General features: G+C 47.1%; 5 protein-coding genes, 1 long non-coding RNA gene and 1 other non-coding gene across 14 annotated transcripts; 4 read left to right on the forward strand and 3 right to left on the reverse strand.

Moving 5' to 3' along the window:
- Positions 1–784: 784 nt before the first annotated feature.
- Positions 785–20,612, forward strand: LRRC72 (leucine rich repeat containing 72). Its single transcript, XM_008274088.4, has 6 exons — positions 785–862; positions 2,352–2,462; positions 9,862–9,951; positions 12,495–12,647; positions 18,132–18,159; positions 20,383–20,612. Exons 2-6 carry the CDS (start codon positions 2,441–2,443, stop codon positions 20,546–20,548), a joined length of 459 nt encoding a protein of 152 aa, XP_008272310.2. The 5' UTR covers positions 785–862; positions 2,352–2,440; the 3' UTR covers positions 20,549–20,612.
- A 4,376-nt stretch (positions 20,613–24,988) lies between these two features.
- ANKMY2 (ankyrin repeat and MYND domain containing 2) lies at positions 24,989–68,953 on the reverse strand. 2 transcript variants are annotated; one of them, XM_051832561.3, is made up of 11 exons: positions 68,768–68,953; positions 68,362–68,468; positions 62,091–62,155; positions 49,807–49,945; positions 48,806–48,904; positions 41,140–41,300; positions 34,958–35,172; positions 33,526–33,661; positions 29,507–29,635; positions 27,405–27,534; positions 24,989–26,129 (listed from the first exon to the last, which is right to left on the reverse strand). In XM_051832561.3, exons 1-11 carry the CDS (start codon positions 68,872–68,874, stop codon positions 25,945–25,947), a joined length of 1,473 nt encoding a protein of 490 aa, XP_051688521.3. In that variant the 5' UTR covers positions 68,875–68,953; the 3' UTR covers positions 24,989–25,944. The 2 variants fall into 2 exon arrangements, with proteins under 2 accessions (XP_051688521.3, XP_089171301.1); XM_089315175.1 differs by lacking the exons at positions 41,140–41,300; positions 68,768–68,953 and having other exon boundaries at positions 68,362–68,588.
- On the forward strand, positions 68,942–128,156 carry BZW2 (basic leucine zipper and W2 domains 2). 6 transcript variants are annotated; one of them, XM_070059580.2, is made up of 13 exons: positions 68,962–69,061; positions 77,379–77,537; positions 85,376–85,440; positions 93,341–93,517; positions 98,334–98,437; positions 103,174–103,239; positions 108,434–108,569; positions 112,260–112,369; positions 117,029–117,199; positions 118,281–118,427; positions 119,781–119,919; positions 127,020–127,142; positions 127,722–128,156. In XM_070059580.2, exons 3-13 carry the CDS (start codon positions 85,383–85,385, stop codon positions 127,748–127,750), a joined length of 1,260 nt encoding a protein of 419 aa, XP_069915681.1. In that variant the 5' UTR covers positions 68,962–69,061; positions 77,379–77,537; positions 85,376–85,382; the 3' UTR covers positions 127,751–128,156. The 6 variants fall into 6 exon arrangements, with proteins under 6 accessions (XP_051688520.1, XP_069915681.1, XP_051688519.3 ...); XM_051832559.3 differs by lacking the exon at positions 77,379–77,537; XM_089315173.1 differs by lacking the exon at positions 77,379–77,537 and having other exon boundaries at positions 108,453–108,569.
- An 8,281-nt stretch (positions 128,157–136,437) lies between these two features.
- On the forward strand, positions 136,438–141,105 carry LOC149121713 (uncharacterized). The gene is made up of 2 exons (XR_016222437.1): positions 136,438–136,529; positions 140,777–141,105. It is a non-coding gene; the product is annotated as an uncharacterized LOC149121713 (long non-coding RNA).
- A 47,202-nt stretch (positions 141,106–188,307) lies between these two features.
- Positions 188,308–220,686, forward strand: TSPAN13 (tetraspanin 13). Its single transcript, XM_051832558.3, has 6 exons — positions 188,308–188,563; positions 213,675–213,842; positions 214,422–214,502; positions 215,140–215,253; positions 215,873–215,986; positions 219,592–220,686. Exons 1-6 carry the CDS (start codon positions 188,501–188,503, stop codon positions 219,664–219,666), a joined length of 615 nt encoding a protein of 204 aa, XP_051688518.1. The 5' UTR covers positions 188,308–188,500; the 3' UTR covers positions 219,667–220,686.
- Positions 220,687–232,229: 11,543 nt separating this feature from the next.
- Positions 232,230–247,068, reverse strand: AGR2 (anterior gradient 2, protein disulphide isomerase family member). 2 transcript variants are annotated; one of them, XM_002720847.5, is made up of 8 exons: positions 246,914–247,068; positions 243,961–244,106; positions 243,631–243,694; positions 243,483–243,535; positions 241,413–241,486; positions 238,526–238,589; positions 233,980–234,063; positions 232,230–232,507 (listed from the first exon to the last, which is right to left on the reverse strand). In XM_002720847.5, the coding sequence occupies exons 2-8, from the start codon at positions 244,097–244,099 to the stop codon at positions 232,458–232,460; spliced, it is 528 nt and encodes a 175-aa protein (XP_002720893.1). In that variant the 5' UTR covers positions 244,100–244,106; positions 246,914–247,068; the 3' UTR covers positions 232,230–232,457. The 2 variants fall into 2 exon arrangements, with proteins under 2 accessions (XP_002720893.1, XP_089171302.1); XM_089315176.1 differs by lacking the exon at positions 246,914–247,068 and adding an exon at positions 246,569–246,705.
- LOC127487332 (U6 spliceosomal RNA) lies at positions 242,109–242,212 on the reverse strand. The gene has a single exon (XR_007914102.2). It is a non-coding gene; the product is annotated as a U6 spliceosomal RNA (small nuclear RNA).
- Positions 247,069–260,622: the final 13,554 nt, after the last annotated feature.

Genomic DNA, 260,622 nt, shown 5'->3' on the forward strand with positions numbered 1-260,622 from the left:
GTGCCTTGCCCTGGGGTTGCGGATGGGGTCAGGCTGAGCTGGCTGTCAGCACCAAGCCTTGATTCTCAGACCTGAGATCTTGGCTAGACTGAGGAGATCTGCTCAGCATAAGGCTAAGGAGCAGAGAGGAGGAGATAGTTTAGAGACTGGGGCCAAAAGAGAGTTCAGAATTAGACCATCATTCAGGACACCAGACTTGAAGTTCGGACAAAGAAAAGTGGGTCAGGGCAGAGCAAGGATGACAGTGGTGGGATGCAAAGGGATCAAATGATGGCTTCACCAATTCTCAGGAGCAGGGAGGAACGTAGTACCGCGGGGCACGCCGGCCAGCCCAGGGCTGATGGGTAAACACAATGACAAGGGTGCTAGGAGGAAAACCACACAGGCAGAGGGAAATCACGGCTCACGTGGAAGCAGGAAATGTCTTGGCACTGTCTTAGGAGAGGGCCCTGCCTGAGTAGCTTTAGATGGTGGATTACCGGGTACGTAGAGCCAGACCAATGAGACTATCCGGGGCTGAACTGGGAGAAGGGTTGTAGGAGCGAAAGGCCTCAGTCAGGGGACACAGGCTTTGGAAGCTGGGCAAGGGTGTCTGATCTTAACAAGAGAGCTTTCAATTAGCTAAAAAACATCTTGTTTATCACATAGTTCTCAGATCCGATCCAGATACAAGGCATAGCACAGCCCCAAAGGGAAACTTTTGTGGGCTTATTGTAGCGAGAGAGAGAGAGAGAGATAATTACTGATGAACCTATGCCGCTTTCTAACTCTTATTTCCAGCTCCAGGTGATAGCATTTCTTACTCGAAACTATTGTCTGACAGAACTGTATCTCAACAACAACGCAATCTTTGAGCTGGAAGGTATGTGTTACAATTTCTCCGTTGATTGTCAATTAGGTCATAGCATTAAACAAGGGTCCTTGCCAATGGCACACAAACACCTTTTCACATTCCTGTTGAAAATATGTGATGGAATCTAATTTTCTGGGTGGTCTCGCCTATATTTTATCTTAAGGAATGTGCTGTTAGATGGTGCAATATTCTCATTATATTCAAAATGTGAAAGAATCTTTTTAAACATAAGAATTTTTCCATCTTACTTCACAGCTGGACACAAATTACATATTGCGGGAACAAATTTTAACAATACTTGGGGACATTAATAAACATAAAAACTTTGAGTCTTAAAAGTTTTTACTGGCTGTAATTTTTACCAACCAAATTCCTGTTTCCAATCTGAGTTAACTTTATATGCACATCAATCTCTCATTTTTGTTTTTTAATATTTATTTATTTATTTGAAAGTCAGAGTTACACAGAGAAGGAGAGGCAGAGAGAGAGAGAGAGAGAGATCTTCCATCTGCTGGTTCACTCCTCAACTGGCTGCAACTGCTGGAGCTGCGCTGATCCAGAGCCAGGAGCCAGGAGCCAGGAGCCAGGAGCCAGGAGCCAGGAGCTTCTTCTGGGTCTCCCATGTGGGCTTAGGGGCCCAAGGACTTGGGCCATCCTCCACTGCTTTCCCAGGCTATAGCAGAGAGCTGGATCGAACCAGGCTCAAACCGGCAGCCCATATGGGATGCCAGCACTGCAGGTGGTGGCTTTACCTGCTATGCCACAGTGCCAGCCCGCACAGCAATCTCTAAGCCAGCAGTTTCAAGCCAGACACAAAAGTGTATGACATACTATGTTCATGAAATACCAAGAAATACAATGCACAACACTTTTCTCTGACATGTTATATCACAGAATCAGAACGTGATAAAGCAGAATTTATTCACTACGAAGGAAAATCTTGCTGCATAAATTATGATGTGACTATAAAAAAACCCACAGGCTTCTTTCATTTAAGGTAAAAATGTGAGAAAAGTATACAATTTAGAATCAATAAAAATTATATGAATTGATTTCATATATAAAGAAAATACTTATCTGAGCAGTTTGGAGTAAAGTCTGAACTGCTCCATGTATTGGCCTTATGAAATCTAAGTAACAGTGCCCCCCCCCCCAAAAAAAAACCAGAAAGAAAGAAAATAACGTCCCCAAAATCCAAAGCCAAACAAACAAGATCATTTTGCAGAAAACAAAAAGTAGAACAATAACAGAAGAAAAAAACTGATTCCACATTTTCACATCAGAATAAATTATTTGGATTCTTAGGCTTTGTTTTATTCTTAATAATAATTCATGAAATTAGTAATAGCCTTTCCTTATTTACCAGATAGAAGATATTCTTTTCTTGTCTTTAGTTGGTTTGTCTGATTAGAGTTAAAAATACTTGTATTTGTCAATGTAAATAATAAAAAATAATATAGAAAACAGTCTCAAATCTTGCAAATTTTTTTCCTCCCAGGTCTGCACTATTTGCCTTCCTTGCATATCCTCCTGCTCCACCACAACGAGTTAACAAACCTTGATGCAACAGTGAAGGAGTTAAAGGGAATGCTAAATCTGAAGACCCTAAGTAACAATTTGCATTTTATATGACCCTAAATTAAAACTAGTCATAACATGAGACTTTTCCCCAGATTTCAAGTTGATAATTAGAAGAGCAATATCTATAACTAAAATACCAACGTATTTCTGAAAACAAGACAAGATCTTATTCTAAGACTTGCATTTGAAGGAATAGGGAAAAAGGCTTGTTTTGTGAAGAGACAGAGCGTGTTGGGTGAAAATGACAAAATAGCAAAAGACGTTCTACATATTCAAATCTGGGATTTCATCTTTTCTCACAAAAGATTTCTTTCTTTCTTTATTTGAAAGGCAGAGTGACAGAGAGAAAGAGAGAGAGAGAGAGAGAGAGAGAGAGAGATCTTCCATCTTCTGGTTCACTCCCTAAATGCTCACAAGAGCTGGGGCTGGGCTAGGCTAAAGCCAGGACCCAGGAAGTCCACCCCTGTCTCTCACGTGGGTGGCAGGGACCTTAGTGCTTTAGCCAGCACCCACTGCTTCCCAGGCACAGTAGCAGAAAGCTGGAATCTGAAGTGAAGCAGCTGGGCACTTGACCCCAGGCACTCTGATGTACAGGGTCCCAAGTGACGTCCTGACCACTGTACCACCGAAACACTTTTCATCATCAGTGCTCATTTGAAGCAGCAAAAAATAAATAGTTTTGTTGTGAATTATGGAAGTCAGATGATGAATTAAGTTGCATACAGTCTAGACATCCTTTTAAGCAGTGGATAGATTCAAGAAAATGTAACTGGCCTTTAAATAATGATCATTATAGGAAGATATTTGAGGAAACTATTTTTTATCATATTCACATTTAAATCCAGCAATTGTAAAATGGGAATAGAATTATTCCCTCTTTGGTGTGGGAACCCCAGCCCAGAGTTAGCCAGATTGCTAAGGAATGTTGAACTTTAAACTGCTGCCTTGTACCACTGATCATTCATTCATTCATTCATTCAGTTAACACGCATCATTGACTCATTCATTCAATAAGTGTTTATCACACATTCACCATGACACTCAACGAGATAACAGGGCATAAAACGAAACAAGAAATACCACACCGGAACCCTGTGGGGTTTACAATCTCTTAACTCTCAGCCAAAATATCTCCTTGCTGCAAAACTATTTGGACCATTTGCTGCATGTAAAAGCTTACTGATTTGAACCAACTGATGTTATCAAACAAGTTTGATGGGGCGCTGTAAGCAAGACTGCCCCTCTCGCCCTCTCGTAGTAAGCAGGATTGTGCCCTGAGTAAACGTGCCCGGTTCAGGGCTGGGTGGCCCCTGATAGCCAGCTTCTGCCCTGCCTGTCCAGGTGAGTGTGAGCTCAGAACTGGGTCAGCTGAGGAGCCCCATTCTTTGCAGGCCTGGCTCAGTGACCTCTGCCTAAAGTCACCATAACTCGATCTAAGTTATATCAATTGCATAATTGTTCCAATTGAGAATCTTGTCTTGGATTTTTTTTTTTTTTTTTTTTTTTTTTTTTTTTTTTTAAGATTTAGAGTCACGGCCAGTGCCGTGGCTCACTAGGCTAATCCTCCACCTGCGGTGCTGGCACACTGGATTCTAGTCCCGGTTGGGGCGCCGGATTCTGTCCCGGTTGCCCCTCTTCCAGTCCAGCTCTCTGCTGGGAAGGCAGTGGAGGATGGCCCAAGTACTTGGGCCCTGCACCCGCATGGGAGAGCAGGAGGAAGCACCTGGCTCCTGGCTTCGGATCAGTGCGGTGTGCTAGCCAAAGAGGGTGAACCAATGGCAAAGGAAGAACTTTCTCTCTGTCTCTCTCTCTCACTGTCCACTCTGCCTGTCCCAAAAAAAAAAAAAAAAAAAAAAATTTAGAGTCACAGGGAGAGAGGGAGTCACAGAGACAAAGGGAGAGACACAGAGAGGGATATTTTCCATCTGCTGTTTCATTCCCCCAAAAGGCCACAATAACCTGGGCTGAGCCAGGCCGCAGCCAGGAGCCAGGAGCTTCATCCGGGTCTCCCAAACACTTGGGGGTCATCCTCTACTGCTCTTCCAAGGCCACCAGCAGGGAAGTGGATCAGACGGATGTGGCTGGGTCTTGAACTGGTGCCCACAGGGAATGTTGGCATTGCAATCCCTGTGGCTTTACCCTGCTATGCCACAATGCAGGCCCTAGAATCATTTTTTTTTTAATGGAAAAAATGCCATATGCAATTGCCCTCCTACCCCCTCCTTCAACAAAATATCTTTTTAGAAAATTCTCGGTAGCAAATATTCACGTTTTGAACCCATGTCCCATTCGGGCTCACGGTACTACATGGAGAACATATTTGCGTTTTTCTGGGGGTAACCAATGTTATTTGTGTAGCAAAATCCTGTGCTTAAGACTCTGTGGGAGCTTCATGTGCCATCACAGACGAGGTTCAACTCGTTCACAAAAACAGAAAAGCAAGCCTATTTGCAGATGTTGCGATTTCTGTCTTTGCAGGCTGTCAAAACCGTACAAAAAATCTTCAGGTTGTTCAGATTCCCCTTCAGTTAGTTGAGAAAAGCCTGGAGGGTGTAGGTTTTGCAGACTGAGCCCCGCGCTCCCCCTGGCGTTCAGAACGGGAACTGCGCAGCACCGGCGAGCGGGAGGGCGGGCGGCGCGGGGCTGAGCGTTCCAGGCAGGCCCCGCGCCAGCTGCAGAGTGTGAGGTCCCGCGAGCAGGAATTCCTGTCTTCCGGGCGGGCGGAGCCGGGCCCCACCCCTTCTCCCCAGGCGGTCTGCCTCTCCACGCCCTCTTCCCAGATCACAGCTCCCAGGAGCCCTGGACACCCGCTCTGCAGCTCCTGCACCCCTTTCCCCACAGCAAGACAACAGGCCCGCAGCAGCCACCGCTGAATCCTGAGCCGAGCACCTGAACCCCAGCCCTTGCTTCCTCTCCCTGCTCTGCTCCGTGTTTCCTTCAGCTCAGCTGTGAGGAAGGATCCCCCCAAGCCTGCCTCCAGTAGTTGCTACCACCTGCTTTCCCAGTGCACACTGGGAGCAGGGGGTCCCCCTTTCTCCAGGCTCCCACGGGCAGCCTCTGTCCTCAGACGTTTCTACCCTGGTGGCCAGTCCGACGGCCAACACACAGGATGAAAGCAGGGCTGGAGATGCGGGGAGGCTGTGATCTCAAGGCGTGTCCATCTGAGCCCCTCAATCTGTCATTCGCCAGGAGGCGGGACCACTTGTTCCAAAAAAGAAAAAAAGCCCCAAACCATCCAGCAGATAAACAGAGCCCACTGGGTCTCACGCGGCTGTGCTCTCACGGTCTCCTGCCTTATCCCAGTTTGCCTTCGGAAATCAGGGCTGATTTCCATTTTCAGCCAAAGTATTTGCATTTACCCAGTAATTAAGATCCCAAAATGTGTCTGCTGTCTTACTGCAGGAGGTGTTTCCTCGCAGCAAGTGTGTGTCAGTCCGCAGATTTTTAGGTGCACAGTAACAATGCAGATGCTGACCCTGCTGGGTAATCTTGACCCTTAACCTGAAACTCCCGTGTCTGACCCTTGCCCTCTGACCTGCCTTCTGTAAGCTACTAGGGGTAATCATCTATTCAAATGGGGAGGTGATCCCTTATTAATCACATCCATTTTCTTCAAGGGGAGTCTTGAAATGATTTTTAATTCTGCTTTAAAGTTTTTTTTAAAAATAAATGGGAGCCAATTATAGAGATGACTATCTCTCTTTTTCCCTTTTCTGTTTCAGTACTAAGTAGCTTCACACATGTGGCTCATGGAAATCGGCTTGTGTGCTAAGACGGTAGAGACCTTTTGATAGATGGTTGGGTAAATGCAAATTTCGCAGACTGAGAATCCCACATGAAGATAAGCAAGACGGTGCTGGCGCCACCGAGGTGTGCTGAGTAGCCTAGGGCAGGTGGATTAAACAGTATTAACCGACTGAACATGAACGTGTAAGCAATTTTGCTTCATGCTTTCTGGAGGAATGTGCCCGTGCACCATTAGAACATTCAGACACAGGAAACTGATTTTATGCCTTAGAAACTTTCATGTATGATAATTCTGGCAGCATCAATCCAAAATATTAGATGTTGAATAGGCAGGGGCAGAAAAAAAAAAAAGCAGTTGCAGATAAAATCGCTTCCTTCCAAAATGTAAGAGCTGGGAAACGGTGAGGATAATAGAAATGGAATGCCTTTCAAATCATTTAATTCTATTTACTTTTTAAAAAGTCAGTCTAAGCAGAGTCTGGGCTAACAGCTGAGGTTCCTGACTCTGTCCGTCAGATTTCACTGTAGGCTGAGCCGCACAGCGAGTCACCACGCGCACCAAAAAATTTGAGGACGGAGACACAATCGTGCAACACAAGTTCAGTGCTTCATTTAGCTAAAGCTAGACTTGTAGAGTTTACATAAAGAGGCTACTTAGTGGGATTAGGAGCAGAAGCTACGCAGAGACGGGACATAGTGATGCTGTCCGAGGGAACAGGGAAGACGCGGGTGCAGCAGAAGGAAATGTCACTGGCAGATGCGGGGACCTGTATCAGGAGTGTCCCCTGTGAGGGCGGGCTCCACCTCCAGTGGCTGGAATGTGCTCTGGGGTCCTGAGTTGTCACGTGCGAGTCCCTGAGACAGGAGCCACCAAGCCAACTTCTGCACTGAAGTATTTGTGACTTCTACTTCCTAAATCCTCATTATTTTTTTAAAAAATTATGCTTTGCTTTTGTACCCCTGCCACCCTCTCTCTGACTTTCTCTGGCTTGAGCGACAATGCCTGATCCCTGTGGATCTCCTAAAGTCTGTCCTTACTGCTGCTTTGAGAGACATTCATCCTGGTCCTCCATCCTGTAGCTAAAAATCATTTGTTACCACTTTGAACGCCACCTCTTTCAAAAATAAAACGCAAACCATTTTTTGCCACTTAAGGAATCTGGAAAATTTTCCGCCTCATTTTCCCTCTCGTTTTCCCCACTGTGCACCAGTTTCCTTTCTCCCAAATCTCTGTGTTGCTCCTGGCTCTGCCTTCTCTTTTATGACTTTCTCTGTCCCACAACCTTTGTTTATTCTGCACCACACATCAGCTATGCCTGCTTTATGTCCTTCCCAAGCCACTGTTTTCCACCAGGAGTAGCTATATATCAGATTTTATTAGCCAGGTCAAAAAAAAAAAATGGGTTTCTACAACAGATATCAGAATGTTTTATTACCTACAGAGAAAACCTGTAGATGACTGACTTTCCATTCCTAAGCAGTCTGTGTTTTGAAGCTTGCTCCCTACCTTCAATGATTTTTATGTTGCACTGTTCTTTACCCACATTATTGAGTTTTTGTCCCCGAGTTTCTAATGCTTAATGTTATCATGCCTTTATCAAATCTCTCCAGCAGTACTCTTAGATTTAGCAGGTTCATTAAGTGAGCGTCATTTTGGAGAGGGATGGTGCTGGCAGTAACTGGAGCTTTGTCCGCTACTGCCATCTAGTGGTTTTACTCATTATAGGTATTTTTTCAGAAGTACCACTTTTTTTTTTTCTTCAGAAACCTTTTATTTAAGGTATACAAACATCATGCGTTTCATAAACAGAACTTTGGGAACAGTGATTCTTCCCACTGTACCTGCCCTCCCACCCTTCCTTCCTCCTCCCAGAAGTACCTTCTAGAAACTAGATAGACTTCAAATTGCTAACGGTGCCCACGAGGAATTCAGACAAGCTTCATTTCACATTGCGTTCAGATAAATCTGCTTAATCTTATTCAAGTCTGAGTGGGGAAGAGACTTGCATTGCAAATAAAATCTCACAATTTCAAGTTGAAGATTGTTTGAAATGTACCTACATGCTGATTTTTTAAAATGTATTATTCTAAAAGCAGAGTGGGGCTGGGAGAGGGAGGAGAGAATGAGAGAGAGAGAGAGAGAGAGAGACAGGGATCTTCCATCTGCTGGTTCACTCCCCAAATAGCCACATCAGCCAGGGCTGGGTGACACCAATGTTAGGAGCCAGGAGCTCCATCCAGGTCTCCCACAAGGGTGGCAGGGACCCAAGTGCTTGGCCCATCTTCTGCTGCTTTCCCAGGTGCATCAGCAGGGGGCTGGATTGGAAGTGAAGCAGCCAGGACTGAAATCAGCACTCTGATTAGGTGATGCCAGCGTCATAGGTGGTGACTTAACCCTCTCAGTCACAGTGCGGGCCCCATGATTCCAAGGGATGTGAGGACAGGGGTGGGAGCAGACACAGGTCTCCCACATCCAGCCACTGCCTTGGAAGAGCAGTTCAAGATGTATCCTGGCACCTGCACTCCAGAGGTGCACAAGACAGTTAGTTTTGACCTTGGGAGCTCCTGGAGCTGTTACTGGCATCTGCATTTTCTGCACGATGCACAAGCGTATGAAACAGAGAAGGAAAAACCCTGATTGAGTAGTGTACTGCATCTCTGCCCACCTCATACAGGCATCCTCGGGACATTTGAGAGTGGATCAAGACTCCCAAAATTTTAACAACAAAACAGTCTCGGGGCCAACGTGGTGGTGTAGCGGGTAAAGCCGCCACCTGTGACACCACATCTCATTTGGGTGCCGGTTCATGTCCCAGCTGCCCCACCTCCAATCCAGCTCCATGCTAATGGCCTGGGAAAGCAGTGGAAGATGGTCCAAGTGCCTGGGCTCTTGTACCTATGTGGGCTCAGCCCCAGCCATTGTGGCCATTTGGAGGGTGAAACAGCAGATGGAGATACCCTCCTTCTGTAACTCCACCTTTAAAAATAAGTAAATAAATCTTAGAAAAAAAAAAAAAAAAAGGCCAGACTCCCATGAAGCTAACTAGCTCTTCCTGTACCAGTTCATCAAGAGCATGGTAAACCTGTCCTCCCTTGGGATAGGTTTGGGTCAGTGATATGCCCCCAGCACCCAGTGCACTTCCTAGTAGGTAGTATGCACTTGGTAGATATTTGGTGAATGAATGGATTTAACAGCTAGGAAGATTAAGCATTATCTGGATAAGGAAGGGCTTGGTGGGGTCTAGAGTTTTTTTGTTTTTATTTTTTTTTAATTGACAGAATTAGACAGTGAGAGAGAGACAGAGAGAAAGGTCTTCCTTCCATTGGTTCACCCCCAAAATGGCCACCACGGCCAGCGCTGCGCCGATCCAAAGCCAGGAGCCAGGTGCTTCCTCCTGGTCTCCCATGCAGGTGCAGGGCCCAACCACTTGGGCCATCCTCCACTGCCTTCCTGGGCCACAGCAGAGAGCTGGACTGGAAGAGGAGCAACTGGGACTAGAACCTGGCGCCCATATGGGAGGCTGGCACCGCAGATGGAGGATTAACCAAGTGAGCCACGGCTCCGGGTCCAGAGTTTTATAAGTCTTGCCTTTTCCCTGAATCCCGCAGTTTCTCATATTTTACCAAATAATACTAATTTAGATATCTGGCATCTTATTTTTGGTTCTCTCTCTTTGCAGGTCTATACCAAAACCCTTTGTGTCAATATAATCTGTACCGTTTATACATAATCTACCATCTCCCAGGAGTGGAGCTGCTGGACCGAAAACGTAAGCATGGCTCTTTTTTTTTTTTTTTTTTTTTCAGAGCAATATTTGAGAAGTAGTCTTAAAACTTAGGCAGAACGCCTTTGGTTTTTTTTTTATTATTTTTAAGATTTTATTTACTTATTTTTTCTTAGAGAGAAAGAAGGAGACACACACACACAGAGAGAGAGAGAGAGAGAGAGAGAGAGAGAGAGAAATCTTCCATCCACTGGTTCACTCCCCAGTCAAAGCCAGGAGCCTGGAGCTTCTTCTGGGTCTTACATGTAGGTGCAGGGGTCCAAGCACTAGGGCCATCCTCTACTGCTTTCCCAGGAGCATTAACAGTGAGCTGGACTGGAAGTGGAGCAGCCGAGACTCGAACTGTTGCCCATGTGGGATGCTGGTGCTGCCAATGGCACCTTAACCCATTATACCACAGCGCTGACTCCTGGCAGAATACCTTTGAAAACGGTCTTTGTAAAAGTAGTGGTGTTTGTAAAGTTTTTCAATTGCATTTTCCCATCAGTGTCCTAGTGGGTTTGCTTCCAGGAACTCCACACCGCCAGTCTCTGCCCCAAATCCTCAGTGGCTCCAGTTCCTCACCAAGAATGAGCACCTGTACCTGTCCTCTGTGCCTAAAGTCATCTCTGGGTTGTGTAGCAATCTCATGAAACGCCTAACACAACGAGACTGCTCTGTGCACTGTTGTTATGCTGTATTGTTTAGTGAATACTGACAAGAAAAAGGTCTATACCTGTTTAGTACAGACACAATTTTTTTTTTCCAAATGGTTTTTTTTTTTTTTTTTTTGGACAGGCAGAGTTAGACAGTGAGAGAGACAGAGAGAAAGGTCTTCCTTTTTCCGTTGGTTCACCCCCCAAATGGCCGCTATGGCCAGCACACTGCACCAATCCGAAGCCAGGAGCCAGGTGCTTCCTCCTGGTCTCCCATTCGAGTACAGGGCCATCCTCCACTGCACTCCCGGGCCACAGCAGAGAGCTGGACTGGAAGAGGAGCAAACAGGACAGAACCGGCTCCCCAACTGGGACTAGAACCCAGAGTACTGGCGCTGCAGGCGGAGGATTAGCCTAGTGAGCCACGGCACCGGCCCCAAATGATTTTGAATTGTGGCTGGTTGAATCTACAGATTCAGAACCTGTAGATGTGGGGGAGCCCGACTGCGCTTATGTTTTCATGTTTGCTCCCTGAATTTGTCCTAGACGAGGGATTCTAAACTGAGGGTGAGGAAAGGGCTCCCCCTTCTGGTCCCGGTTTGGATGTTAACTTGTTGGATGCCACATCACATGTTCCCTGGCACTTTACTCTATTGTCTCATCAGTGAGGGAATTGGACAGTGTTGGTCAGCTTCCCGCTACTGTAACAAAATGCTTGAGAGAAGTGACTTGTGAAGGGAGTGCTTTATTTTGGCTCATGGTTTTGGAGGTTCTCAGACTAAGATCTGGCCACGCCCATTGGTTCCACCTTCTGATGAGGCCAGAGGATGGCGCTAGGGCAGTGTGTAAGCAGGGAGGATCATGCAGCAAGCCAGGAAGGAGACAGAGTCTGGGCTGGACTGTTTATAACTAACCATGAGAGCTACCTTCTAAGGATGCATCTCCAGGTACCTAAGGACCTCCCAAGAGGCCCAGCACCCAAACACCATGATGGGATTGTTTCCACACTCTTAACACCACAGATTTATGACTTACGGTGTTTAAGTATATACGTGAGTTGGGGAGCCTTGTCCTGTTCAAATCATAGGATGGACTGAATCTCTCAAGGCCTATTTAAGTTCCAAAGGCCATATTCTCTGAATTTTGGTAATTACATCACAAGTTCTATTTTGTCTCTTTTGAATCAATTGATCTACTTATCCTTCAATTTTGACAGTTTTAACCCTTAATACTGAGTGACTCCCTTCTTTGGGGCTGGATCAGAACCTTGTGGTTCTATGTCCTCTTTCTGAAGCCCGGAGGATAGGAGAGGCCTGTCTGGAGGGATGGCTTCAGTTACGCATGGTAATGCATTAGAAAGAGCCTGGGACACATCAGTGATTGTAAGATTACAGAGACAACTGCGGTAGCCTCTTTACAAAGTTCACATGTAACCTAGTGCAGGCCAATTTTTTTTTTTTTTTTTTTTTTTTTACAGGCAGAGTGGACAGTGAGAGAGAGAGACAGAGAGAAAGGTCTTCCTTTGGCCGTTGGTTCACCCTCCAATGGCCGCCGCGGCTGGCGCGCTGTGGCCAGCACATGGCGCCTATCCGAAGGCAGGAGCCAGGTGCTTTTCCCAGCCTCCCACGGGGTGCAGGTCCCAAGCACTTGGGCCATCCTTCACTGCACTCCCGAGCCATAGCAGATAGCTGGCCTGGAAGGGGGGGCAACCGGGACAGAATCCGGCGCCCCGACCGGGACTAGAACCTGGTGTGCCGGCGCCGCTAGGTGGAGGATTAGCCTAGTGAGCTGTGGCGCTGGCTGTGCAGGCCAATTTTTACAAGATTCTGCTTTGACTCGCTCGACAGCGGACTGACAGTGCTACTCACTAACGGGACTTTTTGCATTCATCAGACGTTACAGAAAAAGAAAGAAGGTCAATGATTACCATTTTTGACCATAAAAAGGCTCACGTCATCCAATCAATAGCATTTAGAGGAAAAGTCGACACCTGGTGGAATCCCAAGTCACCGTATAAACAAAAGAGGAAGCAGAGACTCCCTTCAGGTACTTTGATTATTATAATGACCATTCCAAACACAATAAACAAATCACCTGTGCCGTAGAATAATGCCTACCTACTTTCCAGTGTCCTCCCTTCACGTTTAGAATGGCATTAGTCCAAAGTGGCTGTGCGATTTTCATCCTCACTCATGCATGAGGTAATGTGCTAATGATGGGATAACACAGAGTCTTGAAAATTTCGTGTGAAATGAATAATATGGAAAATCTATACATACATTTTCATTTTTTGCACCAAATAATTTTTTCATTTCACTTCCATGAACTTTTTGAAGCAACCCCAAACATTGAAGCCCCTCCCTTGGCGTAAGGAACAGTGTCAAGGGCTCAGTAAATAAATGATGGTTACTGTACTTAGTCATAGCAATTAAGGGTTAGAAGTTTTCGACTATGTAGGGAAAATACAAGAAAGAAACAAGATCACCTGCCATTTTGCTACCTGCTACCTCGCACTGTCCATAGTTTGATTCTCACATGCAAGGTCATTATATGCTAATACAACTTGAACACTTTTGGTGATGTTTCAATCACTGAATTTTTAATGCCTCCTATGTAACAAATCCAGATTGGTTGTTTTCTTCTCGCACATTAGAAAGTACAAAGGGAGCGAGCCTGGGGTTAGAGCTCCATGATGCCAGTGTTCAACAATACATCTGTCTTCTATTCTGCTCTTGTTAGTGCACCTTTTGGTTGCAAAGTGGCTGCTGTTCTACCACGTGTTGCATCGCCATTCCAGGAAGGAAGCGGTGGGGGGGGGGTGAAGAAAGGTGCAAAGACAAAATCCTTTTCCTTGTGACACTTTGTTTAAAAAGAAATGAATGGACTTTTTAGAAATGAAGGAATAAATATTAAATTAGAAACTGGTTTTAAAGCTATTACCTGGAATGCAATGTAGAGAAAGGGAGAGATAAAAGACACTAATTAGATGCTGAGATAGAAAACATTAGGAAGAGATCCAGTATAAGCTTAGTAATAATTCCTGAAGAGAAAAATTATACTGAGAAATTGAGCAGAGGGTACTATTTGAAGCATGATGACTCCACATTTTCCAAAATTGATGATTTATACGAATCCTTAGATATGACAGGCAAAATAAATCCAAAGATGTAAAACACACACAACGAACCATACCACCACCACCAACAAAATCCACAGGAAAGACAAAACAATTCTACAGCAGTAGAGAAAAACTGCAGATGGCCCGTAAGAGACAGCCACGAACTCACAACAAGCTCCCTGGTTGCATTTATGGGATGGGAGTTGGAAGACGGTGACCTCATGCTCTGAAAATGCTGATGCAAAGTCAAGGGCAGCCCAGAATTCCATAAGCAGCTAAATCACATTCGTGAATGCACAAGAGGGAGAGGAAAATAAGAGAACTGAGACCTTCTCCTTGACTATTTTTATTGGGAGATTTTTTTTTTTTTGACAGGCAGAGTTAGAGAGAGAGAGAGACAGAGAGAAAGGTCTTCCTTCCGTTGGTTCACCCCCCAAATGGCCGCTATGGCCAGTGCTGCGACGATCCGAAGCCAGGAGCCAGGTGCTTCCTCCTGGTCTGCCATGCAGGTGCAGGGCCCAAGCACTTGGGCCATCCTCCACTGCCTTCCCAGGCCACAGCAGAGAGCTGGCCTGGAAGAGGAGCAATGGGGACAGAACCGGCGCCCCAACTGGGACTAGAACCCGGGGTGCCGGCGCCGCAGGTGGAGGATTAGCCTAGTGAGCTGCAGTACTGGCCTTATTGGGAGATTTTATTCGTGTTTGTGTTTGTTCATTTGAAAGGCAGAGAGAGAGAGAGAGAGAATCTTCACTCCCCAAATGCCCACAATAGCCAGAGTTGGATCAGGCCAAAACAGGGAGCCAGCAACTCCAGGTCCCCAACATCGGTGGCAGAGACCCAACCACTTAAGCCATCTCCGGCTGCCTCTCAGGGTGTGTATTAGCAGGAAGCTGGATTGGCGAGCAGAGCCCAGGCTCAAACTTAGGGGCTTCAATATGGGATGCAAGCAAACTCAGCAGCAACTCCACTGCTGTGCCAAACACCCACACCCATAAACATTTTCTAGCATAAAAAAATTGAAAAAATATTAAAATAGACATGCCTATATACTCATGTATATTCAACAGTTATTAATCTTCTGCCGCTTTCAGGAGCCGCTGGTTATTAGACTCTGTCTCTCTACTCTTGGAAGAACGGGTCTGCCGTAGCTATTTCATGGATGATTCATAACTACAGGGGCAACAGGAAAGCCTCGATCAATCGCTGACCTATCTGAATGTTTCAGTAGCAGACATCTGAGCACTTTCTGGCATTTAAGCTGCAAGTTCCAAGAAGAGGGCTGCTGTCCTGTTTAAGCACAAGGCCACTATCGCAGCTCAGAACTGATGTGCTTGTATCATCCCGTCTTGTAGGCCATATTCATCTTAGCTGCAACTGTTCCAAGACACTTTCTGAAAATGTCCTTTCAAATGAACATCCAGTCTGGGCCAGTGCCGTGGCTCACTAGGCTAATCCTCTGCCTGCGGCACCAGCACCCGGGGTTCTAGTCCCAGTCGGGGCGCCGGATTCTGTCCCGGTTGCTCCTCTTCCAGTCTAGCTTTCTGCTATGGCCCAGGAGTGCAGCGGAGGATGGCCCAAGTCCTTGGGCCCTGCACCCCATGGGAGCCCAGGAGGAAGCACCTGGCTCCTGGTTTCAGATCTGCACAGTGCGCTGGCCATAGCGGCAATTTGGGGGGTGAACCAACGGAAGGAAGACCTTTCTCTCTGTCTCTCTCTCACTGTCTAACTCTGCCTGTCCAAAAAAAAAAAAAAAAAAAAAAAAAGAACATCCAGTCAATAGTGACAGGCACGGGTGACTGCCTACTCCTTTTTTATTTAGGATAAGTTCTCAGTTTCTTTCTCCCATGACTTCTTTTTTAAAGAAAAATTTATTTATTTATTTGAGAAGCAGAGTTACAGAGAGAGGGAGAGAGGGGGGGAGAGAGAGAGAGAGAGAGATCTCCCATGCCCTGGTTTACTCCCCAGATGGCCGTATCGGCCAGAGACGCGCTGATCCAAAGCCAGGAGCCAGGAGCTTCTTCCAGGTCTCCCACGCGGATGCAGGGGCCCAAGGACTTGGGTCATCTTCCACTGCTTTCCTAGGCCATAGCAGAGCTGGATCAGAAGTGGAGCAGCTAGGACCTGAACCGGCGCCCCTATCTTCCTGGACTTCTTTAAAATAGTGATGGCCCAGACTGGGTGTTGTCAGATGAGTGGTAGTAAACTGCACTGCGGTGGGAGAGGAACCTCAGAGTAGGATATCTCCCCTTTTAGAAAGAGCTAAGGCACTGGGGTAAAGCTGTCACCGGCAGCACCGGCATTGCATGGCGCTGGTTCCGAGTCCTGGCTGCTCCACTTCTGGCCCAGCTCCCTGCTAATGTGCCTGGAAAGCAGCAGAAGATGGCCCAGATTCTTGGGCCCCTGCATCCCTATGGGAGACCTGGAAGAAGCTCCAGGCTCCTGGCTTCAGATCAGCCCAGTTCTGGCCACTTTGGCCATTTGGGGAGTGAACCAGCAGATGATTCACTCTATCTTCTTCTCTCTCTGACTTTCAAATAAATAAAATAAATCTATTTTTAAAAAAGAGATCTATTTTTTAAAAAGAAAGAGAGAGAGATAGCTAATGCACACAATAATGGGAAATACTAGGTCATCCACCCTCCACCCCCAGCCCACTCCATCAATCAATTTTTTGGTGTTAGAATTATCACAGGCATGCAGGGTGGTCATTGCTCTAGTGCTTTATGTATCATTTAAATAGATTGCTGAAATAATTATTTACTTTTGTTTCTCTTTACTTCTTTTTTTCAAAGTAAGTTCATTTATTTGAAAGAGAGAAAGAAAGAGATGGGGAGTATAAAGAGAGAGAGAGATCTTTTACCTGCTGGTTCACTCCTCAAATGCCTACGAAAGTCAGAGCTGTGTTAGGCTGAAGCCAGGAATCTGGAACTCCGTCTGGATCTTCCACGTGGGCAGCGGGGACCTTAGCGCTTGCAGCTGCTTCCACAGCTCTCCCAGCTGTGTTAGCAGGAAGCTGGATCAGAAGCAGAGCAGCCAGGACTTGATAGGACAGCACGCTGAAATGACAGATGGGCGCCCCCTAGCAGCAGCTCAGCCCATTGCATCATGATGCCTGCCCCTTGATACCCCAATTTAATTTGAAGTCCCTCTCCTTCGGAAATGTTTGCACACTCTGACAACAAGACACATAAGCAGATGGCTTTTCCTTGCAACATTTTTTATAGTATAGCAAAAGTAGAGAAATAATCCAAATGGCCATTCATAGGGGAATAGGAAATAAATTATGGCAAATCCCTGTAATATAAACTACTCTATTATAGAATTAGTCCAGGATGTATTGGGGGCATTAAAAGACACACTGCAGAGGAGGAATAAAATGCAGAGTAAAATCAGCATTAGAGTTTTGCCAACAAACAAATTTCTGTGTTGATGTATATGTATTAAGTACAGGTGTGCACACACAGGGGAGGGATGGAGGGAGGGAGGGATGGAGGGAGGGAGGGAGGGAGGGGAAAGAAAGGAAGATGGTAACTGATGCGATGGATGTTGATTAAGTTGATTTTGGTGACTACTTTGCAAACCACATTGTACTTCTGAAGTATATACATTTTTGTCAACTACACTTCAATAAAGCCAGAGGCTGGGGGATCAGAAAGGCCAGGGAGAGGCCTGACAGCCACTACGAAGGGAGGGAGGCTGTGAGACCACCCGAGGCAGGGCTGCGTGCTCGCTGCTGCTGTTGCATTGGCAAGAGCCCTGTTGTGGGCTTGAGTGGCCCAACAGGTGCTGGGTACGTCTCATCCCCAGCCGGGCACCAGGCCTTCTGCAGAGAAATAAAGAAGGGGAGGGCAGTCTCTGGAAGATTCCCTAAGAAATCCAGGCTTTGAGCTCTAAAGCCAGGCAAGACAGAGATTCTTGTGATCTAGGATTTGTTGATTCTGTGTCTTTGAAGTGAATGCCAAGAATCCAAAGGGTTGCAGTGGCCCTGAATGTTTGTCTTGCTTTGGACTGTTCACCTGTGTGCAGACCCACGTGCCTGTCAGAAGAAAACAGATCCACTTCAGCAGAGGAACCTCAGTCTCTTAATCATCAAAGTTGCCACTGGTGGTTAAGCTGGATTCCACTGGTAGCCAAGTTGATAAAGCCCTCTGATCTCAGGGCTTTCAAGATCTGAATTGCGTTAAGGAATCTGCCTCAAAAACTAAGGCGAAATTTTCACGCTAGCAGGAGAAAATTTCACTTTTGGGTTTGGTCACAAGGCATTTTGCAGGGACTGAAAAATTTATGTAGATGATTGCTTGACAACAGCGGTGTTCTGGAGTTTTCCTTTGTGCTCTATTGTTTTTAAATTGTGTTGCTCTATTGTTTTTAAATGTTTGAAAAATACTAATTTAAACATGTATTTGTTTTAGATTTTGCGTTTGCTGATAATGTAGACAAGTAAGTCCATTTTTTTAACCCTGATTTTTCTTATCAGATTATTCCCTAATGTTGTTCCTCTAAGGTATCCCCATTTCCTAAAACAGATTTTAATGACATAAAAAAAAAGTGACTAGCCCTTCAACAAACTGGGAAAAGTTGCTATGTTTTCCCATGATAATTGAGCTCAAGCCCTGGAGTCCCATTCAATGTATTTAGGCTTTTTGTATTATTCTATTTTTATTATTATTACTATAACCCCAAATACATGAAAAGGAGATTTGATGCATTAAAGAAACAAAACTTGTTAAGAGTTATGAGGGATTTAACCTTCCTTATGTACTTTTCCCCTAAATATGTTCAATGAAAGCAATCACAAATCAGTATCTTATGTTCACTGGAATTTACATTTTCTTTTCCTTTCCTTTTCTTTAAAGATTTATTTATTTATTTGAAAGTCAGAATTACACAGAGAGAGGAGAGGCAGAGAGAAAGAGAGAGAAAGGTCTTCCATCCGATGGTTCACTCTCAATTGGCTGCAACGGCCAGAGCTGCACTGATCTGAAGCCAGGAGCCAGGAGCCTCTTCCGGGTCTCCCAAGTGGGTGCAGGGGCCCAAGGACTTGGGCCATCTTCTACTGCTTTCCCAGGTCACAGCAGAGAGCTGGACAGGAAGTGAAGCAGCCGGGTCTCAAGCCGATGCCGATATGGGATGCCGGTGCTTCAGGCCAGGGTGTTAACCCACTGTGCCACAGCGCTGGCCCCCTACATTTTCTTTTTTTCTTTTTTGATACGTAGAGTGGACAGTGAGAGAGAGAGAGAGAGAGAAAGGTCTTCCTTTTTCCGTTGGTCCACCCTCCCCCCCCCCCCCCCCCCAGTGACCGCTGCAGCTGGTGCACCGCGCTGATCCGTAACCAGGAGCCAGGTGTTTCTCCTGGTCTCTCATACGGGTGCAGGGCCCAGGGACTTGGGCCATCCTCCACTGCACTCCCGGGCCACAGCAGAGAGCTGCACTGGAAGAGGGGCAACCGGGACAGAATCCGGCGCCCCAACCGGGACTAGAACCCCGTGTGCCGGCGCCTCAAGGTGGAGGATTAGCCTAGTGAGCCGCGGCGCCGGCCCCCCTACATTTTCAAAACCAAATACTTCATGAATACTATGGAAAACATTTCTATCTCCTGAATACTGATGGTTTAAAAAATCATCATTATTTTTTATTCCTTCTTTCTTTTTTATTTCTTCTTTCTTTTTTTATTCTTATTTATGAATCTTTTCTTTAGATTCAGTGTTGAAAAATACCCTCATGTGCATTTTTGAGAGAAATGATAGCTTTGCAATAAAATGTACTTATTAATATTCACATTATCTAAAAATACTTCAGCACTGTCACTTCATGCAGTTTTCAAACATGAAAGCAAGAATGTGTGAGAGACCCAAACTGTAACAGCAGGTCCCAACTTTGTTCAGAAACACGATTTCCCTAAAACAAGCCAAAAGCACAATAAAAAGTGTCACTTCGATATCGGAATATGGGGTGCCAATTATATTACTGCGTGCTTATTAATAAATTCCCAATATTAATAAGCCTCTGTGGGTTCTTGCCTAATATTAGAGAAGAATTTTGAATACCAGCATAACTGAACAAGGCAGCATGATAAGTTTTTAAGTTTTTATTCTGTAAGAGAAATGCATAGGCAAGTGGGGGCTCTATCTAAAAGAGAGAGGGAAATCTGGATTCATACCCAGTACCAGAAGCCAGCCTCATGGAGGAGTATCTAGGCCAGGAAGCATGGAGTGAGTGGCCCAAAGGCCACATGCCCTGGAGATGCAGGGGCAGCATAGGGCCACGATGGCAAAAGGCCAAAAAAATAAAAAATAAAAAAATAAAACAAAGGGCCAGGCCTACCATGTTCCAGGCCTTTAATCCACTTCCAAAGCGGAGTGGTTAATCAACCTGATTGGCCGATGGGCACACAGGTATGGCCAGAAGAGGCATGAGGTCACACAGGGGCGTGATGAAGGCGTGGTCTTCCAGCTCATAAACCTGATCAATTTTATCCTGTATGCCTGCCTGCCACAGCTTGGCCTGAATGTCATGTGTCAGCAGAGTATTCGAGAGGTTGGCTAGTGGCACTATACAAATAACACAGAATAAAAATGTAGCATTAGTTCCTTTACAGGGAAATTTCATTTTGCTTGAGTTGACTTTGTTTTTTCCCCCTGCACATAATTGCTTTCCTTGCAGAACTCTATTTGAGGACCCTGAAGATGCTGTCTTTGTGAGGTGCATGAAGCACTCGCTCATGACATTCACATCAATGAACTGGGACACAGTCCCTACTCGGGAGGAAAAGTACCTTGAAGAGAGAAGCCCAGAGCCTGCTCAGATGCTCACAGTGAGCCTGCGATAACCCACGTGTCTAGGACGGCTGCCCGTATGGAAACAGGGAGACCAACAATAAAAAATGATTCCTACATTGTATGGTTTGAGATGTCATATTTTAACTTTACATTAAAATCAAGGCTTAATGGTTCCACCAAATAAAGAGTTCAACAGATTAAAAGTAAAAAGGACCACAGGGGCCAGCGCTGTGGCACACTGGGCAAAACCACTGCCTGCAGCACTGGCATCCTACACAGGGGCTGGATCGAGACCCGGCTGCACCACTTCCAATCCAGCTCTCTGCTGTGGTCTGGGAAAGCAGTAGAAGATGGCCCAAGTCCTGGGCCGCTGTACCCACATGGGAAGACCTGGAAGAAGTTCCTGGCTCCTGGCTTCAGATCAGCACTGGCCGTTGCAGCCATCTGGGGAGTGAACCAGCAGATGGAAGACCTCTCTGTCTCTCCCTCTCTCTCTCTCTGTAACTCTGCCTCTCAAATAAATAAATAAAAATCTTTTGTACAAATGGGATCTCAGAAGATGATTAATGTGTGTCTGGCTTCTTTCACGTGCCAATGTAAGATTTGTGGTTGCTGGTAGGCGTGAGTCCATGGTTCTCATGGCTGTGCAGCATTCCATCGCATGACTACCTGTAGTTTATTTCACCTGGTGCACTATTTTATATTCTCGCTTCTGGAGACATCTGCCAGCTCTGGGTGTGGACCAACGACCTGGACTCAGCCTTGCCAGGAGCCTGCTGCTAGGGAGAAGAGAACCCAAAAAAGCTTTTAGCTGTTAGCCGGTGCAGAGTGACGAAATAGGGCATTGAAGGTAATTCAAGCTCACTGTTGGCTTTCTCCAACGAGGAGCTAAATATAAAGTTTGTAAAAGGCAGAGGGACATTTTCCCTCCTCTGCTGATGCTTGGGAAACACAGATGAGCTGAGGGAGGGAGACTGGAGCCCAGTTGGGCAGGAACTGAGAGCCACAGGGGAGTGGGGAGGTGCCACGAAGAACCCACAGCCTCCACGTGTGGTGGGCTTTGATGTAGGGTTCTGTGCCGGCCAGAATCTAGAACCTCGGGTGTGCTCTCTGCCGAAGGCTTTGGCAACAGTAAAGAAACCCAAATTCGGTGGACATTCATGGAGGCAGTGATAGCAAAGCCAGAGTGATTTCTGTGGTTTCCAAGCCGAGGTGATGGAAGAGATAAAGGCATTCTCTCACTCTCTCTGTTGCTCACTCCAGGGTGGTCTATGTTCTGCTTTCTTGATTATTGTTATTTTTACATTTGGGGGTGGGGCAGGAGTGAGCAAGTGAACGAGGAAGGACTCTCTCCCCCTCATCTGCTGGTTCACTCCTTACATGCCCACAATGGCTGGGTCTGGACCAGGCTGGGAGCCGGAAGTTCTATCCAGGTCCCCGACAAGGGTGGAAGGAATCCAGTTATTTCAGCCATCACTGCTGCCTCCCAAGGTCTGTGAAAGAGGAAGTTGGAATAGGAGCCAGAATCAGAAACTGAACCTAAGGGTTTCTTTTCTTTTTTAAAAGATTTATTTATTTATTTGAAAGTTAGAGTTACACAGAGAGAGAAGGAGATGCAGAGAGAGAGAGGGAGAGGTCTTCCATCACTCCCCAATTGGCCACAATGGCCTGAGCTGCACCGATCCAAAGCCAGGAGCCAGGAGCTTCCTCTGGGTCTCCCATGTGGGTACAGAGGCCCAGAGACTTGGGCCACCTTCTACTGCTTTCCCAGGCCACAACAGAGAGCTGGATGGGAAGAGGAGCAGCCAGGACTCAAACTGGCGCCCATATGGGATGCTGGCACTGCAGGCGGTGGCTTTTCCTGTTAGGCCAGAGCGCCAGCCCCAACCTAGGGGCTTCAATGTGGGACCTGGGCGTCTCAACTGCTAGGTTAAACTGCCACCCCTATATTCTGCCTTCTTTGCAAAAACTAGTGAGGGACGAGGCCTTCTCTCAGTGGCCTTGTGAGTGAACCTCCATAAAGCAGAGCCGCCAAGCCTTCACACCTCCAGGTACCTGCAGCCTGGCTGAAAGTTCCACTGTGCCATCTTCCACCTGGAGAAAGCCCAAGCCAGAATGAGTCCAGGTCAGCCGCCCCTGGATTTCTAGCCTGGAGAAATGATTTGTGACAATGTGGATTGGTGTTTCAAGCTGGGAAAAATGTGATACACAGCAATAGATAAGTAATACAATAACCTAGCTTAATCCACTGTGCTTTGTGGAGTCTTTGCAGAGTTCCAAGGGGACTCTCACTGTGTCATTTCCAAGAGCTCGTGAGAGACTCAGGGTTCAACAGCAGCTACAGCACTGCTGCTGTACCCATCCTGGTATGGAAACTGAGCTGAGTATCCGTAGGCCCAAGAAGCAGGAACACACTGGGTACTGGCAACCCACTCCATGTTGGAAACGGTGTATTTGGGATCCAGTTGGCCCCCACATTACATAAACAGTATTAATTTTTTAATCAGAGTGCAGTAAATTGAGGATGGGATACTGTAATCTGATTAACCACCAAGAAGACAGTAAAATAACATGTAGCTTCTGACTCTTGTATTACCACAATCCCCAGACAAGAATGGCAAGTTTGTTCTAAGGAAAAAATGTCTAACAAAAGTCTTCAGTCCAGAAAACCAATGGGAACATGGCTCACTTGCAGGAAGAAAAATATCTGTGCTAAAGTGGATTCCTCAACACTAGGTATTTTTTATTCAATCATTTAAGGCTAGGAAGTGGCTGTGATTGGGAAACACTGTACTTTTTTTAAAGATTTATTTATTTATTTGAAAGTCAGAGTTACACAGAGAGAGGAGAGGCAGAGAGAGAGAGAGAGAGAGAGAGAGAGAGAGGTCTTCCATCCGATGGTTTATTCCCCAAATGGCCGCAATGGCCGGAGCTGCGCCGATCTGAAGCCAGGAGCCTCCTCTGGGTCTCCCACGTGGGTGCAGGGGCCCAAGGCTTTGGGCCATCTTCCATTGCTTTCCCAGGCCATAGCAGAGATCTGGACAGGAAGTGGAGCAGCCAGGTCTCAAACCGGCGCCCATATGGGATGCTGGCGCTTCAGGCCAGGGCGTTAACCCACTGCGCCACAGCAGGCCCCATGGGAAACATTGTATTAAGTACTATTTCAGGGAAAATGCAAAAGAGAAGACCTCTTCCATCAGTCATGTACGACTCTGTCAAAATGGAACACACTATCATCAGAGGTGTTTTTACTTGTCGTTAAACAACAGGAACCCATTCCAGTTGGCTCATGTGGGAACAAATTTACTTCAGGATTTGTGTGTAGGAACAAACACTGACCCACAGACCTACAGAGAGCCATGGCTAACAGCTGGGGCTCTGGAATTGGGTCTTTTTCAAGATTTACTTATTTGGAAGGCAGAGCAACAGAGAGAAAGAAAAAGAGATCTTCCATCCATCTGCTGGTTCACTCTCCAAATGGCCCTCTACAGCTGGGGCTGGGCCAGGCTGAAGCCGGGACCCCGAAACTCCATCCAGATCTCCTACATGGTGGCAGGGGCCCAACGCTTGGCCCATCCTCTGCTGCTTTCCCAGGCGCATTAACAGGAGCCGAGTTGGAAGCAGAGCAGCCAGGACTTGAACCAGTGCTCTGATATGGGATGCCGGCATTACAGGTGGTGGCTTAATCATTGCGCCAAACGCCAGCCCCAGACCTCTCGTATTTACTACTCACCAATAATAAACTCTGAAACTGATTCAGGCAGGCAGATAGGATCAAGTTGATTAGAACTGTGAGCTGGAAGACCACGCCCCCTGTGTGATCTCATTGGCTTACCTGCCAATCAGACCATGTAAGCACTCCCCAGGCCCCTCCCTTGCTGTCCCCCACCTCTCAGCTTCTGCTTTCCTGTCTGCACGCTTGCTCCATGTGGCTCCCAGCCTGCTCTCTGCCTGGCAAGGACCCAGCTTGTGTTTCTGGACTTCTTTCTACCCTAAATAAAGCCCTCACTTTGCTGTGCATTTCTCTTTTTTTGCCAGGCAGAGTGGACAGTGAGAGAGACAGACAGAGAGAAAGGTCTTCCTTTTCTGTTGGTTCACCCTCCAATGGCCGTGCCGATCTGAAGCCAGGAGCCAGATGCTTCCTCCTGGTCTCCCATGTGGGTGCAGGGCCCAAGCACTTGGGCCACCCTCCACTGCACGCCCGGGCTACAGCAGAAAGCTGAACTGGAAGAGGAGCAACTGGGACAGAATCCAGTGCCCCGACCGGGACTAGAACCCCGGGTGCCAGCACTGCAGGCAGAGGATTAGCCTAGTGAGCCGCGGCACCGGCCTCCTGTGCATTTCTAAGTAGACGTTAAAAACGTACCATGTGACTGGTTTATTTTTAGCTGATATTCAAAATTCTTATCTGAACAGATGGCAAAAACCCACCAAATTATTAATATTTAAAATTATCAATAAGGCTGGCTGTATCAAACCAAGATGAGCTGTTTGTATCAGTAGGCACAATTTATTTTAAAATCAGCACGAAAGCAGCCTCGGAGACACAGCACTATCTTCAGACATCACATTCTAGCTCTGCTCAGACACCAGGGTGGCTACACGTGGATGGTGGCATCTTTTCTAAATGAGCTGTCAGTCTCTGGACAGCAGGATCCCCCTGAAAAGCTTACAAGGAAGACAGAGTTGGGCAGAGTATGGCACAGGAATTTGTTTTACATTAATTGTGTACATACTGTGTTTAGTGCATCATTTAATCAGAAGGTTCAGGAACAATTTTTTTTTAAGCACATGCTGAGATATCCTGGCGAGGCCTTCTTTCTTTCTGAGGCATCTGACATTTCTGAAGGTCCCGATGCTAGGAACTGCCTCAAGTTAGACTGCCCAGGATAATTTCTATGGAAAACTAAAATTAGCTCGGCTGCGGCATTGAAGCCTCCAGCTTTGCACTCTCTCGCTGCGTCTTACAAAGTGGAACCTTGCTCCTGTGAACGCTCTTTCGATGACCTTGATCCACATGTAAGTTACAGTTTTCCAATGTTCCATGTCAGGCTTCGCGCCTCTGCCTTCCCTGAAAATCTCCTCTCCCCCACGTCCACTCTGCTGGTCCCTTTGTTCCCTGGAGGTAACATTTTCATCTTACAGGGGGTTTATTTTCCTTTGAGAGCCATGGCTGGGGAGCCAGCCTCCAAAAGGGCCTAGACATGGTTTCTCTGGGTTTTGAAAGCAAACGTTTTCCATAGGGAATATCTGTTCTATCGTAGAACAGCCACGAAGCAGACGTGAGGGTGAGGCCAACAGGCTACTGGAGAAAGCCTCTATTCTACGCGATGTGGAGTCCCGCCTGGGGCCATGCAGGTGTCACGGGCATCAAGGACACAGTCACAAGAGTTTCCGGGCTGCCAGCCAGGGTGCGGGCCATCCGTGCAGACACCTGCAGTGCGTTTCACTCCTCAGACGCCTGTGGATCTGCGGGGCCATCCCGTCCGCCTTCCACCCCAGCCTCACTCGGGCGAGGCTCTTTCTCCCCGTCCACACAGTCCTTCGGACTGGGATCCTCCTGGGGGTCTCCCGCTGCGGCTTCTGGCTGCTCTTCATCCACACAATTGGAATTGACGTCAAGTTTGCCATCTGAGAAAAAAAAGAAAAAGTATCATTCATTGGTTTTTCCCTACCACGTGTCAGACACTCTGCTCAACACTTGATTACATCTTTAAACCCCCCAACGTCTACCCGAGCCACCTCATCATCACTAGGACCGCTGCTGTCATCATTTACAAATGGGGACCCCAGAAGAGAGGGCTCTGGTGATTGCTCCAAGCTGCCCAGCGTAGCAGTCGGACGGCACAGCGAGCCCAACCCAGGCCTTCAGCTCCAAAGCCAGGCCCCCGAGTCAGGCCTGTTGGTGGGCACTGCGCAAACTCTGCATCCACATTCAGCTTTGCTTTGATGAGCCTGATGTGCCTGGAGGGGCCAGTGCCTGCCTTGGCTGCTGCTTTTCTGTAACTGCAGGCAGTGGGGCGTGGTCTACGTTTGTGAAGCAGCAAGGTGTTCAAGACTGAGAGCAGCACCAGGGCCGCGGGTTGGTGCTGGGGCACTGGGAGCTCCCGTTCTCCCACAATGCCATGTTCTCCTGAAGGTTCGCTAGCACAGGCAGAGCTGCTCTGCTGTCCTCAGCACACGGCCCGAGAAAGTCTGGTCTGCAGCACGGGGTGAGGCCGGGTGGTAGGGAAGCCTGACTGTTCTCCTAATGGTAAATGGCCGAATTTTGTACACATCATTCGATCCTGCTCAGAGTGGTCCTCAGCCCAGGAGCAGAGGGGATGGGGTGCCTGCAGCAGGTGGAGACGCATGTTTCCAAACCCCACACACTCTCACTCCAACGTGAGACTCAGCGCTGAAGGAACTCGCTCTGTTGGCTGAACATCGAGTCCCACCAGCTCTCAACTGCAACCCACGGCTCTGACACCTTACAGAAACTCCATCTGAATCCCAGATGCGCAATTTAAGCTGCCAGCACTAAACATACTCTGCGGTTTCACCTGCAGTCCTGGAATTTAATTAAGAAACTTGGAGGCTTCTGAGCTTAAGCATCTTTGGGTAGCCATCACAGGAAGTTTAATTATTCTCGTATGCAAAGATTTCAACAGCCTTGATGAGCAGAACCTAAGGGAGCACCCACTGTTCCAGCAATGTCTCCTGGGTAGAACACACCACTGGCCCAGGAATCTGACATCTCGTTTTCCAGTGACGTCTAGGCCGACCCTATTCTGTGCATCATCCCAGGGAGCCAAGGATGTGCAAGTGGGATCCCTATATTGGCCACCCCTGAGCTTCCTGGTCCCCAGAGAAGACCCAGGCCCTGTGCTCTGTGCTCCAGGATGGGTTCAGGGCTCATAAACGCACTGGTCTCCTCTCGACTCTTCTCTTTGGCAGCTTCTGATTGTTGCTTCTCGTAGACGTCCTTCAGAGTCTTACAGATTTTCTTATGCGCAAACCAGTGTGTCTTCTGGCAGGTTTGATCACAGTAGATTACCTGGAAGCAATGGCGGGCTCACTGTCATTTCAAGAACTGTGATCATGCAGTTTCCCAACTATGACATTAACTCAAGAACCATGCTGCTAGAATACTAAGTTTTGCAAGCTTTATTTTGAAACCATACTATGTGGCTGTGAGTATTGATCTCGACTTTTATTTAATTTTTTTAAAGCATTCAGTTTTAATTAATGAACTTATTTTCACTTTATCTGAGAGACAAGGAGAGAGAAAGAGACAGAAAGACAGAGACCTTCCACCTGCTGATTCACTCCTCACATTGCTGCAGTAGTCAGGAGTGGGCCAGGCCAAAGCCAGGTGCCTGGAACTCCATGTGGGTGGCAGGGCCCTAATATTTGAGCCATCATCTGATGCCTCCTGGGGTGCTTGCTCATTAGTAGGAATCTGAATGGCAAGCAGAGGAGCTGGGACTCAAATAGGTAGTCTGGTCTGGGATGCAGGGATTCTAAGCAGTGTCTTAACTGTTGCTCTAAATGCCCAGCGCAGATTTTTAGCTTATACTTTCCATAATAAATATCCAAAGATGCCAACAACGGTTTAACAAGACCAAACTGTCTACCCTAACTGGCACAGTACAGTGACATATGAGATACAGCTGTAAGTCCCAGAGGACACCAGCACTGCAAAAGAGCAGGAGCAGGTGGAGTAGAGGCAGGCAGACTCCAGGATCTCAACACGGCACAGGACGGCAGAGCCAGGGGAGCCCCGGGCAGCAGGGACTCACTCGGGCCGGGGCAGGGCAGACGCAGGAGTGGGAAGGAAGCATTCCAAGCAGAGGGTTAAGCATCCTGTCCACCACACAGGAGAAGTGAGCAATGTGTTCAAGGACAGCTGCAAGTTTCTGCAAATGAGTGTCTATTTATGTGGTGGTAAAGAGGTGGGAATGCAACGTAGCAAACATTTATTATATGCCAAACGCTGTGCTAAGCGCTTAGATGTGGAGAGTGTTACAGACTGCCTTCTTGGCCCCAAGTCCCCCTCACTCAGCCCTGCATTCACAGGGTTTCCCAGGTGAGTTCAAAGTTCTTTGTAGTGAAGGGGAGGAGAGCTGTCTTTAGACTGGACCCCGGTTTGGACGGCAGGATGGGCAAGAGGAGGCCTCAGGTGGCCTCGTCTGCTTCTATTTGCCTGCCTGTTATCCCATCACTGCGCTGAGAACCTGCTCGGCCTGGCCCGCCAGCCCAAGGAGGGAGAGAGGCACAGGTGTGCAGCCATACCAGCCGCGGGTGGGGAACACCAGCACGACAGAAGGAACCAAGGGCTGCCGTGTCACGCCCCGGGTTTTAGAGTGTTTTGTACACAGTGATAATGAAACAACATAGACAGTCTCCTTTCATTCTTACAACCCAACTCCATTTCATCCATAAGGAACCGGGTTCAGAGAAGTGAGTAATTAAAGATGATGATGCTAGGAAGTAGGCTGTGGCAGAGTGTTGGGTTTCATGCGAAGAATTTCAGTCTCTGAATCAACAGGAAATTACCCTGCCCTGGGGGAGCCGAGGACAGACACACGTGTTGCGTGCAGTTTGTGGGTGAGAGGACACAGAGAGGTGGCAGAAGGGGGCAGTGCTGTTCCCAGGGGTTAAAGACAGTCCAGGGAGCTATCAAACTAGCTGATGAAGAGACAGCGCTGAAAATCAATCACAAACAAGTTCAGGCCGGATATTTGCGAGTTGTCCTAAGAGGCTTTCATAGCTGCACTGGCCTCAGCCCCCTTGTTCTACAGATAATCTTTATCTCATTTTCTCATATTCATTCATTCACATCCTCTCATACGGTCACACTACAGTTTTCTTCCCAAACCACTCTCCAAGTATTAGATGCAATGCTTTTATGTATCACATTGTACTAGGAAACTAACCTGTTATGTATCTGACTATTAAAACTCAACTATCCGTTTGGATACAATCTAAGCCAGACGGCAGTGAATTTAAAAGAACCCCATTCTTACCATTTTGCAAACTGAACACCGTTTACTTGCTCCTTTTTCTCCACAGGTGGTGCAAAATTCAACATCCACAAAACCCACCTGCCCAGTGATGGCTTGGGTGAGGACGGAGAATGCAGTGGGATCGGAGCCCTGGAGAGGCATGAGGAGAGGAAAAGAAAGTTTGTAATCACTGTGGAAAGAGCACAGCGAGCCCAGGCCATGCGCAATGTTGGCTGGAGACATGCACACAAGTGGAGAAACCGGTAAGGCCGGCGGGCACATACTTTACAACAAAAACCTTAGCAATTTTCTGTACAAAGTATATAGGAAGTCAGTCACGGGTCCCAACAATTGAAGAGCACCAAACTGGCCATATTCTGGAATAAAAGTATTTTCGGGTAGGATATTCAGTTAGCCCACATGGCTTTCAGATGATATAGGACAACGAACTCAGAGTAGAATTTTTTCCCGAGAACTGACATGCACAATATTCACATCCTGTAGGGCACACCCATGAATGTTTAACCATCTTAATTCTTGAATGTTTGGTGAGATTTAAATATTGTAAATAATTTCAGAATTTAAAAGTATATATCTGATGTTAGTCTACAATGCAAATTATCACTTTTATCACCAACTGTTCCAAACTCTGTAATAAACATACACAAAATTTCATCAAAGTCTTAAGAGCCCAGCATATGAAAAATTATTATTATAGGGCTACTGAAAATTAGAGTGCATCATAAAAGAAGATTGGGACATATTTTTGTGAATAATGTTTATCTGAGATGATGCTATTAACATAGCCTTTGCACAAACAATTACAGGTATCAATTTTTCTCATCTAACAATTTTTTTTTTTTTTTTTGACAGGCAGAGTGGATAGTGAGAGAGAGAGAGAGACAGAGAGAAAGGTCTTCCTTTTTGCCGTTGGTTCACCCTCCAATGGCCGCCACGGCCGGCGCGCTGTAGCCGGCAAACCGCGCAGATCCGAAGGCAGGAGCCAGGTGCTTCTCCTGGTCTCCCATGGGGTGCAGGGCCCAAGTACTGGGGCCATCCTCCACTGTACTCCCTGGCCACAGCAGAGAGCTGGCCTGGAAGAGGGGCAACCGGGAAAGAATCCGGCGCCCCGACCGGGACTAGAACCCGGTGTGCCGGCGCCGCAAGGTGGAGGATTAGCCTAGTGAGCCATGGCGCCGGCCCATCTAACAATTTTTTAATGTGGTTCTCAAACTTGCTTGCTTATTCCCAATCAAAATGTTGCCACTTGTAAAATTTTCATGAGTCTTTGCCTTTCTCCTCTAAGCTATCTGTTCGTGTATTACCTCATCAGCCGTACACAATGGAGATGTTTACAGAATTACCTGGGAACACTGCCCTGGCTGCTTTGCATACTGAAGACAGTACAGGTTCAGGATGATAACCAATAAGTTCAGGAACAGTAGGGCCATTTCCCAAGTGTCTTGTTCTTCCTGAACTCAAACTATTACGGCTGGGTTTGCTCTCATGTTAGAACACTAAAAATTCTCTTCTGGAATGAAGATTCCACAACAGGCGGTGGGTGGGGAGTGGGGAAGGCAAACCAGGTGAAATGCAGCCTCAGCTATCAGATCCTTGAGTGACTCGCATTAGGGATGCACATCTACGGCAGCTGCGCTCAGATGCAGGCGGGCATCAGAGGACTTGCTGACAGGTCAGATCGGTCCCTTCTGAATCAGAGGGGTCCAGCACCTGCAGTACTGCCAGCACCCACCCGTCACTCTAAGGCACACTGCCAAGTCTCAGAATGGCTCTTTAGAGACTACACTGAACACCTGTAAACCAACACACTTCTGCTTTGGAAGTAGAGCACTGCATAGGATGGCAGTCCGGCTCATAAACCAACAGAGTCTCACGCTCAGCAAATGTTGCAGCAATGGCATTTTCACATGCAGATTTCCCCCACGACAGTACACATCAAGAGCCACACAGAACCCTTCATCCGCTTTGTTAAACAACAATTGCCTTAGGTGGCAGAACTCCTCCCAGAGACAGCCCGAAACAAACAGGATGATTTATCCCATGTACGTGATTAAGATCAGAGACGCGAGTCAGCCTTCCGGGAAGCTACAATACACACTGCCGATGGGGAAAGCAGTAGTCTGCTATGCAGCCGCACCACCATGGCTCACGCTTCCCGTGGAGCTTTGTGACAGGCAGGGTGGGGGGACTGGCAACCTTGCAGCAGGGGGGCCCTGGCATCGGTATATCCAGAGAGCAACAGAGCTGATTCTTACAACAGACAGTTCTGAGTGCCATGGTGTCAGGGGGAGAGCTTGATGCTACTTCACAGGCTCACGTTCGTGCAGCCTCGCCAAACCCGCTGTGCAGTCGGTGCTGGCTGCCTGGGACAGTCACAGCCACAACAAAGATTCCCAGAGAGCAGAATCTGTAACTCCTAAAGAACAAACTTAAGAGGAAGCCTTCTAAAATACATGAGATGCTATCTTAACCTTACTATAAACCTCTTTTGGATGGCTCAGATGGCTAGGATCAGCATTAATCATGAGACTCCATAAACCAATTATATTATCCTCTGTGGCAGGCTACAATGAATGGCTGACCCTGACGCTGGCCTGCTTTGACTTTTTTTTTTTTTTTAAAGAGCACTCTGGGCTCCTATTTTGAGCTTTGCTGTCCTTTCCCATGTTCCCACACAAGGAGAACATCCCCAAGCACTGGGTAGCACGGGAATCCCTCCCAGGAGCACTCTGACATGCCCCAACTCCCCCCTGCCAGCTTCCTGGTCACGTGACACAGGCAGAGGGTTCACAGGAGAGCCTAGGATTCCCATATATACATCCCCTTATTCTTCCTACCTTATAGGGGTGGGAATGTGAGCCTGGAGACAAGGCAACAAACGCACTGCAAACTTGAGGGTTTTTTTTTTTGTTTTTTTTTCAAACATGAGGTCTTAAACCTACACAGCTAAGAAATATTGGGTGGAAAGGGGGCCGTGTTTGGGTCCCTGGCCCATAGAGCCACTGTCCCAAATCTGGGCCACCCACCTGAGAATATGTCAATACATAAGCCCCTTCCTATTTTATCCATGTTGGCTTGGAGTTGTATGTGTAGTCAAAACACATCTGCGCAGGTGTGGTTCACAACAGGTGAATTCTTAACGTTTACAGAAGCACCCAGGACCCACTTCAGCTTTCCTTTTCCACACTGAGAATGATCCGGCAAGGTAAAGAAGGGAACTAAAACTGCCCCAGGGAGGAAGGAAGCCATGGATGGGCCTGGTCTCAGCATCTACTTCCTGCCTGATGGACAGAAGGCAGAAAAGGGATTTGAATGGAAAATACCCAGGCAGACTGAGCATGGATAAGGCGAACACGAGCCTCTTCAACATGAGGCCGGCAGAGAGAGCCTCATGACATGCCTCCACTTGTGTAAACACAGAGAACAAAAGGGCAATCAGTAATCTGAGGAACAGATAATAAAGTGAACAAAACTTGCTTCCCACAGCTGGGAAATGTCAACAGGGTTTGCAAGGATGGAAAATTTCTAATCAGAGGGATGGAGGAGGTGCCATACGGGGAGCTGAGACACACTGCGTGAGGTTATCAGGAGTCCCCACCAGCCTTCCCACAGCTCCCCCAGCTCCCTTGCCCCGCGCCCCTCCCCTCCCCCACCTCCCACCCAAGATGACCCGACTGGGCGTTCACCTAGTGCAAGACTCCGTACTGGCAATCACGGAGCTACAGGTGTGGGTGGATGCGTCTGTACTACCTAGTGCAGGTACACTCTACAGGTTTCATGGAGGAACTGAATGCGTGAGTTTCCATCACAGGCATCGACCTTCTGAGACAGAGCAGTACTGTTGATAAAAAAAACCCTAAGCTAGAAAAGGTCTCGTGGGAGGGGAGATGCACGGAGACCTGTGTGGCGGGTAAGCCTGCCTCCACCTTTGTTCCCGGAAATCCTCTGAAATAAGATCAGTGCTGGTGAGAATTACTGTGGGCACCGCGTCACGGCGACTGAATCAGCGGGGGTCTTACAATTTCCACAGGGGCGATGCTTCGCACCAGCTGCTGCAGGAGCGTGGCTTCGCAGTACGGGAACTTCCTGATGCTCTCTCTCACGACTTTCTCTTGATACACTGGGAAGCCGTCAGCAGCGCGGCCCCTTAGCAAGCTGAAAGACAGTTGGTGAAGAGTAACCGGCACTGAATCCCCAGGCATGAACTCCCAGCTGAACCCAGGGAGCTTTCTGCTGTTTCTTGCTATTTAAGATTTTCAGGGTCTCTTCCTCCAACTGCTGCTCCCTGGCCTTGCTGGGTTTCCAGGCCTTGGGTGCGGGGTGTATGCAAAGATGAGGCCTGGGGAGAAAGCTGAGCCCTCTATGGACTAGCTGGTCACTTACGACCACACCAGTTACTCGCACGAAGAAGGGCAGCTCTCAGCGAGTCCCCTCCTCTGACTTACCTCCCCTTTCTCAGCAAAGCGTCGGGAGAACCTGATCTCCGCTGACGAGAGGATGAGGGCGCCATGCAGGTACCGAGGGACAGTCACCGAGCTACACTGAGTGCCCCTGTCATGTCTCCAATTCCTCACGTGACCATCAGTGATGACAAGAAATCACGGTAAAAAGTACAAAATGGAATATCATGCCTGCTTCTTTCTTTTTTTTTTTTTTTAACCTTGCTGTTTATTGCATCAGTGTTGTGGTGCAGCAGGTTCAACTGCTGCCTGCAATGCAGCATCACGTGTGAGCACAAGTTCGGGTCCCAGTTGCTCTCCTTCTGATCCAGCTCCCTGCAAATGTGCCAGGAAAGCAGTGAACGTGGCACAGGTTCTTGGGCCCCTGGTACCCACATAGGGGAGACCCAGAAGGAGTTCCTGGCTCCTGGCTTCAGCCTGGCCCAGCCCTGGCTATTGCAGCCATTTGAGGAATGAACTAGCAAATGGAGATCTCTCCCTCTTTCTCTGTATATTTTAAATAAATAAATGAATCTTTGACTTTTTTTGGTATGTATTTTCATTTTATTTGAAAGGCAGAGAGAGGAGGGAGAGAGAAAGAAAGAGAGAGAGAATATCTTTCATCCATTCATTCACTCCCCAAACGCCTGCAATGGCCAAGTTCTAGGCCAGGCTGAAGCCAAAAGCCTCGAACTTAACTTGGATCTCCCATGTGGGTGACTGAGTCATCTCTTCGTGCCTATCAGGGTGAACATTAACAGGAAGCTGGACTGGAAAGTCCAGTAGCTGGACCTGAACCAGACATTCTGTTATGGGATGCAGATGTCCCAAGTAAAGATTTGACCATGAGACCAAATGTCTGCCCTGTCCCTGCTCCCTGAAGACCGAAAGTGATCCCCCAAGACTGCAATTGCTGCTAAAATGTTTCATTCTCAAATCTATGATGAAGCTTCACCTAATAAAACGCCATGCCCTTGAGTGTATCTTAAACGCGACAGGGGAAGAAGAGTACCTTTTGATCAAGGTGTCCAGTTTGTTCTCTCCATCTTTTAGGAAGTTCATGCATTTCTGAAAGATGCAGCTGAGGTAGTGCATTTTCATGGCTAACACTTCGTTCATGTCTCTCTGCTTCATGCACTTCTCACAGATCAAGTCCATCACTCTGTAGCACTTTTTCAGGGCCTCTTCTTCCGCCAGCAGGGGGTTCTCATTCACCAGCATCACGATCTAGAAAAAGGTCCAGTAGACTGAGAAACTCAGATCAGGTAGCTCGGGCCGGCGCTGTGGCGCAGTGGGTACAGCTGCTCCCTGTGGCACTGGCATCCCATATGGGCGCTGGTTCGAGTCCTGGATACTCCTCTTCGGATCCAGCTCTCTGTTTTGGCCTGGGAAAGCAGTAGAAGATGGCCCAAGTCCTTGGGCCCCTGCACCCACATGGGAAGACCCAGAAGAAGCTCCTGGCTCCTGGCTTTGGATTGGCCCAGCTCCGGCCGTTGCAGCCATTTGGGGAGTGAACCAGAAGGTGGAAGACCTTTCTCTCTGTCTCCCCCTTTCTCTGTATGTAACTCTACCTCTCAAATAAATAAATCTAAAAAAAAAAATTAAATAGCTTGCTGAGTTGATTTCACAAGGCTACCAGATAAAGTCTCTCCTAAGCTCACAACGCTGCTCTACTGGCTCAAATCAGAATGTAGGCTGCCACCAGCCACAGAAATGAAACCACCACAGAAGGGCTGGGATTGCTTCACCTCCCTGTGTTAAAGCTGTAATGTGATCTGCCTGTGTTCAGTACAACACTCACAGTCCCTGGTTTGCTGTCTCTGCTAAAAGCACTTTTACTCAAGAGGCACATGACACAACTGCACACCTTTTATATTTAGAATCAAAGCACTGAGCAATCACTTTTGGCTAAAACTGTCAAGTTCCAGATTGTCATGGCAAGGAGAACCAGTTTTGTTTTTTTTTTTTTTTTTGGTAAGATTGATTTATTTATTTGAAAGGCAGAGCTAGAGGGAGGGAGGGAGGGAAGGAAGGGTAGGGAGAGAAAGAGAAAGAGAAAGAGAGAGAGAGAGAGAGAGAAAGAAATATCTTCCATCTATTGGTTTACTTCCTAAAATGCTGCAATGGCCAGAGCTGGGCTAATCCAAAGCCAGGAGCCAGGAGCCTCTTCCGGGTCTCCTATGTGGGCCCAAGCACTTGAGCCATCTTTCACTGCTTTCCCAGACACATTAGCAGGGAGCTAGATCAGAAGTGAAGCTGGGACTCAAACCGGCACCCATAGGAGATACTGGCAATGTAGGTGGTGGTTTTACCTACTACACTGCAGCGCCGACCCCTGTAATTCTTATTAATCATAAGAAAACGATATTTTTACAGAAAGAACTCTAGAAATGAAATGCGTTTTACTCTCCAGTGAACTGCACTTCTCTGTGGAAGTTTTCCTGATGAGGCTTCCAATCACACACAGTAAAGGGAACAGGCCAAACAGGAGACCATCCACACACAGCCTCAGAGCTACTGAATCTTACACACCAAGCCCCTTGAGATTAGGCTCAAATGAGTGCGCTGAGCAGTACTTTTCATTGGCTTCTTTATGGGGTAGATCACTTGAAGTGGAGCTGCATAGGGCAGCCCTACAAACCCACGGTGGTTTGCAGCAGTAATAAAAACATGTGTGTACCGCAGGCACAGGTGCACGCACAGGGCAGAGTCACTGCTGCAGTTAAAAACTCATCCTGTGGGGCCAGCGCCGTGGTGCACTTGGTTAATCCTCCGCCTGTGGTGCCGGCATCCGATATGGGCGCCGGTTCTAGTCCTGGTTGCGCCTCTTCCAGTCCAGCTCTCTGCTGTGGCCTGGGAAAGCATGGAAGATGGCGCAAGTGCTTGGGGCCCCTGCACCCACGTGGGAGACCTGGAAGAAGCTCCTGGCTCCTGACTTCGGATCGGTGCAGCTCCGGCTGTAGTGGCCATTTGGGGAGTGAACCAACAGAAGGAAGACCTTTCTCTGTCTCTCTCTCTCACGGTCTGTAACTCTATTTGTCAAATAAATAAATAAATCTAAAAAAAAAACTCATCCTGGGGATTCTAAACCTCAGGGAATAACAAGTAGCAGATACCATGAATCGGATCCTTTTCCTTAAACACAAAGAAAGATCATCAAGTAAAACCTATGCCATGTCTCCTATTTGGAAATCTAACACAGACTGAATGTCCCCGAGGAATTAAAAGAGAAAATTTCACTTTTTTTTTTTTTAATTTTTAAAATTTATTTTAAAGGTAGAGTTGGGGGCGGGGGGAGACACAGACAGAGAAAGTTAAAGAGAGAGCTATCTTTTATCCACTGGTTCACTCCCCAGATCTGCAATGGGGTCAGACCAAAGCCAGGAGCCAGGAGCCAGGAGCTTCACCTGGGTCTTCCATGTGGGTACAGGGGCCCAGGTATGTGGGCCATCTTCTGCTGCTTTCACAGACACATTAGCAGGGTGCTGGATCAGAAGTGGAGCAGCCGGGTTTCAAAACGGCACCCATATGGGATGCCAGCACCACAGGCGGTGGCTTTAACTTGCTCTGCCACAACACTGGCCTTGTATTTCACTTATTTTTGACAGTACTAGATTTGACTTACTATTTTACTTAGAATGTAACACTCAATAACATTAGACTTAATGGACTAAGTATAATCAGAATCCGTACTGGTAAATCTACTGCTTACTTCCCCTCATAAACAGGTATCAAAAAATTAATCTGTGGTGACAACGACTCATTAAAACTATCTGCTTATAACTACAATCCTTTAATTATAACTGCAATCAATTTTATATATGGCATTTATAATCAAAGAATAGGATCTTAAAACTGAGGATGCATTTAAAAAAAATCTCAAATGGAACTCAGGTTGATGGTATTTTATTTGAAGACGTGGTCTTTATTTGAAAATACGCAGCAAAAATACACAAAGAGACACGATGACGACAGTGGTGCCCAGAGTTTACGGCAGCACTCACACAGCTACGCACACGAGAGCAGCATCGGCCTGGGTTTCCTTCCTGTTACTGCTGCAGCATGATGTAACAGGTTATAAAGGAAATCCTTATTACTAGTTACGGAAGAAGAGGGAAGAGGTTCCTGTTGGTATAAGCCTGGATGAATCTTCCCTCTCAGAGGACTGCCTACCTCAGAACTTGTTTATGCAGTGGCACTTTGAATTCTTTTAATTTTTAAAATCTCATTGTTAAAAACTGCCAAGTCAGCAACCCTTGGCATGAAAATAAGCAAACATGGGGGGCGGGAGGAGGCTTGCTCTGCATAGGATGCTGCCTCCCTTCCACGTGCAGATCCTGCTCGGCTGGGCTGCCCTGTTTCCTGTGACTGTGTTCTTCTCCTGGATATGTTCTGGGCATCAGCACGATTCCCCAAGTCCCTAATGGAAACAAACACAGGCTCATTGCTAGAGCAGCCACTCCACCTGCACACAAATGTAGAAGTGCTGCATGTGTTGGAACGCAAAGGTGGTTACAAGCTGGGGCGAATCTGTGTGTGTGTGTGTGTGTGTGTGTGTGAGAGTGTGAGAGTGTGAGAGAGAGAGAGAGAGAGAGAGAGAGATTTTCTATGGTGGCTCCACGTGACTCTTTAATAGTAGTCCACAGAAAGAACGACGGGAGCATGACAAGGGGTAAAGCAGTGGACATGGGCCATCACAATAGCAACTGGGGCAGTTTTTATATCCAAAATCCAAAGCATGGATAACAGAAAGGGTTTCAAGCAAAGAGAGTACATACGTCCACAAAAAACATGGCGGAATGAAGGAAGCCACTACAGTCATGGAAGAGTCTCCCTTCTAAAAGTCAGTGCTCTACAAAATTTTCCATAGGCTATTTCAAGTTATATATACCTTTGCAATGCATTGCCTACACAAACACACACGCTCAACCTAATTTAATCAAGGCATGTGCCTTTAAAGATAATTGAAGCATCCACCAATTCCTAACACCATTTTAACCCTCAGAGAATGGGTTCCACAGAAGCATCAAAAAGTATCCCACCGAGCCTGCTGCGATCTGAAGTGGCAGAAACATAAACGGAAAAGACAGGGAGTAAGCCTGAAGAAACTGCACCCCCGCCCGCCGCCTGCACAAGCACCATCCTGTGCGGCGACGTGCGGAACAGGCAGGGGGTTGGGGGGAAAGGAGCTGCAGGCTGCTCCCACAATTTCTGTCCGGCAGCCCTGCGCTTGGGATCCACCCCCCCCCCCCCCCCGGCATGCAAACTCAGCACGCCCCCTTTCCCGTGCACTGCCTCTCGGAGGCTGGGATGGAGCGGCACCATGGACGCTTGGAGCTGAACTCCACGTGAAGACGCCCCGAAGCTCCCAGAAAAGCTCCCGCACACTAAGCCCCACCCAAACCCCACCCGTTTGTACCTTCAGTTAGGGCCCCACCCCCACCCCAGAAAGGGGGCTGCTGGAGGTGGGAGCCTCTGCTTTGAACTCCTTATCTCACACTGGGGTCAAGGACTTGGAATGAAAACTGGGAAACCCATTCCTACAACACTGGGAAGGAGGGAAGGAGGGAGGGAGAGACTCGCTGACCCCAAGGAAGCTGCATGGTTGCAAAGATTAAATTCTCAAAAACCTCGAGTCTTCTAAAATCCAAGCCGTGCAGGCTGCACTTCTGTGTCTTAGGATGCGTCACCCACCTCTCCCTGCAGGCACAGAAAGCCATGAGGGAAGACACCGACCTCCCTGCATTATACACCCATGCAGGGAAAACGTCAACCTTTGACCCAGCTGCTGTCCTGCTGGCCTCACCGCTGAGAACCACCAGCAGATCTCCACCCTCGGCATGGGGGGCTGTGATGGGCACTGAAATCTAAGAAAGGGCAGCAGCCCTGCAGCGCACAGGGGGTTGTGCAGTTCCCTGTGATGATTCATTGAAGAGATTACGCTCATTTGGATTTTATAAACCAAAATGGTAAGAAATCTGAAGACAACAGCGGTGAAGACAGTTCAGGGCAGCTTTTGGGAACCCCTGGAGGAGCTGTGTTAGTCGGAGATGCCAGGCAGCCACGGGCATTGAAGAGGTGATCCTGGCTCCGCCGGAGGCTACTTCCTAGAAGGTAACTCATTGGCAGTGTTCCTGGTAGGGGTCTAGACCCTCTTCTGCAGGCCTGCACCCGGGGCCCCAGCTGCTCCGAGTGCTGGAGGCTGAGGGCTCAGAGAGGTCTTCCTCTCCAGAAACCTGACCTCACTCAAGGCAGCTACGGGGGCAGTTGGGATACCAGTCATACCCTGTCCCATACAAGAGGGCCTGGTTTTCAGTCCTGGCTCTGTTCCCCATCCCAGCTTCCTGCTGATGTACTCTGCTCAGGTACCTGGGTCCCTGCCACCCATGTCGGACACTGGCATTGGGTTCCTGGCTCCCAGCTTTGGGCATCTGGGTAATGAACTAGCAGATGGGAGCTCTCTTCCTCTATCTGTCTTGTTCTTTCTAGCTCTCTGAATGAATGAGTAAAAGCAGCCATTTCACTTGCTGCTATCCAAAAGGCTGTCTTTTCCCTCTGGGCACAGCCCCAGCCAAGGACAGGCTGATGGATTCCAAGCTGGACACCCCTGTGCCTCTGTGCTGGCTCTGCTCCCAACCGAGCTCCCCATGAGATGAGTTGGAAGTCAAATTCTCCCCTTCGCTCAGCTTTCCCTCCTTCTCCATCTGTTTCCCCCACTCTGTTTTTTTTTTTTTTTTAATATTAATTTTATTAAGTTGAAAGAGTTACAGAGAGAGGTAGAGCCAAAGAGAGAGAGGTCTTCCATCTGCTGGTTCACTCCCCAGATGGCCGCAACTGTGCTGATACGAAGCCAGGAGGTAGGAGCTTTTTCCAGGTCTCCCAAGGACTTGGACCATCTCCCACTGCTTTCCCAGGCCCATAGCAGAGACCTAGATTGGAAGTGGAGCAATCAAGGACTTGAACTGGCGTCCATATGGGATTGCCAGCACTGCAGGCTGGGGCTTCAACCTGCTGTGCCACCACGCCAGCTCCTGTTTCCCCCGCTCTCTTCCAGGTTTCAATGAATCCACTGAACAAGAGAGTCCATTGCAAGCTGTACACCTGCAAATCCCCGAGACAGTTAGGATCCCACACGAGAAGAGCAGCTTAAACTCCGAAGCAGCATGTCAATAGCAAGCGTGCAACATGAACTACCTTGACAGGGTGAAGGTTCGTGGTGGTGATGACCTTATGCAGCGGGCCTGCCAACTTCGGGGGCAGCTTTGGCTCTTTATCCAGTCCCTGGGGCTTGGTGTAATAATCCAGTCTCTCTCGTGGAAAGAAATTGTTGATTATGGTCACACAGTCATGTTGACCTTTCAATGGAAAAACAGAAAATGTTTCATTTTATTATAAAAATGAGACCGTCTCTGGATGTCTTATTTCTGTGATGTCAATTCTGTCTTCTTATGAAGTCAATATGCATTAATATTTCTATTTTTCAGGAAAGAAGAGTAAAGGAAGAAGAGCAGAGGTAATATATTTTAGAGAGGGGCTGGAGTTGTGGCACAGCCAATAAATCCTCTGCTTGTGACACCAGCATCCCAAAGGGTGCTGGTTCGAGTCCTGGCTGCTCCACTTCTGATCTAGCTCCCTGCCAATGGCCTGGGAAAGCAGAAGATACCCCAAAGTGCTTGGGTCCCTGCCGCTTACATAGGAGACCCAGAAGAATCTCCTGGCTTTGGCTTGGCCCAGCCCCAGCTTTTGCAGCCATCTGGGCAGTAAACAGTGGATGGCAGATATCTCTCTCTGTCTCTCTCTGTCTCTCATTCTCCTTCTTCAGCTCTTTCAAATAAATAAATAAATCTTTTTAAAAAGGTATTTTAGAAAACATTTATAAGCATTCTTTGAAAAGTCTAAAAAGATCTTTAAAGAGTCCACAATACACAGGAATTATATAGATCTCACATATACAAATAACAGCCTACTTATAACTGACCTTGAGTATTTCACAACAGTTGGCTGGAAGCAAACATGTCTTTTTCCACCCCTACACAAATGGCTGTCACTCTTGCTTAACCACACCCAGTGGCACTCACACAAAATGTAAAGGTACCGTCTGGGAAGTGTTATTACTGAGCTCTCTCCAGCTCCCCTGAGTTTGAGAAAAGCTCTGCGCTGGTGCAGCCTGGCCTCCATGTGCTGCCTCCCAGGGGTCTCTGAGCCATCTCTGGTGCTGGACGTGTGCTCTGGGAAGTCGGCTCCTCCATCATGGTGGAGCCTGGAAGCTGCTGCCACTGCCTCCCCCAGCGCCCTCCCTACCTCTGCAGGCCCAGAGGAAGTCTCCCTGGGCAAGCAGGCTCAGGGAGCTCCTCCACAGCACAGACTTCTCGTTCCTCTGCACCCGTCAAGGGACCAGTGCTGGGGAAGGTACCCGGCCGGCCCTTGTGGCCCCTTGCCCAATGGGCCACGTGCTTGGGAGCGTCTTTTTGACCCTGCAGGGCAATTTCACGGCGGCTTGGCTGCACCTGCACTTGAGATGGGTGGAGGCGGGCTGCACTATGGGCCAAGTCACTCCTGGTGCTGGAGGGGAGCAGTGGAGGCCGTTGGCCCCTGGGCATCCCTGGGAGAACCCCACCATGGGACAATTCCTTCTTGTACCTCAGCTAGTGTACAGACCCTGGACCCACAGACACAGGACCACAGCTCCAGGGACCTGTTGGCTCCACCTGGCTGCTTAAGTGTGGCAGCAGCTCCAGGGCTCTAGCTACAGCGGCCCCAGTGAGTTTAGAAGCCAAACACTCGCCCCTGTGGCCACAGCCAGCAAACACCTGCACTTCAGATACACAGGTTCCATCACAGCATATGACCAGATTTTCAAGAACCACAATCCCAGGTGTTAAAAATTAATAGGGGGCAGGCACTGTGGCGTGGTGGGTAAAGTTGCCACCTGCAGTGCCAGCATCCCATGTGGGTGTTGGTTCGAGTCCTAGCTGCTCCACTTCCAATCCAGCTCTTTGCTATGGCCTGGGAAAGCAGCGGAGAATGGCCCAATTGGGCCCCTGCACCCATGTGGAAAGACCCAGAAGCAGCCCCTGGCTCCTGGCTCCTGATCAGTGCAGCTCCAGCCGTTGTGGCCATCTGGGGAGTGAACCAGCTCATGGAAGACCTCTCTCTCTGCCTCTCCTTTTCTCTCTGTGTAACTGACTTTCAAATAAATAAATAAATAAATCTTTAAAACAAACTAATAGACTGAAAGAGGCAACCTGGCTTACCACTGAGAACCAAATGAGTTAATGTAAAAATCAAATGGACCACATATCTCAAAAACGCAGAAAAAATCCAGACACAGAAATCATGGAAAGATAAGAAGCAAAGGTCAAGTCCAGGAAATCCGGTGATGAAAAATAACAGAGGGGCCAGCACTACGGTGCCGTGGGTGAAGTTCATCTTGCATGAATACCGGTTCAAGTCCTTGCTGCTCCACTTCCGATCTACCTCCTTGCTTACGCACCTGGGAAGGCAACAGAAGAAGGCCCAGGTGTTTAGGGCCTTGCCACCCACATGGGAGACCAGGATGGAGATCTAGGCTCTTGGCTTCAGCCTGGCGCAGCATGGGCTGTTGCAGCCATTTGGGGAACGGATGGGGGTTGCAAAATGGGCAAACAATGCCTTGGGGCTGGAGAGGGGTGAGGTATAGTTGAAACTATGTCAGTCACATTGAGGAAAGACACACTCGTGTGTGCACCCACACAAGCACAACTCAGCACCGAGTAAAATGGAGGAGGAACGCAAGCGTATGAGTGATCACAGTAAACATGCAGGAGCTAGCTCCCTGGGAAAAGACAACCACTGTGGGTTATGAAACAAAGCCCACCTCGGCTATCGACAAATGCAGAAACCAAAACAGGGATCAGGAATGGCTATAAAACTGCAAAGAGCAGAACTAGGAAATCAGCAAGACAAAGAGTGGCAGTAACAGAACCAACAGCAATGTCACACTAAAAAGTGAAAACAATTTCACAGGAGGGGCTGGCACTGTGGTGTAGTGGGTAAAGCTGCCACCTGCAGTGCTGGCATCCCTTATGGGTGCCAGTTTGAGTCCCGGCTGCTCCACTTCCGATCCAGCTCTCTGCTATGGCCTGGGAAGGCAGTAGAAGATGGCCCAATTCCTTGGGCCCTTGCACCTGCGTGGGAAGACCTGGAAGAAGCTCCTGGCTCCTGGCTTCGGATTGGCACAGCTCCAGGCTTTGCAGCCAATTGGGGAGTAAACCAGCGGATGGAAAACTTCTCTCTCTGTCTCTCTGTCTCTCTCTCTGCCTCTCCTTCTCTCTCTGTGTAACTCTGACTTTCAAATAAACTTTTAAAAAAATTTCACTGTGACAAAAAAAGATATGCCTGTTATCACTACTATTATTTCTTCTTACTTGGAGTCTTTAGCTAGTTCAAATAGAAAGTAAAATGAAATTGAATAGTTGGAAAAAGTCTCAGAGATGCTAATAAAATGACATAAAAAATCACAAATCAATAGCTTTTCTCTTTATAACCCATAAGCAGCTAGAGGTGGTGGTGAAAATGTTTTAACAATAGTGGCAATAACTATGAACAACACAGAAATAAGTTTTTTAAAGTAAAGACTTATATGAAGGAACCCATGAAATAATACTGAAAGATCAAAAATAATTTTTAAAAAAGCATGGTATGGGGCCGGCGCCGTGGCTCAATAGGCTAATCCTCCGCCTAGCGGCGCCGGCACACCAGGTTCTAGTCCCGGTTGGGGCGCCGGATTCTGTCCCGGTTGCCCTTCTTCCAGGCCAGCTCTCTGCTGTGGCCTGGGAAGGCAGTGGAGGATGGCCCAGGTGCTTGGGCCCTGCACCCCATGGGAGACCAGGAAAAGCACCTGGCTCCTGGCTCCTGCCATCGGATCAGTGCGGTGCGCCGGCCGCAGCGCGCCGGCCGCGGCGGCCATTGGAGGGTGAACCAACGGCAAAAGGAAGACCTTTCTCTCTGTCTCTCTCTCTCACTGTCCACTCTGCCTGTCAAAAAAAAAAAAAAAAAAAAAAAAAGCATGGTATGGATGGGAAAGCCACAACGCCATACACATATTAATTCTTTGCAGATAACTGTATAACCATTTAGTTTGAAAGAATTTAACGTACCAGGAATGTGATATTTCAACAGGAAAATGTGGGTTTAATAAATGATGCTATCACAATTAGCTATGTACTAAGGGTAAAATGAATTCCAAAATAATAAATTCTGGAAGCACACACATGCATGCATACACACACACAGAAATCATAAAAACAAAATGAAGGACATCTAGGAAAAGCTTGTATAGCCCCCTGGTCAAGAACACCTCTTTTAGTAAGACAAGAATTACAGAAGCTATAAAAGAACAAATAAGATCCTGAAAAACAAATTTTTTACAGCAAAAGTCCTCCATAAAGTCCAAAGGGGCAAACAAGACTGGCGAAAGATACTTGAACCATATTTGGTGGATAAAGGGTTAGCGTCTACAAATACACCTTAGTCTCCCCAAAACAGAAAAGGACAATCAAGACGGAAGGTGAATAAAAAAACAGGAGCAGGCAATAAACAAAGGAGGAGCACAAGGAGTTTGCTTCCACTGCTAGCGAGGGGAAAGTAAAGTCACAATAGGTCACGTTTCTAACTATCACACCAGCAAAAATAGAAGAATGATGACATCCCAGTTCTGATAAGGATGCTACTGTCAATTGCTAGGTCCTTTTGAAGGCAATCGAGATTCACATTAAAATTAAAGCTATACACCTTTTGTCTCGGCAACTTTACCTCCGGGAATACATCTCACAGATGTTCAAGTGCTAACGTGTACAAGGCGTGAAGATCAAGGATGATTATTGCCTTATTTGGAGTGAAGTGGTTGAAAATCTGCCGGGACAGCAGAGCCAAACACACACTGGGGGACATCTGTACTATGCCATACTACGCAGCTGTTGCTGTAACTGAATTCATTTCTACCTGAGCTGGGAGAGGCTGCCCTTCTCAGTACCGGAGAGCCAAGATGACAAGTCACAAGCAATCTTTACTGTATGATTGGTCCCAGTTTTCAAAAGACAACAAGAATTTTGTTATGTGGGTGTACACTTGAAGCAACAAAAGGGGAGAAACGAACTGTTTTTAAAGGGGCCAGCATCGTAGTACAGCAGGTTAACCTACTGCCTAAGACGCCTGCAACCCACATGGGCACTGGCTCTAGCTCCAGCCACTCCACTGTGGATCCAGCTCCCTGTTAATGTACCTTGGAAAGTAGCAGAAGATGGTCGAAGTGCTTGGGCCCCTCCACCCACACAGGAGACCTAGATGGAGTTTCATGCTCCTGACTTCTGCTGGCCCAGCCTTGGCCATTGAGGCCATCTAGGGAGTGAAGCAGTGTATGGAAGATTCTCTCTTTTTCTCTCTCTGTCTCTCTCTCTCTCTCCCTCTTGCTCTAACTCTGCCTTGAAAATAAATGAATAACCTTTTTTTAGAAGGCTAATTATATAGCAAACATAAAGGCAACTGAAAATGTGCAGTGTAATTTTCTGTCTGTGAACTCAGTGGGGACATTCACCGATGAGACATCAAACACAAACACTACTCTTATTTTAGGATGGAACAGGCGGCAACCTCTACCTTACATTTTTGTTGCGCCTGCAGCGTTTAGACAAAGAACAGAGCATTGCAGTAAGGCCTGGAAGAACAGGCTCCTGCCCTCTCCGTCGTGTGATCTCGACATAGTGATTCTATCGCTGGCTCCTGCCACATTACCTCGTGGACAAATGTTGCAAACATTTGCTTTGTTGCACAGATACCAGAAAACTAAGGTCTGCCCCCAATCCTGTGACTAATCCATGGTGGGCATGAACCAAGACCCAAGGCTCCAGATTTCTAGTCCAGTGTTCCTTCCCCGCTGTACTGATACCCTCATCATTAGCTTGGAGGTGAGCTGGGGAGCCTGACTCCAGTGGATAAAATATCTGCAGCTTGCACTTTTCTCATATCATCCTGAAATTAAGAATATTCAAACAAAGCTGTCATACTGTGACTGAATGTCTAGCTTAATCAATGGCACCTGTTAGTAGTTTCTTTTTTTTTTTTAAAGTTCTATTTATTTTACTTGAAAGTCAGATTTACACAGAGAGAGAAGGAAAGGCAGAGAGAGAGAGAGAAAGGTCTTCCATCTGCTGGTTCACTCCCCAACTGGCCGCAATGGCCAGAACTGTGCCAATCTGAAGCCAGGAGCCAGGAGCTTCTTCCAGGTTTCCCATGCGGGTGCAGGGGCCCAAGGACTTGGGCCATCTTTTACTGCTTTCCCAGACCACAGCAGAGAGCTGGACTGGAAGTGGAGCAGCCGGGACTTGAACCGGAGCCTATATGGGATGCTGGCACTGCAGGCGGTGGCTTTCCCCTCTACATCACAGTGCTGGTCCCACCTATTAGTAGTTTCAAAAACTTACTAAAATACAATTTAACATGCTATACCATTACCATCCACGTACCTAATTCCTCCTGTTTCTTAAATGTCAATTTTCTCAAATGTCAATGGCTTAAATGTCAATTTTCTCAAAACCCCCTTGGAATAGGATAGGGGGCTCCCCTTTTCTATGGAAGAGTTCCACGGCCCTCTTTGGTTCCCCCCTGGAGAATATTGTCACACTGCTTGTCACCGCTCTTAGTTTCTAACTGCCACAAAAGCATGGACATCCTCCATCTTGTTTGCCACTGCAACCAAGGCACCTAGAATGAAGCTTGGTGCAGAGGCTGTGAACATTGTTTGTTTAATGAAGAATTAGCCCCATGGGGCCATTTACTTTACTCTCAATAAATCATGCTTCTATCTTTGCTTTCCTATCAATGGACCCTCTTACCAAGTGAGTGAGGCCAAAATATCAACCATTTATTCCCAGTCTGCTCTAACCAGGATTAGCATGGCAAGGATTACTGGGCACACAAATGAAATGTTTGTGGTTGAAGAAAATGGTAACAAAGCAGGCTGGCGCTGTGGCGGAGTGGGTAAGGCCGCTGCCTGCAGTGCCAGCATCCCATACGGGAGCCAGTTCTAGTCCCAGCTGCTCCACTTCTGATCCAGCTCTCTGCTATGGCCGGGGAAAGCAGTAGAAGATGGCCCAAGTCCTTGGGTCCCTGCACCCAAATGGGAAGACCCGGAAGAAGTTCCTGGCTCCTGGCTTCAAATCGGCCCAGTTCCAGCTGTTGCGGCCATCTGGGGAGTGAACCATCAGATGGAAGACCTCTCTCTCTCTCTCTCTCTCTCTCTGCCTCTGCACTTTCAAGTAAGTAAATAAACCTTTAACAAAAAAAAAAAAAGAAGAAAGAAGGAAAATGCTAATGAAGAAGCAAACAGTCCTTTAAAAGAAAGAATTGAAGGACTGTTGTAATTATAAATAGTAATAACTACACCATGTAAAGTTCTTTCAGTCTTTCAACTCTCCTAATCCTTACAATGACCCATAACCCCTTGTCAAAGTCAGAATCACCCAGTACTTTGCTATTAAGTGGTCCAGGCAGAATTTCAGCTCAGAATCACTGAATCCACAATTCATGTTCTTGAACATCAGGTTAAACCACCTCCATTAGAGAAATGACATACAGTCGTTCAAAGCATCTGACTGCAATTCACAAGGGCCCATCCACCACCTTCGGTCACAAAGTAGAAATTCAAAACAGTTGTTCAGTTTCCCCAAAGTCTCAGTAAGTATTTCATTCATTTAGACAAAGTGGACCTTAACCACTTTTGCTTTGTTTTCAAAGTCAGTAGGACAGTGTTTGCATGTTGAGAAGCAAAATGCTATTTTTTTCCGTAAGGAAAATCTCATGTAAAGCCACAGCAGACACTCACCCACAAAGGCTGCCATCTGAGCTGCTGTTCTGCCTACGGAGTTGACCACATCCGTCTCTGCCCCAGCTTCCAGCATGGCCCATGTGATGTCTTTGTTACCTAGAGTTAAACGCAATGCACCTGTTAGCACTCAGGAATGCACCCTTTAAACTCCTGCTTCTGAATCAGCTGTACCCTCTTCCTGCTAATGGTCTCCACAGTATTCCATTGCATGGACAGTTTCCCTTTTTTCCAAATTAGGAATCGTATCAGTATGGACTAAAATGCCATGGAACCTACTTAGAAATTAACATTTTCCGAGAAATGAAGCAGGCAATACGAAAATGGCATGGAATTGAGAATCATTTTTTAAACAAGATGAATTACATTTTCCCAGTGATAAATGCTTTGTGTAACATTAAAACAAACATGGGGGGAAAAATACAGAGAGAAAAGATAAAATGGACTGAAATCCCCCTTGAAGACGTCTAAGCCACCCCTCCCACCTGCTGGCTGCGGAACACCAGGCAATGGCTGGGAATCCACCCTGCAGCCTTTCCTGCCTACCCATATGTATTTTCTTAGATCGCCTCAATGTTACAGATAACTCCACTCAATTATAGATAATATTTCTCAACCATTCTTATTCAGCAAATAATAAGCAGCATGAAGCAGACTAAGGTTTTAGCTGGATCAGCATTTAATACATAAATTCCAGTAAGGAATTCCAGTAATCCCAGCTCTATCACTGCAGCTATTTGATCAAGAGAGCAAAGCAGCTCTCCTATTGCTTCAAAATACACTGACAGAAATCATCATTTGATTTCAACAAGACACAGATCACCAAATAACTCACATCATACACTGTAGCTTTTTCAGAAACTAACTGCTACCATTCCTTTCCCCACAAGTTGACCTTAAAGTTAACAGAACCAAAACAGCAATCAACTTATCCATACATATTTACAAAAATGTGTACAGATAGCGCACATTAGTGAACAGAGTAAATGCTGAGACCTCACCCGAGAGCGCGGCAAACATGAGGGCCGTGTAGCCATGTTCGTGCTGATGACAATTTACGTCGGCTCCGTGGCGCAGTAGCAACTCGCACATGTCAAGTTTTCCCTTATACGCTGCGTGCATCAGAGGACTCATTCCATTCTTCAGGGGAAAGGAAAAACGCATCGAGTTTACTTAGTGGCCTTTTCTTTACCTATCAACAGTTCCTATAACTACATTAATGTAGTTATGAGAGATTATGGAAGATCCACATAGAGAAGTAGATAATAAAAATACGATTACTTCATTACAGTTACATCATTATACAGCTGAGAACTTTAATTTGTATTTATGTTTCATTCTCTATGTGGATCTTCCATAATCTCTTGAGGAAATGAGGTTGTTTTCTTTCTTCTTTTTATTATTATTATTTATTTATTTGAGCGGTAGAGTTACAGACAGTGGGAGGGAGAGACAGAGAGAGAGGTCTTCCTTCCGTTGGTTCACTCTCCAAATGGCAGCAACAGCCGGATCTGTGCTGATCCAAAGCCAGGAGCCAGGAGCTTCTTCTGGGTCTCCCATGTGGGTGCAGGGGGCCAAGCACTTGGGCCATCTTCTACTGCTTTCCCAGGCCATAGCAGAGAGCTGGATCAGAAGAGGAGCAGCCAGGACCAGAACCAGCGCCCATATGGGATGCCAGGACTGCAGAGGATTAACTATTGCACCACAGCACCGGCCCCAAGGCTGTTTTCTTAGCTGAGGTGTTTTTGTTGTTGTTGTTGTTGTTTCTAACAGATCAGTAAACACATGCACACAGGACTTACTCAACCTCCCATAACCAGTAAATGGTTGGAGTGCAGACCAGAACCTGGGTTTCCCAGGGTTTTCATCTCTACCAAACATACCTAACTCCTACAGAAACACAGGAACATACAGACACACACACAAAATGAAGAAAATGCTCAAAACAAACAGGACGCTGTTGCGGGGGGAAAGCTGAGTCAAAGCGCAGCCCATCATTGCCATGGACTATTCTAAAGCTATAGCAACGGAATGAATTCATGAGTACCAACCGAATTGAAAACCGTTCCATGAGCTACTGCCCATGAGAAAGAGAAGGTGCATCCATTGCGTATTATAGTGGGATCATTTCCAAAACAGGGATCCCCAAAAATCACACACAAGGATGGAAGACATCTGGTAGTATTCCCATTAAGCTTCATTACGTGGTGTCCATGTGTTTGATGCATTTCCAATGGGATGCCCAGCCTCTACAGACTGGGTAGCTAACACCACTTTGGTCACTAAAGTGATGAGTTGTTTCCTCTAAGTGAATTTTCTCAGTAATTCAGTAAATGCTGAAGGTCGATATGGCTTTGGATGGAAATCCTGGCAACTCACATGATTTGACTTGCTCTCGAGGATTCCATGCTATTATCCTGAACCTAAGCCATCATATTGGTTTTTGTTTGTTTCTTGGGCAGAAAGGCAGGATTTACTAAAACACAAGGGATAGTGCACATTCAGACATGCATGTGGGCAACAGAGAGAGAGGGTGGGGGGAGAGGGGGAGAGAGGGAGAGAGGGAGAGTGGGAGAGAGGGAGAGGGGGAGAGAGGGAGAGAGAGAGAGAGAGGATTGCTCCCACCCAGGCTGGGGTGGTCCTTTTTATAGGACAAGGGTGCTGGGGCAGGGTGTGGGTTGGAGCTGCAAGGCCTGTGGTGATGTTCAGGAAGGTACCACGGCATCGGTGTGTGATGGAAAGCGAGGCTTGGCTGCAGGATGAGGAGGGGTGTACCGAGTCTTTGGCCCTGTTGAATTGGTGTAGAAGGGAATTGGATGGTGCACACGGCTTGGGCATGGGCAGTGCTCAGCTCCTTGCCCCTCACCGACCCCATCACAGAGTGTCTCGTCCTTCTCACCAGGTTACTGGCGTGACAATCAAGGAAGTCTGGACTTTTCAGGTGGCTGCAGAAGAGGCAACTCAGTGGGAACAATCAAAGCTTCTTCAAAGTAAAGAGAAAAAATTGGGGGCTGGCGCTGTGGTGCAGAGGGTTAAAGCCCCGGCCTGAAATGCTGGCATTCCATATGGGTGCCGGTTCTAGTCCCAGCTGCTCCTCTTCTGATGCAGCTCTCTGCTATGGCCTGGGAAAGCAGTAGAAGATGGCCCAAGTGCTTGGCCCCCTGCACCCACGTGGGAGACCTGAAAGAAGCTCCTGGCTTCAAATTGGTACAGCTCCAGCCATTGCAGCCATCTAGGCAGGGAACCAGCGGATGGAAGACCTCTCTCTCTCTCTCTCTCTCTCTCTCTCTCTCTCTACCTTTCTCTGTAACTCTGCCTTTCAAATAAATTAAATAAATCTTAAAAAAAAGAAAAAAAGAAAAAAAATGTCAGGGATAGTCTAACTTTAGGCTCCTCTTAGCTGGGTGTTTCTACAGGGATGGCGTATTTTCAGGCTGGGGGTGGCAAGGGGTATCAGAATCTCACTGCACAGAGCCAGCCAATGGAGTGCTGCCCACTCTAGGAGGCAAAAATGTACTGAGAGCATGCACGGGGGATAGCCCCTATGGATGACATAACCTGAACACACAGCACCATCAGAAACCACCACAAAGACAATGTTCGACACTGTGGTTAAAATACTGCACAGGACACCTGCTCCCCATAGTCGAGTGTCTGGTTTGAGCCCCAGCTCCTCTGCTTTCAATTCAGTTTCCTGTTTCTGGGCAGCCTGGGAGGCAGCAGGTGATGGCTCAAGTAGTTGGGTCCCTGCTACCACCTACGTGGTGCAGGCACTTGGGGAGTGAACCAGCAGATAGAAGATCTCTGTCTCTGACTCTCTACCTTTTACATACAATAAAAATAAATTATGTCTTAAAAACTGAAAAAGTGGGGGGGGAGACTACCACAAAGAGGCAAAAAAGAACCTCTTGTACAGATTTTTAGAATATAGATTTCAACCAGGAAGTTGAGTAATTTTTGTTCATCCAGACAGGCAGGTGTCAATCACCCAGCAATTCCACCCTACAGTTGGAATTTATCTAGCTCTGAGAATAACCTCAAAATTGCAGAATTGTCCTAGTTAAAAAAAAAAAAAAAAAAAAAAAAAAAGGAAAGGAAGAAAGCTTTTAACAACGGGACAATCTGCCTGAGAGCAAAGGAGCCGTGCAAATCCCACATTGCACTGTCTTCCTTTTCTTGTGTTTCACCGTCATCTGCATTAATCACAGCTGTGCTGTCCCTGTCTCCCTACTTTCCTTCCCCTCATTTTCCTCTTCCTTCTTTTTACTCTGGATTTTTTTTTTTCATTCACCAACTGTCACTTTAACAGGAATTGTTTGTATACTTTTTGTTAGTTTTAACGATTTATTTATTTAAAAGAGTGGTGGGGGGAGAGGGAGGGAGGGAGGGAGTCAGGGAGGGAGAGACATTGTATCCAAATGCCCTCAACAACCAGGGTGGTCCAGGCCTAACCCAGGTTCCAGGAGCTCCATCCGGGTCTCCCATGTGGGTGGCAGGGGCCCAAGGACTTGGGCCATCTTCTGCTGCCTTTCCAGGCTCATTAGCAGGAAGCCGGGTTGGAAGCCTGAGGAGCTTGGACAGGAACTGGCAGTCTGTTCCCCACAGTCGAGTGTCTGGTTTGAGTCCCAGCTCCTCTGCTTTCAATTCAGCTGGCATCACAAGCAGCAGTTTAACCAGCTGTGCCTTAACACCTGCCCAGGAATAGGTTTTTAGATGCCACGCATGAGAGAGCGTCTTTCCGCAAGGGTAAAGAGCCATGCAGATCGTATCGTGCTACTCAATCTCTACGCTTGCTGTTTTTTCATGCTTATGGTGCAGTCTGTGTCTCCCATACCAGATTGTAGGACTAGGGTAGATTTTCCTGGCAAACTTGGGGCAAGTGACACATTTCTGCTACCTTTTCAATGAATTGGATATCACATATACTTCACTAGCTCTTAATCCAATTTTATAAGAATTTAGAACAGGTGCTGGCGTTGTGGTCCAGAGGGTTAAGCCACTCCTAGCTGCTCTGTTTCTGATCCAGCTCCCTGCTAATGTGCCTGGGAAAGCAGCAGAAGATGGTACAAGTATTTGGGCCCATGTACCCTTGTGGGAGACCCGGATGGAGAAACAGGCTTCTGGCTTCGGCCTGGCCCATTCCTGGCCAGTGAGCCATCTGGGGAGTGAACCAGCAAATGGAAGATATTTTCTGTCTCTCTAAATAGTCATCTTTTTATCCCATTTCTGTGCCTTTCAAATAAATAAAAATAAATCTTCAAAAAAAAGCAAAGAATTTAGAACAGTACAAAATGAAACAAATTTTGTATGCAATAATTACCATGCATTATCTTGGGTTCTTGGTACCATCTGTTGCTTATGGAAATATTTCAATGCATAAATGAAAAATAAATGATAGTGATAAATTCTGATGTGCCATAAAGATAAAACCACCATACTATAATTATTCATCCCTCCCTCCCTCCCTCCCTTTTTTTAGATTTTATTTATTTATTTGAGAGGCAGAGTTACAGAGAAAGGGAGAGACACAGAGGTCTTCCATCTGCTGGTTCACTCCCCAAATGGCTGCAATGGCCACAGCTGGGCTGATCTGAAGCCAGGAGCTTCCCCCGGGTCTCCCAAACAAGTGCAGGGGCCCAAGCACGTGGGCTATCTTCCACTGCTTTCCCAGGCCATAAGCAGAGAGCTGGGTCGGAAGAGGAGCAGCCAGGACATGAACAGGGGCCCATATGGGATGCCGGCACTGCAGGCAGAGGCTTAACTTACTATGCCACAGTGCCTGCCCCTAAATAGTCATCTTTTTATCCCATTTCTGTTTAATATCAACATAAAGAGGGGGCCCGCGTTTTTGACTAGCCAATTCCTAGAAGCATTTCACTTTCACACCAAACATCTCTGAGATCCAGTTTCAGTTCACAAGGACGAGAACTGTACAGATTACCCTGTTTCCAGCCCTCCACTTGCTAACATCTCACAATATCTAGAGAGCCTTAAACCTCTGACATCCTGGGGTCACTGTCACATGGGAATAAAAGCTCTCACCTTCACATTTCCCAGACCCAACCTTGTAAGCAGTTTGCTTCCGAACTGTGCGTGAAGAATGCGCTGGTACAATTCTTTGGATTCATAATCTCAAAAAAAAAAAAAAAAAAAAAAAAAAAAAAGTACCTTCCACCAATTCTTAAATCAACGAACTCAACAATGATAGGCTATCTTGTGAATATTCTGTATATAAAATTCAGCATTCATGCATGCAGCAAATACCTGTTGTGTGCCTAATATATATCAGGTACGGATCTGTAGCAGTGAACAGATTCCATTCTTCTTTAAGCTTTGTCCTGGGCATTTAATTTCAGTAGGTGCGATAAGGCAGGCAGCAATGTAAATGTGAGAGGGACATACCACAGAGTTGAGCAGGAGAGGGAACAAGACCATTTGTTTTTACATGACATTCAAGGAATGTGCCTTGGAGAGGGTGGCACTGGAACAAGCTCCGAGTCGGGGGCCAGAGCACACAGGTAACTAAGGCTGGTTCACTAAATGCAGGTGTTCAGCTCTTGGGGCGAGGGGCACCCACAGGCAAGGACATCACAGAGGCCCAGTCTGCCTGCAGTCCAAAGAAATGTCCAGGGTCCCTCCAAGAAACTCCTTCTTCTGATGCTGGTGTGTTTAATGCTGGAGTGTGAGGCCAGTGTCTGTGGCAGGTTCCTGTAAACTTCTGTCAAGTTACCTATGTGTCACTCCATACCCATTCATTAACAGTGGCACCATCAACTGTTACATTTTATCAAATACATTCTAGGGGCCAGTGCTGTGGCGCAGCAGGTTAAAGCCCCAGTCTGCGGTGCCAGCATCCCATATGCGCGCTGGTTCAAGTCCCAGCTGCTCCACTTCTGATCCAGCTTTCTGCTATGGCCTGGGAAAGCAATGGAAGATGGCCCAAGTCACCCACACGGTGGAAGAAGCTCCTGGCTCCTGGCTTCGGATCAGCACAGCTCTGGCCATTGCAGCCATCTGGAGAGTGAACGAGCAGATAGAAGACCTCTCTCTCTCTGTCTCTGCCTCTCTGTAACTCTGCCTTTCAAATAAATAATCTTTAAAAAAAAATACATTCTAACATCTGTTGAGACGATATTTATTTCTCCTTTACTCTGTAACACTGACAATTACACTGAAAGATTTGCTGACATTTAACTCTCTCTTGGAAAAAAAACCATTTGGTTAAAATGTCTTAAGATGCTTGTGGTACACTGGTGGATCAACTTGCTAACATTTATTTAGTGTTTTTGCATCTGTATTCATAAAGTAATTTTTGGGGGGTTGGATTATGCTTGCTGTATCAAATGAGTTGGTTATCCTCTCATCTTTCTATAGTCATGATATAATTTGTGAAAAATGAGAATTAACTGGTTCTTAAAGTTTGATAAAGCTTACCCAAATTTGCAGCTTTTTAAAACATCTACACAAATCTTCCTTAATTACATTGTTTTTTCTATTTGATATGAGATGAAGATGCTTGTTCTTATTTTTATATAAAGTTCATGTAGGTTTTCAAATATATTGGCTTAAATAAAGAAGTTATGATAAGGGGCCAATGCTGTGGCACAGTGGGTTAAAGTCCCAGCTTTGGTGCTTGCATCCCTTATGGGTGCTGGTTCGAGTCCCAGCTGCTCCTCTTCTGATCCAGCTCTCTGCTATGGCCTGGGAAAGCAGAAGATGGTCCAAGTCCTTGGGGCCCTGCACCTGCATGGGAGACCCAGAAAAAGCTCCTGGCTCCTGGCTTCAGATCAGCTCAGCTCTGGCTGCTGCGGTCATTTGGAGAGTGAACCAGTGGAATGGAAGACTTTTCTCTCTCTCTGGCTGTACCTAACTTTTTCAAATAAATAAAATAACTTTAAAAAAGTTATGATGAGTGTCTTTATAGTAGCAGCTATGTTTTTTTTATTTTCTTACTTGGTATTTATATTGAATGATTTCTTGTTGTACTTCCAGGTTGTATTTTTTTTGTTCTGAAATTGATAACTTGGACTGGCTTTTGTAATAGTTTTACTGAGATACAATTTGCATATAATACAATGCACTCATTTAATGTACCCAGTTAGTTTCTAGTATATGTAGAGTTGTGAAACCACCACCACGATCAATTTTAGGACATTTTCATCATCCCTAAAAGAAACCCCAGGCCCATGGGGCCGTCATTTCCATTTCTCCCCTCACCCTTCCCTAAGCCAAACGCTAGTTCACTTTCCGTCCCTAGGGGTTTTTCCCCTATTGCACATTTCATATAAATGGAATCACATAACATGGAGCATTTGTGACCAGCTTCTTCCCCTCAGCACAAAGTCCACGCTGTACAGGTGTCGGAACACCACTCCTTTTACGATATGAATATGCCACAGCGTATTTATGCATGTGTGAGAGGATGAGCATCCGGCTTCTTCCCACCTCTGGCTATGAGGGCAGCAGTTGCAAAGGTGCAGGTCCAAGTTTCTGGGTGGGTATGTTTTTCATTCCTCTTGAGTATACACCTAGGACTGTGAGTCCCAGGTAAACTCCATGTTTACGGATTTGAGACACTGCTAGACTGTTTTTCCAAAGTGGCTGCAATCTGTTACACACCCACTGACCATGTGAGAGGGCTCTGATTTTACTACATCCTTACTGCATACCTTTTCGATTATGCCCTCCTAGTGGGTGTGAATCGGTATCTCATGCTGCGTTTGATTTGCATTTCCCTAGTGGCCAATGATTTTGAGCATTTTTCCCATGTGTGCAATGATCTCTTGTATATTCTCTTTGGAGTAATGTATACTCACATCTTTTGTCCATTTTTTTAACCTGGGTTATATGTCTTTGTAAATGATTTTTTTTAATCTACTTGGAAGACAGAGAGGGAGGCAGAGAGAGGGAGGGAGGGGAGAGGAGGGGAGGGGGAGAGGGGGAGAAGGAAAGAAAGGGAGAGAGGGAGAGGGGCAGAGAGAGAGAGAGAGAGGAGAGATCTTCTATCCACTGGTTCACTCCTTAAATGGACTCAATAGTCAGGGCTGGAACAGGCCCAAGCCATTAGCCCATAACTCCCGTCTGGGTTTCCCACCAAGGTGACAGGGACCCAAGCAGCTGAGTCACCATCAGCTGCCTCTCAGGATCTATTACCAGGAAGACAGATTGAAAGCAGAATATCTGGGACTCAAATTGGAACTCGAACATATGATGCAGCTGTTCCACTCAGCAGTTTAACCTGCTGCACCACAACGCCGGCCCCTAAACGTCTTTTCATTACTGAGATGTGGGAGTTCTCCTATGTTCTACGTACAAGTCCCTTATCGGTTGAGACTTGTAAAATCTTTCTTCCATTCTCTGGGGTGTCTTTTCATGTTCTTGTTGTGCTTGGAAGCTCCATCGGTTTTTTAACTTTAATGATTTCCAATTTAGTGATGGCTTTATTTTATTGCCTGTGATTGATTTCTTTTAAAAAATTCTTTGCTGTTTTTCCTAACTCAATTCTTCTGTTTTTTCTTTCATATAATTTCATCAGTTGCAAGTTCAGAATGCCACAAAAATCAAATGTAAAATCAATGTAAAAACAACAAGATTTCTTTTGAACGTGCTTTTGGCTAGCAAACACATCCTTTTATTTTTTTTTTTAAGATTTATTTATTTATTTGAAAGGCAGAGTTATAAAGGGAGAGAGACAGAAACAGAAAGAGAAATCTTCCATCCGCTGGTTCACTCCCCAATGGCCACAATGGCTGGAATTGGGCCAATCCAAAGCCAGGAGTCAGGAGTCAGAAGCCAGGAGCCAGGAGTTTCTTCTGGGTCTCCCATGTGGATGCAGGGGCCCAAGCAATTGGGCCATCTTCTACTGCTTTCCCAGACCATAGCAGAGAGCTGGATCAGAAGTGCAGCAGCTGGGATGCCGGCACTACAGACAGTGTCTTAACCCATTATGCTACAACGCTGGCTTCCCAAACACAGCTTTTGATAAACAGTCAGCTTTTAATAAAAGTGACACCCTCCATTCTAAACAGTAGGTAATTTCCATTTCTATTTCTGCATTAACCTAAGAATCACTTAAAGTTAAAAAAAAAATTCTAAGATACATGTGTCATTATTTGAATTGTTTGTCTCTTCAAATGTCTTATGTAATCACTTGGTGAACTTATTGTTTGAACTTATTGTTCAAATCAGCACCAGCTAAAATATCCTTTATAAAATAGTGTAATACATGGATTATGTTTATCCAAGATCCATGTAAAAATGAAAAGTACTATTCAACAGGTTAATCAAATTTCCTGTCCTCTGAATTACCTTTTTTCTACTTAATCTGTTCATATCTGAAAGGGGCTCTTATGGGTTGTACAAATCTCACCTTTAGGCACTACCATTTTTTCTTTAGGAGCTTAAAAGTTTATAAAGCTGATAAGCTTATGAGTGATGGCTTAAGGCTGGTATGCTAATAGACTGTTAATTTAATGGATAAGTGTTCATTTATTAATTTTTTGCTTTACATTTCATTTTGTCTAATATCAGTTGGCCACCTATGTGTGCGTGAGTTTTTTTTTTTTTTTTTAAAGCCCTCCACTTTTGCATGAGAATTTGAAGTTCAGTTAACTCCTGGGTGCTAGAACTGTGCTGTATGACACAGTAGCCGCTAGACACACACTGCTATTTAAATTTAACAGGTTAAACAGATAAAATTAGGGACTTGTCCTTCCAGCCCAGATATGGTAACAGGAACAAGAGTTACCTTCAGTCTAGAATAACAACAACGACCGCAAGACCACCAGACCAAACACACGAAACGATGGTTTGTAAGGCACTGCAAGTCAGCCAGTGAGGAATGGTGATCTCTTTGCAGAGTTTCTAGGTTACAGGATAGGGAAGGGGTTAATCTAAACCAAGCCTGGGTGAGCAACACCAAGGTGACGTCAGTGCCCAGAAGAGAATGACAAAGAGGAGACAGCTGCACAGAAAGATAACACTGAAGATCTGCAGAGGCCTCCCCCTTACGCACACGCTTGGTGGAAAGCTCCCAGGCCTGGAGGGAGACTGGCTGGGAGACACGTGGGGCCAGCAGAGGGCCTCTCCCCACCAGCCAGGCTGGAGATCTCCAATGTCAGGGAGTACTCGAACGTGGAAAAAGGCCAAGCTGATGTATCAAGTCCAAGTAACTGCCCATGGGGGAAGGGTTCAGGGGTATTTAATCAGAGTACAAAAGTGCACAGTACCCAACAAGGCAAAATTCACAATGTCTGGCACCCAATAAAAAATAACTAGACACCCAAAGAAGCAAGAAAACAAAACCCATAGAGAGATGATAAATCATCCCAAAGAAATAAAAGCTCTATGCCCACAACAAGATTTGCACAAAAATGTTCTCAGCAGCTTTATTTATAATACCCCCCAAGCTGGAACTGACCCAAACCTCCATCAACTACTGAATGGACAGAGACTGTTACACACAATGAAAACTAGTCAGCAAAAAAAAGCAATGATACATGCTAGAATGTGCATACGGATCTCAACCTATGCTGAGTCAATTAAGCTTGCGCAAAAAGAGGACAAACTATGTGATCTACTTGCTTCATATAAAATTCTTGGGCAGGCAAACTATTGTGACTGAGCCCTGCTGTGGTTCTCTGCAGGTGGGGATCTGCAAAGGGCGGGAAGGAAGCATTGCAAAGGGTTTGAGGAAATGGTGAGGTGATGGGTGTGTTCACTATCTTGATTATGGATATGGCTACACAGTTATGGAGTATAGATGCATCAAAACCCAAGAATTTGGGGCCTTTACGTTTGTACAGTTTATTTCATATTCATTGTACCTCAATAAAGCCAACTAAAAAAATCTAGTTCCTCAATCAAACTGCCCACATTTGAAGTGTTGAAAGCCCACATGTGGCTAGTGGCTACTACACTGGATGGATGGCCCAGATACTACTGTTTGCAGGGGCTTGCATACTAAATGTCCTGCAAAGTTTTGTGGATTAAAGTCCCGCTTCCCCAGGATGGAACTACTAGGAGGTAGTAGAATCTTTAAGAGGTGGGGCCTGGTGGGGGCCTCAGGTCATTATGGTGTGCCTTGGAAGGTCACTGTGTTAAGACAGTTGTTACCAGAGCCTGAGTTTGGGCCCAATCTCCCCTCTTCACTTCATCAGTAGCTTGTCTCAGGTATTTCATTATAGTGGCAGAAAGCTGGGTGGTATAACATCCTTTCCAAAAGTTATTTTGGATACTAACTGTAGACGAAACTTAACTTATTTTCCTTTTCTCTGAAAGGCAACAAGACAGAGAGGGAGAGAGGGAGAGACAGATCTTCTATCACTTCCCAAATCCAGAAGCCCAGTACTCCATCTGGGTCTCCCATGTGGGTGGCAGGGATCCAAGCACTTGAGCTATTATCTGCTGGATTAGAAGCAAAGGCAGGGCTGGATTCCTGGCACTCCAATATGGGATGCAGGTGCCCCAATCAGCAACCTAAGTTGCTGTACCAACACCCACCCCTGTTCCAGAAAACTGAATTTAGGGGTCGGCGCTATGGCAGAGTGGGTTAAAGTCCCAGCCTGCAGTGCTGGCATCCTGTATGGGCACTGGTTCGAGTCTCAGCCGCTCTACTTCTGATCTAGCTCCCTGCTAATACGCCAGGGAAAGCATTGGAAGATGGCCCAACTCCTTGGCCCCTGCACCCACATGGGAGACCCAGAAGAAGCTCCTGGCTCCTGGCTTTGGATCAGCTCAGCTCTGGCCGTTGTGGCCATTTGGGGAGTGAACCAGCAGATGGAGGGCCTCTCTCTCTCATCTCGACCTCTCTCTCTCTCTAACATTGTCTCTCAAATAAGTAAAATAAAAATCCTTAAAAAAAATTCTTTAAAAAAAAAGATAAAAGAAAATTGAATTTAGGCTCAGTTAATTTTCCCTAGAAGTGGAACTGCTGGGTCACACATCTGAAGTTAATACACATTCCAAAGTGTTCCACAGTAAGCCAACTTACGCTTAACACGTTAGCACACACTAGTCCACGCTTCTCACACTTCACACACAAAAATGCTACTTTCATTTAATTCGTCCTTATTTGATTACCAGCAAACATGGTTTTTTCCATGCTTGTCTGTTGTGGCCTGAGTGCTTACATTTGGTTTGGAGAGTTATCAGCACAACTTGAACACAGATGCCAGAAAACAACAGCTTTAATGTATTACCCTTTCTCAATGGAATTCAAACACTCCAACTTTTCAAAAATAAATACATCTTAAAAAAATAAACAACATTAAAACAATTCTTTTACCTCATCCAAACAGTTGACACGAACATTCTTGCTGGATAATAGTGTCCCAGCTTCTTGAACAGTACCTTTGGAAAAAAAAAAAAAGATGAAGAGCTTATTTAATGACAGAATAGCAAAAAACAAAACAAAACAAAACAAAACAAAACAAAACCCGACGACAGGGAAATTAACTTTACAAAGTCATCTATAAAACCAGTCAGGTTAAGTTGCTGAGCAAAGCACTTGGGCAGCAGCCACCAGACCTGCTGGGTAAGATCCTCATACCCCACACCGGGGTGTCTGGGTTCAATTCCTGACCATGGCTCCTGATTCTAGCTTCCTGTTACTGCAGATCCTGGGAGGTAACCGATAGTGATTCCACAAGCTGGGTCCCTGTGGAGTTTCTGGGCTCCTGGCTTTGGCCTGGTCCCACCCTGGCTATTGTGGGCATCTGGAGAGTGAACGAGGAGGTGTCTCTCTGCCTCTGGAACAAATGGTAATAGACCATCCAGTCACTTCCTATTTATTTCAGGAAGTAATTGTCCAGAGGTGTAATTTACAGGACCTTGTTACTACTATGCTTTCACTGAGCTTCAAGTACATTAAACTGGCAACACTTTCTGTTTGGCAGGAATACAGCAGCCACAAGGCATAAAACTTCACACTGCAACAAATCTATGACAGGGCCTCTCACCCAAAGCACCCTGGAAAGCTTCGAGGCCAGTCAGAGTAATACTGGGGATGCAAAACCCAAGTCAGTGATTATATAATTCATCTTCACGAGGTCCTGTAAGCCGACAGAGGGTTTACAACAGATCTCTCGGCTGGCAATGTGTAGGTGACAAGCATCTTTTAGGACTGGTGCTGCGTGGCCAGTGTTCAGACCGCCACACGGCAGGTGAGGCAGTGTGGACAAGAGCTGTAATTGGGCACACGCTGGTCAGGTTTCTCTGGCCTTCTGTAAAAGCATGAAGACAACGGCACACAGTTGGAGGACAGAATGGTGCTATTATCATCATCAACCCAGCCAGCCACACGTCCTGCCAAAAATGTCTCCTCTGACTGCAAAGAGAACAATGAGAGTGAGTGTTCTTAGGGAGAAAGGATGCTTTGGCCGCTTCCTTAAAAGAACATTAAAAAAAAAAAAAAAAAGCATCTCCCCCCCCCGCCCACACACACACACACCGCTCCGGGTTTAAATTTAGAATCACAGTGCAAGGATGTACTCAATTCTGCTGCACATGGCACGCTTCTCTGTCCCTGACCTGCTTCCTGGGTGCCCCTCACCCAGAGAGGACAAGCAGGGAAATGTGTCCTGGACGGACCGAGACAGAGCTCTGTTGGGAAAACCTCTCAGCCGCGAGCTCCCTGTCCCGGGGTGGGGGGTGGGGGGCGACAGCAGCTATTTTTGTGCTGGGTGGTGCAGGGTTCTAACCCTGCACTTCCCCTGCACCTGTGTGCGGTGCGGCTGGGAACGGAGAGGGAGAACCTCACGGATGTGGAACCTTACAGTTCCTCGTGATAAGGTCCCTCACACAGCTGTAGGGAGAACAGAAACTAGAAAATGCCTGTGGCCCAAATTCCCTCGGCAGAAGCAGCATTAGCTGCGTGATACCCCCCTCTACAACGACCAGAGGGTCTTTTCTCTCTGGCCAGGAGATGTTCACGCAGTGAGACACTCCTGTAGGGGTGAGGATGGCTCCCGCCAGGGGAGTTACCCATAAGCAGGTGCCTCTCATTAGAGGGCGGCCTGATAATTCTGTATCAGTTAATCTGTCAGGGAGCAATTTAAAAAAGATAAAGCAGGTTGCGGTGCAGGGTGAATCCCAGACTGACAGCTTTCTCCTCCTACACGCTCACTTGATGGACTCCATGCTTCAGTTCCAGCACCAAGTGTACAGGGCTTCCCCCCAGCATCCTGGGCAGCTCCCCAGAGGACACCAACCGGTACTATGTAACTATGTACTATGTAACTCAGTCCTGGCACCTGCTGGCTGGGGTTAGAGCCGGACCCCCCAGGGGAGGTGCTGGGTGCCCAACTCACAGGCTTAACAAGGCTGCCCCTGCTCCAGCCGCCAGCCAGGTTTCAGTCTGTGGCCTGTATATCTGAATGCATGAGGTTTCCATGAGCCCCTCCTCAGGTCTGATCGTTTGCAAGGAAGGCTCAGGAAGGATGCAGACAAACAGGCAGCTGTTAGAGCTGCCTGGGGCAAGGCCTATGGGAAGGGCCACAGAGCTTCCGGGCAGCTCCATGTGCGTCACAGCCGGGAAGCACCTCAGAACCTGGCGGCTCACGGCTATGGGGGAGGCTGCATCACACAGGCACGGCCGGCTACTACCTCAGTCTCCAGCACTTCTCCCCTTTCTGGAGCTGAAAGTTCCTGGCTTCTAACCTGGCCTTGCACTTTGTGGTGACCAGGACACTCCTAAATCAGGGATTAGCAGCTCTGTGTCAGCAACCAGGGTCAAAGACCGAACTTCAGAACAATGCACTGCACCCAGCAGCCCTCTTGCTCAGGAGATAAGGGTTCCAGGAGCTCTGTGCCACACACAGCACTCAACAGGGGAAGGTCAGCCTTTAGAAACGAGGGGGCCAAGATCACAAACACGACCGGCAACAGTTTGGGCTTCTAGGGAACAGGTACGGATTTCTGGGAAACGGATGAGCAAGATACCCTGAGAGGAAAAACTTTAGGAATATAATGATTCTTCCCATCGTACCTGCCCTCCCACCCCTCTTCCGCCTCCCTCTCCCCATCCCATTCCCATTCTCCATTTAGATTCATTTTCAGTTAATTTTGTACACAGAAGACCAACTCTGTACTAAGTAAAGATTTCAACAGTTTGCACACACACAAAAACTGAGAACTAGTTTCACAGTTAACTCTCATAATACAACTCATTGAGGACAGAGGTCCAGCATGGGAAGTGCACAGTGACTCCTGCTGTTAATTTAACAATTAATGCTCTTATGTATGACATCAGTGATCACCCGAGGCTCTTGACATGAGCTGCCTAGGCTACGGAAGCTTTTTGAATCCACCAACTCCATCAGTATTTAGACAAGACCATAAGCAAAGTGGAAGTTCGCTCCTCCCTTCAGAGAAAAGTACATCCTTCTTTGATGGCCAATTCTTTCCACTGGGGTCTCACCCAAAGAGATTCCTCATGTAGGAAATTTTTTTGCCACAGTGTCTTGGCTTTCCATGCCTGAAATGCTCTCATGGGCTTTTCAGCCAGACCAGGAAGTCTTAAGGGGTGATTCTGAGGTCAGAGTGTTACTTAAAGTGATTGTCATTCTATGAGTCAGCTGTGTGGACTGTAAAGCTGTCTTTTAAAAACACACTTTTCTTCATGGTGAAATCATGGTAATTTGACATAGTGTACTAGTCTGTATGAGGATCTTAAAGTTTTCTCACTTGCTTGTATCTGTTTTTAGACTTTGTTAAAAAACTGGACTTAAGCAAGGCATAAAATGGACAGAAATTTAAAAGAGTTGCCAGAGGCGGGGCTTAGGCCTAGTGGCTGAGATGTTACAGCAGGTCTGTGGGATCTTTGGGAGTGAAAGAGCTACTTGTGGTTTTAATTGTAGTGATGGACACTTGGGTCAACACTGATACAAAACTGTGCATTTTAAATAGATGCTATTGATGGTAATTATGCCTCCCTGACATTGATATAAAATTCCCTATTGTCCAAACCTGTTCCACAGCTCCTTTTACACAAACATGAAAAAATGAAACAAGACAACCCTAGCAAGTGTTTTACTTTCTTGTTTAAGACAGCAAGAGATTCCAACTGAGGTAAGTAAGAAAAAAATCTTTGGGTTTATACTCTCACACTAGGAGTGATTTATTTTGAAATTTGTCTTCCTATGCTGAATGAAAAAGCTACCGGAATTTAGAGGAATGATCACTCAACAAGGAAGGCTAAGGCATTCAAACATGGTTTTCATGCTGTCAATCTTCTCTCCTTCAACGTTGTGCAATGGACATGGTTATTTATTCTGTTTTACACGGGCACGTTGGAAGCAGCTTCTCATTTTCATCTGAGACTTCCTGGAATTCCGACAAACATACGATCTGGAGACAGCTTAGCATGCAGACTTACAGAACGAGACAGGTCTGAAAGTATGCAAAAACCATGTGTGGGGTTATTACACATCCCTGGATGTCCCCTTCACAGCCTGCTGACTTCTAGGGGGCAAGTGACCAGCAGGGAGGAGGAATGGAGGCACTGGTCAAGTTTATTTCAGACTGGCCAGATGTGGCTGAAGATTCATTCACTGTTCATTCAAAGTACTAGAACTGACTGTCTTATCTATTGTTTCTCAAGATGGGAAATCAACCAAAGGAGAAACAAAAAATAAGAACATCACCCACCCGCTAAAAAAATAATAATAACGTTTCTTAAGGGCACAGACATAATACTTCGCACATGACCTTCATTCAACCATAAACAAAAATTCACTCTGTAAGTTAAAAGCTCTTAAAACTACAAGATCAACAACATTTAAAACTCAGCTAACTCTGGGGCTGCCATGGTGTAGCAGTTAAGACACCAATTGGGATGCTTGCGTCCTAATGTGCACCCTGCAAAGCAGCTGGCAATGGCTCAAGTACTTGGGTCCCTGCCACCCACAAGGGAGACCCAGATTCAGTTCTAGGCTCCTGGCCTCAGGCAGACCCAATCCGGGCTGTTCTGGGAATGAACCAGTGCATGAAAGAGCTTCGTCTTTCCAATAAAATGAAAAAAAGAAAATTATTTAAAGAGAACTATACTTAAAGTAAAAATTAACTGGACAGATGATATTTTGCTGAAATGAGACTACTTCTCAAAGGCACAGGTCTCATTTTGGCTGTGGCTTTGGCTTTGAAGTCCAGCCTATTATTTCTTGGACCTGTGGGCCACAGGACACCTCAGCCCTGCAGCCCTGCAGCTTACCCGTCGTGCACTCTCAGCACATGGCCCGACTCTCCGGTTCCTGGGACTGCTTATCTGTCAAGCAGGGATTACCATACGGATGGCAACAGCAGCTGCCACGCTGATTTGAATGCTCTGCCTATAAGGACTTCATCCTCACACCCTAAGGAGACCTCAGCAGTACTGAGGTGCCCACGGCCACAGCACCACACAGGGGATTCAGGCAGGATCCCCAAAAAGGACCCGAACAGCTAGCCCCTCTCAGAACATGACAGCTTAAAAATCATGGTTAGCTGCTCAAAACTAGATGCATGTAGAGTATGCAGAATCCCACCTGGCTCATGAGGTTCAGCAGGTGCATCTTGTGGTTGCTACTCTGCTCCCATCTCACACTGCTCTGAGAGTTCAGTGGTGTCCCAGACTTTCCCTGACACCACCTGCACCTCACTTCTTTTCTCATTAGCCTGTGCCAAGCAAAGGGACCACAGACACACACACGCGCACACACACACACTACGGATGCCCCATGTGACTCCCAGGCCGCCCCACTTCCTGGCACATCCAGCCCTAACTGGAGCAGAGACACCCTCACCTGGCTTCCCAGCAACTCCAAAACCCACCTGCCACACCTGAGACCTCATCTCTAAGACGGCTTGGCGCCTGTCACTGTTAATAAGCGAACACGTGACCCACAGCTCTCGCCTGCTCTGGTCCCTGATGGACTGGGGCGGGGCAAGGCACAGTCCTAGGCCGGCACTCACGCGTGCTGGACCGAGCCCTGCAGCCCCCAGGGACAGGAGACAGCCCACCAGGTCGGGGAGGACCCAAAGCTGTAGCTCGGCAGGCTAATAAGGCTGGAGATTCCCCACACCGGGGCTACCCCAGACCGGGAGGACTCAGCTCGTTGGCCCCGGTGGAGTTCAAATCCGGCCTCCATCGTCGCGGTGGAGCCTCCATCTGCGGGACCCCCTGGCGCAGCAGCCACGCCCCCCGACACCTGCCAGGTGCGGGCTCCTCGGGCCCGGGGCGCAGCGGAAGCGAGGCCTGGGGCGCGCACGCAGCGAGGCCTGGGACGTGGGAGCCCCGAGTTACGGCTCTCTCAGCCCCCAAAGCAAAGTGGAGGAGAGGAGGTGGCCCCAGACTGCCCCCGGAAGCAGCCCGAGAACCCAGCAGGCTGCGGAGGCCGTGTGTGCGGCTCACCCCGCGGCCCGGGGGGCAGCGCAGACCCAGGCCGCGAAACCCCGCCTTCACCCGGCCAGAGCCTTGCCCACGTCGCGGGGTACCCCGGCCGGGGCGCCCCCCACCCCGGGGCTCCGCCACGCCCCCTGCTAAGGCCGCGGCGCCCCGCTTCCCAGCCCCGCACCCATACCTTTCCCGATGGCCTCCAGCAGCTCCTTTTCCTCCGGAGTCAGCTCGCCTTTCTGTATGTGAACCATGGCTGCCGCCAGCTTGAAGGCGATCTTGCTCCTGGGCAAGCTTCAAAAAAAAAAAAAAAAAAAAAAAAAAAGCGAGGCTCCGTCCGGGCGAGCAGCAGCGGCGGACAGCGGAAGCGCCCCACTCCCTTCTCCCTGCGGGGCGCGAGCTCCCGCGAGCCCCGCCGCCGGCACCGCCCCCCGCGTGTCATTGGCCCGGACTGGGGGAGGAGCCGCAGGAGGCTGCTTCCAGGGACTCCGATTGGAGCAGCCCGAGCGGGCAAAACCAAACGGAGAAAACAGGAGGGGGGACAGGAAATTCTTCTTGCACGTTTCCGCCCCCTCTCTATTAGGTTCAGATACCTGGGGACGCAGCGCGATGACCATTCTCTACCTAGCAGTGCTGTTTCCCGCTGTGGCTTTCCAATGCGTGAAGACGCCTCCTGCTTCGGCTCTGCAGCGCACGGCATCCCCCGGGAGAGGCGCAGTCCGGCAGAGGGGCGGGCCGAGGGGCGGGGCCTGGCGGGAGGCGGTGCTGCGCTGGGTTCCGTGTGTCTATGTCAATGTGTCTGTCCTTCATTCCTCCATTGTCTGCCGCCGCTGCCAGAAGCCGCCGCAGCCCCCGGCCTCGCGCGTCGTCGCTACCTCCTCGGACAGGTGAGAAGCCAGCCCCGCGTGGGGACCCAGGCGCCCGGGGCCGGAGCCGGCGTGCGGACGGGCGCGTGTGCCTGTGCCGCCGGAGCCGGAGCCGAAGCCCCGCGGGCGGGGACCGCGGCTCGCCCGGCTGCGGCCGGCCACGGGGCGGGCGCACGTGGTCCCGCGCGGGAAGCGGCGGGCCGCGGAGGGCGCGGGGGGCAGGGGCCGGCGTGCTGGGGAGGCGGCTGCCTTCGGCCGTCGCCCGCCCGGGCCTGTGCGCCCGCTGCCCGGCTTTGGAACTAGCCCCGGGGCCCTGCGCGCCGCGGAGGTGCCCGGGTCCCGCGCGCTCCACGGACCCGGGGCAGGAGGGCCAGGGACGGGGTCGGCGGCGCGGCTTCCCCTCTGGCCGCTGCCTGGGTGTCGTGTGCGGGGGGCGGCCTGCTAAGGGCTGGGGGCCGGAGTCCAGAGCCCCCCACCCCACCTCACGGGGTGCGTGTCCGCCGTGCCCGCGGCCTCCCTTGCAGGCCGCCTGGAGAATAAGCGTCCGCGCTGCCTTGCAGCCTTTGCTCCAGCCCTGACCGGCCGAGTCCGGACAGACACGCGTCAATCACGACGCAGACGAGCGAGAGACAGACGTCAATCACGACGTCGGCGGCTTCGCTCTGGCTGGCCCGCTGTGCCGCGTGCGAAGTGCAGTAGAGCTCTTTGCAGCTTCGCTGGTTTCTGATTTCCTGCCTCCCCCACCCCCCCAAATCTCCCGCACACCAGCCCTGCTCCCCTCCCCCACCGAGGCTTTGCTGCTGCCCAGGCTGGGGGTGCGAAGCCAGGACCAGACGGCCTGAGATCATTCATCTCTGCGCGTAACAAAGAAAGTTTTTGTCCGATGGTGCTAAGATAATCAGGCGCCTGTTCTGCCCGGGGGAAGGGAGGGACCGGGGCTGGGTGACACTCTGAGCGTCCTGGGAGGAACCCCGACCGAGCCCGCAGGTGCTTCCCGCCTGGATTCCAGCCCTGGTGTCTTCAAGGTCGCACCTGTTTGCCTCCCTGGGGCCGTCGGCTCCCCGGGGATAGGAGCTGAGTTACCTCTTCCTGCCTTGTGACACCTGACTGGTTCTGAGCCTCTCTTGTGGCTTAGGTAAATGTGGACTCAGACATGTGGACAGGTCAGCTGCTCCATTTAAATTTCTGCCATCATGGAGAATGGTTCCTTAGATGGGTGACGTGAATAGCTTTGTGCAGTCTAAATATTTAGTGTAGGGGTGAGAGTCACTAATGAGCATATTAAACCGTGCTCAGATCTAAGGAGTTTCATTGATAATAAAATAGCAGTGCTCAGCCCGCGCCAAATAACTCTACCAGATGCTTTGCACAGGATTATTTTAATCATCGTTATAACAACCCAGGAATTAGCCAAGATGATTTTCATTTCTGCAACGAGGAGGGCAGAAAATAGGGAAGTTAATTCGTTAGTCCACAGCGCCACAGCTGACAAGTGTCAGAAGCAGGATGGGAGCCTGGCATGGCACCTGGGTGCCAGGCAGTGCGGGGAGGGGGGAACTCTATTATTTTGAGGAGCTGGTGGATAATGCCTCCTTGTGGTTTCGCCAGGGGAGCTACAGGCCCCTCCTGCCTCCTTGCTGCCCCACAGCCAATGAGATTTATTTTTTTCATATTTTGCAGAGCTAGTTTATGTAAATATATATATATACCCACCATTTTATTTATTTTTACAGAAATTGGAGCCTACTGCCACACTTGTGTAGCAGAATTTGTATGATGATGCTCTTGTTTCTTCACCTTGTAAAGAATACTGATTTCTTATCAGTATGTCTTATCACAAATTTCATATCAATTTCAGAATCAGTGTGTCTGTGTCCCCTCCTCTGCTCCTAAAGACTGCCTTAGACCCCTGGCATTCCAGTCCATTATTTTTTGTAAATATTTATTTGAAAGGCAGAGTTACAGAGAGGGAGCGAGCTTCCATCCACTGGTTCACTCTCCAGGTGGCCACAGTGGCTGAGACTGGGCCAGGCCAAAGTCTGGAGCCAGGAGCTTCCAGGTCTCTCTCACAGGTGCAGGGGTTAGGTGCTTGGGCCATCTTACTATGCTTTCCCATGTGTGTTAGCAGGAAGGTGGATCTTAAGTGGAGCCGCCGGGACTTGAACCAGCATTATCACAGGTGGCAGCTCAGCCCACTGGGCCGCAACGCTGGCCCATCAGTGGATTCTTACACCCCCTGTTCCTCTGCCACCTCTCCCCATGCAGCTAACCCAAGGAACTCCCAGATCAATAACCATGGAACACCCTCTGGCCCCAGAGTGGAGGTTCAGGTCCGGCCAGCCTTGCTGTGGCCTCTCCCCTGCTGTGCTCTGAGGTCACAGCCCTGCTGGATCCCTACCCTGCTGGTCATTCTCACCCCCCTTTGTTCCTGCTGTGCTCTTCCTGGAAGGACCTCCCAACCCTCCTCAGGAAGTCACTGCTTCCCAGAACTGATGGCTGCTCCTTGCTTCCTGCTCACCTCTTCTCCCAGACTGTGAGAGCCACGCACAGGGATGACAACTGGTCCCATTGTGGACAGCATCTTCTAACTCAGCCTCCCGCCTTGGTCCCCCGAGTTCACACTGCTTCTCTGGGTTGCCAAGGAAGTGGCTCGTGCAGGCTCTTCTCACCCATGTATCAGCCAGGTCGGGGTGGCCTCTGATTCTCAAGGTGTAGTGTCTTGTCCCTGTGCTGTGCCCAGTACATGCTGAGTTGAGTCCATTTGATCCCTAAGTTATTTTAGGTGGATTTATTTCCCAACTCAGCTAATCCTTCCTGGCAGTGAGCAGTGCACCGTGGCACTAAACACACATACACATGCCCATAACCAGGGGCAAACGGGCTGTAAATGCTTTGGGTTTCAAGGTTCTGACATTCTGTTGACCATGAAATTTCACCTGTGCATATTCCACATCCCACACACTGTTCCTGGGTCTCCGGCTGTCGCCCAGGGAACGCTGGTTCCTGTCGTGACAGGGGAGCAGTGCATGTTTGAGTATCAGATCTTTCCCTGGCGTTTGATTTATTTTCTTAGTCTTTGGTACATTTCCTGCCTGTCGCAATATTTCAGGATATCAGGACATTTTCATATTGGAAAACATCATGGCTTCTGTTTTCAAAGATCCCTTACTGTTTAGAGGTCTGTACTGAAAGGAATGATGTGACAGGTGAGACCAGCTGTCAGTATGATCCTGTGACCTGGGGGGGCAGGGGTTGAGTGAGAACAAACAGGAGAGAAACTCACCATGTTAATGAAGGTGGGATTTGGTTCATCGTTGGCCACCTTCCTCCTCCCATGGTCCTCTGGGCTTGTGGGTATGCTTGAAATTTACCATAGAAAAGTTCTGAGGAGGGAAACTTGAAAATATTACAGCCTCCAAGAAATTACTGTTTGTTAGCACAGCATAAAGCGAGCCACGTGCAGAGAAATGTTCGTACTCTGTACTTGGAGCGTAGCTTATGCAAGTCTTCATTTAAATGCTGCTAGTAGAGCTACACGTAAATCTGCAAGGGGCTGTGAACAAAGCCTTCTCATGAGCCCCCCAGGTCACAATTCTGCTTCCCCACCAATCCAAAAGGAGGCAGGTGGCTTTGCCTAGCGCCTGTTTCACAGGCTGGTGAGCACCTTCCTAGCAGTTCCTCCTCTTTCTTGGAAATTGACACAGAGGTGCAAAGACACCGGAGTCACCTAAGGAAATCAGGATGTGAACCGAGTGGAAATACTGGTTTTCTTTGCTTTGTAACCCAACCCAGAAGGCATTCCCGACAGAAGGTGTGCCAAAACTCTCTGAGTCAGAGTCGGAGTCTGCACAGTGAGACGGACGAGTCAGGACCACACTCAGGACAGTGCGTGCCTGCTGCGGCGTTCTCTGCCTTTGGGTTTGTTAACCAGAGCTGCTTTGGAGACCTTTCTGCCTCTTGCGACTTCGTAACTTAGCGTGTCTTGGTGTAATCCTCCCCGGCCTAGTTTGAAGGGTTTTTAAAGAATATTTGATGACTAAAATCCACCAATGTTCATAGTCCCTGGACAAGAATACTCTCGCGCTCCCTCTGCTGTCAGTGGAGTGTCATCTTTTGGGGCAGTCGGGTACCAGGTGGAACGATTTGGTCTGTTCGAAAGTCGGCCTGTGTTGAGTAAAGACTGCCCAAAACCCCTCAGATAGTCATGTTTGAATACTCTCTATTTTGAAAGTAACATCAGGGCCAGTGCTGTGGCATGATGGGTAAAGTTGAAGCCTATGGCACCAGCATCTCATATGGGTGCCAGTGCCAGTTTGAGTCCTGGCTGCTCAACTTCCAATCCAGCTCCCTGCTAATGTGCCCGGGGAAAGCAGCAGAAGGTAGCCCAAGTGCTTGGGCCCCTGCACCCATGTGGGAGACCTGGTTGGAGCTCCTGGCTTCAGATCAACCCAGCTCCAGCCGTTATAGCCATTTGGGGAATGAACCAGTGGATGGAGGATCTCTCTCTCTCTCTCTCTCTCTGTTTCCCCCTCTGTAACTCTGCCTTTCAAATGGATAAATCTTAAAAAAAAAAAAAAAAAAAAATCAGAAAATAAATTGGAAAAAAAAGGCCTTAATTGGCTCACTGAATGAACATGCTTTTAATTGTGTTTTCTTTTTTCTTGATTGTTAGCATTAGATGTTTCCTTTTTTTAAGTTTGTCAAAAAACAGATACAATAATCTGTACATAAGAAAGTGTAATGTCCCTCATTAATATTAAAGATAGTATAATTCTTTGGCTATCCCTAGTTCAGTACTGGTAGAAGATAAACAATTAATTTGAGTCAGATATAAAAATTATTTTCTTTTCACAGTTCATCTGGTTTTTAGTCAAAATTAGGATTTTTAAAACTAAGTATTAGATATAATGTTATTTTGGGGGCAGTTTTAGATAAATATGAAGAAAAGCCTTAGGACAGAGATGTCTGCAAATAAGAGGAAACAGCTAGGGCCAGTGCTGTGGCATAGCAGGTAAAGCCGCCACCTGCAGTGCCAGCATCACATGGGCGCCAGTTTGAGACCCGGCTGCTCCACTTGCGATCCAGCTCTCTGCTGTGCCCTGGGAAAGCAGTAGATGACCCAAGTCCTTGGGGCCCTGCACACGGGTGGGAGACCCAGAAGAAGCTCTGGCTCCTGGCTTCAGATCAGCCCAGTTCCAGCCATTGCGGCCATCGAGGAGTGAACCAGCAGATGGAAGAACTCTGCCTCTCTGTAATTCTGCCTTTCAAATAATTAAAAAATATTAAAGGGGGGGGCACTTAACACCGCGGCAGAGGGATCAGGAGTTCTGTGGTGTGCGTTTTATGATGCTCTCCTGTCTTCCTTTTTGCTGAGTGTCTTCACACAAGACTTCACTGGTCTGCAGACGAATCTGGGCAGCTTCCTGGACATGGGGATCGTTCCTAAGAGGGGGTGGGGAGCATGACGTTTGTGTTTCTCAGCGTACAAAGTTCCAGAATGGGGCTGGTATAAAAGGAAAGAGAACCCCATACACTGAGGGTGCAGAGGGGACTGCTGGCTAAGTGGGAAAGGTTGTAGCCGTGGTGGTAGGTGGCCTGCAGACTGTGTGAGTTGGAGCTGAGTCTCTGCAGGAAACCATGTGAAAACCAGTTCCTACAATGCTGTAGAAACCGCGGTGCCATAAATTCCCTAATATTTATATGTCCCTGAGAGGCAATATCTTTGTTAAATCTGCTCTCTAAAAATAAGTGGTTTTTTTTTTTTTGTTCCCCTTAATAGAAGTCTGGGGCCAACTGTTGGGCATTTGGAGGTAACACATGCTTGTCCAGTTTTTCCAGGTGCTGCACTCCCCGTTAATATTTACTCTGCACTCTAATTCTAAGCTGTAAAATCTACGAGGCAGATAATGAATGGGCTACCTTTGAGAACCACCACCCCGAGACGTCGCAACAGCTTTGCTGGGCTCCTGGAAAGCACACGGAGCAGACACAGTAGGTCAAGTTCTGGCCCTGAAGCTTCCATGCACGTGAGCTCCAGCGGGGGACAGAGATCGTCTGCTTTGATCCCCATGGTATCACCCGTGCTAAACTGGCACGCATGATCTCAGCCAACAACCTGACATGTCCCCCTGAGCCAAGGGCCTGGATTTAGATCCGTGGTTTGCAAGTATTCCATTCCTCATGGGTGTGTGATAGGTCAAGAAATAAAAAACACACCCTTCATTATTAAACCTCAGTAAACCTAACTGTGGCTCCGATGCCTGTGATGAGGCCACCGGAGGCCACTGATGCTTGTTAACTTGCACTGTGAAACTTTTTCTGTGCAGTGCCTGGCACAGATCTCCACCTGCTAGAAAATCAACAACCGGGAGACCTACCTGACTTGGCCCCCGTCGAATTCCTGTTGACTAGCACCAGACCTGGTGCAGTTGGTGAACACTTACACGCCTGATTCTCTCTCTGAACCTTTTCAAGAAGTGTGGGCACTTTGTAGCTCCCTACTGGTCTCTTATTATTGCCCTTTGCTGTTGGTGTGAGTTAGTATGGTCTAGTGGTGCAACAGTGTATTGGGAGGTCCAGTCCCAGGCCATCAGCTGTGGGGCTTTGACAAGTCTCTGCGGCTCCTGCTGCCTTCACCGGGGTAAGACACACAGGTGTGTGAGCCTGCGGCCCTGCGTGGAAAGCTTTCCCTGCCAGCCAGGCCTGGACCGGTCTGCATCTAGGGTGATGGGCAGGCGTTTTCTTGGTTCAGAGAACTGATGGAGTGAGCGATGACGGACAGAGACCCATCACCACCTGGGAGCTTCCCGAAGGTCCAGTACCAAGTCTTTTTCCTCCAAACCAAAATCTCCTGTGGGTTCGCCAGTGTGGGACAACAAGAGATTCTTCCAGTCGGATCCAGCAGTCACAACTCATGGCCATGGTGCCTCACTAAGCTGACCTAGTCTCGGACTTTCCTCACCCGAGATAGGCAGGCCCTTGTTGTGTGCACTGTCTAGACAGAAACGAATCTCGCCACCTCCCTGCTAGACCAAGTACAAAACGTGTGTGGCGACATCCCAGCAGAGTTGCACTTTGTTGCAGGAAGGACAGAGATGGCATGATTACTGAGCATCACCTTTATCTTGCGTTCACGGTGACAATCTCCAGCACACAGGCTTTTTCTGAACACATAAGACAATGTTAACAGGCTGGAGTTGTGCTCATTCCCTTAGGGACAGGAGATCATGAGAGAAAATTGGCAGGTGGACAGTTTACCTTGCTACTTTCTATCTGTAGTGTGGTTTTTTTTTTTTATTTTTTTATAGATAGAGTTAGTGAGAGAGAAAGGTCTTCCTTATGTTGGTTCACCCCCCAATGGCCGCTACGGCCAGAGCTACACCGATCCAAAGCTAGGATCCAGGTGCTTCTCCTGGTCTCCCATGTGGGTGCAGAGGCCCAAGCACTTGGGCCATCCTCCACTGCCCTCCCGGGCCACAGCAGAGAGCTGGACTGGAAGAGGAGCAACTGGGACTAGCATCCAGCGCCCATATGGGATGCTGGCGCTGGAGGCAGAGGATTAACCAAGTGAGCCACGGTGCTGGCCCCAAGATTTTATTTATTTATTTGAAAGTCAGAGTTACACAGAGAGAGAAGGAGAGGCAGAGAGAGAGAGCGAGAGAGAGGTCTTCCATCCATTGGTTCACTCCCCAGTAAGCTGCAATGGCCGGAGCTATGCTGATCCAAAGCCAGGAGCTTCTTCCAGGTCTCCCATGTGGGTGCAGGTGCCCAAGGACTTGGGCCATCTTCTACTGCTTTCCCAGGCCATAAGAGAGCTGGATCGGAAGTAGAGCGGCCCGAACTAGAACCGATGCCCATATGAGGTGCCAGCACTGCAGGCTGGGGCTTTAACCTTCTGTTCCACAGTGCCCGCCCCAGAATGTGTGTATTGATCAGTTAAGTTACTCTATAACACTTTTAATTTTTATGTGTATTGCTTTGAGAAGTATTTTGAAAATATATAGAAAAATAATTTGTCTTATTTTTTGAAAGAACTTTTCTGTAATGATAACTTCCTTTAGGTATTTGTTCTGAATTAGCAGAGGTTAGAATTTTTGTCTATAACAACCACATGTCATATGTGCACATGCTTTTGTTTTTCAGCCTTGACTTTATCCTTTTTGTGATGATGACCTTTTGTAGTATTCAGTTTATTTGATATATTCTTGGGTCTGTCCTCAATCAAGAATGATGCGGAGAGATACTTCACAGCAGGAGTCACAGAAGTGCTGCAGGGCACAGTGAAGTGGTCCATAGAAAGGGGGGACAGAGGGAATCTCCCATCCTCTCTCTATTTCAGTCCTTGGATGCCCACAACAGCTGGGGTTGGGACACCCTGAAGCCAGGAGCTGGGAGCTCCATCCAGGTCTCACGTGGGTGGCAAGGATTTGAGTACCTGAACCATCATCTGCTACCTGCCAGGGTGCACATCAGCAAGAAGCTGAACTAGACAGTGAAGGTGAGACTCCAACATGGGACCTTGAGCACCCCAGGTGGCTGACTACCTGCTGTGCCAAACAGCTACCCCAGTGAAAGCATTTGGAAAATACCTTGTGCACAGGACCGTGGCATACAAGGACATATCAATCAGAGGAATGTGTGTAGCACGAGCATCTTCATTAGACTTACAAGTCAGTACTTTCTGTTTTGTATCAGAGCAGATTCTGTGGGCTTTGCAAACTCTTGTTACTTCTCTGGGATGAACTGGATTTCTAGAAGTCCCAGCAAATACAAAATCCCCACGTAGATTGGATTCCTGGTCATTTTCAGTTCCTGGATTCATTCTTCTTGGCACACTTGATGCAAAGGCATCGCTGGCTTCATGGTTTATAATCATTTTGATCCTCTGAACCACGGGAGGCTCAGACATACACTTTATCACCTCTTAGTCCTTCAAATGCATACTGCCTGAGAACAAGGCTCCTATTTTCTTTCAGTCCCACGTTCTGGCCTGTCTCCTACCCCTCCCCAACCCGAATATCCTAGGATGTGAAGTTACCAAAGGCAAAATAAAACCCTCAGCATCAAAGGCTGTGCAGAAGCATGTTTTAGGCATTCTAACTTCCTGTGATTTTAGCTAAGGTGGTCGGTAGGTCTACCCAGTGAGAAAGTCGCCTTTTCTAAAGTTTGACATCGGTGTTTGGTGATTAGAAACCAGTTCAGTGAAGTATCCACCTAGTGGCTGCTCTGATAGGCTTGGTCCCCTGTATAAAATCTTCAGCTCTTGAGACCAGGGACACTGCTTCTTATGCCCACTCTTGTCCCCTGTCTCCCAAGAAAGGGTCTTCAAAAAGTTCATCTGAAACAATTATTATGAAAAAACTGCATAGATTTCAGCTATTTTTTGCGTAAACACCTTTCAATTCCATTTTCCAATGAAATTTTGGACCCAATAATCCTTTCCCTTAGGTGCTTTTTCTGGCCTTGAAGGTTGTTGAGAAGCGTCCCTGGATGGCTGTAACCCTAGCCCACCCTTCCCACTATGATGATCAAAAGTGCTCCCAGAAGTTGCCAGACGCTGCCTGTCAGTGATCTCGGGAGGCAACTCCTGTCCTCGTCCAATGCCTGCCATAGACTGCCTTCAGAACAGGCTGATACAACAATAAACGTGTTTCAACCACAGCTGGACCCCCACCCAGTCATCTGACATTGCCTCGCCCTGTGCCCCCATTCCCTCGCAGTTTCGGAATCTCCAATTTCCAGTATTGTAGGTCTCCATCCGTCAGCATAAGCGTGTTGCCTTGCAGACAGAGGTGCTCAGGCTCTTCACTTACCTGGAGCCGAGGTTTCAAGGTATTTTGCCGCTGTAGTATCCTGAGATTGTATTTGAGGGGTGGGTTTTCTAAACTCCGAAGCACGCTGTGTGTGGCTAGCGTACATGTGTGTGTCTGTCTTGCAAAGCACAGACAGGACAGGACAATGATATCAGCAGGACTGGAGCAGCTGGAACCTGGGGGAAGGAAGGGAAGGGTCTGGAAAAGTCTTAGAGCCCAGAAGGGACCTTCTGTGCCCCCAGGGGTCCTCAGATTACATTAAGTTGAGACTGAATGTGTTTGAGGAGTTGCTTTGTATTTTAACTTTGGAAATCACTGGAGAGGCAGGACTATGTAATTGTTTCAGTTTGCAGCTATGAAAAGGTTATGCGTGGATACTTTAAAATGTACTTTTTAGGATATTTCTATTTGTTGAAAAGGGAACAACTGTCTGTGTTGAACTCAGGTGTACCAACAAGTTTAAGGTGTGAAATAATTTTGGAAAGTTTAACAGGAAAACTTTATCATGAATCCTTTATGTCTTTTAGGAAGATTTGGTTTGATTTTTTTTTAAAGATTTATTTATTTATTTGAAAGGCAGAGTTACAAGACAGAGAGGTCTTCCATCTGCTGGTTCACTCCCACAACAACCAGGGCTGGGTCAAGCCCAAACCAGGAGCCAGGTGCTTCTTCCAGGTCCCCCATGTGGGTTCAGGGGCCCAAGCACCTGAGCCAACTTCCACTGCTTTCCCAGGCATTAGCAGGGAGCTGGATGGGAAGTGGAGCAGCTGGGACAGGAACTGATGCCCATGTGGGATGCAGGAAGTGGCTATACCAGCTACACCACCATGCCAGCCCTTGGGTTCACATATTTTACTGTGGGTGCTATTTTTTTCACAACGTGATTCCTTTGGGCTTTGATGACTCTTTTTTTTTTTTTAGACTTATTTATTTATTTGAAAGGCAGAGTTACAAGGAGGCAGAGGTGAGAGAGAGAGGACTTTCATCCACTTGTTTACTCCCCAGATGGCCACAACAGCCAGAGCTGAGCCGATCAGGAGCCAGGAGTGTCTTCTAGGTCCCCTATGTGGGTACAGTGGCCCAAGGACTTGGGCCATCTTCTATAGCTTTCCCAGGCCATAGCAGAGAACTGGATCAGAATAGGAGCAGCTAGGACTTGAACCAGCGCCCATATGGGATGCCGGTACTGCAGACTTCACCCCCTACACCACAGCGCCAGCCCCTGATGACTATTTATAACATGATTGCTTACCACAGTTTAAGAATCCACCGTTCCCCACTGGGAAATGTCAGGTTTTGGAGAAAGCCTAGTAAGTTTCACATTGTTTAATCAATGCCTCTTTGTTTTATATTGTGACGGAGAAGAACGAAAGAGGCACGAGTATAACCTTAACGTTCTTGTGTTAAAGAAATATTAGATTTTATTGGATGTAATTTCCTTTTATGGCTAGACTGCTGTTTGGAATTTTCATGTCTTCTCAATCATTTCAAATTCTACGGTTTGCATAGAATTTGCTGAATGGCGAAATTAAGCTGTAGCGGCTGAGTGATTTTTGAGTCTGAAGAGGCAGTGGCAATCATGATAAGGATATTGAACCAGCAGATGTAAGGATATTGAACCAGCAGATGTTATGATATTGAACCAGCAAGTGTTATTCTAGGCAACAGAGTTCAGAGTGTCACTATAGGCATGTATTTGTTTATTGCCTTGGAGTAGTTCCTAATCATTCAGACTTTTATGGCCGGTTTAGTTATTTTTGTTTCTTTGGAGAGAATGTTGTCAACTCCCCAAATTCCTAGAGCCAATGCTTTCTGGAAAGGCTTTTATGATGCTTGTCCTAAAGAGTTTTAGCTTTAATGGAAAGAATAGTGTATAAGTAATGCTGAGTATGTTTCCAATTTATTCTCTACAGTAAATGAATCCACTCCTTTAAAATAAGGAATAATGGGGAATTCTTGGACTTGCTGTATTTTACTATAAGCTTTGAGCATTGGTGTTATGTGTCTTTATGAAGCGCTTTATGCAAGGGAGGTAACATTGTCACACTATACCTTTTATTATGTTAGACTCTAATGTCTCTCCCCTTTGTCTATATATATATATATATATATATATATATATATGAGAGCAAAGTCACCCTTTGCTGAGGCCCAGGGCAAAAGCTGACTGCTCTCGCCGCTGCATCATAGTTCATGACTACAAATACTCAAGTTTATAAACCTCAGGATTGAAGAGAATCCCCAGAGACAAGTGTGTGTCTGTGTGTATATTGGATTTATTTTTTTAAGAAAGAAAGTGATAGACAAAGAGATTTTTTTTTCTTTAAAGATTTATTTTATTTATTTGAAAGAGTTACAGAGACAGGTAGAGACACAGAGAGAGAGGTCTTCTATCCGATGGTTCACTCCCCAGATGGCCGCAACTGCTGGAGCTGCACTGATCTGAAGCCAGGAGCCAGGAGCTTCTTCTGAGTCTCTTACGTGGGTGCAGGGGCCCAAGGACTTGGGCCATCTTCTGCTGCTTCCCCAGGCCATAGCAGAGAGCTGGATCAGAAGAGGAGCAGCTGGGAACTAGAATCGGTACCCATATGGGATGCCGGTGCTTCAGGCCAGGGCTTTAACCCTCTGTGCCACAGTGCTGGTCTCAGGATTTATTTATTTGAAAGGCAGAATTACAGAGAGGGAGGAACAGAGAGATCTTCTGTCCGCTAGTTCACTCCACAAATAGCCACATTGGCTGGGGCTGGGCTGAACCAGAGCCAGGAGCTTCTTCCAGGTCTCCCACGTGGGTGCAGAGGCCTAAGCATTTGGGCCATTTTCTGATGCTTTCCCAGGCACATCAGCAGGGAGCTGGATCGGAAGTGGAGCATTTGGGATGTGAAGTAGCACCCATAAGGGAGACGGGCAATGCAGATGACAGCTTTACCCACTATACAACACTGCCCTGTGTTTTAAAAATATTAATTAAAAAGTTCTTATGTTTTGTATACTTGCCTGTTTATCAAACTTAAGTGATTGAGGTTGTAAGGATTGTTCTGAAACTGCATTATCCAACATGGTAGCCATTAGCCACTTGGCCTGTTGAAAGTTAAACTTTAATGAAAGTGAGAGAAAACTGAACATTTAGTTCCTCAGTCACAATAGCCACAGCTCAATGCCTCAGTAGCTTCGGTGGCAAAAGCTGCCGAGTCATGGGAGAATCAAAATGTTTCCAACATCACAGATCTGTTGGATCTACTACTCTAGAAAAGGGGACCCCAAACTGTAACTGGGGGCCCAGTCTGCTCCAACATTTGTTTTGCTAATGAGGTTTTACTGGAAGCAGCCCGTGATTATGGGTCTGTGGCTGCTTTGTGACCGTCACAGCAGAGTGGCACAGCTGGAGCAGTGACCACAGAGACCAAGTTAGTTTCCTTTTATCCCTGTACAGAAAACCATTGTGATCTCTGCTTTAGAATGTGTGTCCGTGAAGTTGAGGTTGTATGATGAGCACAGTTACTTCACGCGTGATGTGTGTAGCGTATCACACATGATGGGTTGTCAGAGTTCAGAGATGGGCCAGGTAAGAATAACACCAAGCCTCGGCGCAGTGGGTGAGGCTGCTGCCGGAGCACCTGTGTCCCATATTATGGAATGCCTGGGATTGAGTCTTGCCTCTACTTCCTGATGCAGCTTCCTGTCAATGCACCGTGGAAGGAGCAAGTACCTGAGTCCCTGCCACCCATGTGGGAGAGCAGGATGGAGTTCTTGGCTTCTGATTTTTGACATGACCCAGTCCTGACTATTGTGAGGCATTTGGGTGGGGGGTGAACCAGCGGATGGAAGCTGGATCTCTCTCTTCTCTCTGCCAGTGTGTGTGTTTGTGACCCTGCCTTTCACCCTCATAAGTAAATAAAAAGACCAAACCTCAGGATGATGACGAGAGAACAGTCGTTCTGTTGTAGGAACAACCTGGAGATGAGTCCAGCTCTGATCAGTCAGCCCCTAAAAACTGAGTGAATGAGAGCAAGATGGCCGGCAGGACATCCACACCCAGAGGGCCGGTCTGCTGCAGGTGGCTTGGGCGTGAGACTCACCCAGGCCCGGAGTCTGGCCTGAGGTTGGGTGATGACATCAGCAAGGAGAGACAGAAGTGTCCCATGGCAAGTGGCGAGCTTATGTTCCCCGTGTGTGTCGGTTTTCACTTCTCAATATGGACCACGAACGGTCCTGGTGCATATGTATGTCGTAGCCCAGGCACACTTGTCTCTGGGGATTCTCTTCAACCCTGAGGTTTATAAACTTGAATATTCGTAGTCACGAGCTGTGATGCAGTGGCAACAACAGTCAGCTTTTGCCGTGGGCTTCAGCAAAGGGTGTCTTTGCTCTTTGCTGTGCGGGGGAAGCCAGGTTCTTAGTCAAAGTGCCCTTGCTGCTGTTGGGCCAGGGATTTTCAAAGGGCTCAGGGAGTGCCTTATAAAGACTGACCCTCGCTGGAGCAGATTACGGAGTAGCCCTGGGAGCTAAATTTAGAGAGGAGCCAGGCCCAGCTGCAAATAGTAACAGCCGAGCCGCAGGAGCCCGCTGGTGGGGAGCAAACCGTGTCCTTTGGTCTTTCACTTACCTGGGTGAGGTTTTCTCTGTTTTGTTTTTGTTTTTTTTCCGTCTGTGTTTGTCTGTTTTCACTTTGGTGGTGTCTTGGGGTACATTTCTGGGTCTTCATGTTGTTATCCGTTGAAAGTTGAAAAGTAAGCCCCCATCACTGGGCTAGGAAGAAAACAAACTTAGGTGTTTAGAGCCGCGATAAGTATAAATGCTTCAGATTTTTAAAATAGAGTCAGTCTTATGCTGTGTTTGGTGATAATTCTCCACTCACAGAAAAAAAAAAAAGAATAGAAACCTGCAGCAAGCCTAGAGTTACTTAGGGAATTCCTTCAAGTTGTGTGGAGGCCGGAAAAAGAAAACTTCTGGAGAGAACTCACACTCTGGGGATTTTAAAATTGATGACGGAATGTGAGTGTCGTTGGCAGGGAGCAGTTCTTGCTCACGTATTCACAAAAGCGCCAAGCTAACAAGCAGGTGCTGTTGGTTGCTTACAGAAGAGTGCGTTTTGTGTTCTGTTGGTTTGAGGGAGGCGTGGGGATAGTGAGGAAAACGCCTGGGAGTGTACATCGCATCATTCCTTCTCCACCAGTGCGGTGTTTGCTGATTCCGAGCAAATCAGCTGAAAAGCCCAGAGGACCCCTCCAAGTTGAGTTCTTTGGATATAATCAGGGTGTCTGTAGCCCTGTTTTCAGCAGGATTCCATTGAGCTTCTGATAGCACTTGTGACTGCTGCAGTGTGGAGCTGGTGCCCCACCCACAGACAGCCGTCAGTCACCTTCTCCACCCTGGTTCGGGTCCGGGCTGCCGCTGTTGTAGCTGTCACATTGTACTGGGAATGTTTGCGTAGTGTCTCCGCTGCCTGAGCTCCCGAGTGCATGGATGGATTCTGGCTCAGTCACCTTCTTCTCAAAGCAGGACATGTCAGGTTCATTTACTTTGGGGTTCATAACAACGCTGTCTGCTCAAACCGTCAAATAGAACGCCACTTGTGTTTGTGACTTTACTTTTAAATAGCCGTTTAATTTGTAATTCTCTGCGATAAACGTTTTTTTGTGAGAAGCTAGAAATTTCTTCATCTGGGAAAGAAGGAAGAGTTGATACATAAATTAACTTTTCTATGTTCTTAAGTGTTTTTTCTTAAACTTTGAGAAGTAATCACATAATTTACCTGGATCCTGAAAATTCTCTTGATTGTGTGATGGAGTAAGTAGTTGAGGAAATTGACATTTTTAAATCATAATGTTTAAAAACTTTGAAAAGCACTAAATAACTTGCTTCCATTGTCCATATTATCCTAATCATTTGGCCTTCATACTTTAAGCAACTGGACAGATTTTCAGTTTATAATACTTATGCCAGCAAGCTTAACTCAGAACAGGTTTTGACTTATTTTCCACAGTTAACATATCCTTTATAGTGCATGTTAAATCCAACAGAAAAAATATCAAATGCCCAGGTCTTCACGCGCCACGGCTAGCAGACAAAAACAGCTGTGCGTGCTTTCTCGGATCCTTTGTGAATCTTGCACAGATACGTCCGTCCCATTTATACTTTACGTTGTGTCATCCAAGCTGCTTTTGCCTTGGACATCTTCCTGCTTCGGTGCCTCAGGGTATTTGACAAGTATTTCCTAAATGCATGCACTTCGATCAGCACTGGTGCTAAACATACCGAGAACTGGGTAAAATCTAGAAGGCCCCGGAAGCATTGCGTGAGATTTAAGCTCCAAGCTGAAGTTTGCATCTGTAGTTGAATCCCCCTTTGTCCTTTGCCAGCACTGAGTATTGGTTGACTTTCCAGCTTTTGCTAGTATTGCCATGAGATCTCATTGTTAAAAGTGTTTTCAGTTTTGAGTGAGGTTAAACATGTTTATTCATTGTGTCTTTTTGATGTGCACTGCTTATCTGAAAGACATAATCTTTATTTTCTTTGTTTTCAGAAATTTTATGAATAAGCATCAGAAGCCAGTGCTAACAGGCCAGCGGTTCAAAACTCGGAAAAGGGGTAGGTTGTGGTTTGTGGCTTTGGGTGTGTGTGTGTTTTGAAGTTTCTGTCCAAATCCAAGAGAAAGAGAATTTGAATGGTCCCTGTGTCCTCCTTCCCCTGTGATGGGCGGGTGGAGTTGGAGTTGTCACTGCATTTAAGAGGAGATGAGGTCAGGAGGGCCGCGTGTCAGGATGGAAGACTGCCACGTGGCAGGGCTGCGCTCAGCTCTCAAGCTGGACCCGTGCTTATTTGTCCTCTGGCCCCTCACAGAGCAGCAAGGAGGCCCTCACCACGACCCAGGATTGTTTAAGCCTTGGTGCTTCTTAGCCTGATCGACGGGGCTGACTTCAGCTCTCAGACTTCCCGGCCTCCCAGACCCATGGGCCAGATAAACTTGCACCACCGTTTATCACCGATCCTGTCTGTGGTCTTGTGCTACGGCAGCCACCGCTTGGATGCTGCACCTCCGCTCCTTTGTGGAATCTGGAGTTGTGTGGTGGAGCCGTAGCATTTCCAGACCACTCGGTGTTTGTTGGGCAAATCACTCGACTGTCTGAGCTTGTGCTTTATCTGCAAAATAGGGGTCATTCTAACCGTTCAAGTTGTCCCTTGTCATAGAGAGTTTGAGGCAAATGATGAACTTTACTCATTTTTTTAAATTTTATTGAAATGCAATACATATACCAAGAAATGCATGTAAGCATACAGATAAATGAGTTTTTGGTCCTTTATTATACTCATAAAGAGCAAACTTACTAATACCCCAAAAGTCCTCATTGTCTCCCCCCATTTCTTTCTCTTGTTTTTTTAATGTGGGAAAGAAGAGTGCCGTGCTGTCTTTGACTGTGTGTGTGTGTGTGTGTGTGTGTGGTTTCTGAGTAAGTATGATGACAAGAGTGGTCACACTAAGAGAAACAATTTAGGGAGAAGGAGGTTTTTTTTTTTTTACTTTTTCCAGAATTTAGGAAATCAAATTAAATTCACTGCTGTGCACACCCTAAAAGTCATAGTGTTATCATGTGTCCTTACTGTCGGAAGAGTGTGGAGAGACCCGATTTGATGATGTCTAGTAAAATGTCAGTTTCATGAGTGACTGCTGTTTTCCATAGTGTTCATCTTAACTGTTCTGTCCGTGTAAACATACTTTGAACAGTTTATATGTAGCTAGTTTTGCATAACTATTTAGAGGTCCTCTTGAATATAAGAAAAATGAACGAAAACACAGTATGGAAACTCATTTGGGGAAGAGATGTGATGTAAATTGCGGAGTTAACTGAATCGAAGGGAGTGACTGAAAAACACCTGAGGAAGTGTGATGGGTACAGAGAAATAATCTCTTATTTTTTTTTAAGATTTTTTATTTATTTATTTGAGAGGTAGAGTTACAGAGAGAGGGAGAGACAGAGAGAGAGGTCTTCCATCCGCTGGTTCACTCCCAAATGGCCACAACGGCCAGAGCTGCGCTGATCGAAGCTAGGAGCCAAGAGCTTATTCCAGGTCTCCCATGTGGGTGCAGGGGCCCAAGCCTCTGGGCCATCCTCCACTGCTTTCCCAGGCCATAGCAGAGAGCTGGATCAGAAGAGCAGCCAGGACTCGAACCGGCATCCATATGGGATGCCAGCGCTGCAGGCAGAGGGTTAACCTACTGTGCCACAGCGTCAGCTCCCAGAGAAACTATCTTGAAGCAGAATCCCCCGTAATGATGCTTGAGGACCGATTATGTAACCCACCCAATGTGTGGCCTGGGCGTCAGTGGTACCCAAGCAGCTCCTGCAGGCTCCAGAACTCTTGGCACTGTTGCGTCCACTTTAGTGAGCAGTCCAGTCCCGGAAAAAGAGAGGAAGTCCAATACAGTACATCAATTAGACCCGAAGAGCTTGCGAGAGCTACTAGAGAGCAGCAGGACTGAATTTAGCTCCTCGCCTCTGCCAGAAGGCTACAGGTTGACACTAAAAAAAATTGTTTTTTGAAGTCACCGCTTTGTATAGCATTTCTGTCTTGGCCTCTCCTATTTCTCTTTCTCTTTTCACCTCTGGCTCATCCCCAGAAGCTGAAGAAGCATGTGTGTAGCCTGGGCCGCCACCGCCCTCCACTCAGTCCTCACGGTGGTCTTACAAACCCTGCTCCTGCCACATTTCCCTACAGACTGTGGAAGCAGACAGCAGGTGCAAGGTGCTCGCTGGCACGTACTGGTTGTCTCCATGTTTAATGCAGTCTTTTGATGAAACTGTGTGGTTGAGAAACCTCACCACGGTTGCTGTGGGGTCCCTGGCGATGTGGTCCTGGTTAACCTGTGCCCAGCTGCAAGGCTGGGGCGGGTTGGCCATGGCCTGTGCCAGTCTGCCTGGATCTGCATCTGTAGTGAGCACTGGAGCCAGCAGAGGTTCCACTAGGGGTGTGGCCCCTCAGCTCTGTGTTCAGGTGGGAACCCAGATTCATTGGCTGACGTAGGGTGTGCAGCTGGAGACCCCGGGGAGAACTGAGAGATGCACAGTCCTTGTCAGGGTTCTGGATGTGTACGCCTTAGATTCTGGGTGGAATTTAACACGTAGGGAGCCCATGAGTCAGCTTCATTGTCCGCTCCTTGGAATAGTGACTCACCTCTGATGGTGTATCATGTGTCAGAGTTTCTTTGCCCAGAGGACAGGGCCGACGTCAAGGCAGGGGTTAGCAGCAGTTTGTGGAGGTGAGGATCTTCAGGGTCATTGTGTGGGCTGATGGGCTGCCCTCTGAAGTTCTCTGCCCACTCTGAAGCCACTCCCTAGCCAGGCTCATGCTCCTTTGTGCCAGGTTAGCGGGCAGATGAGGTTCTCGAACGCAGACATCCTGGCTGGAGGTGTCACAGTAACTCCATCCAGACCCACTCTGACGTCTTCCGGAAATCCTCACGGCATGCTTAGGGTGCGTTCTCCAAAGTGGTCGGGTTTTCTAGTGTGGCTGCGTGACTGCAAGGCTAAAGTTCTCTCTCCTGGGCCACTGATTTGCTAAATAAAATAATTTAGTAACAAAACTGCCCCCTCACTGGTAAATTTTATGGAATAATTGGGTTAAAATGAATGATAATCAGTAGGGAAAAGATGACCAAAATGCAGGCATCAGAGTGACCGGCTACTCAGGTTTCCCCCTAACTTTAGTTCTGTGTTACTGACTTGAAATCCCTTAGATTCACAGTAAAACGGAGTCGTTAACTGAGTAAGCCTTTAAAACTTGAAGTGTATACATAGGTAGATGCATGTGTGTGGTTAAAAGGTACTTAATATTGCTCACTCATTTACTGCACCCCAGTGGCTTCCAGAAAGACGGGTGGCTTTCGCTGTTTATCCTTGCATTAGCACATTTATAAAAAACAACAACAACAACTCTGTATTCACCAGCTGCTGTAGTTGGCACTTGGGACACTTACAGGTGTTTTGGAGGGTCAGAACCAGGCCCGTTTCTGTCAGGGCAAGGGCGATTCTAACCAGCTCCTTAGGGTCACACTTGGGATTCACAGTGCATTATAAAGCTGAGACCCTTGTTGTATGCTTCCCACTTTCAGGGAGGCGCGAGTGCCCCCACGGAAACTCTAAGAAGTTGGTAGCGGATCTGTGTTGGGGTCTTGGTGGTATTTCTGCTGTCCTCAGATGAAACATGAACAATATTTCAATGAAAATGGATCTTGGGTTGAACTGTTGCCTTCCTTCCCCAAGTTTCCATTGGTGTTCCTGTCGCTGTCTTGCTTAGGGATTTTCTCTTCCTCTTGTTGAACACCTTGACAGGTGCGAGCTGTTTTTCCATCCTGCAAAAGCATTATTCGTCCTGCGGTGCCCTCGTGACCTTCGAAGGCTCCTGAGCTCTGTGCTGGCCTTTCTGACCCAACGTGTTGAAACACCCTTGGCCGTGATGCACCGTCTTCCCTCGTTCACCTTTCCCCTTCCTTGGCAGTTCTTCTGGAAAATTATAATGGGAGGAGAAAGCTGCTTTCCAAACACAGGTTTTCAAGTCATCTCAAGTTAAAAACCAAGTCCTCTTGTAGGACAGGAAAGAATGCACCTTCTTCAGAGTGCAAAGGAGAATGACCGTGTAGCTAGACCTCGGGGAAGGGAGCAGACAGGGCACGGTTACCACTCGGTTACCCCCTCGTGCAGTCCTTCATGGTACATTCCTCCGGAGCTCCTGGCCGACTGCCGCCCCTCTGCACAACAACACACTAATTATACTTTCCTCTGCAGTCGGCATTTGCATGTCCTTGGCTGCGTAGCGTTTTGCTCTTAGGGCATCAAAAGGACTTTGTGCCTTTTGTTCACGACTGTCAGTGCAGTTCATTTCTGTGCGCGTCGCTGGTATCTCAGGCTGCATGGCTCTGGCTGGTACTGGGCAAGGGGTTCTCTTCCTCCGCTTCTGATGCTGATGTCAGTGATGTTAGCCAGAGCTGGCCCATCCCTCTTGCTGGCCTACAGGTAGTCAGTGTAGTTTTAATATTACCAAAGTTAGGGGTGTACGTGGCTTACACAGACACTTCTGCAAGACATGTTACAACAGCGGCAAGGCGGCTGGCACAGAGCTCCTGCAAGGTCTCCCAGCGGCTTGCTTTGTTGGGAACATTTCCTGGGGGCCAAGTAGCCTTCTCATGGAGCTATTTCTTGATTTTTCCGTGGGAGGTATTAGGTGTGCGCTTCCTGCCCTGGAGGGTGAGGAGTCGGCTGGCTTTCACTGCCCGCCCCCTCACAGTCCTCCCCCTTCTTAGCCTTCCGTGGAGTCATCATCTCAGCTAGACGGGTGTTTGGGATTCGAGCCGCTGTGACCTTTGCGCATGCTGTCCTTGGCTCTTTTTCTGAGCATCGTTTCATCATCTCTGGATTTAATGACTTTAATCACTTAACTCTCGCTGGCTTCGCTTTCTGTGCTTGAGAGCCAGTCTCAGCCCGAACCTTTCCTTCTGCCCTGTAAATCTCTTAATATAAACGCTTCAGGAATTCTGGCAGCACTGGGGTGTTGCAGGAATATCTCCGGATCACATCACATTGTATTACGGTACTGTAGAACTCCGGGTCAGCCTGCCTTCCGGACCAGCTGTGGAGCCATCCGCTGGACACGTCACCAGCTTGACATGTCACCAGCTTGACATGTCACCGTGACCCACAAGGAGGCATCGCCGCATCCTGTTTCTCCCCTTTGCCTGTAGCAGTGGGCGTCTCCTGACCTCCTACTTTCGCGTTTCCGTATCTGAATAATTTGGCTGCACACCAAAATCCTAGACTGCAGAGTTGTCGCTTGGGCTTGTCAAGAGCGGGTTGAGCTTTATATGTGGCTTGGTGGGGTTTTTGGTTTATTTGTTTGTTTCTGTCCGAGAAGCTGCAGGGTGCTGCACTGCCCCCCAGAATTCATCACCCCCATGAATCCCTTTGGCTTGACTGGGGGAGGGGTGGGCTTTGTCCTTAGCCCTCTCATTCTCTTCTCTACTTTGCCTTCTTCTGCTTCTTTTCCATTGCATGGCACTGGCTTTGTCCAAACCAACCTTCTACAAGGCAGAGGGTTTGCTGGTGAGAAATAGCTGAGATTCCTCCTGGGTTTTATTACTCAGAGAGGAGAGTGAGGATTCCCCTAGGCCGCCTTCCTCCTGGCAAGGCTGGGAGCACCTGTGAAGTTACCTGGGTGTGGGCAGGACTTTGTAGCTGCTTCCAAGGCTGCCTCGTTCCTTCTCCCAAAAGTTTTGTTCTCCTTAGACTCCTCACCTAGGCTGATTTCTAACTTCCTACCTAACAAAAACGGCTTTTATTAAAAAATAAATAAGTAACTGAAGACATTATTTGCCTCTGTCACAGGTTTTCTCCTGAGTCTACAGCAAAATTGTCCAGAGACCTAAGGACTGGGAGAAATTGTGATACACCCAAGGCAGTGCATGTGGGAAGTCAGCTGTCAGCTGTTGGGCCAGGCATTGACAAGATTTGCAGAACGGTGCAAGGTGTCCGTCCAGCGCATAACAAATCTTCCCAGGCAGACGAATCAGTTAATTCACAGGCTTTTATTGGGGTTCCGCTCCCGGGTGAGGTTCCACGGCCCCAACAGAGCAATAGAGCGGGGACCGGGGAAGTCGTGCGTCAGAGATTGGGAGAGCTCCTTTTATAGATTCAGGGCATGGGAGTTAAAGGTAGAGGCGGGTCTGATCCTCACTGGTTGACCTTTAGGCACCTGCAGGGACCTTGAAAAGGACTTTTCTTCCCCACAAGTACAGGTAGGAACTTTCCATTCTGGAAGTATAGGCCTTCCCTCCTTGCAGATCCCAAAGCTACCAAAGGGGACAAAAATGCCACTCTAATGGTTAACTTGTCCAGTTCCAGCTTCATGGTCATGCACACCCTGGGAGGCTCAAGGATTTGGGTCCTTGCCACCCATCTTGGAGACCTGGGTTGAGTTCAGTTTGGCCCAGCTCCAGCTGTTGACCAGCAAAATGCAAGGGGTGTGTGTGTTTGTGTGCATGTGTGTGTGCAACACACACGCACCTTTTGGTGTTTTTTTTGTTTGGTTTTTTTTTTCCCTAAAGATTTGTTTATTTATCTGAAAGGCAGAGTTACAGAGAGGGAGAGGCAGAGAGAAGTCTACGTCTGCTGGTTCACTCCCCAAATGACTGCAACAGCCAGGACTAGGCCAGACCAAAGCCAGGAGCTTCTTCTGGGTCTCTGATAAGAGTGCAGGGGTGCAAGCACTTGGGCCATCTTCTGCCGCTTTCCCAGGCCTTAGCAGGGAGCTGGATGGGAAGTGAAGCAGCCAGGACTTAAACTGGTGGCTATATAGGATGCAGGTGTTGCAGGCTGCGGCTTAACCCACCACATCACCTGGGTGCTTTTTGAAATTGAAAATAAATAACATTTGAAAAAACAATTCAAGGGGCCAGCGCTGTGGTGTAGCGGGTGAAGCCACTGCCTGCAGTACTGGCATCCCATATAGGCACTGGTTTGAGTCCCAGCTGTTCCACTTCTGATCTAGCTCTCTGCTGTGGCCTGGGAAAGCAGTAGAAGATGGCCCAAATCCTTGGGCCCCTGCACCTTCATGGGAGACCTGGAAGAAGCTCTTGGCTCCTGGCTTCAGATCAGCGTAACTCCAGCTGTTGTGGCCAATTGGGGAGTGAACCACCAGATGGAAGACCTCTCTCTCTGTCTTTCTGTGTCTCTCTCTGCCTCTCCTTCTCTGTGTAACTCTGACTTTGAAATAAATAAATAAATCTTTTTTAAAAAAGAATTCAAAAGGTAAAAAGACTGAATATTTACAATATTTACTCTGAAGCTTTCGGTATACATACATAGCTCATTATACATACTGAATATTTTTAAAATTTCTGTTCATTTCATTTTATTTGAAAGGCAGAGAGAGCAAGAGAAAGACATCTTCCATTCGCCACTTCCCCAGATGCCTGCACAACAGCCCAGGGCTGGGTGAAGCCAAAGTCAGGAGCCTGGAACTCCATCAGGGTCATCAGGGTCTCCCATGTGGGTGGCAGAGGCCCAAGCACTTGGGCTGTCACCTTCTTCCTGTTAGCTGGGACTCACACCAGGCACTCAGATAAGGAACGCAGGCAGTGCCTTAAGCCGCTGGGCCAAATACCCACCCCTGTACTGAATGTTCAAGTACTCACCCTGGAGTAATTTATCCTATGATAACCCTCCTTATTGCTTCCTCCTGGTGCTTAGTTTAATTTTTGATGGTTAGAGTATCGGAGAATTCAAATATTTCTGTGGCCCTTGAACAGAAATAAACTATTTTCTTCGAATCAGTGTTTAATCAGGGGTTGCAGACCATGCAAATCCAAAAAAAAAAAAAAGGAAAAACTTTACATTGTCTTTCAGCTTTTTGAAAATCACCTGTCAAAGGAAACACCATGTGTGGAGGAATGAGGATGTGTACCTAAGAGATAATCCTATAAAAATGTTTTTATTTTTAGATGAAAAAGAGAAATTCGAACCCACAGTCTTCAGGGATACACTTGTCCAGGGACTTAATGAAGCTGGCGATGACCTTGAAGCTGTAGCCAAGTTTCTGGACTCCACGGGCTCCAGGTTAGATTACCGTCGTTATGCCGACACGCTCTTCGACATCCTGGTGGCTGGCAGCATGCTTGGTAAGCTGCGCGGTATGACGCACGCGAATGTCTTCCTGAGCTAACCCTGTATTTTTTTTTTTTTTTTTGAAGAATTATTTTATTTATTTGAGGCAGAGTTACAGAGAGAGGTAGAGCCAGAGAGAGAGTGGTCTTCCATTTCTCTGGTTCACTCCCCAAATGACCGAAATGGCCAGAGCTGCACTGTTCTGGAGCCAGGAGCTTCTTCCAGGTCTCCCACACGGGTGCAGGGGCCCAAAGACTTGGGCCATTTTCCACTGCTTTCCCAGGCCCTAGCAGAGAGCTGGATCGAAAGTGGAACAGCCGGGACTCAAACCAGCACCCATATGGGATGCCAGCACTGCAGGCTGGGGCTTTAACCCACTGCGCCACAGTGCCAGCCCCAGCCCTGTATTTTTAATTCCCCCATATCAGGTAGAATCTTGGTTAGAGTTGATAAAAATTGCAAGTGGAAGGTCTGTAATTGTACCTAAGTTACAGTGTGGGATGGTACTCCTAGGGAGAGGCCCCGGCCTGAGGTTTCTGTTCATGTTTATAGCTCTTGCCTGCTTTGCTGTGGAAGACTGAGGTAATGTCACTTCATCCGTACATAGCAGCGTGTCTAGGGAGTATAATATAGGCCTAGTTTTTGGTTTTGGTTTTCTTTAAATCCTTTTGATTGTGCGCACTGCAGTTAGCAAGGAGGGGCCGTGATAGAAGATCAGAAATCCTTGAAGACAGAGAAACGTGCAGGGAAAGAATGCTCAGCACCTGATCCCAATGTGTGTCAGCGGCCAGAACCGCCCCTCTTCCCCTCAGAGTCACTCTCAGAGCCTCGTTCTCGCCGGTTTCTGTCGTAGCCGTAAAGTACCCAAGTCTCCCCGGCCAGGGACCCCGAGTTCTCCAGTGTGGAACTGCTCTGCTGTTTGCTGTTTCAAAGATGGGGTTGGGGGCCCGGGGTGCTGCCTGTGCTGCGACGTCCTCACAGAGAAAGGTTCTCCTGCCCCCAGTGCCATCCGTGCCTTTCTTCAGGAAATAACTGCTAAAACCAAACTTCTTCAGTTTTCTTTATGATTATTATTTTATTTTATTGGATGGCACACAGAGATCTTCCATTCGCTGGCTCACTCCCCAGATGCAGCAGCTAGAGCCGGTTAAACCCAAAGCTAGGAGCCTAGAACTCGGTCTAGGTTTCTTACACGGGCGTCAGGGACCCGGCTACTTGAGCCTGCATCGCCTGCTGCCTCCCAGAATGTGTTTCAGCAGGAAGCTGGAATCAGGAGCAGAGCTGGAAATCAGATGCAGGCTTGCAGTATGGGATGTGGGTGTCCAAACTCACCCAGTGCCCCTGTCTCATCACAAAGAATTAAAACCAAACTGATGTGAATGGACATTTGTTTTTGGTTTTTGCTACAAGGTTACCGGTGTGCATGCATGTAGCTTTCTGCTCTTATCTGATTACACCTGTGTGTACCTGCCAGGGATTAGTGGATTAAAGGATGGAGATATTTATATCTGCATCTTTGTATCTACCTCAGAAAGACAACCAGCCTTCACAAAGAATATGCTACTTAGCAGTTTGTCAAAAAGCATGAATTCCTGTTTATATTTAACTTTTTATGGAACAGTAGCTACTTTGTCAGTCTTGTAGATCTTTGTCAATTTGGTGAGTGATGGATGTTTTCAGAATAAAATTTAAATTAGTGGTAGAGTTGAACATCCTCCCCTGTGGTTACTATCTGAATTATGCTTATTTTGGTCTGTGCACAAATAAATGCCGCACAGGAATGATCCTCAGCAAGGTGTGGGTCTTGCCAGAGCCTCGGCCAACTGCACTGGTCGATTGTAGACATCCATGCCGCACCGTTGACCCTCTGCCATTCTTGTCCCCAGCCGTGAGACCTAGCCTAGCTCTTCGGATGCCAATCATATTTGGCCCCTGGTTTCCTTTTTTTTTTTTTTTTTTTTTTTTTTTTTTTTTTTTAAGATTTACTTATTTATTTGAAAGTCAGAGTTACACACAAAGAGAAGCAGAGGAAGAGAGAGAGAGAGAGGTGGTTCTTCCATCTGCTGGTTCATTCCCCAGATGGTAGCAACGGATAGAGCTGTACCAATCCAAAGCCAGAAGCCAGGAGCTTCCTCTGGATCTCCCACTTGGGTTCAGGGACCCAAGGACTTGGACCACCTTCTACTGCTTTCCCAGGCCATAGCTGAGAGCTGGATCGAAGTGGAATAGCTGGGACTCGAACAGGCACCCATATGGGATGCCGGCACTGCAGGCGGTGGCTTTACCTGCTACGCCACAGCGCCAGCACCTAGAATGCACTTTTTAAACTCACCTCTCAGGAGGAAAGTCTATAACTTCAATTTTAGTCTTTTTAGTATTTAATTTTTATCAGATAGGAATCATTTGCCCAGTTTCTAGATTAAGATGATCATCTTTTTAAAAAAAAAAAAAAGATTATTTTCATTTATTTGAGAGGTAGAGTTAGACAGTGAGAGGGAGAGACAGAGAGAAAGGTCTTCCCTCCGTTGGTTCACTCCCCAGGTGATTGCAACAGCTGGAGCTGTGCTGATCCGAAGCCAGGAGCCAGGAGCTTCCTCCTGGTCTCCCATGTGGTTGCAGGGGCCCAAGCACTTGGGCCATCTTCTACTGCTTTCCCAGGCCATAGCAGAGAGCTAGATCAGAAGAGTGGCAGCCAGGACTAGAACTGGTGCCATATGGGATGCAGGCGCTGCAAGTGGAGGATTAACCTACTGAGCCATGGTGCCTGCGCCAAGGTGATCATCTCACTAAAATTTTGTTCCAGGTGGTCATGTCCATTTAAAAGGACTAATTAAATCTTGTGCATAAGCTAATTATAAATTAACCCCTGAAGGAGCTAAAATCTCTGAAAAGTAATTACTTGGGGCTAGGGTGTTATGGTTTAGCAAGTAAAGCCACTACCTGCAATGCCAGCATCCCATTTGGATGTTGATTTGTGTCCTGGCTGCTCTACTTCCAATCCAGCTCCCTGCTAATGGCCTGGGAAAGCAGCACAAGTTGGCCAAAGTGTTTGGGCCCTTGTCACCCATGGGGAAGTCCCAGGTGAAGCTCCTGGCTCCTGGCTTCAGCCGGGCCTGGCCCCAGCCATTGGGGCCGTCTGACGAGTGGACCCGTCAGTCCACGAGTGGATGGAAGATTTCTGTCTGTACCTCCTTGTCACTCTTTCAAACAAATAAATAAATCTCTAATTAAGAAAAAATCTAGTTACTTAAAACTTCAGACTGGTGTCTGTGGCCCGTAAAACAGATGAACTATGACAACTGTAGCTCGGCCGACTTTTCCTTTGCCTGGTAGCATGCGTTACCAGCAGAGGTGGCTGCATATGGACTTTTGCATGCACAGGTCAGAAATCACAGGTTAAGTCAAGGCTGGTAAATGCTGGCATGCACAGAGTGACAGGAGTCTGTGATGAGGAGAGTCTGCCTTTTCAACTTTGATCACGGCTGAGTCATTGGTGCCGGGCACCGTGCTGCTGTAAGTCATATGCTAGAAATGGTAGTTAAGCTCTTCCTCGGCCCACTCCAACCTTCTACCCTAATTCCAGTGACGTAGAATTGGAAAACAATAGAGCCAGTGTTTTGTTTTTTGTTTTTTTTTTTTAAGAAAGCTTTTATTTAATGAATACAAATTTCATAGGTACAGCATTAGAAATATAGCGGTTCTTCCCCCCATACCCACTCTGCCACTCCCACTCCCATCCCACCTCCTACTCCCTCACCCATCCATTTTTCATTAAGATTTGTTTTTAATTAACTTTATATAAAGAAGATCAACTTAGAATATACTAAGTAAAGATTTCCACAATTTGTACCCATACAGACATACAACGTATGAAGTACCGTTTGCAAATAAATTTTACAGTTAATTCGCATAGTACAACACGTTAAGGACAGATATCCTACATGGGGAGCAAGTGCACAGTGACTCCCGTTGTTGATTTAACAATTGACACTCTTATTTATGATGTCAGTGATCACCCGAGGCTCTTGCCATGAGCTGCCAAGGCATTGGAAGCCTCTTGAGTCCACAAACTGTCAGTATTTCGACAGGGCCATAAGCCAAGTGGAAGCTCTCTCCTCCCTTCTAAGAAAAGTACTTCCTTCTTTGAGAGCCAGTGTTCTGATTCTGCTCTTCTGATCAAACCAGTGCTTGTGATGGCCGCCATTGAAACTTAGCGGAGGAGCCGTGGTGTAGGGAAAGTTAAATTGTCGAGGGGATATGGGCATTCTTTCCCTCGGGTCCATGAGGAATGAGAATCAGATAGCACGCAGAATTCACTCCCAGACGACCCAGCTGTAGGGCTGTCGGGTACAAAGGGCAGGCAGTCAGGGTACAAGCCACACAACCCTGACGGAGGGAGCAGCTTGCATACCTACCCGGGCAGGAGCCACCAAGATCTACTGTTGGAGTCAGGTCCGCTCAGTTCCATAGTTGCTGCACTGGAGAGTCCAGCCTGACGGAGAGAACCATATCCCAGTGCGGGAAATAGCAGGAGCTTCCCTGAGAATCATGGGATAAAATTAAGTAAATACGGGTGGTGGTTTATCTTCCAGGGTCAAGGATGTGTTTGGGAGTGAAGCTGATTTGTAGTGCTAGACTAACAAAGGCAAGGACCACCCTTTGGTATTACACTGGAAACGAAAATGTGGAGCAACACGTGTGCATCTACACGTGTGCACCCTTCTGTGAAAGCTGGTGTGACTGATTTCACGTCAACCCCTGTGCCTCTCCTCCTGTGCAGGAGTTGGTCTGTTCTTTGAACCCTCACCATAGCGACCTTTCTCTTTTCAGCCCCAGGCGGAACACGCATAGATGATGGTGACAAGACCAAGATGACCAACCACTGTGTGTTCTCTGCAAATGAAGATCACGAAACCATCCGGAACTACGCTCAGGTAGAGCCTGTCTTCCGGAGATGGCCCTTTCGTGTGGGCAGGGAAGAATGTGAACAAGACTGGGGGAAGCATTCAGGTTCAGGAACTCTGACTCACTGTGTCAGCAAGGATGTTAGTTAGCGCTTCAATATGCAAAGATCTACTCAACTGCGTTCAGCTTAAGACAGCAGACGTGGAGTCAGCATTGTGGTGTAGCAGGTTAAGTCACTGCCTGCAATGGTGTCATTCATTCCATATCAAGGTGCTGGTTTGTGTCCTGGCTTCCAATCCAGCTCCCTGCAGATGTGCCTGGGGAAACATCCGAGGATGGCCCAAGCACTTGGAACTCTGCTGCCCACACTGGAGAGCCAGATGGAGTTCCAGGCTCCTGGCTTTGGCCTGACCCAGCCCTGGCTGTTGCAGCTATTTGGGGACTGAACCAGCAGATGGAAGACCTCTCTCTCTATCTCTGTCTCTCTAACTCTGCCTTTCAAAAATAAATTTAAAAAAATTAAAAGACAACTAGCATTAAAGCTACAGGAAAATACTGTTTTTCAACCTCTCACCTGTAAAGGAATGCGGGAACCAGACGCTCGCAGCCATAGCTTGTGGCAATGTAGATTAGTCCTGTCCTGGGGAAAGCAAGTTTGCACTGTATCTTCCCTTTGACCCAGAAATGCCACTTGGGAGACTTCATCCGCAGCTGCGCTTGCATCTGTGTGGGTGACACAGGTGGCGTAGTCGCTGTGGGATTGCTTCTGTCAGTGTGGAAAGGTGAGCGCCGTATAGAAATCAACCGAGGACCAATTAAAGTTTGACACGTCGGATCTCTGGGCTGTTAGGTATTCTTGTAAGAAAATATTTGTAAATATTGAGAACCTGTGAGAGATTCAGTTCTCAAGTACATGAAGGCCTTGCAGATCAATGAGAGCAAGACAAGGAACCTGCTGGGAAAAAGTCACATAAGGCCAGGCAGCCCAGTGGAGAGGAAACCAGTCTTCAACCAGAGGAAGGCAGGATCAGCCTCACTGGAAACTGAGAGATTTGCATCAGAGTAATGAGATAAGATTTTGCGCTGGTGCCGCGGCTCACTAGGCTAATCCTCCGCCTTGCGGCGCCCGCACACCGGGTTCTAGTCCCGGTTGAGGCGCCGGATTCTGTCCCGGTTGCCCCTCTTCCAGGCCAGCTCTCTGCTGTGGCCCGGGAGTGCAGTGGAGGATGGCCCAAGTACTTGGGCCCTGCACCCCATGGGAGACCAGGATAAGTACTTGGCTCCTGCCATCGGATCAGCGCGGTGCGCCGGCCGCGGAGGGTGAACCAACGGCAAAGGAAGACCTTTCTCTCTGTTTCTATCTTTCACTGTCTACTCTGCCTGTCAAAAAAATTTAAAAATAAATAAATAAAAAGATTTTGCATGCATTGGGTTGGGTTGGTTAGAATTAAATCTGTGTCCCTAGAAAAGGTCAGGAAATGGTGGGAGTTGTTAGGTGGTACAGTCTGTGATACGTCGCCCTGTAAAGTTGGACCTCGCTGCATCTTGATAGGCTAGTATGTTGGAGTGTTCCTATTCTGCTTCTGTCCCTGACTTTTTTTTTAATTTCGTTAAGGCAGAGAGACACGGGGTAGGCGGGGATATCCGTCATCCAAAAGTTCACTTGCCAAATGCCCACAACAGCTGGGGCTGGAGCAGGCAGGAGCCAGGAGCTCTGTCCTTGTCTAGCATGTGGGTGACGGTGACTCCAGTATACTTGAGCCATCGCCTGCTACCTTCCAGGTGCATTAGCAGGAAGCTGGATCGGAAGCGGAGTAGCTGGGACCAACCCCAGGCACTTGGATGTGGGATGTGGACTTCCCCATCAGCGGCTTAATCTGCTGTAACACAATGACCGCTGCTACTGACCCCTCTCAAATTCAGTTGTTATTCCCAGCTTCAGCTCAGAGCAAGTACTAGGTCAATACCTCCCTTGTTAGACCTTTTGTGATGGCCTAGCTAGATGAAAGAGGCCATAGAATTAACCTCAGCCAAGTGATCAGAATTTTTTTTTTAAAGATTTATTTATTTATTTATTGAGAGGGAGAGACAAGAGTTCTTCCATCTTTTGGTTCCTTCCCCAAATGGCCTCAATAGCCGGAGCTGAGCTGATCTGAAGCCAGGAGCCAGGAGCTTCAGCTGGATCTCCCACATGAGTGCAGGGGTCTAAGCACTCGGGCCATCTTCTACTGCTTTCCCAGGCTCTCAGTAGGGAGCTGCATTGAAGTAGAGCATATGGGACTCGAACCAATGTGCATGTGGTATGCCGGCATTGCAGACAAAGGCTTAACCAGCTGCACCACAGCACCAGCCCTGATCTAACTTTTATGCTAGAAACCATATCATTTCTCATTAATGTGCACTAAGTATGGTAAGTCAAGTTGTTTGAGGTATGTGGCTATTGTGAATTTATACTTTAAGAAATTATTTTTCAGGGTTGGCGCCGTGGCTCACTTAGTTAATCCTCTGCCTGCAGCGCTGGCATCCCATATGGGCGCCAGGTTCTAGTCCTGGTTGCTCCTCTTCCAGTCCAGCTCTCTACTGTGGCCCGGAAAGGCAGTGGAGGATGGCCCAAGTGCTTGGGCCCCTGCACCCGCACGGGAGACCAGGAGAAGCACCTGGCTTCTGGCTTAGGATCGGTGTAGCTCTGGCCATAGCAACCATTTGGGGGGTGAACCAATGGAAGGAAGAGCTTTCTGTCTGTCTCTCACGCTAACTCTATCTGTCAAATAAAAAAAGAAAGAAATTTTTTTCATTACATGACATTTTAGTGAAGAGATTTCTTACCCTTTTTAAACAAAGGTTTATTTATTCATTTGAAATGCATAGTTAGTGTGAGGGAGGGAGGGAGGGACGGACGGACAGAAAAAGAGAGATCTTCCATATGCTAGTTCACTCCTCAGATGGCCACAACAGCCAGCTTTGAGTCCTGGCTGCTCCTTTTCAATGCAGCTGCCTACTGATGGCCTGGGAAAGCAGTAGAAGATGGCTGGGCCTGGCCGAAGCCAAGAGCCAGGAGCTCCATCCAGGTTTCCCATGTGGGTGGCAGGGACCTTAACATTTGGCCATCTTCTGCTTTTTCCCAAGCTTATTTTATTAGCAGGGAGCTGGATCAGAAGTGGAACAGCGGGCCAGCACTATGGCATAGCAGGTAAAGCTGCCGTCTGCAGTCGGCTCTGGTATTTAGCAGAAGTTATTATAATCATCATTTTATATAGTTATGATATTTAGGAGAAGCGTAGATCTTTCGGATCTACCAAGTAACAATCATTGCCTGCTTGCTCCTTGCCACAGAATTTCTTTGAGGATCAAATGAATGCAAACACAAGGTACATGATCCCTTGTTTGATTTCCAGTGCCAACAATCAATTAAGAAGTTCTAGAGGGGCCTGCGCTGCAGCACACTAGGCTAATCCTCCACCTGCGGCGCTGGTACTTCAGGTTCTAGTCCCGGTTGGGGGGCCAGTTCTGTCCCGGTTGCTCCTCTTCCAGTCCGCCTCTCTGCTGTGGCCCGGGAAGGCAGTGGAGGATGGCCCAAGTGCTTGGGCCCTGCACCCGCATGGGAGACCAGGAGAAGCACCTGGCTCCTGCCTTCGGATCTTCGCAGCACTGGCCATAGCAGCCATTTGGGGGGTGAACCAACAGAAGGAAGACCTTTCTCTCTCTCTCTCTCATTAACTCTGCCTGTCAAAAAAAAAAAAAAAAAAAAAAAAAGTAGTCCTGGAGGAAACATCCCTACCATCTTCCCATACGCAGAGATGAAGGAGTTCGCCTCTTCCTGGTACCTAAATAGGACAGTTTCTTTGTACAGATTTTTTTTTTCATGTGGAATATGGGTCTCTGAGGAAAACTTTGATTTGTGGTTTCTGAGTTTAAAAATTATTGCCTACGTGTAGATCAGCAGAAAAAAAAACTGGGTCAGCAGTGTGGTGAGGCAGAGAGAAGTTAAGTGGACAGGAATGTTTCAGTGGGAATTCACGTTGCATGTGGGTAGCTCACTTTGTACTTTGTAGCTGAATGACGTTTGAATGCAGAGGGTTTTCATACCACGTCATTTCTGTTTTCTGCGGCATGTCAGTTCGCTGCCCGGGTGGTTTGTTCTTTCCCGGTAAAAGGCAGCTGCAGTTTCTCCTGTCAGTCTCAGACTCCATGCTGATCACCTGGAGAAGCAGGGGTAGTCACAGCACAGAAGTCTCCTGGGAGTGTGTCATGATTGGAAGAGCAAGGCAGCTATGAGAATAATATTTACAGAACCCCTACTTCAACAAGAGCATCGGTCAACGTAACCCAGCTGTCTCAAGCCCCACTGGCAGGCAGTTGTAAACTACTCAGCTTTAACCGAATGCCGGATTGTAGGGCCAGTAATCCTTTCCTGCCTGGAGTTAGAACTGTTCCTGATCTGTGCCATTGTATCTGGAACTCCTGGTTTCGGTTGTTGTCCACATCTGTGTCTCACAGTTTAAAAATCCCATTCAGTTCATCTTCACCAGAGTTACTTTTGGTTTCTGTGTCTGTTATATTCCTGAGTGAATTTGGCCCTGTTTGTTCCCTCAGTCCTAGTAACTCCTTTGAAAAGCTCATAGCTCTCATATCACAGGGTCAGCCCGTCTTCCCACCTGTTTTTATTTTTATAGATCTACAACGTGGTCATAACGAATTTCTACCCCTCCTTCCGTGCTTTCTAAAATTGCTTACGGGATATGTTCTGGTTCTCTTTCATGTTTAGGTCTTCAACAAACTCATCAGGAGGTACAAGTATTTGGAAAAGGCATTTGAGGATGAAATGAAAAAGGTAAATATTCTAATGATAATACTTATCTATTCAAGGTGACAAATGGGAGGGAACACAAAATTTGCATTCACAATGGTATCAGGAAGGGCTGGGGACATAGTAACTTTTTGGTAAATGTTTAATAAATTGTCAGCTTTCTGCAGGAAGAAATGTATGACCGTTCCGGGCTTTTTCCATTACTCTAACTAATACGAGACAGTGTGCTTGTTTGGTAGGCATAGTTTTACACAACAGGACCTCTGACCTCATAGAGCCTAAAATCACAACCAGAGATTACAGACACAAAAGGAAAATAAATATATCTTGGAGCCGGCGCTGTGGCATAGAGTGTAAAGCTGCCACCTACAGTGCCTGTATCCTATATGGGCGCTGGTTTGAGTCCCGGCTGCTCCACTTACTGATCCAGCTCTCTGCTTTGACCTGGGAAAGCGGTGGAAAATGGCCCAAGTCCTTGGGCTCCTGCACTTGTGTGGGAGACTGGGAGGAAGCTCCTGGCTCCTAGCTTTGGCCATTGTGGCCAGTTGGGGAGTGAACCAGCGGATGGAAGACCTCTTTTTCTCTCTCTCTCTGCCTGTCCTCTCTCTGTGTAACTCTAACTTTCAAATACATAAATAAATCTTTTTTTTTTTTTAAAGAAAATAAATATATCCTGAGGTAAGACAGCTGGGGCGATTTAGGAAAAGTTTGTTAAAGCAGGAAGCTCAGTTAGTACTCAGCAGAATTCTTTAAGTGGAGAAGACACAATTCGGTAAGGAGGATTAAAAGCATGTCTTTGGAGGTGGGGTTCATAGGCATCAATCTGGGTGCTTTTCTCCATCAGTAAAATAGTTGTACCAGTGTACCTTAGGGTTGTTGTAGGAGTAAATGCAATAACATTCAAAGTGCCCAACAGGGTTATTAGCCCCTACCGAGTCACCATATCCCAGGCAGCTCCTTCTGAAAATTCTTTTCCTCATTGCAACATGGCTCCTCCTCCGATCTGGAACTCTTCTGCTGTCTATGTCCAGCACTCACTGTGCTACCTTGTTACAGATTTCTGCATTCCTACTTTCTTCAGCTGTAGCTATCTGCCTAAGTAAGGAAGTAACCACACTAAGTGACTGCCAAATCTTCCCCATTTACTCACCCTATCAGTAATATTAAAGAACATGTTAGCAGCAAACCATTTGTTAATAAATTCACATAGTCCCTGACCCAGCTCACCATTTGTAAAAATCCTTCGGCACGGATGTATAAAAGTTGTGTAAGCAAAGATTAGAAAGTTCATGGGAAATATGTTTGATGAAAAAAAAAATGCAGGGATTTCAAAATAGCTTTGCATCTAGGTAAATTTACCTCTTAATTTCATTCTGCACAAGCCTTTTGAAGTTCTCTCCTGTAAAAGCTTTATCAGTATTGTGAAATAGCCTAAATGGTTTTGGGTAGGAGACTGGTTAATTATATGGAGGTCTGTCTGTACAGGTAGTGGAATGCCAGGCAGCTTGTTAAAGGAGGCGGCGTGAGCCCAGGAGTTGATGAGGGAGAAGGCCCGTGGTAAATCAAGTGAAAAGGCAGCGCTTAGAGCAGATTGACCGTGGGCATGCTGCCTGATTTCTTTGTGTTCCACTGCCTTTTCTGTAACTGGGGAACTGGGCACCTGAGGGATCAGAAAGATGTCTGGTGCAGACAGCAAGTGTTAGCTATCCTCAGCACTTCATACAGTAAAAACAGTATGTGTGTCTGCATGTAATTATTTACAAAACATAGGCATATACTATGTGTGTATCCATGTGAAAGGCAGGCATACTTGTCCCACTGCTGCTAGCTAGTTCTAAGGGGGTATTTGTTACATTGTATCATTCTGCCCTGATGATCTTGTCCAACAACCATGTGTTATTTTTTTCCAACATGAAAAAATAATTTTAGTGGAAAATGAATGATTTATTCTTTGCACTGCTAGGTGCTGAAAAAGATGCTTGTTTAATGTAGGAATGGAAATGTTGAAGGAAGAATTACGTAAAGAGTTTAATTAAGCCTCACCATGTCTATTAATATCACTCATGTGTTTACATCTCTCCGTTCATGTGAACCTTGAAAACTTTTAACCATTCCTCTCATGATGAATATGATTGCAAGAGTGACTTTTTTTTCTTCCTAATATTTCCATCGGTTTTTTTTTACAATTTTTTTTCTTTTTTTTTTAACTTTTATTTAGTGAATTTAAATTTCCAAAGTACAGTTTATGGATTACAATGGCTCCCCCCCCATAATTTCCCTCCCACTCACAACCCTCCCATCTCCCGCTCCCTCTCCCATTCCATTCACATCAAGGTTCATTTTCAATTATCTTTATATACAGAAGATCGATTTAGTATATATTAAGTAAAGATTTCATCAGTTTGCACCCACACAGAACACAAATTGCCAAATACTGTTTGACTAGTCATATCATTAATTCACATTGAGCTACACAGTAAGGACAGAGATCCCACATGGGGAGTAAGTGCACAGTGACTCCTGTTGTTGACTTAACAATTTGACACTCTTGTTTAAGGCATCAGCAATCTCCCCAGGCTCTAGTCATGAGTTGCCCAGGCCATGGAAGCCCCCTGAGCTCGCCAGCTTTGATCTTATTTCAACAAGGCTATAGTCAAAGTGGAAGTTCTCTCCTCCCTTCAGAGAAAGGTACCTCCTTCTTTGATGGCCTGTTCTTTCTACTGGGATCTCACTCGCAGAGATCTTTCATTTAGGTCTTCTTCTTTTTTTTTTCTCCTCCAGAGTGTCTTGGCTTTCCATGCCTAAAATACTCTCATGGCTCTTCAGCCATATCCGAATGCCTTAAGGGCTGATTCTGAGGCCAGAGTGCTATTTAGGACATCTGCCATTCTATGAGTCTGCTGTGTATCCTGCTTCCCATGTTGGATCGTTCTCTCCCTTTTTTATTCTCTTTTTAAAACCAACTCTGTCATAAAAATGCAGCCTCTAATTGGAATGTTGTACAGTGTAGTTAATTAATTTAGAATGATCTAATTTATCCCATTTCATTGCAATTAAGTATATTTCTAAGTGAATGGGAGTTTTATTAATATACTTAAAGAAATGGTGTTAACATTTTAAAGCTACTTTTCACTCATTTTTAAAAAGATTTTGTTTATTTATTTGAAGAGAAGAGTGACAGAGAGAGATAGAGAGAAAAGTAGATAATTGTCTATCCACTTTTCACTCCCCAAATACCAGCAACAGCAGGGGCTGGGCCAGGCTGAAGCCAAGAGCCTGGAACTCCATCTTTGTCTCCTGCATGGGTGGCAGGGGCCCAAGTACTTGGACCATCATCTGCTACCTTACCAGGCACATGAGCAAGGAGCTGGATTGGATTTTATTTGAAAGGCAGAGAGACAGAGAGCTCTCATACTCTGGTTCAGTCCCCAAATGGGGACTGGGTCAGGCTGAAGCCAGGATCCCAGGACTCTACCTGGATCTCCTACCTGGATGGCTGGAACCCAAGGACTTGGGCTCCCAGGTGTTGCCTCCTAGGGTGTGCGTTAGCAGGAAGCTGGATTGGAAGCAGAGTAGCCAGGACTGTCACATAGGCACTCCAACATGGCATGCGTGCTTTGCAAGCCATCATTGGCAGCTGCAAGCCCATCCCAATTTGTTGACAATTTAATAGGTGTGGATTGGAAGTCAAATGGACAGGTTTGGTTCTAGTTCTGCCACTTACTTGGCATGTAAGTAGTTGGCGACTCCCCTAGCCTCTGTGCAGAGTAATTCTCCTTTGGCCATTGAGGAATCCTGACCGTTGCCCTACCCACCTTACACAGTTGGTGAGGGAGTTGTGCCAATAGTATGTGAGTCTGCGGAGAGGTGAAATGGAGAGCTGGACCAGAGGAGAGCACACCACAAGACTGGCTGCTCTCAGGATCCAAAATGGGAAGTGGGGTGTAAGCCCCTTGCTTTTGGCTTTCATTCAAAATTTTGGGGGTCGCTGCTTTTCTCAATTGCCCTCTCTGGAAAGTAAGGCCCAGAGGGCCCCAGGCGGCATCCCCCTTGCGGCCTTGCTCTTCCAACCGTGTTCTGCCTACTTCCCACAGCCTCATTAGGAGCTGGCTTCACCCTTCTCTGTGCTGTCATCCCCAAAGCTGGTTGGTCAAGCCGCATGAGCCAAGGTTTGCAGCGTGCAAGCCCATGATTGGTCTACAGAGGCCATCAGCATCTTAGAGACCATTTTCTCCCTCAGTGGCCTTGCCCTGAAGATGAGTGGATGCTTTGGGCAGACAAATATGAGCTGTCCAAAAGTGCATGTCCTGGCTTTCTTTTCCTGCCATAAAGAAAGTCCATTCTTCCCCGAAGAAAGTAGGTGCATGTGGCCAGGGGGAAGGGGAACCTCTAAAGTAGTGACAAATGTGAGATGTAATGTGTTTCAGAAAACATCGTGCCTGTTGTGTATTCTTACCTGTTTATACATACAGAGTCAAATGCAAATTTTCATTTTCTTTTTAAAGACTTGTTTTTTATTTATTTGAAAGGCATAGTTAGAGAGAAAGAGAGAGAGAGAGCGCTACCATCCTCTGGTTCACACCCCTGATGGCCTCAATGGCTGGAGCTGGGCCAATGCAAATTCAGGAGCCGGGAGCTTCTTCCATGTCTCCCATGTGAGCACATGGGCCCAGGGACTTGGGACATCATCTGCTGCTTTTCCCAGGCACATGAGCAGGGAGCTGAATCAGAAGTGGAGCAGCTAGGATTCGAACCATTATCTTGTTGGGATGCCGGCCTTTAACCCGCTGCACCACCAAGCCGGCCCCCATATGCAAATTTTGTATGTACACGGTGCCACGTGTCACTTTGTTCCCATTAGTAGTATCCATGGCTGTGTGTGAGCAAACTCAGAAGAAAGATGTGTCTGGTAAGGGTCCTTTCCATATCCCATTTGTAGCTGGAGATGTGGTGACTTCAAAGAGCTTGTGGGAAGATCAAAAGCAAGTGGATTCTAGCGCAAAATATTCTCGAGATTCCTGCATAGGCTTTTCATAATACGGGTCCTCCGTGGACTTCCTGAAGCCCCTTTCCATGTGTGTTCCCAGTGAGGGGTAGCCCTGCTTCGCCTGTGCCCGCGTGTCCGCACAGCATCTCACCACCGGCGGATGGCTGGCTTGCTGTTCCCCGACTGGAGTCCCATGCTTGCTACACACGGTTTCTTTTGTTTGACCCGCAGCTTCTCCTCTTCCTTAAAGCCTTTTCTGAAACGGAGCAGACAAAACTGGCGATGCTCTCCGGGATCCTGCTGGGCAACGGAACCCTTCCCGCCAGCATCCTCACCAGCCTCTTCACCGACAGCTTGGTCAAAGAAGGTAATTTTGCAAAAAAAAAAAAAAAACAACAACAACAAGAGCCAGCAGTCGCTGGTAGACCACCAGGGGCTCCTGCACAGAAGCAGAATGCCTGCGTGTGGGAGGGGGCGCTTCAGAGAGCTCCCGGGGAGAAAAGCCACATGCATTCAAGTGTCCGCCACCGAAATGAGCCGCTCTTTCCTGTCCATTCTCCGTGAGCTCTTTGGAAGTACCCTCATGAATAGTCCCTCCAGTAATGAAAGGAGGAGTGTGTAGGAAACCGCACACACCTGCACAGAGACATTTAAAGGCTACCAGCAAGTTAGAGTGGCAGCTGTCAATACTCAGTGCGGAGTTCGGGTTGAGCTGGTCCAGACCATTTCTCTGTCCCGCTATGTCGGGACGATGCTTCATCATGTAGGGCCATTTTCTGCTTCCTGGGACGCTTAACCTTTTTGTCTGTCCTTGGACACAAAATGCCAACCGGTAGCGCTTTTCTTTTATGTGCTGTACCAGCCCATACAGGGCTCCTCCCAAACAGTGCCTCCTCCCCCTAACAGGACCCCCCTTTCTCAGCTGTTTGCTTGGGGGTCCGGGGAGACCTATGCTCAGATGTTTTCTCGGATGTCACTTTAGAGATGGGAGGGTTTCTGAATGGAGGCAGGGCGCCTGCATCACAAAGAGCCAGCCCCCTTGTAATTCCAAGGCATCCAGAGTTTGACAGCCATGCAGGCAATGATTTGGTTATAGAATAAAACAAAAGTGGCCTGTTTTCTTCTATGAAGGTAATAATTTTCCAATTATAATGCAACACAAAGCATTATTTTTCCTTAAAAATAAAATTAAAAGGCCTTTTGTGAGACCATCTTTTATTTATTTTTTTTTCCTTGAGAACATGAAGAGTTTTCCTCCTACGTGTGTCAGGTCCTAGCCTTGTTCATGCCTGTAATGAAAGAGCTTATGGTTTTCTCGTGACTAAGTACTAAGTAAAGAATTGTGAATCAAGAAACAAAGGGTATTCAGAAATCCTCTATAGCTTTTTGACTTAAAATAGTGTAGACGTAATGACAGTCTGGACTCTGTTGCTGGTATGTTGTTAATATTGCTGTTGAAAGTGTTCCTGAAGACAATTCACCATGTGTCACACATCTGTCGCTAGCCATGTTACACACAGAGACACAAGATAGAGTACAAACATTAAATGTTAATTATAGTGAACGATCCCAGCAATCATAACAGAAAATACTTGCCTCTGAGCTTGCACTAAAATCTTGTGACATCTGCAACTTCCTTTCACATGTATCCAGAAGTGCAGTCATTAGATGTAGGAAAGCAAATATTCTAAATAAATTATATTTATAGATGTTATAAATAAAGCAAATATTCTAAATAAATTATTGTATGTAGTATAGCAAATAGAGCAAAATATTGACAGCTAACAGATTTTAGGTGCATGCGATTGGCTCAGCTTTTCAATGTCTGAGAATTTCTATAGTAAAACCTTAGGTGGGGAGACAAGAAGAAGATCTGCTATGAGAGGAACATGGCGCTGGTATCATGCAGGTCTTCCATATAGTGCACCTTCTTTAGAAACCAGAGGTTTAACTGCTTGCTTCCTGCTTGGAAGAGCATCAGGAAACTGTCTTTCCCCAACCTCGTACCCAACAAATGGCCAAGAAAATAGCATCGTCTCACTGTGTGGAATGAACCAGCTTTCCACCATGAGACATTTTTAATGCAAAGGAGTAGTTTGGTTGAAATGTAGATTTTTAAACTCCCACTTTCTAGCACACTTTACTTTTCTTACTTTAATAAAGATTACAGAATGGTGTTAATTTGATTTTCATTTAGTTACATAAGTTTAAATTTTATATTGATTTAATAAACTAATGATACTGTTTTTAAAAAATCTATGTTAAGTAGTTATCGTAAAAGCCTCCAGCTTATAATGCATATTTGATTGTCACGGCCATGATTTTTTTTTTCTCCTAGTTCCCCTGTTTATTCAAGTGAGGGAAATCTGCCAGAGTTGACGTCTCTATCAGTAGTGGATCAGTCCGATGCCTTTACTTGCACATAGCTGGAAGATGAGGGCATTTATTTCCGATGTAGCAATAAATATAGAAGCAGCACAAACAGAAATACCACTCGGGCCTCGTATTTTCCCCCAGTGTCATTCATGGCCTCAGCTCCAGCTCAAAGGTGGTTTCTCGAAGGCCACCAACAATAGTGGAACCTTCAGTTCAGAAAAACCAGCTGAGCATTTCGTCCGTGCCTTAACTCTTCACCAAAGAAATGCAACATAAACATAGACTTTGAGATTTCCACAGATCCTGATTCTTTGTATTTGAAAATAAATCAATAATATAAATGGGGATATGTGATGCAATAGTTTTCTAATTAATATAACTATCTTCATAACTACTTTTAAAAATCCAGGAAAAAAATATTTGGTTTGGAATAGCCTTAGTATAGCTTAAGGGTATTTTTAAATTCTCTTTTACAAAAAGGAATATTGTAAAGTATATGATGCGTGTTCATCTATAGCTGTACCTATAGTGGTCACTGTTAATTTTTTGTTTGTTTGTTTTTTAAGATTTAGTTACTTGAAAGGCAGAGAGAATCTTCCATCCGCCAGGTCACTCCCCAAATGGCAACAGCCAGGGTGGCAGGGGCCCAAGTGCTTGGGCCATCATCAGCTGCCTTCTCAGAGGCGTTAGCAGGGGTCTGGATCAGAAGTTACAGACAGGACTTGAACCAGCACTCACGGGATATGGTTTACTTTATTGAGCTTCACAACCCCTGCTTTAAATAGGAAACACAGAGGGAAACAGGTGGGACCACTGAAGACACTGGGCTTTAAAAAGGTTTTTGATCAAGATAAAAGTAAATAATTTTTTTGAAGGTTTATTTTATTTACTTGAAAGGCAGAGGTAGAGGGAGGGAGACACAGAGAGAGATCTTCCATCTACTGGTTCACTCCCCAAATGGCCGCAATGGCCGAAGCTGGGCCAGGCCAAAGCCGGAAGCCAGGAACCTCTTCTAGGTCTCCCACTTGGGTACAGGGACCCGGGCACTTGGGCCATCCTCCACTGCTTTCCCAGGCCATCAGCAGGGAGCAGTTAGAACTTGGACCAGCACCCGTATAGGTTGCCGGCGTCACAGGCAGCTGCCTTACCTGCTATGCTACAATGCTGGTTCTGAAAATAAGTTCAGCCAGCACCATGGCTCACTTGGCTAATCCTCCGCCTGTGGCACCGGCACCCCGGGTTCTAGACCCGGTTACTCCTCTTCCAGTCCAGCTCTCTGCTGTGGCCCAGGAGGGCAGTGGAGGATGGCCCAAGTGCTTGGGCCCTGCACCTGCACGGGAGGCCAGGAGGAGGCACCTGGCTCCTGCCTTCGGATCGGCGAAGCGCTGGCCGTAGCGGCCATTAGGGGAGTGAACCAACGGAAGGAAGACCTTTCTCTCTGTCTCTCTCTCACTGTCTATAACTCTACCTGTCAAACCAAAAAAAAAAAAAAAAAAAAAAAAAGAAAGAAAGAAAATAAAGAAATTCCCAGTTGTAATCAGGTAGCAAGGCGTGAATCCAGGAATATTTTCAGCTTTATTTTTCCGTTGTCCCCAGTCGAGGCTTCAGTTATTTGTCCATCTCAGGGAAGCTCGCAGACCTGCGCAGGAGAGGAATGAAATCCTGTGTTTTGTTTCTGCAGGCATTGCGGCCTCGTTTGCTGTCAAGCTTTTCAAAGCCTGGATGGCAGAGAAAGATGCCAACTCTGTCACCTCTTCCTTGAGAAAAGCCAACCTAGACAAGAGGCTGCTTGTGAGTGCCTTCTGCTTAGGGTATCGCGGGCACCCTGCTTCTGGGTGGGGGTTGGTGGTGGGGTTTCTTGCGAGGGCCCTGGGCTGAGTGGATTTGCTGTGAGAATGGCAAATAGAAACTAACTCCATCCTCCTTTCTCAAGTGAACCAGCGGCATGATAAACTGAAAGCTCCCAGTGACTAGGAGACACTTCTAAACCTGGGAGCTGTTGTTGGCGCGCTGAATATTCTAGCAGAACTAAAACTTGGCGTTGTAACCAGTCAGTGACTTTGTAGAAACTTAAGCTGTTAACATGATAAAAATCCCATCAGCCTCACCTAATTAGATTACTTACGGTGTCCTGGGCAGGCGTTAGCACTGACCCCCAAACTGGTGGTGAAAGACTTTACCGACAAAATAGGAGTTTCTAGAAGTTTCACCTAGATTTCTCTAGAAATACTTAAGCTGTTTGAAGAGAGCAAGCAAGTTCACTGTTCAGGCGAAGCTTCCATTGTTTGCATTCCTTTATGGGGACTTTTGTGTCTTGCCATCTTTGAATTTTTCAAAGAAAACCAAGAAAAGTAATTTGTTCTTATCATTTCTGACTGCTCGCTTGGAACCCTTTTCTGGTAGAAGTGACAGCTGTGTAGTCATCAAAGCTTGCTCTGAGTGTAATGGCTCTGTTACAGTTCTAGGATGAACTCTTAGACACCACGCACCCCACCACCTCCCTCTCACAGCATCGCTTCCCTTTTTCTCTCCTATTGTACAAAGTTGGGCTAATTCTAGAACTGTCTCTGGAAATAATTTTAACTATAAACACTTGGCTTGGCATTTTCAGTCACTTAAAATCCCTTTGTCTCCTGAAAAGCAGTAATCCCGTTTATGTCACTTCAGTCTTCAGATTGTGACAAAGAAAATGAAGCCTGGATTCTAGTTCCTTTGTGTGGGTGATTGTGATTTGCATTCAGCAAATATTTCCTGCCAGGGGAGGTCCCAGAAGCCCCTATCCAGAGGCCTTAGGGCAGATCCCAAAACCACGAACCCTGGTGGGGAGGGATCTGGCTTCTGGTTCTAAGCCTGCCCTAGTTGGTGCCTTTCCACCCTGGGGCTCCAGCTCAAGGTGCAGCTCCCAGCTGGGCCGTTCTGTTTTGGCGACAGAGGACAGGGCCACAGAGTGCTGTGAACTCCTTAGGCACATCCAAAAGTAAGGTCATTGGCACGCCTGGCAGCGAGGCGGCAAATCCAGCCCCTCCTCCCGACTGCTCCCAGCTCCTGCAGACAGGCATAGCAAGGAGGAGGGGGCCTTGGATGCTCCCCTGAGGGAGAGCAGGTGCAGCCTGCTGAGTTTAAGTCACTTCACTTTGTTTAAAGGGAAAAAAAAAAAAAAAAAAAAAAAAACACGTGGCCATTCTTGGCAGGCTTCTGTGTGTTGGGAGTGAGACTCATGGGTGGTTGACGCCAGCAGCGCCATCTGCTGCGTGAGGGCAGGAATTGTCTGTGCGCTGGGCTCTGCCTGCGCCAAGAGTTGTTGGGTGAGCACACGAAGGAGGAACGGGAGCAGCAGTTTCACTCTCCAGGGAGAAATGTTTGTTTCCTGAACATGTGTGTCCAAATTGTCTTTTTTTTTTTTTTAATTATTTATTTGAAAGGCAGAGTAACAGAGGCAGAGGCAGAGAGTGGTCTTCCGTCCTCTGGTTCACTCCCCAAATGGCCACAACAACCCAGAGCTGGGACCATCCAAAGCCAGGAGCCAGGAGCTTCTTCCGGGTCTCCCACGCAGGTGCAGGGGCCCAAGGACTTGGGCCATCCTATACTGCTATCCCAGGCCATGGCAGAGAGCTGGATTGGAAGCGGAGCAGCCAGGACTTGAACTGGCACCCATATGGGATGCCAGTGCCACAGGCAGAGGATTAACCTACTGCACCATGGTGCCAGCCCCGAGGGACTCACATTCTGATTCTCAGGAATGGATGATCAACTAGATAAACAAGGAAGACGTGTATTATGATAAAAAGTAGGAAGTGCTATGGGAGAAAATCAAGTAGGGAACCATGAGAGCAGGAGCACGTGGGATGCGTTTTTCACTGGGCTGGGCTGGTCTCCGTGACTCGGTGATGTTTGTGTGAAGGCTCGGTGGAGGGGAGGGAGGGAGCAGGTGCCTCGAGGAACAGTGTTGCAGGCAAAAGGAACAGAAGGTACAACAGCCTGGAGGCATGGCGTGTTGGGGGCCGCTGGGGGAGAGAGCTGGGTAAGAGTGTAGGGCATCCGCTCAGCAGTATCAGGGCCCCTATCACTTAGCACCTATGGTTTTATTCCAAACGAAGTTGGAAGCTTTGGGAACATTCTCGGCAGAGCTGGTGCACAGCAGGACCACCCTGACGATGGCCTAGGGAGCAAGGGCAGAATCAGAGAGGCCGAGTCTGGGGATGAGAGGACAGAGATGTCCATGGCTGACGAATGCAAATCCTGTCCTAAGCGGGGAATGGCCCCGTGTGATTTAAGACTGGCTTCGCACCAGTTCAATCTGAGCGATAATGTTCAATATATATATATATATTTTTTTTTTTTTTTTGACAGGCAGAGTGGACAGTGAGAGAGAGAGAGACAGAGAGAAAGGTCTTCCTTTGCTGTTGGTTCACCCTCCAATGGCCGCCGTAGCCAGCGCACCACGCTGATCCGAAGGCAGGAGCCAGGTGCTTCTCCTGGTCTCCCGTGGGGTGCAGGGCCCCAGCACTTGGGCCATCCTCCAGTGCACTCCCTGGCCACAGCAGAGAGCTGGCCTGGAAGAGGGGCAACCGGGACAGAATCCGGCGCCCCGACTGGGACTAGAACCCGGTGTGCCAGCACCGCAAGGCGGAGGATTAGCCTAGTGAGCCGCGGCGCTGGCCAATATATTTTTATACTGGTAATAAGGACTTTGGAAATAAACTATGAGCGGTGTGTTTGATAACATACATACTGTGAGCGTGACTTGAGATCGGACCACTCGGTCACACTCTTTCCTAAATAGAACACTGCGTGCCAGTCGGTGCAGAGGGCTGGAGTGAGCGCTGGCTGCCTGAATGCATGTTTGACAGCTGTTCCTTCCACCTGCGTCCTGACATTTGTTTTATTTATGTGAAAGGCACAGTGAAAGAGAGAGAGAGAGAGTGAGCAAGTTTCCATCTGCTGGTTCATTTTTCAAATGACCAGGGCTGGGCCAGGCCAAAGCCAGAAACTCCATCCAGGTCTCCCACTTGGGTGCACGACCCAAGCACTTGGGCCATCTTCCTCTGCTTTCCCAAGCACATTAGCAGGAAGCTGGGTTGGAAGTGGAGCAGCCAGGACTTGAACCAGCGCTCTGATAACGAGATGACGACATCACAGGTGTCAGCTTAACCTGCTGCACCACAGCGCCGGCCCCCGTGTCCTGCCTTTTTGAAACGTAGGACTCAACACAGGCAGTTAGAGCCTGATGACACAGCAGAGAGCACTGAGATTTCAGTGCCGACACAGAGCCACTGCTGTGCTGCTGTGTGCCGTGGCAAACCCACGACAGAGCTCTCTGCTTGGACTTGCGGTGGCCCCACATAGCACCAGCCGTGTATGTGCAAAGCTAAGCCACATCGGAGGTTGGATCTTTTGTTTTAGACTCTGCAGCTGTTAGAAAAAAAGTAAAAACTTTGACATTTGTTTGACTGTCATAGTTGGGAGTTGAACTCACACAAGATCAGATTATGACTAAGTGTTGCTGGGGCTTTGCCAAGCGGTAGAGGGGCAACGTGGAAATGAGGTGAAACATAGGAGAGCAGCCATGGAGTATGGCTCTCAAAGTTTCCATCGGAATTACACAATCAACCAAGGAAACAGCTGGGTGGGTTTACATCCAGTCTTGCCGTGAACTTGATTAGGCACTGCCCCATAATGTTTCCAGAAAGCTGCAACATTTTCTCACAAGGTAAAAGGTCATTCTTGAGATGATAATAGTCCCTGGTTTTTTCATTTTTTTTTTAAGATTTATTTATTTGAAAGGCAGAGTTACAGAGAGACAGAGGCAGAAAGAGAGGTCTTCCATCTGCTGGTTCACGCCCCAAATACCAACAGTGGCCCAAGCTGGGCTGATCCAAAGCCAGGAGCCAGGACTTCTTCCAGGTCTCCCACGCAGGTGCAGAGGCCCAAGGACTTGGGCCATCTTCCATTGCTTTTCCAGGCCACAGCAGAGAGCTGGATTGGAAGTGGAGCAGCCAGGACTTTAACTGGTGCCCATATGGGATACCAGCACTGCAGGCGGCGGCTTCGCCCACTGTGCCGCACTGCCGGCCCCGTCCGTGTTGTGGTATTATCTATGGTGTTATCACTCGTCTTAAGCATGACTAAAACTGACTTCTGTTAAACTCACAGCTAAGGAAACAGCGTGGCCGACAGTTTTTCTTTTTCCTCCCTTGTCAGTTTGAAACAATCCAAACGTCGAGAGTTCCCCTTTGCATTTTAGCCAGCAAATTCGGTTAAGAAAATAAGTGATTTGGAGTGAGTGAGGCTAGTTTGGCCGAAGTGGCTTAGCGTTTTTCTCTTCCTTTGTGAAAGTGCCCGATTTCAGAAGTTGCTCGCTCTGAGGGAAATGGAAATTCTTGTCCTCTGTGCCCGCCACGAGCTGTCTGTCTGCTGGGTCACGGTCTCTTCTCTGTCTTTCCGCCACAGGAGCTCTTTCCCGTTAACCGGCAGAGCGTGGATCATTTTGCAAAGTACTTCACGGATGCGGGGCTGAAGGAGCTGTCCGACTTCCTCCGCGTGCAGCAGTCCCTGGGCACCAGGAAGGAGCTGCAGAAGGAACTCCAGGAGCGTCTCTCTCAGGAGTGCCCCATCAAGGAGGTGGGAGCTGCTGGCCACCCGCTCCAGAAACCCCAGGGCCAGGCACCTGCTCTCCTGCCCTGTGGGCGCCACCCTGGTGGACTGCTGGAAACTCCACCATCGAAGTTAACTTGGTGCCAAGGCGTTGATTCAGAACCCTCCATTGTGTGGCACTGTAGGGAGTTCCAGAAACGAGTGGTATCGGCCTCGGTACACGGCACAACCAAAATATCATATCTGGATATCCCTGCCCGCTGTCAGGGCGCCCAGGGGTTTCCGGTTTTGAATATCGTCTAAGACGGCGCAGCATTTTGGCAGGTGTTGTTTGTAGTCTGACTATGTAAGCTTTTTATCTGAAGAAGAAACGTTTCAGGTGTACACCATAGGAGAAGGCTGGTGAGGTCACAACAGCTGTGCATCCTCAAAACTGAAAACCACGTTTTTGATGAGTATGTTGCATGCACCTGGTCTGGACAGTGCTAGTTCATAGAGCTGCGACTGTCGTTTTTTCTTTAATATGCCCCGAAGCAAATATCCGATTAATTAAATCAAGGAGTCCTTTGCTGTTGCCGCTTATTCCTAAATCCCTCCCCGCCTGCCCTGCAGAGCTGCTCAGGTGGTTTAAGGCTGGAGAATTTCAGACTGATATCCACCAGCAGAGGGAGGTGTTGAAGCCACAAAGACTCAAACCGCGTAGCAATAAGGTTAGCAAGTGGCAGTGATGTTTCTTCTTCAAGCAAGAAAACTGTGTGTGATTTTGCACAGGACAGGGTGGAAATCAAAAAACCTGGGATGCTTTTAGAGGCAGGGCTGTCTCCCTCTTTGTAGCTTCCCCAACACCGCTCAGGGGATTAGGGACAGCTACCTGCTGGCAGTCAGTGAGCCAGGCCAGCTCAAGGAAGGCGGTGCTTCCACTCAAGGAGGAGGGGCAAAGCAAAAAGCTTGTTCTACTGCTATCCACACAGTAGAATGCCCGAGGTATTTTGTGGTTGAGGTTTATGTGCCCTGAACCTCTCGCTGGCCAGGCCATGGTGGGTAGGGGTGGGGGCCTCACTCCATCCACCTATCTCCCGATTTCTGACCCCTCCCCCACGGCACGCAGGTGGTGCTTTATGTCAAAGAAGAAATGAAGAGGAATGACCTTCCAGAAACAGCCGTGATCGGGCTCCTGTGGACTTGCATCATGAATGCCGTGGAGTGGAACAAGAAGGAGGAACTGGTCGCAGAGCAGGCGCTCAAGCACCTGAAGGTAAAGGGGCCACAAGGGAAGGGACCGGCCAGGCCACCCGCACCAGCTACAGGGACATCCAGCCAGGCCACCTGCACCTGCACCCGCAAGGGACCATCTGGCCAGGCCACCCACACCAGCTACAGGGACATCCAGCCAGGCCACCCGCACCCCTGCGATACAGCGGGGGTGGACATTTAGCCTAGCACTGAGGATGCCCATGGCCCATAGCACAGCACCTGGGTTTCAGTTCCTGATTTCCAGCTCCTGACTCCAGCTTCCTGCTAATGCAAACCCTGGGAGGCAGTGGATAGGGCTCTCATGGTTGGGTTCCTGGCTCCTGGCTCCAGCCAAGGCTGTTGCTGTTGTGAGCATTTGGGGGGTGAACCAGTGGGTGGAACCTTGCTCTTTCTCTCTCTGTGTCACTCAAAAAATAAGGGGGGGTTATAGAACTAATAGGTCCCAACTGAAATTTTCTCAGACTTGGGTAAACAAACACTTCCTAATCTTTTGAATTTGCCACTGCCTAAAATGTTTCAGATATAAGAGCTTATGAAATATCTAAGGGTGAGTTCTTATTAAAAATCATATCAAAAAGTCCATAGAATCATCAAGTAAGGACCTAAACAGTAAGAGAGAAGTATCGTCTACCAATTGACTTTATTTCTGTTTGACATGAGGAAAACTCACTGTTGAATAATTTTCTAAACCGTGAGTTAACACTGGAATCTGTAAAGTATCTGAGGATTGAAGGAATGAACTGGTTGTGTCACTCATGTAAAACGTTCGTGCGTGGATGCGTACATCTTCTCCCCATGAACTGTATTAACGTAGCCGGAAGACTTCTGTTCTGCCTTCAGGGCTTACATTGGAGTTGAGAAGACAAAGGCAGACACATGCAGTGGTTATGAGAGCGGACAGTGAGGAGCACTTGCTGGTACAGTAGATCTAGGAAGCCTCCCTGGAAGAAAGCAAAGGACATCCAAAGCCAAGGACAATAGGGATGGAGCGTGTCGTGACCTGTGAGGGTCTGGGCATCTGGAGACGCTGTGTCCTGAGTGTCCGAGGCAGTGCCCACTCCAGGAACGCGGTGGGTGGTGTGGGAGGACAAGCACTCACTTCCACAGTACCCAGGGGGCACCGCAGGCACAGCAGTCCCCTTGGGTAGAGACAGTCTCACATCCGGTCTCCTCTTTGAGCAAGTATGGATGACAGGTGAAGTCCGATTAGGAAAAGAGCTCATTCTGATCATAAAGTGCATAATGCTGTAAGCAGACGTTCTCCAAGCAGGCCTGCAGGCGAGCGCCAGGGCCCCCTAGACCCCGGCCCCGTCCTCCCGCACAAGTAACGGGCTTCCTTCCTCTCCTGTTCCAGCAATACGCCCCACTCCTGGCCGTGTTCAGCTCCCAGGGCCAGTCGGAGCTGGCCCTGCTGCAGAAGGTGCAGGAGTACTGCTACGACAACATCCACTTCATGAAAGCCTTTCAGAAGATCGTGGTTCTCTTTTACAAAGGTAATCTGCCCCGGGGGCCCCGGCCACGTGCCTGTGCTTTGAGAGTACAGCGGCAGGGGAGAGGGAGCCAGGCGATTCCTCGGGGGACAGCCAGGTTGCTAACTGGTGCAAGTTGTGGAGGGACTACCACAGGGTAGAGAGAGAAGGAGGACTCCCGGGCATCACCTGCGGAACTGCTCCTGCTGATGGAGAACTTACGGCTGGTTACTGTTTCTTGGGGGGGGGGGGGGGGGGACACTGAGGCAGCCAGGTCTGGAACTGGCAGGATGAGCTCTCGTGATGAGTGTGAACACGCCACGCTCAGGCCCTTGTTGGTGCCGTAAGGCCGACATTAAAAAGACGGAAACGATGTGTCTTTTCACTTTGCATGGCTAGTGATTGGGCCCGGCTGGTCTCCTGTTTGCTATTTTTAGAGTCTCACATTTTACTGTCTTTTCATTGTATTTGTAAGGGTTAGGTTGCCATGGCAACCAGCACTAGGGGAAAAAAAAAATTGAGTGCCGGAGGTTTTCACTGATCTCAGTCTGCATACCCACAGCATACAAAGCATGACCCTGCACACAAGGAAAACCAGAGACCCTCACGAAGGGATGACGCTTGGTGCATGACAACATGTGTACCGGAAGTGACTCCCATCACACGTGGCATATCAGAAAAATCCAGGGAAAACATCAAGCAAATTGTTATTTTCCCTTTGTCTTTTTTAAAAATGACATGGGAATTTGGAGTGTTAAAATTTTGCATTACTGATGATTAACCATTTTCAAAATGCCTAGCAGCATTTCACAGATTTTAGTTGTCTGTTCAGACTCTTTAAACAAAGTGTTTGGATGGCTTTTTTTAATTTTTAAAAAATACATATTTATAAGGTGTCCTATAAATTATATATATTTATAAGGTGTCCTATGATGTTTAGATACCTGAATTTGTGTGTAATGTCCAATCAGGGTAAGCATATCAAACATTTAACATTTCTTTATGGTAAAAAAAATTTAAATCCTATCTTATAGTTTTGCTTTTTTTTTTAATATGCAAAGTTACAGTACATTGACATTATTCAAAATCACCTCACTGTGCAACAGAAGCTTAGAACTACTGTCTCTCTGTAACTGGGTACTCATAGATCAGTATTGACTCTTCCCTCCCAACCTCGTCATTCTGTGAGCTCACCTGCTTTTTAGACTCCGCATCGATGAGTAAGGGCAGGCAGTGCTTTCCGTACTTATTCCTCTCGACCTAACGCTGTCCGGTTCCTTCCCTGTTGTTGCACACAGCAGGGCTGCTCTTGACGGCTGAGTAGAGCCACATTTTCTCTGTCCACTCATCTGTGGACGGACATTCCCTTTCTTGGCTAAGTGTGTATATCGCGACATGTCTCCCACGAGGTGATGTTTTCGTTTGTAAGAGCGCTGAAGTCTTGGCCACATTTATGACAGTGGGAGAAGGTAATGACCACCAGCTCTCACTTGAAGCTCAGTAACAGGGTTCTCTCTGCCTGGATCCCTGTTAGGTCTTAGATGTGGCCCCCCGATGGAGCGGTATTCTAGAACGTGGGCTTCCCACGGGACGCCCAGTGTGATTCGTCAGAGCCAAACCTGCACGTCACACTGCCAGCCCCCGGTCAGGCACCCAGCAGGTGCCGGTCTGATCTGGTGCATTAGCCACAGTGGCCTCCCACTTAGAGTGGGGACCTGAGGACAGACTTTGAGAGTGTTCCGTTGGGTCCCCTACAGAAAAGCCAGTTGTTTAGGAACGAGTTGCCCGAGCAGTCTCCTCGCTCGTCATTTGATGGATGACCCAACACAGTATCTCTCTCCCCCGAGACAGCACTACCTGAGCCTGCTGCAGGGGTCCCTGCCCCATTTCACTTTCCTTGACTTCATTCATTCACAAAACACTCAATGAGCCACTCGTCAGTAGTGGCACCTACATGGCGAGTGGACTGTTCGACTCCTCCTAATGTCTCATTTTGCGGGGAGTTTCTCATTTTAATGCCTTCATCCTTCCCGGTTACCTTCTCGTAACAGCCACTGGCAGGTGGCAAAGCTGGCTACTTAGCTTCAAATACTATGGGACGGTGACCTGAAGTTGCAAAAAGTGGGCACCAGAAATTTAAAAAAACAAAAACAAAACACACAGGTGTTAGCTCTTCCTGAGGCTGACTGTCCCTTGGGTTATTCAGCCAAAGTTAGGAAGGTCTGTGGCAAGAACGGGCAGGCCCCAGGGAACTCAGGAAGGAAGGTTTTATCCTGGCTTATTTTGGGGGAATTAAATCGGGAAACCTTATTTAAAACCAGAAACTAAAATATGGATCACTAAGGTGTCAAAACCAAATCCCGGCCAGCGCCGCGGCTCACTAGGCTAATCCTCCGCCTGCGGTGCCGGCACCCCGGGTTCTAGTCCCGGTCGGGGCACAGGATTCTGTCTCAGTTGCCCCTCTTCCCGGCCAGCTCTCTGCTGTGGCCCGGGAGTGCGGTGGAGGATGGCCCAAGTGCTTGGGCCCTGCACCCTATGGGAGACCAGGAGAAGCACCTGGCTCCTGCCTTCGGATCAGTGTGGTGCGCCGGCCGCAGTGCTGTTCACCACTTTGCCCAGGGCTTTGAGCAATGGAGCACACACGTAAACACAAAACTGAAACAGAAGCCGGCGCCGTGGCTCACTAGGCTAATCTTTGGCCTGCGGCACCAGCACCCCAGGTTCTAGACCCGGTTGGGGTGCCAGATTCTGTCCCAGTTGCTCCTCTTCCAGTCCAGCTCTCTGCTGTGGCCTGGGATTGCAGTGGAGGATGGCCCAGGTCCTTGGGCCCTGCATCCGCATGGGAGACCAGGAAGAAGCACTTGGCTCCTGGCTTCTGATGGGCTCAGTGCTCCGGCCACAATGTGCCGGCCGTGGCGGCCATTTGAGGGGTGAACCAATGGCAAAGGAAGACCTTTCTCTCTGTTTCTCTCTCTCACTGTCCACTCTGCCTGTCAAAAAAAAAAAAAAAAAAATCCCATTCTCTGGGTGATTTCATGGTCCACAGTACCTACGCATAAAATCTGTTTTCCTAAATGAATTACTCACAAATTACTCACGTGATTTCTCTTGGGAGCATCAGATCCTACTGAGTGCTATTTCCATGCTACTCTAGAGTAGAAGCTGTGCTTGGTTTTTGGTTTTTGGTTTTGTTTTTTGTTTTTTTTTGTTTTTTTTTTTTGACCCTTTCTTTTTCTTTACCTTGACCTGATTTGGGGCGCCAGGAGGCATGGATTGGGTTGTTTTCTGTAAGGATTTGGATATTCTTGTTCTGTGTTTTCACATGCCTAACAAGGCACAGTGAGCACTGAGCTTTCGGGTTCCCTCTCCCTGTTCTGTACACAAGAGTCATCTAGGAGAGCTACCTGTGGATACCCTGGATTCTGATCCCGCAGGGCCAGGGCTGGCCCCAAGCCTGGGCATTGTAGGGGGCTCCCTGGTGACGCTGCAACCACGCCAGGATCCAGAAGAGACAAAGGCCTGTGAGGTGCAGCAGCATGTTCAGGGTCACACCTCCCCCATGCAGTCCAGGGTCACTCCCCCATGCAGTCCAGGGTCATACCCCCTCCCCCCGAAGTCCAGGGTCACACACCCCACACACATGCAGTCCAGGGTCACACCCCACACACACACAGTCCAGGCTCAGCCCCCACACACACAAAGTCCAGGGTCTCACTCCCCACCCCCACACGCAGTCCAGGGTCACCCCCCCCCACACACATATGCAATCCAGGGTCATACACACCCCCACACACACACAGTCCAGACGCACACACACATTTTTCCAGTGATGTACAGCACCCTTTCTGCTGTTTTTAGCCTGTGACAGGGATTTTCTTTTGTTCATTGGAGGGAACATTCTCCTTTGAAAGGTTTGTGACGTGGAGGTTTTTAAAGATGTGATGGAAACTCTTGGCCCTTTTCCATCTCTCTCCCTCTTGTGCAACCCCCGTGAGCACACACTCTCTCCCCAGCACTTCCAGAGACGGATGGTAACAGAAACTTGGGGGATGTGATTACACCCTTTCCCCTTCTAACAAACCCAAATGCTACATGGAACGCCGTTATTGAGAGATTTTTAGATCTTTTATGTAAGTAAACAGTGGAATAAACTATAGATAACACCTGTTGGCCATGAATGAGGAGAAAACAAAACTAGTGATTGGCCATTTAGCAAAGATTCACCTTCTGAATCAAAGTCTGGATTCTTATTTTCTAAGGCAGGAAGAAAACATACTAAGTCCAGCCTTAGTTTGCAAACATCACGCTATTTACTTCGTAAAATAATTTATTCCTGAAGATAGATGTCATAGTCTCAGAATGTGGGTCTAAAAATGTATAAAACCACCTTCTCAAATACTGTTATTATTCCTGTCTTGGGTTTTCTTGTTTGCAGAAATTTCTTGGGTTAAATTCTGTCTCTGCAAATTTTTCTAAAAAGAATCCCTTAGTCTTATTTTTTAAAAAAAGATCGGCGCCCTTCTCAGTATATATTTTTGGCATTCTGAGGGTAAATTATTTCTGACGTGTGTCCCTATGTGACATCTGTAATTTTTTTAAAAAATTCTGAATGTCCTAAGCTCCAGTGCCATAGTTTGGGGCCTCATTGTTTAGATAACTAATGGTGTTTGAAGCTCAGCCTTGCTCAAAGCACTCTCAGAATGTTTACTCTTGGACCTTGTAAACACCTAGGTTTTTAAGTTAGAGCACTACAGTTTGAAAAATGGTTTCCCCCCTCAAGTTAATGAGTGAATACACGTGTCCATTAGGCACGCACTGAGTACATGGTGTACGGCAGGACTGAGGTTAAGTGCTTGAGGTGACATGAACAACACGGTCCCTAACTTCCTGAGTGTCGGGCTATTGGAGAAAACCATCAGGGTCACCGAGTCGCTGGCTGAGATAAGCCTCCCGGCGCCAGCATCGCAGCGCAGTGTGTGAAGCCACCACCTGCAGCGCCCGCATCCCATATCCGAGCACTGGCTCGAGTCCCGGCTGCTCTGCTTCTGATCCAGCTCCCTGTGAATGTGCCTGTGAAGCAACAGAAGGTGGCCCCGCCCCAGCTCTCGTGGCCATTCGGGGAGTGAACCGTTAGGAGGAGAGCAGTCTCCTCCTCCTTCCTTCCTCGAAGGGGGCCGCCCGCTCCTTAGACTTCTCCCCCACAGAAGCTGAGCTGCTTGCTTTGCACACACGCTGGCTTTCGTCTTGTCTTGACTGTTGAGTCCCTGGAGCTGGACATTTGGCCTCGCATCAAGTCTTTTACTCAACTGGGTTCTTAACCCCCACCCCCAAGACTTCAACTTTGTGTCTTTTATCCGCTTTCCAAAGGGGAGTGTCTTTGATCGGCTTTGTCATCCTTCAGTGGCCTTTCCACAGATGCCGTCAGTGACACCCGTTGTAGCCGAGGCCCAGAGCGAGTCCACCTGCAGGACGAGGCGTCTCTAAATTGCAGTCAGACCGGCGCTCGTTCTCATCCCCAAACAGAATCTCCCTTTTATGTGCTTGTCACGTTGTTAAATTCAACTTGTTCTTGTTTTCTAACATTGATCCTGATAGTCTAATAGTGTGTTTAATTGATAAAAACCTACAGATGGGCCGGCGCCGCGGCTCAATAGGCTAATCCTCCACCTAGTGGTGCCGGCACACCGGGTTCTAGTCCAAGTCGGGGCGCCGGATTCTGTCCTGGTAGCTCCTCTTCCAGGCCAGCTCTCTGCTGTGGACCGGGAGTGCAGTGGAGGATGGCCCAAGTGCTTGGGCCCTGCACCCCATGGGAGACCAGGCGAAGCACCTGGCTCCTGGCTTCGGATCAGCGCGGCACGCCAGCCGCAGCGGCCATTGGAGGGTGAACCAACGGCAAAGGAAGACCTTTCTCTCTGTCTCTCTCTCACTGTCCACTCTGCCTGTGTAAAAAAAAAAAAAAAAAAAAAAAGGAACCTACAGACGTAGGCTGCACAAGCTCAAAATTGTCTTACTGTTGAACAGCTTTCAAAGCATTGATCACAAACATCTTAAAAGTTACAGATCATGGGGGCCAGCACTGTGGCGCTGCGGGTACGGCCTCCACCTGCGCTGCCGGCATCCCATAGGGGTGCCGGTTTGAGTCCCAGCTGCTCCACTTTTTTGTTTTTTTTTTTTTTTTAAGATTTTATTTATTTATTTGACAGGTAGAGTTACAGACAGTGAGAGAGAGAGAGAGACAGAGAGAAAGGTCCTCCTTCCATTGGTTCACTCCCCAAATGGCCGCAATGGCCAGAGCCGTGCCAATCCGAAGCCAGGAGCTTCCTCTGGGTCTCCCATGCGAGTGCAGGGGCCCAAGGACTTGGGCCATCCTCCACTGCTATTCCAGGCCACAACAAAGAGCTGGACTGGAAGAGGAGCAACTGGGAGTAGAACTGGCGCTGCAGGCGGAGGATTAACCCAGTGCGCCATGCGCCTCTTCCTCCCCGCTCCACTTCTGATCTAGAGTCCCTGCTAATGCACCTAGGAAAGCAACAGAGGATGGCCCAAGTACCTGGGCCCTTTCATCCACATGAGAGAACCAGTGGATGGAAGATCGTCTCTCTCCCCTTCTCTATAGCTCTTGCAAAATAAATCTTTAAAAAAAAAAAGGAAAATAAATTTGAGGTATATGCATAGCAATCAGTACTCAACAAGGTCCCGTTTAAAAGCTCATGCCATTCTTGCATCCTGTCTACATTTTTTTTTCATTGCCATCATTTGAGGTCATTCCTTCAGTAAGGTCCAGTTGGGCTTGGCAAGACACTGAGTGCCCTGAAATACTGGCATCGCCGATTCATGGGCAGAATTAGCGAGTAACCTTGCTTCCTGACAGTGACTTGGCAGGGTGAGCGATTTTGGCTCGCATCGTGTCCTCTCTGAGGACACGCACATTTCTGCGTCATCGTCCGTACTGCACGCCCTGGGCCAGCTGTAGGAGACAGCAGCCATCTGCATGGAGATGAGCATGGGGACCCCTTCTAAGTGGCCTCCAGGGATTTTCCAGCTCAGAGAGATTGCCCTCAAGGAGTTGTTGCCCTGGGTCACTGATGTAGCGCCTTTTCTCTGTCTCTGATTCAAAATTGCAGCGGATGTCCTGAGCGAAGAAGCAATATTGAAGTGGTATAAAGAAGCGCACGTCGCCAAAGGCAAGAGTGTTTTCCTCGACCAGATGAAGAAATTTGTGGAGTGGTTGCAGAACGCGGAAGAAGGTAGGAGCCCGTTTCACAAGGCTGGTACGCATTCAGCATCTATGTTGTCCTGGGACTACAAGATAACTCTTTGTTGTCCTGGGACTTTAAGATAACTGTCTGTCCCCAGTAGGTTTTTCCGGCTCCTCTAGAACTCAGAGTTCTCGAGGTGTCTCCAGTCTGCGGCATTTCTTACATGTTAGCTCTCCTTTCTGAAATCAGGCCAATAGCAATGTCCCCATGGTGGTTTTTTTTTTTTTTTTTTTTTTTTTTAAACTCTTAACTCATCCACTCTAATGGAGAGAGAATGGTGAGGAAGAATTAATCAGCAAATGTGGACAGGATAAGAGATCTCTAGCCCCTTGACTAAGAGTGAACACAGGAGTGCTTGTTGTAGCAAGGCGAGGTGCTCTTAAAGGACCCAAGGACAAAGCTTGCTGTCCACCCTGTCGGGTGACTGTGCAACACCCGACCCGATGCCTAGCAGAAGAGTGTGTGATGACGGGGTAGACGGGATGATGAAAAACTCTTGCATGACCTGCTATAAAAGAGTTTGTGGGAGAAAGACCTGACTTCTCTCTCTTCTCTCTTCTCTCCTAGAATCGGAATCAGAAGGTGAAGAAAGCTAAATGGTTCACCCAGCACAATACCGAGGTCACCACATGCCACTTTGCTGATCGGGAGTGCTGAACGATTTGGGAAGAGGAAGGGAAAAAAAAAATAGGCTAGGCTTCCCTTGTGCAGAGGGGGATGGGTGTTGTTTTTGTTTTGTTTTTCAATGGAGCCCTAAGGCATCAGCTGTTACACTTGGGACTCTACCTCTCACTCACGTATGCTAACTCAAAGCCATCCAACAGGGAGCCCAGTGGGAGCCGCGGCTCAGCACTCAGCCACTCCTGTTTTTTTAGCCGTGTCGTTCAGGTACTGTGTGGTGAGCGCCCCCTGGTGTCTGTCACAGGCCCACTTTGGTAGTTGTATCTGCTCGTGTACGTGATTGGACAAACCAGTTTTTTAAAATAAACGGCTTTTTAAAAATCTGGGCTCCTATACTCAGGGCCTTTCTTTCTTTAGCTGCAGGCAGCGTTTCCGTGTGAAACATGGCTTTCCCATCCCATTCTTGCAATACTTCCCATGTTGGTTTTCATTACCTTGACAATACAGAGAGAATGACTGTGGGCAACAGGGGTTGAAAATCACAGAACCAGGCTGGGCATTGGTGCAGCTGTTAAGACCCTGCATGAAGTGTCCCCCAACCCCATAACAGGGCCCAGGGTGAGTCTCCTGGCTCCACTTCCAATCCCAGCTTCCTGCTGCTGTGCACCTGGGAGGCAGCAGGTGACAACTCAAGTACCTGGGTCCCCGCCACTGTTTTGGGAGACCTTGACTGAATTCCGAACTCCAGGCTTTAGTCAGGTCCAGCCCCAGTTATCGCAGGTATCTGGGGAGTGAACCAGTGGATGGAAGATCCTCTGTCTCACTGCCATTCAAGTAAAATAGCAGTTTTCAAAGGAAGGAAACTTGTAACCCTGACTGTACTGCCTTCTTTTAGAAAAAAGAAAATCCTAGATTAAAGACCTTTATGGTACTGTTAGGTACTTAGCAAACTCTCAGTTCCTCAAATGGATCTGCTGGAGGGTGTCCCTCTTCCATAGGCTGGTTTCCTTCCCAGTCTTCCCTGGAGCTGAGGACATGGAGCTAAACCAAGGCAGAATTCCAGAGTGGGATTCCCTGACAAGGTCTAATTTCTTCTAGGCCACCAGTCTATGGCCAGTCTCCATTATCTGTCTACCTTTCCGTCCTCCTAAAAATAGAATTAAGTCAAATGGTCATCACATCATTGAGTATCTATGAATGAGTTTCTTAATTGAAAACTAAATTTCATCAATGAATTGACAAGTGCTTACTGCCTGTTTGGATACACAGCAGGCACAGTCCATAGACTGAGCAAGTTAAATCTGCATCTCTAATATGTTGACAGAAGTGTATTAAAGATAAAATATGTCCAGTTTATGATAAATTTTTACAGGTTTTATTTTATTTGACGGAGAAAGAAAAGAGATCTTCCATCCACTGGCTTACTCCCCCAGATGAGGTCGCTTGATCAGAAGTTGAGCAGCTGGGACTTGGACTGGCACCCATATTGGATGCCAGTGTTATAGGTGGCAGCTTTACCTGCTACACCGCAACGCCAGCCCCCTATGAGATTTTTTTTTAAAGGATTCATTTATTTTATTTGAAAGAATTACAGAGAGGCAGAGAGAGAGATGTCTTCCAGATGCTGGTTCACTCTCCAAATGGCCGCAACAGCTGGAGCTGCACTGATCAGAAGTCAGGAGCTTCTTCTGGGTCTCCCACTCAGGTGCAGGGGCCCAAGAACTTGGGCCATCTTCTACTGCTTTCCCAGGCCACAGCAGAGACCTGGCTGGATTGGAAGTGGAGCAGCCGGTACTTGAACCGATGCCCATATAGGATGTCGCTCTGCAGGCGGTGGCTTTACCCGCTATGCCACAGCACCGGCCCAGAGATCTTAAAAATTTGAGAGAACCACCCATCTGTTGATTCACTTTGCAGCTATCCTCCGTGGCCAGGTATGGGCCGGGGCTGACACCAGGAGCCAGGGATGCAATCTGGGTGCCCCACACAGGTGGCAGGGATCAAACCAAGCTCAGCCATGGAACGTGGATGCCTCAGTGGGTGGCTGAGATAAACACCTGCTGCCTATGATGAAGATTTTTTTCCCCTTTGTGGAGAATGGATGTCCACAGCTGAAGCCAATGTGTCCCTAAAAGTAGCACTCCTGTTGAAGAACCATCTGGAAAATCTACTTTCTTCCCTGCAACTGTGATGGTTACAGAACCCTGCTGACCATTTTCTAATACAGAGCGTTTCTCCCAAACAGAACTTGAGACTGAGATAAGCGAAGTGTGGGGAAATGCCTGAACCAAGTGTCTGCTTTCTTCCCTAAAATCCTGTCCCAGTTAGAAAAGTCGTTAAGTTGGTTATCCGTTGGCTACATAACAGGTCATCCCGACCCACAGCAGCGCGGCTCAGAACGGGACTGTGTCCCAGCACTGGTGGGTCAGGTTCTAGCTCGGAGCTCTCCGACCTCAGCCAGGCACGTGGCTGGGGCTCCTGTCACCTGACAGCTGTAGGATCTGCTTCTCAGCTGGCTCATGAGCCTTTGTCACGTCTCGTTTCCCTGTGCCCTTTAGCCTGAGCCTCCACTCCAGCTGCCTGTGTGTCCTGGGGACTTAACAGCCGGCTCTCCAGGCCGAGTGATGGGAGGGACAGGAAGGCGTCTTCAGAAACCTTTTAGAAGTGACCAGAACTGCTCCATTTATCTCCTGTACCAGCTGTATATGGTATAGGAGGGAGCTACATGAGGGTGTGGATGTCAGTATTTGAGGGGTGACTTAGGGCCATCCAGGGGCCTGTCACAGTAGTACATGCACATAAAAATAATTCCTCAAGAAGTTAAAACCTTTACCTCATGTTAAGGCAATAAAAGCGCTAAGAGGAAAACCTTAGGCCTTGCTGGGAAATGGAGAAAGCCTGACACACACACACATCTGATTGTAAAGTTAAAAATGGTTCCATCCAGGAAGTTACTTAAATGGTAGACACCATTGGTAGAACTTCAGCAAATTCACAGAAGTGCAAAAGAGGAGGGATAGGGTTTTTGGCTTAGTGGTTAAGGCGCCACCTGCGATGTCCACACCCCGTATTGGAGGGCCTGAGCTCCAGTCCTGCCTTGGCTCCTGAGTCTAGCTTCCTACTAATGTGCACTATGGGAGGTAGCCAGTGAAGTGCTTGAGACTCTACCAATCCTTGTGAGAGACCCGGATGGAGTCCCAGGCTCTTGCTTTGGCCTGACCCAGCCCAAACAGTTGAGGCATTTGGGGAGTGAACCAGCACATGGGAGATCTCTTTAAGAAGATAAAGAGTATATGCAATATAAAGAGCTATAAACAAAACAAACAAAAAATAATGGCTCAAGTAGTTGGGTCTCTGTAATCCACATGAGAGACTTGGATTCTGGATTCCCAGCCTTGGTCATTGGGTATTTGGGGAGTGAACCAGTGAATAGATGCTGCCTCTTTTCTTTGTCTCTCTCTAAATAAATAAATTTAAATACATAATTCAAGTGAGATAATACAAAAAAAAAAAAAATGAAGAGCCAAATAGGCAATTTATATGAAAGGTGCTCAGTTTTACTGTTAATCAAAGATGTGCAGATTAAAACAATAAACAAGGGGCCAGCACTGTGACATAGTGGGTAAAACCGTCGCCTGCAGTGCCGGCATCCCATATGGGTGCTGGTTTGAGACCCAGCTGCTCCACTTCCTATCCAGCTCTCTGCTATGGCCTGGGAAAGCAGTGGAAGATGGCCCAACTCCTTGTGCCCCTGCACCTGCATGGGAGACCCGGAGGAAGCTCCTAGCTCCTGGCTTCTGATCGGCTCAGCTCCAGGTGTTGCAGCCAGTTGGGAGTAAACCATCAGATGGAGGACCTCTCCCTCTCTCTGCCTGTCCTCTGTGTAACTCTGATTTTCAAACAAATAAATGAATCTTTAAAAAATATATAAACGTTTTTCCCAGGCTAGAAAAGCTACTAAAATCAGTAACTTCTATGTGGGTAGTGTGCACAAAGGGATTCTTGGGGCTGGCATGAAGCTGTAGCCTGTGACACCAGCATCCATACAGTACTGATTCGAGTCCCAGCTGCTCCACTTCCGATCCAGCTCCGAACAGAAGATGGCCTGAATGCTTGGGCCCATGTGGGAGACTGGATGAAGTTCCTGGCTCCTGGCTTTGGTCTGGCCCAGCCCTGGCCACCTGGGGGGTGAAGGGACTAGTTAAATCATGACAAATCCTATCAGCAAATGAAGTAAATTCAAAAAAAAATATTTTTATCACATCCTTAGGGGGAAAGTCAAGTTAAAAAGAATGTCTTTTTCCATTGAAAAAAACTATATGGTACCCAATCAAAATGCCTTTATAAACACACAGAAAAAGAATTATATTCTACAGTAATTGTGATAAATACTTATTTCTACATAAGTTGGGAGGGTTGGGAGAAAGGGATTTTACTCTATTCTTATTTTAATTAATATCTTTCTAATTCAAAACATTCACGCGTGTATTGGAAAAATCCTAAAGTGCTTTTGGAAGAAACTAAACGTTACTCAGTTTGGAAGCTTCTAGAATTCAGCAGGTTCCAACTTGTCAAATTTGCTAGCAGTGGGGAGGGAAGTGAAAAGTCCTTGTCAAGCCAATAGAGCAGCAGTCCCGAAACACACACATTCCTGCGTGGCCTGCATGGTGGTAGAGCCCTTGCCTTGAACTTGCGTGTGCACGGGTGCCTTTGCTCAGTACTAAGGTGTCCCCACCCCCAGCCGGCTCCGGCTGATTCGGTGCCTCTGACCTGACCTTCCCTGAGTTCAAGACAACAGTTGCAGGCTTGGAAAAAAAAAAATTCACAGTCCCCCTCTATGGCATTGGCCCTCTGTTTGGGGAACAGATGGGTGTAAAAAGCTTCTTCCATGAAAAACACCTGTTTGGAGCTACTCTTCACATATTTAAAATCTCCGTGCCTTGGTTTTGTGTGTGGGAGAGACATCAGATGGAGAGACAATGGACAGAAAAGTGCAGCCAGGTTTATGGCGCACGTGAAATGTCTATGAGAAGAGACTCCGCAAGCCTGTGTAACCAGCACCCGAATGAAGAAACCCAACAGCGGTTCTCGGGCCCCTGCAGCCTCAGCTTCTCCAAGATCCCAAATTCCCAACAGTGTGGGCGCATTTTGCCTGTGTTTGAATTGGATGCATCACTTGCTCGTGTCTTCTGTTATCCAACTTTGCTTTGTCTTATGCTGATCCTTTCTGCGGGAGGTGATACAATAAAGGAGTACGAATCCCAAGGAGCCAGCCAGGAGTCGAACCTGGAATCTTTTGATCCATAAATCAGGCATGTTATCCATTGTGCCACTGGCCCTGAGACTCACCCTGTGTTGTTTTCTTTGGGTTTACTGTTTGGTGTGTGATGAACTTGGCTGCGTTTGATCCACTGACAGTAGTGCCCAGCTTTCTTAACAAAAGCCCAAGCAAATCATGAGAACACTATTTTTAAAAAATCTTTATTTACTTGCTTATTCAAAAGGTGGAGTTAGCAGAGAAAGAGGGAGAGACAGAAAGGGGAAGAATTCTCCCCATCTGCTAGTTCACTCCCTAAATGACTGCAAATGGGCCCTTTGGGCCAGGCTGAAGCCAGAACTCTATCCAGGTTCCCCATGTGAGTGGCAGGCGCCCAAGCACTTGGGCCATCACCTGCTGCTTTCCCAGGCGCATCAGCAGGGAGCTGGAAGGGAAATGGAGCAGCTGGGCCTTGAACAGGCACCCACATGGGATGCCAGTGTTGCAGGCAGTGACTTAACCCACTGTACCATGACACCAGCCCCAAGAACATTATTTTTTCAATTCTTTTCTTGGCACAGAGGATGAGTTTGAGGGTCCTGTTTTGCAGAAGCCAGGTTTGAAACGCATTTGGCATTACAAGAAAGACGGTCATCCGTGCTTTCTGACAGTAGTCACATTCTAAGTGCATAAGATGATTTTTTAATATAAAAATGCAGTCATAGATTACGGCGATTTTAGCTGTGTGCATGTCTTCCCACATTGGCCTCTGCAGCCTCCAAGTGGAGTAGGAGGGAGAGATGAACTTGAAAGTGGTTGGCTTTAACTTGGAAGCCTCATTCTGTTTAATTGGTTGTTTAATTAATTAGCAAGTCTCTTGGCTCTTGGTATTTACTTTGCTTAATTGTAAAACAAGGGCCTGGGCAACTTCAATCTTTAGTCTTCCAAATGTTAGGGGGAAATGTGCATTAGAAAGCTCTACAAATGGGGCCAGCATTGTGGCACAGTATGGTTGGGACACAAGCAACCAAGAGTATCAGTTCAAGTCCTGGCTGCTCTGCTTCTGCTCCAGCTCCCTGCTAAAGCACCTGGGAAAGCAACAGGAGATGGCCCAAGTGCTTGGATCCCTGTCACCTCTGAGGGAGATTCCAGTGGAGTTCCAGGCTTCTGGCTTCAGCTTGGCCTAACCCCAGCCATTTTAGCCATTTGCGAAGTGAACCAGAAGATGGAAATTTCTCTCTCACACACCCCCCTCATCGCTCTGCCTCTCAAATAAATAAATTTTTTAAAAAATACATGGATGTCAAATTATTTGCACCAAAATAAATTTATCTTTTAATTCCATTTTCCACTTACTTTCTGGAGCACCACCTATGCTAAACTATATTTTATCACATTCTTAGTGGCGTGTGGCCTAAAACAGGTGAAATACTAAGGGTGTACATTGCGTGTATCAGGATCAACTAACTAAAGGACTTGTGAACACTGAGTGTCTGGGCCAAGGAGCAACAAGTCCCTAGGAGCTGCGGAGCCTAGGTACCAGGATCACACATGGAGCACTGCTGGGACAGATGGGTATTGAGACCTAGTCCTGGGCTGATGTGCTGGAGCCCTTGAGTCCCCAGTAAAGGAGATGGCTTGTATTTTGCTTAACTCTGTACCATTACCTGACGTCTCTCTGGGAAGTTAATGTCTAGCCAGTGTTTGAAGGAATGCATGAGCAAATGTGCATTCAGAACTCCTTTTTTAAGGAGTTGATCATAAATTGATCCTAATGTATTTGTAGTCTTTTAAATAGTTCAGCACTGGAATGTCTCCCGACTGCTGCTTAGTGAACAGTTGGATTCATGCCCTCAATAGCAATGCATCATTGCTGAATGTGTCACTCTGAAAGACAGCCAATGAAACATTCTCCCAGAACTTACTGATACAATGATTCTGACATTACCCCTAACCATGGATTTCTAATTGAAGCAAGAACTACCCCCATGAGGACTGCCTGGCCCCACTGTAACAACACCTTTGTGGGTGCTGCCCACAGAATGCCGACTGGCTGTGAGTTCTTCAGGCTGCCCCCTGTGTTCTACAGCAGTTCTTAGAAAGAGAACACATCAGTGAGCGAGGCCACCTGCGCTGCGCCAGCATTACCTGGAGGGCTTGTTAGTTACAGACCACCAGCAACAGCCCCTGCCCACCTGGGTTGGGCCTGAGACTTTGCATTTCAGCAAGTTCCCAGGTGGACCCACTCATTGAGAACTACTGGTTCAACCAGTAGCAGCTCAGATGAGATGTAATTTCCCTAATGTCTTACTTTGCTTTTGCAAACGCCTGTGAATTCCTAAAGTATTCTTAAGAGGTGTGGGAAGGTTCTCAGTTCAAATAGCCTTGACTTCTTACAACAGACTGACTCCTTTGAGATGCATTTTGGTGCATCCCCTTTAGCAGGAGTAAGTAGCTGGCAGTTTTCTAAGTGTAGAAAACCTAGATGTGCAGCAGCGGTATCACTTGCAAGCCAGCTGGAGCTGCAGATTGACAGGATCCACTCCACCTGCCACATCAGAACCTGGGGGAGGGAGCACCCAGCCTGGAGTAACAAGCTCCCCAGGTGATTCGATGCACCTCTAGGTGTGGAAACCACTGCCTAAGCCAAGCTTCAGGGGGCAAATCATCTCAGAACATAACCTCCCTGAAGAGGGAACAAGGGCAGGTGCCCAGTTAGAACAGAGGCAGGGCCAGGCACAATGGGAGAGATTGGGCAGATGAGAGATTGCGCTTTTCTTGAAGGGTGATTGAAGAATGGAGGAATGTCTCTGAGGGCAAGGCGACCAGGCATACTTTTGTGGCTTTCACCTCATGGCATAGGACAAAGGCCATCAGTGCCCTGGAGCTGCAGGACTCGGATCAAGCTCCGGAAACAGCTGGGAGCTCAGAGGAACACATTCCCAAGTGCATGGGAACTTCTGAAAGATAGTAGTTGTTCTCTCTCTCTTTTTTTTAAAGATTCATTTATTTATTTGAAAGTCAGAATTACACACAGAGAGAGGTCTTCCATCCACTGGTTCACTCCCCAATTGGCCGCAATGGCTGGAGCTGCGCCGATCCGAAGCCAGGAGCCAGGAGCTTCCTCTGGGTCTCTCATGCCAGGGCAGGGGCCCAAGGACTTGGGCCATCTTCTACTGCTATCCCAGGCCACAGCAGAGAGCTAGATCGGAAATGGAGCAGACAGGACTAGAACCGGTGCCTACATGGGATGCTGGCGCTTCAGACCAGGGTGTCAACCCGCTGCGCCACAGCGCCAGCCCCGATAGTAGTTGTTCTCAATACTGGTTTTTCTCAGTTTTTTTGTTTTTTGTTTTTGCCTTTTATTGAGCAATGGCATGAAAATGTTGAATGTTTTCTCTTCTTTCCCATTTTTTTTCCTTCTCTCATCACCAAGCAGAATAGTCGCTTCTATGAGATCAAACAGCAGCTTTTCAAAATACAAGAAAACCCGGGAGGTAAGTATCTTACAACATTTCTCAAAAGAAGCTTCAGGATCAAAGAGGAACACAGACACAGCCCGGCAGTGAGAAATGAATTTTATCTCACACACACATCACAGCCTGCATAGGAGGGCATTAGGCTATTTGCAGCAAATAGCCATTCATGCTGAGGATAAGATAACCAATGAAATATTTTATCATTCATGGGGTTTTTTGGCCCAAGATTAAAGTGTTTCCTTGGATGTTAGACAAGCGTTCACTTTACCCATTTGGCCTCTTTTGTTGCAATCAAAACTGGTTTCCCGTCACGGTGTGCATTGCTAAAAATGGCTTCTGAGCGATGGCCAGGGTCGCTGGGTTGTTTACAAGTGCAGTGTTCAATCTCCAGGCATTTGAGTCCCTCCACAATTGTTACTGCTTTCTGGTTGAATTTCACTGTGGTCAAAGAACACACACACAGTACGATTTTAATGCATTTAAATGATTGGTCTTGGTGAGTATACTCTGTGAACTTGAGAACAATGGATAGTCTGCAATTATTAGGTAGAGTATTGTATAACTGTCAATGGGTCTTAGTGGCTGATGGTGTGTTTGAGAGATTCTGCAGTCTTATTAACGATGTTTCTTTTATTTATGCCTCATTGCTGTATCAACTGTTGAGAAATGGGATAGTAAAATCCTTGGCTGTTATTGTAAATGGTCCACTTCTGTGTTTAATGTGGCCAATTTCACCTCATGTGTCCGGAGGTCCCGTTATTAAATGTGTTTATGATTGCTGTGGCCTTCTCCTGAGTTGACCAGTTGTCGTTAGAAAATCTCCCCATCTCTAGTTAAATAATCTTAGCCTTGAAGCTTGTTTTACCTGGCATCAGAGCAGCCTCTCTGCCCACTTGGGCATTGTGTTTGCGTGCTGGATATATTCATTTCTCTTTTTTTTTTTTTTAAGATTTATTTCTTTATTTGAAAGGCAGAGTTACAGAGCGGGAGGAAGGGGAGGAAGAGGAGGGAGGGAGGGAGGGGAAGAGAGAGAGAGAGAGAGAGAGAGAGAGATTGAGAGATTGAGATTGAGAGAGAGAAAGACCTTCCATCCACTTGTTTGTTCTCCAAATGGCTACTATGTCCAGGACTGAGCCAGGAAGAAGTCAGGAGCCATGAGCTTCGTCTGGGTCTTCCATGTGGGTGCAGGAGCCCATCTGCTTGCAGATCACCCTGTCTCAGGGATTCTGTTACAGCCACAGGAAACAGATGAAAACGGTGTGTTTTATCTCCATCCAAGGCCTCTCCTTCCAGGGCCGAGTTTCCATCTGCGATCTCTTCTTTTCATTGTAAACCAGAATCCTATTTTTGAGATTTCTAGGAGTATAGATCTACTAGCAAGGGATCTCGGTTGATTTTATTGGAAAATGTTTTTATTTTGCTTTCATTTTTTAATAATATGTTTTACTGCATATGGTATTCTAGGTTTGCAGATTTTTAAAATTTTATTTTACTGATTGGTTTGAGAGGCAGAGAGGGACAGTTCCCAATCACTTATTCACTCCCAAATGCGTGCAAATAGCTGAAGCCAGGGACCCAGAACTTAGCCCAGGTCTTCCCGCATGCATGGCAGAGACCCAGTCACTTGAGTCATCACTACTGCCTCTCAGGTCCAGCATTATCAAGAAGCTGGAGTCAGGAGTCAAAGCTGGGTATCAGGGGCACTGATACTTGGAAGTCATAACCCAGCATCCTGACCGCCTGGCCAAATGCCCACTCTGAGTCTGAGGCTTGTCCCGTTCAGCACGTTAAGGTCTCGCTCCACTGTTTGTGACTGCTGTTTACCCGACAAGCCAGGGAGCTTCCAGTTTGCTGCTGTAGACGCAGTTTGCCGCCCCAGATGCACTGCACCCAACCCCACAGCCTTCCTCCAGGGGTCAGCTCCTCTCGCAGCCCGGCTCTGTCAGCCTGGCGTGAGGTCACACTCCAATGCCTTTGGGTAATTGTTCTGTGGTTGTTTTGTTTGTTTGTTTGTTTGTTTACAATTCATAGTTGCTGTCTATAGAAAGTCTGGTCTCACAGAAACTACTCAGCCATTAATGCAGCAGCAGGACCTCGAACGGTGAATTTGTTAGGGATTTTGTTGAACAGCCTGTCTTTCTGCTTGCAGCAACAGCCACGCACTGCTCTCATATTCACCTTCACTCATCTGTTTATTACATGAGAGGCCTTTTGCTCTTTTGACTTTGCTGTGTTTGCCTCATTCAAAATCCTGAGCAGAAATCTAGAACCTGCCCCACCATCAGCAGAGCTAACTTTCAGAAGGATTTGTGGTGTTCTTATTAATAGCGTAGAAGGGTGTTGCACTGGCCCCTTCAAGTAGAGAAAGAACAGGGAGTTGAACCGTGAACTTGGCATTTGGTTCCACCACACCCCAACAACAGTCTATACCATGGCCAGATAATAGTCTACACCACACCCAGACAGCAGTCTAAACCGCACTCAGACAACACTCTACACCACACCCAGACAACACTCTACACCATGGCCAGACAACAGTCTACACCACACCCAGACAGCAGTCTATACTATGGCCAGATCTAATCACAGACTCTTGTGAAAGTTAACTCAGGTTCACCTTAATCCTCCAAAGAGTGGATTCCAGTTCCGGAAATCCTCCTTGCCCTTCAATGGTGCTCTCAATGAGGGTTCAGTTACTTTAGCAGGAGCAAAGAAAGACTGATTTTTTTTTTTTGCAACCATTGTCAATCCCATGAGATGAAAATCTTGATGAAAACATAAAGGCTGTGAATGCAAGTGGCTGTAGAGAAGGGGGAATTCCTTCTGCTCAGAATTTATAATTTCTTTCCTTTTCTAAAATATTGATTTATTTGAAAGTCAGAGTTAGAGAGAAGGGGAGGTACAGAGGAGACAGAGAGAGAGAGAGAGGGAGAGAGACCAGCTTCTATGTGCTGGTTTACTCCCCAAATGGCTGCAACAGCCAGGGCTGGGCTAGTCTGAAGCCAGGAGTCAGGAGGTTTTTCCAGGTCCCCCATGTGGGAGACTTAGGCCTCCATGCTGGGGCCTAAGCACTTGGGCCATCCTCCACTGCTTTCAGATCAGAAGGGAGATATGCAGGGAGCAGGTCAGCAGGGAGCTGGATTGGAAGTAGAGCAGCTGGGACTTGAACCGGTGCCCATATGGGATGCTAGCAGCACAGATGTTGGCTTTGCCTGCTGTGCCACAGCGCCAGCCCCATTTGTCTGTGCTTTCAACACCGTGGTGAGATCAGCAGCTTCTCTTCCCTGGGGGTGAGAGGGAAGTGTAGGTGAAAGGTGGAAAGAGAGGAACCTTGCATACGCACAGGGAGCTTTAAGATCCGCCCCCCACTTCCTCTTTAATGTTTAATAACAAGGAAGCCAAACTGGATATCCTTTCAGAAGAAATAAAAAGGCTTTCTTGTCTATTAAGTTCTCATTTATGGGGAAGCTGGTACAGTGGTTAACTTCTTGGGATGCCTGCATCTCATATTGGATCCACCACCTGGGTTCAAGTCCTGGCTCCACTTCCAATTCTAATTCCTGCTAATGCACACCCCTCTAAGGAGTGATGATGACTCAAGTAATTGGGTTCCTGCCATCCACGTGGGAGGTCTAGATTGAGTTCCTGGTCCTGGCTTTGGCCTGACCCAGCTCTGGGCATCTGAGAAGTGAACCAGCAGATGGAAGGTCTCTCTCTGTGGGGTGTGTGTGTGTGTATGTGTGTATGTGTATCTGCCTTCAAATAAATAAATAAAATGTTGAAAATATAATACTTATGTTCTAAGCCTGAAGTAGTGTAGCATTGGGGACAACTATATCCGGTTGGAATTCGAAAGATGACAGTCTGTGTTTCTCATGCTTATGTTCTCTTGACCTAGATTTGTTCTATAAAATCAGAGGGTTAGATGGATGATGGTCTTAGACCTTATGCCTGTGACACCAGAATTCCATGAATAAGTCCTGAGAATTGCAGGTGCTCCAGGGCTGCCTTCTGACCGCTCCCAACCCCAGCTCAGGGAGCACTGCAGAATGCCTATAATAGAAAGACTTAAAGATCTTCTAATTCCACAAACTACGATATTTTTTATCCCCAATGAAATCTGCGATGGCCACTGATAGGGCCCTTCAACACCCTGTGGTTAAAAGTAATTATTTAAGTCCAACATTAACACCTAAAGTTGTTTAAGTTGGAGTCCAAAGGTTTGTTCATCCCCACCTCTCACCACCCTCCTTGTGTTTAAAAAGTTTGTTTTCAGGGCCTGGTGCAACAGGTTGACGCCCTGGCCTGAAGCGCCAGCATCCCTTATGGGCACTGGTTCTAGTCCCGGCTGCTCCTCTTCCTATCCAGCTCTCTGCTGTGGCCTGGGATAGCAGTGGAAGATGACCCAAGTCCTTGGGCCCCTGCCCCCGCATGGGAGACCCAGAGGAAGCTCCTGGCTTCGGATTGGCACAGCTCCGGCCGTTGCAGCCAATTGGGGAGTGAACCAGCGGATGGAAGACCTCTCTCTCTGCCTCTCCTCTCTCCATGTGTAATCCTGACTTTCAAATAAATAAATAAATATTTTTTAAAAAAAGTTTGTTTTCCATGGATGATGGCCAACAAGGTTTGAAGTCCCAGAAGTTCTTATGATTTGTGCATTCTTCTAGATGTGGGGAAATAATTCTAGTTCTTGAAATCACGCAAGAATAGAGAATGATAGTAACCGCGAAAGATCTGTGAGTAACGGAGTCCATGAGAATGTGTGCACTCGGGAAAATGACAGCTCAGGGAGAAACATGCCGTCTTCAAGAAGAGGATCAGCTGCTGAGACCTGGCCAGCCGGTGGATGATGAGGTAGCTCGTGGAAGTTAGTAACAGCCAGGCAACCCGCCGCCGACGTGAAATACACACGCATCGTCCATGCCACAGGCCCCTCCTAGCCTCTCGGCTCAGTCCTTGGGGGCCGTTCTTCTCTCTAGCACAATGCTAAAGTGAAACGGGAACACCGGGGAGGAAGACTGGATGGAACACCGAAAGGAAGAGCTGCTGTTGACATCTGAGTGCTTGCCCCTCCCCTCAGGTAAGAATTAGCCCAAAGGCACTGCAGGAGACCGCAGAAAAGCAAAAACGCTGTGGCCCATTTCATAAGAAATATGGGGTAGGTTAGTTCCAGGGACGGGGAAATGGTTGTGAGGAATGACCAGAAAACAGATTCACACGCACTTAAGTAGAGAATGGTAGAATGATCTAGAAGCCTCCACTGGACTGACACTGTTGTTCTCTCTAGATGCCTAAGATTTGCATAAATTCCCATCACTTTTTTCCTATCATCAAAATGATCGATAATCCTGCCACTTATCAAAAAAAGAAATACAGAGTAGTTTCGATAACTTACTTTGTGTTTCTGTTTTTAAATACTCAGGAAATAAATTTGAGGGTTTTGTTTTGTTTTGTTTTGTTTTGTTTTGTTTTGTTTTGTTTTTTGACAGGCAGAGTGGACAGGCAGAGAGAGAAACAGAGAGAAAGGTCTTCCTTTGGTTCACCCTCCAATGGCCACCGTGGCCGGCGCGCTGCCGCCGGCGCACCATGCTGATCCAATGGCAGGAGCCAGGTACTTATCCTGGTCTCCCATGGGGTGCAGGGCCCAAGCACTTGGGCCATCCTCCACTGCACTTCCTGGCCACAGCAGAGAGCTGGCCTGGAAGAGGGGCAACCAGGACAGAATCCAGCGCCCCAATCAGGACTAGAACCCGGTGTGCAAATTTGAGTTTTTCAGTGTAACAGCTAAGGTAACAATATGGTATGCTAGCATCTCTCCTGGGTGCGGTTTCACAGCGTCGTTGGATGGGTTACAGGTGGTGCCAGCCCCAAGATTGCTGTGCCCACAGGGAATTCAGTGTAAGATCATGCTGTGTTGATCTTCCAGTTGTGTTGATCTTCCATTGGCCGTCTCTCAACAGAACTCCAGCAGAAAATGTTGTAGGCCCCATGCAGCAGAAGAGCCCACGGTTAATCACGGCAAAAGGGAAGTGAAGGGCAGAATGAGGAAGCAATCACAGAATTGTGGCTTGGGAATGAAGAGTGGAGGAGTCATATTCTTAACTCTCTGGGGAAGCAGAAGCCAGCCACAGGCCATCAGGGATCTGAATTAACTAGGTGACATACACAGGGTTGATATTTAACTAAGGAAAATCAAGATATTACAGTTAGGAAAGCTTTGTGTATCAATCTGGTCAGATAGTTCCAGATTCATCTCAACTAGTAAAAACTCAGGTCCAGCATTGTGGCATAATGGCTATAGCTACTGCCTACAATGTCAGCATCCAATATGGGCACCAGTTCGAGTCCCGGCTGCTCCAGTTCCAATCCAGCTCCCTGCTAATGCACCTGGGAAGATGGTCCTAGTGCTTGGGCCCCTGCACCCATGTGGGAGACCAGGATGAAACCCCTGACTCCTGGCTCTGGCCTGGCCCAGCCCCAGCCATTGCAGCCACTGTAGTGTTCCTTTCTTGTTGGCCCTGGAACAAATCAGCACAAACATAGGAGCTTGAAAACCACCCCGCTTCCTAATTTTGCAGTAGGCAGAGCTGTGTTTCTTCTGGATGCTCTGAGGAAGAATCCATGTCCTCTGGTTTTCCAGCCCCTAGAGGCAGCCGTGTTGTTAGGTCTGAGACCTCTTCTTCCTGTTCTTGCTCTGTTTCTCTCTGCATAGCACTTTAGCAACCACAACCTGGCCCATGCAGGACCCGTCCCCCATTTCACGGTCCTTCCTCCTCCCCCTCGGCAAAGCCTCCTTTGCCATGGAAAGTCACGCATTCACAGGTTCCAGGGAGGGGGACGAAGACATTCTGGGGCCGTGACCCCGCCCACAGCGGTGTGAGCAGAACACAAAGAAGCTTTGTTAACGTGTTTGTTCACAATGCATGAGGAAAAGGAAATTATAAGCCCCGGATGTAATCCAAGGCTGATGAAATGAAAGAAAAAAGTAGACAAAGGTTTCTGAAAACGAAACCTAGAAGGGAAAAAAAGCGGGACTGAAACAGCTGAATGTGAGCACACAAAGCCCTAGGATAGACATTGCAGGACCATGCGCTTCGAGGAGAGAGGACAGTGAGGAAGGAAGGAGAGATGCCCTTTATTTAGTAGAAAAGGGAGGTTGAGTCTGCACTGTCTGTTGCCATCCAAAAGTTGGATTTCTCAGGCTGTTTCCCAGAAGGGAAAGTGTACTTGCCCTCAATATTTTAACTTTAAAAAGCACTTGTCCTCAATATTTTAACTTTAAAAAGTACTTGCCCTCAATATTTTAACCTTAAAAAAAAAGTTTATTCATTTTTATTGAAAGGCAGAGCAACGAGGGGGTGGGGAGAGAGAGAGATCTTCCATCACTGGTTCACTCCCTAAATACTCAGCAACAACCAAGGCGGGGCCAGGCTGAAGCCAAGAGTCAGGAACTCCATCTGATTCTCCAACATGAATAGTAGGGACTCCAGTACTTGAGCCACCATCTGCTGCTTCCCAGGGTGCACACTAGCAGGAAGCTGGATCAGGAGTATAGGCAGAGGCGGGACTCCATCCCAGACGGTCCAGAATGGGATGTGAGTATCCCAAGTGACAGCTTAACCCAGTACACCGTAACACCTGCCCCAATACTTCAATTTTTAAATTTATATTTCATATCTCTTAAGGACTGTTGGCCTTAGAACACTTTTGTTTTGTGTCAGTATTTGCTTTAGACCGGTGTGTTTGTTTACTTTTGGGTGTAAATAATGTTTGCTTAGGAGGTTGAATTCTCTCACTGGCCATGTGATCAAGACTGACCAGTTTCCCTGATCTTACCTCGACCAACTAAGCCGATGGTGATAAAGTTGATTCGTCTAAGTGAGACGTCTTCTAGACTTCCTAAGGGCAGAACTTTATTTTGCAGGTAAAACACAGACACACAATTCTTTCTCTCACAGTCACATGATACTTTTGAGCATTCTGACCCTTTGTCAATGCTTTCAGTGTCTCCTGTGCCCTGTCTGTGGAGATCCAATTGTCCCAGCACCTCTCTCTCTCTCTTCTTCTTCTTCTTTTTTTTGGATTTGAGCATTTTCACAATTGAAAATGAAAATTAGGGACAGGCATCCTGGCACCATAGCCCCTTCTTGAGACATCCACTTTCCATATTGGAATGCTGATTGGAGTCCTGGCACCTCCAACTCTAAGCAGGCTTCCTCCGAATGCATCCTGTGAAGCATCCGTTGATGGTTCAAGTTCTTGGGCTTCTGATACTCATGTGGGAGCCCTGGTGGAGTTCTGGGCTCCTAGCTTTGAACTGGTCCAGCCATGGTTGTTGCAGGCATTTAGGGGGTGAAACAGCAGGTGGATTTTTTTTCTCTCTCTCTCTGCCTTTCAGTTAGATGAAAATAAATTGATATTTTGAAGTGAAAATATTTAAACTATTCTCACAGCATTCAAAAATACTCACATACACATTACAAATTATCTTTTGAGAATCTAGTGGCATTTCAACTCTTTCATTGTCAAATCTTTCATTTTGATCTCTGTGATGGCACAAATGGATCTCAAACCCTTATAAACTATTAAGATATCCAGTATTTAAAAATAATGTGGGGATTCTCACTTGCAACAACTTCAGTATTCATACTTCACCTAACCTCTGCTCCATTAAGCCTACACAGCCATCGGAGAGCAATGGATGGAAACCTGCAAGCATGAGATATCTCAAAAGTCCTGGGGCAGTTTTAGATTTAGGATTTATTTTATTTCTTTGAAAGACTGAGTTACAGAGAGAGGTAGACACACACGCAAGAAAGAGAGAAAGAGAGAAAGATCTTCCATCTGCTGGTTCACTCTCCAAATGGCTGCAACAGTTGGAGCTGAGCCAATCCGAAGCCAGGAGCCAGAAGCTTCTTCTGGGTCTCCCACATGGGTGCAGGGGCCCAAGGACTCAGAGCATCCTCCCCTGCTTTCTCAGGCACATTAGCAGAGAGCTGGATTGGAAGTGGAGCAGCCAGGACTAGAACCAGCGCCCATGTGGGATGCTGGTGCTGCAGGCTTTAACCCGCTGCACCATAGCACCGGGTCCCAGTTTTAGATTTAATAATTTCAGAAGAATAGACACTTCAAATACAGAAGTCACTTGAAGATTTAACTGTTTAAATGTATTGCACTCTCAGTTTTGAAGGGGTTTGAATACTATGAAGATGCTTCACAAAGTTTGTGGAGTGTGCTTCAAGATGGCTACGTAGAGGGGCCGGCGTTGGGTTCCTCCTCCACAAAGAAGAACCACAATGAGCCAGGATCTGCATTTTGAGGTCTGTGCCCGAGGGAGAACCCACAGGACACAGAGAGCTGGGATGGTGGCATAAGAAGAAGAACCAAGTGTGCCAGCAGCCATGACCCTGACCGCACAACTAGCAGGGAGTGCCCCATCTCCAGGGACGCTGGATGTAGGCCATTAGAGCTTCCGGGAGGACCCGCAGTTGCCACAGGCTTGGAGCCCAGCCAGGGGAGCTCCCTGGAGGGCAGAGAGTAGCTTTGCTTCCGAGAAGGAACTCTTGTGGTCTGTGGTGGAGTGGCAGCACACTGATAAAGGGGACACTATTGGAATCCATGTGCCGCTCCAAGGGACAGAAGCCCCTGCATGTCCCCATCCCTGGGACCCCACCCCCACCCCCAGGCATCTCGCCACACTAGCAAACAGTACTGCAGCCCCCACAAACCCACCTAGACGCAGAAGCAATGGGGAGCTGAGTACCTTAGCTCGGGCAGCGTCCTGCACTGCACAAGACCAGTGGCTTGGCGCAGCTGGTGGGTCCTGCTCCCACCCAGGACCATAAAAGCAGGGGCACTTGCTTCTGCAGACTTGAGGTCACCCCGCTGCCAGGGCGGTGCCTGTTGCTATGGAGAGCCGTGTGCCTCCACCCTTTGGCAGACACTGCCATTCCACTCTGCTTCTGCTCTGGAGAGTGTGGGCAGCCACACATGCCTGCCTTGGTCTTAGGCCCAGCTCCACCGCAGCTTCCTTCCAGAGCCTTCTACAGCCTCGATGGGTGTGGGCAGCCACTCATACCCAGTCCAGACTTGGCCTAGCACTGCCACAACCCTGATCACCCACCTCTGCTGGGACGGGAGGAGTCCCCCACACCCCTGCAGCTACTGTCATAGACAAGGATGGGAGAAGATCCAGGGAAACCACACCCCAGCACACAACTGGAACTAAAGCAAAATAGCTGACCAAGCTGTGGCCTGAAGACAGCCTCAGGAAAAGCCTTCAGCCCATGAATGTCACAATTGTTCCCCCTTATGCACACATATTGATGTAGAAACATAAAAAACATGAAAAATCCAGGCAATGGGATGGCAGACAGCAAAGAGTAGTGGGTTAATCCGCCACCAGCCGGCATCCCATATAGGTTCCAGTTCAAGTCCCAGCTGCTCCACTTCCTTTCCTTTTTTTTTTTTTTTTTTTCCTGACAGGCAGAGTTAGACAGTGAGAGAGACACAGAGAGAAAGGTCTTCCTTCCATTGGTTCACCCCCCAAATGGCTGCTATGGCCAGTGCTGCGCCAATCCGAAGCCAGGAGCCAGGTAGCTTCCTCCTGGTTTCCCATGTGGGTACAGGGCCCAAGGACTTAGGCCATCTTCCACTGCCTTCCTGGGCCACAACACAGAGTTGGACTGGAAGAGGAGCAACCAGGACAGAATCCAGCTCCCCAACCGGGACTAGAACCTGGTGTGCCAGCACCGCAAGGCGGATGATTAGCCAAATGAGCCACGGCGTTGGCCCCGGCTGCTCCATTTCCAATTCAGTTCCCTGATAATGTTACTGAGAAAGCAGCACATGACTCATGTCCTTGAGCTCCTACATCCATGTGGAAGACCTGGATGAAGCTGCTGGCTTTGGCTTGGCTCAGTCCTGGCTATTGTGGCCATTTGGAGAGTGAACCAGCAGATGGAAGAGCTCTCTCTCTCTCTCTTGCTCTCTCTCTCTCTTTCTCTCTCTCTGCCTCTTTCTGTAACTCTGCCTTTCAAATAAACTAAATAAATCTTAAAAAATAAAGAAAGGCCCTTTGCCTGTTTTATTGAGTTTCCCTTGTGTGTATGTATTGCAATATTGCACTGTGCCCTATAAAAATCTACCAGCACAATATGTCAATTAAAAACATTTTAGAATCAATTTTTCAAAGTTCATGGAAAATGGAATTAAAACATAAGTTATTTTGTTGCAGAAAATGTTTAAGACACATACAAGAGGTCATCAGAAAGTTCATGAAAATAAAAACTGAATGCATTTCAAAAAGTTTTTATTTTTTTTTAAATTTAATTTAATTTTTTTTGACAGGCAGAGTTAGACAGTAAGAGAGAGAGACAGAGAGAAAGGTCTTCCTTTATCCTTTGGTTCACCCCTCAAATGGCTGCTATGGCCGGCATGCTGCACCAATCTGAAGCCAGGAGCCAGGTGTCTCCTCCTGGTCTCCCATGTGGGTGCAGGAACCCAAGCACTTGGGCCATCCTCCACTGTACTCCTGGGCCACAGCAGAGAGCTGGACTGGAAGAGGGGCAACCGGCACAGAATCTGGCGCCCCAACCGCGGTGCCGGCCTCAAAAAGTTTTACACCAAAATAAACTTATCCTTTAATTCCAATTCCCATGAATTTTGAAAAAAAGATTAATTTCTATAATTTATTTAAAAAGCAGAAAGACAGACAGAAATCTATCTGCTGGCTCTCTTTCCAAATGCCCGACACAGCCAGGTCTGGGCCAAGCCAAAGCCAGGAGCCTGAAGCTTAATCTGGGTCTCCCACATGGGTAGCAGGGACTGAGCCTCATGGGCCATCACCTGCTAGCTTCCAGAGTCTGCATTGTTGGGAAGCTGGAATCAGGAGTGGGCCAGGATTGATGATAGAGGATGCAGGCATCCCAAGCAGTGTCTTAACCGCCAGGCTAAACGCCCGTCCCTCCATGGAAGTTTGGAAGTGCTCTGATTTTTTATAGTGGTGAAAAAGCACGTGCCGTGAAATTTACCACCCTAACCATTCCCACACTTACAGTTTGGCGTTGTTCAGCATCTTCACATCATTGTGCAACCAATCCACAGAACTTTCGCATCTTGCAAAACTGAAACTCTGTGCCCATTGCCATGGACTGAATGTTGGTATCCTCTCAGAAGTCACTCATCAAAATCCTACCCCGCAACGTGTTCGGAGCTCGAGCCGCCGCGGGCAGGGGATTGATTGTGAGGGTGGGGTCTGTGTGAATGAGATCAGTGCCCGGTAAAGATTCCTGAGCGAGCTCTCTGCCCTCTTCCCCCGTGTGAGTTTGCAACAGGAGACGGCAGCCCCAGTCGTGAAGGAGACCCTCCCTCGAGCCTCACCGGGGTGGCACCCTGAGCTCAGACTTGCAGCCTCAGTGAGAAATAAACTTGTGCATCCGTCCCCCAGTCTGTGGTCTTTGGGTTACAGCAGTGCAAACAGACCAAGCCACTCATTCAACGGTGTCTCATCATCTCCTCCTTCCTCCAGCCTCCCACAACCTCCACTCTACGTTCAGCTTCTGGGAAGTTGGCCGCTGTGCAAACCTGGACTGAGCGACACATCACAGAGCCCGGGTCTTTTTGTAACTGGCTTCTTTGACTCAGTGCAACACGCGGGAGGTTCAGCCAGATTGTTGCAAGTATCAGAATTTATTCCTGCTTTGGGGTTGAGTAAATAGCCCTACATACGCCACATTTTTCTTTAAAGATTTATTCATGTATTTGAAAGTCAGAGTTACACAGAGAGAGGAGAGGCAGAGAGGTCGGTCGGTCTTCCATCTGATGGTTCACTCCCCAATTGGCCACAACTGCCGGAGCTGCGTCGATCCGAAGCCAGGAGCCAGGAGCTTCCTCCCAGTCTCCAACACGGGTGCAGGGGCCCAAGGACTCAGACCATCTTTCACTGCTTTCCCAGGCCATATCAGAGAGATGGATCAGAAGTGGAGCAGCCGGGACTCAAACTGGCACCCATATGGGACGCTAGCGCTGCAGGTGGCAGCTTTACCCACTACACCACAGCACCAGCCCTTATTCACTTATTTCTATATATTTGAAAGACAAACAGACAGACACACACACACACACACACACACACAGAGCGAGCTTCTGTCTACTGAAAAACTCCCTAAATGCCCACAGCAGTTGGGGCTGGAACAGCTAAAACCAGGAGCCTGGAACTCAATCCTGGTCTCCCACGTGGAGTACCAGAGCCATCGCTGCTCCCTCCCAGGGTGTGCATGAGTGGGAGGCTGAAATCAGGACAGAGACACACTTGAATCCAGGCACCCTGACATGGAATGCAGGACATCCCAAGCAGTGTCTTAACGTCTTAACTGCAAGCAGTTGGCCCTCATTCCCAGAAGTATTATTTCCTATATATGAGGCCAAATAATAAATCTCAAATTAATCTTGTTTTACTTCATATCTGCCATCTTCTGGGGCACTAACACTGAAATGCCAAAAATTATTTTTTCAAAGACCTCAAGTGTAAATAAGTACAGACATTTCTATAGTCTTCCAAATGATGCTTGCTTTGTAACTCTGCGGCATCCACACGACTGAAGCTATTAAAACGAACAACTGAGCTAAGGCTTTGGGAACAAACTGGATGTAAACCATGGAATCAAGTTCGCTAAGACTGTCCCTAGCCGAAGTCCCCACGGGGCCGTGGAGTTTCACCTACCAAGGGACTCAGCTCCCTGGCTTGTTGATTCCACACGTGGCACACAACTTGAGCAGCTCTCCCTGGAGTGGAGCTCCTTGTGCACGGTGGGCAGCAGCCCTGAAGCTGTTCTGCAGCAGATGTTCAGGTGGAGGAACACTTAGGGGACCTTGGACGTGACCTTGAACTCCTCTCTCTGCAGGAGTCCCCAAGGCAACTGGCCTGGGCTAGCATTCACCAGAGGCCTCCAGCATCCTCAGAGCCTGCTTGGTCACTGAGGACCTCCAGATGTACCCTTGTGTGAAATGGCTGAGTCTTCTGGGGCCAGTACTGTGGTGCAGGGGGTTAACGCCCTGGCCTGAAGCGCCGGCAGCCCATATGGGCACCAGTTCGAGACCCAGCTGCTCCACTTCCTGTCCAGCTCCCTGCTATGGCCTGGGAAAACAGTAGAAGATGACCCAAGTCCTTGGGCCCCTGCACCCACGTGGGAGACCAGGAAGAAGCTCCTGGCTCCTGGCTTCGGATCAGCGCAGCTCTGGCTGTTGTGGCTACCTAGGGAGTGAACCATTGGATGGAGGACCTCTCTCTCTCTCTCTCTCTCCCCTCTCTGTGTAACTCTGACTTTCAAATAAATAAATCTTTAAAAAAAAAAAAAAAAAAGAAGTGGCTGAGTCTTCTTTCCATGTGACTATCACTTAGCTCTGAAAAGCTGCTTTGGTGATCAGCCTGCTTGTTCTCCTCTGAGCTGGGACAATGTTCAGAGCTTCTGGAACCTCTAGAGTTCAAGTGAATATTCGGGACGCTTGCAGCACCTTCGTGGCTTCCATCGCATCAGAGACTGCATCGAGCTGGAAGCTTTCTCTGTAGACTGATGGATACAAACCCACAGAAGTCAAGTCGTCTTAGCATTTTGAATGTCCCTTGAGTTACCATATGCCAGTGAAACCCCATCTGTGTGATGTTACTTGCTAGAATTTCTAAATCATTTGAATCCCCTAAGTGGTACATAAATTATTGAGCAGTGACTTTTAATGAAGGGGCCATTGCAAAAGCTGCTTTATGCAAAATTAAATGCTTTTTAATAGCTAATTTAGAAATCTCTTTCTAACCTGGAAGGGACCACGGCAGGAAACTGAGCAAATGGCTAATTTGGTTGGGCGGTGATCTCAGACAACGTGTCGTATCAAGTGCCTTTCTGTAAATGAATTTCCACAAGCTCAGACTCATATCTCAACATAGCAATACTTCCCCCGGGAGAAAGATACCAGGTGAGAAACTTAAGACTACATAATAAATAATGTTTCATAATCAGGCAAAAAAAAAAAAAAAAAAAGGTGTAGCCAAGGACCACCTGAAAGCGAGTGTTTCCTATCCTTTCCTGAGTTCTACAGGTGTTAAAGGCAACGGTGTTACAGGTTGAGGGATGTCTCCCTCATGTCCCCAGGTTAGTGTTTTGTACGAATTTATGCGGAAATGAGCTCATTGCGGATATCATCAGCTTTTGCTTTAAAGATTTATTTTATTTATTTGAAAGGCAAAGTGACAGGGAGGAAGAGAACCATCCACTGGTCCACCGACAAATGGCTGCCATGGAGGGGGCTGCAGCAGATCGAAGCCAGGAACCAGAACTCCCACGTGGGTGCGGGGGCCCAAGCACTTGGACCACCTGCAGCTGCTTTCCCAGGTGCATGAGCAGGCAGCTGGATGGGAAGCAGAGCAGCTGGAACTCAAACTGTTGCTGTGATACAAAGTGCAGGCGTCACAAGCTGCAGCTTAACCCACATTGCCACAGCACTGGCTCCCTACAGATGTCATGGCTTAAGATGGGATCACATTGGGCCGGTGCCATGGTGTAGCCAGTAAAGCCACCGCCTGCAGTGCTGGCATCCCATATGGCCACTGGTTCGAGTCCCAGCTGCTCCACTTCTGATAAAGCTCTCTTCTAAGGCCTGGGAAAGCAGTAGAAGATGGCCCAAGTCCTTGGGCCCCTGCACCGGCATGGGAAGACCCAGAGGAAGCTCCTGGCTTCTGGCTTCGGATTGGCACAGCTCCAGCCATTGCGGCCAATTGGGGAGTGAACCAGCAGATGGAAAGATGGAAGACCTCTCTGCCTTTCCTTCTCTCTCTGTGTATCTCTGACTTTCAAATAAATAAATCTTTTTTTTTTTTAAAGATGGAATCACAATGGAATAGGGTGTACTCCTAACCCAATTGACTGCTGTCCTTAGGAAAAGGGACAATTTGGACACAGAAGCAGCTCAGTGTGTGATGATGAGGACAGAGACTGAGATGACACAGCAGAAGGTAAGGAGTATCAAAGGTTTCCCACGGGCAGGTGCTGTGGTGTAGCAGGTTAAATCGCCACCTGCAGTGCCAGCATCCTATATGGGCACTGGCCACTCCACTTCCAATCCAGCTCCCTGCTAATGTGCCTGGGAAAACAGTGGAGGATGGTCCATGTGCTTGGACCCCTGCACCTGGGGGGAAGCCATATGAAGCTCTGGCTCCTGGCTTCAGTGTGGCCCAGCCCCAGCTGTTGGTGGCCATTTTGGGATTGAACCAGTAGATGGAAGATCTCTCTCTGCCTCTCTCTCCCTCTCTCTCTCTGTCTCTCTCTGTAATTCTGCCTTTCAAATAAGCAAAACAAATCTTTTTTAAAAATCTTAAAAAAGGTCTCCAACAAGCCACAAGAAGTTGGGAAGAGAGCATGGAAGAGATTCTCTCACACAGCCCTGAGCAGGAACCCATGCCACTGAGGCACTGATTTCACGCCTTAAGCCTCCATAATTCGGAGACAATAAAAGTTTGTTGGTTACATCACCCAGTGTGTGGTGTCTTATCACAGCAGTTGTAGCCAACTATTGGGGACTGAATGTGCTCTTCTCAGATTTGTTTGTGGAAGCCCTGTGCACTAATGTGACGTGGGGCTTTTGGGAGTTTGGATGAGGTTGTGATGGTGGGTGCAGCTTTGCAGATGGGGTCCATGCTCTCATTAGAGGACACTCAGAGAGCTTGCTCTGTCTCCACCTTGGGAGGCCACAGCAAGAAGGCTGCCATTGCCAGCCAGGAAGAGAGTGAGTCCTCACCAAATCCCAGCCGTGCTCACTTTCTGGTCTCAGACCTCCAGCCAGCATAAGGAGAAACACATACCCATTCTGGAAGCCATTCAAGTCACTCATACTTTGTTACAGCATCCTGAACAAAGACATCAGTTAATACGCTGGGTACTTCCCATGGAACTTATGTGGAGTAGGAAGCACTAAGAGCTCTGCTGTTGTCCAAAGTCAAGTTTACACAAACATGTCTTTCAACGTATTCAAGATAGGGGGCGGGCACTGTGGCGTAGTGGTCTGGGCCTCTTCCTGTGGTGCCGGCATCCCATGTGGGCACCTGTTCATGTCCCAGCTGCTCCACTTCCCATCCAGCTCCTCGCTATGGCCTGAGAAAGCAGTGGAAGATGGTCAAAGTGCTTGGGCCATTGCACCTGTGGAGAGAGGAAGCTCCTGGCTTCAGATTGACCTAGCTCTGGCCGCTGAGGCCATTTGGGAAGTAAGCCAGCAGATGAAAGGCCTTTCTCTCTGTCTCTCCTTCTCTCTGTCTGTGGCTCTACTTCTCAAATTAAAAAAAAAAAAACTTTTTAAGTATTCAAGATAATAATGGTAAAATGTCAAATTTGTGAGCTTCCTAAAATTGACCACAAATTGCTTTCAGAGACAGATGAATATACCAGATACTATTGAATATGCAGTGTGATAACTTTGTTCTAAATGTGCCAGTGGTGGGAACCTTGCCACTCAGATCTAATTTAAACATTTGCCAAATTAAATATATAGAAATAAATAAATTCAAAAGCTTCTGTAAATGTGATGAGGCAGTCATAATTGTTATTTGAATAATTATACTTAATTCTCTATGGAGCTATTATTTTTGTGTTGATTTTTAAAAGATTTATTTAGTTAAAAGGCAGAGTAGCTGAGAGAGAGAGAGGGAGAGAGGAAGAGATAGGGGAAGGGAGAAAGAGAGAGATGGAGACAGACAGACAGAGAGGTCTTTCATCCAATAGTTCATTCCCCAAAGGGCTACAATAGCAAGCTCTGGGCCAGGCTGAAGTCAGGAGCCAAGAACTCTCCTATGTGGGTGACAGGGGACAAGTACTTGGCCTATTATCTATTGCTTTCCCAGGTGCATTAGCAGGAAGCTGGATTGGAAGCAGAGTAGACAGGACTCAAGCCAGCACTCTGATATGGATGCTGGCATTGCAAGCAGTGGCTTAGCCTGCTGCACCACAACTCCAGCTCCTAGAGCTTTTATCAATGGGACTGTGCAGCAGATGAACCAGCTTAGCAAAGCTGGGGTTAATCACCTACGTTTTCACTGAAAACAAATCGTGGATGTTTGGCTTTAAGTATGAGTACTTAAATACATGCTATCATGCCCATAAAGAAAATTCATCACTTTCAAAATACAAACTGTAATGAATGAGTTAGGTGAGTTGTTACATTTGGATGTGGTTTGAGTGTGACATCCCCTCGCTCTCCACACAAAGTTCCATGCTGGAGGTTTGGTTCTCAGCGTGGTGGTGGTGGGGTGGTGGAAACTTGAAGAAGTAGTGTTTCATGGGACTCCAAATCCCATTAAGTTGGCAGGTACCAATGCCATTTTACTAGTTAAAGTACTCAGTTCAAGTTCATAACTGATCATAAAGATAGGATTACGTGTCAAAGGGATCACATAAATAAGACCAGTGTTTGCTAGTAATAACTGATAGAATTAAAAAGGAGAGAATGACCCAAATGGAAAGTGGGATACACAGCAGACTCATAGAATGGCAAATGCCCGAAACAGCACTCTGGGCTCAGAATCAGCCCCTAAGGCATTCGGATTTGGCTAAAAAGCCCATGAGACTATTTCAGATGTGGAAAGCCAAGACACTGTGGCAAAAAATGAGCTAAATGAAAGATCTCTGTGAGTGAGATCCTGGTGGAAAGAAGGGGCCAACAACGAAGGAGATACCTTTCTCTGAAGGGAGGAGGGAACTTCCATTTTGATTATAGCCTTGTCTAAATAATGTCAGAGTTTGTGGACTCAAGAGGCTTCCATAGCCTTGGCAGCTCATGACAAGTGCCTCAGGTGATTACTGACGACATAAATAAGAGTGTAAATTGTTAAATCAACAACAGGAGTCACTGTGCACTTACTCTCCATGTAGGATCTCTGTCCTTAATGTGTTGTCCTTTGAGAATTAATGGTAAAACTAGTCTTCAAACAGTGCTTTATACTTTGTGTGTGGGTGGGTGCAAGCTGTTGAAATTTTTACTTAGTATAGAGTTGATCTTCTGTATATAAAGATAATTAAAAATGAATCTCAATGAAGAATGGGATGGGAGAGGGAGTAGGAGATGGGATGGTTTGCAGGTGGGAGGGAGGTTATGGGGAGAAAAACTGCTATAATCCAAAAGATGTACTTTCAAAATTTATATGTATTAAATAAAAGTTTTCTATAAAAAAAGAGGTAGCATTTGTAAGAGAAGATTATGTCGTGGGGCCTGATATTAGGAAGGGATTGATGGGTGTTCTTGTAGGGTTTGGGTTAGTTCCCATGAAAGCAGGCTGGTACAAGCCTGGCCTCACCCAGCTCTCCTGTTCCTTGCTTGTGCATATGGGAGCTGCTTCCCTTACTGCTGTTCCACGATGTTGGGACTCAGGCAGAAGACCCTCACCAGAAGCCTGATTTTGCTCTCCAAAACTGAGCTACATAAACCTCTTTTCGTGATGGTGTACTGGCATTGGCTATTTTGATAAGACATACGTTTATCATTGTTTTATTTTAAAAACATAAAAATAGTGATCATCCTTGAAATTCACCATCACTGAAAGTTAAGGCTCTTTTAAGTATGTGGTTAGAGTAAAATATATTTAAATACATCAACTCAGTGAGGTTTTTTTTTTTTTCCTTTTTAAAGTAATTATTTATCTATTTGAGAGACAGAACTTCTATCCACTGGTTTAATCCCCAAATGCCTTCAATGACAGGAGTTTGGCTGGGGCCGAACCGGATAGCCAGGAACTCTGTCCAAGTCTCCCTATGGGTGGCAGTGACCAATCACTCTGAGCCATCACCACTGCCACCCAGGGAGGGCATTAGCAGGAAGCTGGAATTAGGAGCTGGAACAGGGAATTGAACTCAGGTATTCTGATGTGGGATGTAGGCATCTTAATTACCATCCTAACTGCAATAGTAAACAATAGCCTCTCGTTGAGTTTTTTTCTTAGGCAGAGAACTGAGAGAAATTTTAAAATTCATTGTTGGTGGGGCTGGTGCTGTGGCATAGCAGGTAAAGCTGCCACCTGCAGTGCTGGTATCCCATATGGGCGCTGGTTCCAGTCCCGGCTACTCCATTTCCGATCTAGCTCTCTGCTATGGCCTGAGAAAGCAGTGGAAGATGGCCCAAGTCCTTGGGCCCCTGCATGCACGTGGGAGACCCAGAAGAAGCTCTTGGCTCCTGGCTTCGGATCAGCGCAGCTCCAGCCGTTGCAGTCAATTGGGGAGTGAACCAGTGGATGGAAGACCTCTCTTGCTCTGCCTCTCCTCTCTCTGTGTAACTCTGACTTTCAAATAAATAAATAAATCTTTAAAAAAATTCATTGTTGGTGTAAGTCTTATTTCTTGTGTGTTCTCAAAACTACTCTGTTACTCAAGATCTATTTCTTAATTTTATATTCTAGTATTTTGAGAATAATAGAGAATGGAGCTAAAATGTGTTTTGGTATCAAAGTCAATATTGAAGTCCATATTCTTATCTTCTATTTAAGATCTTTTCTTTTCCTGCCAATTATATTGAATTTACCTTAAAAAATATACTTATTTATTTGAAATGTGGAGTTACAGAGACAAAGGGAAATAAATAAAGAGATCTTTCATCCAGTGGTTCATTCCCCAAATACTTGCAAAAGCTGGAGCTGGGTCAGGCCATAGCCAGAAGCTTCCTCCAGGTCTCTGACATGGGTGCAAGGGCCCAAGCACTCAGGCCGTGCTCCTTTGCTTTCCCAGGCACACCAGCAGGGAGCTGGATTGGAACTGGAGCAGTTCTGGCACCCACATGGGATGCTGGCATTGCAGGCGGCGGCTTAACCCACTACGCCACAACGCCGGCCTGTGAATCAAACGCTTTCACCTGTATCTACCACTCTCAACAAATGTTCCCCATGACTCATTTAAATCACACTATTTTAGCTTCTGTTCGAAAGTTAATTAGCAGGGGTTGGACACTGTGGTGTAGCGGATTAATGCCCTGGCCTGAAGCACCGGCATCCCATATGGGCACCAGTTCAAGACCCACTGTTCTACGTCTGATCCAGCTCTCTGCTATGGCCTGGGAAAGCAGTAGAAGATGGCCCAGGTCCTTGGGCCTCTGAACCTGTGTGGGAGACCTGGAAGAAGCTCCTGGCTTCAGATCGGCACAGCTCCGGCTGTTACAGCAAATTGGGGAGTGAACCAGCAGATGGAAGACCTCTCTCTCTCTGCCTCTCTCTGTATCTCTGTGTAACTCTGACTTTCAAATAAATAAATAAATCTTAAAAACAAGTTAATTAGCAGGAGTAGGCATTTAGCATCATAGTTAAGGCACCTGAATCCAATATGCAAATATCTGGATTAGAGTGCAAGCTCTAGCTCCTGACTCCAACTTCCTGCTAACACAGAGCCCGGGAAGCAGTGGTGATGGCTCAAGTCACTGGGTTCCTGCCACCCACATGTGGGACCTGGATTGTGTTTCTAGCTCCTGGCTTTCAGCCATTGTGGGTCTTTGGGGAGTAAACCAGTGAACGATAGCTTTGTTTCTCTATCTCTCAAATAAATGAAATTTTAAAAATATAAGTTAATTAGCTCCTGAAAGAATTGACATCACAAGTGAATGAGGTGATTAATGCCATTTCATAATACAAATTGTTTATATCACACGCTAGATTATGAAAGCTACTCAGCCTCTTATAAAACTTTAGACATGCTTTATGACATAATGCATATGGTATGCTTAGCACATTGTCAGGAACATGACAAACACTAGGTGCATAGTAGTTAATAATAGAGATGCTGTAATACTGACTCATTTATCATATATGCTGCAGAATAGTTAATAAAAGTGGTTTTTAAATGGGAAATAACATTTAGACTCAATAAATTAAAACAAAAATATAAATAATTTTTTCTTTATCTTATTTGAAAAGCAGAGAGAGAGAGAGAGAGAGAGAGAGAGAGATATCTACTGGCTCACTCCCCAAATGCCACAACAGCCAGGCAAAGCCAGGCTGAAGCCAGGAAGCCAGAACTCAATCCAAGTCTCCCACATGGGTGGCAGGGGCCCAAGTACCTGAACCATCACCTGCTGCCTCCCAGCGTGCATCAGCTGGAAGCTAGAACTGAAAGCAGAGCCAGAACCGGAACCAAGCACTCTGATGTGGGACAGAAGCATCCCAAGCAGCCTTAGAACTGCTGTGCCCAACAGCTTCCCCAGTAATGTCTTCTTCTTGTGTAGTGTTAGCAATTCTACCTGTTCACGTGTAGGAATACCCAGAGAGCCAAGAGGCCCAGATTGCTCAGGAGGACCCCGGGGGCTGCTGGGCTTGGAGTCTTGGGTCCTTTCTGACCTGATGCTCATTCCCCAGGGTTCTCTGGGGCCAGGGAGTTGGTCTCAAGCTGTGGATGACTCGAATGGCTGATGGCCCTGAAATTGCTTCCTGGGTGATATTTGCTGCCTGGAGATGCTAAATAAGTGGAAATGTGCAGCTTCTCATGAAAGAAACTGAGCTCGCGACATCCTGGAGGGATGACGGTTATGGGGAATTCTGCTGGAAGATTCTGTCCAAAGTTTCCAGCAGTTACCTCAATGAGTTTTGGAGCCTAGTTAACCATGTCAGTGTCAAAAGGATAAAGCCAAGGGCTGGCATTGCGGTGCAGTGGGTGAGGCTGCCCCTTGCAACAGCAGCATATCATATTGGAGTGCTGCTTTGAGTGATGCCTACTCTGTTTCTGATCCTGCTTCCTGCTAATGCACCTGGGAGGGCAGCAAAAGATGTTTCCAGTACTTGGGCCCCTGCTACCACCCGTGTAGGAGACCAGGATAGAGTTCCTTGCTTCTGGCTCCAGCCTGGCCCAGTCCTGGCTGTTGCTGCCATTTGAAGAATGAACCAGCTGATGGATGATCTCTCTCTCTCTCTCACTCTACCTTTCAAATAAATAAATAAATAAATGTGGATTTTTTTTTTAAGATTATCATGGGACCAGTATTGTGGCCTCAGATACCAGCATCCCATATGGGCACCATTTCATGTCCTGGCTGCTCTACTTCTGATCTAGTTCTCTTCTAATGGCCTGGGAAAAGCAGCCAAGTGCTTGGGTCCTTGCACCCAAGTGGTAGACCCATATGAAGCTCCTGGCTCCTGGTTTTGGCCTGGCTCAGCCCTGGCCATTGTGACCATTTGGAGAGTGAATCAGCAGATGGAGGAGCACCCTCCCCCAACCCAACTCCCCACAGCTCTGCCTTCCAAATAAATAAATAAATCTTTTAAAAAAAGACAAAGTATGCATTAAAAAAAGGCTAAGCAAGAATATAAGAAATTATATGTGGTCTCTCTTTTTTTTAGATATAGTTCTTATTACTATGATCTCTCTGCTGGTTTTGACTGGTTGCCATAGGAAAGTAAATTGTTTTGTTTTGTTTTTGGTTGATATTAGATCATTGCCCAAAAGGAAAAAGGTAGATTGTTCTTTGATGGTTTTAACATCTGGCGTGTATTCTTGGGCCAAAACAAGACTGGCCAAAGTATTTAGATTTCTGTGAGTACTGAAAGGATTCAACTAGTCTAATTAAACAGAAACTTGATAGTGCTAGAGGAACTTTAGAGAGGCCCGTGTGGTAACAGGTAAGGATGGCCTAAGTGACTGGTGAAGGTTGCAGGACCAGGAGACGGAATTTCCAAGGCGTGCTGGTGATTGGATGCCTCTGCCTTAATTGGCATCATCTGGGTGAAGCAGACGCTGGGCTAAGCTGCCATGTCCTCCCCCTATTCCTAAAGCCCCGTGTTGTGCATCACACCCTAACATGCCGAAAGTCTGCCTTGGAATGACGTTGTCACAGGACTCACCAGGACTCCTTGGGCAAGTATATCACTCTTTCACCAAGCAAGATAATCTGGCAAACACAAGCCGGATGGAGGGGCACAGCTCATTAGGAAACCTCTGTGCCACGCCTCCCCAGTTAGTGTCCTGTGTTCTTGCTTCCCTCAGTGCCCTCTCTTCACTGAGATGACCAGAGCTCAGGATCATGAGTTGCGCATCTGTCTTCCAGAATAAGGGAAGTGTGGTAGAGAACAATCCGTGGGAACAGGAAGCTCCCATCTTAATCATTTGTGCAACAGACACAATATTTGACTACTCCAAGACCCACAATGTGCTAGGTGGTGCGCATTTAGCACTAATAAGACAGACCTCATCTGTGACCTTGTTAGTAGAGATGGAGGGGAGAATTCAGAGAGGAATGCCAGGAAGGTAGCAAGGTGTAATGGGGTAGAGCATCCATCAGAACAGATGGGACAGAATCGGAGAGAGGGTGCACAGACACTCAGACTGGTGGAAAGCAAAGTTACATGGTTTAATGGAGAGAATACACCTGCCAGGCTGAGAGCTGAGAGCTGAGGCTGCAGTCTGGGGCTTCTAAGGGAATGAGGTTCAGTTTTTCTCACTGCTTCTCCTTCCCCTCCTCCCGCTCCTCCTCCAGGACAAAGGGTTTGGGAATCAGGGAGTGTGAATCAGGTGAAATTCCTCCCAAGATTTCACTACTCAGTGCTATCAGACTGGGGAGCTCAGGCAAAGCAGCTTCCCCTAGGGTGAAGGTTTTATTGTTCAAGGTTATCAGGCTGGGTAACCCATTTGGTTCTGAGCAGTGGATTCTCCCGGAGAGCTTTCCTTGGGAGGAAGGCTGAGACCACTGGGGCAGAACTTCCTAGTGTAAAACCTGGGCTGCCATAGCAAGAGTCTCGGGTGATTGCTGACATCATAAATAAGAGTGCCAATTGTTAAATCAACAACGGGAGTCACTGGGTTCATGCTCCCCACGCAGGATCTCTGTCCTTAATATGTTTAACTATGAAACTCAAAAACAACACTACTAGTTGAGCAATACCCTATACCTGGTTCGGTTGTGTGAGTGCAACCTGTTGAAATCCCTGCTTAGTATATACTAAGTTGATCTCCAGTATATGAAGGTAATTGAAAATGAAACGTGATGAAGGGCAGGATGGGAGAGGGAGTGGGTGAGGGGAGGGCCACAGGGAGGGAGGGGGGGGAAGCCACAACAATACAAAAGATGCATTTTATATTCTACTTAAAACTATTGGTTGAACTCTGTAATTAATACACAATTACTCTTAGGTGTTTAATTAATGCTATAACTAGTACTCAAATAGTATTTTACACTTTGTGTTTCTGTGTGGGAGCAAAATGTGGAAATCTTTACTTAACATACGCTAAATTGATCTTCTGTATATAAAGATAATTGAAAATTAATCGCGATGTGAAGGGGAAGGGGAGAGGGAGTGGGAGAGGGGAGCGTTGTGGGTGGGAGGGAAGTTGGGGCGGGGAGGAAGCTATTGTAATCCATAAGCTGTACTTTGGAAATTTATGCCCATTAAATAAAACAAAAACAAAAACACCTGGGCTACATTCAAGGTGTGCTTCTGAGCTTCTACAGGCATTTTGTCTTCCTTAAGCCTCTCTCACACATACACGCTAATTTCTTTTTTCTTTCTTTCTTTTTTTTTTTTTTTACAGGCAGAGTGGTTCACCCTCCAATGGCCTCCGCGGTTGGAGCACCGCGCTGATCCGATGACAGGAGCCAGGTACTTATCCTGGTCTCCCATGGGGTGCAGGGCCCAAGCACTTGGGCCATCCTCCACTGCACTCCCTGGCCACAGCAGAGAGCTGGCCTGGAAGAGGGACAACCGGGACAGAATCCGGCGCCCCGACTGGGACCAGAACCCAGTGTGCCGGCGCCACAAGGCGGAGGATTACATACAGGCTAATTTCTAAGTTCCGGTCTAACAACCTTATGGTACATGTATTTGGCAAAAGCATATACATATATATACACACACACACAGATAAATGTTTCATTGCTATTTTGTAAGTGCTTTGAAGGACAAATAGTGTCTTATCAGCACGAGGGTATGATATAGCTTGAGAATGAAAGGTTAGATGGAATTTACTTAGGAAGCCAGGAGAGTGGTGTGTGCCCTCGGGGTGGGCGGGGATGGGAAGGGTGTGAGGATGGACAGTTCAAGCAGCAAGGACAAAGGACTGCATGCAGGTGCTGCCTGAGAGGAGATGAGGAACAAGAAATCCAAGAGAAGGAGGCAGGCAAGTGAGGGCAGTGCTGGGCTTGTGGATCAGCTGGAGCCGTTTGGACTTTGTGCTTAGAAGGAAGGAAGTTCCTCACGGCTCCTCAGCAGGGGAGTGTCATAAGGAATTTGGGGAGGTGAATGGAGGCAGCGAGTAAGCAGGGAACAAGAGGCTGCGACTGAGACCTCCCAGTTGTCAGACCTCCCAGTAGCACAGCTGCCCGGTGACAGGGATGGGGCACTGTGCAGGTGGTGGGGGTGTGGTCGTGATGACCAGGACAGATGTTTCTAGAAAAGTGAAAGCAGAAGGACCTGATGACTGAAGGGAGTGTGGAGCAGGGCGCAGGGCAGTGTCAGAGCCCTTCCATGAGTCTGGTGACCACAGAGGCGACTTTGAGGAGAGGGAAGACATTGAAAGTGACCGGTGTTGGATTTGGGGTAAGGATTGGAAAAAAACCTGAGTTTTGTTTGAAGTCAAGCAACAGGTAAAGTGAAACTCAGAAGAAAACTGTGGTCGCATGGAGAGCATTTACCATCCAGGGCAGAGGTGCTGAACCCTGGATGATCATGACAGCTACATGAAGGGAGGTGCACGTGCATGTGTGCATGTGTGCGGGTGCACATGCATGCAGTACATATGTGGTTGTGTAGTGCATTTTATATACATTCATACATGCACGTGCAGTTGTGACTGTGCATGTATGTATGTGGCACATGTGTACATGCATTGTGTGTGTGCATGTGGTCATGTATTATACACATGTGTTGTGTGGGTGTGCATGTACACAGTACATACTTACATGCAATGCACATGTGTGTATACATGTATATGTGCATATGCATGTATGCAGTGCATGTTTACACAATGTGTGCCTGTGCATGTGCGGTATATGCTTACACTCACATGTGTGCATCTGTGTGCATGTGTGTGTGCAGTAGGCATTTACATGCACATATGTGTATGTGTGCATGCATGTGTGTGAGTGCATGAATGCATGTTTCATATGCACATTCTAGACCCACTCTGAAGCAACTGAATCAAATCCTGTGGAGGAGAGGTCCAGGAATCAGCATTCTAAAGAGATAGCCTTGAGGAGACTCTGACAAGCTGCAAGATTAAGAACTGGCAGCTCCAACTCGGAGAGAGCTAAGCTACACCTTTGCTTTTCCCTGTCTTCCGGTTCTCCCTGGTCCTTGGGAATGTCAGTGCTAACACCACTTAATGATTAACGTCCCTCCTTCCCCACTTCTGTCCCTACCCCCAATTCTTGCTCTTCCTCATTGCTTAGATAAAATCTGGGCTCAGAGGAGACGGAAAAAAAACCTCAAAATTTACAATAAGAAAAACCAAAAAGGGAAACCCATCCATGAGACAATTAGAAGGTTTAGGTATCTTCTGGATAGTTAATATTCAGAGGCCTTCTTAAAGAAGAAAAGAATGTGAATGACATCACCAAAACAAAAAAGCAACTTGTGAGAAAGAACGTCACAGGGCTGTCCCCAAGCATCTCCTTTGAAATGCAAACCTGCCCGGAGGAGTGGCGACCCAAAGAAAGGGCCCGCACCCTGGAGAGTTGACTGCACACCCTCCCCTCATCCTTCACTGTCAGGTTCAGCCAAAGCACAATTCCCTCCTGGTGAACGGCTGTGGCCCGGTCTCCCAGAGGCTCCCTCCAAAAATGTGAGTAGAAATGGCTTTAATCAGTGGATCGGCATTTCGGAGACCAAAGAGCCTCTCATTGGTGTGGAGCCATCAGCAGGCCCCTGGCTCCCACGCCTCTGCTCAGTCCCTCTCCCTTCTCTTTCTTTGTCCCTCTCTCTGTGCTGCGGTTTAGTCTCTTATTCCTCTCCCTGCTCCCCCCTCCCCGTTTCTGGATCCATCTAGCCTTCCTTTCTTCTGTACCTCTCATTTAACAAATATTTATTGGACTTTTATATTGAGCTCTGGGCTACATTCTGGGTATTTAATAGAAAGTAAGTCAGAGTATTGCTCTCATATGTACATATTGTGACGTGTAAGATGGGCTAGGTTAGGTGAGGGAGTTAGGTGAGGTCATTGTTGGAATGAGAAAAGGGGGAGTCCCTTAAAGAGTACAAAATGCATGCTTCTCCCCAAAAGCTACCTTTAGCAAGATAAAAGTGCTGATCCACCTGTCTGAGTTTCTAGTTTAACCTTGAGACTAGAAAGAAGCCTACGCTGTGGTGTAGTGTGGTGCCGGCATTCCATATGGGCACCAGTTGGAGACCTGGCTGCTCCTCTTCCGATCCAGCTCTCTGCTACGGCCTGGGAAAGCGGTTGAAGATGGCCCAAGTCCTTGGGCCCCTGCACAGAGACCTGGAAGAAGCTCCTGGCTCCTAGCTTTGGATCCACCCATTTCTGGCCTTTGTGGCCATCTGGAGAATGAACCAGTGCATGGAAGACCTCTCTCTTTGTTTCTCCCTCTCTCTCTCTGTACCTCTGCCTCTCAAGTAAGTAAATCTTAAAAAAAGAAAAAGAAAAGAAAGAAGGAGGGAGGGAGGCAGGGAGGGAGGGAAGGAAGGAAGGAAGGAAGGCAGGAAGGAAGGAAGGAAGGAAGGAAGGAAGGAAGGAAGGAAGGAAGAGAAAAGAAGGAAGGAAGGAAGGAAGGAAGGAAGGAAGGAAGGAAGGAAGGAAGGAAGGAAGGAAGGAAGGAAGGAAGGAAGGAACCTATCCCACCCTCTGATGGCTCTTTTGTTTTATCAGAGCAGGCTGGACAGAATCAGAATTCCTGGGTTTTGTCCCTGCCCATTGGTTGATGGATAGATAGTTCCTGAATTGTGCTGAAAAGACTCCAACCAGTTTCTCAGGAGGTTTCTGACCGAAATGAACCTGGCTTTGCTCACTGCCTTGTCCCCGAGCAAATCTACCTGAGATGAGAACCAAGGTTGCCTCCCCTTTTCTATGTTTTCCCCGTAACAATATCATGTCTGTATACCCCTTTCTTCCGATCTTTTGGACTTTTCTTTGTTTTTCTTTCTACTTCTTCGACCTCTGTGAACTGTGTGTGTTATAGAACACCCCCAAAACTGGTTGGAGGAATTGCCAAGCAACTCCCAAACTGAGTCCCTCTGCCTTGTGCACAAGCCAAACCCTGACATCAGGCTGGTGGGAGACAGGAATTTATCTACAATGTACAGAGCAAGGAGCAAATCTTACAGTTTCAACTGTAAGTGGAGGTTGAGGGCCAGCGCCATGGCTTACTTGGTTAATCCTCTGCCTGCAGCACCAGCATCCCATATGGGTGCCAGGTTCTGGTCCTGATTGCTCCTCTTCTAGTCCCACTCTCTGCTGTGGCCCAGGAGGGCAGTGGAGGATGGCCCAAGTGCTTGGGTCCTGCACCCGCGTGGGAGACCAGGAAGAAGCACCTGGCTCTTGGCTTCGGATCGGTGCGGCGCCGACTATAGTGGCCATTTGGGGGGTGAACCAACGGAAGGAAGACCTTTCTCTCTGTTTCTCTCACTGTCTAACTCTGTCAAATAAATAAAAAAAAAAAAAAAAAAGAAAGAAAGAAAGTGGGGGTTGAGGACTGGGCAGTGGGAACAATGGCTTAAGTCTCCACTTGGGATGCCCTCTTCCCACTTGGTTTAAGTCCCGGCTCCTCTGCTTCCTGCTAGTGTACACCTTGGGAGTCTGCAGGTGACGGCTCATGTACTAAAGTGTCTGCATTCCCCTTGGGAAAACTGGACAGAGTCCCTCTGATTGGGCACTGATAGGGGCCGCCATATTTCCCCAGAAATGGTGAGAGCGGGCTCTGGTCTACCTGGAGTCTGTGGATAGTTTGGGCATTACTCTGATCAATGCCTCTGAGTTCCTGCAAGGCTCTCAGAAGACAGACTGGTGTGAGGCGTTAACCTCAGGAGCCACTGATTCTGTGTGATTCAGGGTCTTGGTTCTGGCTTTACCCTTCTGCTGGTCCCTTCCTGTAGTGAGTTTTCTGCAAGTTGAGGGGGAGATACTGGGGCTTGAAAAAATCTGCACTGGAGACATTAGGCTAGGAGCTCAGCTTCATTCAGGGTGTGAAATTAAATTTTTTAAAAATATCACTTCTATGTGTGAGAGTACTTCAGAAAGTTCACAGATAGAATGAAGAGTGTTTATGTTGGTGCCAAAATTTTAAAATTACATACTTTTTTTTAATCACACATATTTTCCATGAACTTTTTTAAAGACCTTGTGCATAAATTTCAATTATTTTTTTTTTTGCAGGAAGATCAACTTATCTTTTAACAGTTTTCCATTTTAGGTTTTTTTTTAAAAAGGTTTTAATTTATTGTTTATTTGAAAGACAGAGTGACAGAGAGAGAGGAGGAAGGAAGGAGAGGGGAAGAGAGAGAGAGGGAGAGAGAGAGAGAGAGAGGTCTTCCATCTGATGATTCACTTCTCAAATGCCCATAAACACCAGGGCTGGACGAGAACTCCAAACAGGTCTTCCACGTGAGTGGCAGGGTCCAAAATGCTTCAGCCGCTAATATGGGATGTGGGTCAAATGGCAGCTTAACCCGCTGTGCCACAACACCTGCCCCACACTTGTTTTTTAATTCCATTTTTCTACTTCCTTTGAGAAGTACCCTCCTGTTGAATTTAACCCCCCACTCCCCAGCCCTGCTCCAATGTTTTAGTGTTTTTTTCCTTCAAAAAAATCAAAGTACGAAAATAAAGAAGTTAACTAAGCAGGGTCTGAGAAATTGCTCAGTATTCAAGCACACCAATTGTTCTCCGCAAAACATTAAGATTATTCATAGCCAGTGGACTAAATAGAGATTATGCTTAGTCTCAAGTAACTGGGTCAACATTTGCTACCAAAGGAATCTCAGCACCAAACTCAACATTTTTACAGTTTTCTCAGTTTTCTTTTTTAAATTTTTTTAAAGATTTATGTATTTATTTATTTGAAATTCAGAGTTACACAGAGAGAAGGAGAGGCAGAGAGAGAGAGAGAGAGAGAGAGAGAGAGGTCTTCCATCTGCTGGTTCACTTCTCAAATGGCTGCAATGGCCAGAGCTGTGCCCATCCAAAGTCAGGAGCCAGGAGCTTCTTCCAGGTCTCCCACATGGGCACAGATGCCCAAGGACTTGGGCCATCCTCCACTGCTTTCCCATGCCATAGCAGAGAGCTGGATTGGAAGTGGAGCAGCCAGGACTCAAACCAGCACCCATAAGGAATGCAGGCACTGCAGGTGGTGGCTTTACCTACTATGCCACACTGTCGGCCGCTGAACTTTTTGTTTTAAAATAAGGATAACGAATTTCTGACTTGCCCAGCACATGCAGGGCACGTGGGAGGCACTCCTGGACCTGTTTGTTGAATGTAATTCAACTTTATCGCCCTAGGCTCCTACAGTCAAATAAAGACATGTACATGTAACCACTAGCCTTTTGGCTAAGATAAAGTGCAAAATAAGGTCTCGTGTAAAGACAAGTACAAATGAAGGGTCTTAATTCTCCCTGTGGAAAAGCCAGGCCTACATCGGTGCCTTTCACCAAGACCCCTCCGAAGGGAGAGCTTCAGGGGCGATGGCACCCGAAGCACTGACTTCTGGGGACCTGCCTCCATGTTGCAAATGCCCTCCTGTTAAAAAGGCAGCAATTTGGGCCGGCGCCGCTGCTCACTAGGCTAATCCCCCACCTAGTGGTGCCGCCACACCGGGTTCTAGTCCCGGTCAGGGCACCGGATTCTGTCCTGGTTGCCCTCTTCCAGGCCAGCTCTCTGCTGTGGCCTGGGAAGGCAGTGGAGGATGGCCAAAGTGCTTGGGCCCTGCACCCCATGGGAGACCAGGAGAAGCACCTGGCTTCTGGCTTCGGATCAGCACGCCAGCTGTGGCGGCCATTGGAGGGTGAACCAACGGCAAACGGAAGACCTTCTCTCTGTCTCTCTCTCTCACTGTCCACTCTGCCTGTCAAGAAAAAAAAAAAAAAAGGGCAGCAATTTGTTTTTTCCTCTGGATAAAGCCAATTAGCTCACTTAGCTTATCACTCCAATTACAATGAAGTCAGCATGAGTGATGTGTGGTGACAAATGGTGCCATCAGTCCTTTGAGAACTAGTTATTGTCTATCTTGAAAACATGCCTGGGGGCTGGCACTGTGGTGCAGCAGGTTAAACCCCTGACCTGCAGCACCAGCATCCCATATGGGTGCCAGTTCAAATCCCGGCTGTTCCACTTTCGATCCAGCTCCCTGCTGATGTGCTTGGGAAGGAAGCAGAGGATGGCCCAAGTCCTTGGGCGTCTGCGCCCATGTGGGAGACCCTGGGGATCCTCCTGGCTTCAGATCAGCTCAGCTCCAGCCGTTGCGGCCATCAGGGGAGTGAACCAGTGAATGGAAGACCTCTCTCTCTCTGTCTCTACTTTTCCCTGTAACTCTGTCTTTCTAGATCTCCCCGGGGTAAGATTTCCTTCTGCTTTTGCTGTCTCGTAGCAGACAGTCTGTAATGCACACTGCATTCAGACTTGATGCTCATTCAGGGATGAAATGGTTTTCTTTCTCCACCACCATTCTGGAGAAGACTTCAGTCTGGAGGAGATTTTTGTTTATTTCTCCAATAATTTGCATCATGATTTAGAAATACATTTGAAAGATAATGCTCAGCTAGTTTTAATTCCTTCATAGTATATATTTTTTTGCTAATAATCATTCTCATTTGATGTTAAATTCTCTCGCATTTATTTGTAAATGATGCCATACTAATATTTATATGGGGCTTTTATATTCCACGGATTAAAAGTAATGTATTGGGGCCAGTGCTGTGATGCAGAATGCGGGAATCCCAAGAGCACTAGTTCGAGTCCCAGCTGCTCCACTTCTAATCCAGCTCCCTGCTAATGCACCTGGGAAAGAAGCAGAAGTTGGCCCAAGTATTTAGGCCCTGCCAGCCATGTGGGAGACCCGAATGCAGCTCCTTGCTCCTGGCTTCAACCTAGCCCAACCCTAGCCTTTGCAGCCTTTGGGGAGCAAACCAGCAGATGGAAGATCACTCCCTCTTCTGTAACTCTGCCTTTCAAATAAATAAATAAATCTTTTTTTAAAAAGTAATACCTGTAACTCTTGGATATTGTTGCATGCAACAGAGACTGCTGGTGACAGGCAGTATCTTAGAAACTTGAAAAGACTTTTTTTAAAAAATATGTATTTTATTTATTTGAAAGGCACAGTTACAGAGAGGGGGGAGAGCAGAGAGAGACCTTCCATCTGCTGGTTCACTTCCTAAATGGCTGCAAAGGCCAGAGCTGAGATGACCCAAAGCCAGACTTCTTCCAGGTCTCCCGTGCAAGTGCAGGGGCCCAAGGACTTGGGCCATCTTCTACTGCTTTCCAAGGCCACAGCAGAGAGCTGGATCAGATGTAGAGCATCTAGGACTCGAATTAGCGCCCATATGGGATGCTGTCACTGCAGGCGGCAGCTTTACCTGCTATGCCACAGCATAAGCCCTGGAAAATATTCTAAAGTCAATATCAATAGCTAAGAAGAAAAGAGAAAGTATCAGAGCCGAACGAGATTCAGATAGGATTTTTTTAGTTGCACTCACTACAGTGTTCCAGTAGAGTCATCAGTTTTATCTCATTAAAGATCACAAACACATATGCTATGATTTAAACTTAGTTAATCCAGACCTTGAACAATTTCATTGGTCATCTCCTGGTGTAGACTTGAACTTAGGGTAAATGGCATCACCATCCAGGTATTTTTGGAATTTATGTCTTTCCTCTCTTTAAAACTATCTTTGGCTGCACATGAGAGAATTCATGACTCATCACCCATGGAGACATGTTGAGTCACCTGCCCACCTAGAGAAAGGACAGGGCTCTGGGGCTGGCTAAATCTGGATGCCATTTCTCATTCAGTCCCTTGGCTGCAACGTCCTTGTGTTTCACTCTTCCCAGGCTGGTTTCCCTGATGGTGACACATTCCCTGCTTTCCATCTGCCTGCCATAAGAAGAATCTTTTTCTGTAATACTCTAACACCCTTGGGGCTCCCTGGAGCAGACCGCAAGTTGACAAGACTCCCTCTGAATCAACGCATCTGGCCAAAGGTAAGCCACTAAGTCATGTAAGACCCATTCTTGGAACTGGATGGGATTCGTGTTCTCTGTTATTCATACTGCCATACAAAGTGATGTGTGTTTTATGCAAGGGGGAAGGTGATGGGAAGGGAGTATGTACTGGGAAGGCAGGCACCCAACCCATCATGTGCCGTAGGGACTAGCACATGTCCACTACATAAAGCCATGTAACACGTGATCTACCACAGAATGCGATGGTCAGTTTTATAAGATGGACAAACATGAGAGTGCCTGCTAGTATTATCACCATCATCATCACACCAGAGATGATTCCATGGCATGGGACCTGCCTCTGGTAGAGATAAACAGTGCTCTCTGTACAAGGGGACTTCAAAAAGTCCGTGGAGGGACTGGCACTGTGGCGTAGCAGGTAAAGCTGCCACCTACAGTGCCAGCATCCCATATGGGCACTGGTTTGAGTCCTGGCTGCTCCACTTCCAATCCAGCTCTCTGCTATGGCCTGGGAAAGCAGTGGAAGATGGCCCAAGTCCTTGGGCCCCTGCACCCTTGTGGGAGACCCAGAGGAGGAAGCTCCTGGCTCCTGGCTTTGGATAGGCACAGCTCCGGTTGTTGTGGCCAACTGGGGAGTGACCCAGCAGATGAACGACCTCTCTCTCTCTCTCTCTCTCTCTCCCTCCCCCTCTCCCTCTCCTTCTCTCTCTGTGTAACCCTGAATTTCAAATAAATAAATAAATCTTTAAAAAAAAGTCCATGGAAAAAGGAACTAAAAGATAACTTTATTTTGGTGCAACACGTATTTGAAACCCATGCCTTTTTAATTTTTTTTTTTTTTTTTTTTTTTTTTACAATTTGCACTTCCCATGGACTTTTTCAAAACTCTTTCTCATTTGGTTCTCAGGAAAGCTTAGTGTCTTCCAGCAGTTACTTTAGAAAAGGAGCTGTCTTTAAGAGCAGGTGCAAGTTTTCCTTGCTCCTTCTTCCTGTGATGTGTCACATGCTACTGCTGCAAGCAGCTCCCAGGGGTTTGCTGTGACTCATTCCTATCTCAAGCTCTTAATTGCTTCCGAATCACCTGATGTTTTACAAAGATGTTTTTCAGGTTTTTCAGTTATGCTCAAAAAGGAGACAACAGCCAACAATCCTGAACTGGTTTAAACCCTACTGTAAAGGCAACTCCTGTGCAGATGTGTCCAAAATTGTTCCGGGTCACCTTTGGCTTCATTTTAATGCTCAGATCCCTCCCCCTGGAGGAGCCTAAACCTCTTGCCTCATGTTCATGATACAGCACATTTCTGAGCCGGAACTGCATGAGCTGTGCGCCCCCCCCCCCCCATGCAATTTCTTTCTTTCTTCTTTTTAAAGATTTTATTTATTAATTTGAGAGGTAGAGTTACAGACAGTGAGAGGGAGAGACAGAGAGAAAGGTCTTCCATCTGCTGGTTCACTCCCCAAACGGCCACAACAGCTGGAGCTGTACTGACCTGAAGCCAGGAGCCAGGTGCTTCTTCCTGGTCTCCCATATGGATGAAGGGGCCCAAGGACTTGGGCCATCTTCTACTGCTTTCTCAAGCCGTAGCAGAGAGCTGGATGGGAAGAGGAGCAGCTGTGACTAGCACCGGCACTGATATGGGATGCCGGTGTCGCTGGCGGAGGATTAACCTACTACGCCACAGTGCTGGCCGACTCCCATGCAATTTCAGGAATGTCCCCTCTTGCATATTCATCTCCCCCTTAAAATCAAACATACTCATGGCTTTGAAAATCATTCCCTGTGGTCTCCTTATTTACTGAAAATAAATTACATGTTGTGTGGCTGTGGCTTTGGGCAGAGGTTTTGACCCATCCCGGTTCAGTGATGGTATTTTGACCTTGGAAATTTCATACTGCAAGGTGCACAGCACTAGATCGGGGACTCTCCATCATCTAAACCAGGTGAAGCTTCTGCCATCCCTGCTGGGCGGGACATGAGCTGCTGTGCTTAACCCAGGACATTTCAAGGTTCCTATTACCATGTTATAAATGATAATCTATCCCAATTAGATTATCATTTCAGGTTTTTATACCTGGGATTGTTTGGGCACTGTTATCAGCTTTAAGGACTTTTAATATTTATACTGTAATAGTCATCTTAACTGGGAATAGCTGCTGGCTTATTGAAACATTTTCTCTATATTATCCAATCTCAGTCTCTTTTTTAAGGTAAATGAATATATAAATGATAAATGAACATATAAAACATGGCTTTGCTTACCAAGTGCCACCATTGACCCTATAGGTTAACTCAAGCACACAGTATTTTTCTTTAAAAAAGATTTGTTTATTTATTTGAAAGGCAGAGTTATAGAGAGGCAAGGGCAAAGAGAAAGAGGTCTTCCATCCACTGGTTCACTCCCTAGATGGCCACAAGGACATGAGCTGGGCCAATCTGAAACCAGGAGCCAGGAGCTTCTTCCAGGTCTCCTACATGAGTGCAGGGGCCCAAGGTCTTGGGCCGTCTTCTACTGCTTTCCCAGGCCACCACAGGGAGCTGGATTGGAAGAGGAGCAGCCAGGTCTTGATCCAGCACCCATACAGGATGCTGGCACTGCAGATAGCAGTTTTACCCACTATGCCACAGCACCGGTCCTGCACACATTACTTTTATGAGTCAAACTGTTAAGCTTGAAAGTCTGAGTGTCATGATTAAGTGTTACAGTAACTTTTATAAAAGAGCCCACTTAAAAGCCCACCTAAGGATGTACAGTTTGGCACACGCTCACTTGGACTTACCTCTAATGATAGAGCTAGAAACATGCCATGGGATTCTAAGTCCCATTAAGGTAGCATGTACCAATGCCATCTTACTAGTTAAAGTGATCAGTTTCAGTTCACAATTGATCATAATGATAGGATTAAGTGTCAAAGAGATCACATAAACAAGACCAGTGTCTGCTAATAATAACTGATAGAATTAAAAAGGAGAGAACGATCCAACATGGGAAGCTGGATACACAGCAGACTCATAGAATGGCAGATGCCCTAAACAGCACTCTGGGCTCAGAATCAGCCCTTAAGGCATTCAGATCCGGCTAAAAATCCCATGAGAGTTTCTCAGGCATGGAAAGCCAAGACACTGTGGCAAAAAATGACCTAAATGAAAGATCTCTGTGAGTGAGATCCAATGGAAAGAACGGGCCATCAAAGAAGGAGGTGCCTTTCTCTGAAGGGAGGAGAGAACTTCCACTTTGATTATGGCCTTGTCTAAATAATGTCAGAGTTTGTGGACTCAAGAGGCTTCCATAGCCTTGGCAGCTCATGACAAGAGCCTCGGGTGATTACTGACGACATAATTGAATTGAATTGTTAAATCAACAACGGGAGTCACTGTGCACTGTGCACTTACTCCCCATGTAGGATCTCTGTCCTTAATATGTTGTACTATAAGAATTAATGGTATGTCTTCAAACAGTACTTTATACTTTGTGTGTCTGTGTGGGTGCAGTCTGTTGAAATCTTTACTTAGTATATACTAAGTTGATCTTCTGAATATAAAGATAATTAAAAATGAATCTCAATGAAGAATGGGATGGGAGAGGGAGTAGGAGATGGGATGGTTGCGGGTGGGTGGGAGGTTATGGGGGCAAAAACTGCTATAATCCAAAAGTTGTACTTTCAAAATTTATATTTATTAAATAAAAGTTTTTTTAAAAAAGAAAAACAAAACCAGACAAAAAAAGCCCACCTAAGAAAACAAGTGAGCTACACTGAAACTTGCTTCCACACTGAGATAATAGTGTGAGATTTATCACATCACAGCACCAGTGGGACTGCCCACAGCTGCCCACAGGATAATCCTGGCCCCTGAGTCCCACCAGAGCAAAGCCGGCACTCACCATAAATATGGCATGACCCGAGGCCGCAGGCACACAAAAGCACCTGATGTCCCTCCAAGTGGAATGTTCCTAGGGCTCAGGGTTTCTTTCAGCCTTTCTTTGGGAAGTATGGGGCTCAAGCAAGTGCTGAATGTAGCGTTTTATGCCCAAGTGTAGGATAGGGGCCTGGAATGAGGAAGAAACATCCCTACTACATGATGGATAATAATTCCCTTCTTCAGAATTCTCAGCGTCAATGGAGTTAGTAACTACAGAGATCATAAGAGACCCTAGGAGTGTAACCAGACAAGCACAGGGATGTATGTGCATGAGTTTCACGATCTATTCAGGTGATGGTGGGAAGTTGGGGTTAGGAGCCTCGTGACAAGCATTTGTCAACGGCTGTATTTTTTTTTTTTTTTTTTTTTTTGACAGGCAGAGTGGACAGGCAGAGAGAGAGAGAGACAGAGAGAGAGAAAGGTCTTCCTTTGCCGTTGGTTCACCCTCCAATGGCCGCCGTGGCCGGTGCACCATGCTGATCCGAAGCCAGGAGCCAGGTGCTTCTCCTGGTCTCCCATGGGGTGCAGGGCCCAGGCACTTGGGCCAACCTCCACTGCACTCCCGGGCCACAGCAGAGAGCTGGCCTGGAAGAGGGGCAACTGGGACAGAATCCGGCGCCCCGACCTGGACTAGAACCCGGTGTGCCGGCGCCGCAAGGCGGAGGATTAGCCTATTGAGCCGCAGCGCTGGCCAATGGCTGTATTTTATTCATTCATTCATTCTACTCATTCCTTAGGTGAGTAGCATTTGCTGGGGGCTAGGAGAAAGCAGAATGTTTCACCATGCAAATATGCTTCAAGCCCTCAGGAAATGTATTATGTATTAGTTAAGGGCTAGAGGGGTAAGTGAAAAGGCCAGGGCAAAAAGGCGTGATGGAGATCAGGATGGGTTGCTAGAAAGTGTGCTGGGAGTAGCTTAGGTGGGTAATGCCACCGGTTAGGGGTGCTCCCCAGTGACTCCCGCTGTTCAGTCCTCTGGCCACTTTAAGTACAGGGTTTGGGCCCACATGTGTGTCCTCTGGACTCTCTCACCTTGTAGTGGGGAAGATCCTGATTGCACTCCTGGGTCTCCCTTGGAAGATAGCTGCTGTGTGAGGAATAAATGGGTGTGTTGCCATAGTGATGAATCTGGGCTGTCAACACATCTATTACAGCATAGTCTACAAGATGCGACTCACTCAGTGCCTAACAGACCTGAGCGGCAGCAGGATCCAGGCTGAAAACAGTGCTAGGGGCTTAAAGAGTTCGGTATGATTGGCTCAGAGAGCATTCGAAGGCCAGCAGGAAGGTTGAAGGATAGATATAGTCGAGGCTTTGAAAAGCTGGCACCATGGCACAGCAGGTTAATCTTCTGCCTGCGGTGCCGGCATCCCATATGGGTGCCAGTTCGAGTCCCGGCTGCTCCTCTTCCAATCCAGCTCTCTGCTGTGACCTGGGAAAGCGGTGGAAGATGACCCAAGTGCTTGGGCCCCTGCACCCTGCATGGGAGACTGGGAGGATGCACCTGGCTCCTGGCCTCAGATCAGCACAGCTCCACCGGTTGTGGCCATCTGGGGAGTGAACCAATGGAAGGAAGAGGGGAGAGTGAGGTCACTAGCACAGCCTTGGGAGGGAGCCCACAATGCACCTGCACAGGTCATCATTTTTCTAAATTTGCAAACATGAAATAGTTCAGGCTGCTGATCCCTCTACTGCAACTTCTCTGTCACATCTCTCCAATCAGGTGACTTTGCAGAAGCTGTCCATAGGCTTGGGGTGTGTTGAGTTGGGGGTGTCGTTTGGGTTTGGTGGCATATAGTTATGTAAGCTGTCACACGTTCATACAGTCAAGTTGTTGCTGCTCCTCAGGGTGAATGGCTTCCAGGAAGACCCGTCCTCCCACTGTGTCCATTCAGCTCACGAAACACAAAGGCCCAGTCACAGATCACATAGAAACTTGTGGGGCCGGCGCTGTGGCATAGCGGGTAAAGCCACCACCAGCAGTGCTGGCATCCCATACAGGCGCTGGTTTGAAACCTGGCTGCTCCACTTCCAATCCAGCTCCCTGCTGTGGCCTGGGAAAGCAGTAGGAGATGGCCCAAGTGCTTGGGCCCCTGCGCCCACATAGGAGATCTGGGAGAAGCTCCTGGCTTCGGATCAGCTGAGATCTGGCCGTTGTGGCCAATTGGGGAGTGAACCAGTGGGTGGAAGACCTCTCTCTCTCTCTCTCTCTCTCTGTCTGTCTCTCCTTCTCTTTCTGTGTAACTCTCACATTCAAGTAAATAAATATATTTTTGAAAAAAAAAAAAAAACAGCCTCTGCATTTGGGTGTGGCTTGTTAGAAGGCAGTAGAGAACTGGAGTAGAATCATTGTGTTATAATATAGACAGTTTCAGACTAAATCTTTGCTGCCAGTACCATCAAGAGGCTGGGTTTTGGGGCTGGTGCTGTGGCACAGTAGGTTAATCTTCTGCCTGTGGCGCTGGCATCCCATATGGGTGCTGGTTCTAGTCCTGGCTTCTCCTCTTCTGATCCAGCTCTCTGCTATGGCCTGGGAAAGCAGTAGAAGATGGCCCAGGAGCTTGGGCCCCTGCACCTGCGTGGGAGACCTAGAAGAAGCTCCTGGTTCCTGGCATCAGATCAGCACAGCTCTGGCCATTGTGGTCATCTGGGGAGTGAACCAGCAGATGGAAGACCTCTCTCTGTCTCTACCTCTCATTGCCTGTAACTCTACCTCTCAAATAAATAAATAAAATCTTTTTTTTTTTTAAAGAGGGTGGGTTTCTTTCCTTTCCCCTTGAACTTGGGCTAGCCTGTGACTGCTCACCCAATACGGTACAGCAGAAGTGATATGCCAGTGCCGAGGCCTGGCTTTTTAAAAAATTATCTGTTTATTTCATCTACTTAAAAGGCAGAGCATACAAGAGAGCTAGAGATAGGGAAATGGATATATATCTATATCCTATATCTGTATATAGAGAGATCTTCCATCTGCGGGTTCACTTCCCAAATGCTTGCAATAGCCAGGGATAAGCCAGGCTGAAGCCAGGAGCCCAGAACTCCCTCCAGGTCTCCCATGTGAGTGGCAGCGACCCAAGCATTTGGGCCTTCACCTGCTGCCTCCCAAAATGCGTTAGCAGGGAGAAAAATTGGAAGTGGAGCAGCCAGCACTCTGATGTTGAATGTGAGTATGGTAAACAGTGGCTCCACCCATCACACCACGACGCTTGTCCGTGGGACCTGGCTCAAAGAGATTGGCAGGTTCTATACTCTATCTGGGAGCAACGTCCACTGTGAAGGAAGTTCAGCCAGCTTGTTAAAGGAGTCAAGGAGTCTGCTCCAAGTGCATCCCAGCATGGAGGGCTGGGCCCCCTAGATCAGCTTGGCCATCCCCTGATGCCTCTGCGTGACCCCACTGACTCCATAAGGAGCAGAAGAATCATTGAGCTATGTGCTGCTCAAGTCCTTGACCCATGACATTGTGACATATAATAACATGGTTATTGGTGTTAATTTTTTAAAGATTTATTTATTTGAAAGTCAGATTTACACACACATACATACACACACGCACACAGAGAGAGAGAGAGAGAGAGATCATCCTTCTGCTGGTTCACTCCCCAGATGGCCACAACGACCAGGGTTGGGCCAGCCCAAATCCAGGAGCCAGGAGCTTCTTCTGGGTCTCCCCTGTGGGTGGCAGTGGCCCAAACACTTGAGCCAACTTCCTCTGCTTTTCCCAGGTGCATTTGCAGGGAGCTGGATCGGAAGTGGTGTAGCTGGGACAGAAATCGGTACCTATATGGGATGCTGGCATTGCAGGCAGCGGCTTTACCTGCTATGTGACGATGCCAGCCCACATGGTTATTGTTTAAAGCTACTAAATTTTGGAGTAGTGTGTTATGAAAAAGTAGAAAAGGATCATGGAGACAAGAGATTTTTGCATATTCATGTAGAATTACCAATAATGATTATAATGGTAAAGCAGAAAGAAATTAAATTATTTTTAATAAAATCAATTTCAATCAGGGAAGACTGAGTTTCCTTTCTGCTTTTTCTGTGGAAAATGCTATACAACTATTTTCATATGAAGAAGCTAAAGAGTAAGTAGCCAGAAAAAGTAGTAAAAATGTATTACAGGGGTCAGCGTTTCGGCCTCACAGGTTAAGCTACCATTTATGATACTGGCATCCCATATTGGAGTGGTGATTTGAATCCTGGCTACTCTGCTTCCAATCCAGCTCTCTGCTAATGCATCTGGGAAAGCAGTGGAAGATGGCCTAAGTGCCCAGCCCCTGCCACCTACATGGGAAACCTAGATGGAGTTCCTGGCTCCATGTTTAATCCTGGTCCAGGACTGCCTTTTGCAGTCATTTGGGGAGTGAACTGGCAGATGGGAAATCTCCCTCTCTTTCTCTGACACGCTGCCTTTCAACTAAATGAATAAAATAAACCTTTAAAAACATATTGTATCTACATATCATAAGGTTGTTAGTTATAATAGATTAAAAGAGAGTCAATTACACTGTGGCAAAAAATGACCTAATGGAAGATCTCTGTGAGTGAGATACCAGTGGAAAGAACGGGCCATCAAAGAAGGAGGTGCCTTTCCCTGAAGGGAGGAGAGAACTTCCACTTTGGTTATGGCCTTGTCTACATAAGATCAGAGCTGGCTAACTCAAGAGGCTTCCATAGTCTTGGCAGCTCATGATGAGAGCCTCGGGTGATTACTGATGACATAAATAAGAGTGTCAATTGTTAAATCAACAACAGGAGTCACTGTGCACTGTCCTTAATGTGTTGTACTATTTGAATTAACGGTGAAACTAGTCTTCAAACAGTACTTTATACTTTGTGTGTCTGTGTGGGTGCAAACTTGATATCTTTACTTAGTATAGAGTTGATCTTCTGTATATAAAGATAAGTAAAAATGAATCTCAATGAAGAATGGGATGGGAGAGGGAGTAGGAGATGGGATGGTTTGCAGGTGGGAGGGTGGTTATGGAGGGAAGAACCGCTATAATTCAAAAGTTGTACTTTCAAAATTTATATTTATTAAATAAAAGCTTTCTAAAAAAAAGAGTCAATTAGTAAAAAACAGAATTTCATGAAAGATTTGCAGTAGTTAATCTTTGTTTTAAAAATGTGTAATTTGTCATGTCTTCCTCTTCAGTTTAGGAGAAATATTCAGTTTCGTGCTTAATTTTCTTTCCTGTACTTTGGTGTTGTTTTCTTTGGTGACGCTCTGCAACTTTTCAGAATACTTTGATCTGGCCGGCACCGTGGCTCACTAGGCTAATCCTCCGCCTGTGGCGCCGGCATAATGGGTTCTAGTCCCGGTTGGGTGCCAGATTCTGTCCCGGTTGCCCCTCTTCCAGGCCAGCTCTCTGCTGTGGTCAGGGAGTGCAGTGGAGGAGGCCAAGTGCTTGGGCCCTGCACCCCATGGGAGACCAGGAGAAGCACCTGGCTCCTGCCTTCGGATCTGCGTGGTGCGCTGGCTGCAGCGGCCATTGGAGGGTGAACCAACGGCAAAGGAAGACATTTCTCTCTGTCTCTCTCTCTCACTGTCCACTCTGCCTGACAAAAAAATAAACAAAAGAGAAACCAGAGGAAAAAAAAGAATACTTTGATCAAGGAGAAGGTTCTATGAACTTCCAAAGAGAAGAAAAAACACAAAGCATCATATGCACAGGATCCCATATCAGAATGGCTTTGGAATTTTCAACACCACTGGCAGATAAAACCTAACTTTCAGTGTGAAAATACTTCCAGCCTAGGATTCAATACATGGTGAAACCCTGAATCAAATGAGAGAAGAAGAGGAATACTTTCAGGCCAGTGAGTGTATAAGGTCTTAAAGATTTCACCATGTGTCTTATTTTAGGAAAGTGCTAAACAATGTGTTCCAGCCTATCTGAACGGAAGCAAACAGGATGTGACTTAACTCTGACACACTTGCTTTTCCAAAAGCTGTGTGTTTGCTCCAGAGGCCACATAGTGGACTTTGCCAGAATTACCATGACTGGCACTTTGGGGCAGTAACAGCCAATGTCCAAAGCCCACGGGAGAGAAATTATAAAGGTCACCTTATCGGCTGCATTTCTGAATAAACAGCATTACAAAGAAAAATTGTATAAGAAATGAAATTTGAAAAAAATATACACAGGTGGTTTTATGATTTTTTTTTCCTTTTGAGCACTGTTTATGTAATCTAAAATTCAGATTGTTAGTACAATGTCTGTCAGTATTTATCTTCCCCTGTCTCTACTCCTTTATAGCTTAATCACAAAGCGACCATCTAGTTACATTATCAACACAGGGACCCTCTCTGGTCCTTTCTCAATCACTATTTCCATGCCCCTCCTCCTAAAAATGTCTGAGAATCTTGACTTTTATTGTTACCAGTCCCTCACTTTTATAGATGTCAGTGTTGTCTTCTTTTTTTTATTTTTTAAAAGATTTATTTATTTGAAAGTCAGAGTTACATACAGAGAGAAAGAGAAGCATAGAGAGAGAGAGAGGTCTTCCATCCACTGGTGCACTCCCCAGATGGCCGCAACAGTCAAAGCTGCACCAATCCGGAGCCAGGAGCCAGGAGCTTCCTCCAGGGCTCTCATGCAGGGGCCCAAGGACTTGGGCCATCTTCCACTGCTTTCCCAGGACACAGCAGAAAGCTGGATCAGAAGTGGAGCAGCCAGGTCTTGAACCGACACCCATGTGGGATGCCAGCGCTTCAGGCCAGGGCGTTAACCTACTGTGCCACAGCACTGGCCCCATCTTTAACACCTGCAACAGCCGGGGCTAGGCCAGGTTGAAGCCAGCAGCCAGGGGCTCAACCTGGGTATCCCATATGGGTAGCAGGGACCCAAGTACTTGAACCATCACCTGCTGCTCCCTCCCCTGGCCCCTGGCCCAGGATGAGCGCTAACAGGAAGCTGGAATCAGAAGAAGAGCCAGGCACTCTGTAGGAGTCACACTTTGCAGGTCTCATCTTAACAGCTGCATCAAACGCCTGCCCTGATATTGTTTCACTCTTTAACATGCGTTGTCATATATTGCCATTAAAATTTAAATATTTGAGTTTTATGCACATGGAATCATACAATATACATTTTTATACACAAGTACTTCTAAAAGTTTGTGAAAGATAAGATTATTTTGGTGCAAAACATATTTGAAATCTATGTAGAAGTTTTTCCTTTTTTTAATAAATATTTTATTTATTTGAAAGTCAGAGTTACACAGAGAGAGGTAGAGAGGTAGAGAGAGGTTTTCCATCCACTGGTTTACTCCCCAATTGGCCACAACGGCCAGAGCTGTGCCGATCTGAAGCCAGGAACCAAGAGCTTCCTCCAGGTCTTCCCATGCACGTGCAGGGGCCCAAGGACTTGGGCCATCTTCTACAGCTTTCTCAGGGCATAGCAGAGAGCCGGATCGGAAGTGGAGCAGCCAGGTCTCCAACCGGCGTCCATGTAAGATGCTGGTACTGCAGGTGGTGCCTTTACCTGCTACCCCACAGCTCTGGCCCCAGAATTTTTTCATAACATGCATTTTCCTTTAGCTTTTTGCGGACCCCTGTATGCACGGATGTAACAAAAATTTTGCACTAAAATATCTTTTCAGTCTACCTTTCATGAACTGCTTGAAGTATCTTTAGGTTGCTGGTTCCTTTCACTCAGCTGTTCTTTTTGGTATTGGTTAGGCTTGCTTTATATATATGTATGTATGTATGTATGTATGTATATATATTTACATTTTTATTTACTTGAAAGTCATCCATCCAGGTCTCCTACCTGGGTGACATTTGAACCATCACGTGTGTCTCCCAGAGTGTATATTAGCAGGAAGTTGGTTCGGAAGTGGAGCTGGAACTCTAACCCAGGTACTCTGATGGGGGATGCTGGTGTTCCCAGTGGTGCCTTCACTACGGCACCAAACACCCACCCCTGCGTGGGATTTCACTGTGTGACTGGACCAAGGTTGAGTTCTCGGCTTCTACTGATGCATACCTGAGTTGTTTCCAGCTTCGAGGAATACTAGTGCAGGAAGGATATTGTTCATAAGTAAGAGGCAGAAAAATACATTTTACACATTTTTAAATTCAAGAACACTTACTCACCCTTGCAAATGGCAGGCTTACTTCTGTTATCTCCAGCATAACGACAGTTTACTTATATAAACGCAGCCAGCCACGTTGAGTGCAACTTTTTCTATTCATTCTTACCTGTTACTTTCTCCATTGTACAGGTGCAGTATTGTTAGCATTCAGAAACAAAGGACTCATAGTTGTCGAACTAGCCATTGGACAAATGAGCACGGCGCGTTCTGATCTACAACATTCAAAATGGAAACAGATCCAGGTCTCTCGGAATCCAGTTAGGGCAGATTTCTAGAAAGTTCTTTAGGTGTAATGGAGTAGTCAAAATATCACCAGTTCATGCTGTCTGGGAAGGTCCTTGGTTCAGTGCTAGTGCAAATAAAAGACAATTGGAAGGAAGGCTGGGGGAAGATAAGGCAAAGAGTAAGTGGATTATCCTGTTGTGAGAGTCAGGTGCTCAGTGGTGAGGCTGGATTGGATCTTGGGATAGCCAAATATGCCACTAAAAGGAGTCACTTCTAAGAGTTCCGATGAGGTATTGCTGCCTGTATAGTATAGCAAGACAGTCGCATACACTCAAATGTGTTTGTTTTCATGTCGCTGGCATCGTGTGGGGGGAGGGGGAGGGAAGAAACACTGATACACGACAACTGGCAGGAGAAACACTTCACGTTTAATTTGCGGTTAGATCAAAAACATCTTCTGAAATTGAATTCCGGTTTGAAGTCCTTTGGCAGGCGCAGTAAGACATCCTGCCTAGCAAAAGGGAGACTGAATTTCATCAGGAGCAATGAATGGGTGGCCTTTAATTGCCAAAGTTTGGCCAAACATCAGAAAGAATAGGATAACACCCAAAATGGAGCAAGAAGTAGACTTGAAAGGAGCGAGGCTGCTGCTCGTGGGCTTCTCAGCCTCGTTGTGGGACAGGAGACTCTCTGCCCATCAGTCCTCAAGACTGCAAATAATCACAAAGGAAATCAATTCTGTCCTGCGTTTACCTAGGAGACTTTCCAAAGAATGATGGACTCACAGATTTGTAATAAAATACAATCATTAGAAATATTTGGATCAAGTCCACTAAAGGCCATTGACAGACAGTTTCTTAAATCGGCAATCAATTTATTCAGTTATATTCTATTGGCTTAGGAAATATGAGGTATCTTCAAAAAGTTCCCGGAAAATGTATTCTATGAGAACAATTCTATGTGGATCTCATGGTATTTTGCACCAAGGCAAACACCTCTTAATTCTATTTTTGAACTTTAAAATAGCTTATTTACTTGTATTTATTTGAAAGAGAGAAAGAGCAAGAGAGAGAGAGAGGAGAGAGAGAGAATCTGCTGGTTCACTCTGCAAATCTTTGCAACAGCCAGGGCTGCGCCAGGCTAAAAAAGTCAGGGGCCAGGAACTCCATCTAGGTCTCCTACGTGGGTAGGTGGTACACAAGTTCCCACGGCATCATTTCCTGCCTCTCGGGGTACACATTACTGGGAAGCTGGATCAAAAGAGGAGGTGGGACCCGATCCCATGCACCACCTCACTGGCTGCAGGTGTCTCGGCTGCTGAACCATGACATCCACCCCTCCATTAACTTTTGGAAACACCATTGCACTACACTGCAGTTTAGCTACAGACAGACAAGTGGACTGTACTGAAGCAATTTGAAATGTGCTATATAACCGACATTTTATGTGACTATAAATTGAACAATTTCATGTGTATCCAGTTTCATGTTCAAATTTCTGAGAAATCTAGAAAATATTTGGTAGGGCCAAATTTCTGAGAAATTAAGAAAATATTTGGTAGTGGTGTATGAGCTTAGGAGTAATTTTTTCTGAAAGGCAAAGAGAGAGAGAGATCTATTCTGCTAGTTTGCTCCCTAAATGCCCTCAAAACTGAGGCCAGATCAAGCTGAAGTCAGGAGCCCAGAACTCAATCTTGGTCTCTCATGTGGGTGGCAGGGCCCCAAGCACTTCAGCTATCTTCTTAAGCAGTCATCTGCTACTCCATAGAGTACATGTGAGCAGCAAACTGGAATTGCGACTCAAACCCAAACGTTCTGATATGAGATGCAGGCAACTTACCTGCCACAACATATGCCTGCCCAGGAATCATTTTGTTTAGAATTTACTGAACATGATCAAGTCCTGGTGCTGAATTACTAAAAAAGAAATGTTGGTCTTAATAACAAAATAAGAATTTAAAAAATATGAGATGTTAAGGTAAACCTACAGGATGAGGTTTTTTTAAAAATTTATTTTATTTATTTGAAAGACAGAGTTGCAGAGAGAGGGAGAGGGAGAGAGAGAGAGAGAGAGAGAGAGATCTTCTGATGGTTCATTCCCCAAATGATTGCAATAGCCACAGCTGAGCCAATCCAAAGCCAGGAGCTTCTTTCAGGTCTCCCACATGGGTGTAGGGGTACAAGGATTTGGATCATCTTCCACTGCTTTCCTTGGCACATTAGCAGGGAGCTGAATTGGAAGTGGAACAGCTGGGACTCAAACTGGCACCCATATGGGATACCAGTGCTGTAGGCTGGGGCTTTAACCCTCTGTGGCACAGTGCCAGCGTGTGTGTGTGTGTGTGTTTACGATTGATTTATTTATTTGAAAGTCAGAGTTACATAGAGAGAGGGAGAGACTGAGATCTTCCGTTTGCTGGTTCACTTTCCAAATGGCCACCATGGCTAGGGCTGGACCAGGCAGAAGCTTTTGGGTTTCCCATGAGAGTGCAGGAGCAAGTGGGCCATCTTCCAGTGCTTTCCCCAGGCCATTAGCAGGGAGCTGGATCAGAAGTGGAGCAGCTGGGACTGGAACTGGCGTCCATATAGCATGCTGACACTGCAGGCAGTGGCTTCACCTGCTATGCCAGAACATTGGCCCCATTTTTGGTTTATTTTTTTTTAATTTTTAAAAATTTTTTTAAAGATTTATTTGAAAGGAAGAGTGACAGAGAGCTAGGGAGAGACAGAGAGATCTTCCATCTTCTGGTTCACTTCTCCAATGGCTGCAACAATCAGGCCTGGGCCAGACCAAAGCCAGGAACCAGGAACTCCATCCTGGTCACCCACATGGGTGGCAGGGGCTCAGACATCTGGGCCATTATCTGCTGCATTCCCAGGAGAGTTAGCAGGAAGTGGGTTCAGAAGCACAGCAGCCAGGCCTCACAATTGTGTTCCCATGTGCGATGCGGGCATCACACGCTGAGGCTTCACCCGCTGTGCCATGACACCAGTCCCGTAAATAAGGATTGTTAAAACATGAAGCATGTTACCCAGAAGTGTCAGGATTTCTCCACTGAAAATAAGTTAAATGTCCAGCTGGTTTCTCCTTACTGCTCCCCATGGCAGAGCTTTTTTCCTACAGGCAATGTACAAGAGATAAAAATATTCCTAATAATGAATCAATTCCTGGATTTAAGTTTCTTTAGATGCCTTTAGCTCCTCAGTTCCTTCCTTTCTTTTTTTGTGATGGGGGTGGTAAGGAGAGGCTGGAAGAAGCAGCACAAAATTACAGGACAAATTAAGCAGCTGAATGTTTCACATGTATAGACTCAACAAGAACCTTAGGTTTCAGGCTGGCGCCGCGGCTCACTAGGCTAATCCTCCGCCTTGTGGCGCTGGCACACCGGGTTCTAGTCCCGGTCAGGGCGCTGGATTCTGTCCCAGTTGCCCCTCTTCCAGGCCAGCTCTCTGCTGTCGCCAGGGAGTGCAGTGGAGGATGGCCCAAGTGCTTGGCCCTGCACCCCATGGGAGACCAGGAGAAGCACCTGGCTCCTGCCATCGGATCAGCGCGGTGCACCGGCTGCAGCACGCCGGCCCGATGGCCATTGGAGGGTGAACCAACGGCAAAGGAAGACCTTTCTCTCTGTCTCTCTCTCTCACTGCCTGTCAAAAAAATTTAAAAAAAAAAAAAGAAAAAAAAAAAACCTTAGGTTTCATACATGTGTTGTAATTAATACAGAGTATTTTTGCTGGAAGTTACTATGAAATTACCAAACTTTTGTTGGCTTTGCTGAGTTTCTAGAATACAGTAGATATTTCGTTTTTTAAAGATTTATTTTTAATTTATCTGAAAGAGTTACAGAGAGAGAGAGAGAGAGAGAGAGAGAGGTCTTCCATCCACTGATTCACTACCCATATGGTCGCAACAGCCGGAGCTGCGCTGATCCAAAGCCAGGAGCCAGGAGCTTCATCTGGGTCTCCCACATGGGTGCAGGGGCCCAAGGACTTGGGCCATCTTCCACTGCTTTCCCAGGCCATAGCAGAGAGTTGGATTGGAGGAGGCGCAGCCGGGACTAGAACCGGTGCCCATATGGGATGCTGGCGCTTCAGCCCAGGGCTTTAGTCCGCTGCACCACAGTGCCGGCCCCACAGTAGGTATTTCATAAATGGTCAAGCTTCAAACATTAACTGACATTTTGCAAGCCCTTACCATGATCCGTGCACTATTCTGAAAGTGCTTGACATAGTTTAAACAATTATTTATTCATTTTCATTTTATTTGAAAGGTGGGGGGGCGTGAGGGGGAGAGAATCTTTCATCATCTGCTGGTTCACTCTCCACGTGTCTATGTCAGGCCAAAGCTAGGAGGCAGGAACTTCCTCTGGGTCTCCCACGTGGGTGGTAGGAGTCCAAGCCTTTGAGCCATCACCTGCTGCCTCCCATCAACAGGAAACTCACAGGGGAGGTATGGGGGATACAAGACAAACTTCTATAGTGATGATGAGGTGGAGGTTTATTTACAGATCCTCACTGTTCTTGTTGAAAAACCAGCTCCTTGAAATTCAGGCCTGGAGGCGCTCCCATTGTGGCACAGGGGGTTAAGCTAACATCTGCTGGTTGGAGAACTGGCTGATCCACTTCCAATCCAGCTCCCTGCTAATGCTATGGAAGATGGCCCAAATGCTTGGGAACCTGCACCCACGTGGGAGACCCAGAGGAAGTTCCTGGCTCCTGGCCCAGCCCTAGCCTTTGCAGTCCTTTGGGGAATGAACCAGTGGATGGAAGATCTCTGTCTCTCCCGACCGCTGTAGCTCCGACTTCAACATAAATAAATTTAAAAAAAGGGAAAAAATGTAGATACTTAACACATAAATATTTTAAAAATAAAAGAAAGCCAGGGCTGGAGCTCAGAGCTGGTCCTGGGCTTGCAACGGGTTCACAGGGTTTATGGATATTCTGCAAGTCTCTGCACTGAGACAGGCACAGCAGTCAGCAGTCCTGAAACAGGATTTACGTTCTCCCCTTTCTCGGCTCCCGCGGCCCCTTCCTTTTATTCCTGCCTGCCTGCCCCCAGAGCCAGGTGCGCGGTCTGAAATGTCATTCAAAGCGGTGCCACGTCACCCACCCCGGGCCCAGAAGCCAGAGGCGCCGGCGCGGGTCTCCTCCCTCCGCCAGCGTGGACCCGCGCCCCGCCCCACGCCGCTCACCTGCCGCGGGCGTGCACCCCAGCCGGGCCCCCGGGCCCCCAGGCTCCCAGTCCCGCTCCCAGCCCTAGCCCCAGCCCGGGCCCCGGCGCCCCCGCCCCCGCGCCCGGATCCCGGCGGGCTGGGCGCACTCATTTGCATATTCCTACCTTTGTTCCAGGCCAGCGGCCAATCAGCGCGCGGGGCGAGGCGGCGGGCTGGGCGGGGCCGGGGCTGGCGCTGGGGCTGCGGCGGCCGCAGGTTCCCGAGCGGTAGGAGCCGCCGCGGGCGCGCCGCGCACTGCAGCCCCAGCTCCCGCCGCGAGCCTGCGCGCGACCCGCCGAGGGCCCTGCGCACAGCGGCGGCAAGCCGGGGAGCCCCCTACCCCCACTCCCACCTCCTACTCCCCGTTCCGGGCCTGGGATTTACCTGCAGCTGCCGGCCACCACCAGGCTCCACCATGGTGTGCGGGGGCTTCGCGTGTTCCAAGAACTGCCTTTGCGCCCTCAACCTGCTCTACACCGTGAGTGTCCCCGGGGCCCCGTGCACCTGCGCGCGCGGCCTCGCCAGCCAGCCGCTATCGCCGCCTCGCCTCGGTGGTGAGGCCGCGGCTCGGCCGCGCCCCGCACCCACCGCCGCCAGCCGCCTGCTGCTCCTGCTGCTGCTTGCTCCCGGCTCTGCCCGGCTGGGGTGCAGGCGGAGGAGCCGTCGCCCGGGAGGTGGGGGAAGGAACTCGGCCCCCCCCCCCATTTTTTTTTGGCAGAGCGACGCGGGGCGCACCTGGCCAGGCGCGGTGCCTGGCGCGACCCCGCATCGCGGCCGCCGAGCGCGCTCCCGGGGTGCCTGTACCGCCAGCCAAGTTTGTTTCGGGGCTCGCAGAGAGGGGGTTGTCTGAGGCCTCCTACCCGATGATGCGTCCTCCTCGTCCTCCCTCCCCCCTTGGCGTGGAGGCGAGCCCAGGCAGGGCCCCCTGTGGCGTGTCAGACACAAGGGGACAGCTCCGGGAGGGGCCTTCCTGAACTCCCACGCCTGGCAGGGCGGCGGTGGACGCCAAATCCTCCCCAGGATGCCCCCACAGCGCCCAGCCGCTTCCTTGGTCAGTCCACCCGGACCCCGCACCTTTCTATAAATACACCTGCTGCCCCGAGCCCTCGGCCTGGAGACGCACCCGGCTTCCCCGCCTGCCTGGTGGTCGCCGCAGGGGAGAGGGGCTGGGGCTGTAGCCACCACTGCCTTTTGTATTTTGTCTTATTGTTTGAAGGTGGACATGGCTGCGGGGCTTTGAGGGCAAGGCTAGCTCGACTTGGGGGACAGGGCTGGATTTGCAACATCTGGTGGCGCAGCTCCTTGTGAGTAGTGGAGGGGCAGCTCAGGTCCACATCAGAATCCACCTGCCTCACGCGAGCCTCGCTTACAGCACTGTTTGTTGAGTACCTGCTGACCAATGAGCCTGAATGGTATGCTGAGAACTTGAGAGTCCTTATGTCTATCCCTGACTTCTGATATACACTCCCTGTCAATGACTCAGTCGTCTGTTCACCAGAGACTTAATCTTGCAGTGTCGGCTAACACACAATAGAATGTCTGCTCTGCATAGTTGCTTGACTGCTGAGCCTGTATAAATACACATAAAACACACACACACACACACACACACACACAATGTGTATACAGATAGATTTTTAAAGGCAAGTTATTTTGTTGCTTTTCACATATATCATTTCGGGGTCAGTGTTGTGGCCCAGCAGCTTAAGCCACTACCTGTGACTTTTGCATCCCAATATGAGCATCAGTTTGAGGCCCAGCTGCTCCACTTCCCATCCACTCCCTGCTAATGCACCTGGGAAGGCAGTGGATGATGGCCCAAGGAGCTGGGCCCCTGCCGCCCATGTGGGAGACCAGGATGGAGTTCCAGGCTCCTGGCTTTGGCCTGACCCAGTCCTGGTTATTGCGACCATTTAGGGAGTGACCTGGTGGATGAAGATCTCACTGTGCCTTTCTTTCTCTGTACCTCTGCCTTTCAAATGAATAAAATGAATCTTATTTACAGTGAATCAGGACATGGAGGAGAAAGAAAGGGGATTCTTAAGGGACATAGCAAGACTACTTAATATCTATTCTAGATGGTTGACCTTCAGAGTGTGTTTTATGGATCTTAATAGCTATGCAATGAAGCTTAATTAATTGGAAATTCATAGGAGTATAAAAATGGTCAGCCCTTTTCAATCAGAGACTTTTTAGACAAAGGGGCATTTCTTAAAAGGAATTAGTGGCTGCTTGATTCATACACATTGTGCCTAGGCTTAAATCAGTTCAGGAGTTTACCTGGAGGCTAGTGACAAGTGAAAACTGGACCACATCTTAAATAGATGCTGAAAATAGGCCATGGCCATTATTTAGATTCTGTCTTCCGTGATTTCTCCCTTGGTTATCCTAAGATCGAAAAAAAAAATGTGGAGTGGGTAGGGTGGATGGGGTTGAGTCTGAGGACTCAGGAGAGACCCTGCTTTGTAAGGCATGCATAGAAGTTCCTGTGTGGGTTCTGGTCCCACCCTGGCAACGGCCGCTAAAATGTGGGTGCAGCTCCAGGATGAAGTCTGAGCTCATTTCTGAAAGCGACAGCAAAGCTGGGATCACGGATGGGAGTGGCAGGTGTAAAGGCCACAGCCTGCCCCTGACGTCATCGATGCTGTGTCTTTGCAAACCTGGGACAACACCAGGTGAGCTGAGGGCTCAGGGGGCTTGCTAATGAGCCTGCAGTTGGCACTGGATTTGTGATCCAATGGGGCAGGCAGGCCTGTTGCTAAGGGTGGCCTGATCATGGAAATATGGTGATGTGGCAGAGGGCAGTTGTTGCTTTTTTGCTGTGTATGTCTTGGTTGCTGCAGAGCTCCCTATATATGACATGAGGTTGGTGTGGCACAGCTGTGTAAGCCACTTGTGACGCTGGGGTCCCATGTCGGAGTGCTGGTTTGAGCCCTGGTTGCTCCCCTTCTAACCTAGCTTCCTGCTAATGTGCCTTGGAGGGCAGTGGAGTGCTGGGGTCCCTGCCACCCATAAGGGAGACCCAGGCCCTGGCTTTTGCGGTCATTTGGGGGGAATAAACCAGTGGATGAAATATCTCTCTCTCTCTGACATTCTGCCTTTCACATAAATAAACAAACCTTTTTTTGAAAAAGTAATTTTCTACATAACAATAATTATTAAGTGCCTACCATGTGCTATGCCCTGCTCTCAGCCTGGAAATACAGCAGGCGTTAAAATCAGTGTACTCTATTGAAGTTTCGTGTTAGCTACGACCTTTCTACATATGATCTCAAGCACTATATTTAGTCGATAAACATTTGTCCAGTGTGTATACTTTCTGGGAACTGTGGGAAATAACAGTTACATACATAGGCAACTGCCAGCCCTGAGCAAATAGGATCTGGCTAGAGACAGGAAGTGGGAAAATTAAAGCAAGTACTAGGAATATGCAGGCTTTACATCTATAACCTTTAGGGTTATGATAGATCTTTCTGGGTTAAGGGAGTTGAGAGAACACCAAACGTACTATGGAATGGGGGAAAGGTAGAAATAATGTGTGGGTCTTTTTGATAATGTTTAAGATATAAATGCATGTTAAATATATTTTGGGAAAATCTTTCATTTTTAATATTTTATTTCTTAAGATTTATTTTACTTATTTGGAAGGCAGAGTTCCAGAGAGAGAGAGAGAGAGATCCTCCATCGCAAGTTCATTCCCCAGTGGCCCCATCCGCTGCAGCTGGGCCAGGCCAAAGCCAGGAGCCAATAGCCTCATCTGGGTGTCCAAGTACTGGGCCATCTTCTCAGGCACATCAGCAGGGAGCTGAATCGGAAGTGCAACAGCCAGGACTGTAACTGATGCCCATATGGGATATCAATATGCAGGCAGCAGCCTAACCTGCTCTGCCACAGTGCCAACCCCGATATTTTATTTTTATTTGAAATTTTTAGGTTGAAAATATTTTGACATATAGTAAAAATTACTTTAAAAATTATACTAAATGATTTCTGGGAAATGTTAGCAAAATAAGTCAGTGTTATATTAAAGATGCAACATTTTGAAGTTTTATAATGCATTTCCTTGTATGTCTAAACCAGAGAAGAAAGCTATCTTTAAAAAAAACAAAGAAGGGACTAGCATTGTGCTGCAGTGGGTTAAGCTGCTGCTTAGCACACCAGCATCCCCTGTTAGAATGTCAGTTCAAGTCCCGACTGCTCCATTTCCACTCCAGCTTCCTGCTAATGTGCCTGGGAAAGCAGCAGATGGGGACCCAACTGGACCCTGCCACTCACATGGAAGATCTGGATGGAGCTCCTGGCTCCTGGAGTAGGCTTGGCCCAGACCTGGCTATTGTGGGCATTTGGGGAATGAACCAGTGGGTGGAAGATCTCTCTTTCTCTCTGTCTCTCCCTGTCACTCTGTATTTCAAATAAATAGATAAATAAATATCAAAAAGAAAGAAAAATTAGTTGACTTTGTTAAATGGAACCGAACTGAAAAATATGACCAAAAATGTATTCAACAGGACTTTTACAAGTTGTACTACCAATTTTACATACATGTATATGTGTGTATATGTGTATGTGTGTGTGTGTGTGTGTGTGTGTTTGTATGCTGAGTTTGAACTAAGAATGTAAGGGGCAGAGCATAGCTTGTAATCCTGAAACAGGAGGGAAATTTCAGCTTTTGGATATTTATTATTATAAAATCTTTCAAGATTTGTTGTATTTTTTTTCCTTTCTACCTCTTACCTTTGGTTGTTTTGAGAAAAATCATGCAGCATCAAAAATTATGCTGATTTATGTAAATTCTGAGATACTTTGGTTCACACCTTGACATCTCTGGAATTTGGATGCATTTTGTAGATTAAGTGTGCTATAATAAAATCCCTGGATTTGTGGAGAGAACTGTAGTTTTCCAACTCCACTTCTCAGGCAAATAGCTCAATTAATTATGGATTTCAGTTTTCTTCACGTACAAATCGGTGATAGTGTTTTCTGTTCTTGCCCCATGGAATCGTAGTGAAGATAAAATGAGAAAATGTACATAAATGCTTAGGATGTACTATAGAAGTAAAATTATGACGGCTTCCGGTGGAATAAGTTGAATTATTTTAAACCTCTGAGTTACCAGCCAGCATGCCATTCTGAAGAGACTTTCAAGCTATTGGGTTTTTAACATATTTGGGCTGGTGTTAAGTCAGAGATCCCCATGGAGGCCAGAGTTCATACCCTCAGAATAAAATAATGATCTGTCAGTTGTAAGAAAAATATGACTGGCCGGCGCCGTGGCTCACTAGGCTAATCCTCCGCCTGCGGGTTCTAGTCCCGGTCAGGGCGCCGGAGTCTGTCCCGGTTGCCCCTCTTCCAGGCCAGCTCTCTGCTGTGGCCCAGGAGTGCAGTGGAGGATGGCCCAAGTGCTTGGGCCCTGCACCCCATGGGAGACCAGGATAAGTACCTGGCTCCTGGCTTTGGATCAGCGCAGTGCGCCGGCCGCAGTGCGCCGGCCGCGGCGGCCATTGGAGGGTGAACCAACGGCAAAGGAAGACCTTTCTCTCTGTCTCTCTCTCTCTCACTGTCCACTCTGCCTGTCAAAAAAAAAAAAAAAAAAAAAAGAAAAAAAAAGAAAAGAAAAGAAAAATATGACTGAGGTGTCATAAGTACAGATTTGGAATTTCAATATTTTTTAAAATATATGTTTATCTTTAACTGAGATATAGTAATTGTATGTGTTTAGGGGGGTACAATGTGACATTTCTCTTTTTTAAAAAAGATTTATTTTCTTTATTTGAAAGGCAGAATGACAGAGAAAGAGATCTTCCATCCGCAAATGGCCGCAGTGACCAAGGCTGGGCCAGGCCAAAGTCAAGGGCCTGGAACTTCATCCGGGTCTCCCATGTGGGTGGCAGGAGCCCAGGTACTTGGGCCATCTTCCCCTGCACAATAGCAGGGATCTGGATTGGAAGCAGAACAACAGGACTTCCCCGGTATTCCGATATGGGATGCCAGCATCACACGTGATGGTTTGACTTGCTGAGCCACAGGGCCAGTCCCGATGTAACATTTCAGTACTTACAGATATGCGTAATGGTCAGATCAGGGGAATCAGCATATCTGTCATCGAAGACGCTTTTCATTGCTTTGTGTTGGGAACATTCAAAATCCTCCCTCCTAGCTTTTTTTGAACTATTCAGTTAGGGAATTGCAGCTTTTTAGCTTTATATTTTTTGAGTCCTAATCTGGTCCTCAAACTGGTGGGAAATTATAATCTTGTTCATTGTCAGCTCCAAAGTAAATGAGAAACACTCTTACTTCCTCCAGACAGAATCTGCTTCTTGCAGTTGCTTTATAATTATTGGCCTTTTTTTCCTCCAGAATTCTTGTCATTCTTCACATTATTGTCGTTTTATATTTTAAGGTGTGATTAGATTTGTGCTGCTATTTCTGCATTATTTAAAATGATTAAGAAATCTTCGAATATATACTTGCCCTTGGAATTAAGAAAGTGACTATTTGCGCTGTAAATTTTTTGGAATCTGGAATTTTCACAGGACATTATGCTGATGCTTATATGTTCTTGAAATTCCCCAACTTTTGATTTAAAGCTACAGTAACAAAAATGTCTCATTCTTGCTGTTATTCACTTGAAGTAAGCTTATTGATATTGACAGGGCTTAACTGCAAAATTTACTGAAGGCATTTCCAAAGAAAAAACAATTAACCCTCAGGAAATCCGGCCTGTATTTATTTTGTATTAAAAAGAATTTAAAAATAAAAATTTAAAAATTAAAATTGTATGCATTTATGGGTTACTGTGTGATATTTCAAAATATGTATACATTATACAGTATCCACTCAGAGTAAATGATTCTATCTTCTCAAACATTTAACATTTCTTTATGATGAAAGCGTTTAAAATCCTATCTTCTGGGGCTGGTGTTGTGATGTCCCATGGATGCCAGTTTGATTCCTGGCTGCTCCACATTTGATCCAGCTCCCTGCTGATGGCCTGGGCAAAGTAGCAGAAGATGGCCCAAGTATTTGGGCCCTTGCACCCATGTGGGAGACCTGGATGAAGTTCCTGGCTCCTGGTTTCAGCCTGGCCCAGCCTGACTGTGGTGGCTATTTGGGTAGTGAACCAGAGGGTGGAAGATCTCTCTCTCTCTCTCTCTCTCTCTCTCTCTGTGTGTGTGTGTGTGTGTGTCTTTATGCCTCTACCTCTCCTTCTCTGTAACTCTTACTTTCAAATAAATCTTTAAAAACAAAATAGTATACTATCCCTAAAACATCTGAAACAAAGGTTCTTTTTGAATTTTTGTGTATATTTTCAGTCTATTTGAAAGAGAGAAGGAGACAGGGACACTGACAGATATCTCCCATCTGGTTTACTCCCCAAATGCCTGGGACAGCTGGTGCTGAACCAGGGAGCTGGGAGCTCAATCCAGGGGACCCAAGTTTCTGAGACAGGATGTGTAGTAACAGGATGCTGGAATGGGGATTGCGGGTGGGTTTGGAACGCAGGCATCCCAGGTAACATGTCAGCCTGTAGGCCAAATGCCTGTGTCTCAGTGGCTTAATTTATATGTAGTTGGAGATGGCTTAACAGTGGATGCTGTCATCAGAAACACATTTGGTTACTAGTGAAGGCAGACTGGCTTGGGTCCTTGTCACACTGTAGCTGAGTTCATCTCCCAGTCATCTTTCCTCTTTATAAGGAATATTCCAGACCTGCCTGTAGTAACGCATGAAACCTCTGGGAAGTCCAGGTTGCGTAGCTATTCCCTGTAGATTTTTTTCCCGTTCCTGACTTTCTGTCTTTGCCAATCCCATGTTCTTCTTTTTTTAGAAAAGTTACTTAATAAAGGTTCCTATTTCATTTTTCTTTGAAGATTCACTTATTTATTTGAAAGGTAAAGTGACAGAGAGAATCTTCTATCAGCGGGTTCACTCCCCGGATGGCAGGGATAGCCAACGCTGGGCCAAGCTGAAGCTGGGGGTCCAGAACTCCATCCAGGTCTCCCATGCGGGTAGTAGGAGTTCAACTACTTGGGCCATCTGCTGCTGCTTTCCCAGATGCATTAGCAGGGAGCTGGATCTGAAGCAGAGCAGCCGGAACTTGAACCAGTAGTGCTCATATGGGATGCTGGCATTGCAAGTGGCAACTTATTTTAACCTGCTGTGCCACAACACCAGCCCCCCAAAGTTCCTATTTCTTTAATCAGCAAGAAATCTTTTACTGTTTCTCTCTGGTATCTTAGTTCTTGAGTGCTACCCTAGACTAATTCAGCCAGGATTTGGGGAGCAGGAGAATGTTTGGATGTATGCATAATATTTTTTTTAAGATTTTAAATTTCCTAGCTAATTCTCCAGAGAGCTGTAGTTATTGAGATTCTGTTTTGCTTTCTTCTCGTAATCATACCAGCTACACAGGTAGTCTTGAGCCTGTTTGTCTCCTCTGTTAGACTTCTTGCTGGCAGAGGACATAGCTTTGTCTGTGCTCTGTTTTTTTCTTCTTGTTGCATTATTCAGTTTGTAGTTTTTTATATTATTATTATTATTATTATTATTTTAACATAGAGCCCATGTCCTGTAAATCCTTCCTGAATTAAATTTGCAGAGCAGGCTGCCCCCTCTTCTTGCTCTTCCCAGTCAAAACCTGCATAGGGAAAACTTGTATAAAACGATACCTTGTTTTCTTTTCACACTTGATACTTGGTTTCTTTCTCCACTTGATACTTTCTTTTAGTCCTCACTCATCCAAATGAAATCCAAAGCACAGCCAAATATTTCAAAGCCTGAAAGTTAGTATGAGATTAAACATTAGTAATATGAAGTAGGAATTACTTTTATCTGTCTGCTGTGGAATTTAATGTGTCTGGAAATGCTGGTTTTTGGGTGCTATTCTTGGCCAACCTTTCAGACATGTCTGAAGGTTTCCTGAGCCTTTTGCATAAAGAAGTCCAGTAAAACTGTAAGGGTGCTGTTACTGTAGTCAGCTGGTGCTCTTCATATCATGAGTGTAATATAGCCCTCTTCTTTTCTTTGTTCATTCCAATCATAAACACTAACTGAGCACCAATTACAGTGAACAAAACCAACACAAATACCGTGCCTTCATGAAGATCACATTTATGGGGGTGGGCAGAAAATAAATAAAGAAATGAGTTGGCTGGCGCCGCAGCCCAATAGCCTAATCCTCCACCTGCAGCGCCGGCACACTGGGCTCTAGTCCTGGTCGGGGCGCTGGATTCTGTCCCGGTTGCCCCTCTTCCAGGCCAGCTCTCTGCTCTGGCCAGGGAGTGCAGTGGAGGCTGGCCCAAGTGCTTGGGCCCTGCACCCCATGGGAGACCAGGAGAAGCACCTGGCTCCTGCCATCGGATCAGCGCGGTGCACGGGCCGCAGCGGCCATTGGGGAGTGAAGCAACGGAAGGAAGACCTTTCTCTCTGCCTCTCTCTTACTGTCCACTCTGCCTGTCAAAAAAAAAAAAAAAAAAAAAGAAAAGAAAAGAAAAGAAAAGAAAAAAGAGCAGCTTATATATCAGATTAGAAGTCACAAGAGCAGTATGGAGGAAAGCAGGGCAGAGTAGGAAGGGTGGTGGGGCAGGGTGGGGACAGGGGCACCCAAGTTTATATGCAGTGGCCATAGTTGGCCTGCTGGGCAGACAGTGTGGGGAGAAAGTCTTGAAGGACGGGAAGGGCATATTTAGGAAAACTGTTTTAGGTGGAGAGAGTGGCCTTTGACAAGTACGGGACACCGACAGGCATTTGCAAGGGACAGAGGAGGACAAAGGGAGGAAGCAGTGTTTGCTTGGTGGGAAATGAGGTCAGAGAAGTTATGGGCCTGTATTTCGTTTATCGTTAAGAATACTCCAGGGGGTTGGCGCTGTGGCATAGCGTGTTAAGCCGCTGCCTGCAGTGCTGGCATTCCACATCGGTGCCAATTTGAGTCCTTGGTTGCTCTTCTTTCAATCCAGCTCCCTGCTGATGGCCTGGGAAAGCAGTGGAAGATGGCCCAAGTGCTTGGGCCCCTCTTGCACCCACGTGGGAGACCTGGAAGAAGCTCCTGGCTCCTGGCGTTGGCCTGGCCCAGCCCCAGCTATTGCAGCCAACTGGGGAAGGAACCAGCTGATGGAAGACCTCTCTCTCTTTGTAACTCTACCTTTCAAATAAATAAAATAAATCTTTAAAAAAAAAAAAAAAAGGACAGGCAGTATAAAGACTTAAGCTTTTACACCAAGTGAAATGGGGAGCCATTGGTGGGTTTGGGCCTGAGGGGTGATATGGCTTCATTTGTATATATGAGTATACATCAAAAAGTTCACAGAAAATTACTTAGACGTGAACAGTTTTGACACCCATGCCTATGAGGGCTCTTCAAAAGTTCAGGGAAACTGAGTCTTTTGAAAAAGCTATGATGAATTAAGGAAGTTTTTGCATCAAAATAAGCTAGTCTTTCTTTTCCCCCTGAGGTTTATAATGTACCCTCCTAAAAGACTGTCAGGCTCTGAATTGAGACGGGTGTAGATGGCACAGGTGGAAGCAGTGAGAATGGTTGTGAGGTTGTTGCTGTAATTACACAAGTGGTGATGGAGGCTTGGATCTGCATGGCAGCGATGGAAGTAGAGAACTGGTCAGGTTCTGGGCCTGTTGCGAAGGTGGGACTAACATCATTTCCTGATGGATTGGAAAGGGACAGGTCACAGATCACTCATAACAGTGGCCTGAGCAGTGAGTTGGCTGGATTCACCATGACCTGTGTTGGCAAAGGCTATGGGTAGAGCAGGCTTTGGGATGAAAGTCAGGAGTTCAGTATGAGATACAGTAGATACCCAAGTACGTAACACTTAGACTGACAGCACTGAAGGTCATGGGAGATGGCTCTCTGGGGATTGTCCAAATGGGATTGAAGTCAGTACATCCGGGAGGGGAGACAGTGAATAGCAGTGGCCCGTGGACTGCAGCAGTGCCATCCATCCATAGAGAGGTACAGGTGACAAGAAAGATTCTGCAGGAAGGAGCCAGGGCCATGTGGAGGGAGCTTGGTAGCAGCTGGTGTCCTCCAGGCCAAGTGCAGCCATGGCAAGGGGAAGGGATGGGAGGACTTAGCGATGAGGAAGTCATTGAAAAGAGGTAGACCTGGAAGCCCCTCAACAACAAGGACCGTGCCCCAGTCATTCCTGCTTTCCTGAGTGCCAGCGAGCTCTGGCATATGGCTGACATTTAGTTAATTGAATGCAGGAATCAGGGCAGGGTTGTTCGGCCCAGCATTGCATTTGCCATTTCCCTGCAGTGCTCCATAGAAGGGCAGGAGAGGGTGGAGTTGGAACTTTATTGGCAGCTGTGGGTGCCACCTCAAGCTCATTATCCTTGGAAAACGACAAGTCAGGCTCCCTTCCTTTCAATTCCCTTTATATGGCTGCTTTCCAGGGGATATTATGTGCTTCGTATTTTGTGCCTATTGCCTTTAAAAGCAGTGGCTCCACAGAGAACCATAAAGAAGAAGAGCATGAGCAGAGTACGGCAGGCTCCCTGGATCATTGAGTGAAAGCCCAACAGCCAAAGAATGAGGTTTTGGCTGGAACGCTAAATACTTGGATATTTAGCAATATCTAGATTATTTATAGAATTCTCTCATTTCCACCCAAATGGTTGGCATCATAGAAACACATCTTTGATCTTCCCCAAATTGCTCTCCTGTTTTCCAGATGAAGCAGAAGTTCAGAAAAGAGTCCAGGTTTCATTGTGACTCCTCTTTGTCACCATGGAAGCATGCCAGGGAGGGCATTCTAGATCTTTCTTTCCTTTACCTGTCCATGGATGCTGTTACACAGCTGGAGGCATAGTCCTATGTCCTGCTACCATTTTTTTTTAAAGTTTTATTTATGTATTTATTTGAAAGGCATAGTTGCAGAGAGAGAGAGAAGAGAGAAATGGAGGGAGGGAGGGAGGGAGAGAGGTCTTCCATCTGCTGGTTCACTCCCCAGATGGCCACAACAGCCAGAGCTGGGCTGATCCAAAGCCAGGATCCTGGAGCTTCCTCTGGGTCTTCCACGCAGGTGCAGGGGACCAAGCACTCAGGCCATCTTCTACTGCTTCCCCAGACCATAGCAGGGAGCTGGATCAGAAATGGAACTGCCAGGACTTGAACCAGCACACTGTAGGCGGTGGCCTCACCTGCTTTACTACAGTGCCAGCCCCGCCCTGTTACTATCTTATGTGTGTTTGCTTTCCAATGTTGTCATAAATTCTCTCTTTCTTTAGTTAACTATGAGTACACTACAACAGCCACTCCAGTATTCTCAAATGTTCTACATTTTTCTTTCCTCCTACAGCAATTTAGTTGCCTTGGTAGAATTTTCATACCCCTCCCCCTGCCAAGATAGCTGTTTTGAGATATTCAAACTGGGTGAACGTTTGGCTCGCAAATAAGACACTGCTTGCTTGATTTGAGTCCTTGCTCTGCTTATTGTCAGTGTGCATCCTGGGAGGCAGTAGATGATGGCTGAAGCTGTTGGCCCCTGCCACCCATGTGGGAGACCCAGATTGGGTTCCAGGCTCCTGGCTTCAACCTGGCCCAGCTCTGGCTATTAAGAATATTTTGGGAGTGAATCAGCAGATGGAGGTACTCTGTCTCTTTCTGCCTTTCAAGGAAAAGTGAAAATAAGTAAAAAAAAAAATTAAAAATACCCCAATCTGATTGTTCATCTGGTTCTCTGGATATTCGATGAATGAACATCTCTTTGATAGGCTATGTAGATAAGGAATAAACTTGGAACATCCTTGGACTGGATTCCTTCGTCCCAAATCTTGTGTAGGTTAGAGGAAAACATTTGCCTGTCCTCAAAGTGTGATGAGTACTGTCAAGAACTGCTGCACTCAGCAAAATACGTGGAGCACCACTCCTGACCCAGGCGCTTAGCCAGGTGCTGGGAATTTATGGTCACCACGTGCCTGACTGTGTGGAACAGCAAGTGCAGAGGGCACAACAGAAGAATCCAACGTGTAGCTGAGGGGAGGGGAGAGTGACTGAGAGAGAAATGACCTCTGGGGGAAGTCCTGGGGTTTGTCAGTGGAGGTGCAGGGACTGAATCCCAAGATGAGACACACAGAGCCGCCGCAGGGGATTTCCAGATCGGATGAGCTTTAACAAAGGGCCTTTGTGTTGACAAGAGGCTCAGTCTGTTTTCTGTTGCTGTAACAGAATGCCACAGACTGGGTCATTTCGAAAGAAGAAATGCATTTCTCATGGTTCTGGAGCCACAGGATGTCCAAGGCGAAAGGGTTGCCTCTGGCAAGGGCCCTCGGGCTGCATCGCAGCCTGGCGGGGGGGCTTCCTTCACGTGGTGAGAGGCTGGGAGCCTGCAGACTCACCTGCCTCTTCCTCTTCCTAAAACAGTGGAGAATCCCATTGGAAGAGCTCCAGCCTCATGACCTCACCTCACTCTACGGGTTCTACCTCCAAATACCATTAACCTATGGATTTGGGGGTTATGTTTCTAACACATGAATTTTTGGGGCACACATTCAGACCTCAGCAGCCAGGAATGGAATTTAGTTGCATGTGAGAGGGGGAGCCTGGCTGTCCCTGCTAATGTTGGTTAAGTTGAATTTTCATATAGAAAGTAGTCAAGATGTAGGCAGCCTAGGGGCAGGCATTGTGGTGCAGCAGATGAAGATGCCCTGTGTTTAACTGGCATCCCGTATTAGAGTGCTGGTTCCAGTCCAGGCTTCCATTCCAGCTTCCTGCTAATGCACCTGGTAAGGCAGTGGATGATGACCCCACTGTCATGGGCACCCCATGGGAGACCCTGATGGAGTTCTTGACTCCTGGCATTGTGTAGACCGAGCCCTGACTATTGCAGGCATTTGGGGAGTGAACCAGTGGGTAGAAAATCTGTCTCTATCTCTCCCTCTTTGCCTCTCCCTCTCTGTCACTCTGCCTTTCAAATAAATAAATAAATCTTTAAAAAGAAGGGCCGTCACCCAGACCAGGTGCCCAGTTCAAGTCTGTTGTTACGAGCGCGGTCTCCATCTGCTTTTCTGCTCAGTCATCTTTGCATGTGACGCTCTTCCTTGTCACCAGATGACACCTGCAACTCTAGGCACCACTGTGCGTTCCATGCCAGAAGGGAAATGCCCGGAAATGCTTTTCCTCATAAAAGGCTTTGTCCTCTAGGGGAACAGACGTAAGTGGCATATGCTTAGAGTCTAGCATCCAATTAAGTTTTGGCCTCAGCATATACCTGTGACCCTGTCACCACCTTCAAGACCTTAAGCAGTCCCATGAGCTCCCAAAGTAGCCTCCTTTTCCTTTGCAGTCCCTTTCTCCCACCCTACAACCCTCTGCTCGCCACTGATACACTCAAACATAGATTGGAGTTGAAGTATAGGCAGGATGCTTGCAGAAAAAAAGATGGCCTGGGATATTACTCTGGCTCATTAATACCCTCCTTCTTTTGGCTGTAGAGTAAGAAGTTTTAGGGAGGTCTTTTAAACTAAGAGGATCTGATTGTGTTCTTTTAAAGCTCATTGACAAAGGTGAAGGATTTAGATTTGGTCTTGGTGGGAAGAGTGCTTTCAGGAGTGAGTACTGAGAGAAGCAATGCAAGTTTGCAGGTATTAAAGCATTCATGATAACTGTTTGCCAGGTGGAGCTTTGTGGGCCAGGCGTGATGGCACAGTGAGTTAAGCTGCTGCTTGGGTTGGCCACATCCCATTTCGAAGTGCCTGGTTCAAATCCTGGCTACTCTGCTTCCAATCCAGCCTCCTGCTAATGCATCCTGAGAGGCAGCAGGTGTTGGCTCAAGTGCTAGGGTCCCTGCCACCCATACGGGAGACCTGGATGGAGTTCCGGGCTCCTGGCTTCAGCCTGGCCTAGGCCTGGCTGTTGTGGACATTTGGGGAATGAACCAGGTGGTGGAAGATCTCTGTATATATAAACTGGGACGTCCAACACCTGTATCATAAGGCTTACGTGGCTCAGGGCGCTCAGGAAATGTGAGAACCCACTTGCTCTTTCTATTCCATTTTCAGTTCTGCTGGCTGATGCTGTTTGACGTTAGAGCTTTTCACATGCAGCTGGTCTCTTGGAGAATTCATTTTGTCTGTACAGCTGGCTAGGTTGGGGGATGCCACCTTTTCTTTCCATTTCCCTGTATCATATCTTAACTCTGTTGGTGAATGCACCATCCCTTGGTCCGGTCACTCTTGACAGAAGAATGGGTAGCCGTGGTGGACAAGCCTGTCTTGTGGTCAGAGGGGCCAATGAAGCTCTGTGAGTAGGGTTATCCAAGAGACACATGTGCAGGGTTGCAAAGACAGTATGTGTCTACCCCAGATGTCAGTCCTCCCCTGGGAAGCAGTTCAGTTGTTCTCAATTCTAGGATGCGCTCACAATTTCTTCATCATTTGGATGGCTTAGTGTAGTGGCTTAACACTTCAGTGCCTGCTTGTGTGAGATCATGAAGAATCTTATGTGTGTGTTCTTTGTTTTAAAATATTTTATTGATTTGAGAGAGGGAGAGAGATTCCCCCATCAATTGGTTCATTCTTCAAATGCTCACAATAGCCAGGGCTGGGTTAGGCTGAAGCTTGGAACTGGATGTTCAATCCAGGTCCCCCATGTGGGTGGCAGGGTTCCAAGTTCTTGGAACATCTCCCAGGATGTACGTTAGCAGGAGGCTGGAGTTGGGAGCAGAGCTGGGACTCCAGTCGGGATGCAGGTGTCCTAAGTGGCTTCTTCTTCCTTCGTCTTCTTCATTTCTTTGTTTATTTGAAAGTCAGAGTTACACAGAGAGAGAAGGAGAGGCAGAGAGAATGAAGTCTTCCATTTGCTGGTTCACTCCCCAGATGGCTGCAATGGCCAGAGCTGCGCTGATCCGAAGCCAGGAGCCAGGAGCTTCCTCTGGGTCTTCCCACGTGGGTGCAGGGGCCCAGGGACTTGGGCCATCTTCTACTGCTTTCCCAGACCATAGCAGAGAGCTGGATCAGAAGTGGAGCAGCCAGGACTCGAACCAGTGCCCATATGGGATGTTGGCACTGCAGGCGGCAGCTTTACCTGCTATGCCACAGGGCCGGCCCCTCCAAGTGGCTTATTAACCACTGTGCCAAACACCCCTCTTTGTTCTTTAATAGTATTGCATGGATCAATCCAAACCAATCATTCTAAACAGTTCTTGTTTGCTAGACTGCCTCAAAGATAGACTCTTTATCCTGGTAGGAGTTCTTGCTCCCCTACTCCAGGCAATGCCCTATGTGCCCTCCCGTTGGTGTGGTGTAGGTGCATGTGACGACCCTTTTGAGTTATAGAAAAGACAAGGACAAAGCACAGCACAAGTGAGCAAGCATTTGGTAGCTAGCTAATGGATGTGTCATTTAAGAAGAGGGTGTCTTTGTTCTTTTACATATCACTGTGTAGCTAGGAGGTAGGTTACAGATGTTTTGATATGGGTACAAGGTAAGAACTACAATTTCTTGAGTGTTGTAATAATGTCTTTGATATTGCATCTCAGTGTTAAAAATTACTTAAATATATTGGTAGGTGCTATGAAAGAGTCCTACAGGGAGAAAACAATGTGCTAAGCCCAGAGGTGGTGCTCCTCTGCCCCCCCCCCCCCACCCCATTTCCTCTCCTATGGAATGGAGGGAATCGGTCAAGGTCCTGGGCCAGGTACCTTTATGCCTCAATGTCCTGTGGCTTTGTGTTAAGTCATGTGGCATGGTGGAGAGTCTCTGTGTCGCTTGCACCTGTTTCCTACCTTCATCAGAGTCTGTCAGTGCTGCAGGGGTAGCCCTGGGTTGCTTGGGGAAGCAACATGGAGTTTCAGATACTTAAAATCCTGCAGTTCAGCTCTTTGAACTCTCTTTTTAAAGCTCTTTTTATAGGATGCGTTTTTCTTTGTTTTTAAAGAGAAAACAGGAAAGGTTGGCTCTTCCTGCTCATAAAAACATCGCTATCAACGAATTAACAGATCCATAATCTGTGTTCTGTCTCCCAAAGGAAGGAAACTATTTGTCATAGTCTAAATTTATTTTCTGTTACAATTGATTTCATACGGAAACTGTTCTTACAATTGAACAGAGTATTGTTTGCAGTTCCTTTGTGTAAGGTGTTCCAGTGGCATACTGAGGCCTTATTTTCTTTTTTAAAGATTTATGTATATATTTGAACATCAGAATGACAGAGACAGGAAGAGACACAGAGAGAGAGAGAGAGAGAGAGAGAGAGATCTTCCATCTGCTGGCTCACTCCCCAGGGGGCTGCAGCAGCCAGGGCTGGACCAGTCCAAAGCCAGGAGCCTGGAGCTTCATGTGGGTCTCCCATGTGGGTACAGAGACCCAAACACTTGTGCCATTGTTCGCTGCTTTCCCAGACCTTTAACAGAGAGCTGGATTGGAGGTGGAGCAGCCAGGACTTGAACCCCATATGGGATGCCGGCATCTTAGGTAGTGGCTTAACCCTCTGCGCTACAACATAAGCCTTCAAAGTGAGGCTTTTTAATTATGCATTTAGAATTAATTTTATTTGAATCAGTAATTTTTAGATAACTAGTTGGGGGAAGACATCATCTAATCTTATCTTCAAATTACAAGCCAACTGTAACATTTCATTACCACTACTAAGAAATAAATTGTTTCATTGTTACTTTTAAAAGACTTCTTTTTAGTGAATGTTAAACACCAATAATCAGATTTTAAAGGCATATTATACATCTTTAGGTGTTACATTTAATTGAAAAAATTGCTAATAATGTTTGGGGAATTTTTGCTGTAATGTGCCAGAACACCAGTCACCTACAACAAAACACATCGTTTCTAATTTTTTCATTAAAAAACCTGACATATTTAGTTACTCAAAATAAGTTCATGTTTTTACAGTTTCACTGTGGTAGCAATAAATGAAAAACTTGTTTTGGATTACACAGATGAATCTGTATTCTGTTCCACCATTAAGAATGGCCCCTTCAAGTGAGAATGTGTGTGTGTGTGTGTGTTGCACACACGCTTGCATCTAGGGGTTAGGAATGAAAGGGTGTAGGTTGTGTCTTGGTTCTCACCAATATGAAACACACTGAGAATTGCTCTTTGTTATACATATGTGTGAATGCAGCCTGGTGTATACCTGAAGTAATCGGAGAACATTATGGGAGGAAGTGTGGAGTGTGGTTGATGACTCACAGATTGGAATGGATACAAAATGTCAGAAAGACAAATGAGAAGGTCTTGATTTGCAGTCTCTGGCTTGGGGAGGAGTGGGAGCTAAGGTTGGATGAGGAAAGATGAGCGAATTTATAGAGAACAAAGCAGAAGAATTTGTAATTGGTGCCCTCCTAAGATGCACCTGTTAAAATTCTCTAGTTTTTTAAAAAATATTTTATTTATTTGAAGAGAGAGCGAGAGAGAGAGTGTGCGTGCAAGCATACTCCTATTCTCTGCTTTCCTCTCTAAATGCCTTTAACAGCCAGGGCTAGGACAGCCTGAAGCTAGGCATTGGGAAATCCATCCGGATGTCCCACATGAGTAGCATGAACCCATGTTCTTGAGCCACCTGCTGCTTCCCAGGGTACGCATTAGTAGGAAGCTGGAATTAGGAACGGAGCCAGGACTTGAACTCAGATACTCTGATAGTAGGTATATCTGCTGCACAAATACCTACTGCTTTCCAAATTAGGACATATTTAATATGCACTGAAAATAACATGAGACGTCTGTGAACCCTTAGCTGGATTCCCAGTGTCAGCCTTCTGCCTTGTCTCTCTTTCAAAGTCCAGTGTTGCAGTGGCACAAAAGGCCCACTCACCCTTGGACCCCTTTCCCCATTCCTCCCCTCAAAAGTAGCCGTTGTTTTGAAATCAACATCTGTTTTCTCCATGCATGCTTGTGATGTTGGTGACAATTTCTTGTACGCACATATGCAAATGTTGTTTGTTGAATCTGAAAATTTCCATAAGTGGTATGGCTTATCTGTATCTGCAGTTTATTTGATTTGTTCTATGCTGTTGACACAGTAATTGGTGATCTGCTGTGTTATATCATGTGATCCCACCAGAGTTTATGAAGTCCTGTGTTTGGGGTTGTTTTCCTGGTGGGTGTCTGAGTTGGTCCCATGACTGTTTCTTCTTGGGGAAACAGAATTGCTAGGTTGGTGGGGGACACACAGCCTTGCCTTACCAGGTGCTTCGAGTCCGCTCTGCACTGTGGCAATAGCAGTTGGTACCTAGATTTGTGGATGAGTTCTAAATTCTCTTTGCCTGTGGTGCGAGCAGGTTCAGTTTGTGCCAGTCTAGTACGTGTGAGATGATGTCTCAGGGTTCTCAGTTCTGTCTTCCTGATTATTGATGTTGACTGATGTTTTGATTCTGTTGCAGTGAATTGCCTCTTAGTACCTTGGACCACTTTTCAGTGTGACCTTTGCTGTTTTATTTATTTTTTTTTAAGATTTATTTATTTATTTGAAAGAGTCATGGCAGGAGGAGAGGAGCAGAGAGAGAAACAGGGAAAGAGATTTTTTGTCTACTGATGCACTCTGCAGATGGTGCAATCTTCAGGGCTGGGCCAGGCTGAAGCCAGGAGCCAGGAGCTTCTTCCGGGTCTCCCACGTGGGTGCAGGGGCCCAAGCACTTGGGCCATCTTCTGCTGCTTTCCCAGGCCATAGTAGAGAGCTGGATTGGTAGTGGAACAGCTGGGACTCAAACCGGCACCCATATGCGATGCCGGCACTGCAGGTGGTGGCTTTACCTGCTATGCCACAGCTCCGGCCCCATAAATAAATCTTAAAATACTTTGCTGGTTGCTATCATTTCCCCCCTCTGCTTTCTCCTGTTTATTATATTTCTCTTGTTTCTGCTTCCTTTGGGTTTGCTGTGACTCCCTTTCATGTCTGCAGTGTTCAAATATGACTTTGTCTTTCTATATTGTTTTTATTTCTCTTTTATCTTCTTGGTGTAAATACATCAGTTGTACTCTAATTTGGTTCTGTTGCCTCAAGTTCCGTCTTTGTCTCTGAGCCTCCTTCGGCTGTGTGTGTCACGTCTCTCTCTCTCTCTCTGGTGGTGGGTTTTCCTTATGAGTTTTGGGAGTTTTGATGGATAGCGAAGTTTGTGTCTTCTTCCTTGGGAATGGTTTGAGGGCTGTGGTTTGCAAGCATCCCCCCTGAGTCATTTCGGCTTTGCCCTGTGAGTTTTCCTGTGCTTGGCTTTCCTCGGGGTTGCTTGCCTGCTGCCCATGTGCCTGGGGACCTGTGCATATTGCACTCCACGCCCAGGCAACGTCTGCCTGGTGTCTGTGTTTCCAGCAGAAGACTTTTTTTTCTTTTTGACAACACTCAGCAAGCTTTGCCGTTTTTCCCAATATGTAGTTGTGTTTTCTGTAGTGCTTCAATGTTGAAAATCAAGCTTTTTGGAGGTCCTGGCTTTGCAGGAGTTTTGGTTCCACTTTCCAGCTCGCTCTGCCTGAAAGGAAACCTGAGTCCCTCCCCCAGCCCTGGGATTGCTGTGATCCAGGAACTCACCCCCATCCTCTCGGCCCCCACAGCAGCAGCTGTATCCGTCCAGGCCCACTTTCAGTTCTCTGTTTGGTTCTGGGATTTCCCGTGCTGCTTCTGTGTCCAGCCATACTGAAATAAAATGTTCAAACATTTCCCAACGTTTTAAACATCTTTGTAGCAGGGGCTGGTGCTGTGATGCAGTGGGTTAAGCTTCTACCTGCAGTGCCAGCATCCCATATTGGTACCAGTTCTAGTCCCGGCTGCTCCACTTCCAATCCAGCTCTCTGCTGTGGCCTGGGAAAGCAGTAGAAGATGGCCCAAGTCCTTGGGCTCCTGCACCTGCATGGGAGACCTGGAGGAGGCTCCTGGCTCCTGGCTTTGGATTGGCGCAGTTCCAGCCATTGCAGCCAATTGGGGAGTGAACCAGCAGATGGAAGACCTCTCTCTCTCACTCTCTCTCTCTGTGCCTCTCCTCTCTTTGTGTAACTCTGACTTTCAAATAAATAAGTAAATCTTTATAAAACAACAACAACAAAAAGAAAGGTGGTAGAACAGAGCCAAAGGACCAATAATATTTTGTGACCCATGCAAACGACAGGGACTCAAGTTTCTATGTCTGTAAGGTGCAGATGGGATGCAGCCCACTCACTAGTGTGTCGTCTGGCCCTACTTTGTGTGCGGCAGTGAGGCGGAGTACTCGGGGCGCAGGGACCCTGTGATCAGAGCCTGATCGCCAGTATGTGGCCCCTGGCAGAGGAAGCCTGCCGGCCTGTGTTCTGGGAGGGCTTCTTGTCTCCCCGGCTCTGAGCACATAGTCAGCACTCACCGTTTATTGACGAGTAATTTACTTCTCATTAATATTTAAGAATATTTAACTTCTAATACTCTTAGTAATTAAGAATTTCATTAATACAGCTAAGGATTTGGGATGATTCTCAAAAGTATTCTTTTTTTTTTTTTTCAAGATTTATTTATTTATTTGAAAGACAGAGTTACCAGAGAGAGAGAAGGAGAGACAGAGAGAGACAGAGATCAATCACAAGATGGTCTCGGTGGCCAAGGCTGGGCCAGGCTGAAGCCAGGAGCTTCATCCGGGTCTTCCAAATGAGTGGCAGGGGCTCAAGCACTTGGGCCATCCTAAGCTGCTTTTCCCAGGCCATCAGCAGGGAGCTGGATCGGAAGTGGAGCAGCTGGGGCACGAAGTGGCACCCATTTGGGATGCTGGCATTGCGTAGCAGCTTTACCCACTATACCACAATGCTGGTCCTGAAAGATTTTTTTTAAGATTGATTGATTTGTCTGGAAGGCAGAATAAGGAGTTGGGGGCAGATCTTCCATCTGCTGGCCAAATGGCTGCAACAGACAGAGCTAGGCCATGGCCATGCCAAAGCCAGGGGCCTGAAACTCCATTCTGATCTCCCACTTGGGTGCAGGGGCCCGTCTGCTGCTGCTTTCCCAGGTGCATTAGCAGGGAGTGGAGCAGATGTGGAGCAGCCAGGACTGCAACTGACCCTCCAGTGTGGAATGCAGGTGTTGCAGGGGTGGCTTAACCTGCTGGGCCACAAATGCTGGCTCCCCAAATGGGTTCTTTACAGCTGTTGGGGTGGAAGCCTTGTATGTAACAGATGCTTCATGTTTCTGATGCTTTTGGCTCTGTGACCAAAAGAGTGAAACAGAGAGTGATCGGGCTGCCACGAATGTGATGAGGCCAGAAAGAAGCTTCACCCCCAGCCCTTGATGTTGGCACATGGGGCATTGAGTTACGTCAGCGTGGCCAGACTGTGGTCCAGCAAACAGCCTAGGTGTTGCCCTGCGGGTGTTTGGTAGCTGTCAGTAGTAGATACTGTCAGATGAATTCATGTGAATCAGACAACCCTCTGTGATGCGGGCAGCTCTCCACCAGGTAGTTGAAGACCTTTAAGAACAAACTCTGAGGCTTCCCAAGGAAGAAGGAATTCAGCCTGAGTTCCCTCCTGACTTCTGAGTTGCTGATGACCTCAATGACATGGGCTAGTTCTTTAAGATCCCTGATTCTGTAGGTGTCTGTCTGTATTTCTGCCTTTTTTTCTCTCAGTGGGGAGGTAGAGGCTGATGTATTTCCTCTTGGTCTGTGTCTCTGGAGAGCTCTAACTGACGTAGCAGGTGCCGCTGCTGGGGTGCGGGGGTGGGGGGCCCTCATCAGCATTGGGACCAAGCTCAGAGTGTCCCTGTGACTTCGCGGGGGCGAGGCCCGGCCTGGGGCCCTTCTTCCTTCGCACCTCCGGCTGCTGCCTGTGACAAACGTGCTATATTTGGACACCAGCAAGCCAGAAATAAGTTCACTGGTGAAGGGGCGGGGGACTTTTTCTCAGTCCAAAACGAAACAGCAAATGGGCGTGCTGATGAGGAGCCATCGAGAAAAGAGAGGCGCTGGACACGCTTCCTAGGGGCAGGATTTGTGCGATTTATGCCCACCCCCTCTCCTGCATCTGAAGACAAAGCTTCTGTGTGTGTCCACCAGGTGCAGCCGTGACCGGAGAGCATGGCTCTAGTCCCGGGCAGATGTGTGCTGTCCTTCTCAGCTGTAGCCTCTGTGGCAAACATACATACATATTTTGGATAAAAATACAAACGGATGGGCAACAACTAGTGCTTTTTCTTGTATCTTTACATATGCAAGACATTTTAATAACCTAGATATGTCTGATTAATTATTTTCCATATGGAAAATGACATAGTTCAGCAGAAAAAGATCCATTTCAGTAATGATGATTTTTATATTTCTTTAAAAACACTTTTTATTTATTTATATATTTGTTTATTTTTGTTTGAAAGGCCGAATGGCAGAGAGAGAGGAACGGAGAGAGTTGAGAGAGAGAGAGAGAGAGATCGATCTTCTGTCTTCTGGTTCATGAGAGAGAGAGAAAGAGAGAGCAGTCTTCTCTCTACTGGTTCATGAGAGAGAGAGAGAAAGAGAGAGAGAGAGATCTTAAGGCTGGGCCAGGCTGAAGCCGGGAGGTGGGAGCACACTCTGAGTCTCTCGTGGTGGCGGGAACCCAAATACTGGAGCCGTCGTCTGCTGTCTCCTAGAGTGGGCGTTAGCAGGAAGCTGCATCGGAAGCAGAGCAGTCAAAGCTCCAACCTGGGTCTTTTGGTACAGAAATGCACCTATGTCAAGCAGTAGCTTAAGCCCTGTGCCAAAAGCCCACCTTTGTTTTCAGATTTTTTTTAAAACATAGTTTATCAGGCTTTTAAATGGTGCTAGAAAGTATGAGGGTCTTCCATAAGTTCACAGAAAATGGGAAGTAAAAGAGAAGTTTATTTTGGTGCAAAAAAACTTTGAAATTCATGCCTGCAAGGGGTCTTCCAAAAAAAAAAAAGTCCACAGAAAATGCATATCATGAAAATAAAAAACTATACATGGATTTCAAATTTTTTTTTTCAAAATTGACTCATTTTACTTCTGTTTTCCATGAACTTGTGAAACATACTGATTCTTCCCAACTGGGAATTACACTGTCCGATTGCTCCAGGTTATACTGTTGGCTCACGACTGAATTGAAGATTGTTGGTACTTCCTGTTTTCTCTTGCCTGCTCTGCCTAGGCTTCATCTTCTATCAGTTAGGGGCAGTCTTTATGTGGCACGCTGTTCATTTGTTACTTTATTTATTTATTTATTTTTAAGATTTATTTTATTTATTTGAAAGAGTTACAGAGAGAGGTAGAGACAGAGAAGTCGTCCATCTGCTGGTTCACTCCCCAGATGGCCACAACTGCCGGAGTTGTGCTGAACTGAAGCCAGGAGCCAGGAGCTTCCTCTGGGTCTCCCACATGGGTGCAGGGGCCCAAGCACTTGGGCCGTAGCAGAGAGCTGGATCAGAAGAAGAGCAGCTGGGACTAGAACTGGCGCCCATATGGGATGCTGGCGCTTCAGGCCAGGGCTTTAGCCCCCTGGGCCCCAGCGCAGGCCATCATTTGTTACTTTAAAGGAGTAATTGTAACTTTGAGTTCTATAGGTCACCCAGTAAACATTTAGGTTCTGCTTGTACATCTGGTGTTGTGTTACAAATACGTACAGAAATAATTGAGATATAATTTCTCCTTGGTCAGAATGCTGTTTCAGTCTAAGAAATCTCTCCTTCTTTTCAACCTGCTACAAGTTTTAATGGCCTGTCTCTATGTATAGTCATTCTTTAAAGGTTTCTTCTTCCCTCTCCCCACCCCTCCCCTCCCCTCCCCCCTCCCCTCTCCCACCTCCTCCTCTCTTCTTCTTTCATTTGTTTGAAAAGAGAGACAGAGACCAAGACCTTCCAGCCACAGGTTCATTCTACAAATGTCCCCTGCAACTGAGGCTGGGCTGGGCTGAGACCGGGAGCCTGGAACTCAGTTCAGTTCTCCCACATGGGTGGCAGGGACCCCAAGTACTTGAACCTGCTGCCTCCCTGGTTGTGTATTAGCAGGAAGCTGAGATCCGAAGCAGGGCTGAGATCTCAGCCCAGGCCCTCTGATACGGAATGCAGGTGTCCCACACAGGGCTTGGCCGCTGACCCATTAAATTCTCTCCTTATGCAATAGACTAGGTAAGGACATAGAGCAATTCATTTCCGCAAATAATCTTTTCCTTTGAATTTGTATTTGAGAAGCAGAGAGCGAGAAAACACAATTTTTGAATATTCCCTGGGCCAGGGCCTGGGATAGATCCCAGGGAGAAAGGTGAAGCAGGGTGGTGCCTAGTCTCGACTTGCTACCAGTCTCCAAGAGAGAATGCGAGGGTGACATCAGGGACAAGGGACCCACATTCAAGGGACACACAAAGAGTACCCAGAGAAGAGGGAGATTCATGAGTCTTCGAGGGACTGGGACAGTGGGGAGCTGGCCTTTGAAGAAAGGGTCACTGCTTTCCACGGTGTCCAGACCCTCTGTACACACTATGGTTTCAAAAGCTGGAGGAGTACTTGCTTAAGACAGCAAACCCTGCAGTCTTTGACACACGGGATTAAAGCGATTTGTGAAAACAGCCGCGTTCACAGAGATCTCGGACAGGTTTTCTAGCACAGACCCTCTGCCCTGCCACACAGGTGGTCTCCGTGGTCTGTAACCTCCTGTTTCTCCCTTCTCTTCCCCCACCCTGTGCTGGTGCAGTTGGTTAGCCTGCTGTTGATTGGGATTGCCGCCTGGGGCATCGGCTTCGGACTCATCTCCAGCCTTCGAGTGGTCGGCGTGGTCATCGCCGTGGGCATCTTCCTGTTCCTGATTGCCTTGGTGGGACTCATCGGCGCTGTGAAACACCACCAGGTGTTGCTGTTTTTTGTATCCTTTTTAAAATTGAGGATCTCTGCACGCCCCCTCCTCCTCCATTTGGGTTCTTACTTGATGACTGTCTTGATAGATGCAGCTAATTTAATATTACCCTCGGGAAATTTAATCAACAGGAAACAGCTTCTGCTCCTATTAGAAGTATTTCTTACCATCAAGGGATTGCATGTCTACATGTTCCCACCACTCTCTCCTGCTTCAGTGTAGTGTTCGTGTTTATATATGAATTGTAAATAACAACCGATCCATGTTCTTTCCAGCGTGTTAATATTGGGTGGAGAATTTCATGCTTCCATGTATCTATCCTCAGTTCCCATTTTATACATGTGCAAGTTTTATTCTATCCTGCATGAAATCCAAAGACTTACTTTTTAGTTATGCAGTTATCATTATTAGTATTTTCCTGTATGAACTTGCACCTGTAGTGCATTGTCGAAATGATAATGACGCGTGTCCTTGTGAATGCTCTCAAAGTGCCATCTGTTCGGTTTTCTCGGTAATATTGCTTCCAGTGCATCCGCAGGTGTGCGATTTTAATAGTATTTGGAAATCTCCTTAACTTCTAACCCTCAGTATATGATTATTCTCTTACTTGTATTTATTGTTCAGTTTTCTGTGTCTTGTGCTTGCTTAGCCCTGAACCAGGAGCAGCAGGTGAGAAGAAATATATTTTTGTCTCCTTCTCTTTTATTATGCCCCCACGGAACATGGGTGAAAAGGGGGGTGGGAGAACGATGGGAACGCAAAGCAGTTTCTTCTTGCCCAGAAAGCCATTGCACTGTACGGAGCTAAACCCTGTTGTGTCCTGTGACATTCGTGGGGCTGATTGGAGCTGAAGACACCATGAGGGGTTGCTACTTTTTATGTCCCTTAAATGGGATTTAGCTCTTGCTGGGTATACAGTGCCACTGCTGGGAGATGGTTACCCGGTCCTTTTTCTCGGTTACCCCTCGAGCCATTTGCTGCAGACTGTGTGTGGGTCTGTTCTAGCAATTACGCTTCCCAGGCACCAACTCGTGCAGGGATGTGAGTTTCTGCCTCATCTTGTTACCCTGAGAATTAGAGCTTGGACTTAAGTGTTGCTTTTAAATTGCATGTGCAACTAAAACCTTTTCATTCTTGAGATAGAAAAAACAATGCCTCAATTTTTGTTGACGGTCAAGGATTTGAAAATCTCTGCAGGTTTTTAGGGGCTCTATCAAGAGTATTTATTTGAGGTGACAGGCCCCAGACTTGTTTGTCGCCTGCAGAGATGGCAGGCATTCGTGTGTGCAGTAAATGCATTTTCTAGGGCCAGCTCCTGGAGGTTGGCTGGAACAACACAGCAAGTGCTCGCAATGACATCCAGAGGAACTTAAACTGCTGTGGGTTCCGAAGTTTCAACCCCAACGACACCTGTCTGGCGGTGAGTACAACGCAGGAAAAGTGTTTAGGTGCAGATGAACATGGGCTGTCTGGGGCTGAGTTGCATATCCAATGTGTTTCACATCTGCTTGGGTTTCTGTCCCCACTGTTGAATTGAATACCTGTCCTCAGATGCCCACTGCTGACAGGTATTTGGGCAGTTACACCAGGCAACCGAGATGGCTTTAGCAGTCATGTATTGACAGATGTTGGTTTTGCAAGGGAAGGGCTAGGCCTTAAGAAACAACAGCAGCAGGGCAAAGAGGAGGAATGCACATTTTGTTTTGAGTTGAAAGAGGGTGTGCTTTTCCCCTGATGTTATTTCCGACCCATGTGGATTCTTTGGGTTTGGTGTCCCTAATGCCTTCCCATTGTTGCTTGAACAGGCTGTGGAGAGAAATAGCAGGGATCAGTTCCCATGCGTTTAGGTTTTGGGCGCCTCCCAGAGCCCTGGGTATCCCCTCTGTGAAGCCTGTCCTGTGGGATTGCCTTCTCCCAGGGGTCTGTATGACTTTCCTTTCACCGTGCAATCCTTGATCACAAACGCGGTGGCTGTGCCAGCAGCTCCCACAAGCTGGCCACCAGAGCTTTGTATCTTTTCCATTCTTCCATCCACACAGAGCTGTGTGAAGAGTGGCCACCCGTGCTCGCCGTGTGCTCCCATCATTGGAAAATACGCTGGAGAGGTGCTGAGGTTCGTGGGTGGCATCGGGCTCTTCTTCAGCTTTACAGAGGTGAGTGCGCGGGACTGGGTGGCCATAGGCACCTTGGTGGGACACGGGGGCCCCCGGGCATCCTTAGCTGAGGGCTGCCCTAGAAGAGGAGCCCTGCCCTGACTTGGGGTTGGAGCTCAGAAATCCACACTGGGACAGGGTGGATGCTTCCTGGGTGAAATTTAAGAAACGGGTAAGTTGAGATTAGAGGGTCTATTCCATAATTCTAGAGTTGTATGATAAAATAGAACTTAAACTCGTATGCTTAAGTTGTAAGGTATATATAATTTTATAAATTATATACTCAGTAGCTGTAATTTGGAAGAAGTAGCACAATCACCATGTTTAATGTATCTGTTAATATATCACGCACAGACACAAAGGTCAGAGTTGAAAAACTGCCTTCCAGTACCATCCTTTATTCCTCTCTGTTCCTAGTCTTCTGAATCCTACATATACCCATTGTTAATTTCGTATGTAGGGGCCAGCGCTGTGGCGTAGAAAGTTAAACCTCTGCCCTCCGTGCCGGCATCCCATATGGGTGCAGATTTGAGTCCTGGCTGCCCCACTTCTGATCCAGCTCCCTGCAAATGCACCTAGGAAAGCAGCGGAAGATGGCCCAAGTGCTTGGGGCCCTACACCCATGTGGGAGACCAGGAAGAAGCTCCAGGCTCCTGGCTTCAGCCTGGCCCAGCCACAGCCATCTAGGGAGTGAACCAAGGGATAGAAGATCTCCCCTCTGTCTCTCTCCTTCTCTCTGTATCTCTGCCTTTCAAATAAATAAACCTTAAAAAATCATATGTATATGAATTCTTTATTAATATATCACTACCAAAAACATTTTAATATAGTATATATGCCTATAATCAAAACCACACACATATTTTATGATAACTTTTTTAAGGAATGCTAATTCTTTCTTTAGTGTCTTCATTAAACACTCAATATCTGTGGACATTTTTTCAAAAAAAGTTTATTTATTTGAAAGGCAGAGGGAGAGACAGAGACACATACACATAGAGAGAAAGAGAGATCTTCCCTCCAGTAATTCACTCCTCACGTGTCAGCAGCAACTATCTGGGCCAAGCTGAAGCCAGGAGCTGGGAACTGAATCCAGGTCTCATGTGAGTGGCAGGGACCCAAGTGTTTGAGCCATCATCACTGTCTCCCAAGGGTGAACATTAGCAAAGAGGCTGGAATCAGAAATGGATCTGGAACTCAACCCCAGGCATTCCCACATGGGCTGTGGCCATTCTGAGTGGTTTCTTAACCACAAGGCTGTATGTCCACCTTAGGGACATTTTTTGATGTTTCTGAATTGGTACCATGTATCGAGATTACATTTATTTCTTTAATTCCTGAGTTCTGCTGATGGTAGTTTATTTCATGGAAAATTACATAACTAGGTAAAATGAATGCACAGGGATGCTCATGGTCCAACCACTGGTTCACTCCCAGAATGGCTACAGCAGCCAGGTGTGGGCCAGGCTGAAGCCAGGAGCCAGGAACTCCATCCCGGTCTCCCACACTTGTGTTTGTAGTGGATAGTAGGGACCCAAGCACTCAGGCCAGCATTTACTGCCTCTTAGGTGCATGAGCAGTGAGCTAGGTTGGAAGTGGAGCAGCCAGGACTCGAACTGGCACTCATACGGGATGCCAGCATTGCAGGCAGCAGCTTAACTCATTATACCACAGTGCTAGCCCCTGATTTTTCCCATATAGTTTATTCTTTTCATTTTATGTTCAGGAAGAATTTTCTGGGGCAGATATTAGGCCCAGCTGTTAAGACGCCACTTGGGATACCCCACCCCATATCTGAGAGCCTGGGTTCGAGACCCTGTTCCACCCAGAATTTCAACTTCCTGCTCATATGCACCCTGTGAGGCTGCAGGTGATGGCTGAAGTGGTTGGGTCCCTGCCACTCCCAAGGAGACCCAGGTTGATCTCTGTACTCGCGGCTTTAGCCTGGCCCACTCCCAAGTCTTCAGACATCTGGGGAGTGAACCAGGAGGGTGGGGGCTTTCTGTCTCTTTCTAGCCCTCAGCCCTTCTAATAAGTAAAATAATAAATCATTTTATAAACATACAGGCCTGCTGTTATGGTTATTCAACATTGTACTAGAAGTCTTAGTCCAATAAGGAAAGGAAAAATAGTGAAGAGAGGGAGCAAAAAGGCAAAGCTGCCATTGTTCACTGCATTAATCAGCTTTTCACTACTGCAACCAAATACCTGAGACAAGGAAGTTATGACGGAATAGGGGTTTATTAAGCTCACGGCTTTGGAGGTTCAACTCCAAAACTGGGCAGTCCATTGGTTTGGCCTCTGTGGGGGTGGTGGATGGCAATGGCAGAGGGTATATGGGGGAAAGGTCACAGGACAATGGGTCTGGAAGGAGAGAATGAGCCTGGGCCCAACTCAGGTTTTTATACCCAATCCATTCACAAGAAACATCTTCTGAGAGCATGCCGCCAGTGACCTAGGCACCCCTCTGCTGGTCCTGCCTCCTAAATACCGTAATTAGATTAGGTTTATTCCTTCTTAGTACTGTGAACATGACATATTTTTTTTTTTTCCCAAAGAAACCTTTTGTTTAAGGAGTACAAATTTCATTCAGTATGACATTAGGAATAGAGTGATTCTTCCCGCCATATCCACCCTCCCACCCCTCCTCCTCCTCCTTCTCCCATTCCCAGTCCCATTCTCCATTAAGATTCAATTTCAATTAACTTTATACACAGAAGACCAACTCTGTACTAAGTAAAGATTTCAACAATTTGTGCACACACACACACAAAACTGTTTGAGAATGAGTTTTACAATTAACTCTCATAACTCAACTCATTGAAGACAGAGGTCCTGCATGGAAAGTTAGTGCACAGTGATTCCTGTTGTTAACTTAATAATTAGCTCTCTTATGTATGACATCAGTGATCACCCAAGGCTCTTGACATGAGCTGTCAAGGCTTCGGAAGCCTTTTGAATCCACAATCTACAAAAGTATTTACACAGACCATAAGCAAAGTGGAAGTTCTCTCTTCCCTTCAGAGAAAAGTATATCCTTTGATGGTCCCTTCTTTCTACTGGGGTCTCACTTATAGATATCTTTCATGTAGGACATTTATTTTGCCACAGTGTCTTGTCTTTTTATGCAATAAAGACCTTTCTTATTTCAACATATATATGAATTGCATTTGTGTATAAGTATATTATATATATATATATGTTTTCTCTTTTAAATTATTTATTTATTTGAAAGGCAGAATTACAGGGAGAGAGAGAGAGAGCGAGCGAGAGAGGTCTTCCATCCGCAGGTTCACTGCCTAGATGTCTGTGATGGCTAAAGCTTGCCAGAATGAAGCCAGGAGCCAGGAAGCTTCTTCCAGGTCTCTCATGTGGGTGCAAGGCCCAAGGTCCTGGGCCATCCTCCACTGCTTTCCCAGGCGCATTAGCAGGAAGCTGGATTGGAGGTGGAGCAGCTGGGATTTGAACTGGCGCCCATATGGGATGCCGGCATCACAGGCAGCAGCTTTACCTGCTATGCCACAGTGTCAGCCCCCAGAGTTACTTTCTTGATAAACTGAACTAAAACACACACATTGCTTTCTTTGTTCGTGTTCCTGTTGCAGATCCTGGGAGTCTGGCTGACCTACAGATACCGGAACCAGAAAGACCCTCGTGCTAACCCCAGTGCATTCCTGTGATCAGAAAATGAGGAAAACCTGCCACGTTCTGCCCTGGTCCACTTTCTCTAGTTTCAAGCTCAGCTCATTTCCATTGTAATGAAGGAAGCAGTGTCTTTGGAATGACAGCACCCACAGTAGAATTATATATTTTTACTATTATGTTTCTCTCAATGTTTATTTTTTTCTTCTTCCATGGCTGAAAAAAAAAAAAAAAAGTGAGCCTCGTGGTCTCTTCGGAGCCCTCCGTGGTCTCTCTAATCTGCTGTATGCACAGTGTCTTGCACTGTCCACCGTGGCCTTTGTAGCATTTTTACCTGTGGGAGGACTTGGTCCAGCGCCGTGATGTGGATCGTGTTGTGAATCGGCATGGGCGTCTCGCTGGAGCGAGCCTCTGTACCCTGTGCTGTATAGGTCGTGACACCGGAGAGAGGGGTGAAGCTTACTCAGGCCAGAAAGTCCAAGGTTCTCCCTTGTCGAGTTCAGTAAGGGAAGTCCAGGTTCCAGGATTTTGTTTTTTTCCCTTTGTCTTTCTAGGAACGATGTGTCGTGGTGAAAAGTGTTAATATAAAGTGATTTAGTTGTAGTTGCCTTTTATGGTCATGTCAGTGTATCTTAGAAGTAGCTCTGTCTTTAGAACACTGGGGTTAGGTTTTGGTTTTTGACTTTGCCAGGTAAGTGCAAAGGAAAAGTGGTCTCATGAAATGTCCTCATGTGTGACGTACCTTCTGCCTTCAGAAAGGAATGGGTTGCAGTAATTCAGAAGGTGTATCTATATGTCCTTGCTCTCCTTTTATAATAATTCGGGGTCTGAAAGACTGCATTTTTAAACGAGTTACTATGAACACGTCGGCCCATGTAGCAAAAAGATCTTTGATTATCTTAAAAACCGTCAAATACTTTTTTCATGGAATTCCTGAGTATTGTAACAGCAGCTTGTCAAATCCAAGCATATCTGAATGTGATCTTCCATAATTTGAAATTGAAATAGTGTCGTGGTTCTGTATATTATGTTAAAACATTAAAGGATGGAAACTTTCATTCGTGTACGCATGTTTGAATTCAAAGGAAGGAATGAAGAATTGGCAAATGAATGGAGTGATTTTTTTCTTGCTGCTCTGGGTTCTCTCTGATTTATTTTTATTTCTACTTTTTTAAAGATTTACTTATTTATTTGAGAGGCAGAGTTACAGACAAGAGAGAGGGAGAGAGAGAGAGAGAGAGAGGTCTCCCGTCTGCTGGTTCACTCCTCAATTGGTCATGATAGCCAGGGCTGTGTGAGGCCAAAGCCAGGAGCTTCTTCCAGGTCTCCCACGTGGGTGCAGGGGCCCAGGGACTTGGGCCATCTTCCACTGCGTTCCCAGGCACATTAGCAGGGAGCTGGATTGGAAGAGCAGCTGGGGCTCAAACCAGCACACATGTGGGATGCTGGTGCCACAGGTGGAGGCCTAACCTCTGCCTCTTTAACTGATTGAGAGCTGGCTGTGGCTGTTTCAGTGTACAGTGTGATCAAGCCATGGAAATGAACTTCCAGCCCTGATGTCTGTGGGTACATCATCATCAAATCCGTTTTTGAAATGTTTCAGTGGTTAATATTTTCTTTACAATGAGACAAGGTTTTTTGTTTAGTTTTGTTTTTTTTCCAAGATTTATTTCTTTGAAAGGCAGAATAACAGAGAGAGGGACAGACAGGGAGAAGGAGAGATTTTCCATCAGCTGATTCAGTCCCCAAATGCCCACAACAGCCAGGGCTGAGCCAGCCTGAAGCCAGGAGCCAGAAGCTTCACCCAGATCTCCCATGTGGATGCAGGGGCCCAAGTGCTTGGGCCATCCTCCGCTGTTTTCCCAGGCATATTAGCAGGGAGCTGGATCAGAAGTGGAGCAGCTGAGCCTTAAACTGGGGTCTCACATGGGATGCTGGTGTCACAGGCAGTGGTATAACCCACTATGCCACGACGCCAGCCCCAGATTTTCTTTTAAAGATTTGTGCTCACTCTTAGAAATAGCCTATGAGGTATTTCCATAGCTCCGTATACAATCATACATTAAAAAATTGTTTGATACATGCTATTCTGTTTATAAAACAGAAGTATGGGGCGGTGTTGTGGCGCAGAGGGTAAAGCCACTGCCTGCAGCGCCAGCATCCCACATGGGCGCCAGTTCAAGTCCTGGCTGCTCCTCTTCCAATCCTGCTCTCTGCAGATGGAATTCTGTCTCTCCCTCTCTCAAATAAAAATTCTTAAAAAAAAAAAAAAAAAAACAGAAGTATGACATGGGTATCTGTGACAATAACAGGAATTTCATGGCGTTTTTTGTGAATGAAGCATAATATGATGACTTCTATATCAAAGTGTATACATGGCCACAAACACACACACACCTGCAATGCCCTGGCTACTATTCTAAGTCTTCCATTAGCAGGGAGCTGGATCAGAAGTGGAGCAGCCAGGATTTGAGCCAGTGCCCACATGGAATGCCCACTCCACCACAGAGCCAGCCCCGAGATGAGTTTTTGAGAAGAGAAGCCATTCATATTTGGAAAAATACCTTCTGCCACCTTACCTGGATTATTAATTTCATGTCTTGCCTTCTGTGTAGCAGATGGGGTTTATTCTGCCAGTGGTTTTCTTGATAGACTTTAGATCAAGAAAGAGGGTTGTATTGGTCACCTTTGCATTACTGTAACACAGTACCCAGAGCTGACTAACTTCATCAGAGAAGACGATCATTTTGACCATGGTTCTGGAGGCACTCAGTCTGGGAGCCTTGTTTGGCCATGGCCTTGCTGGCAGAGTCTGGGGTGGTGCAAGAGACCCAGGGCACAGGTGTCTGTGTCTCAGGTGTCATTCTCCCTCTTCATCTTTTTTAAGATATTTATTTACTTTGAAAGAGTTACACAGAGAGAGAAGGAGAGGCAGAGAGAGAGAGAGGACTTCCATCTGCTGGTTCACTCCCCAATTGGCTGCAGTGGCTGAAGCCAGGAGCCAGGAACTTCCCCCAGGTCTCCCACATGGGTGCAGGGGCCCAAGGACTTGGGCTGTCTTCTGCTGCTTTCCCAGGCCATAGCAGAGAGCTGGATCAGAAGTGGAGCAACCGGGACCTGAACCAGAGCCCATATGGGATGCTGGCACTGCAGGTGGCCTCTGCCGTCCTCTTGGTGCCATTAACATAGAACATTAATATGCTGGCACTGCGGCTCACTAGGCTAATCCTCCACCTTGCGGCGCCAGCACACCGGGTTCTAGTCCCGGTCGGGGGGCCGGATTCTGTCCCGGTTGCCCCTCTTCCAGGCCAGCTCTCTGCTGTGGCCAGGGAGTGCAGTGGAGGATGGCCCAGGTGCTTGGGCCCTGCACCCCATGAGAGACCAGGATAACTACCTGGCTCCTGCCATCGGATCAGCGCGGTGCGCTGCGGCGGCCGTGGTGGCCATTGGAGGGTGAACCAACGGCAAAAGGAAGACCTTTCTCTCTGCCTCTCTCTCTCTCACTGGCCACTCTGCCTGTCAAAAAAAAAAAAAAAAAAAAAAAAAAAAGAACATTAATGTAGGCTGTGGAGGATTAGACTCCTGCATGAGTGTAGGGGAGTAAATCAATATTCAAACCATGGCAATGGTTGATGTATAGAATTTTAGAGCATTTTCCAGATGTGTCACTTCCATGTCTTAGAGCTTAAAACTCCCATCAGGTTCTAGAATCTTCTACTGAAATACTTCCCTTGTGACAAATGATTGCATGTGCTATTCGAGAGAGCACCAGCACTTAGCTCTCATTGTAATGGCCTTGTTTGGGTCAAGCTAGTTAAAAATCAGAGTCTGGGAAGAATCAGTCTTTAAGGAGACTAAACTATAGGATAAAAGTTGGTGATGCATGACTTGGTTGGCTACTGATGAAATACAGTTTTCACTATAACGTTCCATTTCCAGGCAGATCTGAAGGTGAAAGATTACCCAACCCCCCTTGCAGCGCCTCCTGTGGTCTCTGTGTATGGTGCAGAGGTCCTGCTTCTGTGCCACCGTGCACCCTAGGGTCTGCTGGCTGGGGCAGAGTTGTGGCACCGTGGGGTTGGGCCACCAGTTGCCATGCAGGCATTGGAGTCCTGGGCTGCTCCACTTCTGATCCAGCCTCTTGCTCAGGCGCCTGGAAGGCAGCAGATGAAGACCCAAGTGCTTGGGCTCCTGCCTCTTCTGGGAGAGACCAGCTTGGAGTTCCCGAATCCTGACATCAGTCTGGCCCAGACATTCATGCGGCTGCAGGCGTCTGGGGGGTGAGCCAAGTGGACGAGATGGAGGATCTCTGTCTTTCCCTCTCTCTGTTGCTCTTTCAAGCAAGCAAGCAATAAATAAATAAATAAATAAAAAAATACGTCGTAAAAAATAAGTAAGTAAAGCCTGCTGGAATGGCCCGTCCATAGGATTCAGGATAGAATCCTGCATGCCCTTCCTGTGAGACAGTGGTGGTCAGGCTGACCGCAGGATGACAGGAGGGCCATGGCTGTGTGCACAGACATTCTGCCACAAACTTCTAATGGCAGAGAAGAGCGAGTTTCACAGGGAGGCCCGTCCTTGCATTACAACAAGTGCCTGTGAGGCAACCCTAAGACCTAATACCCTTTCTTCCAAAGCCAGCCTTTCTTTAACAAGGAACTGGACTACTGAAAAAAAAAAAGTTCTCCATTTCCCTGTGTACATACTTCATGTAGGAGTATTCCAGGTCGTTTAAAACATTTCCCAGGCAGGCTCATTGTCGAAGGTGAAATTTTAGCTAGAGGATGTCCTGCTAACACAAAAGGAAAAAGAACCTGGAGACACTTTGTAAAATCTAAGCTCACTGTGGCTTAAATTGATTTCCCGTAACCAGTTCTGCACATCCAGCCTACCTTGTGCCCTGCTGAATGGGGCCTTTGACAGCAGGAAAGGAACCCAGAATGTGGCTTGTGGTTACTTTCTCCGCCTCCTGCAGTTTGTCTAAATATCTGTTTAACCCTGTTTAAGTTTATTCATCCTTTTGAAAAATCCGATAAATCTATCAGTGTCTTCTGCTTTTGAGCTGGTACTGGAAAGATTCGCATCAGGTTTTTGCCTAGTGTCTCGTAGGAGGAAAATGCCTGCAAGTGAGTGTGATTGTACAGACATGATCATTCACACGTGATTGTGAGAACATGATAATTCACACATGATGGCATGAACATGCTAACTCACATGTGATTGCACCTGATTATTCACAAGTGATTGTTCACAGGTGAACTTTTCTTTTTTTTAGTTAGAAGTGACACTGAAGTTAAACACCATCTTTTCCAGGTTTCTGGGTAAGTGAGAAGCTTGTGCCAAGTTTGTTGTTCCATCGTTGGAGTGTTTGGGGCTGGCAGATTAATTTTTACAGCAGGCTCTCTGTGCCTGATGGGGTCACAATTTCTGTGCTGAGAAATGTATTGCAAATAATTGTTTAGAGAGCACCCCCACTTCTAGGGAGAGAAGTGGGGCAGAGAGGAGGGAGAGGGAGGGGAGGGACGATCTTGTGGACACCTGCTTTTGACGGGCTCATCACCTGGGTGCAGGTGTAGTCTAGGGACACTGCAGACAATGGTGCTAGGGAACACGGCCTCCCTACTATGTGTCAGGCCTCGTCTCGGCTCTAGGGAAATCAGCTTCTGGAATTTTCAAAGGAGGGCTCTGGGGAGTTGCCTGTGAGTTGAAATAGCCAACAAAGGGTGGACCTTGACATGTCTTGGGGCGGGAACCCGTGTCTTGCTTACTCTGGGGATCTTGCTTTTGATGGTGGGGAAGCCCTGTTTTCTAAGTGGTCTCTTTGTCAGTTAAATGGACTTCACCTGGACTTTGCAGTCAAGCTCTGTGAACTGAGGTCTGTGTACTCAGACCTCAGGGATTCCTGTTACCTCCTGACTTCCATTCTCACAGTGATTGCCAAGGAGGAGGACGGGAGTAGCTACTTTGGTTTACAGAAAGCAAGAAAAGAAACAGGGGTCAGCATTGCGCACAGTGGGTTAAGCCACCACCTGCAGCTCCAGCATCCCTATGAACGCCTGTTCAAGTCCAGGCTGCTCCAGTTTTGATGCAGCTCCCTGCTGATGCACCCGGGAGGGCGATGGGAGATGGCCCAAGAGCTTGGGCCCCTGCTGCCCGCCTGGGGGACCCAGATGGAGTTCCAGGCCCCTGGTTTCTGCCTGGCCCACCGCTGATGATTGCGACCATTTGAGGACTGAACTAGCAGACGGAAGATCTCTCTCTCTGTCTCACTCTCTCTGTAACTGTGGCTTTCAAATAAATAATTTTTTTAAAGAAGAGTAAAACACAAACCACAGAGGCAGTCACAACACATGATCGTTGGAGAAACACTAGCGCTAAAGCGGGCAAACATGCTGACCATCTCTGCAAATGACTTCTGGATGATTTATGTGGACAGCAGTTTTTTTCAAGATTAATTCCTCTTTTTTTCCCCCTGAGCTTTGGGACCTTACATAAAACCGGGAGAAAAATGATTATTAACAATATGTATATCACATAACCTTGACCACTGAATCCATTTTGAAGTGCCAAGTTCAGTGGCACGGAGTCCATACACTCCGTTATGTGGCCGTGACCACTGTCCATTGACACTGTTTTCCCAAGCCAGCACTGCCCAGCCGTTTAAACACACTGACCCCTGCTCCCAGCCATGGTACACAATGCTTTGCTTCCCTCTCTCTATGAAGACAACTCTGGGGCCCTCGTGCAGGTGGGATCATGCAGTGTGTGTGCTTTTGTGGCTGCCTTGTCTCACTTGGTGTCTTGGTCTCTGGGTTCACCCATGCTTTGCCTGTGCTTCTCTCAAACTGAATGATGTTCCCTTGCATGGCTGTGGCCCACTGCTTGTCCACCTGGTGATAGACATTTGGGTAGTGGTTGCCTGTTCTCTCTTGTGGGTAGTGCCGCCGTGAGCATGGGTGTCCCCTGCTTTCAGTAATTTTTGGTACAGACCCAGAAGTGGAGTTGCTGGATTGTATGATAGTTCTGGGTTTGATTGTTTCAGGACCCACCCTACTGGTTTTGCACAGTGGCCACACCACTATCCATTTCCACCAACGATTTTATGCTGCTGTTGCAAATTGTGCTCTTGGGTCTCAAGGTGCTCCTCTGCTTCTCTGTAGTCAGAACAGTAATGGGCATGAAATGCATTAAAGCACAAATTGGGGGACCGGTGTTGTGGCACAGCGGATTAAGCCGCCGCTGCGATGCTGGCATCCCAAGTCGGAATGCTAGCTCCAGTCCCGGCTGCTCTACTTCCCATCCAGCTCCCTGCTCCTGTGCCCAGGAGAGCAGAAGATGATGGCTCAAGTGCTTGGGCCCCTGCCACCAGCATGGGAGACCTGGATGGAGTTCTGGGCTCCTAGCTTCAGCCTGGCCCAGCGCTAACTGCCGGGGCTATTTGGAGAGTGACCCAGTGGATGGAGGATTTCTCTGTCACTGTGCCTTTCAAATAAATCTTTAGAGAAATAAAAGCAAAATGAAAGGTAGTCGATATGACAGTAGAGGCATTTGGTAGAAAGAGCAGGCGTCAGTATTTCCATGAGGTTAGAAACAGCTGTTTTTAGGGAGTGGTTGTTTGACACAGCATTCGAACTGCTATTTGGGACACTTGTATCTCACATCAGAATGCCTGGGTTCAAGTCTCAGCTCTGCTTCCAATTCCTAGTTCCTGCTAATGTGCATCCTGGGAGGCAGCAGATGATGACTCAAGTACTTGGGTCCCCTCCACCCATATGAGAGACCCAGAGTGAGTTCCTGGATCCTGGTTTCTGCCTGGCTTAGCCGTGGCTGTTGTGACAATAAAGCAGCTAATGGAAGATCTTTCTCTGTGTCTGCCTGACTTTAAGTAAAACCAGCTATTTTTGTCTTTGCCTCTTATTCTGTTTTTAAACCTACATGTATAATGTGTCCTGTCCTTGTAGTTACAGCATAGAAAACCTTAATTGCTTTTTGTACTGGGCCAGTGCTGTGGCATAGCAGGTAAAGCCGCCACCTGTGGTGCCGGCATCCCATATGGGCACCTGTTCAAGTCTCAGCTGCTATATTTCCAATCCAGCTCCCTGCTGATGTGCCTGGGAAAGCAGTAGACGATGGCCCAAGTCCTTGGGCCCCTGCACCCATGTGGGAGACCCGGAAGAAGCTCCTGGCTCCTGGCTTTGGATTGGCCCAGCTCAAGCTATTGCAGTCATCTGGGGGAGTGAATGAGCGGATGGAAGATCTCTCTCTCTCTCTGTGTCTTTCTATCTAACTCTGTCCTTCAAATAAATAAATCTTTTAAAAAACATATTTTTCACTTAGCCCTTTTCTGTGTCCCTGTCATGTTTATTACTTTCATAGATGACGGCACAGTGCATTTTATATTAATATACCATGTAAGGGCCAGCGTTGTGGCACAGTGGATTAAACTGCTGTTTCTGATGCTTCTATCCCATATTGGAATGGTGGTTCCTGTTCCAGCTGCTCTGCTTCCAGTCCAGCCTCCTCCTAATGTGTCCTGGGAAGGAACAGATGATGGCCCAAGTGACTGAGTCCCTGCCACCCATGTGGGAGACTAGGATGGAGTTCCTGGCTCCTAACTTTGGCCTGGCCCAGACCTGGCTATTATAGCCATTTGAGGAGTGAGCTAGTGAATTAGAGATTTCTCTGTCTCTCCTCTATGTCACTCTGCCTTTCAAATAAATAAAGAAGTCTTTTTAAAAAGGATAATATACCATGTGACTTATTTTTGGAGACTGCTATTTTTTAATAACTTTGCCGTTGGCATCCTCACAGAATCCAGCTTCTGCTTAATGATAGATTCTCAAAAGGAGAGAGACTGGATCAAGCTCCACCAATGTTCGTATGACTCTTGTTCTGCATTTCTTTAATACCTTCCTAAGGGGGACTTATTTTCCTTGTAACTTTGACATTTGATTTCCTAAAGATTTATTTATATTTAAAAAATTGTTAGGATAATGTATAAATCAATTTATATTAAAAGATTTATTTATTTATTTGAAAGGTAGAATTACAGAGAGGAAGAGAGATCGTCCATCTGCCGGCTCACTCATTAGTTGCAATGGCTGGAGCTGAGCTGAGCTGATCAGGAGCCAGGAACTTCTTCCAGGTCTCCCACATGGGTGCAGGGGCCCTAGGACTCCGGCCATCTTCTACTGCTTTCCCAGGTGGATTAGCAGGGAGCTGGATCGGAAGTGGAGCAGCCAGGACTCGAACCGGTGCCCATATGGGATGCAGGTGTCCCAGGCAGCAGCCGCTAAGCCACAGCCAGCCCCAAAGATAAACATTTTGTTGCATCACAGAAGAAACTTGAATCACTTAGAAGTTGTCGTTCAAGATATTTTTTTAAGATTTATTTATTTATTTGAAAGTTAGAGTTACACAGAGAGGAGAGAGAGAGAGGTCCACCATCCACTGGTTCACTCCCCAGTTGGTTGCAACGGCCGGAGCTGTGCCGATCCGGAGTCAGGAGCTTCTTCCGGGTCTCCCATGCAGGTGCAGGGGCCCAAGGGCTTGGGCCATCTTCTACTGCCTTCCCAGGCCATAGCAGAGAGCTGGATTGGAAGTGGAGCAGCCGGGTCTCGAACCAGTGCCTATGTGGGATGCCGGCGCTTCAGGCCAGGGTGTTAACCCGCTGCGCCACAGCACCGGCCCCCAAGATACTTGTTTATATATGTGAAACTTCTTTCCGTTAGCCCTCAGAGAACTCTGGTTTTATTTGTTTGTTTTAAGATTTCTTTACTTATTTGAAAGGCAGAGTTAGAGGGAGAGAGAGAATCTTCTATCCACTGGTTCACTCCCCAGATGGCTGCAACCAGGAGCCCAGAACTTCATCCTGGTCTCCCATGTGGGTACAGGGACCCAAGATTTGGGCCATCCTCCACTGCTTTCCTGGGCGTATTAGTAGGGAGCTGGATTGGAAATGGAGCAACCAGGACTTGAATTGGCAGTGATATGGGATGTGGGCACTGTAGGGGTGGCTTAGCCTGCTGTGCCACAGTGCCGGCCCCCTCAGCTCTCTAACTGGATCTGTGTAGTTTATTTAGAATACCTACTTATGAGAAGGATGTTAAAAGTCCTGTGATAGTTTCAGCTGAGATTTCTTTATCATTAAATAAACAACAGATGCTTAAGCACCTACTAGTGCTGGTAATCATTGTGGGAGACAGAAAAATATTGGAAATATATATATATACACACACACACATATATATATATTCTGGGGGTTGGCATTGTGCAGTGGGTTAAGCTGCCACCTGCGACATCAGCATCCCATATGAGCACCAGTTTGAGTCCTGGCTGCTCCACTTCCAATGAAGCTCCCTGCTAATGCACCTGAGAAAGCAGCAGAGGACAGCCCCAGCACTTGGGGCCTGTGCTACCCATGTAGAAGACCAGAATGATAGTTCTGGGCTTCTGATTTCAATCTAGCTCAGTCTCAGCTGTTGCAGCTGTTTAGGGAGTGAACCAACAAATGGAACATCTCTCTCTGTAACTATGCCTTTCAAATAAAATCTTTTATAAAAAATATATATACGCTCTGGAAAATTTAATGCCAAAGGATCTGTTCAGGAAAAGAGTCTTCCAAAACAGTTAATCCTGGCGAGCGGTAGTTAACCAGTAAGCAAAGCATAATGTAGATGGCCAAGGACCCAGGGCGGAAGTTAGTGGGGGCTGGATAATACTCCTACAGGCATCCCACATGCTAGTGAATGTGAGGGTACCGCAAAAAAAGTCGTGGAAAGTAGAATTAAAAGCTAAAGTTTCTCTTGTTGCACAAGGAACTCTGAAGTCCTCGCATGATTTTTTCCTTCATCTGCATTTTGCATGGACTTTTTGAAGGTCTTGCCTCTGTGGTACAGAATATTTGGTTGTGATTTTTGTTGGGCAGAATATAGAGTTAAACACAGCCAGAACCGCTTGCCCCTGTCTGGTGCCCCACCCTGTCACAGTTTTTTACAGACATCAGTGCCCTCTGATCTTTACTTGGTGGACACAATCTCACTGCCCTTTGCTTTCCCAGGCAGACCCGTGTGGATGAGGAAGATGGGAGCAATCCACACTGAGTGTATTCTAGGCGGAGGCTCTCGAACCCCGACAGCCCAGATCCATCACAAGGCCAATGCTGAGGGTGCAGAGGTTCTTTGGATGACCTTTCCTCTAGTCTTCTTTCTCTTAAAATTTGCATTTCTTTGAGAAGCAGAGAGACAGAGGAAGAGAGGGTCTTCCCCTCCCCAGTGGTTCACTTCCCAAATCCCCGCAATGGTAGGGGCTGGGCCAAGTCTGAAGCTGGAAGCCAGGAACACAATTCAGACCTCTTACGCGGGTTGCAGGAGCCCAATTACGTGAGCCATCATTGCTGGCTCCCAGGTTGTGCTGAATGCTCAAGAGCTGGAGGTGGGTATCGAACCCAGGTACTTTGATGTGGGACATAGTGTTGTTTTTTTTTTTTTTTCAGATTTTATTTTATTTATTATTTGAAAGGCAGAATGACAGAGAGGGAGAGACAGATCTTTCACCCTCTAGTTCACTCCCCAAATGGCCACAATAGCCAAGGCTGGTCCAGGCCAAAGGTAGGAGCCAGGAACTCCCATCCTGGTCTCTCATGGGAGGGGACCCAGATTCTTGGACCATCTTCTGCTGCCTCCCAGTGCGTTCACTGGAAGCTGGGTGGAAAGTGGCACAGCTGGGATGGGAACATGCACTCAGATATGGGGTGTGAGCATTGCCAAGTGGCAGCTCAACCTGCTGTGTGACCCTGCCAAGCCCTGGTGTTCTAACCAGTCTTATGAAGGAGAAAGCTGCTTGCCAGTGGCTTTCTCCATGAGCCTTAAGTTTGGCAATATCCGGCTAAAAGTGGATTGCTGGGGACCGGCGCTGTGGCATAGTGGGTTAAGCCGCTGCCTGCTGTGCTGGCATCCCATATGAGTGCCGGTTTGAGACCTGGCTTCTCCACTTCCGATCCAGCTCTCTTATGTGGCCTGGGATAGCAGTGGAAGATGGTCCAAGTGCTTGGGCCCCTGCACCTGCTTAGGAGACCTGGAGGAAGCTCCTGGCTCCTGGCTTCAGATCAGCACAGCTCCGGCCATTTTGGCCAATTGGGGAGCAAACCATCAGATGGAAGACCTCTCTCTCTCTCTCTCTCTCTCTCTCTCTCTGCCTCTCCTTCTCTCTGTGTGCAATTCTGACTTTCAAATAAATGAATAAATCTTTAAAGGAAAAAGTGGATTGCTGAAGTGTGTACACAGGCATCTGTGGTCAGGGTGGGAGGGTTGCCTCCAAGCGGGGACCTGATTTGGTGGCTGCCTGTCTGCATGTTCCTTCCACACCATAGCACATGGTGTTTGCCTCTTGTGCTGGCTAGGCTTGTGCCCACTCTTGGTCACCCGGGAGAACCTGCGGTGCTGGGAGATGATCATTGTCACTGCCTTGGGTCTTCGTTGTTTGAACTACTTCTGTCTTGTCCCCTCTTTAGGCATTTTGTGTGTGTCCAAGAACCCTACTTAGTGAACAAACCAGTTTTTGTGTGCAAGACCATGTTGGGGATAAAAGAAAAAACTTCAGCTGAACACCCCCAAAAGGATTTATTTTTTAGAAAATCATGGCTCACCACAGTAGCCTGTAATATTATTTTCATATATGTATACTTGAAATCAACATTTAAAAAAAAACAACTGCTGTTGTAACTTTTATGCATGTGCAACTACGCTTCGGCATCCTTCTGCTCTTCGGAAATCTCTGGTTCCAAATCTCAAAGCCCAGTAGGAAGAGCTCACAGATTTTCTCTTTTTCTCTACAATTCCGTCTTCAGCAACTTGCGTGCTTTCTTCATGTTGTCAAGCACTAATGGGAGAAACAGAGCCAGGATACGATTAGCAACACAGCAACAGATTCAGCGAGTCTCCAAGCTTTCCTTTCGTCCTCCAGTGTTTAATGAATAGGGCAAATAGTTGGTCATCTTAATGTAATTTAAAAAAAAAATAAATTGTTTGTGTGACAGTCCAGTTCTCTAATAAATCTCATTTCTTCTCAGATCTTCCCTCTCCAACCCACACTCCCATCAAAATCACTTTATAAACTCCCCCAGCAGGAGACAGATTTGGCTATTTGTAGTAAATTGTAAGTCGTGCTGATGAGAAGCACTTGCTAGTAGGTATCTGTTGCTCCTCCCAATTGTTTAGAAGTAGGTAGAATACAAATTATAAGGAGCAAAAAACCGAGTGCTTTATGCACCTGTGTTCCTTTAATTCTTGCAAAGCTCTATTCCTGCTTCACGTGTAGGTGAAGAAATGCATGCTGGGAGGCTGAGTAGCTTGCCTGCTTGAGGTGATAGAGCTAGCAAGTAGAAGAGCAGAGACAGGCCCTGGAAGCTGCTTCTTCATGCCTACTGATGTTTATTAAATGCCTGTTTTTCAAGGCACTCCTGGGTAGGGTCCCTGCCTTGAAGTCACTCAAGCACACGCTGCTGTCTCAAGAACGGCTGGTTCTTGGAAGGTCCTCCCAGCATCCACTGGCGGCGTGGCTCACGCATGGCGAGGGTCACCGCAGCTGCCCAGGCACCGCCCCACACTGGCTCCAGCAGTGCTTAAGCCAGTACTGTCCGATAAAAATTTCTGGGATGGTGATGTTCGTGTTTGTTTACTGGGGGCTCATGTGACTGAAAAACAATGTCTTGATTTTGGTGTAAAAGGAAATAGCAACTTGTGGCCAAAGGAGAGTGGAGAGTGACCCCCGTGTCTAACCCACTGCTAGCTGATCAGAACTGGTTCCTTGGAGAAAGCCCAGTGTTCCTCCCAGAAGGACTAACCAGGCGTCCCAGCTGAAGGCACAGTCCTCTATCTCAGTATTTCATGTGCCTTCTAATCTTCCTTCTTCTATGGCAACCACAGGGGATGCTGTTGGGGCCATCTTTCTTACTGATCTTTAAGTCAAACCTGAACCCAGCTGAACTGGACTCAATTATTTCCCTCTTGTTCCGTGGACATGAGGGCATGCAGACTGGCACAACTCCTGCCCTCGGCGCTGTGGTAGGAGTCGTGGGTTCCTGTGCCTAACAGGAAGCTGAGAGGCAGGGAACGTGGCTAGGAGCCTCTTAGAGAAAAAGCTGCCTGCTGTAGCTCATCTTCAGTGGAGGTACAAAACCACACAAAGCCGAGACCTTGGATTTGTGGGGTGTCTGAGGATGCGGGGCCAGCTGGGGTCCCCACGCAGAGCCCTCTCCCACCTCCTGCTGCTGCTCCCCCCCTCCTCCCCACACCCTGCATGGGTAGAGAGGCTCAGCACGTGGTGGCATCCAGGTTGGGGGTGACACTTACGTAGATTTATGTCAGAAGGTTCATAGGCGTACAGGCGATTGGAGTATCTTCCCGTGATGTCAGCTCTCACCGTCAGGGATGGGTCTGCAAGGATCAAGCAAAAGGGATGCGACGCTTTGTTTTCGAGTAGCTTGTGCGCGTGATAAACTCGTGCCACCACATTCTCGGAAAACAGACCAGCCGGCATCCCGCGGACGCAGCTACCCCCCCAGCCGCACCGCGACCCCACCTCTGGCCCTGGACAGACAACTCGGGACCCGAGCCTTCAACAACGACACGGTGCTACTTGTGAAAACAAGAATACGTAATTTGGGAGCAGTTATTTTGTTTTTCTTGTGAAAACATTATTCTGTGCTACAAAATTATGGCCTACTATCAGTTACAGAGAAAGAGAGAGGGAGACACACACACACACAAAGAGAGAGAGAGAGGCCTGCGCCGCGGCTCAATAGGCTAATCCTCCACCTAGCGGCGCCGGCACACTGGGTTCTAGTCCCGGTCAGGGCGCCAGATTCTTTCCCGGTTGCCCCTCTTCCAGGCCAGCTCTCTGCTGTGGCCCGGGAGTTCAGTGGAGGATGGCCCAGGTGCTTGGGCCCTGCACCCCATGGGAGACCAGGATAAGCACCTGACTCCTGCCTTCGGATCAGCGCAGTGTGCCGGCCGCAGCGTGCCAGCCGTGGCAGCCATTGGAGGGTGAACCAACGGCAAAGGAAGACCTTTCTCTCTGTCTCTCACTGTCCACTCTGCCTGTCAAAAAAAAAAAAAAAAAAAAAAAAAGAGAGAGAGAGAGGTCTTCCATCCACTGGTTCACTCTCCAAATGGCCACAATGGCCAGGGCTGGACAGGCCAAATCCAGGAGCCAGGAGCATCATCTGGGTCTCCCATGTGGGTAGCAGGGGCCAAAGCCCTTGGGCCATCTTCTGCTGCTTTCCTAGGCACATTAGTAGGGAGCTGGATTGGAAGTGGAGCAGCGGGGACTTGAACCAGCACCTACATGGGATGCTAGCACTGCAGGCAGTGGCTTAACTCGCTAAGCCACAGTGCCGACCCCTGTGGGCTACCTTTGAAGTGATTATGTTGCAGTTGACATGTTTTATCAAGAGTGACCTAGAAAAATGGAAGCCCACATCCAGCACTGATTTGCAAAATAAAAGTTTTTTTTAAACTAATATGAGAATGCAAGGCTTTAAAAATGGCAAAGGTTTTTAAATCAGCACATGGTGCTTCTCACTGGTTTTTACTTTATTGTTAATTAGCTACATTCAGAAAATATCCAGCAGTCTTTTTTTTTTTTTGTTCTGCTCGCCCGCCTCTCCCCTCCCGGGGCGCTGCTGACTCGTCTCCAGAGCGCGCCCGCTCCTGCCCCGGCCACCTCTGCCACGGTTTAACAGTCCACCCGCTCCCAGCAGTCTTCTTTTACCCATACATGCATTCTTCTAGATTTAAATCCAGTGTTTCATATTTTACATTTAACTTAATTACCTGTTTCGGAAAAATCCATTTTAGGAGTGGTTTCCAACATTACATAATAGAGTGCCTGGGACGACTCTGCTCTAGGTGCAGCCTCCCTGCTACTGCACACTCTAGGAGGCAGCAGATGATGGGTCAAGTACCTGGGTCCCTGCCACCCACATGGGAGTCCCAGATGGAGCTCCTGGCCCCTGGCTTCAGCCTAGCCCAGATCTGGCTGTTCCGGGCATTGGGGGACTGTACTGATAATATATGGGAAGCTCTCTCTCTCTCTGTCTCTGTCTCTGTCTCTCTTTAAGTAACTCTTTTAGAAAAAGTGTACTTTGGGAAAAAAAATGCATCCAAAAGGGAAATAGGAGAGGCATCTGGAAATCCTGCTCTGAGAGGTGATTGACAGAACTTAGGGCACGTGTGCTGAAAACCAGAGGCTGACACAGGTGAAGCCACCTGTCGCTGGTCCTGAGAGGACGATCTGTCATTTCAGACCAGGGGACGAGGAACCCAGGTGTAAGCTCTAGGAGACAGACAGTGATTTATTCAATGAAGATGGAAGACGCACTCTACTCATCAGATCTTCATTAGAATTAACCCCAGAGAGGCTTTCCCAATGCCCAGCCGGATGCTCCTGACCCCGGCTGCACACTGGAAGCACCCGCAGAGCTCTACGCGTGCTGGATTCTGATTTAATTGGCCTGAGGTGGGGTGTGGGTGGCCCGTATGTAAGGCCCTCCAGGTGCATGTAACAGAGCCAGAGTGGAGGACCCCACAACCCACAGCGAGGAGAGCAAGTAGCTTCGGAGTTGGAGCTTCTAACTGCAGGCAGCGAGCGCGGATTCAGGGACCTCATAAAACCCATTCCTGCACGAGGTATGACTGGGTGGCCGGCAAATCCCCCGCTAATGTTGTTTCTGAAAGTTCTCAACCCCGACAGCAAATCTGTAAAGTGAGTGCCGTGGTTCTGCCTTCCTCCTTTCTTCCTATCACTCCATTTTCTCTCCTGGGTTCTACATTTATTGTGAACTTTGCTGAATTACTTGGGTGAACCACTTGATTAGAGTGAGCTCAGCGACATGATGGATTTTTATTGTTATTATTATTTGCAAGGCAGAGCAACAGAGAGAGGGGAAGAGAGGGTGAACTTCCATTAGCAGGTTCATCCTGCAAATGATGTCAACGGCCCAGGCTGGGCCAGGCCGAAGCCAGGAGCTTGCAACTCGCTCAGGATCTCCCATGTGGGTGGCGGGGGCCCAAGCACACTAACAGGAAGCTGGATCAGAAGCAGAGCAGCTGGGACTTGAACCAGTGCTCCGCTGTAGCATGCAGGTGTTTGCAAGCTGTGGCTTAACCTGCTGCACCTGGATGCTGCTAGCCCCTGGGATGGATTCAATTACGCATTTTTTTTTCTTAAATCTGTCTGATCAAAGCCAAACACAGGACCTGCCTTTGCTCTTTCAGCAAATGCTCATGTAGAGCACACAGCAGAGGCTTTGAGGCAGGAACAGAGCCCTTGCCTCCCTCATGGGGCTAACATCAATCCTGTATGGGCAAACCTTTATTAAATAACCACCCAGGAGGTGCAAACTTGTGATGGAGGAAAAGCATTAGTAATGAGAAAAATGTGGTGCTGCAGGCAGACAGTGGGGGTCTGAGCAAGTCTGTGATGACAGTGATGATCCGGGAGTTAACAAGTGATGGCGGGCTGGTGCTGTGACTTAGCGGGTAAAGCCACCGCCTGCAGTGCCAGCATACTATATGGGTGCTAGTTTGAGTCCTGGCTGCTCCACTTCCCATTCAGCTCTCTGCTATGGCCTGGGTAAGCAATAGAAGATGGCCCAAGTCTTTGGGCCCCTGCAACCATGTGGGAGACCCAGAAGAAACTCCTGGCTCCTGACTTCAGATTGGCTTAGCTCTGGCCGTTGTGGCCATCTGGGGGAGTGAACCAGTGAATGGAAGACCTCTCTCTCTCTTTCTCTCTGTGCCTCTCTCTTTAACTCTACCTCTCAAATAAATAAATACATAAAATCATTAAAAAGAAAAAAGTTGGCACCTAGAGAGCCTGAGGACATAGAGTTGATAGATCTTGGAGACTGACTCTGACTAATGAAGAGATTGAAAGGGAAAAGATTCCTTAGTCTTAACCCTGGGAGGCTGGAAGTAGGGAGACTAATAAATATGAATATGTCATAAAGTAGAAGGAAGTTTGAATTCAAAGATGAGAAGCTTGATAGACATGTTTAACATGGAAAAAAAAGTGATGGGGGAAGAAAGCAGGAAAAGTTTTCCAGTCTAGGGAACAGCATTAGAAAAGTGCCAGTGGTAGCAAGGAGCCTGACTACCTTAAAATTCTTTTCCTAACTATTCTAAAAATAATTATCAAAAATGTCAGAAAGAAAAATAGAAATAAAGTACAGATTGAACAGTTCCCAGTTAAAAACAATTCAGGTTCAACTGTGGTCCAGCAGATTATGCCTGCCTCTTGCAATGCTGGCATCCAATATCAGAGCACTGGTTCGAATTCTAGTTGCTTCAGTCTGGATCCAGCTCCCAGCTAATGCACCTGGGAAAACTGTGGAAGATGGGCCACCCATGTGGGAGACCTGAGTGGAGTTCCTGGCTCCTGGCTTCGACCTGTCCCCAGCCGCAGCCGTTGTGGCCATTTGGGCAGTAAAGCAGCAGAATGGAAGATATCTTTTTTTCCTCTCTCCCTCTCTCTAACTCTGCCTTTCAAATAAACAAAAAACATTCCTGATGTATTCAGGAAAATTATCTGTGCACATAAACAGTTAAGAGTGTGCTTCCTTCTCAGATGTATTTGTGGCAGAAAGCAGAAGTTCAAGTGAACAGATGAGAAAGCTCAGCTATGGGAACCAGCAGATGCTCGCATTTTCTGATGGGGATGTGCTGTGAAACTTTTCATACCCTGGGGATATTGTACCCATTTGCTAGGGTGCAGGGGACAGGAAGGAAGTGGCCTTGGCCATGGTGCAGTAGCAGATGAGGGTATAACGGACAAGAAGGCACAGGACAGCACCTGTGTCATTCTGAGAGTATTTTATCTCTTGCCACTTCCACTTACCAACAAACATGATCCTGGGGACGTACTGGCCATCAGGAGAAAGGTGTTTGTCGGTTGTTTCATACTAGGATTGAAACAAACAAAGCAGCAGTTAGTTTGTTTACTCTTCAGCAGCCATTTTCAAACTTCCTTTTTTTTTTTTTTTTTTTTTTTTTTTTGACAGGCAGAGTGGGCAGTGAGAAAGAGACAGAGAGAAAGGTCTTCCTTTTGCCGTTGGTTCACCCTCCAATGGCCGCCACGGCTGGCGTGCTGCGGCTGGCGCACTGCACTGATCTGAAGCCAGGAGCCAGGTGCTTCTCCTGGTCTCCCATGGGGTGCAGGGCCCAAGCACTTGGGCCATCTTCCACTGCACTCCCGGGCCACAGCAGAGAGCTGGCCTGGAAGAGGAGCAACCAATACAGAATCCAGTGCCCTGACCGGGACTAGAACCTGGTGTGCTGGTGCCACAGGCGGAGGATTAGCTGGCCCAAACTTCCTAATGTGTCCATTATGGAGCCAGGCACCTTAAGATAGAGTCAGGCACGTTTATAATATAGATGAGGGACTGGGTATGGGGATGAAATCTCAGGTAGGAGGGAGCAGATGTGTGATACACAGGAACACAGAGAAGCTTAAGAAGCGAGGATTTACAGATTTTAGGGAAGATGAGATGGGAGGAGATGGATAGATGGAAAAGGCAGAAGTCATTTCTGAAGGCAATTACAGGAGCAGACAGGCTTAGCTGGAGCCTTCTTCTCTCCATGGATCCATTTTTATTTAGAATTTTATGGATTTAGCAATTGCTGTGCTTATCTTTAAGGAATGCACAGAGAGGGAGGAACGTGAATATCGAGGCTGCAGCAAGTGAAATGTTAGGAAGTGAGGGTGGGCAGGTGAGGGCGCAGGGGCACTGGGCTCAGAAGATAGGCAGGTTCCCCTTGGGCTTTCCGAAGCAGGCATCTCAAATGACGAATAGGAACCAGTTGTGTGGAAAAGAGGGCCCCCGCGTGGGGTGGGGGACCTGTGTGTTCACAGGACTGCAAAGGAAAGGCACCATGTTCTCCTGTACATCACGGTGCTGCAGAGGGAATGAAGATTGGGGATACATGAGAGCAGAGGTGAAGATGCTAGAACTGCCTGGAGCTGGCCCATCAGAGACCCGGTGCATTGTGCCAGAGTGTGCTCACTTATTCAGAGATCGTCAACAACCCCTGGTTGGATGCTCAAAGAGGCACATGACCCCAGTGCAGCATCGGATTAGATGGGGCTTAGCTTGTAGGCCGGGAGCCATCTGGTAACCCCTCAGGAAGCTAGGCCAAGTGAAAAAGTCTTGCTCCGGAATGGAGTTCCTGTCTTGGTAGAGCCGTGACCAACAGTAGGAGCATTCTGAACGGAGGAGGGTAGAGATTCCCCACTGTGGGTGAGGAAATTCCAACCTAGAATTGCCGGCTCTGGATGCCCCCAATTCTGGTTCATTCAGGGTGGTCAGCAGAAGCGTGTTCTGAGCTACCTAGAACTAGGATGTGTTGGGGGTTGTTGGGTGCTTGGGTAAGACGTAGGAATTGCTGGGGTATGGATGAAAGGCAGGTGTAGAAGTTTCCAGGGAGAATGTGAAACATGAAAAGTGGGTCAAGTTGAAGTTCATCAAGTCACAAACATGAGGGGGTGGAAAGGAAAAGAACAGCCTTCGGAGGGAGGCACAGGAGAAAGCACAGCGGGGAGGGGGGGCTACTCCTGGGGGAAGGCAATCTGTGAAGACAGGGCAGAGAGAGAGGAATCTCCTGGGGACATATGGTTGGGTGTTTTATTTTAGTTGAGAGTCTGGGACAGTTCCTATCCTCGGGTTCACACCCCCAAGTGCCTACAATGGCCAGGGCTGGAGCTAGGAGCTTGGAACTGGATCCAGGTCCCTCAGGTGGGTGGTAAGGACCCAACCACTTGAGCACTCCCTGCTGCCTCCCAGGAAGTGCGTTAGCAGGAAGCTAGAATCAGAATTGGAGCCAGGATGCAGACCCTGGCAGTCTGATATGGGAATATGGGCACCCCAAGCAGTGTTGTAACCACTATTTCAAATGTCTTTCCTACTAGTTAGGTGGTTTTTTGGTTTTTGGGGACTGAATAGAAAGAACTTGCAAAGACAGAAAGCTTAAACATCAGAGGGGCTGGTTGAGCAGGTAGTGAGATGGGGGTTCATGAAGCTAACACACAAGAGACCTGGCTGGATTTGCATAGCCCAAAAGCTCTGTCTCCCAGATGGAGAGGAGACAGAGTAAGCATGGTTGCAGAGAAGCCAGGGCTGCAGTGGGTGGACACAGAGAGTAGAGTGTAAACTCTGAACTCTTCCAGTTGTCATAGCAACAGAGAAAATCCTGACCATAGGAGAGTATTTTTTTTCAGACACCCTAAGATTATTAATTGCTACATAAAACCATAAACATTGCAGATAGATTCTTTTTAAAAAAAATTTTTTTTTGACAGGCAGAGTTAGTGAGAGAGAGAGAGACAGAGAGAAAGGTCTTCCTTCCGTTGGTTCACCCCCTAAATGGACGCTATGGCCAGCGCGCTGTGCTGATCCGAAGCCCAGAGCCAGGTGCTTCCTCCTGGTCTCCCATGTAGGTACAGGGCCCAAGGACTTGGGCCATCCTCCACTGCACTCCCGGGCCACAGCAGAGAGCTGGACTGGAAGGGGGGCAACCGGGACAGAATTTGGCACCCCATCTGGGACTAGAACCTGGGGTGCTGGCGCCGCAAGCGGAGGATTAGCCTAGTGAGCCACGGCACTGCAGATAGATTCTTAATAAGACAAAGTATCTGTCCTTCCCACCGGTCTGTGAGATGGGAGATTTGGAAGCGATCCCAGATAACTCAAGGCAGGGGGACATGTTAATGACAATGGAAATGAACTTACAACGAGATTGAGGAGGACGAACTGCTCTGCCAGCTTCTGGATGTCTTTATTTTCGGCAAACACTTTCTTTAAAGCTATAATGTAAAGAAAAATGATTATATTCCCAGCTCGGCATTGTGTAAAACTCTTTCTCTATTCCAAGTTGAATGGCATTTTTTAAGTGTAAATTAAAACTTGATTGAATAAAGAACACTCTCCAGAACACAGGATTGGATGGACCAGAACTACATTACATGCAGTGAAGCTGAACATGGACAGTGGTTTAACATGGAACATCAGCCAAATGCGTATTTTTCATCGTACAAAACTGTTTATGTAGCCGATGTGCAGGAAGGGAAGTATGATTCTCAGCATTTTCACCAATCATCTGTAAAGGCGTTTAAAAAGGCGTTTGCAGAAACTGGTAGAAAGCCTCAGCATGGGGTTCAAGTACATGTGTACTACCGAAACCTCTTTCAACCTGTCTAGCGTTCCAAATCAACTCTTAGTGCAAACATCAAAGTTGCTGGTCACTCCCATAGACTGCCAAACTCATACAGTAGGGTGTAAGATCTGAATTAATGTGTATTACGTAGAGCAAAACCGAGAATACCAGTTACTGCAAAATTGATCTAGGCACACTCTATAGTTCATGCTAGGCATTTCTTCCAAGTCTCTCGCATTAATGACTAAAGCCTGTTTGCAATAGTAAACTTCAAAAATATGGAATGCATGAATTTGCAGGTCATTGTTGTGCAGGGGCCATGCTGATCTTCTCTGCATCGTTCCAGTTTTCTTATATGTGCTGCCGAAATGAGCAGTGGATGGCATTTTGAATACAGTTTCTGCATTGCTCTTTAGCAGTTAGTGAACTAATGCAATGCTGTTTACTGCTCTTCTATTTTTCCAGTCACTCCGGCAATCACTCATCATTCATTCATCCACTTATTCTTTTTTTTTTTTTTTCCAACCCCGTAGGAACTAAATGGCTACTGCTGGCATAGGCACTGTTTTATGCACTGGGGGAAGTGTAGTGGAGGAGTAAAAAAAAAGCAAATGTTGCTTTTGTAGAGGTCAAATTCTTGTGTGAGAGACAGACCGTAGATAAGTAAGTAGATAAATATACAATAGTTTCTGGTGGAAATGAGCACTGTGAAGGAAAATAAAGCAGAGGCAGAGGTGAAAGAGCCATGGGCAGGTCAGGGTAGACCTCGGTAGGAGGTGACGGTGAGGTGGGGCAGTGATCCAGTTTGGAGGGGGATGGCCCCGTGCAGAGGGAACAGCAGGCAGCCCTGCAGTGGGAGTGAGCTCTGGGGTCTGGGGAATAGCTCCAAGGCCAGGCCAGATAGCGAGGAGAAAGAAGGGACTGGGAAGGAAAGGAAAGGCAGCCACAGGCCAGATGTTGCCCAGCCTTGCAGGCCCTGGTCAAGCACTGGGATGTAGTTTTAGCTGTGATGAGAAACCACACAAGCCCATGAGTGGTGGGATATGGTTTCGGCTTAACAGCCACGCTCTAGCGTTTGTGTGGAGAACCAACTGTCAGGTGACCAGACTGGCAGCTGCTACTGTGTTTTTGACAAGCCCTGAGCCGGGCCTGGCTCAAGGCCATAGCACTAAAGCCATAGGTAGGGGTTGGATTTGGGCAAGGCCAGCAACATGCTATAGAGGGTCCAGGGGGAAATGAAAATGTAGATCCCCTTGCTGGAGAGTTAGTCAGAATTTCAGGACAGGGACAGTGAAGCTTGGAAGTGACTGTAAGGAACTGGGAAGCCCTGGGCCTTGTATGGCTGCATAGGTTGCCTACCCATTAAACACATGCCAGCTTGCAGGTGCATTTTGAAAGTGAAGCTCACTGATGTGTTGCATGTAAGAGAGGCCAGTTGAGGATGAACCATAGGACTTACACCCACGTTTCACAGGAAAGGTAGAAATAATTGAAGTTGAGTTTAAAAATATACTTTCATGCTTTAAAATGTAACATGTTCTTTCTTGCTCAACTGTGTTGGGTTCTAGTGATACAAAGATGGGGGATCCAGTCCCTGACCTACAGACCAGAGGGCTGAAAAGGGAATCCAGCCTGGGAGAAGTTACCTTGGCTGTGTGGGCATTCGTCCAGGTGGTGGATGATCATCAGAGGCTTGTTGCTTTAAGACAGAAGAGAGTGGATCACTTTGAGTGAGAGCTCACTAGAGGGTGCTCTGGGAGCTCCTCCCTAGCTCTGCGAAGCCCTGGTGTTTACCTGGTCTTGGATTTGTATAAGGCCTCTTCATAAGTCTGAGTCCAGATGAGTTGGTCACCCCAACCTAGAACAAAAAGAACCAGTGTACTTGAAGCTGCTCCAACTTCTGACCCAAAGCTGTTGAAAAGCAAATGGTAAAAACTAGGATAAATATAATTCATGGTACTAAAGGAGGAGAAAAAAATCTTTGAAGAAAAACAATTATAAATTGTCTTCAGTCTAGAAAGGCATATACCCAAATGAATTCAGCACATACATTTCAGCACTGAGAGTTGGGAAATCTTGCCTAGCTAAGTTGTGGCTGGACGCCCACAAGGAGTTGACTCCTACCTCTGGAGAGCGTCTGGGGCAGCTTGGGTTGAGAGTCCTTTGCGTCCTTCTTAGCTCCAGGTTTGACTGTGGTATCTTTGGCCAGTGTGTAGGAGAGGGCCACCAGGAGCAAGACTGCGGACAGGGAGATTTTCTCCATGGCAAATCTGATGTGGAGAATGAGCAACAAGAAGTTAGTAGCCTTCAAGATCTGCAGGTAGCATTGCCGCAGTGGAATCCAACAGGCTCTGTTGAGACTGGACACATGACATCGGAGTGAAAAGCTACTTCCCATGGGGTTTCCCAAGAATATAGAGTATGGATATCTATTGCTCTATCCACCTATTAACCAACCTATCTACCTCCTCATCTACCAACTACCTATCTACCTACCTATGTATCTATCTGCCTACCCACCCATCTATCAATAGATATAGATCCACATAGCTCTAGATACAAAGATGTAGATCTCTGAATGGATATATAGTTACCCAGAAATAGATAAGTTAGATATATTAGATATAAGAAAATAGGTAATTAGCTATATATACTCTTACAGCTAAAGAAATTTCCATGTAAATGTCACAAATTACAGCACAGGAAGGTACTTGTGGGGTTACCTCCTCCTTTTCCACCTCCCCAGTGCCTCATGGTATAAGATGAAGAATCTGAAGTTCAGAGAGATGAGAAGGTTTAGGAGATGGATCTAGAACAAAGGCTTCTGGGTCTTCCCTCCATGAAATAATTACCCTTACTACGCATACTTCCTTAACCTCCTGTTAACATGGAGACATTGCCACTGAAGAACGCACTATGAATAAAATGATGCCTTATTTCACTTAGAACCTGCCAGCCTTGTCACTTGCCCTACCACTTGCATGAACACAATTGTCTCCCAAGTGTAGCATTTGTTCAAACTCCATCTTAGCTTTGAATTGACTACAATGCCGCTTCCTTCAAGTGAAGCAGTTCTTGGACTTTCCTTGAGGGCCTTTACTGGCAGGTGATGTGGCATGCCCTTTAAGGCACACAAATATCCTATGAGATTCATAATGTAGTGAAGTAGACCCCATGGATGTCTCTCTGTTACATTCTTCCTTCCTTCCTGGTGTTCCACAGCTACTGCTTGGGAGAAGCTGGGGTAGACGCCTATGAATGGACGGTGAATGGTCAGATGAGTTCCCCGAGTGAGTGAAGAGGCAGGGAGGCAAGCAAAGTGAGTCTCTTGAGCAAGATGCTAAGGTTGGCTAGAGGCCATAACATGGGAAGCTGGAGCTTTGCATTTCTCAGAAAGCCAGACACTAAAATTGCTTAAAAGTCAATACAAAATTATCGCATCTAGCGCTAATATTGGTGTAGGTTTAGAGAGAAGTCAACAAACTCTGCAGAGGAAGTAGGATGAGCTGTCATTGCTCTGTGTTTTTAAGAGAGAGTGCGTCTCATGATCTGTTGGCTTGAATGGAAAACTTTGCTTAGCATTAGCAAAATTGAAAGGCGTTTCCAAGTTATGAACCCCAGTTATTCTTCACGCCACAGTATGTAGCCACAAAACACCTTAATCAGAAAAGACATAAGCAAAGAGCAGAGATAGAATTTCTGAATGTTCTAAGCCTATAGGGATGCGGAAATGTCAGTAATAATTTTTGTCTTCTAGAATTCAGTTCTACAGAAGCAACTCAAGTGTACTGCTCTCTTAGTGTGAAGGCTTATTTTTGATGTTAAAAATAATCAAGAACTTTTATGTGAGGCTAATTAGATGTTTGAACCAACTAAGTATATCATGACAAATAACTACTTTGAATTTATCCACAAACATTGGGTTTTGTATATTAAGATGACATCTATGTGTATTTTAAAAACTGACACTAAATGGCTGATGAGGTGTTTTATTAGTCCACTGTCAAGTCTTGTTGTACAAGTGGCTATAAGGACCCCTCGTAATAGCTCCATAGGTTAGAGGTTGGAGCTATTGATGTATTACATGCATTTTATGATAGGATGACTCAGAAAGACTAATGGAACTTCTGCTGTACAAACATCCTGCTCTGGATGACTTTCTGAGATTCACTCTTTTCCTAGCGTGAACAGACTCTGGTCTACCAATTTCCTGGATAAACCACTTTAAAACCCAAGGCTAACCATGGAAGAGATGGATAATTTGGAGACACACACACACACAGTGAAACCAGCAGTTTTACTGATCACTATAGCCTCACCTTATCTTTCACAAGAGAGACATTTGCAGGAGTTTTCAATGCCTGTGTTCCTGTTAGGAAAGCAACCCTGACTCTCTCCTCTGACAGTCTATTCCGTGTATTTAAAGATTGAAGAAGCAACTACTGTATCTTTAAAACAGACACAGAGAGGAAGTAGTTACTTATGGCAGTAATATGCTAGGGTACTTCTCAATGTTTATGAAAAATGGAATTAAAAAATTGGTTTATGTTGCTGCAGAAAGTTTTTTAAATCCATGCATATGAGGAGATCTTAAGAAAGTTCATGAAAATGCATATTACGGAAAAGCTATATGTGGATTTCAACTTGTTGTGCACCAAAAGAAATTTATCTCTGAATTCCATTTTGCACCAGTGTTTCGCAGTCCCCTTGTGTTGCCACTGGGGCATCCTACCTGAGGTTCCTTTGCATCAGCCAGTGCGAGAGAAGCAGAGTTGTAGATTGTAACCAAGATAGAAATCTCCGGTCCTTAACCCAGGCTTGAGAATCCCTAGCATTCACCCACTCTTTCAACTTTTGTTTCCTACAGAGGAAACTCAGGAGTGCAACACTCTGCCAGTTCTACCAAAGACAGGCCCCAGGAAGCCTCTGGAAATCGCACGATCCCCTCTCCAAATCCCACTTCACCACCCTCGGACACTTGCACTTCTCTGTTGACTGCACGCAACTTTACAGAGCAATAGGAGCCCAAAGCTCCCTCTAGCAGGTGCCCTTCCCGAGCTGTTGTCAGAATCCTTACCTGGATTTCCCCTCCCACCTGCCTTGTGCGAGACGCTCAGGACGCAGTCCAAGCTTCTGCCTGTGCCAGCAGCGCAAGCCTCTATTTATGCATCTGCGCACACCTCTCTCCCACCCACTAATCCTGTGTTTGCACGGGACTAACTCGGAAATGGACCTTCCTTTGTCCGAACCATGGTCTTCTCTGAGTAAAAGAGCTCCCTGCTTGAAAAAATATCGTTGCAAAAAGAGTCCTTTTTTACTATGCATGTTTTAACTGTTTGTGAAAGTATATTGCTAAGAGGCTTGAGAAGGGTGGGCAGAGTGCCAAAGCCAGGTAAGCTTAGTGGAAGACCTTTGATTTGCCTGAAGGCTGATTTGTCTTTACGTGATTGGATGGGGTGTGTAGTTTGTAGATTTTTTTTTTTTTTACATTCCCCTTGGGCATATTGCCCTTATTTAGCAGAAAACATCCCTGAAATGATTCACAATCCCAACCCTTGTAATCCTAGAACCTGTGATCTTCTATTATGTTACAAATTATTTTCATGATGGCCTTCTCATTTCTTGGCAAAAAGTAAAGGTACATTAACCACAGGTCTGTAAAAAAATATAAATCAAGTGCTTGTATAATATTTCAAAGCTAAGGAAGTAATTGACAAGAGGCAACTTAACAGTATGAGCTTGGTGTACTTGCCTTGCCATTGGGTACAATAGCAACTCCCCTCGAAGGTGTTCTTTCTCATTTCTTCAGTGGCAGGTGCTCCTGCTAGGTCTACGTGAAGCCATTTACCCCATTTTTCAGACCTAGAAACTGAGGCCTATGACTTTTTTTTTTTCACTTGAGATTGTTTGGTTACTTGAGGATTTTAAGACTAGAACTTAACTTAAAAGTTTAGGATGGAGATGTTCTTTTTATTTCTTACTCAGCAGTGAGATAGACACAGAGGGATATCTTCCATCTGTTGGTTCACTTCCACAACAGCCCAGTCTGGGCCAGGTGGGAGATAGGAGATAGAACTCAATCAAAGTCTCCCTCATGGGTGCCAGGGGCCTGAGTACTTGTGCCAAGACCTGCTGCCTCCAAGCAGAAAGCTGGAGTCAGGAGCCGGAGCCAGGACTTGAACTCAGGAGCTCTGATATGGAAAGTGGGTGTCTCAAGTGATTGCTTAAGCAGACACCTGCCCTTCCCAGTGTTGAACACAAAAGTAACTAAAAGATGCAAGCCTCATCACATGCCTTTGTAAAATAGTTCACATCATAATATCTCAAAACATTTTCAAGTATGTACACGATTTCAATAGAGCTTTGAGTTCTGTGGGCAAAATAATGATTCTCAAAATACTGACTTGTGGTTCTAAATCCATAGAGAGAATTTCTTTAGGTGTTTGAAAACAATTATTTGAGTTAAAGGCTTAAAACTGGAAATGCTGTTTGGTGGATCCTTGGTCTCTTCAGGTGTTAGAATATTCGATTCAACCCCTTCGTCATGCAGATGAAGAGAATGAGGCACATACCAAATGCTTTTTTGAAGGTCCCAGCGTGGGGCAGGGCCGGCACCAAATCCCAGGTGTCTTGTGGTCAACCAGATGCAGATAGTGGAAAGTAGATCTTGTTTGGAGCTGCAAAATCATGGTCTGTGTCCTGCTTTCTGTTCACTGGAGGATCTCAGAAAGGATCATACTATTTTTTTTTTTAAAGAATTATTTATTTTGCCGGCGCCGCGGCTCACTAGGCTAATCCTCCACCTTGCGGTGCCGGCCCACCGGGTTCTAGTCCTGGTCGGGGCGCCGGATTCTGTCCCGGTTGCCCCTCTTCCAGGCCAGCTCTCTGCTGTGGCCAGGGAGTGCAGTGGAGGATGGCCCAGGTGCTTGGGCCCTGCACCCCATGGGAGACCAGGAAAAGCACCTGACTCCTGGCTCCTGCCATCGGATCAGCGTGGTGCGCCGGCCACAGCATGCCGGCCGCGGCGGCCATTGGAGGGTGAACCAATGGCAAAGAAAGACCTTTCTCTCTCTCACTGTCCACTCTGCCTGTCAAAAAAAAAAAAAAAGAATTATTTATTTTATTTGAAATTCAGAGTTACACAGAGAGGAGAGGCAGAGAGAGAGAGAGAGAGAGAGAGAGGTCTTTCATCTGCTGGTTCACCCCCCAATTGGCCACAACAGCTGGAGCTTCGCCAGTCCGAAGCCAGGAGCCAGAAGCTTCTTCTGGGTCTCCTATGTGGGTGCAGGGATCCAAGGACTTAGGCCATCTTCTGCTTTCCCAGGTCATAGCAGAGAGCTGGATGGGAAGTAGAGCAGCTGGGACTCCAAATGGTGCCCACATGGAATACAGGCACTGCAGGCGGTGGCTTTATCCACCATAGTACCAGCCCCAGAGGATCATACTATTGTATGTGACTGTTTTGAGTATTGAATGAGTTAAAAAACAAGGATTATTTGCTATATTACTTGGCTAGGACAACCATAACAAAGCATCAGAGCAATGTGGGCCTTCCACAGCAGAGACCGATTCTCTCACAACTCCGGAGGTCAGAGATCCAACAGCAATGCATCAGCAAGGTTGGTCTCCTCAGAGGCCTCCCTCAGCTCGCGGGTGGCTGTCGCCTTCTCCCTGTTGCTCCCAGGGTCTTCCCTCTATATCTGTCTGTGTCCCAGCTTCCTTAGAAGACACCAATGACACTGCCTCAGGGCTCAGCCTAATGACTGGTTTTCATGAAATCACCCCTGTAAAGACCACATGTAGTCATATTCATCTTCGGTACTGGGGATTTAGGGCTCCAACGTGTGAATTTTAGGTATACACAACTTAGCCAGGCCAACGACGTTTGGTGACTACAAACATCTCTGATTTGTTGTAATTAAGTGTAATGATCTAATCATCACCCTGCTTTTACTACAAGTCAGTACAAACCTGGTATTTTTCATGGTGGCTAAGGAGTGGCAAGGAACAGATGAGTATGGGAACGCAGGATGTGTGGCTATCCTGTTTTGATGCCAGCAGGGTTTGGTCCATGACACAAGGATGCTTGCAGAGAGGTGGATGAGGGGTTCTTCTGAGATGCCATTAAAGAGCCTCGCTTTCAATAGTCCTACCACGTGATCAGTCTTTGGGCTTTGCCTGATACTGGAAATATTCTTTGTTGCTAGGTAGCTATTTTCATAATATCTGAGCAGTGTTTCCATGACTAGGATTTGATGATTTGATATATAACATTTGGTAAGTGAAACTTAACAATGATCCCAACAGCAGTCACAATTAAGGAGGTAATATGTCTTTGTGTTTTAAATATTTTTAAAGATTTATTTATTTATTTGAAAGCCAGAGTTACACAGAGAGAGGGAGAGGCAGACAGAGAGCGAGGTCTTCCATCCACTGGTTCACTCCCTAGTTGGCTGCAACAGCCAGAGCTGTGCTGATCTGAGGCCAGGAGCCAGGAGCTTCCTCTGGGTCTCCCATGTAGGTGCAGGGGACCAAGGACTTGGGCCTTTCCTAGGCCATGGCAGAGAGCTAGATGGGAAGTGGAGCAGCTGAGACTTGAACCAGTACCCATATGGGGTGGCGGTGGCTTTACCCGCTATGCCACAGCGCCAGCCCCTGTGTTTTAAGTGTTTGAGTCATCAGTATTTTTTAAAACTTAAAGAAGTTTGAGACACATATACAAATTACACACACACACACACACAGAGCTCCCATGTGCTGGTTCACTTTCCAAACACTCACAGCAGTCAGGGTTGGGCCAGGCTGGAGCTGGGGGCCAGGAACTCAGTGCAAGTGTGAGTGGCAAGCAGCCAATGAGTTGAGCCATCACCACTGCCTCCCTGGGTCTGTACTGGCAGGGAACTGGAGTCAGGAGGTGGAGCGGGGAACCCAACTGGAGCACTTGAATGTGGGATTCAGGCATCTAAACTGGTGGGCTAAACGCGTGCATGTATGTCATTGTAACTTCAGATGCCTTTATTCAGGCATATTTTTAAGTATGTTACTTTATATTTCTACGTGAACTCTGGAGACATAATCATGGATTCTTATTGAGTGTCCACTATGGGCTAGACCCTTGACTATATAATTTCAGGTGTTCACTCATTCATTTCTTCACCAATTATTCATCAACTCTATTTCTGTGGCAAATATTACACAGGCAATGAAAATGTAAAGGTCAGGCCGGCGCCGTGGCTCACTAGGCTAATCTTCTGCCTTGCGGCGCCGGCACACTGGGTTCTAGTTCCGGTCGGGGCACCGGATTCCGTCCCGGTTGCCCCTCTTCCAGGCCAGCTCTCTGCTGTAGCCAGGGAGTGCAGTGGAGGATGGCCCAAGTGCTTGGGCCCTGCACCCCATGAGAGACCAGGATAAGTACCTGGCTCCTGCCATCAGGTCAGCGCGGTGCGCTGGCCGCAGTGCGCTGGCCGCGGCGGCCATTGGAGGGTGAACCAACGGCAAAGGAAGACCTTTCTCTCTGTCTGTCTCTCACTGTCCACTCTGCCTGTCAAAAAATAAAAAAAAAAGAATGTTTAAAAAAAAAAAAGAAAATGTAAAGGTCAAAGACTCCTTTCAGTTCCCGAGGTAGCGAGACACATACACGGATCACAGCAGTTCAGGGGGATAAGCCACACTACGGGCAAAGCACATAGATGTTTACAACATTGTCCCTTCCCTAAGGGCTGCTTAGAATCTTGAAGGCAGAAACACATACTCATTGATCATCCTCATGAGAACAGCACGCAATAAGGTGCAGGTAAATGACGTGGACGTCAGGTGTTTCTATTGTGCCAGTGACGGGGAGATTGCTACCCAGTAGAATGCTGAAACTGGTGATAGGAAGCAAGAATTCCGGTGATAGGGAATTTGCCAAATCTATTTGTGGGGAATGTGATGGATCAGCCTTCCTGGAGTGAGGTCCATTTGGGTGGCTCATGGGCATGAAGATTGGGAAGGTACTTTGAGGCTGTTGTCTGGGGACTTTGAAAGCCATTCTACATTTAGAGGAAGTGTATGATCAGTAAGGTGGCCAGCTGTAGATTCAGGTATATACAGTACATTATAACTATTATAGCTTCACTAACCCAGACAGTTACCTAACCACTCTGTACTCTCGTCATCTCACTTACAAAGTGGGGACAGTGAGTTCTACTTTCTTTTTTTAAGATTTATTTGTTTATTTGAAAGAGTTACACAGAGAGAGGAGATGCAGAGAGAGAGAGAGAGAGAGAGAGAGGTTTTCCATCTGCTAATTCACTCCCCAAATGACCACAATGGCCGGAGCTGTGCCAATCCAAAGCCGGGAGTCAGGAGCTTCTTCCAGGTCTTCCATGCTGGTGCAGAGGCCCAAGGACTTGGGTCATCTTCCACTGCTTTCCCAGGCCACAGCAGAGAACTGGATTGGAAGTGGAGCAGCTGGGACTTGAACCAGCACCCATGTGGGATGCCGGCACTGCAGGCGGCAGCTTTACCTGCTACGCCACAGTGCTGGCCCCAAGTTCTACTTTCTAGAACTTGTGGCAGAGTGTATAAGACAACAAAGTGCTTAGGTTAACTCAGGGTGCATAGCACAAAGAAATATTGTGGTCACTAATAGAGTGTGTCATTTGCCTCTCTGGGTTGTGATCAGCAAGGTCTCAGTTTATCAACTCCATGACATTGGAATTTTGGTTTTGATAATCCTTTGATTACAGCCTATCCCCAAGCTTAACTCTCAACACATATTTATTGAAAAAACTAATTTGTCATCGTAACGGTCTCACCAGACTTTGTAATTTATTTCCTTCCTTCCTTCCTTCTTTCATTCCTTCCTTTCCACTTAGATAAATCTGAACATAATTGGCCCAAAGTCACAAAACTAATGAGGAGAGAGAGAAAATGTAAAATTTCCCTTTTTTGCTGAAAATTTATCCGATAAACATATTTTTAAAAGATTTATTTGAAAGAGTTACAGAGAGATGTAGAGAGAGAGGTCTTCCATCTGCTGGTTCATTCCCCAGATGGCTGCAATTGCCAAAGCCGAGCCAAGCAGGAATCAGGAGCTTCTTCCGGGTCTCCCACATGAGCTCAGGGGCCCAAGGACTTGGGCCATCCTCCACTGCTTTCCCAGGCACTTTAGCAGGGAGCTGGATCAGAAGTGGAGCAGCTGGAACTCGAACCAGTGTCCATATGAGATGCCGGCATTGCTAGGCAGGGCTTTAACCCACTGAGCCACAGTCCCAGCCCCTCCAATATTTTCTGTCACCCAAGCTATCTCCTGATGTCGTTAGGGCTTTGATGTATCAGAAGAGTTGGCTGCCATTGGAGTTTGGTATAATGTCTGATGGGGGACTTTTTTTTTTTTTACATAAAAATAATTGTTTCCAGCATCCTGGATTTTAATTGATATTCAGTGAATTAAAATTGCAGCCTTAAAACCTGGTTCTAAAGTTCTACAAATTTAAGTTACAATATGCAAAATATTCAGCAGATCTCATCATCTACCACACAATTTATAGTCTATATTGTGCTACCTTGGAGAATGAAAGGAGATGTTCCCAGCTGTGATGCCCAGCAATGTTTTGGGCCAGCTGAGGGACAGTCACCTTTGACTTAACCCAAAAAAGGTACTACACTACCATACCAGATGATTTAACTGTTCATCATTTCAACCCAGGCACCACTCAAGAATTCTTATTTAGGGCCATTGATTTTATACAACCAGGAGTATCCTCCCTACATCTACTTTTTTAAAAGGTAGTTAGTTATTTGAAAGGCAGAGTTATGAGGGGGAGTGTGGGGGGAAGAAAGAGAGATCTTCTGTTCACTGGTTCACTACCCAAATGGCCACAACAGCCAGAGCTGGCCAGATCAAAGCCAGGAGCCTGAAACTCCATCTGAATCTCCTACATAGGTGCTGACTTTCTGTGCTGGAAAAATGCACCTGTGTGAGTGTATTTTCAATAGTACACAGAAAAAAGGAAATAAGAGGTTACTTTGGTGCAGGACTTCTAAAATCCATGCATGGTTTTTTCCATAATGTGTATTTCCCATGACCTTTTTGAAGACCCCCCCCCCCAATTTTACAATTATTCCAGCTGGTTCGCTTACACACTAAGTCCAATGCAAGGGTCTCTTAGAGGGAGCCCTAGACCCTTGGTTAAAAATGTTTGCTCTACTGTCTGAGGTTCTCCACTTAGCCCTTCTCAAAGAGTCCACGGCTTCAGAAGTTGACATTTCATTCTCCACACTTCTGTTTCGAAAGGTCAACTCATTGTTCCCAGCTGTTGGGAATTTTATACCCTGTACTAAGCTGAGAGGAATCCTAGCCCCATAGTCACTGTAGTCTCCTGTTGTCCCCACACAGTGGCCCAGCCTGGCATCCTGTTAAATTGTGATGAGGTGTGCTATGTAAAAGAGGAGTCAAAAACAATTTAAGACACAGGAGCTTCCAAAGTAGCTAAGTTATTTCCCCATGAACTCTAATCCTTTTGTAGGTGAGATTTTTGTAAAAAAAAAATTTATTTGAGGAAGGAGAGAGAGAGAGAGAGAGAGAGAGAGAGATGTCCTCCTTCTGCTAGCTTACACTCCAAATGACCTCCAGATCAAGGCCAGGCAAAGCCAGGACACAGGAACTTCATCCTGGTCTCTCACGTGGATCTCAGGGGCCCGTGCGCTTGGGCCATGCTCCTCCTTTTCTGGGCACATTAGCAGGGACCTAGATCGGAAGCAGAGCAGTCACCCAATGTGGGATGCTGGCTTAACCATCCATACCACAGCACCAGGCCCTGGAGATGAAGGAGGCAGGAACATCAGGCTCTTGGAATCTGAGAGGATCATCTCAGAAACTACTTAGAACTCCTTGCTGAAAAGGCATACTACTATTGAGGTGAAATCGGCAAGAAATGGATTTTTTTTAAAATCCAGGGTCTTATAACTACGTTAGCCATCTATGAAAGGGAGATTGCATGCACATTAAGGCAACGTGTCCTTAGCAGTTGGCGTCTGGCCCTGGAGTCAACATTGTTAGAAGGCAAACACACTCCTTAGGGTGGAGCCCGGAATAAGCAGAGATGCTGTCAGAACTGTCATCGCTCCTTCGGCTGGGAAGGGACTACCCAAGAGGCCCAGTTCTAAGGTTGTGAGAGAGCTTTGTATTGAGCTAACTTTAGTGAGATTTCTCCTAATGCATTTTTTTTAAGATTTATTTATTTATTTGAAGGTCAGAGTTACACAGAGAGGAGAGGCAGAGACAGGGAGAGGTCTTGCGTCCAATGGTTCCCTCTCCAGATGGCCGCAACTGCTGGAGCTGCGCTGATCCAGAGCCAGGAGCCAGGGGCTTCTTCTGGGTCTCCTACATGGGTACAGGGGCCCAAGGACTTGGGCCGTCTTCTACTGCTTTCCCAGGTCATAGCAGAGAGCTGGATTGGAAGAGGAGCAGCTGGGACTCGAACCGGTACCCATATGGGATGTCGGCACTTCAGGCCAGGGCGTTAACCCACTGCACCACAGCGCTGGCCCCTTCCTAATGCATTTCTGCCACCTTATTCATACTCTACCATTATCCTGAGCGTCTTAGGGTCATGGCCAGAGTTTTCTACCTTCTTGTATACTGAAATAGCAGTTGTTTCATAAGCGACAGTGGTGAATGAATGCCAATGAGGCATGCCAATCATAAAAATGTTACCTACCATTATTTTCACACTAAGCATTGTGATGTAGGATGAATACTATCTGGTATAAAACTTCTGTATCAGCTGTTAAAAGAAATCCTGTCGTTTGCAACAAAATGGATGCAACTGAAAACCATTATACTTAGTGAAATAATCCTAAAATGACAAATACCGTCTGTTCTCCCAGATCAGTGGTAACTATTAGAGCACTGAAAAGGGAACCTATAGAAGCGAAAGTGACACTTTTGAGATGTGATGACTTTGATCAGCCGTTGTCGCAACTGTTGAGGAGCAGCGGGTTTTTTTCTTCATACTACTTGTTGAACTCTTTACTTACTGTAGGGTTAATCTTATGAGAATAAAGTTAACTGAAAATAGATCTTTGTAAAAAATAAGAATGGGAATAAGAGAGGGAGGAGGGAGAAGTGAGAAGGGTGGGAGTGTGGGAGGGAGGGAGGGTAGGGTGTGAAGAATCACTATGTTGCTAAATTTGTATATATGAAATGCATGAAGTTAGCATATCTTAAAATGTTTCTAGGTGAAAGAGGACACTCTGTTATGGAGAAAAAATATGTTGTATTTAAAAAAAGACTACTGTATCATGTAATGTAGTACTGTATCATGTAATGTATCATGATTACTGTATCATGTAATGTACTGTATCAAGTACTGTATCATGTAATGTAGTACTGTATCATGTAATGTATCATGATTACTGTATCATGTAATGTACTGTATCAAGTACTGTATCATGTAATGTAGTACTTCAGAGTTTGTGACATTCTCTGTAACAGGTAAAGCACCATAAATATCAATATTGTGAATAAATAGTAGAAAGCACGCTTGCCTATTAAACAGGCTCAAAAGGCAAGGCGTGTTATGCTTGCAATCTTATCATGTGTCAAACAGTAATAATTCCAATACCCCACTTCTTGTCTGCATATAGTCAAACTATTCCTTGGGAGACAACTTAATTTCCTGAGATTTATGATTCCAAACTGACCTCTGATAAGTGTGCCTTTTCTACTAATTGATCCTATTATTTCCCCAAGTGAAAGAATTGGTTTTAAAAAATCAGAGTTTGGATCATTTTTGGATTTTCAGAAAAACTGCTATGGTCATTCCAAAAATGTGATCCCTATTGCCTTGACAGATTTGAGGATGCTTTGCCACGTCCAGTCATTCTGCATTATCCTTCAACTTAAGAGTCAATGAAAGAGTAACACGTACTGTGTTCTCAACATTCATGTTTGCATGCGTTTTCCACATGACTCATTTTGTAACAACTCTATTCTCACAGTCTTTGGGCTAAGTCAGCCCAGAAAGCAAACAGAAGAGAACCTTGCCACATTTACTCTCTTCCTGATTTCTTTAAGACCTCGTCATCATTTCAAGACAAAACCGTGCTCTGTTCACCACATCACCTTGTCTTTTTCTAATCTATGCTTATAGGAAATGATCACAGTTTTCCATTATTTCAAGGCTTTCAGACTCTGTATTGTGGGAAGGGGATGGGCTTCCTCTTGGTGAATATTTAGGATGTAATTTTAGACGTGTATCTTAATTACAGTTAAACCAGTTTTCTATTATCCCTGTTCTCTGTTGGGTTACTACATAAAAGACTCAGTGCATGCGCACAATCCCACCAACTCTCTACTATTAATGTTAGATGGTTGGAGGCCTTTGGTAAATTTCCTGAGGCTGTCGCCATTGTTGGAGGATAGCTGCAGGTATCCAAGGCTGGAAATGAAGCTATTTCCATGTGAAACCATTCCAGTCACTTTGCTTAAAAATGCCAGCATTAGCACAAGGTGATTTGTCCTTAAGTATGGCTAAGAAAATACTTTTTAAAAAATTTCAGACATTTTGCTTATGGCTTAAGTATTAGTTCCATTTGAATCATTTCAGTAGCCTGGCTGAGTCTTATTTTTCTTCTTCTTCTTCTTCTTCTTCTTCTTCTTCTTCTTTTTTTTTTTTTTTTTTTACAGGCAGAGTTAGACAATGAGAGAGAGCGACAGAGAGAAAGGTCTTCCTTCCATTGGTTCACTCCTCAAAAGGCCGCTGTGCCGATCTGAAGCCAGGAGCCAGGTGCTTCTCCTGGTCTCCCATGGGGTGCAGGGCCCAAGCACTTGGGCCATCCTCCACTGCACTCCTGGGCCACAGCAGAGAGCTGGACTGGAAGAGGAGTAACTGGGACAGATTCTGTCGCCCCAACCGGGACTAGAACCCAGGGTGCCAGCGCCGCAGGCGGAGGATTAGCCTAGTGAGCCGCGGCGCCAGCTTATTATTATTCTTTAATGTGACATTTTCAAAATGTGCATCATTTACAGCTCAGACTAGTTTAGAAAAATGGGATCAATGATTTCCTAAGGACAGAGAAGGCAAATAAAGCTGAAACATTCAAACTGTCATTAAGTATTCTTTTTTTTTTTTTTAAGATTTAATTATTTCGAAGGTCATAGTTAGAGAAAGGGAGAGAGACAGAGAGAAAGAGATCTTCCATCTGCTGTTTCACTCCCAGGACGGCCCCAGTGGCCAGCGTCAGGCCAGGCTGAAGCTATGTGGGTGGCAGAGGCCCAAACACTTGGGCCATCCTCAGCTATTTTTACTAGGCCACTAGCAGGGAGCTGGATTGGAATTGGAGCAGCTGGGACATGGCTCCCATATGGGGTGTGGGCATCATAGGTGGTGGCTTTACCAGCTGTGCCACAGTGGTGTCCCCTGTTGCAGGGTCTGAGTTCACCCGTACAAGGATGGACTGGGTCCGGGAAAGGTAAGTGCGCCGCTCGCCCCGTTCCCCAGCCTCCTGTTCCCCAGCCTCCTGATCTGGGAGACAATCAGCCGCAGCGGAGAGTCAAGTCTAGCAAGAACTCATTTATTTCGCGCGTAACAGAGCCTTTTGTAGCACAAAACTGTGGAGTCATTCGGGCAGGGCATAAAGACCAACCAATCACTTAAAGGGTCATTTTACGGGGCGATTTTCATAGGACTAGCCATATGTCTATACACTTGATATCAGTTGTTGCCACTTCCCCTGATGTTGCGTAGCCAATTAGTTTCAGTGGTAAACAACTTTGGATTCTGCCCACCTTACTTCCTCTAGGTACCATCTTTGAATTACTTCGTGTAACTAATTTCCCCACACCCTGTCATAGGAATTTTTGCAAGAACCATTGGTGTAGGTCTTAGATTGCTATTAGAAACTACAGATAAAAATTTCTGAAGTAGTATAGTGATACTCATTAATTAACATGGTGTTTTTAAAATGCAATTGGTCACACATGTTCTACAGTCTATTCTTTGTAGTGAGTTGGTCTCCATGGCTACAGACTTTCAGAATCACTAGTTCACTTTTAGTCAGAAGATAGATCTTCCTGTGTCATTTTGCCTATTAGAGTCATTTAGATAGTACACTATTATGGGCTATCGAAAGTGAATAGGGCCAGTGCCCTGGCTCACTTGGTTAATCCTCCATTTGCCATGCTGGCATCCCATATGGGTGCCGGTTCTAGTCCTGGTTACTCCTCTTCCAGTCCAGCTCTCTGCTGTGGCCCAGGAAGGCAGTGGAGGAGGCCCAAGTGCTTGGGAGGAAGCACTTGGCTCCTGGCTTCAGATTGGTGGAGCACTGGCCGTGGTGGCCATTTGAGGGGTGAACCAACGGAAGGAGGACCTTTATCTCTGTCTCTCTCACTGTCTATAACGCTACCTGTCAAATACATAACAAAAAGAAAAGAAAAGAAAAGCAAATAACAGAACTTTAAATGATTGCTTCAAGATTACTACACTATGGAATTCAAGGGAGATGTTTTTCCTACAAAAATACTATTGTAAGTAAAATTGAAATTTATATTTTTACATATAGTAGGTGTTACTTTTGTAACCATTTTGAACTGTATACACTACTGAATTTTGGCAAAGCTGTGACCTTTTGTTGACTAACTTCATGTTCTGAGTTACAGTAAACCAGAAACCATGTATGAAGTCATAATATATTTATTCTGGCATACGGGATGCAAAGAAGATTAAGTTTGGGAAATCCAGTCCCTAAAGCCTATTGGACCAAAAGCAGCTCCTCCTGTGACATGGTGTCATTTGCAAGCACCATGGTTTCAGGGGACTGGACAGGGACCATGTGTACAATTTTCATAAACGACAGGAGCTTGGTTTACCATTCTGAGCTTCTGATTTTGTGGCCTTTTCCCTTTTGCAAGACACACCGGGGGAGCATTTCAGGTTAGGCAATCACCCAACAAAGGCTGATTAAGCTCAAGAAGGAGGAAGTTACCAACGCAAAAGTGGCACCCAGGGGGCCAGTTGATGCTCACCAATTGCCAGAAATCTGGGGTGCTAGATAAGCATGCAGAATTTTATATTTTATTTCCAGCCACAGGTCAGCATCAAAGATATGGCCACAGAAATGCATTGTGTCGCCTCGTTTGTTATCTACAGTCCAGGAAAGAAGGAGTTGTGGGCCTGTGCTCAGAGATTAGTGCAAAGGGAGGAGAATAAGATAATGCTGCCTTCACCCGTGGTCCCCATTGGGCCCCTGGCAGCTGTGCCAGCAGCTGGAGTTGTTGTTCTTCAACTTCTCTTCCAAGGATGCCTGTGTAGTCACTGGGCAGAGGGTTATGTTACGAGTCATTACATAAACCAGAACTTTATTGGGACCTTGCTATGTCATGCAACTCTTACCACAATGCCTTTAGGGCGCCAGAGACAGTGTGCCTTGTCATTGGGAGAATTGGGGTGGAGTGGTATACTTTTGTCATGCTTGTACGCCTTGCCTTTTTATAGAATGCAAATGAGATGGCTGGATGTGAGTGTCTGGATATTATCCTAGTGTCACTACCCGGTTGCATGGACATGGTGTTCTCAAAAACATGTGGAAATGGCTTGATTTTTTATTTCTAGGGGTTTCTTTGTGTCCTTTCTAACTCCACCAGTTTATTTGGATCACAATCTAGCTTTATTGTTCCTTTGCTTTCAGACACTTCTCTCGTAAGTTTAAACATATTTGAATTGCAAATGCCAGGGAGATCTTTTTTTGTTTTGCGTGTTAAAATTGTGGTGTGTGTGTGTGGTGTGTTGGAGAGCATTT

This window comes from Oryctolagus cuniculus, chromosome 16, assembly GCF_051225735.1.
Source record: "Oryctolagus cuniculus isolate XC-2025 breed Fujian yellow rabbit chromosome 16, ASM5122573v1, whole genome shotgun sequence".
Taxonomy (NCBI): domain Eukaryota; kingdom Metazoa; phylum Chordata; class Mammalia; order Lagomorpha; family Leporidae; genus Oryctolagus; species Oryctolagus cuniculus.

What these genes read in the sequence shown, in the direction of transcription:
- LRRC72 (XM_008274088.4), top strand. Translation starts at nt 2,441, where the DNA reads ATGCTAAATCTGAAGACCCTAA. An exon ending in GGAGCTGCTGGACCGAAAAC is followed by an intron (nt 9,952 to 12,494) that starts GTAAGCATGGCT and finishes TGCATTCATCAG; the next exon opens with ACGTTACAGAAAAAGAAAGA. An exon ending in GAAGCAGAGACTCCCTTCAG is followed by an intron (nt 12,648 to 18,131) that starts GTACTTTGATTA and finishes TATTTGTTTTAG; the next exon opens with ATTTTGCGTTTGCTGATAAT.
- ANKMY2 (XM_051832561.3), bottom strand. Translation starts at nt 68,874, where the DNA reads ATGCCGTGCGCTGCAGAGCCGAAGCAGGAGGCGTCTTCACGCATTGGA. An exon ending in GCTGGAGGCCATCGGGAAAG is followed by an intron (nt 62,156 to 68,361) that starts GTATGGGTGCGG and finishes TTTTTTCCAAAG; the next exon opens with GTACTGTTCAAGAAGCTGGG. An exon ending in CGAACCTTCACCCTGTCAAG is followed by an intron (nt 35,173 to 41,139) that starts GTAGTTCATGTT and finishes ACCTTTTTCTAG; the next exon opens with ATCGTGATGCTGGTGAATGA.
- BZW2 (XM_051832560.3), top strand. Translation starts at nt 68,962, where the DNA reads ATGTCAATGTGTCTGTCCTTCATTCCTCCATTGTCTGCCGCCGCTGCC. An exon ending in CCATCCGGAACTACGCTCAG is followed by an intron (nt 98,438 to 103,173) that starts GTAGAGCCTGTC and finishes TTTCATGTTTAG; the next exon opens with GTCTTCAACAAACTCATCAG. An exon ending in GTTGCAGAACGCGGAAGAAG is followed by an intron (nt 127,143 to 127,721) that starts GTAGGAGCCCGT and finishes CTTCTCTCCTAG; the next exon opens with AATCGGAATCAGAAGGTGAA.
- TSPAN13 (XM_051832558.3), top strand. Translation starts at nt 188,501, where the DNA reads ATGGTGTGCGGGGGCTTCGCGTGTTCCAAGAACTGCCTTTGCGCCCTC. An exon ending in ACCAGGTGTTGCTGTTTTTT is followed by an intron (nt 213,843 to 214,421) that starts GTATCCTTTTTA and finishes TCTAACCCTCAG; the next exon opens with TATATGATTATTCTCTTACT. An exon ending in CCAACGACACCTGTCTGGCG is followed by an intron (nt 215,254 to 215,872) that starts GTGAGTACAACG and finishes CCATCCACACAG; the next exon opens with AGCTGTGTGAAGAGTGGCCA.
- AGR2 (XM_089315176.1), bottom strand. An exon ending in TCGTCCTCCTCAATCTCGTT is followed by an intron (nt 238,590 to 241,412) that starts GTAAGTTCATTT and finishes TTTCAATCCTAG; the next exon opens with TATGAAACAACCGACAAACA. An exon ending in CCCCAGGATCATGTTTGTTG is followed by an intron (nt 234,064 to 238,525) that starts GTAAGTGGAAGT and finishes TGATCCTTGCAG; the next exon opens with ACCCATCCCTGACGGTGAGA.